The 288,358-nt window shown below is 41.0% G+C and overlaps 2 protein-coding genes and 1 non-coding gene across 5 annotated transcripts; 1 reads left to right on the top strand and 2 right to left on the bottom strand.

The window, feature by feature from the left end:
- Positions 1 to 85,028: 85,028 nt before the first annotated feature.
- Positions 85,029 to 161,888, top strand: CHST7 (carbohydrate sulfotransferase 7). Of its 2 annotated transcripts, none has more exons than XM_070290265.1 (2): positions 85,029 to 86,774; positions 111,887 to 112,485. In XM_070290265.1, exon 1 carries the CDS (start codon positions 85,283 to 85,285, stop codon positions 86,741 to 86,743), a length of 1,461 nt encoding a protein of 486 aa, XP_070146366.1. In that variant the 5' UTR covers positions 85,029 to 85,282; the 3' UTR covers positions 86,744 to 86,774; positions 111,887 to 112,485. The 2 variants fall into 2 exon arrangements, with proteins under 2 accessions (XP_070146366.1, XP_070146367.1); XM_070290266.1 differs by lacking the exon at positions 111,887 to 112,485 and adding an exon at positions 161,700 to 161,888 and having other exon boundaries at positions 85,094 to 86,774.
- On the bottom strand, positions 97,088 to 97,160 carry TRNAG-UCC (transfer RNA glycine (anticodon UCC)). The gene has a single exon. It is a non-coding gene; the product is annotated as a tRNA-Gly (tRNA).
- On the bottom strand, positions 113,155 to 288,116 carry SLC9A7 (solute carrier family 9 member A7). 2 transcript variants are annotated; one of them, XM_070290264.1, is made up of 17 exons: positions 287,576 to 288,116; positions 195,714 to 195,913; positions 191,947 to 192,024; positions 185,735 to 185,811; positions 181,461 to 181,573; positions 167,351 to 167,456; positions 166,878 to 167,019; positions 164,981 to 165,086; positions 163,428 to 163,516; positions 163,223 to 163,336; positions 160,608 to 160,719; positions 156,463 to 156,616; positions 146,751 to 146,810; positions 138,572 to 138,635; positions 128,866 to 128,948; positions 123,508 to 123,613; positions 113,155 to 118,957 (listed from the first exon to the last, which is right to left on the bottom strand). In XM_070290264.1, exons 1-17 carry the CDS (start codon positions 287,901 to 287,903, stop codon positions 118,682 to 118,684), a joined length of 2,208 nt encoding a protein of 735 aa, XP_070146365.1. In that variant the 5' UTR covers positions 287,904 to 288,116; the 3' UTR covers positions 113,155 to 118,681. The 2 variants fall into 2 exon arrangements, with proteins under 2 accessions (XP_070146365.1, XP_070146364.1); XM_070290263.1 differs by lacking the exon at positions 146,751 to 146,810 and having other exon boundaries at positions 287,576 to 288,088.
- Positions 288,117 to 288,358: the final 242 nt, after the last annotated feature.

Genomic DNA, 288,358 nt, shown 5'->3' with positions numbered 1-288,358 from the left:
TCCTCATTTGAGGGTAAGGGGTATTTAAGCTGAGGGATTTCCTCTGGAGGGTCGAGCCTTTTCTTTTTTTCTCCTCTGTGATTATAAATCCTACGTATCTTATTTGGGTTAAACTAAAATCCAATGCCAAAGAATGCTCAAACTACCACACAATTGCATTCATCTCACACGCTAGTAAAGTAATGCTCAAAATTCTCCAAGCCAGGCTTCAGCAATACGTGAACCGTGAACTTCCTGATGTTCAAGCTGGTTTCAGAAAAGGCAGGGCGGGGAGCTGTTCTCAAGCTGTTGGGCATCCTCAGCCCTGGTCTCCTAGAACTAACACAGACAGAGCAGGTATAGGGATCTCAACATGCCTTCCCTTAGGGTGATATGGACACTGCCCTTTCCAATGTCCATCCTCTTGGCAGGAGGCACACTGGGTGCATCTCAGTGGTGGATCCCTAGGATCCTTTTTTCTTTCTCGCTCTCTTCATAACTCTCGCACAGTGGTACAGTGAACCAAGGTCAAGATTTTAGCCTGTTGTTGGGCTAAGGCTTGTATCAGCTTCTCTATCCTTCCATCCTTTTGGGCTTCTCTTTCCTCCCTTTTGACCTCCTCCTCCCGGTCCCTATTGAAAAACACTTTATTTGCCTTCTCCACTAGCTCATCTCTTTGCCGGAGGATGTGGTGTGGTGGTAGAGTGGGAGCTATTCTGACATGGCCACTGGAAGTTGTGAAAACATGGCTGCAGTCATCTTCTGTGGCACTTTATACCTCTGAAGTTCAACTGATCATGGCTGGAGCCAGCGTCAAGCTGGCTCCAGGTCCTGGACCTCTCCATTGTCTAAAGTGAGAGCACTGCTGCTACTGCTACTGCTAAGTCACTTCAGTCGTGTCCGACTCTATGTGACCCCATAGACGGCAGCCCACCAGGCTCCCCCGTCCCTGGGATTCTCCAGGCAAGAACACTGGAGTGGGCTGCCATTTCCTTCTCCAATGTATGAAAGTGAAAAGTGAAAGTGAAGTCACTCAGTCGTGTCCGACCCTTAGCGATCCCATGGACTGCAGCCCACCAGGCTCCTCCGTCCATGGGATTTTCCAGGCAAGAGTACTGGAGTAGGGTGCCATTGCCTTCTCCGAAGTGAGAGCACAGTATTCATGAATTTTTTGTTGTTGATTTAACCTTAATGATGGCCATGGTTTTTTTTATTTGTATTCTGCCATATTTTAAAAAGTTTTTACAAAGTTTATGACAGAATCACTTTCATATATTCATTAGAAACAGTAATTCTTAATGGAGAGGAAGAGTAAGTTGGATAATATAAAATATTATGTCTAAATCACATGTATTTAAAATATTTTTCTACATTTATCCAATGGATTTATCTTCTAAAGATATAAGTATTTTGTTTTAGATTATGAATTCACTTATTTTGGAAATCTGATAGTGTTAAATGCTAACTCTTTGTGTGTATTTTTAATTTTCAAAGTACTCACACAGGTAAGTACATCCAATTCATGGCAGTCTGATTTTTATATAAATATAACTAAGATTTAAAGCAGAGTTCTACTTATTTTAAAATATAATTCAAAGTTTGGTATTTCTTGGTGGCTTAAAAAAGATGTGTTTTTATATTTTACCACACACCAATATGTTGCAAATTAGATTTGAAATTTCAAAAGTATTGAAATTGGGTTTTACATGTTTAAACATAGGTATGTGACTGAATTTCTGTATTATCAGCTCACTTGGGATATAATCTATTTGGGTTTAGCTCAGTAGTGTTTATTTTGTAGTAGCAAGTAAACTCATACTGTGTATTTACCTTCACTACTAAAAGATGTCATCACTCTTTTCTTTTTTCAAAGTTACCTAAGTACATGAGTAGGGGGAATAAAATTGTTAACAATTTTGGGTTAAGATTCCACAGTTACAGACAAATATTTTAATCTGATTAATAGTAAGTATTTTAATATCATTATTTTTGACATTACCTCTGATGACCTCACCTTAAAATTCCTCCTTGACTTTTGTGACAATGCTATATATTTTATTCCATTTTCAAGTAGTTTGGACTTCTCTGGCTTTCCTCAGAGGAAGTGTAGGAATCCCTCTGGGCCCTATTTTCTCAGTTTTTCAGGCCCTGTTATATAAGAGTCAGTTTAACATTTCACCTGTCATCAATATCCAGATGACTTCCAAGCCTGCGTTCTCTCACCTTAACCTCTCTTCACTCTTAATCCCTTTTTTCCCCCTAGTCTGGGGCTCTGTCATAATCAATCTGTTTCATGGTTTCTTCCTTTTTGCCCAACATCTCTATTGAGAGATAATTTATATACCATGAAATTCACCCATTTAAAGTGTAAATTCAATTTTTTTTAGTATATTCACAGCATTGTGCAAACCATCACCACACTCGGAATTTATAACATATTCATCATCACCACAAAAAGAAACCCTTTTCTGTTAGCAGTCACTCTTATTTTCTTCTTTTTCTCTCCCCTTAGTCCTAGGTAACAACTACTAATCTACTTTCTGTCATTAAGGATTTGCATATTCAGGGCATTTTATATAAATGGAATTATATAATATGTGGTCTTTTGTGACTGATTTCTTTCACTTAGCATGTTTTCAAGGTTCATCTATGTTGTAACAAGTGTCTTTTTATTAACAAATATTCCATTGTATAGGTATGTAAAACAGTTATTTATCCACCCATTGGTTGATGGATATTTGCATTGTCTTCCCTTTTGGAGTATTATGAATAATGCCATTATAGGAATATACATTTTCTTTTTCTTGGGGATATATTGTATTTGGAGTGGACTTGCTGGGTTATATGGTAACTTTATAATACTTAACATTTTGGGGAACTGCCAAGCCATTTTCCAGAGTGGATACATCATTTTACATTCCCACTACCAATGAATGAGATTTCTAGTTCCTTGCCAAAAAGTAAAATAAAATATAAAATAAAATATAAAATAAAATAAAAATCCTCACCAACCTTGTTTTACTCCATTTGTCTTTTTGATTGTAGCCATCCTTGTGGGTATGAAGTATTTCATGGCCTCTTAACCAGGAACTTTGGGAATCCTTCCTCCCAAATACCCTCTTCTGTTAGTTTCTTAGGAACTCATCAACGAACTTCAGGAGGCTTATAAGTTAGGTGAGATCATATGCAAAATTGTGAGTGTTTGCAAATACGTATTTATTTTTTTAAAGGACATTTACTTTCCTTAACTTCTCGAAGGGGTTTATAACACAAAGGGGTAGCAAACAGTGAAATTTGCAAAACATGCTCTACAACTTGTCATTCTTAATTCTGCTTCTGTATCATCTGTGTCAGCCATCTGGCAGCATGGTAAAAAATGAAAATTGCTGGGCACTGTCCTACACTTACTGAATCAGAATACTCTGAGGGTGGGATCTAAGAAATTTACATTTTGAACAAATGCTCCAATAATACTGATTATAATATTAAGATTTATCAAGTGCTTACAGTGGGTCGAGTACTCTTTTAAGCTCTTTTTTAAAAAATTAACTTACTTATTCCTCATAGTAACCACCACCCTACCTCCCTCCAAAAAAGTACTGTTTTTCTCTATTCACTGCTGATGAAAAATAAGGATAAGAGAGAAGTCATGACTTCATGTTCTTACAACTAATCATTACCAAAATTGGGCTTTATATTGAGAAGTCTGCCCCCATGATTCAAGCCCTTAATTAACCATTAAGCTTAGCTACCTTTCAAATGATCATTCTTAAGCAAATAGATGTTTCAGAACCACTGGCCTCATTTATTAACTCTGAATTAAAATACCTACATACTTCCTCTATCTGTTTCTTACTCTAAAATTTCTTTCCCTGCTTGGGTGTGTGTGTGTGTGTGTCTGTGTGTGTGTGTGTGTGTGTGTGTGGGTGTGTGGGTGTGTGTGTCTGTGTGTGTGTCTGTGTGTGTGTGTCTGTGTGTGTGTCTGTGTGTGTGTGTCTGTGTGTGTCTGTGTGTGTCTGTGTGTGTGTCTGTGTCTGTGTGTCTGTGTGTGTCTGTGTGTGTGTCTGTGTCTGTGTGTCTGTCTGTGTGTGTGTGTGTGTGTCTGTGTGGGTCTGTGTGTGTGTGTGTGGGTCTGTGTGGGTCTGTGTGGGTCTGTGTGGGTCTGTGTGTCTGTGTGTGTGTCTGTGTGTGTGTCTGTGTGTGTGTCTGTGTGTGTGTGTCTGTGTGTGTCTGTGTGTGTGTCTGTGTGTGTGTCTGTGTGTGTCTCTGTGTGTGTCTGTGTGTGTGTCTCTGTGTGTGTCTGTGTGTGTCTGTGTGTGTGTCTGTGTGTGTCTGTGTGTGTGTCTGTGTGTGTGTCTGTGTGTGTCTGTGTGTGTGTCTGTGTGTGTGTCTGTGTGTGTCTGTGTGTGTGTCTGTGTGTGTCTGTGTGTGTCTGTGTGTCTGTGTGTGTGTCTGTGTGTGTCTGTGTGTGTGTCTGTGTGTGTGTCTGTGTGTGTCTGTGTGTGTCTGTGTGTGTCTGTGTCTGTGTGTGTGTCTGTGTGTGTGTCTGTGTCTGTGTGTGTCTGTGTGTGTCTCTGTGTGTGTGTCTGTGTCTGTGTGTGTGTGTCTGTGTGTGTGTCTGTGTGTGTCTGTGTGTGTGTCTGTGTGCGTCTGTGTGCGTCTGTGTGCGTCTGTGTGTGTGTGTCTGTGTGTGTGTGTGTCTGTGTCTGTGTGTGTGTCTGTGTGTGTGTCTGTGTGTGTGTCTGTGTGTGTCTCTGTGTGTGTGTATTTGCTTATCAATATGGTCTGTTAAATTACTTATTTCAATATAATTCTTTTTTCCACAAATGGACAGCAGATTTCTCAATGGCAGAGGCCTTACTGTTTTTTCTATCTTCTTACTGTGCTTAGCCTTTTACAGTAACTATTCAATATAGTAAGTGTTAACTAACTAGAGGGAGAAATAGTAGCAGACTAATCATTTTAGTACCCTGAAAGATGTTAAGGTGATAGATTGCACCATAGCATTTCGCTAGAATGGTTGGAAACAATAACGCTGCCAGATGTCCAATATCAAGGAAAGGATCTCAAGTACTAGGAGGGAACTACATTTCTAATTGGGAATTGAATTTGCTGGTAAAGATAGTAAAATGGAGGCGATTGAAGATAGGAGTAGCATGGTCATATGAAAATAAATATAGAAATCTATATTGATAATTATGTTTTTAAAACTTTCAGGAAAGAATCTGAATTGAGTTCTTTTTACTATTACTAGAAAATCTAAATCTATTATCAAATTTTATTATTTTATACTTTGTCAAGAAAAGTCAACACCAAAATCAGATTGATTATACTCTTTGCAGCAAAAGATGGAGAAGCTCTATACAGTCAACAAAAACAAGACCAAGAGCTGACTGTGGCTCAGATCATGAACTCCTTATTACCAAATTCAGACTTAAATTGAAGAAAGCAGGGAAAACCGCTAGACCATTCAGGCATGACCTAAATCAAATCCCTTATGATTATACAGTGGAAGTGAGAAATAGATTTAAGGGCCTAGATCTGATAGATAGAGTGCCTGATGAACTATGGAATGAGGTTGGTGACATTGTACAGGAGACAGGGATCAGGACCATCCCCATGGGAAAGAAATGCAAAAAAGCAAAATGGCTGTCTGGGGAATCCTTACAAATAGCTGTGAAAAGAAGAGAAGCAAAAAGCAAAGGAGAAAAGGAAAGATAAAAGCATCTGAATGCAGAGTTCCAAAGAATAGCAAGGAGAGATAAGAAAGCCTTCTTCGGCAATCAATGCAAAGAAATAGAGGAAAACAACAGAATGGGAAAGACTAGAGATCTCTTCAAAAAAATTAGAGATACCAAGGGAACATTTCATGCAAAGATGGGCTCGATAAAGGACAGAAATGGTATGGACCTAACAGAAGCAGAAGATATTAAGAAGAGGTAGCAAGAATACATAGAAGAACTGTACAAAAAAAGATCTTCATGACCCAGATAATCACGATGGTGTGATCACTCATCTAGAGCTAGACATCCTGGAATGTGAAGTCAAGTGGGCCTTAGAAAGCATCACTGCGAACAAAGCTAGTGGAGGTGATGCAGTTCCAGTTGAACTATTTCAAATCCTGAAAGATGATGCTGTGAAAGTGCTGTACTCAATATGCCAGCACATTTGGAAAACTAAGCAGTGGCCACAAGACTGGAAAAGGTCAGTTTTCATTCCAATCCCAAAGAAAGGCAATGCCAAAGAATGCTGAAACTACCGCACAGTTGCACTCATCTCACATGCTAGTAAAGTAATGCTCAAAATTCTCCAAGCCATGCTTCAGCAATACGTGAACCGTGAACTTCCTGATGTTCAAGCTGGTTTTTGAAAAGGCAGAGGAACCAGAGATCAAATTGCCAACATCCACTGGATCATGGAAAAAGCAAGAGAGTTCCAGAAAAACATCTATTTCTGCTTTATTGACTATGCCAAAGCCTTTGACTGTGTGGATCACAATAAACTGTGGAAAATTTGAAAGAGATGGGAATACCAGACCACCTAATCTGCCTCTTGAGAAATCTGTATGCAGGTCAGGAAGCAACAGTTAGAACTGTACATGGAACAACAGACTGGTTCCAAATAGGAAAAGGAGTACGTCAAGGCTGTATATTGTCACCCTGCTTATTTAACTTATATGCAGAGTACATCATGAGAAACGCTGGACTTTAAGAAACACAAGCTGGAATCAAGATTGCTGGGAGAAATATCAATAACGTCAGATATGCAGATGACACCACCCTTATGGCAGAAAGTGAAGAGGAACTAAAAAGCCTCTTGATGAAAGTGAAAGAGAGTGAAAAAGTTGGCTTAAAGCTCAACATTCAGAAAACGAAGATCATGGCATCTGGTCCCATCACTTCATTGGAAATAGATGGGGAAACAGTGGAAACAGTGTCAGAGTTTATTTTGGGGGGCTCTACAATCACTGCAGATGGTGACTGCAGCCATGAAATTAAAAGACGCTTACTCCTTGGAAGAAAAGTTATGACCAACCTAGATAGCATATTAAAAAGCAGAGACATTACTTTGCTGACTAAGGTCCATCTAGTCAAGGCTATGGTTTTTCTTGTGGTCATGTATGGATGTGAGAGATGGACTGTGAAGAAGGCTGAGTGCTGAAGAATTGGTGCTTTTGAACTGTGGTATTGGAGAAGACTCTTGAGAGTCCCTTGTACTGCAAGGAGATCCAACCAGTCCATTCTGAAGAAGATCAGCCCTGGGATTTCTTTGGAAGGAATGATGCTGAAGCTGAAACTCCAGTCCTTTGGCCCCCTCATGCGAAGAGTTGACTCATTGGAAAAGACTGTGATGCTGGGAGGGATTGGAGGCAGGAGGAGAAGGGGATGACAAAGGATGAGATAGCTGGATGGCATCACTGACTCGATGGAAGTGAATCTGAGTGAACTCCGGGAGTTGGTGATGGACAGGGAGGCCTGGCATGCTGCAATTCATGGGGTTGCAAAGAGTCAGACACAACTGAGCGACTGCACTGAACTGATCTTCTCTCATTCTGAGGGTTGTCTTTTCACCTTGCTTATAGTTTCCTTCATTGTGCATAAGTAGGTCCCACTTTTTTATTTTTGTTTCTATTTCCATTACTCTAGGACGTGAGTCATAGAGGATTTTGCTGTGATTTATGTCAGTGTTCTACCTATGTTTTCCTTTTAAGAGTTGTATAGTTTCTGATCTTATAGTTTCTTTTTTTTTTTCAATTTGAAAGATTACTTTATATGAAACAAAAGGCAGTCTAGACCTCAGGAATAGTACAGCAAATTTATTTTAATATCCTCTCCAGGAATTGTTTACTGAATTTGTTTTTTTTAATATAAATTTATTTTAATCGGAGGTTAATTACTTTAAAATATTGTATTGGTTTTGCCATACATCAACATGAATCCACCACAGATAAACACGTGTTCCCCATCCTGAACCCTCCTCCCTCCTCCCTCCCCGTACCATCCCTCTAGGTTGTCTCAGTGCACCAGCCCCAAGCATCCAGTGTCATGCATTGAACCTGCACTGGTGATTCGTTTCATATATGATATTATACATGTTTCAATGCCATTCTCCCAAATCATCCCACCCTCTCCCTCTCCCACAGAGTCCAAAAGACTGTTCTATACATCTGTGTCTCTTTTGCTGTCTCGCATACAGGGTTATCATTACTATCTTTCTAAATTCCATATATGTGTGTTAGTATACTGTATTGGTGTTTTTCTTTCTGGCTTACTTCACTCTGTATAATAGGCTCCAGTTTCATCCACCTCATTAGAACTGATTCAAATGTATTCTTTTTAATGGCTGAGTAATACTCCATTGTGTATATGTACCACAGCTTTCTTATCCATTCGTCTGCTGATGGACATCTAGGTTCGTTCTATGTCCTGGCTATTATAAACAGTGCTGCGATGAACATTGGGGTACACATGTCTCTTTCAGTTCTGGTTTCCTTGGTATGTATGCCCAGCAGTGGGATTGCTAGGTCATAAGGCCGTTCTATTTCCAGTTTTTTAAGGAATCTCCACACTCTTCTCCATAGTGGCTGTACTAGTTTGCATTCCCACCAACAGTGTAAGAGGGTTCCCTTTTCTCCACACCCTCTCCAGCATTTATTGCTTGTAGACTTTTGGATTGCAGCCATTCTGACTGGCGTGAAATGGTACCTCATTGTGGTTTTGATTTGCATTTCTCTGATAATGAGTGATGTTGAGCATCTTTTCATGTGCTTGTTAGCCATCTGTATGTCTTCTTTGGAGAAATGTCTATTTAGTTCTTTGGCCCATTTTTTGACTGGGTCATTTATTTTTCTGGAATTGAGCTGCAGGAGTTGCTTGTATATTTTCAAGATTAGTTGTTTGTCCGTTGCTTCATTTGCTATTATTTTCTCCCATTCTGATCTTATAGTTTCTGATCTTTAATCCATCTTGAGTTTATTTTTGTATATGATGTTAGAAAGTGTTCTAATTTCATTCTTCTACACATAGCTGACCAGTTTTCCCAGAACCACTTGTTGAAGAGAGTGTCTTTTCTCCATTGTATGTTTTTGCCTCCTCTGTCAAATATCTGACTCTAGAGAGGTTGCAAGCTCTCTCTTGGCCCCAGATCACCTGGTTTTCCATGAGCCAAAGGAAATGCTCAGCAGTAAGCACAATCAGGGGCGCTGTAGGGCTGGCCCCAAAAGGTAGACATATGTCTAGGGTATTAACTTTCACCCAAGACCAGGTGCGACTATACTGAGCCCCATCAATCACTTCCATTTGAAGCACTTGGCCAAATGAACAATCAAACGGCTGAATTTATAGAAATAGGGCACCTGATGGAGGGCTCCTATTGCCCGATTATCTCCCCAAGAACAAAAAGCACAATTTATGGGGAGGAGAGATCATGGTCTCTCAGAAAATCTCTCACAAAGACTCAAAACTTCAGGTCTGAGTATCGATAGACAGAGTAAATAGAAATACCTTGGGTCTTCAAAGGAAGGGAAAGAGGACAGGTTGAAAGAGGAGGAGGGGAGAGAAAAAAAAAAACGGTTAGGGTTGGGAGGGGACAAGAAAAAAAAGAGGGAGTGGCCTTACAGTCGTCTTGCCACCTGCAGATGCCCAGATGTTATGGGAATTTTCTCCTGGACTTCCAGGAAAGGAGGACTGGAACTCGGCCCTACCAAAAACCAGAAATCAGGCCATATCAGACCAGAACCAGAATTCGAGTTCTCTGCCAACTGGAGGTGATCAGGCTGTGATCCTCAGTTCAGGCTGAGGCCCTTCAATCAGACTCCTGAGTCCAATACTGGGGGAGAAGAAAAGAACAGTAGGATAGGAGGGGTTGAAAAGAGGGATGAGAGAAGGAGAAAAAAAAAGGAAGGGGCAGGGAAGTCAATAAAGTGTCTTATTCCTTATCTGGTCGGGGCACTCCAGCCATTGTTCAGGAAAGAGATCAGGGACAAAGGGGTGCTGGTTGTGGCCGCTGTGTCTGATCCGTCAGCAGGTGAGCTGGTTCTTGAGTACCCTGAGTGGCCAGGATGTCAGCCACAGTAAACAGGGGTCCCTTCATGATTGCCAGTTGTTGCTGGAAGGGGGACCCCTTTGAGGACCCAAGAGTGGGCTCTTATCTAACACTCAGAAATGAATTGTCCAAGGAAACACACATGCTGACAAAACAAGAGACTTTACTGGGAAGGGGCACCTGGGTGGAGAGCAGTAGGGTAAGGGAACCCAGGAGAACTGCTCTGCCACTTTTTATGGTATTGGGATTAGTTTCTGTGTTGTCTCTGGCCAATCATTCTGACTCAAGATCTTTCCTGGGGGCACACGTGTTGTTCAGCCAAGATGGATCCCAGCGAGGAGGGTTCTGGGAGGTGGTAGGACATGTGGCGTCTCCTTTTGACCTTTCCTGAACTCTTCCAGTTGGTGGTGGTTTATCAGTTTCGTGTTCTTTAATAGGACCTCCTGTCTTAAAACAACTCACGTGAATGGTTACTATGGTGCCTGGCCAGGGTGGACGGTTTCAGTCAGCGTATTTCCCCTACCAGAAGCAGAGAGGTTAAGAAAGTAAAGTAAAAGTGTATTTAAGCAAAGATACATTCTCAGAGGGAGAGCGGGCAAACAAGTGAAGAGATGCTGCCCTCGGCCTCATTGGCAAGCCTGTTCTGAGGGGTAAGCAAGTGAAGTGGCAGAATATTGTCTAGAGAAGGAGGGGTTTGGGAGTCGACTTCCTTGACTTCCATCCCAGCTCCATTTTTCCAAGATGAGGAGTGATTTCTATTCCCATTTAGCTTAGATTAGAAGTGTCATGTGTCGGTACATGGTGAGTACTTCTTATCTGTAAGGCTAATCTTATTGTAATGAGAGCACAGATGAGGGAAAGTTTCCATTGGGATGCAGGAGATTCCCACAGTTCCCCAGCTTTCTTTGTCTGCTACTCAGATCCTTACCACCCAAAATGTGTGGTCTCCCTTCTGTCTGAAGGTTCCTGCTTCCCTCTGTCTGCCCATGGACCCCCGCTGTTTACAAGATGTATGGTTTCCTGCCACCTGGCCCCTGCCCCCCATTTCTCTTCTCATGCCTAGCTACGTGCTTGCTGTAACAATAGGAAATACAACTTCCCAGGGGTAACAAGCCCTCTGCATACCATGCGCTTTCAGTGCAGGCCAGATGAGGAGCAGTGCCAGAGGCATCTCCCTCCCCCATGGTATAAACACAGGCCTAAGTGGGGAACCTGGACTTCCACTCCTGCCTTCACCTGCTGGTACAGTGTCAGAGGAAGTCTGCTGAAACAGAAGAATTGAATAATACCCAGACTCTCAAATCAACCAAAATGTCCAGGAAGGATAAAATCGAAAATCATTCATCATGCCAAAAACCAGTAAAAGCTCAACTTGAATGGGAAAGACAATCAACTGATGCCAGCACCAAAATGGCACAGATGTTAGAATTACCTGACAAGGATTTTTAAGCAGCTATCATTAAAATGCTTCAATGAGGAATAAATAACAGTTGAAAAAATGAAAAAGAATAGGGAGAGTCAGCAAAGTTTATAGAGGATACAAAGAAGATCCCAATGGAAATTTTAGAACTGAAAAAATATTTGTGAAAGTCAGTTAACAACTCAATGCATGGATTCAGTAGCAAAATGGAGAGGAAAAAGGAAAGACTCCGAGCTTAAAGTCAGAACAATAGAAATTACCCAGTCCAACTAAGAGAGAGAAAATAAACTGGAAACAAAGATGAACAGAGCCTCAGAGACCTGTGAGACTATAAAAAAATGTCTCTCAATGGATTTTTCATCAGAAGCCGTGGAGGCCTGAAGGAAGTGGTATAACATTTCTCAAGTGCTGACATAAATGAACTGTCTTCCCAGAAAATCATAACTGGTAAAAATAACTTTCAGGAATGAAGGGGAAATATAAACACATTCTCAGATGAAGAAAAACTAAACTAAGAGAATTTGTTGCCAGCAGACCTACTTCAAATAAAAAAAAAAAAAGGACTAAAGGAAGTTCCTGAAACAGAAATTAAAGGATAAAACTAGGAATTGTCAGAAAGGAAAAGGAAACAGCAGAAAGAGTAAAAATATCTGTAAAGACGATAGAGTTTCCTACCCATCTTGAGTTTTCTAAATTGTGTTTGGTGGTTGGAAGGAAAAATTTACATTGTGATTCTCAATATAGAAAGAGTACACAAAAATGCAATATTTCCATTAACAATGTTATAATAAAGATGATGAACAAATTTCCACTGTATTGAGTACCTACTACATGTCAGAATTATTTTCTGTTGTCTCTAATTTTCTTTACCTTACTTTGCAGATATGGGACCCACGGCTTTTTGCCCCCTCCCCCAGTGTGTGTGTGTGTGTGTGGTGTGAGCAGGTGGGAAGTGGTTTGCTAAGCAAGGATGTTAGGTGAATGACTTAAGATGAACTTTTGGGAAGAAGGCAAAACACTGATGAAGAAATAGGTATTTGTGAATATTCAAGAACTTGCACACTATTTGTGTATATACTTCTTGTATCTGTACATGTTGCAATCACTAGAGACCATCTCTCTGTCTCTCTAAGGAAGCAAGACTTCAACAGGTAGCAGGTAAAGGTGGACCAAGTGATGGCATATAACCCATGAAAGGTGTAAAACATAAGTTTTCTCTTTTCTGCGAAAATCGATGGAAAATGGGTTATCTGCAGTTGTGTGGCAGTGCCAATTCTGAGGGAAAAAGAAAAGCTGAGTTGTGAGACAGACAAATGGTCCCTTTGCTGGGGTTGAACACAGCCCCGGACCTCATAAGTTTAACTTATTCAATATGAGAGGCTGCAGGTGGCTCCATTTTATGTTTCTACCTTTGAAGACAGTGTGGAATATTGGAAAACCCCTGAAGTTCACCATCAAAGGGACCTAGATTCACTCCAGAAATTATTAGCTAATGTAAGGGAAAGGTTACTTAACCTCTCTGATTCTCACTTTTCTTATTTCAAATGAGGATGTAAGAATGCATACCAAGTATGGTGTTTGCAAGGGTCAAATGAGAAAATGCACATGAAGTGCTTGGAATATTAAAGCTGTTCAGTAAATGTCATTTCCCTGCTCTACTACAACCTTTCCACCTCCAAATCAAAACAACTGGATTTAAATCATTGTCGTGATGTTCAATAGATTCTGTTGATGTCTTGAATTTTGCCCTAAGGAACACTGGGTAAGCATAAAGCAGTCTATGAACAACTCTTTACTCATAGCATCACACTTGACTTGGCAACTTTGGAGAGCACGATAAAACATCACTGGTGAACTTGACAAATAGAAATAGGATACATTATTCCCAACTCACTAGAGGAAATACAGTACTAAAGGACACTCAATCCATCTGACAGAAACTCAATCAATCTGATGGAAAACAGATAAAAGAGAATAATACATAAGAAGCATAGGAAAAAAAAAAACCCAATCAATAGGAAGCAGAAATAAGATGACAGAAACAACTGCAAAATAGAGATTACTAGGAAAAATTCAAAATGGAGCCATATGATCTTAAAAAGAGGAGGGCACGAAAAGGTTAAAAGGAAGCAGTTGTGGACTTTCAGCTCATAAATGATTAAAAGCAGGGATTCAGGGCTAATTACTGTGATTATAATTCTGAAGGCTCAAATATACATATGGCAAAAATTCACTGAAATTGGCAGATTCATAGAGTGGGAACTTTTAGTATATCTCTCAGTAACTGATGGCTCAGATGGTAAAGCATCTGTCTACAATGCGGGAGACCCGGGTTCAATCCCTGGGTTGGGAAGATCCCCTGGAGAAGGAAATGGCAATCCATTCCAGTACTATTGCCTGGAAAACACCATGGACAGAGGAGCCTGGTAGGCTACAGTCCATGGGGTCGCAAAGAGTCGGACACGACTGAGCAACTTAACTCACTAACACTGATCAATTAAGAAAACAATAACTATTAGCAATGATAAGGGAGATTTGAAGAACCCTATTAAATCTTGTTCTAATGAGCAGGTATAGAATACTAGGTCCAAAGATTAGAGAATATATATTCTTTGGGAGCACAAATGGAACATTTAGAAAAGATGATCATTCACTAGTCCACAAATATATGTCAGCAATTTTCAAGCATAAAACAATGCTCTCTGAACACAGTGCAATTGAGTTAAAAAAATAATAACCCAAGGGAAAACAGAAACAAACCACTTAGGGTAGGAACATTAAAAAGAAAAGATATGACCAGAATCAAGTGATACATATGACCAACAAGGGATAAATAGTAATTATTAATCATAATAGAAATTAGGAAATATTACAACCAAATGATAATGAAAATAGCACCTATAAAATCTTGTGGGATACACGAAAGTGGTAGTTTGAGGGACATTTATAACACCAAATGCTTATTAGAAAAGAAGAAAGACCACAAATTAATGAGCTAAGCAACCAAAATATGAAATTAGAATAACAGAATGAATGCAAGAAAGTAGAAGGAACATTTACCAAAATTAAAGAGAAAACAAAACAAAACAAAAAATCCATAAAGAAGTTCAAGCAGACCAAACTTGCCTCAAACTAGATTCAAACAAACCTAGCTTGTTGCTAGGGAATGCAAAAGAAACTGATAAATGTACAGCAACAGTTATTGAGAGAGAGAGAGAGAGAGAGAAGTAGAAGATATTAGGAATAAGAAAAGAAGTAATCATTATGAATATGGTAGATGTTTTTGTTATACCAAATTAATTTGAGTTACTTTATTTTAAAACTCAGATGAAATAATTTTCTCAATCTATCAAAGTTAAACAGAAATAGACTGATCATTTCTATATTGCAAATGTATTCCATAATAAATATGGAATGCTAAAACTAAAGTTGATAAAGCCCTTGGACAGTTTTCCATGGCCTCAAATATTACCATTAACTTTAATGTATGTAAGATCAACCCCATCTGGGACTCATAGTTTATCTACTTATTAATTCACATGAGGCCAGCCCATATACTTGGGAATCTCATCCACAATTTTTGATTCTACCATTTTTACAAGCTGATAAGATTAATTAATTGAAAGCACTCATACAACACTTCCAGCTTTATCACACAGATATGAGCAAATCTCCCAAACACTCACCTAAACAACCTTTCCATGATCTTCAACCTGGAGACTCCTTGGTCTTCTGAAATAAGCATCAGAAAAATCTGCCCTTGAGCCTAGGTTAAAAAAAGAAAGAAAGAAAGAAAAAAGTTTACCAGGTACTATTAACAACTAACATCACTAAAACTCCAGAGTGCTGATCCTTGAGTTGTTCCTCATCACATCCCCCTGGATACTGGGTATCCACTCCATCTGAAGACCTTAAATTGAGGATTCTTAGCAGCTTTCCAGGTGTCACTGACTTCAGAAAGTGGACAGATTCCTCCCCAAGATGACAGAATAACATTAATTTTCTGATTCTCTGGGAACTTTTCCTCCCCTTTTACTAATACTGTTGCCTACCATTACATTCTGATGTCTTCCAGCACATTACTATGAGCTCCCCTTATTTTTATTGTAATATTTTTTAACTCCAGTGGTCTCCTTCTGCCACTTAAGGGAAAACATCTGACATTCCCCATCACACCCTGCTCACAAAAGAAACAAATGCTATTTGTCAGTTTCCCTTAGAGCATTAATCCCAACCTCCAGACGTTAAAAACTGGACACTGACCTAATCTCAGCAAAATACTGCAGAGGTCATTATAATCCTATCAGCAAGTCCTACTCAATCAAGAGTAGGCTCCATTATTGGGGCCACCCTGACCCTGATAGTCAAATTTGCTCATGGTATTCCATTTGTTCATGATAGTCAGCCTGCTTTGTGAAACTGATTGAAAGTGAAAGTGAAAGTCACTCAGTCGTGTTCGACTCTTTGCGACCCCATGGACTATACAGTCCATGGAATTCTCCAGGCCAGAATACTGGAGTGGGTAGCCTTTCCCTTCTCCAGGGTATCTTCCCAACCCAGGGATCAAACCCAGGTCTCCTGCACCACAGGTGGATTCTTTACCAGCTGAGCCACACAAGGGAAGTTCTGCTAAATACATCACTTACCCTGAGGAACACAAAATCGGCTTTCTCTAGTTGTGATAAATGATGCTTATTCTGCTGATAGAGGCCGTGCCACAATGAGGTACTATTTGTTATGTAACATCTTATATAACACCCATATGGCATATGCTAACTTATCTTGTGTGTTCAGGATAGTTGCTAGAGACTTGGTGATATGTTAAACTAAACATTCCAGCAGATCTTGTTTCCCAGAAACCGGTGGGGGAGGGGGGAGGGGTTAGAGAGGGGATTATCCAGTAACAGTCAAACCAGTTTCTTTTAAAAACTCACCAGGCAAAACGCTCTCAGACATAAATCACAGCAGGATCCTCTATGATCCACCTCCCAGAATTCTGGAAATAAAAGCAAAAATAAACAAATGGGATCTAATTAAAATTAAAAGCTTCTGCACAACAAAGGAAAATATAAGCAAGGTGAAAAGACAGCCTTCTGAATGGGAGAAAATAATAGCAAATGAAGCAACTGACAAACAACTAATCTCAAAAATATACAAGCAACTTCTGCAGCTCAACTCCAGAAAAATAAACGACCCAATCAAAAAATGGGCCAAAGAACTAAATAGACATTTCTCCAAAGAAGACATACGGATGGCTAACAAACACATGAAAAGATGCTCAACATCACTCATTATTAGAGAAATGCAAATCAAAACCACAATGAGGTACCACTTCACACCAGTCAGAATGGCTGCGATCCAAAAATCTGCAAGCAATAAATGCTGGAGAGGGTGTGGAGAAAAGGGAACCCTCTTACACTGTTGGTGGGAATGCAAACTAGTACAGCCACTATGGAGAACAGTGTGGAGATTCCTTAAAAAATTGCAAATAGAACTACCTTATGACCCAGCAATCCCACTTCTGGGCATACACACCGAGGAAACCAGAATTGAAAGAGACACATGTACCCCAATGTTCATCGCAGCACTGTTTATAATAGCCAGGACATGGAAACAACCTAGATGTCCATCAGCAGATGAATGGATAAGAAAGCTGTGGTACATATACACAATGGAGTATTACTCAGCCATTAAAAAGAATTCATTCAAATTAGTTCTGATGAGATGGATGAAACTGGAGCCGATTATACAGAGTGAAGTAAGCCAGAAAGAAAAACACCAATACAGTATACTAACACATATATATGGAATTTAGGAAGATGGCAATGATGACCCTGTATGCAAGACAGGGAAAGAGACACAGATGTGTATAACGGACTTTTGGACTCAGAGGGAGAGGGAGAGGGTGGGATGATTTGGGAGAATGACATTCTAACATGCATACTATCATGTAAGAATTGAATCGCCAGTCTATGTCTGACGCAGGATACAGCATGCTTGGGGCTGGTGCATGGGGATGACCCAGAGAGATGTTATGGGGAGGGAGGTGGGAGGGGGGTTCATGTTTGGGAATGCATGTAAGAATTAAAGATTTTAAAATTTAAAAAATAAAAAACTAAAAAAAAAAAAAAAACTCACCAGGAAGGGCTTCTCTGGTGGCTCAGATGGTAAAGAATCTGCCTGCAATGCAGGAGACCTGGGTTCAGTCCCTGGGTCAGGAAGATCCCCTGGAGAAGGGAATGGCAACCCACTCCAGTATTCTTGCCTGAAGAATACCATGGACAGAGGAGCCTCGTGGGCTATAGTCCATGAGGTTGCAAAGAGTCAGACATGACTGAGTGACTAACACACACACACACACACACACACACAAAGAATAACTGACTCCCTATTCATATAGGCTTTGTGACTTGCTATTCTCACATTAGGGAAAATAATAGCTAGCAAGGGTGGTCCAAAACTTGTCTTTGATTCTGACAAAAGTCATGTGGTGCTCAAAGGTGAACCCAGCTGGATTCATTGCCTGGTTTTTATAACCCAAGCCCTTGACTTCAAGTCTTGTTTCAAGGACTAATAATCACTGTGTTTCGTTTGATTACTTGTTTTGCAGTTGGCCAGTGCATCCTGTCTGGAGTCTTAAATGCTATTGCACAGCCCGTGTCACACCAGAGTATTCAATGATGCATTCTACGGCAAAAGGAGCAGGAGAGACCAACCCATGTCCTACTACAGACTACATTCTCTAAACAAATTCCTGATCATCAAAATCAGAGCAGTGTTGATAATCTAGATAACATGGATTAATGGCTTGTGGCCAAAAGAGGGTACTAAAAAATATCTCTTGACATCCAGGCTAGGACATGTTATTCTCCATGTTATTCTCTTTAGACATTGAAAAAAATCTCAGGGAATGCCAACTTCAGATGAGATCATGAGATCTTGTCACTCTGAGATCATGATTAAGACAAAACAAAGGCCACTTCATGATTTTTTTCCCTAAGCACAGACAAAAGCAAAATCACTGTACAAATCACCATACATCCCTCTCCTAGCTAGTATGAGTGACTGCTAGTTTGGGGGCTTTTTCCCCTTTGCTTTGTTTCTTTGTGTGTTTTCAGCAATTGCAGCTTTAACCTCACTCTAATCTGGTCTCTCTATACAAAAGGTTTATTAAGATACTGTAATAGGAATACCCTGTCTTCCTGACAGTATCCAATCCAGATCAAAACTCTGCTTCTTTAAAACCTCACCCAAATCACTGAAAATAAGCCCACCTCTTTAAAAAAAATTTTTTTTGATGTGGTCCCTTTATTTCTTTATTTAGTCTTTATTGAATTTGTTACCATATTGCTTCTGTTTTTTTTTTCTTTTATGTTTTGGTTTTTGGCCACAAGACACGTGGGACCTTAGTTTCCCCAACCAGGGAGCAAATGCACACCACCTACTTTGGAAGGCAAAGTCTCATCCACCGGACTAGCAGGGAAGTCCCAAGCCCAAATCTTTTAACATCCCTTTTCTATCACCCATGTACTTATGTGGCCCACAGTTCCTTCACTGTGTGTGTTCTCCTTCATTGCAAAGAATAATAAACTCAAATTGTTCAACTATAAATGTGTTCCTGCTGGTCTTTAGCTGGGAGGCACTGAAATATCATATCACATTAAACCTGATGACAAAGCAAAACAGAAGACTCAAATGTATTTGATTTATGTACTTGTATCTAAATGTATTTACAATAACCTCACATGCTATTATTTCTAACGTAATTTTCACTTTACAAAGACATTTATTTTGTATCCTTTCAACCAGCAATTTCAAGGCCTAGAGACTGAGAAGAAGGCTGGTATACTGGTGGAAATATTAACAATATGAACAGTAAAAGACCAACCATAAAATATATTGAAAATAGATATTAATGATAGTGGAATGGGAGAAAGAAAGCAAAGGTTGAGTTTTGGACAATGAGTTTGAGATGATGGCCTGACCACCAGGTCAGATGCTATATGGGCCGCAGAAGATAAGACCCAAATTCTTCACATTCCAAAGCACAGGGTTTCCTTTGGGTGGCTACCAACCTTCCTCAAGCCCTGTCCCCAGCCTCCATAACATCTCAGTAAGCACAGTGAGATGAATAAAACCCTGATGAGACCCTGTAAATCCAAATGTGACCATTCTGTATCTCCATTTTTCTAACTCCTCCCCATCCCCACAAACATCACCCACCCCCACATAGGTTATCCAGGCGACCTATGTATTCAGAAGTAGAAAGAAATGTAAATTTTACTTGGAATGACTAATGATAGAACAGCGCTATCTAACAGAATTCTCTGCACTGATAGAAATGTTCCATATCTGCGCTGCACACAGTATAGTAGCCACTGGTTTACATGTAGCCATTGAGCACTTCAAATGCTGCGAGACTGAGAGACTGAATTTTAAATTGTATTTAATTTTAATCAATTTAAATAATCACATATGACTAGGGGTTACCATTTTTAAGAATATACCTCTACAGGAAGTTTCCTCACCTGTGGTGGACCATACTCACCCACTTGCCTTCACCCAAAACACGCTCTTCATGACTGCTTGGACGATTTTAATTCACTTAGAGTCACCACTCTTCATAAAATCCCATGTACTGCAAACATGCTAATCAAAACCATCAGCTGCTTGTAGATTCTTATTTTTGCCATCACCATGTACTATTTTTATTTTTTTAAATAATTGACAGACGTCACCAATGTAATGCAGTGTGTTTATGTGATGAATACTTCTCAGAGAATTAAGGATCTTTTGGGTATTCAAATCTTACCTTGAATTTGCCCAGATAGTTTTTGTTCCTTCCACTGCATCTTATTACCCTGCTAGTCTTTAAACCAAGTTTGATAGTTGAATTTTGCTACAATGTGGAGTGAAATTTATCCTCTGGTGTCTGATCTCAGAGTCTAATCATAGCAATTGACATGGAAAATGTGTTCACAGACTAAACCAAACTTTCATCTACATTGTTAGAACAAATCATTCCCAAAGACTGTTCATATATCAATTGGCTATTGTCTAAATAAATGAGGTAAATTTCAGTTCTCTTACCTACTAGAAAAAAAATTGCCACCTTTCTTTAGAATGTCATGAATAGACAAATTTTACTTCTGAAACACAAACACTTGAAGAAGTATAACTTTCAGCTAACATCCTGGTTATTTTCTCCTTACCAGCATCAGTGTCTTTCTATTTATTTACTCAAATGAGGAAGGAAGCTACATTTAGATTAAAATTGGTTGCCTGGACTATAAGTTATATTTTGTCCCTTTGTAGACTGCACCACCTTTGAGATTTCCAAGTGGTGGGGCAGACTGTTAGTTATAAGTCTGAATTCAAAGGTCTGTGCATGGGCTATGAATTTGAGAGTCTATGACATATAGATGGTGCCTGGAGTCAAGCAAGTAAACCTTACAACAGGGGGCAGATGACACACCCCTTTCAAGAGATTTATCTTGAATAAAGGGAAGGGCATCAAGGCCCAGGTAGCTGAGTGGACAAGGAAAGGGTGGAACCTCATATGGGCTCATAAAATATAAATGTGTGTGTGTGTGTGTGTGTGTGTGTGTGTATGAATGTCTTAGGAGTCATGTTACTAGCTGAACAGTTGATGACATAAAAACCTTGGATCCTGCTTCAATCCACTTATTTCAGTGTGTGTGTGTGTGTGTGTGTGTGTGTGTGTGTGTGTGTGTGTTTGCTTACCCCAATTCAAAAGTTTAAGTTTAATTGCATGGTTAAACTTATGTGATGTGCTTATATAAAATAAGTGAATTTTGCTATTTTAACTCTCATCAGGCAGTTTCATGTCCAAATTCTGTGGCTGAGACTTGGCAAGTACCTTCCTGTAGACCTTGTGGCTAGACACTCCCTCTTCTTTTTTATTTTTCTCTTAAAAAGATGGTTTTCTTTTTCCAGCACATGATTTATCTTTCATTAAAATTCCAATGTCATCTTTGTGCTATTTATATATAGATCCTTTCCACAGTAGCATAATTTACACTGGTCTGCTGTCTGTGTCCATCCCACTTACATCCCTGGGGCACTGCTTTCTCCTTCATAAGTCATTGTTTACTTAAGTCTCTTGTGTCTTTGAACACGAATGCTAACCTTTATCTTCTTACAGCATCTATCTTTAGGACACCACTGGAAGGGAAGATGAGAGAAGAGGGTTTGTCTACCAAATTGTAATAACATTTCATTCCTGTCTCCTTAAGACAGGCAGAAGCAGAGATGGACTATCAAAAGATGCAACAGAGCCAGATGTAGAAATAGCCAGAGACAGGACAGCCTGACAGAAAAACAGAGATAGCTGGTCAGGCAGGCTGAGAAAGCCCAACAGATGGACAGACTCAGATATTATACCTCCTCCCACAAAAGAGACAGGTAGAAAGGGATACACAGAAAGGGGCAGACAGAGACAGGTAGAAATAGATGGAAACAGATAGGTAGAAATAAATGGAGACAGAGACAGGGAGGCAGAGGAAGCCAGGCACAGACAGGGACAAACAGACACACATTCAAACTAAGGCAAAGAATGATGGTTACAGACAGAGACGGGGAGACAGGCAGAGGCTGACTGACACAGAAAGACAGAGACAGACTGAGAGACAGAGAAAGACAGAGGCACACTGAAAGAGAGACAACAGATATAGAGATAGTGATGGAGAGAGAGAGAGTCAGAGAGGCACACTGAAAGAGAGACAACAGACACAGAGATAGTGATGGAGAGAGAGAGTCAGAGAGAAATAAGGTGGGGAGGGAGAAAGACAGAGACAGATCGGGACAGCAAAGGAAAGACAAAGACAGACGGATGGAGAAAGAGACATGGAGAGATGCAGATACAGACAGATACAGAAGCACTGGAGAAATACAGAGACACAGACAGAAACATAGAGACCCAGACACAAAAGACTGTCAGAAACGGAAAGATATGGACAGTAAGATAGAGACAGAGAGTGACAAAGATAGGCAGTCTGAGACAGAGACTGAGGTAGACAAAGACAAAGGTAGATAGAAATTAGACAGGGATGCAGACAGACATAATGGAGACAGAGATAGGGGATGACAGAGAGCGGCAGACATACAGAGAGGGAAAGACAGAGACAGGGATAAATCCTCATCATTGTCAAGGACCACATGGTATCCCATAGGGGTACATCTCCTTTAGTGTGGCATTTAGTTTGCTGATATTTAGCTTGATGGCTTCCTATAGCATTACCATGACTATACATTTTGTCCTGCCTCCCCATCTCCCCATGCCTTTACGAAGAGGCTAACAAAATGAGTATCAAGGTGGGAAAAGCTTTCTTCCTCATCCTGAGCAGCCAAAAAGAAAAGAAAAAAAAAAGTGAAAAAATAGAGACAGGTATTGGATAAATTGCCCAAACCGGCAAATGGCAACAGTCAGGGTTTGTGAGAGTTTAAATGTTTAAATGAGTGTATTTCAGCTATCACTGTTTGTACATTATTGAACATCTTTCTATTGTAAGCAGCAACAAGCAATTTAAGGATTTAAAGCTAGTTGGGTAGGAAAACAAAAGCAGATCTTTCAGTCAAGGTACACTTGTAGCTAAGTAGTCTCTGAATTTCCTAAGTGAGGACACCTCTGTTTAGATGAAATGGCATCTTGGCATTCAGCTCAAGAAAAAGTAATTTCAAATTGCTTAGAGAGTTTATATAAAGAAAGTGAAATTCTTACCAAAAAAATAATAATAATTTTTACCTTTCAACTGAATCATGACTTACTCTTCTCCCCAGTTATTTTAAAAAATAAATAAAATGAAGTCTATTGTTTGTAGTTGGTTAGGTATATGGAATATAAGGGAACACAAGAAAGGGTAGGGGGATGCAAAATTAAGGGCAAACATCGAAGGATCCAACAGCAGCTTCCTGGTTGAACCATTTCATATAACTAACTGTCATGTAAATATTACTCTAATACTAGTATGTGGGTTTGGGATAACGAAGCCTTTCAAATTTCCTTAAAGAGTAAAAAGGAATGAATGAATGAATAAAGTCAAAAGTAATTTGTTCACTGAATGACAATGGATAAAATCTAATTGGGAAGAGAAACATAAACCACTGGTAAAGAAAATTCTGATTTCAACTAAGTAAAACATTAAATCTGGTGACTATTTTTTTTAATTTGTTCATCTTGTATTAATTTATCACACTCTTTCCTAGCATGTATTTATTATTTGTATGGATTCTTATATAGAGTTTTCCATTCTTTGACCTCAAAATGACTCAATGGAGGGAATGGGATGGTGACAATTTGTAAGTTAACAGTAATCAGAAACTAACAAATTCAAGTCATGACTAGTGTGCTTCTCCTTTTGTGACAAAAACACTTTATCTTACCGTTTTGATTACTAGTGTGGACTTCTCACGATCCCACTTCCAGATGCCAAATAATTCCCATTATAATTCAAAAGCATTCCTTTCCAGACCTGTTTTTAAGCAGGAAAGAGTCTTTCCAAGTACAATTCAAACGTCAAATGTTTCTGAAGGGCAAAGGCCATCAATGTGCTTCAAGAGTGCATTCTGGTGCATAAATAATTCATGACTGTATGCCACAGAAAAAGTCTATCTGGTACGGAGATGTCCTCATAGAATCAATCTGCTGCCTTCCACTCCACCCCCAATATAGGGCTGTATAAGATTTGAGACGGTGGTACATATACACAATGGAGTATTACTCAGCCGTTAAAAAGAATTCATTTGAATCAGTTCTGATGAGATGGATGAAACTGGAGCCGATTATACAGAGTGAAGTAAGCCGGAAAGAAAAACACCAATACAGTATACTAACACATATATATGGAATTTAGGAAGATGGCAATGATGACCCTGTATGCAAGACAGCAAAAAAGACACAGATGTGTATAACGGACTTTTGGACTCACAGGGAGAGGGAGAGGGTGGGATGACTTGGGAGAATGGCATTCTAACATGTATACTATCATGTAAGAATTAAATCGCCAGTCTATGTCTGACGCAGGATACAGCATGCTTGGGGCTGGTGCATGGGGATGACCCAGAGATATGTTATGGGGAGGGAGGTGGGAGGGGGGTTCATGTTTGGGAATGCATGTAAGAATTAAAGATTTTACAATTTAAAAAATAAAAAACTTTTAAAAAATAAATTAAAAAAATAAATGAGAAAAAAAATAAAATAAAAATAAATGAGAAAAAAAAAGATTTGAGACGTCTTTCTAGGGTTAAAATGCTAGGAAAGTCAAAATAAAGCTGAACTAACATCAAGATATGATATAAAGTCAACTAACCTAAGAATATTGAGGAACAATCAATAAACAGAAGATCATCAGTGTAGCCTGGGTGTGTTCACATAGTGAGAGATCATGGAAATGGGGAAAGGGAAACAATCCAAACTAAGCTAGAAGCTAGCGGTAGTGGTGGTAATGAGTGGGGCAGAGCGGCTCTAAACACACGAACTGACAGAGAAACCAAACTGTTTCTTTGACATTCATTTAATCAAGCTAAAGGAAATGCATATTTTAAGAGTTTCAATAACAGTAGTAGAGTAGGTAGGTTCACAGCTCCTCTCTAAAGTCAGCTGGTCTTTGACTTTGCAGAAATGATGGGAGGGGGCATTGATGGATGGTAAACCAGGACGACAGGTTGCCACATTAACAGCACAAATAAGTTCTAAAGGTGTTGGTGGAGGGGAGCTTTAAAATTTCTCCTCTTCATAGGCTCAGGTAAACAATCTCAAGTATTATGAGCTACAGTTCAACAAAGACTGACAGAGTTGGGCCACCAGAGGTGGGCAAGTCCGGTTGGTCCCACAGAAGGAGCTGGCATCTGGACAAAGCTGGTCGTCCTGACCCCAGGAAAAGAGCTGCTCACCTCTCCTAGATTTTGTTTTCAGGAGTCCTTACTCAGAAAAACGCCCCTTTCTGGGGAGGTACAGGAAATTACAGGTCACATATATGGGGAAACCCACATCTTCGTTCTCTAGATTCATCACCTCTAGCTCTTCATCCTTTCCCAGGGAAAGCACATGGTATTCTGTCTCCTTCCGGAAAATGGCTCTTCCAGCCCTGTCCAAAGAGGCCAGGCGCAAGCGGAACGCGACCTTTCTCTGCCAGAGTAAGCTGACCCCGAGACCGCAAGAGTTGTTCAGTGCACTGCGCTTGAAAATGATACGCCGGTTGGCATAGCACACTACCAAGTCCCAGCCGAAGTTGAAGCCTGCCCACCGCCAGGTGCACTGCTCATCCCTGAGGAGCTGGCCTCCGCACCGCATGCTGGTCCTCTGGAGGTCGGACACGTAGACATCCACGGGCCCGCGGTCTCTGGTCTGCTCAGCCCGGAGGAGGGCAAGCCACTGCTCTTTGTACACTGGGGTCAGCCAGGTAGCAGGGATCAGTGCATCCTGGTCGATGATGCGTGCTGATGGCAGGTCGCAGATTATGTAGGCAAGCCGCAGCTGCTGGAATGCTGGCACGAAGGCTCTGCCCTGCTCGGTCTCCAAAAAAGGGGTGCCTTCTGACTCCTGCCTGGACCCGGCAAACCACGAGTTGGCGTCAGACAGTAGGTCTCTGCGGGGGCCTCTCCATGTCGGCTGCAGCTGCAGGAACATCCACTTTTTCAGCGTCGTGTACACATCCATCTCTACCTCCATCACGAAGAGGTCTGAAGAGGCAATGATCTCTTTCATGAGATCCAGGCTAACTTCTCTCAATAACTCCTCACTGTGCTGGGTCATCAGGTTATCCAGCAGCCACTGAAGACACATGGCCCTGATGTTCTGGAGTCCGTAGCTCTCAGCAGAGTAGTAGTAGCTGCACACGGTCTTATCACTGACGGTCTCCTTCATTATCTCTCCGCACTGCCAAATCAGCTTGTCCAGCTGCAGCATGCTGGCTGTGGCCAGCATGGGGACCACTCGACCGGGTGGGACGCGCACAGAGCCTCGGTACAGGGAACCTAAAGCCTCGTGTAGTGCCTCACAATCAATGTTCTCGTCAGGCATCTGCAACTCTACAGTATTCATGGATGTCTCACGCCACGCACCACTGAACATGCTAGCAAAGTATGCTGACTGGCACAAGTAGACCTTGTGCAAGTTCCACGCCTCCCCCAGGGCACGGATCTGCACGTCACTCCCTTCTCCTCTCAGAAAAAGTGTCTCATAAATGTACTCTAAACTGTCTTTTGCTCGCTTCCGGTGGGGTGCTTTTGCGAGCTGCCCTTCTGGGCCTGTCTTCCGCTTGTGGCGCCCTTGACTAGTGCTGGGTCTGGCCTCTTCATTCTCCTCCCCTTCCTCTATCACTGCCTCCTCGGCCTCCTCCTCCCCCTCAGGGGCACCTGGCTCGTCTGGAGCATGCCCCACTCTGTTCCAGGGCATCCGACTGTTTAGTGCTCCCATGGCTTTTACCTTAGGGGTACAAAGGGCAAGCTTCCTCACCAGACGCAGCTGTCTCTGGCGCCAGTTCAGCCCACGGTGCCGTTGGGTACGGTTGATGTTTGTGACGTCATATTGGACGCCACGCAAGGCCACACCCACTAGGCTTTCCGCTACCCCTCCCACTCCCCATCACAGGATAAGTACACTCTGTACCAGGAATTCCACTCTGTGTATCTTTCCCTCCAGGGATGATTTCTCTGGGGCTCCCTTCATAGGATAATGGTGGAACAGAGAACTTTGTGTATGAATTTTCCCCATGAATTTTAAGAACATAATTTCCTCTTCCCCATTTGAAATAATTAGTGATCACTCCTTTTTTAGATAATTACATCTTAGTTCCAGCTCTGTGCTCTATGCACCTTAATTTCTGTAATTATTTTCTTAGGTTATCCCATCATTTGTGGCTGTGAAAACATTTTCTGTGATAAAAGTGGCAATGTTTGCCCAGTCTTTGCTTTTGTCTCTAGCTTTTGTTTTTAAATAGCATTTCCAGTCATAGAACCATTTAAAACTGTGTGTGTCCATATCAGCTTCTTGAGGCTCATGTCTCCATTTTCCATAGGTACACAAACCTTAACTTTGGGGAATATCTTAAGTTCCATTGGGAACTTTTAGATGTTTTTTGTTTTTTCCTACCCCACCTGTGTGTGCATCTTGAGTCCTCTGGTACTTTCTTTGATTCTTGCTACTACTACTCATTCCTCATTGTCTGATATCTGGCTAAAAGTCCACCATTTCTCACACTTCCAAGGCAGATATACATCTTTTCTCAACTGTACTCCCATCAGACCTTAATCAAACATTCTCCCCATAAGGCTGCAATTATTTCATTATATCATTTTCACCACTAGACTTTTGAATGTGTGAGGCAAAGGTTTTGGATTATCAGCCCCAGACACCAGCTAAGCATGTAACAAACTTAATCAGTGAAAGAAATGAGGAATGAATGAGACGGATTTTGATTTTTGAGGAAATTAATAATATTAAATACTGACAAGTGTTATATGCTAAACAAATTATATGGTGTAGAGAGAGTCTGGACCTTTCAATGACAAGGAAAGTACAATACAAGGGAAAAAACTTTGAAAATGGTAAGTCTCTCAGGTCATTTGACCTTGCCTAAGTAGAATGTTTGGGGCTTCCCAAACACTCCCAGTGCAGGAGATGCATGAGGCATGGGTTGGGAAGACTTCCTTGAGGAGTAAACGACAACCCACTCCAGTATTCATGCCTGGAAAATTCCATGAATAGCAGAGACTTGCAAACTAGTGTCCATGGGGTCACAAAGATTCTGTCCTATTCAAATTATGTGAGTAGAATGTTTACACAATTTGAATAAGACAGGATAACCTTAAATCACATTTTAAATATTCTCTGTTAGATGGCTATAGAAAGTTGATAAGAAGGTCTATATAATGCTTCAGCTTCTGTGGTGTTTGGCATGAGACAAACATGAATACTGACTGTAGAGTTGTGACAGCTTATGGTGAATGGTAACGGTGCCACCGGATTCGTGGTCTCCAAAGGAGAAGATTTAACTCTGGGACCAAAGACGGTCTCAGTCACTTGGAGCATTGTGTAGATTTTATTTAAAGTGAAAGTAACAGAAAAAGCTTCTGACATAGACATCAGAAGGGAGGACAGAACCCACCTCACTAGTATAAGCAAGGCTTTATACACTTCTCAACTAGCTGCTGAGAATAGATAAAAGATACCTCAAGACTGCAAGAATTTTTCCAGACCCTTTCCTGTAACATACCTCCTGGGATGACATCAGCACGAGATTAGCCAGAAGGAACAGATTAACCCAGAGCTACAGCTGTGGAAGTTTTTATCCAGATCTTCTCCCATAACATATATCCAAAGCTTTAAAAAAAGGCGGGGGGGGGGGGCATGTCCTTGAATAAGAGATACTGCTGCCTACAAGGCCTACATATCTAAAGCAAAGAATGTGAAAAAGAAAGAATGTTTATCTCCTCCTTAAAAGGGCCTTAGGCTTTGACTCCTTATCAACCTGCCTAAGTTAACTCTCTCATTTCCCCCTTTTTATTTTAGGAGAATATTGTTGCTGAGGGGAAAGGGGCAGAGAAATCTGTCAGTAACTGCTTCCTGCAGGTGAGGGGTTGACCCTAAGTGGTTGAAGCAACATATTCTCCTTACCCTTTTATTTAGGGTTTCTGATCCAAGGGCCCCAAGTAATAAATACACAGTTATATATGTAAGGAGCAAACAGCAAAAACAGAATGATTACAATGATTATAGTCAAGATAGTTTTTCACAAAGGAGAGCTTGTAAACCAAGATTGTATCTGTAACCATGGCGGAACATCAGGGGAGTCCTTTTTGAAGAGTGACCAGAATCTCTGCATCACTTTTACTTTGTCTGGGAAGCCACTGTATCCTTTAGGAAGAACAAACTAGATAAGTAGATTAAAAGGCAGAGACCAAATATCAGTAGATGAATTACTGTAATCAGCAGTCCAAGCAAGAATATGAATCAGGTTAAATTTGGTAGTAACTTTGATCCTGGTCTAGATAGAGTCAACACTTGGGCTGCCCTATTTTTAAGAATGGAGCCATCTGGTGTGTTCACATACATTTTGAATGTAGGTAAAACAAACCTAGTTAGAAGTAGTTGAAATAATGAAAACCTGAAATTTAACAGACAAAATAAATCTTATAATTTCTTTTCAGGTGAATGAGTCTATAACCCAATGTAGACAGGTGCTTTACCTAGCCAGTTGTCAAAGTTTGTCCAGGTAGGCCTTGGCTTCTTTTTTTTTTTTTTTTTTTTAGGCCTTGGCTTCTTACTGTGGTATTAATGTATCAGCCAAAGTAGTTGTCACCGTTAACAATTTTAGTATTTTTCTAGGTATAAGAAGATGCAAGAATTTGGGCTCAAGAAAATCTTTACCTGAAAATATCTAACTATCCAAAGGCCTGTTTTGTCCATTTTTCCAGAGCACAGAGCGAGTGCCTAATTTCTGATTTCACCCTGAACTCCTTTCAGGGGATGTTGAAGGTCAGCAGCTATAGTGTCCATGAGTTAATCTTTGTAGAGGCAGATAGCAAGTGCCAGTTACCAGAGCAGAGCCCTTTTATGGCCATGAGTTTGACCATGGTTTGTAGAGCATTCATTACCATCTTGTCCCATGGTGCTGGGAAGGTTCATTCCCAGGTCTGTCAAGGATTTCACTGATAGGCCACTCAATGTGTTATTACTGGACTAGGCCCTGTGAGTAACAAAAGTCTCTGGACCACATCTATCTCACTAGTCTCTTGGTCCAGTAAATATTCTGTCTTGTTGCTTCTCATATAGAGTCACACCATTATAATTATGGATTTCATATGGAACTGTACACCATCATTATATCAATGGCTCAGTCACACACTTGATAATGTAAGGAACAACACTTCTTGAAGCAGGCAGTATAGAAAACAATATAGTTAGAAGTAATAGTAGAATCATCAGTAAGAACTTCAGTCAAGAACTTCAAGGTGTAGCCCAGTGACATATTCATAACATTTGATTTACTTTGCTAAATGACTATAGCCTGTTGTTAATCTCCTGGTTGTAGATCCTGGAGCATCTGATTTTTATTCAAAGACTGCTTACTGAGATAAGCTTCAGAAACAAACTCAGAGTGCCCTTTTTAATAACTTAAACTTCTTAGCAATATAACATAACCACAAGGAAATACCTTTAGAAATCAGTCTTAGTAAATACAGATCTTAATTAACAGAACTAGAACCTAATATTCAGTGAAACTTAATAGATGCCTTAGGCCTGACATCAGTTGGGTGAATTTTTGCCTTTTCATACTCTTCATGGGGCTCTCAAAGCAAGAATACTGGAGTGATTTGCTGTTCCTTCCTCCAGTGGACCACATTTTATCAGAACTCTCCACTAAGTCTCCACTATGACCCATCCATCTTGGGTGCCCCTGCATGGCATGACTCATAGTTTCATTAAGTTATGCACATCACCCTCACAAGGCTGTATTTTCCACAGTTTGTTGTGATCCACACAGTCAAATCTTTAGTGCAGTCAATGAAGTAGAAGTAGATATTTCTTTCTCAAACTCCCTTGCTTTTTCCATGATCCAACAAATGTTGGCAATGTGATCTCTGGTTCTTCTGCCTCTTCAAAAATCCAGCTTGGACGCCTGGACGTTCTCGGGTTCATATCCTGCTGAAACCTAGCTTGAAGGATTTTGAGGGTTACCTTGCCAGCAAGTGAAATGAGCACAATTGTACAGTAGTTTGAACATTCTTTGGCATTGCCCTTCTTTGGGATTGGAATGTAACCTCATCTTTTCCAATTCTTTGGCCACTGCTGAGTTTTCCAAATTTACTGACATATTTAGTCCAGCACTTTAACAGCATCATCTTTTAGAATTTTAAATAGCTCAGCTGGAAGTCTGTCACTTCCACTAGCTTTGTTCATAGTAATGCTTCCTAAGGCCCTCACACCACACTAAGTGACCTCACACTCCAGGATGTCTGGCTCTAGGTAAGTGACCACACCATCTTGGTTATCTGGGTCACTAAGAGCTTCTTTTGTTTAGTTTGTCTGTGTTTTCTTGCTACCTCTTCCTAAGCACTTCTGCTTCTTTTAGGTCCTTACCATTTCTGTCCTTTATCACGCCCATCCTCGCATGAAATGTTCCTTTGATATCTCCAATTTTCTTGAAGGGATCTCTAGTCTTTCTCATTCTCTTGCTTTTCTCTATTTCTCTGCACATATACCATCTCCTTGGATTGAATGAATCAATATTGGGGAAATGACCATACTACCCAAAGCAATCTATAGATTCATGGCATTCCTTATCAAATTAGCAATGGCAGTTTTCTAAGAATTATAATACTTTTTAGAAATGTGTACGGAAGCACCAAAGACCCTGAATAGACACAGTACTCTTGGGAAAGAAAATTGGAGCTGGAGAAATCAGGCCCCATAACTTCAGAGTCCAGGACAAAGCTACATTAATCAAAACAGCATGATGTTGGCCTCAAAACAGAAGTATAGACCAATGGAACAGGATAAAAAATCCAGAGATAAACCCATGGACCTCTGGTCACCTAATCTATGACAAATGGAGCAGGAATTAACAATGAAGAAAATAATATCTCTTCAATAAATGGTGATGGGGAATCTGGACACCTACATGTAAAAGAATGAAATAAGGACACTCCTTAACATGCTACACAAGGATAAAGTCAAAGTGGATTAAAGACTTACATGTATGACCAGATACTACAAAATTCTTAGAGAAAAACATAGGCACAGCACTCTCTGACATAAATTACAGCAAGATCTTTTTTGACCCACATCCTAGAGTAAAGAGAATAAAAATAAATTTTGATTAGTGAGATCTGATTAAGCTTAAAAAACCTTTGCAGAGCAAAGGAAACCATAAGCAAAATGAAAAGACAGCCCTCAGAATGGGAGAAAATCCTTGCAACAAAGCTACCGAAAATGGATTAACCTCCAAAATATACAAACATCTCCTACAACTGAATACCCCGCCCCGCCAAAAATGGATGAAAGATCTAAATAGACCTTTCTTGAAGGAAAATATACAAATGGCAAAATACCACATGAAAAAGTACTCAACATCACTAATTACTAGAGAAATGCAAATCAAAACTACAAAGTATCACCTCACACTGGTCAGAATGGCTATCATCCAAAAATCTACAAACAATAAGTCCTACAGAGGGTGTGGAGGAAAGGGACTCCTTCCACATAGTTGATGGGAATGCAAACTGGTACAGTCCCTGTTGGAACACAGTGTGGCGAGTCCTCTAAAAACTAAAAATAGAACTACTGTATGATCTAGCAAATCCACTTGTGGGTATATATGGAAGAAAAAAAAGTGAAACACTATTTTGAAAAGGTTCATGTACCCAAATGTTCATAGCAGCACTATTTACAATAGCCAAGGAATCAATGCAATCCAAGGGCCCACCAACAGATGACTGATGATTGGAGAGGGTAGCCATGTTGTCAGTGTAGAACGTCTCTGAGCTCACTGCCTCTTATGAGCACACCAAAATCACAACTATCTGCAGAACAACAATTAATGAAATGGACTGGAGCCTTCCAGAAAATATCTTCTACAACAAGAGACAAAGAAGTAACCACAAGGGTATGCATAGGAGGGGTGAACTGGCAATATTATCAAATCCCGTATGTCCCAAGAGGGCAACCCTCAAACTGGACAATAACAACAATATATTGCAGAGTTTTCCCCACAGGACAGAGAGTTCTGAGCCCCCCCCATCAGGCTCCCCAGCCCAGGGGTTCATCACTGGAAAGATGAGATTAAAATAAAATCTGGTTTTGAAGGCCACTGGGGCTTAATTACAGGACCCCACAGGACTGGGAGAAATAAAGACCTTACCCTTAAAAGGTGCACACAAAATCTTATGCACATAGGGACCTAGGGCAAAAGCAGTAATTTGGCAGGAGCCTAGGCCAGAACTACCTGCTTCTCTTGGGGAGTCTCCTGGAGAGGCAGGGTTCAGCTATGGCTCACCCTTCGGACATGGACGCTGGTGACAGACATATTTAGGAACAGTTAACTACTTGAACACTGAAGCTGGTGGCTTCCACCTTCACCTTGATTCATTAGCTCCAAGACCTAGTCCCACCCAGTAGCCTGTAGGCAACAGTGATGGTCCACATCAGGCCAAAACACAACCTGAAGGGGACACAATCCCTCATCAGCAGAGAGGATGTCTAAAGACTTCCTGTACCCGTAGTGTCATCTAAACATGCCCCAAGGCACGGCCTTGCCCTCCACAGGGCTAAGACCCAGTTCCACTCATCAGTGGACAGGCATTGGCCCTTTGTTCCAGGAAGCCTGCACTAGCCTCTAGAGCATCCACACCCACAAAGGAGCAGACACCAGAAACAAGAAAATTACGATCCTGCACACTGAGTCTGACAATGGTAGGCCAGACCATAACCTGGGGACAGCTGGGTCCTGGCTCTGTCCACCATCAGGCCAATGCAAAGTGTAGGACTTCCTGGACCCCAAATCCCACTCTGTCAGGACTCCCTTGTCCAGTAAAGATTTGAAATGAGTTCTGAGATCCCTGGGCCTATAACCAGACTCCTGCCTGCCAGTAATCCAATACGGTCCTCAGGATATGACTTCACTTGCCCTTGGGTGGAAACAACCCTAAAGTCTTTGGGATCCTGATTCCATTCACCAGCGAGTCAGCACTAGCCCCAGAGCCACCTTGGGTTCTACAGCCAAGCACTTGTGACCAAGTTCTGATGAATAGCAACCAGCACCACCTGCACAAAACAGGCCCTCATAACCAACAGGACTTGGGGTCAACCAAGCCTACCAGACCATCTATGTAGTCAGCCTGCGATAACAGAAGGACATGTGCAGCCCCATTAGGGGGAACCCCTAGATCATAAAACATGAGTGCTCAGAGGGGAGTACATGGCTGAGACATATAAGACTTCTCCTACATAAGGCCACTTCTCCAAGATCAAGAAATGTAGCTACTTACCACATATATGAAAACACAAATAGCAACTTGGGCAAAATGAGGCAGCAGAAGAATATGTTCCAGATGAAGGAAAAATATAAAACCCCAGAAGAAGGACTAAGTGAAGTGGAGATAGGCAGTCTACATGAAAAAGAGTTCACAGTAATGACAATAAGATAACAAAAGAATTCAGAAGAATGAATGCAAAGGATAAGAAGTTACAAGTTTTTAACAAAAGTTAGAAAATATAAAGAACAACCAAGCAGAGATAAAGAATACAATAAGTGAAATAAAAAATACCTTAGGAATTTTTTACATACCTACTGTAGGAATCAACAGTAGACTAAATGTTGCAGAATGGATCAGTGTGCTGGAAGACAGAGTACTGAAAATCACTGCTGCTGGATGACAACAACAAAAAAGGATGAAAAGAAATGAGGGCACTTTAATAGACCTCTGGAATAGTGCACTAATATTCACATTATGCAGGCCCCAGAAGGAAAACAGAGACAAAAGCCCTGAGAAAATAATTGAAGAGATAATAACTGAAAACTTTCATAACATGAGGAAGGAAAAAGTCACCCAAGTCCATGAGTTGCAGGAAGTCCCTTAGAGGATTATCCAAAAGAGAATCACACCAAGACAAATTGTAATCAAAATGAAAAACATTAAAGATAAAGAGAAAATGTTAAAAGATGCAAGGGGAATGCAAGAAATAAGAAACAAGGAATTTCCCATAAGGCTATCACCTGATTTTTCAGCTGAAACTCTGCAAGCCAGATGAGAGTGGCCCTATACATTTAAACTGAGGAAAGAGAAAACCACCACCTAGAATACAACCGAGAATTACTCTCCTGAGCAAGGCTCTTGTTCAGATTTGATGGAGAAATCAAAAGCTTTATAGACAAGCAAAACCTAAAAGAATTCACCGCCACTAAACCAGATTTACAACAAACGGTAAAGGAACGTCCCTAAGAAAAAAGAAAAGGCCACAACTGGAAACAATTAGGAAATGAAAAAGCTCACTGATAAAGACAAACATATGGTAAAGGTAGGCAATCATCCACACAAAGTTGGTAGGAAGGTTAAAAGGAATTGAAAAAAAAAAAAGTAAAACTTACTGTCTCCCCACTAAGCAGTTACTGCTACTGCTACTAGGTCGCTTCAGTCGTGTCTGACTCTGTGCGACCACAGAGACAGCAGCCCACCAGGCTCCTCTGTCCCTGGGATTCTCCAGGCAAGAATATTGGAGTGGGTTGCCATTTCCTCCTCCAATGCACGAAAGTGAAGTCGTTCAGTCATGTCAGACTCTTCGCGACCCCATGGACTGTAGCCTACCAGGCTCCTCCGTCCATGGGATTTTCCAGGCAAGAGTACTGGAGTGGGTTGCCAAGGTATCCACAAGGCAGTTAGATGCAAAATATGATTTCAAAAACAGTCATCATGAGGCGAGAGTACAAATGCAGGGTTTCTAAAATGTGTTTAAAATTAAAGAGATCAGCAAATTAAAACAATCATGTATATATATATATGGACTGATATAAAAAAGCCTCATGATAACTGGAAGCTGAAAATGTATAATAGATATAAACACAAAAAAGTAATAGAAACATAACACTAATTATAGTCATCAAACCAAAAGAGAAGAGAACAAAAGACCAAAAAGGAAAACAAATCCCAAACAATTAACAAAATGGCAAGAAAAACACACTTATCTATAATTACCTTAGATATAAATGGATTAAATGCTCCAACCAAAGACAGAATGGCTGACTGGATCAGAAACTAGACCTGGATATAAACTGCCTACAAGAAACTTACTTCAGATCTAGAGGCACATACAGGCTGAAAGTGAGGTGATTGAAAAAGGTATTCCAACAAATGGAAATTTTTTAAAAATTAATTGGAGAAGCCATACTTATATCAGGCAATATGTACTTTAGACTGCTACAAGAGGCAAAGAAGGACACTACATAATGTTCAAAGCATGAATCCAACAAGAAGATATAACAATTGCAAATATATACACCCAAAAAGGAGCACCTCAATATATGAGACAAATACTAACAGAAATAAAAGGAAAAATCAACACTAACACAATCATACTAAGACACTCTAACACCCCACTTACATCAACCCCACATCATCCAGACAGAAAATGAATAAGAAAACACAGGCCTGAATTAACACATTACATAATAAATGCTCTTAATTTTATCTTAATTTATATATATATATATATATATATATATATTTATATATCCTGCTAGGTCGCTACAGTCGTATCCGACTCTGTGCGACCCCACAGACGGCAGCCCATCCAGCTCCCCCGTCCCTGGGATTCTCCAGGCAAGAACACTGGAGTGGGTTGCCATTTCCTTCTCCAATGCATGAAAATGAAAAGTGAAAGTGAAGTCGCTCAGTCCTGCTTGACTCTTAGTGACCCCATGGACTGCAACCTACCAGGCTCCTCCATCCATGGGATTCTCCAGGCAAGAGTACTGGAGTGGGGTGCCACTGCCTTCTCTGATAACATATATATATATATATATATATATATATATATATACACACATACATACATATATATACATATATATACATATATATATACACACACACACACACATATATATATACACAGAGAGAGAGAGAGAGAGAGAGAGAGAGAGACAGAGTGCATTCCATCTGAAAGCAAGAGATTACACATTCTTTTTTATATGAACATGAACCATTCTCTATAAGAGATCACAAGCTAGGCCACTAAAAAGCCTCAGTAAATTTAAGAAAAATTTAATCATACAAATATCTTTTCTTACCACAGACCTCTGAGACTAGAAATCAACTACCAAAACAAACAAACAACAACAACAACAAAAAAAAAGAGAAAATCCAACAAAATCACATGAAGGCTAAAAAAATTATGTTACAAAACACCCAATGGATCATTGAAGCGATTAAAGAGGAAACTAAAAAATATCTAGAGACAACTGAAAATGGAAACATGGCAATCCAAAATGTATGGGACATAGCAGAAACAGTTCCATTATGGAAGTTTTTAGTGACACAAACTTACCTCAGGAGACAAAATTAATCTAATATAAAAAACCAAACCTTACAACTAAACCAACTAGAGAAAGAAGAGCAAATAAAACCCAAAGATAGTAGAAAGAAATCATAAAGATCAGAGCAGAAATAAATTAACTAGAAGCTAAAAAAAGAAGCCAGTAGAAAAGGTCAACAACACTAAAAGCTGGTTCTTTGAAAACATAAATAAAATTGATAAACGTTGAGCCAGACACATGAAGAAAAAAGGGAGAGGGCCCACATCAATAAAATCAGAAATAGAAAAGAAGCTACAACCAAAACTACAAAATACAAAGGATGATAAGACACCACAATGAGCAACTATACACCAATAAAATGGACAACATAGAAGAGGAAGACAAAGTCTTAGAAAGGTACTATCTCCTAAGACTGAACCACGAAGAAATAGAAAATAAAAACACACCAGTTACCAATACTAAAATTGAATCAGTAATTTTAAATTCTCACAAAACAAGGACCCAGGCTTCAAAGGTGAATTCTATCAAGCATTTAGAGAAGATTTGATATTGATCCATCTGAAACCATTCCAAAAAATTGCAGAGGAAGATATTCTCAACAAAATATTCATCAAGCAAATTCAATAATGCATTAAAAAATATCATACATCATGATCAAGTAGGATTTGTCCCAGGGGTGCAAGGAATTTTCAATATCCACACACACAAAAAAATCACTGTGATATACCACCACAGCAACAAATTGAGGAGTAAAAGCCCTATGATCATCTCAGTATCTGCAGAAATAGCTTTGGACAAAATTCAACATCCATTTATGATAAAACCTCTCTAGAACATATATCAACAACACATTAAAAGAATTATACACCATGATCAAGTGGGATTTATCCCAGGGATGCATGGATTCTTCAATATATGGAAATCAGTCAATGTGATACACCACATTAACCAATGGAAGAACAAATACCATATGATCACCTCAACAGATACAGAAAAACGTTCAACAAAATTCAACACCATTTATGATTAAAAACTCTCCAGAAAGTGAGCACAGAGGGAACCTACCTCAACATAATAAAGGATATAAAAGACAAACCCACAGCAAGCATCATTCTCAACAGCGGAAAACTGAAAGCATTTTGTCTAAGACCAGGAACAAGACAGAGATGGCCACACTCGCCACTACCACTCAAAAGAGTTTTGAAGTCTAGCCATGGCAATCAGAGAAAAAGAAATAAAGGGAATCAAAAACGGGAGAAAAAAGTGAAATTGTCATTGTTTGTAAATGAGATGATATTAACCATGGAAAATCATAAAGATGATACCAGAAGACTACCAGAGTTTATCAATGAATTTGGTAAAGCTGCCAGATATAAAATGAACACACTGAAATTTCTTGCATTCTAATACACTAACGACGAATGATCAGAAAGAGAAATTATGGAAACAATCCCACTTTACATCACATAAAATATATAATAAAAATACCTAAGAAGAAAACATATCTAAGGAGGCAAAAGACCTGTACTGAGAAAACTATAAGGATTGGTAAATGAAATCAAAGATGACACAAAAAGGTGGAGAGATATACCATGTTCTTGGAGTGGATTAATCAATATTGGGAAAATGACTACACTACCCAAACTGACTAACAGATTCGATGCCATATCTACCAAATTACCAATGATATTTTTCAGGGAAATAGAACAAAAATGTTTACAAATTGTTTGGAAGCAAAAAAGACCTAGAAGAGTCAAAGCAATCTTGAGAAAGAAAAATGGAGCTAGAGGAATCAGGCTTCCTGACTTCACAATACACTACAAAGCTACAGTAACCAAAACAGCATGGTAGTGGCACCAAAACAGAAATACAGACCATGGGATCACAATAGAAATCCCAGAGATAAAACCAGTCACCTATATCAACAACCTCAGATATGCAGATAATACTACCCTTAATAGCAGAAAGTGAAGAGGAACTAAAGAGCCTCCTGATGAAAGTGAAAGAGGAGAGTGTAAAGCTGACTTAAACCTCAAAAAAAAAAAAAAAAACTCAGTCAAGAAAACTAAGATCATGGCATGCAGTTCTATCACTTCATGGCAAACAGAAGGGGAAAAGGTGAAAGCAGTGACAGATTTTCTTTTCTTGGGCTCCAAAATCACTACAGACAGTGACTGCGGCCATGAAATTAAAAGACGCTTGGTCCTTGGAAGGAAAGCTGTGACAAACCTAGTTCAGTTCAGTCACTCGTTCATGTACAACTCTTCGCACCCTCATGAACCGCAGCACACCAAGCCTCCCTGCCCATCACCAACTCCCGGAGTTTACCCAAATTCATGTCCATTGAGTCGGTGATGCCATCTAAGCATCTCATTCTCTGTCGTCCCCTTCTCCTCCTCCAGCCTTCAATCTTTCCCAACATCAGGGTCTTTTCAAATGATTCAGCTCTTTGCACCAGGTGGCAAAAATATTGGAGTTTCAGCTTCAACATCAGTCCTTCAAGTGAACACCCAGGACTGATCTCCTTTAGGATGGATGGGTTGGATCTCCTTGCAGTCCAAGGGACTCTCAAGACTCTTCCCCAACACCACAGTTCAAAAGCATCAATTCTTCGGTGCTCAGCTTTCTTTATAGTCCAACTCTCACATCCATACATGACCACTGGAAAAACCATAGCCTTGACTAGACGGACCTTTGTTGGCAAAGTAATGTCTCTGCTTTTGAATATGCTGACTAATTGGTCATAACTTTCCTTCCAAGGACTAAGCTTCTTTTAACTTCATGTTTCTGCAATCACCATATGCAGTGATTTAGATGCCCCCCCCAAAAAAATTATTCAGCCACTATTTCCCCATCTATTTGCCATGAAGTGATGGGACTGGATACCATGATCTTAGTTTTCTGAATGTTGAGCTTTCAGCCAACTTTTTCACTCTCCTCTTTCACTTTCATCAAGAGGTTCTTCAGTTGCTGCCATAAGGGTGGTGTCATCTGCATATCTGAAGTTATTAGTATTTCTCCTGGAAATTTTAACTCCAGTTTGTGCTTGATCCAGCACAGCGTTTCTCACAATGTACTCTGCATATAAGTTAAATAAGCAGGGTGACAATATACAGCCTTGATGTACTCCTTTTCCTATTTGGAACCAGTCTGTTGTTCCATGTCCAGTGCTAACTGGTGCTTCCTGACGTGCATACAGGTTTCTCAAGAGGCAGGTCAGGTGGTCTGATATGCCCATCTCTTTCAGAATTTTCCACAGTTTATTATGCTCCACACAGTCAAATGCTTTGGCATAGTCAATAAAGCAGAAATAAATGTTTTTCTGGAACTCTTTAGCTTTTTTGATGATCCAGTAGATGTTGGGAATCTGATCTCTGGTTCCTCTGCCTTTTCGAAAACCAGCTTGAACATCTGGAAGTTCACGGTTCGTGTATTGCTGAAGCCTGGCTTGGAGAATTTTGAGCATTACTTTACTAGCGTGTGAGATGAATGCAATTGTGCAGTAGTTTGAGCATTCTTTGGCATTGCCTTTCTTTGGGATTGGAATGAAAACTGACCTTTTCCAGTCCTGTGGCCACTGCTGAGTTTTCCAAATGTGGTGTCAGATTGAGTGCAGCACTTTCACAGCATCATCTTTCAGGATTTGAAATAGCTCCACTGGAATTCCATCACCTCCACTAGCTTTGCTCATAGTGATACTTCCTAAGGCCCACTTGACTTCACATTCCAGGATGTCTGATTATCTGGGTCGTTAAGATTTTTTTTTTCTATAGTTCTTCTGTGAATTTTTGCCACCTCTTCTTAATATCTTCTGCTTCTGTTAGGTCCATACCATTTCTGTCCTTTATTGAGCCCATCTTTGCATGAAATGTTCCCTTGGTATCTCTAATTTTCTTGACGAGATCTCTTGTCTCTCCCATTTTATTCTTTTCTTCTATTTCTTTGCATTGATCGCTGAGGAAGGTTTTCTTATCTCTCCTTGCTATTCTTTGGATCTCTGCATTCAGATGCTTATATCTTTCCTTTTCTCCTTTGCTTTTCACTTCTCTTCTTTTCACAGCTATTTGTAAGGCCTCCTCAGACAGCCATTTTGCTTTTTTGCATTTCTTTTTCTTGGGGATGGTTTTGATCCCTGTCTCCTGGACAGTGTCAGGAACCTCCATCCATAGTTCATCAGGCACTCTGTCTATCAGATCTAGTCCCTTAAATCTATTTCTCACTTCCACTGCAGACAGTGGATTAAAAAGAAGAGACATTACTTTGCTGACAAAGGTTCCTATAGTCAAAACTATGGTTTTTCCAGTCATCATGTACTGATACAAAAGTTGGACCATAAAGAAGGTTGAACAACAAAGAACTAATGCTTTCGATTGTGGTGCTGGAGGAGACTCTTGAGTGTCTCTTGGACTGCAAGGAGATCAAATCACTCAGTCCTAAAGGAAATCATCCCTGAATATTCATTGGAAGGACTGATGCTGATGGTGAAGCTACAATACTTTGGCCAGTGGATGCAAAGAGCCAACTCAATGGAAAAAACACTGATCCTGATAGAGATAGAAGGCAAAAGGAGAAGCGGGTGACAGAGGGTAAGGTGGTTAGATAGCATCACTGACTCAGTAGACATGGATTTGAGCAAACTCTGGGATATATCGAAGGGTGGGGAAGACTGGCATGATGCAGTCCATGGGATCGCAAAGAGTTGGACTCAGTGACTCAGCAACAACAAATGGTCAAGTAATCTATGGTGCAGGAGGCAAGACTATACAATGAAGAAAAGACAGTCACTTTCAATAAGTTGTGCTGGGAAAAGTGGACAGCTACATGTGAAAAATTAGATTAGAACATTCTCTAACACTATGTCCAAAGATAAACTCAAAATGGATTAAAGACCTAAATGGAAAACCAGATACATTAAACTTCCTAGAGGAAATCATAGGCAAAACACTCTTTGACATAAATCGTGGCAATCTTTTCTTTCTTTCTTTCTTTCTTTCTTTCTTTCTTTCTTTATTTTGGGGTGGGGAGGAGCTGATTCATCTCCTAAAACAAAGGAAAGCAAAGCAAAAATAGACAAATGGAACCTAATTAAATTTAGAAGTTTTTACACAGCAAGGAAACCATCAAAGAAAAGACATCAAATGTCTTTTCATCATTGTATAGTCTTGCCTCCTTCATCATAGATTAATTGACCATTTGTTGTTGTTGAGTCGCTAAGTCATGTCCGACTCTTTGTGACCCCACGGACTGCAGCACACCAGGCTTCCCTGTCCATCACGCTCTCTCAGAGTTTGCTCAAATTCATGTCCAGAATGAAAAGACAACTTACAGAATGGGAGAGAATATTAAAAATGATATGACTGACAAGGGATTAATTTCTACAATGTACAGAGCTCATCCAACTCAATATAAAAAAAAAATGAACAATCCAATCCAAAAAATGGGCAGAAGACCTAAATAGACATTTTCCCTAGAAGGACAACCAAAGGGCACATGAAAAGACGGTTCGCATAACTAATTATTAGAGAAATGCAAATCGGAATTACCACAAAGTGTCACCTCACACCAGTCAGAATAGCCATCATCAAAAAGAGAAGGTGTGGAGGAAAGGGAACCCTGCTAAACTGTTGGTGGGAATGTACATTGTGCAGCCACTAAGGAGGACACTGTGAATGTACATTGTGGAGCCACTAAAAAGAACACTGTGTAGTGTTCTGACAAAGTTAAAAATAGAATTATCATGTAATCCAACAATCCCACTTGTGGGCACATATCTGGAAAAGACTAAAATTCTAATTTGAAAAGGTGCATGTACCCCAATGTTCATAGCAGCACTATTTATGATAGCCAAGTTATGGAAGCAACTTAAATGTTCATCGACAGGTGAGTGGATAAAGAAGACATGGCACGTATAAATACGTATGTATACATACAAATATATAGATAATGAAACATTCCTTACCATATGAAACAATGAAATAATGCCATTTGCAGCAAAATGGATGTACCTAGAGCTCATCATACTAAGTGAAGTACTACAAGTCAGAGAAAGACAAATATCCCATGATATCACATATAGTGGAATCAGACAGAAAGAGACTCATAGACTTTGTCAACAAACATATGGTTACCAAAGGGGAAAGGAGGGGGAAGGGAAAATTTAGGTGTTTGGGATTCACAGATACACACTAATGTATATAAAACAAACAAGCCAAAAGGACCTACTGTATAACACAAGAAACTATATTCAATACCATGTAATAATCTATACTAGAAACGAATCTGAAAAGCATATATGTGTATGTGTATATATATATGTCATTATATAGAGTGATTTATATGTATGTGTGTATGCACACATATAAAACTAAATCACTTTGCTGTACACCTGAAAATGACACAGTACTGCAAATCAACTATAGTTTAATGAAAAAAAGAAGATATGGTATTTCTGAATAGCCAAAACAATCTTGAGAAAGAAGAACACCGCTGGAGAAATCATCCTCTTTGGCTTCAGACTATACTTCAATGCTATAGTAAGCAAAACAGTATGGTACTAGCAGAAAACTAGACATATCCATCAATGAAATAGAATAGAGATCCCAGAAATAAATCCACACACTTATGGTCGATTAATATATGACAAAGGATGCCAGGAGACACAATGGAGAAAAAAGTCTCTTCAACAAGTGGTGCTGGGAAAACGGGAGAGCTACAGGTAAAAGAATCAAATGAGAACATTCTCTAATACCATATCCAAAAATAAACTCAATGTGGATTAAAGATTCAAATGAAGACTGAATACTATTAACACTCCTAGAGGAATACATAGGCAGAACCCTCTTTGATATAAATCACAATAATGTTTTGGATCCCTCTCCTAAAGCAAAGGAAACTAAAGCAAAAATAAACCAATGGGGCCTAATGAAATTTAAAAGCTTTTGCACAACAAAGGAAACCATAAACAACAAAACCTACTAAATGGAAGAAGATATTTGCAATTGACACAGCCAATAAGAGGTTAATACCCAACATATATAAACAGCTCAAATGACTTAACATCAAAACAAACAAACAAAAGTGCTCTGATTTAAGAATGGGAAGAAGAACTGAATAGACATGTTTCCAAAGAGGGAATGCAGATGACCAACAGGCACACGTAAAGATGTTCAGCATCGTTAATCATCAGGGAAACTCAAATCAAAACCACAAGGAGGTATTACCTCGCCTGTGAGAATGGCTATCATCAAAAAGAACAGAAATAACAAAGGTTGCCAAGGATGTGGCAAAAAAGGTGACCCAGGCTGGCGGTTGGGGTGTGGCCAGGGGGAGGACGCTGTTCTCCAAGCAAGACAGCAGGTTTTGGGTGTGAATAGGGACTGTGCCCATGAAGGCCTCTGGCAGGACCCAGGCCTGGGGCGGGGATCTGGGTCTGGGGCGGGGATAGCCGACAGGCAGCTGGGGCCCAGCGCAGAGCGGCCCTAGCGGTTCGCGCCGCTTTCGACCCCAGGAGCCTTGGGCCCATCGCGGCCTGCCCCCCTCCACACGGGCCCTGCGCCCCGACCAGCGCCCTCGTTATCTACGTCTCCACCCACCGGGTCCAACAGCACCAGAAAGAAGGCATCGCCGCCGCCACCACCGCCACCGCCGCCGCCGCCGCCGCCGCCGCCGCCGCCGCCTTGTCGGGTGCGGCGCGCCAGCCGAGAGCAGCCTGGGATGTTTCCATCTCCGCGTCCTTGAAGCTCCACTGGAACCAGAGCCGCGGAGGAGGCTCAACCCCGCCCCCTGCCGCCGGCCCAGCACAGTCCTGAAAGGGGAAAAAACAATGTGCACTGCGCAGAAACTGGCCCTATCAGATATTAAAATGTGTTTAACGCCACCGTGATTTAAATATCCTTGTACTGGGTCTCTAGAACAGAATAGAAGTCCCAGGGGCAGAGCCTCGTGTACATAAATAAGTTCCACTGTTAATATTAGTAGGAAATCAAGGAGGTCTTCTGAGATACAGGGGAAGCGGCAGTTCACTTCAGTAAAAAGTGCTGGAGTGAATACCTTAGGTATCTTACCTACATAAATCGATACCGCACGGTATAAACATACACACCCCAGCCCTTCCCAGTGCTGAGCATGGCAGTTAGCACTTACCATGTGTTAAACATTGTGTATTGGATGGATGGCTGGATTGATAGGTGACAAAGTTCCTGAGAGAATACACAGTGGAAAATGATGCCTTTTAAAAACATTTGCTTCCACATTCAGAACTGTCTTGAGCAATGTCCTCAGGACGATAGTTACATTTTTCAACCTGCTGGTGCAGAGTAAGAGGTGAGGTCAAAACAGAGTAGCACTGTTGACCCGAGAAATGCAAGGCCTAAAGGATGAACCAATTTGTATTGAAATCTGGAAAGCCCAACCTACTCCTGGGTTCTCCCTATAAGATGCACAACCTAAACCAACTCTTTGCTCTTCCACCATTGGGTACACCATGGTAAATTTCATGTCTAATCTCACAGCATGAGAGGCCATTGCTCAGGTTACTCTAGATCCTCCAGCACGTGGAGGTCTCTGGACAACAGCACTGGTGAAATGTGACAAGGTTAGACCCTAAGTTACTGTAGTGGACTCTCCTGAGAAAAAGCCACAGATGCCTTTTGCCTGCCCAAGCAGGTGTGCCTGCTTGCGTTTAAGTGTGGTGGCCTAGTCTCACTGTAATGGATTTGAACTGTGATGCCTAATGATCTTATTAATGTTGATGATGATCTTCCAATTTGTCTGTCATCAGTGAGTTGGAAATCGATATAAATACAGGGTGAATTATCTGGCAAGAAAAAGGTTTCAAGTGATGACTAGATTATGGGATAGCTATAGTTTAAATGGGCTTCCCTGGTGGCTCAGTGGTAAAGAATCCACCTGCCAATGCAGGAGACACAGGTCCATCCCTAGGTCGAGAAGATCCTCTGGAGAAGGAAATGGCAACCCACTCCAGAAATCCCACGGACCGAGGAGCCTGGCCAGCTACAGTCCATGGGGTCGCAAAAGAGCCGGACATGTCTTAGTGGCTAAACGACAGTTTAAATAATTCCTTCTTTCTCCTCTTTTAATGATAAAGGACACTTGCTAATCTCTCGATGAAAAGATCAAGTTTTTCATCCATAACTTCAAATCTCATCAAAATTTCTACATTACATATTTTTGTAATGTAATCATCATTACATTTTTTTGGAGGAAGCTTTTTTTTTTTTTCAAATAGAGAAGTGCATAGAGAAGTGCATAAAACATATATGCCAGGTTTAGATAATGCCAGGAAATCCCTTATAAAAGCAAACACCTACATAATCTGGACTAAGGTCAAGAAACAGACCATTGCCAGCCTTCCAGAGTACAGCCACCGATATTACTCCCAATCACAACCCACTCCTTCCCCTATGGATCTTGACTTTATGATAATGAGTTCAGTGCTTTTCTAAACAAAGATGACCTTACAACTTTCATAAGGGCTTCCCTGGTGGCTCAGACGGTAAAGCATCTGCCTGCAATGCGTGAGACCTGGGTTGGATCCCTGGGTCGGGAAGACCCCTTGGAGAAGGAAATGGCAATCCACTCCAGCATTCTTGCCTGGAAAATACCATGGACAGAAGAGCCTGTTAGGCTATACAGTCCATGGGGTCACAAAGAGTCAGACGCGACTGAGCGACTTCACTTTCACTTTCTTTACAACTTTTGTATGCATTCCTATGCAATACAGTTTATTTGAAGTTGTATCAGAGGAATCATACTGCATGCTCCCTTTTACGGCCTGCTTCTTTCACTCTATCATATTTATTTGAGAGACTCCTCCATCTTGTTCCTAGTAGCCTTAGATCTTTTGTCTCCATCATTGAGTAGCATTCCAATGCATGATTTTAGCAAAGTAATTTTGACATGATTATACCATTCTACACTGTGTGAACGCTAGGATGCTTTTAGCTTTTTTTTTTTTTTTCTAACAATGCTTTTAGCTTTTTCTTATGAACAATGGTACAATGAACATTCTTGGGCGTTTTTCATGGGACTCATGTTTAGAAGTCTCTTAGGTATACATGCAAGAACAGAATCACTGGCCCATAGTTATACATATATTCAGCTTTTCTGCATGGTGACAAATTGTTTTCTGTAGTGGTTGTAACAACATGTAATCCCAGCAGCAACACAGAGAGTTTCTCTGCCTGCACATCTTCATCTACACCAAGTGTTGCCAACATTTAATTTACTTGTTTATCACTACTATTAAGTTTTCGCACATTCTCACCTTTATGAACTTTTTGGACATTCTCTTCTATGAAAAGCCTGTTCATGTTGAACTCTTTCGCCATTTTTCTATTCTCTTTTCCATCTTGTTCTTACTGATTCAGTGAGTTATTTATGTGTTTTCAATACCAGTTATATGTGTGGCTAAAATAATCTTTCGCTTTGTTGTTTGTAATTTCTTTTGTGCTGTGCTTTGTGAACAGACTTTAATTAAGACATACTTAACTATATAACATACTTAATGATAACATAGTCAAAATTTATCATTCTTCTGCTTATGGCCAGTGCTTTTCTGTTTTAAGAAATCTGTCCCTGCCCTGGGGCCATGGAACTATTCTCTATCTTGTCTTCTGGAATATTTATGGTTTTGCCTCTCACAGTTAGGTCATAATCCAGCTACAAGTGATGTGTGTGTATAATGTTGAGTAGGGTTTCTTTCCGTTTTTATATTTTATCCTGTGAACAGCTACCTAAACTTCTATTGATTCTCCTAATTTCAGTGAACCACTCATTGAAAAATCTGCCCTTTTCCTACAGATTTGCAGTGCCACATGTGTCATAAATCAAGCACCTACCTATGTATGGGCTACTTTGTGTACTCTCTATTAAGCCACATGGCCCAATTTATCTGTCTATTTAAAATACCACATATCAGTATTCATCACTACAAATCTAAAGTCAATTCTGATATTTGGATATACCTTGTTCTTCAAGAATATATAGGTTATTTTTGGCCTCTCTCGAGTCCATTTCAATTATCAGTTCATCAGAAAAAGTTCAACCAAAATCCTTTCTAGGGTTCTAATTAGGATTGCATTGCACTTTTGGATTTGACTTCTTGTCTATAATGTAGAATGTGATTTAATGGATTTGGTGTACCTTTCCTTTTAATAAAAACTTCCTTAATATGTCCCAATAATATTTCTTCCCCCCCCATAAGAGATCATTTTATCCTAGGCACTTCGTATTTTGCAAATAGTGCCTTTGAAATTTTCATTTTGTAAATCTGTTGCTGGTAAAGAGAATAAAATTGGCTTCTGTATGTTAATCTTTTATCCTGTGAACAGCTACCTGAACTTTTATTGATTGTACCAATTTCTCTGTAAATGCCTGTAGAATTTAGCGTACAGAGTCATACCGTCTGCAAACAATGCCAGTCTTGCTTCTTCCTTTCCGAGCACTTTGTTCCTTCTGTTCCCACCTACTATATTCTCTGGGTGATAGTGGACACCTTGATGCAGCTCTCACAAGGAAGCTTTCAGTAATTCCAAGAATGATATTTGCTGTAGGTGTTGTGTTCTGTAGCAATCTGGATCCAATCAGGAGATGGAAAGTACACAGTGGTCAGGGGAAATTTAACATAAAATTTAACATAATGTTTAAACACAGTTCAGTCCAGTTCAGTTCAGTCACTCAGTCGAGTCCGACTCTTTGCGACCCCATGAATTGCAGCACGCCAGGCCTCCCTGTCCATCGCCAATTTGGGGAGTTCACTCAAACTCATGTCCATCGAGTCAGTGATGCCATGCAGCCATCTCATCCTCTGTCGTCCCTCTCTCCTCCTGCCTGCAATCCCTCCCAGCATCAGAGTCTTTTCCAATGAGTCAAGTCTTTGCATGAGGGGGCCAAAGTACTGGCGTTTCAGCTTTAGCATCTTTCCTTCCAAAGAACACCCAGGACTGATCTCCTTTAGAATGGACTGGTTGCATCTCCTTGCAGTCCACGGGACTCTCAAGAGTCTTCTCCAACACCATGACACATGCAGAATATACAGGATACAGTAAAACTCCATATGGTATCCTGGGTTTAAGAAGCATTCCCAAAGAAAGACAAACTTAAAATGGGGGTTCCTCCCCAAGCCTGGAGATCACATATCATTGGAGAAAGTGTAGGGGAACCTTCTGAAGGCAGAGAAGTTTGCTAATTTACCAGCACCAGAGCCAGTCTGCAGAACCAGAGCTGGTCTACAGTTGAAGGGTAAGCAGGAAGGTACCCTCTGGAGCATATCAGTGTGGAAAGGCCACAGCTGGTGGCCGGCATGTGGACATGTAGTAGGAAGAAGGGACTTGGCGGAGTTGGAGGCCTGGAGCTGGCAATGTCCTATACTTAGGATCAGGAGGGCCTTGATCTTATGAGGGCTGCAGCCTTGGGATAAGTACAGGAGATAAACCCAGTGATGGGGTAAGGTGGGGGAATGAGTGAAATTAAGTAGGGGGAATCTGCGGGTAGGTGGCTTGGAGCACAAGATATCCATATGAAGAGGGCCACAGAAAGCCAATGAGCAGGCCACACTGGTTCTGCACAGCCAACAAGGACAGTTGTTCTGGGCACATACTTGGAACAGAACACCTAGGCTATCATTACACTCACACTTCTGACAGCCAGAAGTCACAGGAGAGCTACTTCCTTCTTCAATGTCCATCCAGTGTCTTCTAACTGAGAAAATGGAACATCATGATCCCTCTGAAGGAGGGATTCTTAAAGTAACCCATCCGTTATCAGAGAGCTTATCATAAAGAGTGAATTTACAGCAGGGAGGCAATGCATTAATAATTGGCTGCATATCCTTTATCAGTTTAGGGGAGTCCCTTCTACTGCTATTTTGTTACATGAATCATAGGCACCCTGTTGTTGTTCAGTCACTAAGTCGTGTCCAGCTCTGTGCAAACCCTTGGACTGTAGTGCACCAGACGTCCCTGTCCTTCACTGTCTCCCAGAATTCGCTCAAACTCATGCGTATTGAGTCAGTGATGTTATCTAACCATTTCATCCTCTGTGGCCCCCTTCTCCTCCTGCCCTCAATCTTTCCCAGCATCAGAGTGTTTTCCAATGAGTCAGGTGGCCAAAGCATTAGAGCTTCAGCCTCAGCATCAGTCCTTTCAATGAATATTCAGATTGATTTCATTTAGGATTGACTGGTTTGGTCTCCTTGTTATCCTAGGGACTCTTGAGGGTCTTCTCCATCACCACAATTTGAAAGCATCAATTCTTTGGCACTCAGACTTCTTGTTCATCCAATTCTCACATCCATACATGACTACTGGAAAAACCATAGCTTTGACTATACGGAACTTTGTCAGCAAAGTGATGTCTCTGCTTTTTAATATGCTGTCAAAAATAGGCACCTTCTCTATCATCATATTGTTTCTCTGGTGAATTAATGATTGAAGCAGCAGGACTACCCACGTCCAGAGTTTTAATAGACCACTTATAATTCTTGTTGGACACAGGGATCCTTGGCCTGAAATGAGTTTTGCTGCAAAACCTAGGCTCTGGCACAAAGCGGGTGTCATGGGGTAGGGCAGAGACACTGTGACCTCTGCATTCTAGTCCTACCCAGGGCTTGCCTGTCCTACCTGCAAGAAGAGACTAGGTGTATGGTAAGATTGCCTTTTACACCATGAGTGTGAATAGCACATGTTCCCCTCAGGAATAGACTAGTTTATACCTGAAATGTTGCTCTACTCTCTTGATAGCTGTACCTGAGATAAACAGGGAGAGAGGACACTTGGATTTCATTTAAAGCCATGCTCATCAGAGCCCTGTCCATGGAGGAGCAAGGCAAAAGATGCCTGTGTGCTAACAAAGTCTATGTGTTTACCAGTGTTGGCAACTTGAATACTTTAACTGCACTATTCTCACTTGCCTTTAGGCTTGAAAATGGACAAAAACTGATGAGGGGAAATGACTCATAATTTTGCTGTTCTTAAGTGACAAATTATCCACTCTTTAGTGATTGAAATGTCATCTTATACTGGGAAGGAGAGAAAATTTAATTTAAAAGAAAAAGAACTTATGTCCGTATTCAATAGATAGAATAAGAAACCACTAAGTCTAGAGGGAAGAATATATTGTTATATTTCTCTTTCTGACTTACTTCGCTCTGCATAATAGGTTCTAGCTTCATCCACCTCATTAGAACTGACTCAAAAGCGCTCTTTTTTATGGTTGAGTAATATTCCATTGTGTATATATGCCACAACTTCTTTGTCCATTCATCTGGTGATGGACATCTATTCTAACGCATATATACAGAATCTAGGAAAATAGTACTGAAGAATTTATTTACAGGGCAGCAATGGAGAAATAGACATAGAGAATTGACTTATGGACATAGGGAGATGGGAGGAGAGGGTGAGATGTTTGGAAAGAGTAACATGGAAACTTACATTGCCATATGTAAAATAGATAGCCAATGGGAATTTGCTGTATGGCTCAGGAAACTCAAACAGGGGCTCTGTATCAACCTAGGCAGAGTGGGATGGGGAGGGACATGGGGGGTGGATTCAAAAGGGAGGGGATATATGTATACCTATGGCTGATACACGCTGAGGTTTGGCAAAAAACGACAAAATTCTGTAAAACAATTATCCTTCAATTAAAAATAAATTAACTTTTAAAATACTGTTATAGTTGCTCACCCTGGGAAAATTGTACTCTCTTCCTAGTACTTCAAATGTATGGAGCATATTCACATCTTCTGGTCAGAAGTCACACAAGACACATTAACCCATAGCCTTATGTTCTCACACAGGACTGGGCCGGCTTCCTTTCCCAAGCACCCAGAGACCTTGTACAGGAGGAACTGAATATGAACAATAGGTTTATCCTTTAAAGGCTATTGGACCTGCTGCCTGTGCTCTCTTAACCGCCAGGCATGCAGTGATGAGACACAAGTGTGAAATCTGAGACCTGCTCGCTAACAAGAGGAGAAACTCTCTAGGGCTGCCACAAGGGAAGTTTTTACCACTGGGAATCCAAGCAGGCACTCTCACTTGGTAGAAATCATTGAGACCTTGGTTTTATGGACATACACACTTCTAGTCTGGTTTCTGAAGGTGGGCTGTGTAGCTGCAACTGTTGTCTCTCTCCCTGCAGGAGGAAGGTGAATTTGTGAGCTCCCCACAAACCACAGTCACAGAAAGCTAACCAAAATGATCACACGGAACACAGTCTCATGTAACTCAGTGAAGCTATGAGCCATGCCGTGCAGGTCAACCCAAGATGAATGGGTTGTGGTGGAGAGTTCTGACAAAATGTGGTCCACTGGAGAGGGGAATGGCAAACCACTTCAGTATTCTTGCTTCGGAAACCTCATCAACAGTTTGAAAAGTCAAGCATGTAGGACACCCGATGATGAGCCCCCCGGGTCAGTAAGTGTCCAATATGTCACTGGGGAAAAGCAGAGAAATTGCTCCAAAAAGAATGAAGAGGCTGGCCAAAGTGGAAACGACGCTGTCGTGGATATGGCTGGTGGTGAAAGTCAATTGCAATGCTGTAAAGAACAATATTGCATAAGAACTTGGAATATTAGTTCCATGAATCAAGGCAAATTCGACATGGTCAAACAGGAGATGGCAAGAGTGAACCCTGACAGTTTAGGAATCAGTGAACTAAAATGGATGGAAATGGGTGCATTTAACTGAGATGACCATTATATCTGCTACTGTGGGCAAGATTCCATTCGAAGAAATGGAGTAGCCCTCATAGTCAACAAAATAGCCTGAAATACAATATTTGGGTGCATTCTCAAAAACAACAGAATCATCTCGGTTCATTTCCAAGCCAAACCATTCAATGTCACAGTAATCCAAGTCTATGCCCCAACCACTAATGCCAAAGAAGAAAATAATCAAACAGTTCTATGAACACATACAAGACCTTGGAGGACTAACACCATAAAAGATGTTCTTGTAATCTTAGAGGATTGGAATGCAAAAGTAGGACATCAAGAGATACTGAGTCACATGTAAGTTTGGACTTGGAGTACAAAATGAAGCAGGTCAAAGACTAACAGAATTTTGCCAAGAGAACACACTGGTCATAGCAAACACCCTCTTCCAACAACACAAGAGATGACTCTACACAAGGACATCAGCAGATAGTCAGTACTGAATTCAGCTTGATTTTATTCTTTGCTGCCAAAGATGGAGAAGCTCTAAAGTGTCAGCAAAAACAAGACTGGGAGCTGACTGTGGCTCAGATCATGTGCTCCTTCCTGCAAAGTTCAACATCAAATTGAAGAAAGTAGGGAAAACCACTAGACCATTCAGGTATGACCTAAATAAAATCCTTTATGATTATACAGTGGAGGTGACAAATAGATTCAAGGGAGTAGATCTGGTGGACAGAGTGCCTGAAGAACTATAGATGGAGGTTCATAACACTGTATAGGAGGCGGTGACCAAAACCATCCCAAAGTGAAAGAAATGCAGGAGAGCACAATGGTTGTCTGAGGAAACCTTACAAATAGCTGGGGAGAAAAGAGAAGTGAAAGGCAAAGGAGAAGGGGAAAGCTATACCCAACTGAATGCAGAGTTCCAAAGAATAGCAAGGAGAGATAAGAAAGCCCTCCTAAGTGCACGATGCAAAGAAATAGAGGAAAACAATAGAATGCGAAAGACTAGAGATCTCTTCAGGAAAATTAGAGATACCAAAGGAGCACTTCATGCAAAGATGGGCACAATAAAGGACAGAAATGGCAAGGACCTAACAGAAGCAGATGTGATTAAGAAGAGGTGGCAAGAAAACACAGAAGAACCAGACAGAAATGGTCCTAGTGACTCAGATAACCACGATGGTGTGATCATTCTCTTAGAGCGAGACATCCTGGAGTGTGAAGTCAAGTGGGCCTTAGAAAACATTGCTATGAACAAAGCTAGTGGAGGTGATGGAATTCCAGCTGAGCTGTTTAAAATCCCAATAGATGATGCTGTTAAAGTGCTGCAGTAAATATGCCAGCAAATTTGAAAAACTCAGCAGTGCCACAGGACTGGAAATGCTTTTCATTCTAATCCCAAAGAAAGGCAATGCCAAAGAATGTTCTTACCTCCATACAGTTGCTCTCATTTCATATGCTAGGAAGGTAATGCTCAAAGTCCTTCAAGCTAGGCTTCAGCAGTAGGTGAACCAAGAAATTCTGGATGTACAAGCTGGATTTAGAAAAGGCAGAGAAACCAGAGACCACATTGTCAACATCTGGTGAATCATATAAAAAGCAAGGAAATTCCAGAAGAAACATCTACTTCTGCTTCCTTGACTATGTTAAAGCCTTCAACTTTGTGGATTAAAAACAAAACAAAACAAAAAATAAAAACTGTGGAAAATTCTTAAAGAAATGGGGATACCAGACCACCTTACCTGCCTCCTTAGAAACCTGTATGCAGATCAAGAAGCAACAATTAGAACCAGACATGGAACAGTGGACTTCTTCAAAATCAGGAAAGGATTTTTCACCCTGCTTATTTAACTTATATGTAGAGTATGTCATGCAAAATGCCAGGCTAGATGAATCACAAGCTGTGATCAAGATTGCCAGAAGAACTGACGCAGGATGCAGCATGCTTGGGGCTGGTGCATGGGGATGACCCAGAAAGATGTTATGGGGAGGGAGGTGGGAGGGGGGTTCATGTTTGGGAATGCATGTAAGAATTAAAGATTTTAAAATTAAAAAAATAAAAAACTAAAGTGATGAAAAAAAAAATAAAAAAATAATAAAAAAAAAAAGATTGCCAGAAGAAACATCAACAACTTCAGATATGCAGGTGATCCCACTCTGATGGCAAAAAGTGAACAGGAACTAAAGAGTCTTGATCAGGGTGAAAGAGGAGAGTGAAAAGCTGGCTTAAAACTCAACATTCAAAATACTAAGATCATGGCATCTAGTCCCATCGTGCACTTCATGGCAAATAGAAGGGGAAAAAGTGGAAACAGTGACAGATGCTCTTTTCTTGGGCACCAAAATCACTGTGGATGGTGACTGCAGCAATGAAATTAAAAGACTCTTGCTCCCTGAATGAAAAGCTATGACAAACCTAGTCAGTGCTTTAAAAAGCAGAGACATCATTTTGGCAACAAAGGTCCATATACTCAAAGCTATGGTTTTTCCAGCAGTCATTTACAGATGTGAGAGGTGGACCATAAAGAAGGCTGAGTGCAGAAGAATTGGTGCTTTCAAGTTGTGGTGCTAGAGAAGTCTCTTGGAAGTCCCTTGGACAGCAAGGAGATCAAGCCAGTCAATCCTAAAGGGAATGAATCCTGAATATTCATTGGAAAGGCTAATGCTGAAGCTCCAATACCTTGGCCATCTGATGCAAAGAGTAGACTCATTGGAAAAGACCTTGATGTTGGGAAAGATAGCAGGCAGGAGGAGAAGGTGATGACATAGGATGAGATGGTTGGATGGTATCACCGACTCAATGAACCTGAGTTTGACAAATCTCTGGGAGATAGTGAAAGACAGGGAAGCCTGGCGTGCTGAAGTCCGTGGAGTCACAAGGAGTTGGACTGAAACTTAGTGACTGGACAACAACATGAGGCATAGGCTGGGAGGATCCAAGTCCACCTGAATGACTCTTGTCCTGTCACTCCCAAACCCCGGCAAAAGAATGAAAGCCCTCCTCTTGTGTCAACAGGGGAAAAGTACAGTCTTATTTACTGTGTTTCTCACACCAACCTGCTGTGCTCTGGCAGAGGATGCATAGCGAGAACACTGAAAGTTCATGTAGCTGTTTCTCCCTGGTTCAATCGAGAGAAGAGGGGGTGTGGCCAGGGTAAGCTCTGAGTTTACTCCTGGGGACCAGCTAGCTGTGCTTTGTGTGAACTTGACAACTACAGCACGGCAGAAACCTTCCCCATGCCCTGCATCTACTCCTCAGTATATATCAAATATACAATTTCTGAGAATGCCCAGGCTTCCCTACATAAGCTCCAGTTTCCCCTCAGAAATTATGTGGGTGAGGGAGTTTTCATTCATTCTCCCTTTCTTCTTACTAAAAACACCCCAAGCCACACTCAGTGATTGCATGGCTATGCCAAGACTTGGCCCAGGCCTAGATTCTCTGCAACGTTGGTGCACTCTGGCTAGCTCAGGGGAATTTGGTCTCAAGGAAAGAACTCATGGGGCCAATCATTTCTCTAGAGAAGATCTCTCTGGGACCAGAAAATGAACCAGGGACTCATGGCCTGAGCCCCCCTATCGAGAATATTTTCACTGTCTGACAACAGAAGGCATGGCTGAAGGGGATTATCTGTTCAGCAGGGAACTGTGTAGAACTTGACCATCTGTCTTCCATAGCTGTTGAAAGTTTAATCCCCTTCATATCCTGATGATGATTTAACTTCTCCGAATGATACATGCTATATTCCACTAGCAACCATGGAAACCACCATCTATACACATTTATTTTCAACTTCCATTCATTTCGCTGCTGCCCTCACCTCCCTCCTCATCTTCTAGGAGTTTGTTCCCCCAGGGCCCCATGCCATAATTAGACAACCTCACATGGATCTGACTTTTGGCTTTGAGTGCTCTGTGAGGTGAACTTTGAACTCAGGCTCAGCACAGAGGGCAGGGCCTAGAGTGAAAAGAGGTTCACAAGAGAGATGGCTACTTTGCTCAAAAGGAAACTTTTTTCTTGCAGCTGGCTCAGCAGGAGAGCTATTGGGGAGCTCCACATCCTTTATCCCACATATGCAGATGCAGCATGCTTGCTTCAAAGCCCAACGGATTTAAATAGTGAATCTTCATACTGAGGCAGAGCTGCCACTGACCATCACTGATACAATAGGGAGCAAATATATCTGAACACATACAGCTGTATGGACCCTCTTGGACCCACGTAAGATGGCAAAGTGGAAGGACGTGCGCTCATCTTCTTCTGCATGAACTCCAAAATTACAACTCGCTGCTGAACAACCATCAACAGGAGAATGTTGGCTCCCACCAATAAAGATGGCCTACGTCCAAGGGCAAAGGCCTAGAGCAAGATGGTAGGAGGGGTGAAATCGCATTTAGAATCAAACCGCATGCCCATCAGAGATGCTTGGAGGGCTCAAACAAAACCTCATGGGCACCAGAATCCAGAGACCCCACAGAAACTGAGCCAGGCCTGTGTTTGAGTGTTTGAGTATCTCCTGTAGAGGTACGGGTCAGCAGTGGCCTGCCACAGGGGCAGTGGTTCTCAGTGCAGCAGACCTGGGTGACACAGTGTGTGGCATAAGCCGTCTTGGAGGAGGCCGCGATTAACCCCACCATAGAGCCACTGAGCAGATGACCCACAAACTGAGAACACTTATACCAAATAAATTCTTGCACTCTTAAGAAAGTTCTAAGACCCAAAACAGATTTCCCAACCTTGGGGATCTGGCAAAGGGACTGAGAACCACCAAAGAATTTGACTTTGGAGGCCAGTGGGATTCAATTACAGAACTTACACAGGACTGGGGAAATAGACCCTTGGTGGGCACAAACAAAACTTTGTTCACACCAGGACCCAGGAGAAAGGAGCAGTGACACTAAAAGAGACTGACAGAGACATCCCTGTGGTGTTCAGGAGTGTCTGGCGGAGGCGTCAATCACCACTGGCCTGCTACAGGGTCAGGGACACGGAGTGCAGCACTGCGTGCATGGGACCTTTTGAAGGACGTCGCCATTATCTTCATTACCTCCACCACTTGGTCTCAGGTCAAGCAATAGGGAGGGAACACAACTCCATCCATCAACAGAAAATTGGATGAAAGATTTACTGAGCATGGCCCCACCATTCAGAACAAGACCCAGTTTCCCCCACAGTTAGTCTCTCCCATTAGGAAGCTTCTATAAGCCTCTTATCCTTAAACTTCAGAGGGTAGACAGAATGAAAACCACAATCACAGAAAAATCAAACTGATCACATGGACCACAGCCTTGTCTAACTCAGTGAAACTAAGAGCTATGCCATGTAGTGCCACCCAAGACAGATGGGTCAAGATGGAGAGTTCTGACAAAACATGGTCCACCGGAGAAGGGAATGGCAAACCACTTCAGTATTCTTGCCTTGAGAACCCCATGAACAGTATGAGAAGACAAAAAGATAAGACACTGAAAGATGAACTCCCTAGGTTTGTAGGTGCCCAATATGCTACTGGAGAAGAGTGGAGGAAAAGCTCCAGAAAGAATGAAGAGACAGAGCCAAAGTGAAAATGACGTCCAGTTGTGAATGTGACTGGTGATGGAAGTAAAGCCTGATGCTGTAAAGAACAATATTGCATAGGAACCTGCAATGTCAGGCCAATGAATCAAGGTAAATTGGAAGTTGTCAAACAGAAGGTGACAAGAGTGAACATCAACATGGACTGGAGCGGGCAAATTTAACTCAGATGACCATTATATCTACTACTCTGGACAAGAATCCCTTAGAAGAAATAGAGTAGCACTTATAGTCAACAAAAGAGTCTGAAATGCAGTACTCGGGTGCAATCTCAAAAACGACAGAATTGTCTTGGCTCATTTCCAAGGGAAACCGTTCAGTATTACAGTAATCCAAGTCTGTGCCCTAACCAGTAATGCTGAAGAAGCTGAAGTTGAACTGTCTTATGAAGACCTACAAGACCTTTTAGAACTAATACCCCCAAAAGTTGCCGTTTCCTTCATACGGTACTGTAATGCAAAAGAAGGAAGTCAACAGATACCTGGAGTAATAGGCAAATTTGGTCTTAGAGTACAAAACAAAGCAGGGCAAACACTAACAGAGTTTTGCCAAGAGAACACAGTGGTCATAGCAAACACTCTCTTCCAGCAACATAAGTGAAGATTCTACACATGGGCATCACCAGATGGTTAATACTGAAAGATTGGTTATATTTTTTGTAGCCAACGATGGAGAAGTTCTGTACAGTCAGCACAAACAAGACCAGGAGCTGACTGTGGCTCAGATCATGAACTCCTTACTGCCAAATTCAGACTTAAATTGAAGGAAGTACGGAATACCACTAGACCATTCAGGTATGACCTAAATCATATCCTTTATGATTATATAGTGGAAGTGACAAATATACTCAATGGATTTGGTCTGATTGAGTGCTTGAAGAACTATGGATGGAGGTTCGTGACATTGTACATGAGGCAGTGATCAAAGATCATCACCAAGAAAAATAAATGCAAAAAGGCAAAATGGTTGTCTGTGGAGACCTTACAAATAGCTGAGAAAAGAAGAGACGTGAAGTGAAGTGAAAGTCACTCAGTCGTGTCCAACTCTTTGCGACCCCATGGACTATACAGTTCATGGTATTCTCCAGGCCAGAATACTAGAGTGGGTAGCCTTTCCATTGGCCAGGGGATCTTCCCAACCCAGGGATTGAATTCAAGTTTCCTGCATTGCAGGTAGATTCTTTACCAACTGAGCCACAAGGAAAGTCCTGAGAAAAGAAGAGAAGCTAAAATCAAGGGATAATAGGAAAGATATACCCATTTGAATGCAGAGTTCCAAAGAATAGCATGGAGAGATAAGAAAGACTTCCTCAGTGATCAGTGCAAAGAAATGGAGGGAAGAAATAGAGGGGAAAATTAGAGTGGGAGAGACTAGAGATCTTTTCAAGGAAATTAGAGATACCAAGGGGACATTTCATGCAAAGATGGGCACAATAAAAGACAGAAATGGTCTGGACCTAACAGAAGCAGAAGATATTAAGAAGGCGTGGCAAGAATACACAGAAGAACTATACAAAAAAGATCTTCATGATCCAGATAAGCACAGTGGTGTGATCACTCACCTAGAGCCAGGCATCCTGGAATCTGAAATCAAGTGGGCCTTAGAAAGCATCACTACAAACAAAGTTAGTGGAGGTTAGAGAATTCCAGTTGAGATGTTTCAAATCTTAAAAGATGATACTGTGAAAGTGCTGCAATTAGTATGCCAGCAAATTTGGAAAACTCAGCAGTGCCCACAGAACTGGAAAGGTAATTTTTCATTCCAATCCCAAAGAAAGGAAATGTCAAAGAATGTTCAGTCTACCACACAATTGCACTCATCTCACAAGCTAGCAAAGTAATGCTCAAAATTCTCCAAGCCAGGCTTCAGCAGCATGTGAACCATGAATTTCCAGATGTTCAAACTGGATTTAGAAAAGGCAGAGGAACCAGAGATCAAACTGCCAACATCTGCTGGATCATTGAAAAACCAAGAAAGTCCAAAAAAAACATCAACTTCTGCTTTATTTGCTATGTCAAAGCCTTTGACTGTGTGGATCACAACAAACTGTGGAAAATTCTTCAAGAGATGGGAATACCAGACCACCTGACCTACCTCATGAGAAATCAGTAGTCAGGTCAAGAAGCAACCATTAGAACTGGACATAGAACAACAGACTGGTTCCAAATCGGGAAAGGAGTACATCAAGGCTGTATATTGTCACCTGCCAGGGGCCAGCGTGAGGAACTCCGCCCATGGCAAAGGTCATGAGGAAGGAGCCTTGGCATACACAAAGGCATGATCAAGCCTCAGGAAACCCCCTGTTCCCGAACATATACCCCAAAACCAGAGTCTGTTTTATGCTGTCACCTACACCTCTGACTTTACAGGGGCTCTCCCCCATAACTGTTTTTCTTAGAGAAGGAGTAAACGTGCAGCTCCAAGGCAATAAAAATTCTTGGGCGTGACAAGAGTGTTTCAGCTTACGGACTCCTCTGAAGGTTATCTAGCCCGCCTGTATAGGTTCGTCTGGCCACATGTGATTGTTTACAGCCTCCCAATCTGAGAGGCATGAGATGTTTTAGACTTACTAAAGGCAAATTCTCTTGGGGAGTTGGAAATTATTAGTATAGTGGGTTGGTTAGGAATTATATTGGTGAAGGGTTTTTCATTTGTTGTGCCAATAATTGCTGCTAATTCCCTGCCCGGGGTGTGACAAGGGTGTCTTAGGTCAAACCTCTGCTGACAGACTAGCTTGTGTGACAGGATTATCCATACTGCTGCCACTACACACATGATTGTTTACTACCTCTCAACCATAAACAGCACAGAGAGTTTTGGAGTATTTTGAGAGTCTTAATTAGCATAGGGCTTTTTCTTCTTGTTGAGTCAATGATTGCTGCCAGGCCTCCATATCCTTAGGCACCTGGGAATATATTAATCAATGTATTTGGACTATAGAAAAGGAAATATAGTAGTTTTTAAGGTTAGCAATACTAGACTTTTTGAGTTAATGAGTTTTCTCTTTTGTAATAGATCACTGTACTTTGTTATAAATTACTGTGTCTTTGCTATGTAAAAATGTAACTTTATCACTATCTTAAGACTAAATAGATCTTAAGGGGAACATTGGTGAAAGGAGTTTCATTTGTTGGGTTGATGTTTGCTGCTAAATCTCCATGTTCCCTGCCCTTATAATGAATATAACTAGCAAATAGGAGAAATAAGCATTAACCTTTAAAGCATATAGGAGAAATAAGTATTAACCTTTAAGATTAGTCATGTTAACCTCGGGTTAAATAAATTCCTTTCTTGATTGTAACTCACTACACCCTCACCCTAAAGGAATGTAACTTTATTTGGAGGGTGGTGCCTAGTTTAAGAAAAAACACCCTTGGAAGAAATAAGTATTTTGGTTATCAGAAAGAAAGGATCATAAAATGTCAGCAGATCTCATGGCCAGAAGATGATGTAATATCCCTAAGACCTTTTTTTAAATACATTTATGTGAAGCACCTGATTTTGATAAAGGTCAGGACTACTGACCCCTGCATGACTCTGTATTCATCCCTATGTGTAACAAAAGGTATATAAGCAAACCCAAAAATAAAGAAATCGGATCAGTTTCCAGAAAGACTGATTCCCCCATGTCATTTCTTTCTTGCTGAATTCCCATCTGGAGCATGGATGCTATTCCACGTAAACCAAGTGATTCAGCCTCTTTTTCTCCACCAGTTTTCCTACTACACTATCTGTTTCTAATCTCTGTATATCTCTGTAATTAAATATGTATTTTTCCAAGGACACTGATGCTGTCCCCACCTTCGAATTCCCTGGATCCACCAGGGCTGGACCCCGGCAGTCACCCTGATTATTTCACTTATATGCAGAGTATATCATATGAAAAGCTGGGCTGGATGAAGCCCAAGCTGGAATCAAGATTGCCAGGAGAAATAACAATAACATCAGATATGCAGATGACACTACCCTTATGGCAGAAAGCAAAGAACTAAAGAGCCTCTTTATGAAAGTGAAAGAGGAGAGTAAAAAAGTTGGCTTAAAACTCAACATTCAGAAAATGAATCATGGCATCCAGTCCCATCACTTCATGGCAAATAGATGGAGAAACAATGGAAATGGAGGCTTTATTTTGGGGGGCTCCAAAATCACTGCAGATGATGAGTGCAGCCATGAAATTAAAATACACTTGCTCCTTGGAAGAAAAGCTTTGGCCAACTGAGACAGCATATTAAAAAGCAGAGACATTACTTGGCCAACAAATGTCCATCTAATCAAAGCTATGGTTTTTCCAGTAGTCATGTATGGATGTGAGAGATGGACGATAAAGAAAGTTGAGCACAGAAGAACTAATGATTTGCAACTGTGGTATTGGAGAAGACTTGAGAGTCCCTTGGACTGCAAGAAGATCCAACCAGTCCATCCTAAAGGAAATCAGCCCTGAATATTCATTGGAAGTTCTGACGCTGAACTGAAACTCCAATACTTTGGCCACCTGATGCAAAGAACTGACTCATTGGAAAAGACCCTGATGCTGGGAAAGATTGAGGGCAGAGGAGATGGGGATGGATGATAGAGGATGAGATGGTTGGATGACATCACTGACTCGATGTACTTGAGTTTGATCAAGCTTTGGGAGTTAATGATGGACAGGGAAGCCTGATGTCCTGCAGTCCATGGGGTCGTGAAGAGTTGAACACGACTGAGTGACTGAACTGAACTGAAGTCCCCTATATATAAATTAGTTTCCTTCCAAGAGCAGGTTTATAAGCCCAATTTGTTCATAAGTCTAACAATGATAGCTTAGGTACTCAACTAACGCAATTTGCTATGTAGAACTGTACTGTAATCAGTTTATAATACGTTTCACACAAGTAATGCATAAAAAAACCTTTTAATCTTATAGTACTGTATAGCTACAGAGGCTAGCATTGGGTGAACAAGAATGTTACTGTCTGGAAGAGTGAGGGGAGTTGGGAGATGGTAGAGCTGAAGGATCATCAGCAATAAGAGACAGAGGGTAAGCTGCAGTCTCACTCAGGCCTGACGTTGATGGCACAGGTTCTGGTTCCTTGCTGGATTCAATCCTATCTACCCTCTTGAAAAAATGATCTAGAGATGTCTGGGTAGTACCGTATCAGGTACATCACTGCTGCTTTTATGCTTGCTTCTTGACATCCTTGGCTTGAAACAAAGATACTGTACTCTGTACAGTATTGTACAGTACACAAAAGCATAACTAATTATAGAAGATGCACACACGTGACAATGTATGCCAGACACATGAACTAACTAATGTGATTGGATATGCAAACACACGTTCACATTTTTGAAAGTTTGCAGCTTGAAGGGTTCTATGTAGGGGACTTCCTGTATATTTTGTCTGATGTGAGTTTTTCTACCCCAGGATTCTTTGCCATTTCCACTTGTATTCAATTTCTGGTTTCATCTCCTCACTTTGCCTCTGCGTCTTTAGCTCTGAAGTGTATTTCTTACAAGTAGCATATCAATGTGTCCTTCTTAATCATTGCAACTGCTGCTGCTGCTAAGTCACTTCAGTCGTGTCCGACCCTGTGCGACCCCATAGATGGAGGGTTCCACCAGGCTCCCCCATCCCTGGAATTCTCCAGGCAAGAACACTGGAGTGGGTTGCCATTGCCTTCTCCGGATCATTGCAACTAGCCTATGTCATTTGTTTGGAGTATATATTACATTCACATTAGAGTGATTATTGATACGTATTACTGATTTCCACTTTATCACTTGTTTTCTGGTTGTTTTGTAGTTTTTCTCAGACTTTTATTCTTCTTTTAGTTTGATCCCTGTGTTTGGATGATTTTATTTGTAGCATGCTTGTCATTAAAAAATCAGCTGACATCCTTATGGGAGATTCCCTTGTATGTGACTTTCTTTCCTTTTCTTGCCTTTAGAATTCTCTCTTTATCTTTAACTTTTGTCATTTTAACTATATGTCTTTGTTTATGGGACTTTCTGTGCACCCTGTATCTGTACATCTGTTTCTTTCATCAGTTTTGGGGTGTTTTCAGCCATGATTTCCTCAAATTCATTTTGATTCCTTTCTCTCTCCTCCTTCTACTTATAGAAGGTGCAAACACGTGACAATGTATGCCAGACATATGAACTAACTAACATGATTGGATATGCAAACACACGTTCTGGGACCCTTGTAATTGTGAATGCTGGTATGCTTAATGTTGTTATGAAGGTCCTTAAGTAGTCCTCATGTTTAAATTGTTTTTGTTTTTGCTGTTCTTATTCAGTTATTTCCATTATTCTAACTTCGGAAAACTTATGTATTATTCTGTATCACTTGGTCTCCTGTTAATTATTCCTAATGTATTTATCACTTTAGTTATTGTATTCTTCAGTTCTGACTGATTCTTTTTTGTATTTTTTAGTTCCTTGTTAAAATTCTCAGTGTGTTCATGTATCCTTTCCCCTAGATCAGTTAGCATTCTTTTTGAAAATGCTTTGAACACTTTTGTTGTTGTCATTCAGTCGCTAAGTCATGTCCAACTCTTTGCAGCCCCATGGACTGCAGCATGCCAGGCTTCCATGTCCTTCACTATCTCCCAGAGTTTGCTCAAATGTATATCCATTGAGTCAGTGATAGTATCTAACCATCTCATCCTCTGCCACCCTCTTCCCCTTTTGCCGTCAATCTTTCCTAGCATCAGGATCTTTTCCAGTGAGTTGGCTCTTCACATCTTGTAAACGATCTCTGTTTCATTAGTTGTATTTCCAGGTTCTTTTGTTCTTTCATTTGAAACAAATTTCTCTCTCTTCTCATTTTGCTTAACTTTCTCTGTCTTGATGAAATACATGAAATGGTTACCTATCCTGTTCTTGAATGGGTGTCCTTGTGTGGCAGCATACCTATACAGTCTGTGTTTGTCCAGTGAATTTTGTAGAATAGCCAGATCTGAATTGAGCACTAGTCATATCTTCCACCAGAACATGCTGGAAGCGCTTACCTTGGTAGGAGTTGGGACTGGAGATGACTAGAGTCAGAGCCGAGGCTTCTCTTCTGCTCACTGGCCAAACCATTCTATGGCGGTGGGATTGAATCCCAATTTGCTGGAGCAGAAGCCTTGAAGTTCAGGTCCAAACTGACTCTGCCCCCTACAATTTGCATTCTCTTAAACCACACTAACGTTTTCCTTAGTGGGGAGCTGTTTTGCAGAGCAGGAGGGTTTGGTGTGGACATTAGGCATGAGTGAGGACATGTGTTTGGGCAGTCCTGACATTAGTTAGGGCCCCACATCATTCCAAATCTGCCACTTTAGTGAATGCCAGTAATGACCACCCTCACTCCTTTCAGATTCTGTGCTAGGTTTGAGCAGGCTCCATCCACTTAACTGTATACCCTCCTGTCATGGCAGCCTCTATCCTAGTGATAGTTGTACCATTGAGCAAGAAGGGCCAGCATAAGCACTCACTTAGGACCAGGGTGTATGCTGGGGTGGTCACAATAAACCAGCCAGAGTCCCAGTGAATTTCAATCTGCTTCCCCACATTGTTTTGGGAGTAAGAAAGCTTGCATGTGCTCTTCATTATTGTAGCCTAGATTTCTTACAGCCTTGCTCTTAGTCCCACTGGTTTTCAAACTAGCTAAGGGAAATTATCTTCCTGGTGTTGGGCCCCAGGGCTGGGACATCCAACGTGTGGTTTAAACTACTCACTCCCCATGGACAATCTCAAAGCCCATTTAATCCTCCTCCTTTTTTTGTGTCTCTTCCTAGGGAAACAGGTTCCATCTAACGGCTTCTTTTACCTTCCAACCTGATTCTGTGTGGCTCTTTCTTATATTCTTGATTATATGAGTCTTTCTGCCAGGGTCCAGTTTATTTTCAGTGAGAATTGCTTCATATGTAGATATATTCTGGATGTATTCATAAGAGATGAGCTCTGCATCCTCCTACTCCACCATCCTGATCTTCTCCCTATTCCTTGCATGATTTTTGAAGAGAAATCTGATGTTATTTCCAACCCTCTATATGTAAGGTAATTTATTCTCTGACCTCTTTCATAATTTCCTGTTTGATTTTCTGCAATTTGAATGAGATACTCCTAGATGTAGGTTTGTTGGTCTTTTAAAATTTGTTCTGTTTGGTATTCTCTGACTTTCCTGGTCTTCAATTTTATGACTCTCACTAATTTTGGAAAATTCTCAGTTGTTATGATTTCAAACTTTTGTGTTTCTTTCTCTCATTCTTCTCCTACTGGTTTCCCCTACCCACATGTTATACCATTTTTATTTATTCCATCATTCTTGTATAATTTATTTTATATAATTTTCATATTTTTTCTGTAGGCACTCCCACTTTTGGAAGTTTTTATGACATTTCTTCAAGTTCACTAGTTTTTACTTGGCTATGTCAGATATGTTTATACCTTATTTTTGTTACAGTGTTTTTTTTTCATAGTTTAGCATTTACTTTTGATTTTTCTTAGAGTTTTTACTTCTCTCCTTTTATTTCTCATTTGCTCTTGCATGTTATCCACTTTTTCCATTATATCCCTTTGCATAGTAATCATTGTTTACTTTTTAACAATTATTTGTCTGATATTTCCAATATCTGTCATATATGAATCTGTTTCTGATGGTTGCTCAAGTTTTAAAAGCTGTGTATTTTGTCTTTTAGTATGCCTTATTAAGTTTTTTAAAGGTATGCATTACATACTAGGTAAAACGAACTGAAGTAAATAGGATTATGGTGTGAGATTTTATGTTTACCTGGCTGGAAATTATGCTGTGTTTAGTGTTTGTAGTAGTTTTAGGTGTTAGATATTAAAATTTTCTCACATGTATTATTTATTTTTGTTGTTCTTTGTTACATATACTTTTACCTAGATATTTTTTCCTAAATAAGACCTATAGTATGCAGTTCGATAAGTTTTATTCCCCTATGATTACATAGGAGTCCTGCTGATTTGAGGAAAGAAGAAAAACATTCTATAGCTCTTTCATCTGATGTCAATCTTTTAGTGTGCCTGTGCCTCTGGACTATGACTTTTGCAGGTACTTCTCAGTTTTTGTTGTGTTTTTTTTTTTTAATTTGATGAGATAGGAAAGCTAAAGGGGTCTGGAGTTGGATATTTTTCTTATTCCCATATAGAAGGGTAGAAGGGGCTGGAGTTGGGTATTTTTCTTTCATTAGAAAATTAAGCTATTAAAATATCAGTAGGAAAATTAAACTCTGTTAATATCCCATTATGCTGGGTTCTGATAAAATAGTTCACTTGAGGGAAGGCTTAGGTAAAAAGAACTGAATATTCATCATATACTTCAAAATGACTACTTTTCTTTTCACTTTGCCACAAGCATGGGATTTGTTTCCCATCCTACTCTGTGAGAACCTGGTAGGTTTGCTGAAGGTAAAAGCAACAAAAATACAGATCCTCTCTAAAACTGGACCCTGATGGAATTTTAAAATCTCCAACTTGCCCACACTGAACTTGCTTCAATTTGTCAATTGTAGTTTAAGTTTTGCTGCAGGAAGAGAAGGGGACAACAGAGAATGAGATGGTTGGATGGCATCACCAACTCATTGGACATGGTTTGGGTGGACTCCAGGAGTTGGTGATGGACAGCGAGGCCTGGTGTGCTGCAGTTCATGGGGTCGCAAAGAGTTGGATATGACTAAGCGACTGAACTGAACTGAACTGAACTGAACCTTGGTACTGGTTTCTGCAGAGTTTTGTGTTTTTTTTTTTTTTTTTCTCTCCTGGGCTTCTACTCTGTTAAGTTTTACTTCTGTGTTTCTGCCTGTATATTTTCTAATTTAGAGAGCTATGATTATCAATATAACCTCCTTCTCCTATGGATCAAAGAGTTGTCAATTTTCAGTTTGTTTAGTTTTTACATTTTGTGAAGATAAGAGCAATAATATATAAACTCTTTACATGCAGGACTGGAACTTGGATGGTGTTGCCTATGTATCAGTTCAGTTCAGTTGCTCAGTCATGTCCGACTCTTTGCAACGGCATGGACTGCAGCACGCCAGCCCTGTCCATCACCAACTCCTGGAGTTTACTCAAACTCATGTCCATTGAATCAGTGATGCCATCCAACCATCTCATCCTCTGTCGTCCCCTTCTCCTCCCACCTTCAATCTTTTCCAACATCAGGGTCTTTTCAAATGAGTTAGTTCTTCACATCAGGTGGCCAAAATATTGGAGTTTCAGCTTCAACATCAGTCCTTCCAATGAACACTCAGGACTGACCTTCTTTAGGATGGCCTATATATATATAGCTACAATTATTTCTTTCATCCCCCATACATTTAACTCCTGGAATTCACTAGTATGTTTGTTTTCTGTTTATAGAACTTTCTTTGAACATTTTAGGGTAGGTCTGATGGTAACACATTCATTTACTTTCCCTTCTGAAAATGTATTGAATTCCTCTTCGCTTATGAAAGATATAGGGTTCTGGGTTGAAAGTTGTTTTCTTTCTGCTTATGAAAAATATGCTTTTTAATTCTGGCTTCCATGATTTCTCATGAGAATTTTTTCATTCAATTTTATTCCTCTTTAGGTAGACAAAGTGATCTTCACCTCTGGATACTTTCAACACTTTTTAAATTGTCTTTAGTTTTCAGTGGTTTAATTATGATGTGTCTCTGTGTGGCTCCCTTTGTTGTTCAATATTCAATCATTTTTTAAAATTCTTTAATATTACATCTTTTGGCAAGTTGGTAAATTTTCCAATTAATTATCAAACCTGCTTTGTTTTGCTTTTTTGGACTCCAATGACAAAAGTTTTCAATTTTTCCCCCTAAATCTACAGATTTCTGGACCTTCGTTTATTATTTCTTTTTCTTTTGTTTAAGTTAGGCAATTCACTGTCTTCTCAGTCACTGATTTTTCCTTCTTTTTTCAACTCTTCTTTTGATATCAGCTTTAATTTTGACTGTATTTTTCAATCATGAAATTTCCAATTTTAAACGGAGTTTGGGGAATCAGGATCCCTGGCTTCAGACTATACTATAAAGTTACAGTAACCAAAACACTATGATAGTGACATACTTATACATCAAAGGTAGACTTATAGATCAATGGAATAGGATAGAAAGCCCAGAAGTAAACTCACACACCTATGGTCAATTAACCTACAAGAAAGGAGGCAAGAATACACAATGAAGAAAAAATATTCTCTTCAATAAGTGATGTTGCTGCTGCTGCTGCTGCTAAGTCGCTTCAGTTGTGTCCGACTCTGTGCGACCCCATAGACAGCAGCACACCAGGCTCTGCCGTCCCTGGGATTCTCCAGGCAAGAACACTGGAGTGGGTTGCCATTGCCTTCTCCAACGCATGAAAGTGAAGAGTGAAAGTGAAGTTGCTCAGTTGTGTCTGACTCTAAGAGACCCCATGGACTGCAGCCTACCAGGCTCCTCTGTCCATGGGATTTTCCAGGCAAGAGTACTGGAGTGGGGTGCCATTGCTTTCTCTGAAGTGATGTTGAGATACATGTAAAAGAATGAAATTAAAACATTCTCTAATACCACATGCAAAAACAAAATGGATTAAAGACCTAAATGCAATATCAGATACTATAAACCTCTTAGAGGAAAACATAGGCAGACACTCACTGACATAAATCAAAGCATTATCTTTTTGGATCCACACCTTAGAGTAATGAAAATGAAAACAAAAATAAACAATGGGACTTAATTAAATCTAAAGGCTTTTGCACAGCAAAGGAAACAAAACGAAAAGACAACCTACAGAATGGGAGAAAATATTTGAAAATGATGCAACTGAAAAGCAGTAATTTCCAAAATTTGCATGCTCATGAAGCTCAAATTTTATTTTTTTTAATGGGGAGAAAATCTCAACAGACATTTCTCTAAATAAGACATACAGATAACGAAAAAGCACACAAAAGAAGATGTTCAACATTGCCAATTAGTTGAGAAATGCAAAGCAAATTTACAGGTATCATCATCAAAAAAATCTACAAATAATAAATGCTGGAGGACTTGTGGAGAAAAAGAAACCCTCCTACACTGTTATCCCCTGGAGAAGGGAATGTGAATTGGTTCAACCACTATGCAGGACAGTATGGAGGTTTCTTCAAACAACTAAAAAATAGAGCTACTGTATGATTCAACAATCCCACTCCTTGGTGTATATCCAGAGAAAACCATAATTTGAAAATACATATCGACCCCAACATTGATTGTAGCACTATTTATAATAACCAGTACATGGAAGCAAACTAAGTGTCGATTGACAGAGGAATGGATAAAGATGTGGTATCTCTCTCTCTCTCTCTCTCTCTCTATATATATATATATATATATATATGCACAGTGGAATGTTACTGAGCCATAAAAATGGATGAAATAATGCCATTTGCAGCAACAACATAGATGGACCTAGAGATTATCATTCTAAATGACTTAAGTCAGACAGACTAAAATATCACATGATATCACTTATATGTGGAAACTAAAAATATGACACAAATTAACTTACTTATAAAACAGACTCATGGATGTTGAAAACAAACTTATGATTACCAAGGGGGAAAGGTTAGGGGGAGGGGGTAAATTAAGAGTTTGGAATTAACATATGCATGCTAGTATATATATGAAATAGATAATAAACAAGGGTGGGTTCTATAGCACAAGGCACTCTGCTCAATACTCTGTAACAACCTACATGGAAAAAAATTCTAAAAAAGAATAAATAAATAAATATATGTATGTGTTAACTGAATCACTTTGCTGTACACCTGAATCTAACACAACATTGTAAGTCAACTGTGTGCCAATATAAAATTAAAGCTTTTTAAAATAGAAAAAAGATTAAAAATAAATGTAAAATTTTTTCCAAATTGTATTTCTTTCATTTTTTTGTTGATAAGCTCTATTTCTTGACTATGGCTTTCTATTGTTTACTTTTTGAAAGATGTTCATAATTGTTTCTTAGAATTTCATTATTATATCTGCTTTAAAATCCTTTTGTGATAATTCTCACATCTGTAATATCTCAGTGTAAGCATCTGTTGATTTTCTTTTCTCATATAAATCATTATTGTCTTCCTTTTTGGTATGGCAGATAATTTTCAGTTGATATTTTTAATAAATGTTTTAATGGATATTTTCATATTATGTTTGTTATGAGTGCAAAACTATTTAAACATTGTATTATTGTTAGTTTTTTTAACATTTCTTGTCATTTGCTTAGTCACTCATTTGTGTCCAACTCTTTGTGACCCCACGGACTTTAGCCTGCCAGGCTCCTCTGTCCATGGGGATTCTCCAGGCAAGAATACTGGAGTGGGTCGCCATGCCCTTCTCCAGGGGCTCTTCCCAACCCAGGGATCGAATCCAAGTCCCCTTCATTGCAGGCAGATTCTTTACCATCTGAGTCACCAGGGAAGCCTATTGCTTGTCAAGGGAATGTCAATTTGTTACTGCTATGTGGAAATAGAAGTTCAAGTTCCCATATCTACCGTTGTAGACATAGAAAGGGCATAGATCCTCATTAGTGTGTGGTGGTGATGGGAGTTCTCTCTCACCACATGGTATCCCTTGACTGCAATGAGACTGACTGCATGATGATGAAAGGACTCTCCACAAGGCATTAGGCATGTGGAAGATTATTTATGTTTCTCTACCTTGGAGAACTGTCCCTCTGCAGGAGATGTCTTATGTTCCAGCAGTACAACTGCTTCTCATCATCCAAGGATCAGGGACCAGCTGGTTCCATGGTAGTTTCTGACCTGTGTTTGCCCACTCAGTTCTGCTGACTGTGAGACTATAGTTTTCTTGTTTCTGATGTCTGAATCATGGTGGGTGAGGCTGATCTAGCAGCTTCTGTAAGCTTCCTGGTGGGAGGGGCCAATGCTCACCCACTTGTTGTTGGAGCTGGGCCTTGGCCCTATGGTGGGCAGAGCCATGTAAACGGGTTTGTCTAGAGGCAAACCTGTGAGCTCAGGAAATCTTTAGACAGCCTATCTGCTTATGGGTGTGGCTGTGTTCCCACCTTGTTGACTGTTTGAACTGAGGTGTCCCAGCACCAGAGCCTGCAGTCTGTTGAATGGGACCAGGTTTTGCTGCCAAAATTTTGGCCTTCAGGAGATCTCATGTCAATAAATGCCCTCCATGCCTCTGCTACCAGTGCCCTTATTCCCAGAATGAGCCACAGCTGTCCTCCACTGCATGCCAAGAAGACCCTCCAAGATCTTCAGGTAGGCCTTGCCTGGGCTCTGTGAAGTCATTTTTTTTGGTACTGGTGCACATGAGACTTGTGTGCATTCTCCAAGAGTGAAGGCTGTTTCCCTGAGTCCTGTGAAGCCCCTGCAATCAAGCCTCACTGGTCTTCAAAGCCAAATTCTCTGGAGGCTCTCCCTCTCCATGCCAAATCTCCACACTGGGGAGCCTGACGTAATGTTCTCCTGTGGAAGAACTTCTTCAACAAAATTATTCTCCAGTTTGTGGCTCATCCATCTTGATAGTATGGTATTTGATTAAATTTTGAGTGCACCCCTCCTACCATCTCATTGTGGTTTCTTCTTTATCTCTTTGGATGTAAGCTACCTTTTTTGGTAGGTTGAGTCTTTTTAAATGATGGTTGTTCTGCAATTAGTTGTGAGTTTGGTGTGCTTGTGAAAGGATATGTGCTCAAGTTTCTTCTACTCCACCATTGTTTCCAAGAAGGTCATTTAAAAAAAAAATTTTTTTTGAGGTAATAAATGTTTTAAATTGACTGTGGTCATAGTTTAACATATACATGAATATGCTTAAAACCATTCAATTATACATTTTAAATGGGTTAATCATGTGTCATTTATGAAATATTTAAGAAACACAAGGTCTATACTCAAGAAAGCCTATCTTCTTTTTATCATAGAGTTGGCAAAATAGAAATTTTGTAGCATCTACTCCCCAAAGAACACTGATTTTGTCAATGACACACAGACAAGTGTGCCCCTGTGGAAGTCCAGGAGCACAGTGGAGATGTTATAATATGCCACTAGAAAAAAATATATCTGAGATTGAATTCAATAAAGACAACAAGAGGTACAGTTTCACTTTGCTGATGTCACTCCTCCTCCCAAGGCAACACGGCTAAACACCAAGAGAAAACTTTTTTCACCTGTGGTTTCTCCCTCAGGGGAAAGTGAGAGCATGTAAAAGAGCACCCAGATTTACCAGATGTGAGGTATGCTGCCAAAAAGATCTACTTCTTTTTCACCCTATCAACAAAACTGTGTTTTGCTCCATGAATGAGACTGGGGAAAGGTTGAACGAACAGAAGCTGAGGGTCCCAGTGGAAATTAAAGGCATATAAAGCCTAATATCCATGACATGGGCAACTCCAGTTAGTTCACCCCAAAATTGATAGGGTTGTCTTACCTGAGAATCCCCTAACTGGCCCACAGGAACTTCCAACATTATGTTCCTAACACATGTATACATACCCTGTGGCTGACCCCTAAGACAGCACATGTAAGACTTTCAGATGGCTAGTGACCATGGACAAAAAGCTGGCCCAATTCTGAAAAACTAAGGAAACCACACAGACTGTGTACAGTTAGCACCATGAGGAGCTATCCCACATTGAAGGTCAGGAACAGCGGCGGTAAGGAGATAACCCTCGTCCAAGGTAAGGAGCAGCGGCTGTGCTTTGCTGGAGCAGCTGTGAAGAGATACCCCACGCCCAAGGTAAGAGAAACCCAAGTAAGATGGTAGGTGTTGCAAGAGGGCATCAGAGGGCAGACACACTGAAACCATACTCACAGAAAACTAGTCAATTTAATCACACTAGGACCACAGCCTTGTCTAACTTAATGAAACCAAGCCATGCCTGTGGGGCAACTCAAGACGGGTGGGTCATGGTGGAGAGATCTGACAGAATGTGGTCCACTGGAGAAGGGAATGGCAAGCCAGTTCAGTATTCTTGCCTTGAGAACCCCATGAAGAGTAGGAAAAGGCAAAATGATAGGATACCAAAAGAGGAACTCCTCAGGTCATTAGGTGCCCATATGCTACTGGAAATCAGTGGAGAAATAACTCCAGAAAGAATGAAGGGATGGAGCCAGAGCAAAAACAACACCCAGTTGTGCATGTGACTGGTGATAGAAGCAAGATCCGATGCTGTAAAGAGCAATATTGCATAGGAACCTGGAATGTCAGGTCCATGAATCAAGGCAAATTGGAAGTGGTCAACCAGGAGATGGAAAGAATGAACATTGACATTCTAGGAATCAGCGAACTAAAATGGACTGGAATGGGTGAATTTAACTCAGATGACCATTACATCTACTACTGCAGGCAGGAATCCCTCAGAAGAAATGGAGTAGCCATCATGGTCAACAAAAGAGTCCTAAATGCAGTACTTGGATGCAATCTCAAAAACTACAGAATGATTTCTGTTCATCTCCAAGGCAAACCATTCAATATCACAGTTATCCAAGTCTATGCCCCAACCAGGAACGCTGAAGAAACTGAAGTTGCACGGTTCTATGAAGACCTACAAGATCTTCTAGAACTAACACCCAAAAAGATGTCCTTTTCACTATAGGAGACTGGAATGCAAAAGTAGGAAGTCAAGAAACACCTGGAGTCACAGGCAAATTTGGCCTTGGAATGCAGAATGAAGCAGGGCAAAGACTAATAGAGTTTTGCCAAGAAAATGCACTGGTCATAGCAAACACCCTCTTCCAACAACACAAGAGAAGACTCTACACATGGACATCACCAGATGGTCAACACCAAAATCAGATTGATTATATTATTTGCAGCCAAAGATGGAGAAGCTCTATACAGTCAACAAAAACAAGACCAGGAGCTGACTGTGGCTCAGATCATGAACTCCTTATTGCCAAATTCAGACTCAAATTGAAGAAAATAGGGAAAACCACTAGACCATTCAGGTATGACCTAAATCAAATCCCTTATGATTATACAGTGGAAGTGAGAAATAGATTTAAGGGTCTAGATCTGATAGATAGAGGGCCTGATGAACTATGGACAGAGGTTCGTGACATTGTACAGGAGACAGGGATCAAGACCATCCCCATGGAAAAGAAATACAAAAAGGCAAAATGGCTGTCTGGGGAGGCCTTACAAATAGCTGTGAAAAGAAGAGAGGCAAAAAGCAAAGGAGAAAAGGAAAGATATAAGCATCTGAATGCAGAGTTCCAAAGAATAGCAAGGAGAGATAAGAAAGCCTTCTTCAGCGATCAATGCAAAGAAATAGAGGAAAACAACAGAATGGGAAAGACTAGAGATCTCTTCAAGAAAATTAGAGATACCAAGGCAACATTTCATGCAAAGATGGGCTCGATAAGTTACAGAAATGGTATGGACCTAACAGAAGCAGCAGATATTAAGAAGAGGTGGCAAGAATACACAGAAGAACTGTACAAAAAAGATCTTCATGACCTAGAGCCAGACATCTTGGGATGTGAAGTCAAGTGGGCCTTAGAAAGCATCACTATGAATAAAGCTAGTGGAGGTGATGGAATTCCAGTTGAGCTGTTTCAAATCCTGAAAGATGATGCTGTGAAAGTGCTGTACTCAATATGCCAGCAAATTTAGAAAACTCAGCAGTGGCCACAGGACTGGAAAAGGTCAGTTTTCATTCCAATCCCCAAGAAAGGCAATGCCAAAGAATGCTCAAACTACCGCACAATTGCACTCATCTTACATGCTAGTAAAGTAATGCTCAAAATTCTCCAAGCCATGCTTCAGCAATACATGAACCGTGAACTTCCAGATGTTCAAGCTGGTTTTAGAAAAGGCAGAAGAACCAGAGATCAAATTGCCAACATCCGCTGGATCATGGAAAAAGCAAGAGAGTTCCAGAAAAACATCTATTTCTGCTTTATTGACTATGCCAAAGCCTTTGACTGTGTGGATCACAAGAAACTGTGGAAACTTCTGAAAGAGATGGGAATACCAGACCACCTAACCTGCCTCTTGAGAAACCTGTATGCAGGTCAGGAAGCAACAGGTAGAACTGGACATGGCACAACAGACTGGTTCCAAATAGGAAAAGGAGTACATCAAGGCTGTATATTGTCATCCTGCTTATTTAACTTATATGCAGAGTACTTCATGAGAAACGCTGGGCTGGAGGAAGCACAAGCTGGAATCAAGATTGCCAGGAGAAATATCAATAACCTCAGATATGCAGATGACACCACCCTTATGGCAGAAAGTGAAGAGGAACTAAAAAGCCTCTTGATGAAAGTGAAAGAGGAGAGTGAAAAGGTTGGCCTAAAGCTCAACATTCAGAAAACGAAGATCATGGCATCCAGTCCCATCACTCCATGGGAAATAGATGGGGAAACAGTGGAAACAGTGTCAGACTTTATTTTGGGGGGCTCTACAATCACTGCAGATGGTGACTGCAGCCATGAAATTAAAAGACGCTTACTCCTTGGAAGAAAAGTTATGACCAACCTAGAGAGTATATTCAAAAGCAGAGACATTACTTTGCCGACTAAGGTCAGTCTAGTCAAGGCTATGGTTTTTCCATTGGTCATGTATGGATGTGAGATTTGGACTGTGAAGAAGGCTGAGCACCGCAGAACTGATGCTTTTGAAGTGTGGTTTTGGAGAAGACTCTTGAGAGTCCCTTGGACTGCAAGGAGATCCAACCAGTCCATCCTCAAGGAAATCAGTCCTGAATATTCATTGCAAGGACTGATGCTGAAGCTGAAATTCCAATACTTTAGCCACCTGATGTGAAGAACTGACTCCTTGGAAAAGACCCTGATGCTGGGAAAGATTGAAGGCGGGAGGAGAAGGGGATGACAGAGGATAAGATGGTTGGATGGCGTTACCAACTCGATGGATGTGAGTTTGAGTAAGCTCTGGGAGCTGATGATGGACAGGGAAGCAGTCCATGGGGTCGCAAAGAGTCAGACACGACTGAGCGACTGAACTGAACTGAACTGATACTTTCCACATTATATATCCGTTCTTACTTTGCTATAAATTAATTGTCCATGTATGCATGAGTTTCTCAGCTACCTATTCTGTACTATTGATCTATTGCATCTATTTACATGCCAATAACATTGTTTTGATTACTATAGCTTTGTATTATAGTTTGCAATTGGGATGTGTGATACTTCCAACTTTGTTCAACATTCTCAAGATTGTTTTGACTAATTGAGATATTTTATGGTTCCATACAAATTTTAGAATTTTGTTTCTCTTCCTGTTAAAACTGCCACTGACATTTTGATAGAGATTGCCTTTACTCTACAGCTGTTTTGGTAGTATGACTATTTTAACACTACTAATTCTTCCAATCTATGAGCACAGAATTTAATTACATTTTTTTTGTCTTTAGTTGATTTTATCACTACTTTATAATGTACAATTTAAATTATTTTACCTCCTTGATTAAATTTACTCCTAGATATTTCTTTTGAATTTACTTGGAAATGGGATTATTTCCTTAATTTATCTTCCTGATATTGTGTTGTTAGTGCATAGAAATGCAACTGACTTATGTATATTGATTTTGTATCCTGCAACTTTATAAAATTGGTATATTAAATCTAACATTTTTTGTGAAATATAGATTCTCCTATACACAATTGCATATTATCTGTAAATAAAGACAGTTTTATTTCTTTATTTAAACATGGATGCTTTTTATTTCTTTTACTGGCCATTTCTCTGCCAAGATTCAGTACTATGTTGCATAAAGTAGGAAGTATGTTTCATAATCTTAGACGAAAATTTTTCAGCTTTTCACCAGTGAGTATGATGTTAGTTGTGGGCTTGTCATAGATGACCTTTATGTTATTGAGGTATGTTTCCTTTATACCTAGCTTGTTGAGATTTTTTTATAATTAGATGTTGAGTCCTGTCAAATATTTTTGTATATCTATTGGCTATGTGCTCAGTTGTGTCTAGTTCTTTGTAACCCCATGGATTGTAGCCCACTGAGCTCCTCTATCCAGGGAATTTTCCAGACAAGAATACTGAAGTGGGTTGCCATTACCTACTCCAGGGGATTTTCCCAACCCAGGGATTGAACTGTCATGTCTTGTATCTCCTGTATTAGTATACATATTCTTTACCACTGTCCCACCTGGAAACCCAAGATTTGTGTGTGTGTGCCTAAAATCTGTGCATAGTGCTATAATGCCTTACTGCTAAGGGGTGAAGAAACAGTAGAAGCTAAATCAACTCCATCTTTGTATCTGAAGCCAAGAAAAGATCACATGATTTCTATTCTTCATTTTGTTAATGTGATATATCACCTTCACTGATCTGCATAATTCCATCCTTGTAATGAATCCCACTTGATTATGTTGTCTGACCTATTCAATGTATTGTTAATTCCATTTGTTAATATTTTGTTGAGTATTTTTGCATATGTTCATCATAGATATTAGATTGTAACTATTACTTTTAGTGTTTTTATCACACTTAAGTATGTCAGTAATTGTCACCTGTAAAATTAGTTTGATAGTTTTCTCTGATCTGTGGGATTTTAAGAATGAGTGAGTGAGTGAAGTCACTCAGTCGTGTCCAACTCTTTGCAACCCCATGGACTGTAGCTTACCAGGCTCCTCCATCCATGGGATTTTCCAGGCAAGAGTACTGGAGTGGGTTGCCAATGGACACTAATTCTTCCCTAAAATTTTGGTAGAGTTCACTAGAGAAGCCAACTGGTTCTTCATATTTACTTTTGGGGGGTTTGATTCAAATGATTCAAGTCTTTTACTTGTAATTAATCTGTTCAGATTTTTTATTTCTTCATCATTCAGTCTAGGTGGATTATATATTGATAGGAATGTGTTCATTTTTTCTAGGTTGTCCATATGTTGGCATATTATTGTTCATGGTAGTCTCATGATCTTCTATTTGTGTTATATCAGCTATAATATCTTCTCCTTCACTTCTAATTTTATTTATTTGAATCCCCACTCTTCTTTTCAGTATCTAGTGAAATGTTTGTTTCTTTTATTTATTCCTTCAAAAACAGCTCTAAATTGTATTTGTTTTTTTCTATCACGTTTTTATTTCAGTTATTTCTATTTTGCTGCTACCAACTTTGGGCTGAGTACATTCTTCTTTTTATACTTTCTTGAAAGGTATAAAGGTAGGCATATTATTGATCTTCCCTTTTTATTATTGTAGGGATTTATTGCTGTCGACTGTTCTCATAGAATTCTTTTTGATGTAATCCAGAAATTTTAGTGTTTTGCTTCCTTTTTCATTTCTATAAAGATATTTTTAAAATTTCTCTTTTGATTTTTTCCTTTGATTTATTGAGTATTTAGTAGCATATCATTTAATCACCACATATGAATTTGTAACTGTGAATTTTCTAGCTTTCCCCTTGCAATTTATTTCTAGTTTTATACCAGTGAGGACAAAAAAAGTCTTATACCAGTATGGACAAAAGAAATGCTTGATATGATTTTAATCCTCTTAAATTTATTAAGCTTGTTGTTAGTCTATAGTAGTATCTATCCTGGGGAATGTTCCATGTGTGCTGTGTATTCTGTTAGAATAAATAATCTGTAAATGTCAGTTCAGTCCATCTCATCCAAAGTGTGGTTTATGCTCAATGTTTCCTCATAAATTTTCTGAAAGAAAGAAGATCAAAAAAGGATAGATGGAGGAATTGAAAAATATAAATTAAATTCAATGGGAGCAGTGAATATGAACTAGAAAGAGTGAAACAAAAAAGATAAAAGACCATCACATAGTTCAGTTGCTTTTAAACATGGCTGCTCATTAGAAACATATGTGGAGCTCTGGTGAAAAACAGCAATACCTGGGCATTTTTATTTTTCAAAAAGCTTTCAAGATAATTGTGATATGCATCCGGATTTCAAATAGTGAATACAGGTTTTTCTATTAAATGGTAGTTTTGATGATACAGAGTTCTATTGTTTGTCTGTTGAGCAATCATGATACAATGGTATTAAGTGTGTAATAGTTATATAATCATGATAGTAAAAGATGTTTATTAGTTTTCACAACCAAGAAAAGAATAGTTTTCACAATCAATAGCCAGACAAAAATGAAATTACAATTTCAAGCCATATTGGGAACAAGATTAACCTAACAATATTTGGGGGGGGGTCAAGCAGAGTGATGTGGTAAGTAGAATTGCATACATGCACATGTTTTCATCCACTCAGCCAGTCTATGTCTTTTGGTTGGTGCATTTAATCCATTTCCATTTAAGGTAATTATTGATATGTATGATCTTAATACTGTTTCTTAATTGTTTGGAGTTTATTTTCTGTAGGTCATTTCTTTCTCTTGTGTTTCCTGCCTAGAGAAGTTCCTTTGTAAAGCTGGTTTGGTGGTGCTGAATTCTCTTAACTTTTGCTTGTCTGGAAAGCTTTTGATTTCTCCATCAAATCTGAGTAAGAGTCCTGCTGGGTAGAGTATTCTTGGGTGTAGTTTCTTCCCTTTCATCACTTTAAATATATCATGCCATCCCCTTCTGGCTTGTAGGGTTTCTGTTGAGAAATCTGCTGATAGACTCTGATGAAAGTTCCCTGGTATGTTGTCATTTTTCCCTTGTTGCTTTTAATATTTTATCTGTCTTTAATTTTTGAGAGTCTGATTACTATGTGTCTCCATGTGTTCCTCCTCGGGTTTATCCTATCTGAGACACTCTGTGCTTCCTGGATTTGGTTGAATGTTTCCTTTCCCATGTTAGGGAATTTTTCAGCTATTATCTCTTCAAGTATTTTCTCAGGTGCTTTTTCTCTCTCTTCTATTTCTGAGACCCCTATAATGTGAATGTTGGTGTATTTGATGTTGTCCCAGAGGTTTCTGAGGTTGTCTTTGTTTCTTTTAATTATTTTTTCTATATCCTATTCTGTGACAGTGATTTCAACCATTGTCTTTCAGGTCACTTATCTATTCTTCTGCCTCAGTTATTTGGCTATTGATTCCTTAGTGCATTATTCAACTGTTTGTTTGTTCTTTAGTTCTTATAGGTCTTTGGTAAACATTTATTGCATCTTCTCCATTGTTTTCCCAAGATCTTGGATCATTTTCACTATCATTATTCTGAATTCTTTTTCTGGAAGGTTGCCTATCTCCACTTCATTTAGTTGTTTTTCTGGGGTTTTATCTTGTCCCTTTATCTGGGACATAACTTTCTGCTTTTTCATCCTAATGAACTTTCTGTAATGTAGTTTTTGTTTTAGCTGCTGTGGGACTTCAGTTCTTTTTGCTTCTTCTGCCTGCCCTCTGATGAAAAGTTCCAAATTTTTAAAATTTGGAGCTGAGAATTCATCTCCTCTGATGATGGGATGGGGATAAAATACAAGATCACCCAAACATTTCCCTTAAGACCCACAACAATAGCTCTGTGAGTCTCACACTTTAAAAAAAAGTAAATTTTTAGCCTTAAATAATGTTGTTACATACAGACATTTTCTGATGGAAATGCAAGTATAAACAATAGGGATAGAGTAGGATATTTAGGGCTTCCCTTGTGGCTCAGATTGTAAAGACTATGCCTGCGATGTAGGAAACATAGGTTCAATGCAAGAGACACAGGTACAGCACAGGGAACTATAGTCAATATGTTGTAATAACCTATAATGGAAAATAATTTCAAAAATAATATATGTGCATTTATAAAACTGAATCACTTTGTTGTGCTCCTGAAACACTGCCAATCAACTATACTTTAATAAAATATATATATTAAGAAAAAAATTGGAAATTTTGTAAAATGAATATTCCAAATTTGAAAGAAAAATTACACATGCTGGCTAAATAATCTGTAGTAATCTTCAACATTACCTAGCCTTTTACCACATTTTCTTCAAGTATCTTTGGTCAGTCAGTTCAGTCGCTCAGTCGTGTCTGATTCTTTGCAGCCCCATTGACTGCAGCAAGACAGGCATCCCTGTCCATCACCAACTCTCAGAGCTTGCTCTAATTCATGTCCATCGAGTTGGTGATGCCATCCAACCATCTCATCCTCTGTCAACCCTTGCTCCTTTTGCCTTCAATCTTGCCCAGCATTAGGGTCTTTTCCAATGAGTCAGTTCTTCACATCAGGTGGCCAGAGTATTGGAGTTTCAGCTTCAACATCAGTCCTTCCAATGAATATTCAGAACTGATTTCCTTTAGGATTGACTGGTTGGATCTCCTTGCAGTCCAAGGGACTCTCAAGAGTCTTCTTCAACACCACAGTACAAAAGCATCAATTCTTCAGTGCTCAGCTTTCTTTATAGTCCAACTCTCACATCCATACATGACTACTGGGAAACCATAGCTTTGACTAGATGGACCTTTGTCGGCAAAGTAATGTCTCTACTTTTTAGTATGCCATCTAGGTTGGTCATACTTTTCTTCCAAGGAGCAAGCGTATTTTACTTTCATGGCTGCAGTCACCATCTGCAGTGATTCTGGAGCCCCCCAAAATAGTCTCTCATTGTTGCCATTGTTTCCCCATCTAATGGTATGAAATGGTGTGGACCTAACAGAAACAGAAGAATATTAAGAAGAGGTGGCAAGAATACACAGAAGAACTATACAAAAAAGATCTTTGTGACCCAGATAACTACGATGTTGTGGTCACTCACCTAGAGCCAAACATTCTGGAATGTGAAGCCAAGTGGCCCTTAGGAACCATCACTATGAACAAAGCTAGTGGAGGTGATGGAATTCCAGTTGAGCTATTTCAAATGCTAAAATATGATGCCATTGAAGTGCTGTATTCAATATGCCAGCAAATTTGGAAAACTCAGCAGTGGCCACAGGACTGGAAAAGGTCAGTTTTCTTTCCAATCCCAAAGAAAGGCAATGCCAAAGAATGTTCAACCGGCCACACAATTGCACTCATCTCACACACCAGCAAAGGAATGCTCAAAATTCTCCAAGCTAGGCTTCAGCAGTACATGAACCGTGAACTTCCAGATGTTCATGCTGGATTTAGAAAAGGCAGAGGAACCAGAGATCAAATTGCCAACACCTGTTGGATTATCCAAACAGCAAGCGAGTTCCAGAAAAACAACTACTTCTGCTTTATTGACTATGCCAAAGCCTTTGACTGTATGGATCAAAACAAACTCTGGAAAATTCTGAAAGAGATGGGAATACCAGACAACCTTACCTGTCTCCTGAAAAATCTGTATGCAGGTCAAGAAGCAACAATTAGAACACTACATGACCCTACAGACTGGTTCCAAATAGGGAAAGGAGTATGTCAAGGTTGTATACTGTCACCTTGCTGGTTTAACTTATAGGCAGAGTATATCATGCTAAATGCCAGGCTGGATGAAGCACAAGCTGGAATCAAGATTGCTGGAAGAAATATGAAATACCTCACCTACACAGATGACACCACCCTTATGGCAGAAAGCAAAGAAGAACTAAAGAGCCTCTTAATGAAAGTGAAAGAGGAGAGTGGAAAAGTTGGCTTAAAACTCAAAATGTAGAAAACAAAGATCATGGCATCTGGTCCCATCACTTCATGGCAAATAGATAGGGTAACAATGGAAACAGTGAGAAACTTTATTTTGAGGGGCTCCAAAATCACTGCAGATGGTGACTGCAGCCATGAAATTAAAAGATGCTTGCTCCTTGGAAGAAAAGCTATGATCAACCTATTCATTGGAAGGACTGATGTTGAAGCTGAAACTCCAGTACTCTGATGTGAAGAACTGACTCATTGGAAAAGACCCTAATGCTGGGCAAGATTGAAGGCAAAAGGAGCAAGGGATGACAGAGGATGAGATGGTTGGATGGCATCACCAACTCGATGGACATGAGTTAGAGCAAGCCCTAGGAACATAACACTTACATTTCCACACAGGATATACCTAGACAAGTAAACACTGTGAGAGTGCAAGTAGGGCCTCCCATTCCTCTGGACCACGATGCACTATGCAACCTCTGTCTTTATCCTAAAGAAGTGCTTCCATCCAGCACTCAGTAACACCCACCCGTGGCTGACGGGGGCGCCAGATGTACATAGTGACCAGGGACCCCATTCTAAATAGTGTGGAGGAGGGTCTGCTTACGACAGAGATGGCCAAGTAGGGGACATAAAACAGGAGAGGCAGTGGAGTTCTCCGGATGGGGTCCACGTCCTGTTACTGGGTACATTCTGTACACACGAGCCCCTTCCTTGCCTGCAGTCAATTGATGAAGACTTGACTTCATTAAGGAGGGGTTGGGGGAAAGGTGGGGTCCGGCTCCAAGCGCCCCCAGCTGGCGTCCCCCACCCCAGGACAACCCCGCCCAGATTTGACAGAGCTAACCCAAGCGGAGAGAGAGGCGGGGAGAAGCTGCCGGGTGGAAGGCGGGGCCGGCCGCTTCAAGCCGGCCAATAGGCGGCTCTCCAGGGCTGAGCCAGGAAAGGGCTGGGACGCAGCACCACCGCCTCCAGAGTTTCCCTTGTGGATGCACGGCCCCGGTGACTCCGCTCCTCCCGGCGCAGAGGGGTCTCAAGAAGCCGGAGGAGCGGACTCGGGACGGAATTTCCGAGAAAGGAGAGAGGAAGGGAGCTCCACCCGCTCTGGAGCGGTTAGGTGAAAGATGAAGGGCCGGCGGCGGCGGCGCCGGGAGTACTGCAAGTTCGCGCTGCTGTTGGTGCTATACACGCTGGTGCTTCTGCTCATCCCCTCGGTCCTGGACGGCGGCCGCGACGGGGACAAGGGCGCCCGGCACTGCCCGGGCCTGCAGCGCAGCCTGGGAGTGTGGAGCCTGGAGGCGGCGGCGGCGGGCGAGCGCGAGCAGGGCGCGGAGGCGCGGCCAGCCGCGGAGGGGGTCGCTGGCGGGTCCCCCAGGTCCTCGGGCAACCTCAACAGCGCCGTCGGGGAGGCCGCGTCTCGCGAAAAGCAGCACATCTACGTGCATGCTACCTGGCGCACCGGCTCATCGTTCCTGGGCGAGCTCTTTAACCAGCACCCGGACGTTTTCTACTTGTACGAACCCATGTGGCATCTGTGGCAGGCGCTGTATCCGGGCGACGCCGAGAGCCTGCAGGGCGCACTCCGCGACATGCTGCGCTCGCTCTTCCGCTGCGACTTCTCAGTCCTGCAGCTGTACGCGCCGCCCGGTGACCCTGCCGCGCGCCCCCCAGACGCGGCCAATCTCACCACGGCCTCCCTCTTTCGCTGGCGGACCAACAAGGTCATCTGCTCGCCGCCGCTGTGCCCTGGCGGACCCCGGGCCCGCGCCGAGGTCGGCCTCGTCGAGGACACTGCCTGCGAGCGCAGCTGCCCACCCGTGGCACTCCGAGCCCTGGAGGCCGAGTGCCACAAGTATCCGGTCGTGGTCATCAAGGACGTGCGCCTCCTCGACCTGGGCGTGCTGGTGCCCCTTCTGCGCGACCCAGGCCTCAACCTGAAGGTGGTGCAGCTTTTCCGTGACCCGCGGGCTGTCCACAACTCTCGTCTCAAGTCCCGGCAGGGGCTGCTGCGCGAGAGCATCCAGGTGCTGCGCACCCGCCAGAGGGGCGACCGCTTCCACCGCGTGCTGCTGGCGCATGGCGTGGGTGCTCGCCCCGGAGGAGCATCCCGCGCGCTGCCCGCCGCGCCGCGTGCCGACTTCTTCCTGACCGGCGCACTCGAGGTGATCTGCGAAGCCTGGATGCGCGATTTGCTGTTCGCGCGCGGCGCTCCCACCTGGCTGCGGCGCCGCTACCTGAGGCTGCGCTACGAGGACCTTGTGCGGCAGCCGCGCGCCCAGTTGCGCCGCCTGCAACGCTTCGCCGGGCTCCGCGCGCTCGCAGCCCTGGACGCCTTCGCGCTCAACATGACGCGCGGCGCGGCCTATGGCGCCGACCGGCCCTTCCACCTGTCAGCGCGCGATGCCCGCGAGGCCGTGCACGCCTGGCGCGAGCGCCTGAGCCGAGAGCAGGTGCGCCAGGTGGAGGCCGCCTGCGCCCCAGCCATGCGCCTGCTGGCTTACCCTCGTAGCGGGGAAGATGGTGATGTCGAGCCGCTTGAGGACGAGGAGACACAGCTGGAGACCGAGGCGGACGGCGCCACGTAGTCCGCCACCCGCGCCCCCGGGACGGATCCGGGTAAGGTGACCCCCAGGCAGGGAAGCGACAGGAAAGTGTCTTCGGGGAGCTTGGATCAGCCTGCAGGGGGAGGGGAGGGATGCTGTCTCAGATGGATCTCAGCGGGTGAAAATAGATCCGAGCGGTGGGGTAAGCCCAGCTGGGAGCATTTGGGAAAGTCATCTGGATCTCTAGAATAGCCACCTGCCTTCCCAGAGGAAGACCCTGAGAAGGTAGACGTTGATGGCTGAGGCGGGACCCAAGCCTCCGCACTGTTTCCTCTCTGAAGTAAGAGGTAGTATGGTCTGTTGAGAATGAGGGAGTGGGGAAAGGAGAGGGAGGAGGGGTCTGAGCGGAGTAGAGAAGGTTTGAAAGTCACAATGAAGCTCGATATTGGGAATTGACATGAAAAGTATAGGATTTTGTGGACCATTTGAGGTCCATCATTATCATTTCATCTTGAGGCCACTCTGTCCTATGGGGAAACCTTTTGAAGCAGTGTTTGTAGGCACAGAGAAAACCAAAAAGCAAGATTTGAGGGAAAGTTATTCACTGTTATCCTACCTGCCCCTAATCCGTTTCATATTTCTTCTCTGCCTCTGCCTCTCTGACTTGCAGACTCCGAGGCTTTCCTTTGGATTTACCAAGCAGACAGGCGTAGTCAGGCCTCTCTTGCGACAGTTTTTGCACGTGTGTGTGTGTGTGTCTCTCAGGCTCTGGTATATTGGCCAGGAATGGATTTTTATTTCCCCTGGTGACTCCCCCCACCCCCGCCCCCAATTGCTGGCGCCCGCAGGATATCTGACCATATCCCGTTCACATTAGCTCACAAAAGCTGCCTCGTCTGCTTCCTCTAATGCAGACAGAACCTCTGGGCTGGGCTTCCCCAACTCTGCCCGGTCCCCTCCCCGTGAGAGATGGAACCTTGGATGGGCAATTAACATCTTTGGCTGTGACTGCAGAAGGATCTTTGTGAAAAGATATCCTCCCCCCCCCCCCATTTTTTTTTTTTTGTTCTTTCTGTGTAAAGCATATATCCAAAGCTATCCTAAGATGCCAAAATGGGGCTTACATGATCTCAAAATGTGTTCAGTGTCTGGGTCAGCCTATGGCCTGTTCGTTGGGCTGAGGGAAGTTTGTTCTGCATGATGCTGACCTCAGGAGTCTAGTGAGTGGAATAGGAATGTGATTCCCCAAACTTTGTATGAGTTGGAAGGGTGCAGTCCAGAGGAGGAAAAGCATCGTGGGCTGGGCGGAAGTGACTTAAGTTTCCATTCATTAGTTTACAGTGTAATTTAGTATTCCTCTGGGATGAAGCTCTGAGGACAAAGTTGAAGATGTTAATGAAGATGGATTTTTTTGCTGTTAATAGAGCCAGGGTTGCAGAGTGATTTTGGAAGCTGATTTTTCTTCCAGTGATCAAGTGGTTTTCTTAGTTTCTGTAATTGCTTAGGAAGTCTGTGTTCTTTCCTAAGAAGAGTGAAGGTAAAAGGCACTGGGTGACTTGGAACTTGTCACTTTTTAACAAAAACATCCTTTCATCTGCTAATCCTGTGTTTACAGATGTAAGTAACACAATGGTTCCCAACCCTCCTTTATGGGTCTGAGGGGCCATCTCTTGAGGACAAATTAACTGCAGTGTTTTATGGCTTTAAGAGCTGACAGTCTCCCAGAAATTTTTACTGTTTTTTTTTTTTTTCATTTTTACTAACATTTGGCACTGACTGGGGTGAGGTAAGAAAGTGAACTGAGAGTAGGACTCGAGGCCACAAGTCTTCATCCTCTAGGAGGTTAGACTCTGTGTGGGTGGCAGTGACTATGGGGCCAGACATTGGTGCTGGAGTTTGGAACAGCCAATTGAGGTTTCCTTTGCAAGCTTGCAGGGGCATCTGGGAACAAGCTTTAAGCTCTTTCATTCTCTGGTGATTGAACTCTTCCTCCAGCCTTTCTGCTGGAATTATCGGGCAAGCACCATGTCACCACCAATCAGTGGATTTATTAAAATGCTTGTATTCCTGTTCCTGGAAGGATAATGTTATTGGCCAACTGATGAGTTTCCAAAAGTCGGTCACATTGCACTCTAGGGATGGGAAGGGGATGGATCCTTAGGTACCAATGCATTGAGTTAGGCATAGTGGCTATATCATTGTTATGACTGCCAATGAAAATAATAAATAATCTATAATAGGAATAGAAGAAGTTTTATTTGAGCCAAACTGAGGACTATAGCCCAGAAGACAGGAAGACGGATGACTCTGGAGAACTTCTCCAGAGAAACATGGTTTTCAGCTCAGTTTTATATTTTTTCAGAACAAAGAACACTAAGCAAGTCAGGAATCCATTCTGTCCAGGTTTCAAAAAAAAATCAGCACCTACACAGTCAGTATGGCCTCAGCCCCTGGGAAGTGAGTCATCATGGAAGGAGCACCAGCATTGGTATCCCAGGAAGGGAGACATTTAATTTTTATTTTTAACATGGACAATATTTTACTTCTGTGCCCTTTTCATTAATAGGGTAGATGAACAGTGTATGTTTGATAGGCCACAAACAGGCTGTTTTAGTTAGCATCACATTTGAGTTAAATCATGTATAAACCAGAAGGACTTCCCCATACCGCCATATGTGAGCATTTCTTTCATCACAGCATATTATCGGTTTTATAGATGAGAAATCAAAGACTCAGAGAAATCAAATAACTTGCCCAAAGTTACACCTGGGCTACTGCAGGTCAGGCAGCAGTGGTGTTAGACCCCAGAGCTCAGAATCTCTCCGCTATAACACACCCTCATCTGCCCCCCACCCCTTACTATCTCCTGGCACACCTTTGGCACCACCACAGCCAGGTTTAGTGGCTAGTCTAGGGTGAGAACCACATTTAGCTTTATTACTAATACTGAAAAACCCAATAAAATATCCCTGAGCACTGCCAACAGCAGCTACACAGGAAAGCCTGTGACTCTAGCTTGGGCCATCTTCCCCATGGCTGTCCTTCACCTGAGACCCTGCAGCATGCCCCCGGCTCAGCAGTGAATTAACCTGAGTGGCTTCTGGATGCTCCAGACCTGACAGCCAGGATTTGGCAGGGTGGGGGATCAGTGCACTTTTTTTCAGGTCTGGGTGGGAATTGTAGCAACAAACCAAGTCACCAAGGAGCCAGGCCTATTCCGTCTTTTCCATCTTCTTGGCTTTTCTTCATCAAATTGTCTTCCCATTGTCACAAGATGGTAGCCTCAGCAAGAAGCATCACTTTCTCACCCAACTGTGCAGGGTTGTGAAAATGCAGAAAAGAAGGAAGCTGGTTAGTAAGGGGTGCAGTTTTCCCTCATATGTCTCTCTTGCCTTCAATCTGGTTATAAAACCTTCCCCAGAAACCCCTACCCCAGCTGACTTCCTTCCATGTCTCACTGGCTAGAACTGGGTCAGGTGGTCTGACCTAACCCAGTAATTGGTGAAAGGGAAAGGCGTTCTCCTGACTGGCTTAGACCAGTGGGTTCTCAGCCCTAGCTGAGCATTACCTTCACCTGAGGAGTTTTTTCTTTTCTTTTTTTAATGTCACTATTAAAAGAGCTCAATCCACAGAGATTCTGATACAATTGGTTTGGGGTGGGATCCAGTTATTGGGATGTTTTAAAAGCTCCCCAGGGGATTGTACAGTGCAGCCAAAGTTGAGAGTCACCAACTTGGACCAGTCTTGCTTCATGCCCTGGGCTGAGCTGTTGCCACTGGATCAAGATCAGGATGGGGACTAAAAGGGTGTTGATGAGCAGTGAACTGTCTGCCACAATCATTCATGTGGAAGAGCTTGGAGCTGTGAAATACCACACAGCTATACAGTGTTAATATGGAAATAGGGAAAACAGCTTAATCATGGCTCTATATAGCACCCTCTCACATTCCTTCAGTGCTTCCCCAGTGGTGCTAGTAGAAAAGAACTTGCCTGCCAATGAAAGAGATGAAAGAGACGTGGGTTCACTCCCTGGGTTGGGAAGATCCCCTGGAGAAGGTCATGGAAACCCACTCCAGTATTCTTGCCTGGAGAATCCCATGGAGAGAGGAGCCTGGCGGACTAGTCCATGGGGTTGCAAAGAGTCAGACACGACTGAGTGACTTAGGACACACACAGGCTCACTTCATAGAAGTAATCACTATGTTTCTTGTGATGTGTGTCTAGGAATGTTTTATGCAAATTCAAACAGAAATATAAAGCCCTTTTGTACTTAAATCTTTTTAACTCCTTTAAATTTTTAAATTGAGATATGATATAACTTTATATTATTTTCAGGTGTACAACATAATGGTTCAGTATTTATATGTATTGCAAAAGATCTCCACAATTAGTCTAGTTAATATTCATCACCGCACATAGTTATATAGTTTTTTTCTTATGATGAGAACTTTTAAGATCCAATTTCTTAATAACTTTAAAGTATACGGGAATTCCTTAATGGTCCAGTGGTTAGGACTCAGCATTTTCACTGCTGAGGTCCCAGGTTCAATGCCTGGGTGGGTAACTAATATCCCACAAGCCGTGTGACATGGTCATTGTGTGTGTGTGTGTGTGTGTGTGTGTACACACACAATATGGTATTATTAACTTTAGTCACCATGCTGTACATTACATCTCCATGACTTATTTATTTTATAACTGGAAGTTTATACCTTTTGACCCCCTTCATCTGTTTCAACCTTTGCCCCCTGCACCCTCTGCTTCTGGCAACCACTAGTCTGTTCTTTGCATCTATGAGTTCATGGGTTTTAGGAGGGGAGTAGAGGGCTTGATTTCACATATAACTGAGATTATACGGTATTTGTCTTTCTCTTTCTGACTTACTTAACACAATGCCTTCCAGGTTGTCACAAATGGCAGTCTCATTCTTTTTTTATGACTGAATAGTAATTCCTTGCATACTATATTTGCTTTATCCATTTATCCGTGGATGAACACATAGGTATTTCCATATCTTGGATGTTGTAAATAATGCTGCAGTGAACATGGGAGTACAGATATCTTTTTGAGTCACTGTTTTCATATCCTTTGGGTAAATACCCAAGATTGGAATTGCTGGATCATATGGTAGTTCTGTGTTTAACTTTTTAAGGAGCCCCTATCCCATTTTCCATAGTGGCTTCACCAATTTACATGCCCACCATTCTTGGGTGACCAGGAGAGATGCTTAGCTATACTGGATTTCTGCTGTCATCTGTCTAAAGTCCACAAACATGATGGCAAAGATGAGGTTATCAAAAACATGCCTTTGAAGAAGACAGTGGAGAGAATTTGAATTCACAAGTTTCAGATTCTAAATAACAAGGTAATCACTGCCTTGGGCAAGTACTTGAAACTGAGCAATGCGGAGAATGTGGCCTTTGAGTATGTTCACCTCTCTCAGTCACCCACCCATCAGTCCCTGGTCATCATTTAAAAGCATGTATATCACCTGTTTTGAAGAATCCATTACCAACTACATTTATTAAATATAAGGGAATGTTTTTCTTTCTATAAATTGTTTAGTAAGATTTTTAGGGACTATTTTCAGTATTCCTGTACCAGTTAAAGTGGGATGCTTTTGAATCTAAAAACTTAAGTTTATAAAGTTGACTTTCCTAGATTAAAATTGTGTATGCTTTTGATAATTGGAAATTCTGAGAATATTCAGAAAACTAAATCATGGCATCTGGGCCCATCACTTCATGGCAAATAGATGAGGAAATAATGGAAACAGTGACAGACTATTTTAGAGGGCTCCAAAATCACTGCAGATGGTGACTGTGGCCATGAAATTAAAAGACACTTGCTCCTTGGAAGAAAAGTTATGACCAACCTAGATGGCATATTAAAAAACAGAGCCATTACTTTGCCAATGAAAGTTCGTCTAGTCAAAGCTATGGTTTTCCCAGTAGTCATGTATGGATGTGAGAGTTGGACTATAAAGAAAGCTGAGCACCAAAGAATTGATGCTTTTGAACTGTGGTGTTGGAGAAAACTCTTGAGAGTCCCTTGGTCTGCAGGGAAATCCAACCAGTCAATCCTAAAGGAAATCAGTCCTGAATATTCATTAGAAGGATTGATGTTGAAGCTGAAACTCCAATACTTTGGCCACCTGCTGCAAAGAACTGACTCATTTGAAAAGACCCTGATGCTTGCAAAGATTAAAGACAGGAGGAGAAAGAGATGACAGAGGATGAACACCAACTCAATGGACATGAGTTTGAGTAAACTCTGGGAGTTGGTGATGGACAGGGAGGCCTGGTGTGCTGCAGTCCATGGGGTCTCAAAGAGTCAGACATGACTGAGCAACTGAACTGAACTGTGAATATTGGCTGCTAATTGTTGCCTTCACATTCTTACAGAATTATTTTCCATTTTACTCTGGAATATTCCAACAGCTAGCTGTGTCATAAGATACTGGTGAAATCATCCATTTATCCTTTGGCAAAGGATCAGTAATGTTTAGAGAAAGATTTGTGGACTTAAACAAGAAACTTTATGCCAGTGAATTGATTTAGAATCCTTTACCAATTAGCATTAAACTTAATGATTAAGTGTTTAGCTTTTGTTTATGGATTTTTCTGATGGTGTTTTGTGAATAACCTTAGCTAAGTAATTCTTCCCTCTCCTTTTGTGTGTCAGTGTTTCAGAAAATAGTGAATTTGATTCCTCTGCCATCCCTAAATCCAGTTGTGACAAAATCTAATCCGTGGGGTGTGATTTAAAGGTTACAGAAATAAAACTGCTGCTGCTGCTGCTAAGTCGCTTCAGTCGTGTCCGACTCTGTGCGACCCCATAGACGGCAGCCCACCAGGCTCCTCTGTCCCTGGGATTCTCCAGGCAAGAACACTGGAGTGGGTTGCCATTTCCTGCTCCAATGCATGAAAGTGAGAAGTGAAAGTGAAGTCACTCAGTCGGGTCCGACTCTTAGCGACCCCATAGACTGCAGCCCACCAGGCTTCTCCATCCATGGGATTTTCCAGGCAAGAGTACTGGAGTGGGTTGCCATTGCCTTCTCCCGAAATAAAACTAATGAAACCTAGAAAGTAAAAAAGTCCCCATCTTCTTTTTAATGACTATCTAGTATTTCATTGTAAGAATGTATTGTAACATATTTAACTAGTTCCTAGTCCCAATGTTTCATTGCTACATTTTTAATTGGATTTTTAATTTTAATTACATTTTAATGTACATGTAAGTACATCCTGCAGATGGTGACTGCAGCCATGAAATTAAAAGACGCTTACTCCTTGGAAGAAAAGTTATGACCAACCTAGATAGTATATTCAAAAGCAGAGACATTACTTTGCCGACTAAGGTCCGTCTAGTCAAGGCTATGGTTTTTCCTGTGGTCGTGTATGGATGTGAGAGTTGGACTGTGAAGAAGGCTGAGCGCCGAAGAATTGATGTGTTTGAACTGTGGTGTTAGAGAAGACTCTTGAGAGTCCCTTGGACTGCAAGGAGATCCAACCAGTCCATTCTGAAGGAGATCAGCCCTGGGATTTCTTTGGAAGGAATGATGCTAAAGCTGAAGCTCCAGTACTTCGGCCACCTCATGGGAAGAGTTGACTCATTGGAAAAGACTGTGATGCTGGGAGAGATTGGGGGCAGGAGGAGAAGGGGACGACCGAGGATGAGATGGCTGGATGGCATCACTGACTTGATGGACGTAAGTCTGAGTGAACTCCAGGAGATGGTGATGGACAGGGAGGCCTGGCGTGCTGCGATTCATGGGGTCGCAAAGAGTCGGACACGACTGAGCGACTGAACTGAACTGAAGTATATCCCTAAGAAAACTTTCTACAGTATAGAAGAATGAGTATATAGGATATATATATATATATATATATATATATATATATATATATGGATTTCCTTGGTGGCTCAGACAGTAAAGCATCTGCCTACAATGTGGGAGACTGGGGTTCAATCCCTGGATCAGAAGATCCTCTGGAGAAGGAAATGGCAACCCACTCCAGTATCTTTTATGGAAAATCCCATGGACAGAGGAACATGGTAGGCTACTGTACATGGGGTCGAAAAGAGTCAGACACAACTGAACAACTTCACTTCACTACATATATATATATATATACCTATAGGGTATATAGGCTTCTTTACATTTTGTGCTCTGCAACAAGAGAAGCTACTGCAATGAAAGTTGCACCAACTTCCACCCCCACCAGCTGTTTCTTGGAGTGTCTGTTTCTTAGACTTTCAGCAACAATTTTCAGCAATTTTTCTAATTTTTTTCAATGTGGCTAGTATGATGGATGGAAAATCCTTTTCCCAACACCAGGGCCCTCTCTGACCCTACAGTTTATCTCAGACAGTGAATAATTGCTGCAAACCTCAGGTTGTGGTAACCAGATGCCAAGATGAAATTCACTTCTTAGTCCTTCTTCAATGCACCTGTATTTTCAAAGTGTCATTTCTGTGATTCTTTTGAAAGACTGGACATATTTTGAAATCTAAATGATCATCCTGGGCTACCCTGATGGTCCAGTGGTTAAGAATTCACCTTGCAATGCAGGGGATACGGGTCGATCCCTGGTCCAGGAAGATCCCACATGCCATGGAGCAACTAAGCCTATGCACCACAGCTACAGAGCCTACATTCTGGAACCCACAGGCCACAACTACCGGGCCCACGTGCTACAAGTACAAAGCCCCTATGCCCTAAACCCTGTTCTCTGCAACAAGAGAAGCCACTGCAATGAGAGGCCCATGCACCGCAACTAGAGAGTAGCCCCTGCTTGCCTCAACTAGAGAAAGCCTGTGTTCACTCACAAAGACCCAGCACTGCCAAAGATAAATAAATAAATATATATATTTAAATGTCATCCCTTTATTAAACCACACTTACACAGGCTGTCAGGTTGTAGCAAGCTTCTTATTAAGCTGACCTTCCATTACTGCTACAGGGGATTGTACTCAGTGACTTGAACTTCAGCTATTTCAGGAGACTATCACTGGGGAACTGAGGCTGCTTTTTTTTTTTTTTACTTTTTTTTTTTTTTTTTGCTTTTAAATAAGATTGAACTCTATACATTTTCACTGTATTCCTGAGAGCCTTCTTTATTGTGCGGGGCAGGGTTGGCAGGCAGAAGTGCCTATTGACATTGTTGAGGCAGGATTCAGAGGGGTTTTTCAAAGAGGCTTTTTTTAGTCTGGGCAGGGATTTGTTTCCCATGAATACAAATGGAATATAAATAGTTGCTGCTGCTGCTAAGTCGCTTCAGTCATGTCCGACTCTGTGCGACCCCATAGATGGCAGCCCACCAGGCTCCCCCGTCCCTGGAATTCTCCAGGCAAGAATACTGGAGTGGGTTGCCATTTCTTTCTCCAGTGCAGGAAAGTGAAAAGTGAAAGTGAATTTGCTCAGTAGGGTCCGACTCTTCACGACCCCATGGACTAGCCTACCAGGCTCCTCTGTCCATAGGATTTCCCAGGCAAGAGTACTGGAGTGGGTTGCCATTGCCTTCTCCAGTAAATAGTTGGGGGTGATGTTTTTAAAAAACATTTATAAGCAGCTGGCTTAAAATTCCTCAGTACTTCTTTTCTCAGCTCTCAGCATAAGCAGCACAGGAAATACTGAAACTAAAAAAAGGCAAATGGGGCTTCATTTTATGTGCCCAGTCAAAAAGGGTGATTAATGAATGAACTTCTGTCTCCATGGGTCTTCTGGCCCCTCATCCTCTCGCTTCATAGTGGAATCCAAGGAAATTGCTCTACTGAAAGAACTAGGGACTTCCCTGGGGTCCAGTGGTTAAGACTTCATGCTATCAATGCTAGGGGCACGAGTTCGATTCCTGATTGGGGAATTAAGAGCCCGCACGCCACCATGGTATGCCCCCCTCCCCCCAGAAAAGTTTCTGCTCAGGTGCAATATTTAAAAAAAAAAAAAACAGTAGGAAATAAGAAAAAGTGCTGGCCCAAGTTCAAAAGCACAGGGAAGTGGAGAACTATTGGAGAACTGAACAGGAAGCAGTTTCAGTTGGAGAAAAGTTACCAAGCTCAGTGATGTCTTCATGGGAACAGGAAGCCTTCAGCTCTGCTCCAGCCCACAGGCACCAAGCCAGCGGCATCTGGCCTTCTGCACATGAGAGGCCGTCATGCTGGATGCTGAAAAGATGTCAGAACAGCAGCTGATAGTGAATGTTTTGAAATTCGGGGGTTAAGAGGCAGTGGAAGACGACCACCCTATTTGACTTCAGTGATGACCAGAGCGAGCAGATTCCCCTCTCCTGGAATGCATGCAGCAGGGTGCTTGGCTGTAGAGTCACATTCCAAAGATAGCCACTGAGGTAGACTTTTTTTGCAATGTGCCATGGGGGATCTTAGTTCCCTGACCAGGGATCAAACCTGTGCCCTCTGCAGTGGAAGTGCAGAGTCCTAACCACTGGACCACCTGAGAAGTCCATGTGCTAAGTTGCTTCATTGTGCCTGACTCTTTGGGACCACATGGACTGTATCCTGCCAGGCTTCTCTGTCCATGGGATTCTCTAGGCAAGAATACTGAAGTGGGTCACAATGCCTTCCTCCAGGGATCTTCCTGACCCAGGGATCAATCCCACATCTCTTATGTCTCCTGCTTTGGCAGATGGGTTCTTTACCACTAGTGCCACCTGGGAAGTCCTGGGAAGTCTGTAGACTTATTTTTTACTCGTGTAATGAAAGCCCTTTCTGTTAAAATGTTAACCTTCAGGCAGCAGCATTAGAAGGAGACCTGGAAGGCGCAGGAGTGTTGTGAGGACACAGAGAGATCTCTGGGCCCTGATAGCAAGAAGCCCCAAATCTGGCCTGAAATCCAAATGCATAGAGGGCTGACTTGGATAGATTAATATTGCATGATTAAGATGGTTTGGTCTTGGTAACCAGCAGGCTGGAAGCAGAGAAACCAGCTTAACTGAAAGGCTGAAATAGAGCATTACAAAAGCATTTGTAAAGTATGGGGAGCAGGTGGAGGCTGGAGACTGAGTTCTTCTGTAAAGATGATGGACTGGGAAAAGTTATGAGCAGCCTCCTGCAAACTAGGCTGAAGCAGTCCTGACATACATACAGCTCAGGTGAACATCAAGGAAAAATGTCTCAAGGCTTTGAAGGCCACTTTGCCCATGACTGAGACCAGACATTACCAAAAAGGACTCATTACTGCCTTTGAGAGGTTATGGGAACAGCAAGCCAAAAACACTAACATCAAGATAATGTTTAAAAATAGGACTTCCTTTCAAACAGCCTAGAGCTGGTTTATGTTAAATATACAGATTTTAGAAGCAATAAAATAGATGCTCTCCCTTCCTCTAATAAAGGATTATCACTAGCAGGGATGCAAGAAGGGAAAACAATAACAAAGTTAAACTTTGTTGCCTTTTTGTCCATTCCCCTCCCCCACCCCATCCCCCAAGCTAGGGATTGCCAAGGGGACCATTTTGAAAAAAAGGAGATGGTTGGCTAAAAATAAACACGCAGAGCCCTCCCAAAGAACAGCAAAACTCCCAGCATTATTAAATGCCTTTTACATTTGTTTTTATTTCTCCACAGTCAAAGGGGAAGATAAATTATTTTGAGCTCAGGAAAAATCCATCTCCTGCTCCTAAGTATGGCAATCTCTGGCAAGCCTGTGGGCCCAGGAGAGGAGAATGTCCTTCGGGAGTGAACCTGCACTTGGTCATGGTGCCATTTTATTCCCACTAGACTGTAGGCAGTTCTAGGAAAGGGTGGTGCCTTGATCTCTCAGAAGGGAGATAGAACCAGAAGTGATGGGCTAGACTTGGGCTGACCCAAAGACTCTGTACCGACTAGCTATTCTAACATGTGAATCCTGAAGCTGATGGTGGGGGCAGCCCTAGTGCCCCCCACTCCATTGACTTATAGCCTTGTAGCAGCTAAAGGGCTGCCTGAATGACAGGTCCAAGCTCTGGGTACTTCCTAGCCCCTGCCACCCCCACTTGGTAGATGGCAAACATCTGCAAGTGGGCAGTCAAATAGATAGTATAAAATACTGACTCCTGTTCCTTTATTTGAGTTAGGGATGACTTGACTCACAAAAGCAATTATGTATGCTAATTAAAATTGTGCCTCAGAGCAGCTCAAAAGAAAGGAAAATCCCAAGTCAACGAGGTAAATTCATCTCTTTCCAAGTTTTATTAATGCTGGTTTGGAGTACATTCCTTTTTTTCTGAAGTGAGCTAAAAAAATTTGGGAAATTTTTAGCTGGTGGTGGATATGATAAAAGTGGAAATAAAAGATAAAATTAAAATAAATAAAATAAATAAAAGATAAAATTATTTTATTCTCATAATGGCCATTTCATTTCTGCACTGGCTGACTCTGGGGTTTGGCTAATGAATCACATGGAATGAGGTTTTACTCTGAATTCTGGAGTAGAGAAGTGAGTCCTCTTCTCCCACTGGGAGTAGGGAGGGGTAGGGGTGTGGCTCAGCTTTGGACATGGGCTGGTGGCTTCTCTTGTTTCTCCCTTTACTCCCCAGGCAAGAGTTTTGTTTGTTCATGGCTTTTTGTTTGTTTGTTTGTTTTTTTTAAGTCTCTGTTTTTACCTGAAGGGAAAGTTGTATTAAGTAGGACTGAATTATTGACTAATGCAGATAGACTAGTGTCCCCTGCCACTGCCAATTAATTTTTCAGATTAAAAGTTTGGAAATGATTTATAGCATGTATACTGCTTAAAGTACTTTTCTAGGCTATTTAAGGGTGGGCGGGGGGGGTGCTGTTATATTAGCAAACTCAATGTTTCCTATTCCATTTTGCTTCACAATCACAGGGAGAGAATGCTTGCACTTTGACATTGCTGGTATTTCAAGCATTATTTTAACATTATCCCTAGGCAGCTCCCTTTAAAAAAAAAAAAAAAAAAGACAACTTAATGGCTGTATTGTCACAAACATTGTCAGTCATTTCCCTTTTCCTTGGCACTGCATCTCACTGATTTGAGGTGAAAACAGGAAGGTGAAGAAAGCTTAACCCAGGTTAACAGATAAGCTTAGATGGTAACATCACCCACAGGCTGTGGTTCCAGAATAGGATATCGGAAGATGACCCCCCCACCCCACCCCGCCCAAGAACCTGTCGCCCTTGAAAAGGAGGCTGAAGGCCTATCCTCGGCCCATTTGTTCTGCAGCAGGTCTGGGAGGAAGGCTGTTACAATAGGCTGGAAAATAATACCCCCGTGATAACAGGATGGGTTGAATACCCGGAAACCTCAGCTCCCTCAGCCCGAGTGCCAAGTCCCGGCACTGACGTCTTTAGCATCTGTGAAGTGGCTTCTGGTGGGGAACATGGGGCAACTAACTGGCACAAGTATGTAGGCAGGGACAAGCGAAACCAAGAAAAACTGGAAGGAAAGAAGGGCGAAGAGAAATCTACTAGTGCAATGCAAGGAAGGGAGGGAGGTGCCCATGCAGGTTGGCAGAGCCACTGGCGACACCTAGGGCTACCTAACGTGAAATGGGCCAAGAAGGCCAGAGAGAGGCAAATTCATTTGGCCGAATCTTCTGTTGTCAACCTTGAAAGCCGGCAGGAAATTATTTCTTCCTCCTCCCCATCCCAGCTTTGAAGATTGAAAAAAGTATGATTAAAATGCTGAGTGTTTTTCTGAGTTGTTCCACCGAGGGAGCCTCAGCCAAGCCAACTGCAAGCAATTGCAGCCTGGAATGAAAATTTCCCTTTAATGGCAGTGAGGCTGTTAGTAGGTCAACCAGCTGTATTTAGGGCCTGGCTGGTCACTTAAATACTCAAGGGAACTGTAGCAAAGGAGATAAAATACACCCAACTCATGGGAGTATGACTTTCTATCTTTAAGTGAACAGTCTGTTTTTTAAAAGTGCAAGTGAATTTGTGAATTAGTTTGAGTATTAAGGAATGACAACACTTCAGTGCCACATATTAAAAGAACCTTTTGTAGATGCATCACAAAACAATATGTAGAAGTCTCTGTAATTCTGGAAATTAATTTCACTAAGATAGTTTTTTAAAATTATCTATTCTTTCTTACCGTATGTCTTTAAATAGTTTTGACTTCGGAGTGACCAGAAGGGTCTACACCATTTCAGGTGGTTCAGGCAGTAGCAAACATTCTCCCCAGATGCTGAGCAAGTAAAAATCATTTTAATCAAGAAATATAGTACCTTAAAATTTAATTCTACATGGTTAAACATCTAGCAGTTGGGAAAAACAGCAAAGCTATATTCTTGGTAACTGTAACTGGCTGATAACCTGAGAGTTCCATTTTAAACTGTGCACAAGAATGTGAATACTTCATCACTCTAAATAAATCAGTCCCCATAGTATTAAGAAGAGTGGGGTCTGGAGTTAAATTCTTAATCCTATATCTAAAGAATTTAAGAATTTGGGGGAACATCACACTAATAATTCATGGACATGTTTATGTTTTAAACACATCCAAAAATTAATGAAAAATGGTAGGAAATTAACTGAGAGTTTTTACAGGATCTACTTGGAGGTGAAGTCAGATCTGCAAGGTATTTGAATCACCCTGCTCTGATGCAGTGACATTCAGAAATTGAGACCAAACCCAGAAGATGGGAATCCATTTCCAATGTGAAGGGGTTGCTGCTGTGCCCCGCCTGGCTTAGCAGGACTTCAGAACTGTTCTTCAAATACCCCAGAAGCAGTAATAGATCTTTGAGGGCACCTATCTCTTCTCCATGGGCTTCCTAGGTAGCGCAGTGGTAAAGAATCTGCCTGCCAATGCAGGAGATGCAGGAAATGTGGGTTCGATCCCTGAGTCAGGAAGATCCCCTGGAGTAGGAAATGGCAACCCACTCTAGTATTCTTTCCTGGAGAATCCCATGGGCATAGGAGCCTGCTGGGCTACGGAGTTGCAGAATCAGACACAACTGAGCGCACACACACACACGTCTCTCTCTCCTCCCACCTTGTAATGCTGGGTGATGTTATAAAAAATCTGAACTTATGAAAACCAGCTTTTCAGGCAGATTTTTTTTTAAATATTTAAAGAAGGTTTTTAATAAAAGGATTTAAAGACTACTTAACGGATCTGGAGGTTGGACTGATAGCATCTCCATAAATGTCTGTCGAGACATGGGATCTGATCAGGCAACATTTAGCACTTGGTTGGTTATAGACATCCAGCCACCCCGAGTTACTGCCAGGTTGTTCTCAGATCTTTAAAATGACCCCAATGGAGAGCTAAACTCATTGCATAAAGAGTGATTGAGGAAAGCTTTTTATTTTGAAATAAGTATAGATTCATGGAAAGTTGCAAAAATAGTACAGAGATCCAGTGTACCCTTCACCCAGCTTTTCCCAAAGGTAATGTCTTACACATCTTAGATGTTGATCAATATCAACACTAGGAGATTGACATTGGTACAATCTACAGGCCTTAGTCAGTTTTCAACAGTTTTTACGTTCACTAATTTTATGTGTATTTATGTGTATAGATTTGTCCAATTTTATCACGTATGTGTAAATACTATCACAGTCAAGATACAGAATGGTTCCATCAGCAAAAAGAAACTCTCTTATGCTACCCATTTATAGTCACATACCTCATCTTACTTTCCCTGGCAAACACTAATCTGTTCCCCATCTCTGCAAATGTATTATTTCAAGATTGTTATAATATATAATATTATATGATTATAATATATAATCACATATATTCATGATATATAATATTCATTATATAAACATATATAATATTAAATGATAATTATGATTATAATATAATATATATTATAATAATATAATTATAATATATATTATAATCACATAATAACCTTTTGAGATTGTCTGTTTTCTTTTTTTAATTTAAATTTATTTATTTTAATTGGAGGCTAATTACTTTACAATATTGTATTGGTTTTGCCATACATCAACATGAATCTGCCACGAGTATACACATGTTCCCCATCCTGAACCCCCCTCCCACCTCCCACCCCATATCATCTCTCTGGATCATCCCATTTCACCAGCCCCAAGCATCCTGTATCCTGCATCAAACCTGGACTGGCGATTCGTTTCTTATATGATATTATACATGTTTCAATGCCATTCTCCCAAATCATCCCACCCTCTCCCTCTCCCACAGAGTCCAAAAGACTGTTCAATACATCTGTGTCTCTTTTGCTGTCTCGCATACAGGGTTATCGTTACCATCTTTCTAAATTCCATATATATGCGTTAGTATACTGTATTGGTGTTTTTCTTTCTGATTTACTTCACTGTGTATAATAGGCTCCAGTTTCATCCATCTCATTAGAACTGATTCAAATGTATTCTTTTTAACGGCTAAGTAATACTCCATTGTGTATATGTACCACAGCTTTCTTATCCATTCGTCTGCTGATGGACATCTAGGTTGCTTCCATGTCCTGGCTATTATAAACAGTGCTGTGATGAACATTGGGGTACACATGTCTCTTTAAATTCTGGTTTCCTCGCTGTGTATGCCCAGCAGTGGGATTGCTGGGTCATAAGGCAGTTCTATTTCCAGTTTTTTAAGGAATCTCCACACTGTTCTCCATAGTGGCTGTACTAGTTTGCATTCCCACCAACAGTGTAAGAGGGTTCCCTTTTCTCCACACCCTCTCCAGCATTTATTGCTTGTTGACTTTTGGATTGCAGCCATTCTGACTGGCGTGAGGTGGTACCTCTTTGTGGTTTTGATTTGCATGTCTCTGAGAATGAGTGATGTTGAACATCTTTTCATGTGTTTGTTAGCCATCTGTATATCTTCTTTGGAGAAATGTCTGTTTAGTTCTTTGGGCCATTTTTTGATTGGGTCATTTATTTTTCTAGTATTGAATACAGCCAAATTTTTTACTGCTGAACCACTGATCAATAGTTCATTCCTTTTCATTGGTGAGTAGTGTTCCATAATATGGATGTACCACAATTTGTTTAACCATTAACCCACTTGAAGGGCATTTGGATTGTTTCCAGTTTGGGACTATTACAGATAAAGCTGCTATGAATATTTGTGTATAGGTTTTTATGTGGATGTAAAATTCCACTTCTCTGTGATGAATGCCCAAAAGTGCAATTGCTGGATTGTGTGGTATATGTATGTTTAGTTTTATAAGAAACTACCAAAAAGAATATGAAACTACCAAACTGTTTTTCAGGGTGGTTGATGTGAAGAGTTGACTCATTGGAAAAGACTCTGATGCTGGGAGGGATTGGGGGCAGGAGGAGAAGGGGACAACAGAGGATGAGATGGCTGGATGGCATCACTGACTCGATGGACGTGAGTCTGAGTGAACTCTCGGAGTTGGTGATGGACAGGGAGGCCTGGTGTGGTGCGATTCATGGGGTCGCAAAGAGTCGGACACGACTGAGCGACTGAATTGAACTGAACTGTACCATTTCACATTCCCATCAAATCTTTGAGAGGGGAAATTTGTTGCAGCCTCATCAGCATTTGGTATTGTCTTGTCACTATGTTGCATTTTAACTGTTCTAATAGGTATGAAGTGGTATGTCGGGGTGGTTTTCATTTCCGTTTTCCTAGTGGCTAGTGATGTTGAACATCTTTTCATGTGCTTATTTGCCATCCATGTCTGCTCTTTGGAAAAATGTTGATTCAGATGTTTTGCCCACGTACTAACTGGATTGTTTTTTACCCTTGAATTTTGAGAGTCATTTGTATATTCTAGATAAAAGGCCTTTGTCAGATATGTGGTTCCAGATATTTTCTCTCAGACTGTTCAGTTCAGTTCAGTTCAGTCGCTCAGTCGTGTCCGACTCTTTGCAACCCCATGAATCGCAGCACGCCAGGCCTCCCTGTCCATCACCATCTCCCAGAGTTCACTCAGACTCACACTGTATCTTTTTTTAAAAAATCTTCTTAACCAGAGAAAGAGCAGAAGTTAAAAATTTTTGATGAGATCCAATTTATCATTTTTTCTTTTGTGGATTGTGCATTTGACATAATGTCTAAGAACTCTTTGCCTAGCCCTGGGGCCCTGAGGATTTCCTCCTGTTGTGTGAGTTTTATATATTTTTTATTTTGCCATTCCTTATAAATTTTAGGATAAGCTTATTTATATCAACATTTAATTCTGATTTATTTTGAGTTAATTTTTGTATAAAGTATGATGTTCAGGTCAAGGTTTTTTTCTGTTATTTTGTTTTGCCTATGGATATCTAACTGCTTTTGCACCATCTGTTGAAAAGACTGTCTTTCCTCCAATGAATTGCTTTTGTACTTTTGGCAAAATTTAGTTAGCCATACACATATATATGTTTGTGTCTGGGCTTCTTTTTCCCTCACTGAACTATCTGGCCCTCGCCAGCATTACATGTGATTAATATAGTTAAATGTAGCTTAGTATTGAATAGAGTGATTATTCCCAGTTTGCTAGCTTGCTAAGTCACTTCAGTTGTGTCTGACTCTGCAACCCTATGGACTGGAGCCTGCCAGGCTCCTCTGTCCATGGGATTCTCCAGGCAAGGATACTGGAGTGGGTTGCCGTGACCTCCTCCAGGGGATCTTCCTGACACAGGGATTGAACCCATGTCTCTTACATCTACCTGCATCAACAAGTGGGTTCTTTACTGTTAGCACCAACTGGGAAGCCCTATTCCTACATTATTCTTTTCCAAAAAGGTTTTAGCTATTCTGATTTCTTTGTCTTTCCATGTAAATTTTTGAATAAGCTTGTCTATATGTGTAAAAGTCATTGATAGAATTTGATAGGAATATTATTACACCTATAAATCAATTTCAGGAAAAATGACATCTTTACTTGAATCTTCCAATCCACAAACATAGTTATATCTCTCTGTTGATTTATATCTTGTTTGATTTATTTTCTTGGTGTTTTGTAGTTTTTAGCATACAAGTCCTTTAGTTCTTTGGTTAGATTTATACCTAAGTATTTAATTTGAGCGATTATAAATGAGTATTAAAATTTGCTCTAAAAATGTTCATTTCTAGTATAAATAAATATAATTGATTTTTTATTTTTTTATTTTTTTAATATAATTGATTTTTTAATGTTGAGTTTGTAACCTGCAAATTTGCTGAATTCATTTATTAGTTCAAGGAGTTTGTTTTGTTCATTCCTTGGAATTTTCTATGTACATAATCATATAATCACAAATAGGGGCAATTTTATTCCTTTCCAAACATATGGTTTTTCTTTTTCTTGCCTTATTTAATTGGCTAGAACCTCTAGCATTATGTTGAATACGCATGTTAAGTGCAGATCCCTTTGTGTTCTTCCCAATCTTAAGGGGAAAATATTCAATTTTTCCCTTAAGATTTGAGGTTAGATGTAGGTTTATGTAGATTTAAAAAAAAATTAAGTTGAGGAAGTTCTCTATCTGTAGTTTGCTGAGAATTTTTATCATGAAAGGGTGTTAAATTTAGTCAATGTGTTAAATTTGTAAGTTTCTTGAGGTGGGTGCTCTATTGGTTTGAGACCTTTCCTTTTATCTAATATAAGCATCTAATACTGTAAATTTCCCTCTCAGTACTGCTTTGGCCATGTGTCACAAATTTTGGTGTGTTGCATTTTCATTTAATATATTTTTCTTAACTTCCCATGGACTATTTAGAAATATATTCTTTAATTTCCAAACGTCTGGAGAATTTCCCCCCATATTTCTGCTATAGATTTCTAGTTTGATTGCATCAGGATAGAGAACGTACTCTGTATTGTTATTTCAGTTCCTTTCAATTGTTCAGGTTTGTTTTATGAACCAGGATATGGTTTGTGTACAGAATGTTTCATATATATTTAAAAAGAATTTCATATGTAATTTCATATATGCTTGAGAAGAACAGTGTTTCTACTGTGATTAGGTGGAATGGTGTATAAATGTCAATTCAAACGTTTGATTGATAGTATTGCTTTGTTCTTCTCTATCATTGTTGATTTTCTGTGCAGTAATTCTATCAATTGCTCAGAAAGAGGTATTGAAGTTTCTAACTGTAAATTTGGACATGTCTATTTCTCCTTTCTATTTCAGTTTTTGCTTCAAGGAATTTAAAGTTCTGTTGTTTGCTATACACATACACATTTGGGGTTGCTATCATCTTCTTTGTGGGTTGAACATTTTACTAAACTCTATTTTATCTAATATTAATAAAGCTACTCATTTCTTTTAATTAATATTTGTATGGTTATATTTTTCATCCTTTTACTTTCAATCTACTATATCATATTTGAAATGAATTATATATACATATGTATTTTTATATGAGCATATAGATGGATCATGTTTTTAAAACCATTCTGTTGGTCTTTTTGTATACCATATTTGTGGGGTTTGACCATTTATAGTTAATGTAATTATTGATAGTATAGGGCTTATATTTTCCAGATTCTTTTTCTTTATAGGTTATTATAAAATATTTAATTCCCTGTGCTATATAGTGCATCCTTGTTGGTTATTTTATATATAGTACTGTGTATAAATCAACTTCCTGATTTATCCCTCCCCCACCCCTTCTCTTTTCCCTTTGGTAACCATAAGTTTGTTTTCTATGTCTGTGGGTCTATTTGTATGTTATTTTTTTTTTTTAGATTCCACATATAAGTGATATCACATGATATTTGTCTTTCTTAGGCTTATTTCACTTAGTGTAAAAATCTCTAGGTTCGTCCATGTTGCAGATGGCATTATTTCATCCTTTTTTATGGCTGAGTAATATTCCTGTGTGTGTGTGTGTGTGTGTGTGTGTGTGTGTGTGTGTGTGTGTGTACACACCACATCTTCTTTAGCCATTCATCTGTCAGTGGACTTTTAGGTTGCTTCCATGTCTTGGCTATTGTAAATAATGCTGTATTGAACATTGGATCTTTTTAAATTAGAGTTTTCTCTGGATATATGTCCAGGAGTGGAATTATAGGATTATATGATAACTCTATTTTTAGTTTCTTAAGGAACCTCCATACTATTATTCATAGTGGCTGTACCAATTACATTCCCACCAACAAGATAAGAGAGTTCCCTTTGTTTCCATATCCTCTTCAGATTTTATTACTCGTACTTATTGATGATGGCCATTTTGACCATAGTGAGATGATACCTCATTGTTGTTTTGATTTGCATTTCACTAATAATTAGTGATGTTGAGCATTTTTTCATGTGCCTCTTGGCCATCTTCTTTGGAGAAATGTCTATTTAGATCTGCTAATTTTTTTGATTGGGTTGTTTGATTTTTTGATATTGAGCTATATGAGCTGTCTGTATATTTTGGAAATTAATCCCTTGTCAGTCACATCATTTACAAATATTTTCTCCCATTCTGTTGGATGTCTTTTTGTTTTATTTACGGTTTGCTTTGCTGTGCAAAAGTGGCTTCTTTAGACTACACTTATGTAACTAATCATAACCTGCTGTTCTCAACATTTTCCTACCTCAAGTGAAGTGTAGAAATTTTATGTCCATTTATGTTCCATTATCCTGTGCCCTTTATAATTCTCTTGTAATATTTTCTCTGTATATTGAGAACCACATTATACAGTGTTATAATTTTTGCCTCAACTATCAAACATAATTTTTTAAACTCAAAAGAATAGTCTATTAAATTTACTTGTATTTTATCCTCTTCTTTCTTCATTCTGATGTTTCAAGTTCCTTCTTTTATCATTTCCTTTCTGCTGGAAAAACTTCCTTTAGCAGTTCTGTTGGCAACAAAATCTAGTTTCCTTCATCTGAGAGTGTCTTTATTTTACCTTCATTTCTGAAGGATATCATGAAATATAGAAGTCCGAGTTGACAATTATGTTCTTTCAGCTCTTTAACAATGTGCCACTGACATTCATATCATCATTTCCATAAATAATGCATCATTTCTCTCTAGTTGTTTTCAAGATGTTTTTGTCTTTACTTTCCTGGAATTTTATTATGTGTATTTTGGTGTAGATTTCTTTGGGGTTTTGTTGGGGGTTCACCCAGTCTCTTGAATCTGTAGTTTTATGTCTTTTGCCAAATATGGGAATTTTTTAGCCATATTTATCAAGTGCTTTTTCAGCCTCAATCTCTTTTTCCCTCTCTTTTTAGAAACATCAAAAAATGAACAGTAGATATCTTATTGTAATACCACAGGTTTCTGATGCTCTGTTCATCTCTTCTCACTCTATTGACTCTCTTTTGTTCAGATTGGATAGTTTCTACAGTTTTGTTTTCAGATTCACTAATTCTTTTCTGTCATCTCTATTCTACAACTGGGACCATCCAGTGAGCTTTTAAATTTTTTATTTATTTATCTTTGGCTATGTCGGGTCTTTGTTGCTGTTTGAGGGCTTTCTCTAGTTATGCCGAGTGGGAGCTACTCTAGTTTCAGTGTGTAGGCTTCTGATTGCGGTGGCTTCTGTTGCAGAACATAGGCAATAGCATGCACTGGCTTCAGTAGCTGCAGCATGCAGGCTCAGTAATTACATGTCCTGGGCTCCAGAGCATGGGCTCAGTAGTTGTGGCTCCTGAACTGTTGCCTCATGGCATGTGGGATCTTCCTAGACGAGGGATTGAACCTGTGTCCCTTACATTATCAGGCAGATTCTTAACCATGGGGCCACCAGCGAAACCCTAAAATTTCGGTTATTGTATTTTACAGTTCTAAATTTTCCATTTTGTTCTTTTTTCACTTTTGTTTATATTTCTTTGCCAGGAATTTTTGTTTTCAAGTTGTGCTTATTTGGAAGTACTTTTATGATGGTGGCTTAAAATCCTTCTTGGAAAATTTCAGTATCCACGTCATTTCAGTGTTGGCATCTGTCAGGTGTCTTTTCTCACTTAAGTCAAAATCTCCCTGGCTCTTGGTTTGACAGGTGGTTTTTATTGTATCCTGAACATTAGCTGTATATTTGAATATGTTATGAATCTCTACTGACAGTGCACTGGTAGAAAGGGTGCATCACCTGGTTACTGCCAGGTAGGTGGGGTAGTCCAGAAGCCCTGGCTTCCCACCAGGCCTCTGCTGACAGGAATGTGTGCATGCACACTAAGTCACCTAGTCATGTCCAGCTCTCTGCAACTCCATGACTGTAGCCTGCTAGGCTCCTTTATCATGGAATTCTCCAATCAAGAATACTTGCCATGCCTTCCTCTAGATCTCCCCAACCCGGGGATTGAACCTGGGTCTCCCACATTGCAAGCAGATTCTTTACCATCTGAGCCACTAGGGAAGCCCTCTACTGACAGGAGGTGTTTTTTTTTTTTTTTTTTTTCCTGAGGTGGTTGGGTTTTGTCTTTCTAGACTGACCCTCTCCCTCTCATTTGGCTAGAGAAAACGGACTTTTCATGGGGCCTTTATGGTCTATGGCCATTGACATTTCTGGTCTGCTGGATTCTTCAGCACCCTTTTTAGGATATAGAGGAGGCAAAAAGAAAACCCAGGCAACTCACGGCTGTGTTGTTCCACAATTCCCAACATCCCTAATCAGTCTACCTTCTTTTCCCTTTCTTTCAGAGTCTTTTCTTTATTTTATAAATCATGTTTGGGAAGAATTTTAGTTATACTTTGTGGGAGGAATAAGGAGAAATGCATCTATTCTATCTTACCTAGAACCATAGTCAACCCATCTGGAGACTGGTTTTTATTAAACTTAATTATACTGAAATTTGACATGCTGGGGCTTTCTTTATGTAAATAACCTGTACTAACAGAAGGCTAAGGGTCATTTGGCCTCAAGGCATTTATGAAATCAGCTCTTTCCTAGTGCTTAGTATTTTTTATTGTACATTTTTATCATCTTGAAAGTGTGTCTTACCCAAACACTGCCATCAGTAGTTTTATTACGTTTCATCACATTAGAAAATGACATCAATGGCATTACTTCATTCTAATGGTTGAGTGATATTGCATTTTATATATGTACCATATCTTCTTAATGCCATTTGCAACAACATGGATAGACATAAGGATTGTCATCAAAATAAGACAGAGAAGGAGAAATATCATATGACACCCCTTGTATGTGGAGTCTAAAAAGAAATGATACAAGTGAACTTATAAAACAAAGAGACTCACAGACTTAGAGAATGAACTTATGGTTGCCAGGAGGAAGGATGGGGAGAAGGGATAGTTAAGGTTTTTGAGGTGGGCATGTACGCACTGCTATATTTAAATGGATAACCAACAAGGACCTACTATATAACACATGGAACTTTGTTGAATGTTATGTGGCAACCCAGATGCATGGGGAGTTTGGGCAAGAATGGATACATGTATATGTATAGCTGAGTCCCTTTGCTGTTCACCTGAAACTATCACAACATTGTTAATCGGCTGTATCCCAATACAATAAAAATTTAAAAGAATGTCAAATTTGGCACATATCCAGGATCAGAGGAAAAATCACAGGAAAGCCAGAAAACTGGTGGCAGAACTAGCATGAACATAGTTCACCATTTGCTGCTCCCATAAAGTGATACAGCACTGTGTTTTAGTGAAAGAAGGGGAAAAGCCCAGATCCCACAAAGGTAGGAAGCTGGACACATTGCTTACATACAGCCTCAGTTTTACAGAACAGCTAATAGTGGTTGGAATGATTGATTTCACACATGAACTGGGACACAAGTGAAAGATGGATGGTTACATAAAGAAAGTGAGGTCGCTCAGTCATGTCCAACTGTTTGTGACCCCATGGACTGTAGCCTACCAGGCTCCTCTGTCTGTGGAATTTTCCAGGCAAGAGTACTGGAGAGGGTTGCCATTTCCTTCTCCAGGGGACCTTCCTGACCCAGGGATCGAACCCGGGTCTCCCATATTGCAGGCAGACACTTTACCTTCTGAGCCACCAGGGAAGCCCTGGATGGGTTACATGGTTGGTGCCTAAAGATACAGCTTCAGTCCCAGCCCTTACCCCACTCTACCCAGCAGGTCTCAGAAAGTTCTCCTCAATAAGCACTCCACAGCAGCAGCTGCAGAAAGCACAGTCACACTAGAAGAGGAGCCCCCATCTTTTTCCTGTCTATCCTCCCTAAATGCCTCTTGGGTCACAAGCAGAAGTTATAAATACTGATTCTGTATGCATTTACAGCATTGGATAATGCAGCTTAGGTAGGGAAGATTACAGGTTTCACATTTAAGAGACCTTATATTGTCAAAGTTCAACAGGCTTTCCATCTATAGATTTCTGTGTTCTGAAGTTCAAACATCCTTTGTTTCTTTCCTTCCAGGTCAGTCACCATAAACCGGGACACTCAGCATGTTGTCCCAGCGTTGGAAGAAGCCACACTGTGGGGACAATCTATCACACTGTCAGAGACTGGGGCTTGACTTGGTACCAACTGCTGTGCAGTTGGAACAGGAATTCATGAGCTGTTAAATAATGACTGACACATTGGTTGAAACGAAGTTTCCAGTAAGGAAGTGACAGTGCAATGCAATAAAATAAAATAGGAAGAGCTTTAGTTCCCAGCCTGACCCTGCCTCTGTTGGAGTCAATTCAACAAGGCGTTCTCAGAACAAAGAAGAGACGTGATTTGGTACCATTTCCCATCAGCAGGTGCCTGGACAAAACATCAATGTGAAGACGGGCCAAGTGCAGTCCTGTGTATCTTGATTAAATTACTTAATATAAAATAAAAGATCTGGGCGGTATATTTTAAAATCTGACTCATCCAGCTCTTCTTCAAATAGCTCCCCTGGCCCCCACCCCTAAATGGATTTTTTAAAAGTAATTTCCTTGGGTGGGAGAACCCTAATGAACTGAAAGAAATGTTTGCTTTTAAATTGTTCTGATGTTTTTGTAATTATACTATTAAATGATTCTGGAGTCACTGTTAATGAAAAGATTTATTTTTGCTTTATTTTGCTAGGGAGCAGATTTTACGATGTAGTTCAATTGCATGATTTAGGGAGCAGTTAGTCTACATATAGAGGAATATAAGGACTATGAGAGAAACTGTAGGAAGCTCAAGAATCTTAGCAATTCACCAACACTCAAAGCCTGTTAAAGATGTTTGCAGGCTGGGAGAAGTCACAGGTTCCAAGTGTTTATTTTAACTCAAAGGCACATTTTTAAAGTCTAAAAGTGTTGCTGTGATTTTTTAGATCCAATCTTTAAAAATTTTTCAAGCATCTAAATTAGCGGTCAGGAAAAGCCTTTTCTGAGAAGACTCTGATAGTAAATAGCTCAGGCTTTATGAGCGCTAGTTGTTCAGTGCCCTTACAACTCAGCTCTGCATGAAAGCAGTCACAGACAAAATGAGTGAGTAGAGTGTATGCCAATAAAACTTTATTTACAAAAACAACCAGTAGACTGGATTTGATCCAGGGGCCACTGTAATTTGTCCATCTCTGTTTTAAATGAAGTTGGAGAGGAATAGCTTCCACCCAGAACAGAACCTCTCTGTGTGGGAAAGAAACAAACTAAGAACAGGCCGATACTGCATTCCTCTACTAATGGACAATACTTTTAAAAATATGAAACAAGATGAGCTCAGCCAGTTAATCTTTTTATTTTGATTTTTGTTAAAAAAAAAAAGGGAAAGAAAAAGGCTTTGAGAAAAATGTGTTAAATATCAGTAAAGGGCAAGAAAACATGTAGCTAGCTTTACAATATCAATCTAAACATATACACAAAGGCAACATTCAGTAAAATGCTAGGGAGAGGGAACACATTGGGGGCCTAACTCCAGTTTTCTTTATTGCACATAAAGGTTGCTGATAACTCTGTCTTCACGTTTTCACAGTTAGACATGTTTTAATATTATTTTATATAACATGTTTATATAACACACTATGTTAATTTTATAAAACCACCAGTTTGCTACTATTGAATGGAAGTAAAAGACAAAAATTTCCCCAATTACAGTATGGAGGCTCTCTATAAAAAATTCCCCTGAAGGTCACATCAGACCTTATTAAATTCATCCTAGTCTATTTAAAAAACTGCTTTTCAGCTATTAAATGATTCTTGGTGACCTCCCCATTTAATCATTTTAATGGACATAGTAAAACTTCCTAAGAAATACCAGATGTATTTTATGTAAAAAACAAACCTAAGTGACCCTACTATGAAGTCATACTTTTGAATGAGTGATTTCAGTGACAGATTCCAAACCCATAGACTTAACACCCACATGACTGAAAAACCACCCCATTGCTTCTCCAAAGTTCACAGCTGGAATACCATAACTAAAGTCAACCCCCAAATGTCCATGCAGTTAAGACACTCACCCACTGACACTGGGATCTTAACTTGTTTGAAGTGCTTTAGACAGCAGATGTAGAGTTCTTCATGATGTTTCCAAGTCCTTTTCCATCTGAGTTCCTCCAACACATACAGGCCCACCCAGATAATTTTCCACTGGCCAAAAGTCAAGCTGACCGTGACACTTGGCAGTTCTGTGAAGCTTTTCGAAAAGGTGGCCATCAGGGTAAGAAAGTGACCTCTCCTAAGTGCTCTTGTGTCTATTTCAGACCTTTTCAAAAGGCAGCAGAACAGGCAAGCCCTCCTTGTCATTTTCTCCAAGGGTCATGTAGCAGAAAACTGGCTGCCTGTGTGTGCCATGTAGTCCGTGGTTAGAGTATACCCTGCTTACAAAAATAAAACATCAAAAACTTTGGTTTTGCTCTTTACAACTTCTGCTAGCACTGGCTGACAAATGGGTTTGTTAATTTACAGAAGCTCTGCTTATGAAACTCAGAACTGGAAGAAAAATGGTTTATTTCTAGGTTTTGTTTTGAAAGGATTGTCAAAGAGCCTACTTGCTTTTCCTCATTAGACACTAGCATTGGTTTCCAGAATACTTCTCTGTAGATTGTTCTTATTAGGTTTTAGAAAGAGGGGAGGTCTTTTCAGGTATCCACATGGTGAAAGCAGCATTCAGGTGGGTTGTTTCTAAACTGTAAGTCTTGGTCACGAAATGCCCTCAATTTACTGTACCTGTATCAGAATGCAGCAATTGACACTGGTGAGTCAGATTGTCAGTTAAAAACACAGAAGGGATCAGAATTCAATGACAGTATTTGACAGACTAGCTCCTTCACTAACTCATCTACAGAAGCAACATCAAAAAGCAAGCATGAAACCTGTCAAGTGCCCCATTTCTGAAGCGGAAAAAGAAGTCATATAGTTACTGAATCAACAAGCTGACTTTCCTGATGCCCTCAGTCCAGGTTCCAATTTATAGCAGATGGGAAAATCAGCTTTCTGATCCACCTCTTAGAGCTCACAATGGGTACCAAGGTAGGTTTCCAAGAGGATAACTCCCCCACAATGAGTTGCTTGTTTGCCCTGCCAGCAATTTCACCTAAGTGCATCAGCAGTGTTTCTATATTTAGAAATCATTTTGTTCACATTAGATAGCTGACATGAAAACATCAACTTCCGCTGAGGACAAAGAAAGGGGGAGCTATGATGGGGCTTGGGCATGTGTGCGTGAAACAGACTTCTGTTTTTGAAACAAACATTACTTGTTTGCCCTAGACTGAAATGTTCATGGATATCTGAGAGAACATTTTTTCAGGTTTTCTACAGAAATATTTGTTGACTGAACCATGGAAGACATTTTCAGGTCTAGAGAACACAGCCTAAAGAGCTCCTTGCTGTTTACTTGATGAAACATTTGATGTCACAGTGTGATTTTTGGCTGCAGGACATCAATGCTTGTTTTTCTGGTCACTCCAATAAGTACCCTGATGGCCAGAGTCCATTTAATCACATATGCCCTTCCTATGCCTGTTTCCTAGGAAGAAATACAGCCTTCTTTAAATTCCAAATTTCCTTCTTTAGTTCAATTCTCCTTGTAGTCCTCAAAAAGAGCATGAAAAGGATTTGCAGGTGGTTTTGTCTTTCCTCTGTTGGTGCTATACAAAAGTTTGCATCTCCTTAATTACCTGCTTACTGATACCACTGCCACATCAGACACCAGATTGATCACAACTTTCCAAGTAATATGGTTACTTTGCTCTGGCAATGAATGGGTCCATTCTTATTTTGAGGAGTCCAACATGGATGCAGGCATGAGTACAAGCAAAATGTGAAGAGAAAGTTCACTTGACTGTGAAAGGGACTATTAATATAATATCAGGTTAAACTGCAAAGATAGCATCTCAGAAACTGTCACATTTGACTAGTCAGCAGTCCAGTTAAGACAAAACCCCCTTTCCCCCCAACAAATGGGAGCAAAGATGACAATTTTTAATCTCCCCCATATATACACTCTAGTTACCCATCTCTCCCTCTCATGCTCTAAGATTTTCAAAAGTGACCTTTTCAGTTGTACTTTACAAAGTATGTTCTTGACTTCTGCAAAGATTATTAGCATGAAACTCTCACAACTACCCTCCCTGTTTGTTCCACATGACTAACAATTTAAAATGTTCTTTCCTAGACCATTTCTTTAAGGTTCTAAATAGGGTCCACTGCAAGTTCTAGACTAGAGGCTCTCAATCCTAGCTGCACATTAGAATTCTTGAGGATCCACAACAAAACATAGCAGCCAGGCACCAACCTACTGAATCTGAATCTCTGAGGGTAGGGCCTTGGCTTCAGTATTTGTAAAAACTGGCCAAGTAATCTTAATGTGCAGCCAGGTATGAGAACCTGTGCTCTAGAGCTTTTGACTACTGAAATGCCACCCCCCCCAACCCAGAACAAACATGTTTCTAAGATGACTTGGGATCACTCTCTCTTGGGGGAACTTTCTTTAGATGGCTGCACCATTACTTAGCAGTTTCGATCTGATTTCTGCCAGATTGGCAGCAAATACTTGGCCTTGAGTGAAGAGGTTTTGGCCTTTGTGGCACATTACTTTTTTGTCACTCAGCATAGGCAAGATACTTCTGAGAGATGGAAGTTTTTTTAATAAGTGAACTCACTTCCTAGGACCCCTGGTAAAGTCAGGATTAATCTCCACATCTTGCAAACAAAAATTAGGACCACAGGTCAGTGACTTAATGATTCACTGAATGAAAAAAATCTAACCAAATAACTACAAATCTAGCTAAGTTGTGGGCTCAGCAAATCTCCATTTACTTATATTTAAGCAGGTTAGAATAAAATGTTTGCAGTGGAGAGTACAAAGCCTGTGAAAGTGAAAGTGACGTTATGTCCAACTCTTTGTGACCCCATAGACTGTAGCCTACCAGGCTCCTCTGTCCATGGGATTTTCCAGGCAATAGTACTGGAGTGGGTTGCCATTTCCTTCTCCAGGGGATCTTCCCAACCCAGGGTTTGAACCCGGGTCTCCCACACTGTAGACAGGTGCTTTACCGTCTGAGCCACCAAGGAAGTCCTTGGTGGACCATAAAGTCAAAATGGACTTTAGATACAAAGGAAAGAAGGGAATAAAAATGATTAATTTATATTATGTTGAATCATATGAAACTGCCATTTCTGTTTTCTTAAATGGTTGAAAATCAGTAATTTCATATGACTAAGCCTAATAATAAATTTTTCCTGGTTTGCACAATTTATCAATTCAAAAACAAAGTGTCAAGCAATGTCTTATTTAAAAATTATGTCAGCTAAAAAGATTAATGATTGATTTCATTATGAGTGTCCTAGACTGAAATGGGCCAATATTTTGTCTGCCATAATAAGAAAAATGCCCACATTTTATGAAAGCATTTTTTTTTTAGAAATTGGGTTTTCAAATAGGCTCTCACTGAAGCATAGGAAGACTTGCTAGCCTAGTTTCTAAGAGTTCTTTCAGTATTTCACTACTACAGGTGTGGGCAGGTGAAATAGCTCATCCATAAAGAACCCAAACTCTTGACAAAAACCTAAATTTTAAACCACACTTACACATTAAGTTGGTACAAGGCTCCCCAGATACCATGAAAATGGCCCTTCTCTACATGGCATTCAATGTCAAGACATCCAGACTCTCAAGCTGTCTACAATAGTCGACAGAACCTTCCAACCTTCCACCAGGTTGAATAATGCTTAACTCTCTATTGACTCACCTCTGATTCCTCATGTGGCCACTGAAATCTCATGCATTTATGAACTCAAAATTTGGAATTCTACTCAGTCATTAGAATACTATCTTGTATTTTCTTTGCAGTTAATTTTGTTTGCAGTGAGATTTCTTCCCTCTGAATACTAGCCTGTTGCCTCTTAGGCTTCTTGCTGCTTTCTCTTTCATAGATAAGACTGCATCCCACAAATTGTGGTGTTATTTCTAAAGCCACAGTAAAACCCAATCCTATTCATTATTTCCCAGGCAGTCAGCTCATATGGAATACCTTGAGAACTTACAGATTTTTGCAGTGATATCACCATCAGTTTCTAAACAGTTTCTCCTGTACTCAGATTAGTTAAAAACAACAGTATAACACTATTTTGCCTTTGGTTTCAAACATTCCAGTAACTTCTTCCTTATGGAGATTTCCAGAGAAGGAATTAGAATTCATTCCTCCATGTTGAAATGTTCATGGACATATTTTCCAGTCTTCAGTCTAGAATAAACACAGGGAGTCAAAAAGGGGCAGGAATCCTGATAGGAGGGTGCAGTCACACAACCTTGTTGCTAGAACCTCCAGTCAAATTGCTTTCTCATGTTTTCTGTCCATTTAACACCAGTTTCTCACAGTCCTTGGAGGTCTAATAGCAACCGCCATCCTTCACAATCTTAGCCTGTTCTCTCCTTGTATGCCTATAGCCAATGAAACCTACACCGCTGTGTCTGGATACGAAGCCTCTCCTGGGAGGAACCCCCACCACCTGCCACACCTTATTCAGATCTGCAGGTGAATGAATGAAGACAGCGTTAAAGCATGCTATTTGTTTAACTCTTGAACAGTGCACTACAATGTGAAAAAAGTGGGAATAGGTCTGCATTTGCCTTGATTTAGAGACACTTTCACCCTACCAGCTGCATCTTGGCTGAAATTTTAAATAAGATATCTTCAGACCCCAATAAAACAGAAGTGTTAGTTCCATTCAGTCAAGGCCCCATCTCAACAATGCTGGGGCTTGCAGCCATCCTCAACCCGCCAGTGGGTCCTCCCCCACCCCATCACTCAGGGCTCTGGGCGGGAAGGCGCACACTATCCTCCAGGGGGAACACCAGGCGGGTGCCCCGGCTGGAAACCTTTTGGTCTCCCATTCCCAGGTCTCGTTCCAGCACCTCCTCAGAGCTGCTCTTCATTCTCCGACCACCCTCAAGGCTCATGGAGGCCGTGTGGGAACCTGAGGAGCCGTTCGCAGTCACTGTGCTATCCCCGAAGGTCAAGGTGAGGTCGCCCTCAGTCAGGATGAAATCAGAGTCTTCCTCTCTCAGTGGCTCTTGGTTCTGAAAAGTACAGCAAACAACAGCAACATCACCAACCACATCAACCACAAATGGGAGACCAATATCTCCCTGGGCCAAAGCCAGCCCCAACTCCTTATCTGAAAATGGGGATCATAAAACTGGCCTGCCTTGAGCCCCTAGTGTGATAACTGAGTGTAAACTCTAGAGTGCTAGCCCATGTAAGACTATTGCTGAACCAGGACTTTGAAGACCAGTGAGTAGTTCTGATTTTAAATGCCTGATAGCATAGGGACAAAAAGTAACAAAAGGAAAGAAAAGGTGATTAGTCTGGATTTTCAGCCTCTCTTGTGGCTCAGTAGTGAAGAATTCTCCTGCAATGCAGGAGATACGAGTTTGATCCCTGGGTTGGGAAAATCCCCTGGAGAAGGGAATGACCACTCATTCCAGTATTCTTGCCTGGAGAATCACATGGACAGAGGAGCCTGGCAGGCTACCGTCCATGGGGTCGTAAAAGAGTCTGACATGACTGAGCGACCAACATTTTCACTTTCAACCCAACAAGAAACGCATAGGTAAGGTCCTGCAAATTAGATTTTGGGTCTTCTCTTTTCTGGGAAAGTATTCTGGGAGGTGGGGTGGGCTCCTGCTCTACACAAACCATCCTAAACCCATCTGGTTTATATTTAAATTGCTCTTTGTCCTACTAAGCAATTGAGGAAGAGGATCAGCCTTAATTAGGATTTCCTTCCCATCCCCACAGAAACATCCTAATGGGAAGGAAGCCCTTAGGTAGATGAAGTGAGGGACTGAGAGGGAGGGGACGTTTTCTTGAGCATCTATTGTCCGCCTGTCACAAATGTCACAAAAGCTCTCATTTGATCCCTGCCCCTTCCCTGTGAAGGGCGCACACACTCAGGTCACAGAGAAGAAAACTGGAGAGACCCCATGGGATCTGCCCGAGGTTGTCTGGCTGCTTGGAAACAAGTTAGGATTTATGCTGCCAGTAAACGGGTTCTTCCCACAAAAAGGATGTGAAAAATTACCCCATTGGGGAACAGGACTGGCAGGCATCTCATGCTAAGCAGTGGTGGTAACAGAACAGACAAGGCTGAGTAAAGCAGGCTAAATTAGCCAAGTGGCAGCCACTTGAAACTATAAGACTACAGGGACAGCGTCAGGAAGCTGCGTGGGGTCAGACACAACCTTTCACCCACTGGATGGTTTTACAGGCAGTGAGGGGTGGTGCACTCCCTGCACTGCCGCCCACCTCCCACCCACCCTGCAAGGCCGTCAAATACTAGGAACATCTTCCTTAAATGGCAAACACATGGTTCCAAGCTGCTCCAGGTAAATGGTTCTTTCTTTCCTATTTTCAACCTACCTTCAAAGCACATCAGAAATCCTTTGGCCTCTACCTGAGAGGGTCTCCTTGGTGCAAGATGCCGAATCTGCCTCCCTGACAGCCACATGGTCCCCACTCAGCCAGAGGTTCAGTCACACTCCCGTGTTCAGGCCTGGGATCCTCATCTATGTGAGTAACCACCAAACAGTACTGACCTCCCTCCTCTTCCTGGCACCCTTCCTTGAGCTGCTGACCTCATAGGAAAGTGAAAAGTGTTAGTCGCTCAGTTGTGTTTGACTCTCTGTGACTCGATAGATTCCCTGGTGACTAAGAGGTAAAGAATTCGCCTGCAACACAGGAGACTTGGGTTCCATCCCTTAGTTGGGAAGATCCCCTGGAGACGGGAATGGCTACCCACCCCAGTATTCTTGCCTGTAAAATTTCATGGACAGAGGAGTCTGGTGGGCTACAGTCCATGGGGACACAAAGAGCTGGACACAACTGAGCATGCCACTCTGTGACTCAATGGACTATAGTCCACCAGGTTCCTCTGTCCATGGGATTCTCCAGACAAGAATACTGGAGTGGGTTGCCATTCCCTTCTCCAGGGGATCTTCCCAACCCAGGGACTGAACCCATGTCTCCTGCATTGCAAGCAGATTCTGTACCATCTGAGCCACCAAGACCTCACATAGGAGATGTCTGTTAAATGCACTGACCCAGGGAAGACCCTTGGGTTCTGCCTGCCTCACCTCTCCTATCCTGGCCCATCTCTGGGCATGTACTGGTGACAAGCACATGCTTGTTTTCTGCATTGTTTCTTAGTGACGTTGGGTTCTCCACTCTCCACAGCATCACCCCACTTAACCAGGGCTTTTAGCAGCCAAGCACACGAATCTTCTTGCCTTCTGCCTCCAGTCCTCACTGGAATGAGGCAGGGTACCAATGTACAGTTCAATAAAAATCCTCTAGTCAGGCAAAGTATAATTCTAAAACTCACTCTAACCTGCCCCATTCCCCCATCTCCATTAGTTGTTCACAAAGTCCTGAACCCCCATCTGCTCTGTGATGGTTTAACAACAGATGGTATCATGTTCCCTGTTTTAGCACGCTCCATTTCTCCCATTCATACACGTGCTAAGTAATGTTTTTATTTATCTCTGTCAGAATCTTTCTCCCAGGGCTCCTTAGCTCCCAGCGTTCAGGAGGACTCTCCTGGCACTTATTTTGCTATTTTGAGGTTTGGAGTCACGTGGAGACAGACAGGAACACAGATAGAACAATTGCGTGCACGGGGAATTCCGCAAATGGAGCCAAGCCACCCCCTCAGCAGCATAGAGCTCCTCAATGGGAGCCCCGGGATGGCCCACCCTGACCCCTCACAGTGGGAAGCAGGGCCAAAGTTCACCGACAGGAGGAAACAAGACTGGATGGTGACCCATTCCACAATGAAACCCCCAAGCCCAGACAAACAGTACCCTGGGAATGGTTACTCAGAAACAGGGATGCAGTAAAACCCAGTGGAGGATTTCCAGATTGATGCTTAAGGAATGTTCTATGCAGATGATAAAACCATCCCACCCCCTCTAATTCCAGATGACAGGATCAACAAATTTTTGTTCAGCTGAGGTTTGGGTAATTACATAACTAGCTTTCCAGTGAGGGCTGCTCTGGAAATGTGACCAAATAACCCTGCAGACACCTGCAAGCAAGAGCATTGTGGTAATTTGTGCATTTAAATAGCCACAGGTGGTGCTAGTGGTAAGGAACCTACTTGCCAACACAGGAGGTGAAAGAGACATGGGTTCATTCCCTGGGTCAGGAAGATCCCCTGGAGGAGAGTATGGCAACCCACTCCAGTATTCTTGCCTGGAGAGTCCATGGTATTCTGGTGGGATTCTGGTGAGCCTGGTGGGCTACAGTCCATGGGGTCACAAATAGTTGGACACAACTGAAGCAACTTACCACACATGCACATTTTCATTAAGTGGAAGAACACTGTTTTCTAGGCAGTTCTCAAACCTAAATTTTGTTTAGAGTAAGTACAAATAAGGAATAATGAAAACTATCCATATCTCCCAAAGAACCTCGGTTAAGTATAAAATGTCCTACAAGTGATGGGGGAGGGCTACCCAACAGTGTGTCAGTCAAAAGAATGGCTCATCTGAGGCCCTCAGCCAGTACTCCACTCCACTCTGTCACCTCTGACTTTCTCAGTTAAAATTACAAAGACTTTCTGCTCTCACTTTCTCAGCAGCAGGCCTCTCCATGTCTGGAGCTGAGACCTCAGTCAGGACCCCAGCCCCAGGCAGTAGTGGCAGTATGGAGGGTGGTTTTAACCTGCAGAACAAGTCACCCCATCTTGGGTTGGCTGTGGGGAGTCCACAGCCCAAACATGACCCCAGGAAGCAAACCTTGGGCAAAATCTTGAAGTGGTGAGGGGAGCACTTTCAATTTAAGTGCCTGGAAGTATATGGAGTTTACTCTGAGGTATGATGCAATAGCTGGTTAAGTTTCCAATTTTTAAGATCTATATGAAGTTTTAATAGTGGGTGAGTTATTTTACTATTATAGAGACATGAAAAGTGGCCCTTATAAAAACGAAGAAAGAATGAAGGCTTTAGAAACTGCTTAAAAGACACTAGAGCTGGAAGGCCAAGACACAAGGAAGCCCAGTGAAACAAAATCAGTGTGATCAGTCAGAGCTTTTTTTTGAGCTTCTTAAGCAGAAGAGATCAGGACACCAAGTCCTGATCTTCCTGAACTTCCCTTTGTTTCTGATGACAGAACACATCCAAATGACCCACACTGTCACTTAACACAGAGGTCCAAACTAAGCAAAGTATTCCACACTCAAATAAAAGATTTATTAAATAAAATGGGATGGGAAATCATAAAACTAACTTTTTAATCTATTGGTCTGTATCCTTCCAACATAAAAGATTATCTAGGCTCATATTCCATTAAAAACTCACCATAAGCATTAAAAATCACTTGACAAAACCAAAGGGAAATGGTGCTCTCAGCATCTGACCCATTTTTTTTTTGTAATTTAAAAACAGTTTATCAGAGGTGGCACAGGAATTTCATTTTTATATGAGGAGGGGCTGGGGAAGCTGGAAGGCTCAACTGTCTTTAGGTGAAGGAGACACTGATGCTGTTCTCTGCCATGTTTGGTGGCAACTGAAAGCAAAGGCCATGGCAGAACTGAAGTATTACCATGGCAACTCGGCCATGCTGTACTTACCTCATATACCTGGGGACTGGTTAGACACTGAGCGAGCAAACCACACCAGGCTGGGAGGGTGGTGGTTAATGGGGGGCCACTGTGCGTGAGGATGGGTTTCAGGTAACTTTAAAAAAGAGAATTAAGGAAAACTGCCTGCAAAGAAAACACACACCCAACAAAATGTGTTCAGAAATCCCAAGGAGTAAATCATCTGGCATTCTACCCCACTTTCCCCCATTTTACCAGTACAATACAGAAAGTATGGTACTTGTAGTCTGCAAATATCTGAATCCAAGAATAAACTATAGCCCATCATCCTTAAGTGTTAACCATTAACTTTCAGGTTGCCAGTTCCCCGTTTTCAGTTAAAAATACTTGATTAAAATACCTTTCTCTCTTCTTTGTTATGGTGAATGAGAATTTTGGTTTTGATCAGCCTTCCAGCTTTTGACACACAACGAGCTCATGTTTTGGAAACAGGAAATCGTGTAGCTGGAATGGAGATATTACAGCACCTGGGTCCCCTTTGCTCAGAACTCACAGAGTGGAAATGTTTGAGGTGGACAGGAACTTAGAGGACAAGGCAAAATGGCTTCATGAAGGTCATTCAGACCTCAATCTCCCACCTTCCCATACTAGACTATTCTTCCCTCTACCTGCTGCCTCTCTCCCAGATTCTCCACCTTGATATTACTGGCATCATGGGCCAGATCACTTTTGCTGTGGGGACTGTCCTGCATTGTAGGATGACTAGCAGCATCTCTGGCCTCTACTCACTAGATGCCAGGAGCACCCTCAACCCCTCCCTTAGGTGTGACTACAAAAACGTCTCCTGACATTGCCCAATGTCCCCCGAGGAGAAAACCTGTCCTTGATTGAGCCCCCTGCTCTAACACAAAGGTCAATTGTTCTGTGGGAATTGGTTCAGGGTTTACCAATCTATGGATATGTGTGCTACCAAATGCAGAGTCCTGTGTTGGAAGCACCATGAAGCATGTATCACTTTATGATGGAGGTGGGATCATTTCTGATATCCCCAGTGTAAGTAAGCAATGGGAAAAGGTAGAGACCAACAGGATCAGCTCAGATACAGGAATGGACAAGAGCCTTTAAAGGCAGATGGGGAGTCACAGCTGTACTCAAGAATATGACTATTCCAAGCACTAGCACTTCCTGTCTTCATTCAGAGCAGCAGGAGAGAGAAAATGTTGCTCTACATCCTGCTTATTTAACTTGTATGCAGAGTACATCATGAGAAACTCTGGGCTAGAGGAAGCACAAGCTGGAATCAAGACTGACAGGAGAAATATCAATAACCTCAGATATGCAGATGACACCACCCTTATGGCAGAAAGTGAAGAGGAACTAAAAAGCCTCTTGATGAGAGTGAAAGAGGAGAGTGAAAAAGTTGGCTTAAAGCTCAACATTCAGAAAACGAAGATCATGGCATCTAGTCCCATCACTTCATGGGAAATAGATGGGGAAACAGTGTTAAACTTTATTTTTTTGGGCTCCAAAATCACTGCAGATGGTGAGTGCAGCCATGAAATTAAAAGACATTTACTCCTTGGAAGGAAAGTTATGACCAACCTAGATAGCATATTCAAAAGGAGAGACATTACTTTGCCAACAAAGGTCCGTCTAGTCAAGGCTATGGTTTTTCCAGTGGTCATGTATGGATGTGAGAGTTGACTGTGAAGAAAGCTGAGCACCGAAGAATTAATGCTTTTGAACTGTGGTATTGGAGAAGACTCTTGAGAGTCCCTTGGACTGCAAGGAGATCCAACCAGTCCACCCTAAAGGAGATCAGTCCTGGGTGTTCATTGGAAGGACTGATGTTGAAGTTGAAACTCCAATACTTTGGCCACCTGATGCAAAGAGCTGACTTATTGGAAAAGACCCTGATGCTGGGAAAGATTGAGGGTGGGAGGAGAAGGGGACTACAGAGGATGAGATGGTTGGATGGCATCATCAACTTGACAGACATGGGTTTGGGTAGACTCCGGGAGTTGGTGATGGACAGGGAGGCCTGGCGTGCTGCGGTTCATGGGGTCGCAAGGAGCTGGACATGAGTGAGCAACTGAACTGAACTGAACCGGAGGAGATGGAAGGGCGACCCTGGGGTAAACTTCTGGCTGGGAATTACTCACCAAAGGAAGATGTGTGGGCTCTGCTGGGACTCGTTATAAACAGAACAAGCTCCCTCTGCCTGCTCTCCTTATTCCTAGAAAGAGCCCCTTTAGGCCTATCAGTTTTTTTGTGTCTTCACCTCAGAAGCTGTCATTGGCTGGACTCACAGAATGACTAATACAAGAGTCCCAGAGAAGCTGGAGGTTGCCTTTCACTTCCCTGTCTTGGGCAATTCAAAGACAAGCTGCCTCTTCTCAAACATAAAAGGCCATCTAAGAAGTTTTTTTAAAAGGGGAAAAATATCTACAGATTTTAAATAGTCAAGTTGTTGGAAGGGCAAAAATGAAATATCAAACCTCTCTCCCACCCAGTCTTTCTGGTAATATACCATTACAACTTTACAGAATACATTTTTTGCCTATTTCCTGATTTATGCACTGTAGTCAAAGCTTTTAAGAAGGATGGCAAATTTAATTCATTTATATTTCTGCCTCTTTTCAATTTTTTCCCTAATTTTTATAATTAATTTTATACTTGAGATACTTAACATTTGCGTTCTGTAACTAATAAGCAAATCTCTGCTTTGTCTATGGATTGAGCCTAATGTTAATGACCAATAAGCAGCACTTATAATAATGTAATTTATGAATATTATTCACTATAACCAAGCAGAGTGGTTGGGACACTCTTTTCTTTTTTTTTCTTTTTTTTTTTTTTTTTTTGGGACACTCTTAAAGTAAATGTAATACAATGTCATTTAAACTCTGTCAGTAGAGAAAATTTGAGTATCCTGCAAAAAAAAAAAAAAAGATCTTTTAAAATTTCTTTTTGATTTTATTTCTTCTGGTTTATAACAAATCACTGCTTCTTCAATGGTGTCCCCTTAGCTGTATTTTGCTTTGTTTAATCCTTATATTACTTTTCCCCCTTCTCCCAGAGGCTTCATGGTGCTAAACTTTCGGAATTCTTGCATGTTTGAAAGCCACTGTTCTCTTTTATTTTTGATTAATAGTTTGGGTGTAGAATTCTAAGCTCAGAAAAATTTTTTCATCCTAGAACTTTCATTTTTTTGCCCATTTCCTTATTTATGCACTGTAGTCAGAAGCTTTTAAGAAGGATGGTAAATTTAATTCATTTACATTTCTGCCTCTTTTCAATTTTTTCATGGTTTCAATTTTGTTGATGGTTTCCCTTCTTGTGCCTGTGATATTTTTTAGTTTTATGTAGTCCACGTTTATTTTTGGTTTTGCTGCCTGTGCTTTTGATGTCAAAGACAAAAAAAAAAAAATCAGTGCCAAGATCAATGTCAAGGAGCTTTTCCCCTTTGTTTTCATCTAGGCGTTTTATGGATTAAGGTATTACATTTACGTCTTTTAATCATTTTAAGTTGATTTTTGTGAGTTGTATAAGATGAAGTCCAGGTTCATTCTTTCACATGTGGGTATCCAGTTTTCCCAACACCATTTATTGAAGAGACTGCCCTATTCCCATTGTGTATCCTTGCCTTGTTGTTCTTGCAAGGGTTTATTTTTGGGCTTCTTATACTGTTCCCTTGATCTGTGTGTCTATTTTTATGTCATTGCCATACTTTTTTGATTACTGTACCTTTGTAATGTAATTTGAAATCAGGAAGTATGATGCCTCTAGCTTTGTTCTTTTCCCTCAAAATTGCTTTAGCTATTCAGTGTCTTCTGTGGTTCCATACAAATTCTAGGATGGTTTTCCTATGAAAAATGCCATCAGAGTTTTGACAGAGACTGTACTGAACCTGAGGTTGCTTTGGGTAGTACAGACATTTTAACAATATTAATTCTTCCAGTTCATGAACACAGGTATCTTTCCATTTACTTGTGTCTTCTTCAATTTCTTTTATCAATGTTCTTTAATTTTCAATATATAGATCTTCACCTCCTTGGTTAAATTTATTGCTAAGCATTTTATTGTTTCTGATGTTACTGTAATGGAATTGTTTTCTTAATTTCTTTTTTGGATAGTTCATTATTAGTATATAGAAATGCAACTGATCGTTGTATGCTGATAATATCTCCTGCAACTTTAATGATTTACTTTAAAAACTTTGAACAGTTTCTTGATACAATCTTTAGGGTTTTCTACATATGAGATCATGTCATCTGCAGAGACAATTTTACTTCTTCCTTTCTGATTTGTATGCATTTTATTTCTTTTTTCTTGCTTAACTGCTCTGGTTAGAATTACCAGTACTGTGTTGAATAGATGTGGCAAGAGTACATACCCTGGCCTTGTTCCAGATCTGAGAGGAAAAGCTTTCAGCTTTTCACCACTAAGTATGATGTTAGCTGTGGATTTGCCATTGCTGCTGTTGTTTAGTCGCTAAGTTGTGTCCAACTCTTTGTGACCCATGGACTGTAGCCTGCCAGGCTCCTCTGTCCATGGGATTTTCCAGGCAAGAATACTGGAGTGGGTTGCCCTTTCCTGCTCATGGGGATCTTCCCCACCCAGGGATCCAACCCACGTCTCCTGCATTGGCAGGCAAGTTCTTTACCACCGAGCCACAGGGAAGTCCCAATGGCATGAGAGGAACTGGTAATTTTGTGTTTTGTGACCTGTACCTATTTTGTAATAACTCACTGAGCACTTATGATTTGTGTACTTTACTATATATATTCTTTATGTCAATACAAAATTTTAAACATCTTCAAAATCTGCAAAGACCATACATAAGCTACCTACCCCTTTGATCACTATGTTAATTTAAGAAACCATGAAGGTGTACCTTTTTGGTTTTTAATTCTCACCTGGGGCCAAGATAATCTACTGGAATAGAATCTGCCCTGCATGTAGTCCAATGAAGGCAGGATCAGACTTGGCCAGATTTGGTCCAGCCAACAGGAATAATCCTTCCCACGTGAATTAACTGGCCAACCTCCACTTCCATTCTTGACCACAGCATGGTTCAAGTGTAATTTTAACTAGTTTACCTACATAGGCATATTTCCCTTGAATGCAAAGCTCTTAAAAGCCACATGAGTCTACCAGGCTATGGGCTGGCTACCTTAATGATGTGCACATTCCTCTTGGCTAGGGAGATGCTCGTTATGACTAGAGGTGATTGAATGACCATTGCATGTGTCCCAAGAGAGGACTGGGTGTATCTGTAGCAAGCACACATCTTTCCTTACTCATCAGAAGTCACACTGACAATACAACAAGAGAATTTCATCATCAGTGTTTCACAAATAGAGGGAAGCCCCTTAAAAAGGATACTTGTGATCAAAGCTGTACCACAGCCTGAATAGCCATGCACTCTCCTGCTTTGTTCGGTTTCCTCTGGCAGAATCTGAACCATCCTAGGAACAAACAAGAAGACAGATATTTAGTTGCAGAGAGGGGGTTGATATAAGGGAGGAAAGCTTCCCTTTTAACCACAGTCTTTAGAGATTTGAGCTCAGAGTCAAACCTCCTGTATCACCAAAATTTCAAAGATATATCGGGAGGTAATATTTTAACACATTATTGAACAGAGATGTATTAACATTATAGATATTAGTTTCTGTAAAAAAAACCCCAGTTAATAATGTGTTAAAAGAAACTGAATAAATCCAAAGGTAGACCAATCAATCCCCAAAGAAAAAGGCTTGGTTATGTCGGGGGGTTAGATCAACTCAATGAAGCACACAATTTCTGAGTAATTTTCCTCAGAGTGCCTTTTGGCAGATTAATTACCCTAAAGTAGTCTAGATCCTAACAAGTCAAAATTAATTTTTAGAGAATACTAAAGAAAGTATCTGTAAAACCAACTTTCCAGGCTCCTCACCCCACCAAGCTGGCCTAGAGAAATCACAGAGTTGAGTTTCCTAACAAACCAATCAAGGGTTCTTGGTGGTCCTTACCCAGCCAGGCAACTGCCTTGTGTTCCAAGCAGTAACTTACCTTACCAGCTTTAGGAAGGCAAAGGTGATGGGCAGGGCAAAGGGAGCCAGAACCAGCATCTCTGTTATTTTCTCTGCCCTCAAGTAGTACCTTCCTTTATTATTCTTCTCATGCCTTTCCAACTCAAACATCCCCATCATTTCATTTTCAAAAGAATTGGCAAAAATCAAACATTCATTTAAGGTTTAGGAAATCTGTTCTGTGCAAGTATTATAAGCAGCACACTTAATATTAAAAAGTGGATGGATGGCAGAAATCTGAGGGCACTCCTGGGGTTCCATGTTGCTGGATGACAAGCTCTAGAAAGTACAGGCTGCTTGTGAAACGTAGCATCTTTATCATCTTCCTCTTGACTGTTCTAGGGAGAGGCAGCTCTACAAGTGAGGGGCAATGGACAACAACCAAATAAAAGTTGAGTCACAATTTCAAGTATGTATCGACAGTTCTAAATCTCAGTGGGTGTAAATTCTACCTATAGTAACAGATGCCAAGGATGAGTCAAAAATTTCTGAGAAGGTAACATATACACAAGTAGAGGCAGAGAAGTTAGCAAGCACTATTTACATTCCTAAAATTTCCAATGGCCAAGATGACTTTTAAAACAGAGTCCCCCATGGTATTTGAGGAATGTTTAATAACCTGTATCTGGAGAAGGGCATGGCAACCCACTCCAATATTCTTGGCTAGAGAATCCCACGGACAGAGGAGCCTGGTGGGCTACAGTCCATAGGGTCACAAAGAGTCGGACACGACTGAAGTGACTTAACACAGTAACCAATATGGAAATGGCTCAGTTAAATGGGCCTGTCTGTGGATGAGGAAACAAAAAGGAGAGACCCTAGAGACCAATTTTATTTCACATTTTAATAAATTATGTGGGAGAAAGGGGGCACAGAATGTCTCCATTTGTAGATAATGATCATTTCTTCAGCTAACTAATTGCTAGTCTAATAACAACTCTAGGGAGATCTCATACCACATGACTGAGTGGAAAAGTGGTAGATGACCATTTTGAGAGATGACTGTTTACAAAGAAATTAAATATTTATTTATCAAGTAACAGGCTCTAAGTTCTTGGTTCTGTCTGTAGAATCTTACTAAAGACAAATCTAGCAAGATGATAAACATCTTCCGGAAGGATGCTATACACCATCAGGCATAAGGTAAGTTCCCGAAAGTCAGTTTTGTTTGCTTTCCCACTAAAACAACGATAAAAATGGAAAACCTCTATTCTGTTATCCTAACCTCTGCACTGTTAAACCACAATGCATTCTCATCACCTGTAACACTTAAGTTCTTGCCATCTCACCTCAAGGAAGCTACAGGAGACTGACTTATATAAGTAAGCCCCAAGAGGGACAATAAAAATGAGCAAAGCAAGGGAAAGGTTTCTTTCTGAAGGCAAATTAAGCAATTTTTTCCTCGGCCTACAAAGAGATATGCCTGCAGTCCACAAATAAAGTGACTGCACAAATGTAAGACACTAAGAATCAACCCTGAAAGGTTACAAATTCAGGGCAAATAAAAGGTGCAGCACTGCAACAGGGGTGTTAAACACGTCTCTTTCCAAGAGAAGCGGCCAGAAGCATGGTTATCAGTTCAGTTCAGTTCAGTCGCTCAGTCGTGTCTGACTCTTTGCGACCCCATGAATCATAGCACGCCAGGCCTCCCTGTCCATCACCAACTCCCGGAGTTTACCCAAACTCATGTGCATCGAGTCGGTGATGCCATCCAGCCATCTCATCCTCTGTCATCCCCTTCTCCTCCTGCCCCCAATGCCTCCCAACATCAGGGTCTTTTCTAATGAGTCAACTCTTCGCATGAGGTGGCCAAAGTATTGGAGTTTCAGCCTCAGCATCAGTCCTTCCAATGAATACCCAGGTCTGGTCTCATTTAGGATGGATTGGTTGGATCTCCTTGCAGTCCAAGGGACTCTCAAGAGTCTTCTCCAACACCACAGTTCAAAAGTATCAATTCTTCAGTGCTCAGCTTTCTTCACAGTCCAACTCTCACATCCATACATGACCACTGGAAAAACCATAGCCTTGACTAGATGGACCTTTGTTGGTAATGTCTCTGCTTTTGAATATGCTGTCTAGGTTGGTCATAACTTTCCTTCCAAGGAGTAAGCGTCTTTTAATTTCATGGCTGTAATCACCACTCCAAAAGCCCCCAAAAATAAAGTCTGATGCTGTTTCCACATCTATTTCATGAAGTGATGGGACCAGATGCCATTATCTTCATTTTCTGAATGTTGAGCTTTAAGCCAACTTTTTCACTCTCCTCTTGCACTTTCATCAAGAGGCTCTTAGTTCTCCTTCACTTTCTGCCGTAAGGGTGGTGTCATCTGCATATCTGAGGTTATTGATATTTTTCCCAGCAATCTTGATTCCAGCTTGTGCTTCTTCCAGCCCAGTGTTTCTCATGATGTACTCTGCATATAAGTTAAATAAGCAGGGTGTCTGGACAGGAAGAATTTGGATTCTTCCCCAAAGCCTCTGGGAAAATCAGGGAGGATCTGTTTGGAACAGGACTGATTTAAGTTGACCCAGAAGATAGCCAACAATTGTTTCCCAGCAAGATTTGGGTGGTAACCATGGACAAACTGGTGAGCCCTTGCTACGGGCTCTGAGCCAGGGTTGGTATGGGTGCAGGTGATCCTAAAATATGCAGGGACTTGCTCTCATACCACATCCTCCTCAAAACCTACATCCCCACCAGCAAACAAATACCACCAGCTCTGCTTATCACCAAATTTTTGAGCATAAAACTATGAGTGGCTTTTCTCTTGCATTCATTAAGCACCTACTGTGTGCCAGGCCCCATGCTCAGTGCTGCCAAACACAAAGAGGAATGAGACCCCACACCAGCCACTTGAGAAGCACATTTCCAGAGGAGAAGACAGACAGACCTATGTGTAGGGGTGAAGAAAAAGAAAGCAGGTTAAAGACCTGGGCAGTGGCCACAGGTCCTATTTTGAAATAATTTTTCTAGAACTAATGAATAATGATTTCTGGGCAGAGTTATATTTCATTGTATTTTTATGGTTAAAGTATATATTTTTATGTTAAGGTCACTATAATAATAAGAAGAGCTTATTTTTTTTTTCCAGAGAGGTAGTAGAATACTGCCCTTCCCCTCAAAGATTTCTACATCCTAATCCCGGGAGCCTGAGTGTGTTATGTTACTTGGCAAAAGGGTCTTAAGGTTTTCCAGGTGGGCCCAGTATAAACACATGGACCTTGATAAGTGGGCAGGGGGTGGGCTGGGCAAGAGAGTGATGTAGTGAGGGAAGAGGCAGGAGAGGTTCAGAGCATGACAGGGGCTTGCCCTGCTAGTGCTGGCTTTGAAGGTGGAGAGGCCAAGAGTCAGGAAATGTGGGTACTTCTAGGAGCTAAGCTTGATTCCCGGCCAATGGCCAGCAAGGAAACAGGACCTCAGTCCTACAAGTATGTGGAAGTGAATTCTACCAGCAACCTGCACGAGCCTGGTGATGGCTTCTCCCCCAGAGCCCAACCCCACAGACACCTTGATTTTGACACTGAGAAACCTGAAAGAGGGAAGCCAGTAGAGCTTACCAGACTTCTGACTCACAAACCTATAAGACTGTGTTGTTTTAAACCACTGAGTTTGTGGTAATTTGTTATAGCAGTGATAGCACACTAATGCAAAGTTAAAAAGTACATAGTTGATAACGATGGGGTCCAAGATTTCTCAGAAGGGCTAACAAAGGGTTTAAAAACAGGGAATTAAGTGCTCAACTTTGGCCACTTGATGTGAAGAGCCAACTCATTGGAAAAGACCCTGATGATGGGTAAGACTGAGGGCAGGAGGAGAAGGGGATGACAGAGGATGAAATGGTTGGATAGCATCATCAACTCAAGGGACTTGAGTTTGAGCAAACTCCTGGAGACAGTGAAGGACAGGGAAGCCTGGCGTACTGCAGTTCATTGGGTGGCAGAGTCAGACATGACTGAGTGACTGAACAACAAAGCGCTCTACACTGCCTTCACCAGGGCTTCTCAAACTATAAACTGCACACAAACTTCTTGGGCCCTCTGCTAAAATGAAGATTCTGATTCTGCGGGTCTAGATGTGGCCTGACAGTCTGCATTTCTAACCAGCTCTCTGGTGATGCCCAGGTTGCCGTCCATGGGTACACTCGGAACAATGGGGAGAGGCCTGTGGTACCTTGTGGAGAAGCAGACAAGACCCTCTACGATCTCGCTTCTGCCACTCTCTACCCTCATCCTTCATCACACTGTCACCAAGCCCTTAAGGAGAATGATTCATCTGTCTTGTTTGTAGATGTACTCCCAGAGCCTGAAAGAATGTCTGAAATATAACAAATGCTCAATAAATATGTGTCAAATGAATGAATAAATCAAGTTTGAACTTCTAAGAAAAAAAAAAAAAGATAGGGAAACTGGGGGCCACGATGGGAGACAATCAAAAAAAGAAAAAGTGTCATGGGGAAAGGGGTCAGAGAATAGTAATCTGAGCAAAGGCACTTGAGCAACTGTTCTGAAGTTAAAGATGTAAGGGCCTGGCTATCAGATTTCAGCCTGGAAGGAAGCTGGGGGAAGGACCCAGAAACAAACAAATCCAACTTGCCCAGAAAGGTATATGTCAGTACAATATCTGAGTTTTGGCAGTTTTCAGTCACACACACACAGGCACAACAAACATAGCAGTTTCCCTTCCTCCACATTCCACTAACATCCTGCTTGTGACCTTGTCCTGCAGAGATGACAGAGGCGGGATACATTCAGATTCATGCTCCAAGCTACTCCACATCGGCCGCATCAGTGAGCATGCTTTGTAAACTCGGGGAAGGAAATGAATGATGTGTCTGCCTGTCAGGCCAACATAAATCTCAGCTGTGTCTAGCATAAAACATCCCCTCTTGAATGGGTTGGGAGGCCACCCCCAAGCCCAGGCAGCTTGCCTCCAGCTGGGCTTGTTTTTGTTTTGGTTGCAAAGTCACCAAGACCTCCAGAGAAACAAGGCAACAGAGTTTTTTGTTTTGTTTTGTTCTAATGAGTCAGACTTGCCAGGGACATGAAACTGAAGTCTATCCACAATATTCTTATGCTTCCCTCACCCAGAGCCAAAAGTTCTGGCCAACAGCTCCCTTCTCTCGCCCACATGAGCTAATATTCTGTGGTTCTGTAGCCATGACTCTGTTTATAACCTCAGGCTTCTAGCACTGGTGAGGAAAACGGTGCTCCTTATAAAAAGTGCTTTCCCATCAAATAGCACTTTTTTGTTTGCATGTTTGTTCATTTAGCAAGATCATTTAGAAATGAGGTAAAGAGAAGTGCCCTTTCTTTTCTAATGGGGAACAAACATCTGGACCTTCCCCATCTCTGATTTCAGTTTCATGACAACACTGAGCATGTGACCTGGATCCAGTTCAGGGGAAGCTGCAAGAACCCAGGGTTTCACCCAAAAATGAGAAGCCCATTTACTTCTCTGTTTTACTGGTTTCTCATGACCACTGAGTGCTCCCAGCCCTATTGTTAATGGCTTATTGGAGCAACAAGGTCAGGCCAGGAGGACGTGGAGAAATGAGGCCCTTTCTGCACGAGGGCATGAGTCATTTTTCAGAATGTGACCTGAGAAACCATGCTTGAAGTTCACCTTTCTTCCCCCATCTGACAGAAAGACTCAAAATGCCAAAAGGCCTTCTGCATAATATGTATGAGGCTTAGAAGGTGGCCAGTTAAAGGGAAGGTGTGACACAGCTCCTGACTAGGGCCAGCTGAAGGGGCACCACTGGGAGTGCAGCAGAAGTGACCGTCACATGTGTGATCAAAATTGGCCCAAAGGATGGCATCCCAGGCTCACCCTGGGGCTAGGGGTGCTACCTTAGCTATCACTGTATGGACTAAATGCACTGCCAAAACCCTTAGCACTTAGGATGCACTGCTTTTTAAACATTTCCACAGCAAGTCTGTTAGTAAGTCTAGCTACAAGCCCAGTGTCTCTGAGAGATACAGTAAGTTTAGCTGCTGCTGCTGCTAAGTCACTTCAGTCACTGTGTCCAACTCTGTGCGACCCCATAGATGGCAGCCCACCAGCCTCCCTGTCCCTGGGATTCTCCAGGCAAAAACGCGGGAGTGGGTTGCCATTTCCTTCCTGCATGAGAGTGAAAAGTGAAAGTGAAGTCACTCAGTTGTGTCCGACTCTCCGCGACCCTATGGACTGCAGCCTACCAGGCTTCTCCGCCCATGGGATTTTCCAGGCAAGAGTACTGGAGTGGGTTGCCATTGCCTTCTCTAAAGTTCAGCTACATGGAACCAATCAAACCATTTCACATATTTCCTTTGAGAGATGCTTAAGTCCAGAGGCAGGAGCAATTGAAAACAGCAAAAGGGCAGGCGGTGGGGGGATGGTGGGGTGTTAAGGGTGTTGACTGGTTTGGAACTGTCAAGATGAAATTGCCCCAAGCCCTGGCTATCTAGCTGGCAGTGACCTGCTTTTCTTACAAAATTAATCTTGACTAGCCACAGGTATAGGCAGGATGTGGTGTATCCTACCACAGCCATTATTTTCCTTTCAGTGAAATAAGGATGTCCATTATGGATTTCACCCAGCTTTCCTCAGATCCAAGTTTGGAGATACCCAAACTGTTAGATTCTAAGTTAGCTGCAAGAGGCACAGTTTCTGAACTCCTACTTTCTAAAGTCCTTAAAGTGAAAGTGAAAGCATTAGTTGCTCAGTTGTGTCCAACTCTTTGTGACCCTATGGACTGTAACCTGCCAGGCTCCTCTGTCCATGGGATCTCCCAGACAAGAAAATTGGAGTGGGTCACCATGCCCTCCTCCAGGGGATCTTCCTGACTAAGGATATTGAACCCCAATCTCCTGCATTGCAGGGAGATTGTTTACCATCTGAACGACCAGGGACTTAAAGCTCTAGTCAAATAGCAACTTTTCCAAAGGAACTTCTCATTGAAACCACATATTCCCAAGTGGCACAATGGCTGATTCTAATATAGTCGCAAAGGTCTTCTGGAGCACCATTAAAGTGGGCACCAAATCTCCAATGAAGCTCACTGAAAGTTCATCCCAAAATGCCTAGAACTTTCAGAGGTCCCTTATGGGGCCTCAACTGAAGAATGGCCTATCAGGCTGTGACCACCCTCACAGAGAAAGACCTCAGAGAAAGCTGTGGTGGCATCCCTGGGCCCAACACAGCACTACATTTTGTGAGACTTGTTAAAATCTGATGTGGTTGCTGGAGTTATTTAGAAGATCCTAGGGAATCTAAGACATGCAAACTCGATTTAGGATTAACTGCAATGATGAGTGTGATTCAAAGCTGACAAGGGAAAACAAACACTTGATATGGCTTTGCAGATGACATATGCACATGGTCAATGGAGCTTTCCACACCCTGTGCCACTCTTGCTCCCCCATCTTCCCATCAAATACCAATCAAGGCCCCCATGGGCCAGGCACTGTGCTCAGCACTGGGTATTCAACACTGAACAAAATAGTTCTTCATTCCCTAGGCCAAAGAGAAACATTTTGGAAGCAAATTTCTGCTCCTATCATAACTTCCCTTTCCCCCACCATGCCTGCCCAGGAAATGCTGGCCTGAGAAAGGGGCAAAACCTGGAGGCAGAATCACCCCACCAGGCCTACAACAGGGGTGACACTCTGCCTCTGCTTCGCTGAGCATGCACCCCCAGACACATTGCCTCTCTTGCATCTGAAACCACCCAGGTGCCTGCTGCCATTGACTTGGCCTCTGGAATTTCGAACCATGAGTTCCCACTCCCATATCCAAAAAGCACACACTTCCATGTCCCATGGGACCTTTAACCACAGGGTACTCTTCCAAAGTGTCCAATGAAAGGCAGGGGGGCAGTGTTGCTGGGTAGTTTCCTCCAGCTTTAAAACATGGCTGCCGCTTCGCTGATGCTTATTCCGTCCAGAGGGGATGGTCTCTATCTCTTCCCGCTGAATCTGGGCTGGCCTGAGCAACTCATAACCAAGAGAAAGTCCTGGAAGTGATGTTGTATGACTCCCAAGGTTAGGCCACAAAAGGCCAGAAAGCTTCCACCTCACTTGTTGGGACATGGGCTTTTGGAAGCCAGAGCCATCAGGTCAGAAGTCCCACACCCTGAGGCCAAGGAGAAGCCATCACAGGCATTCACAGGCATCCTGCTCACCAGTCCTAGTCTGTGTCTTCCAGCCCAGGTACAAGACACAAGAGTGAATGAGCCTTTGGAAGATTCTAGTCCCCAGCTGTTGACTGACCCCAGCTTTTTTCATGGAGCACCAGGCACGCTGTCCCCACTATGCCCCTTGCAAATTCCTGACCTAGACAACGCCTATGGATGAGAAATCGTTGTCCACTTCCTCACATTTGGGGCACCTCATGATGCTGCCAGAGTTACTAGAGCAGATGGCAAAACCAACAGCCAGCCTATGCCTCTCCCCCATCCCCCAGCACCGTCTCCATCAGGATTCTCTGCAGCAGCAGGAACTGTTCCCTGCTATCACATGAGATGAGACACAGGGCTCTTGCCCTCACTGCCTATGGGGCTGAGGACTGCTGCTCTGCTACTATGGGACCATGGAAGCTGCCAGACCCTGGAGAAGCAGGAGGGCCAGCTATCACCCAGCATCCCTTCTTTCTGGCTCATGCTCCCTGGGCTGGAAAATTGATCCCATCCTTCTCCTTCCCAGAACAAGCTACCATGAGCCAATTGCCAATGTATCCATTTTGGGAAGGGGAGAGTCAGGTTAAATGCTCATTTTGGCCCCTTAATAAGCTGTTTGAGAACAGGGACTCTGGAGTCAAATCCTGGCTCCATCATTTTCAAATTGTCTGATCACAGAGACACACTTTGACTCTCAAACTTCTAATCTGTAAACTGGGCATAACAGTTCCTGCTTCATAAAGTTGTTCTCAAGATCACAATGAGGGAATCCATGTAAACTGCTTGGCATGTAGTAAATGCTCAAATAAATTCTAGCTATTTTTAATAACACCTTCCCACGAAGAAGCATCTTTTGTGACTTACCCCTTGTAAGACTTGGAAGCTGTCGTTGTTGGGTGGTGGGTCTTGGTCTGGGTCGACACCAACTCTGTAAGTCATCAGGGAGAAAGACAGGGAGAGAAAAACATAGAGTGTTAGCTTGGACCATGGCAGCCAGGCCGGTTGAAAGTAGCTAAGAGGCTGACCACCTTCCCAAGGTGGAACGAGTGGTTAGCTAAAAGAAGGGGAAGGCTGTCATGCAGAAAGTTATGAGAAAGCAGTTGTACCACCCAGGGGTAGGCTGGGTAATCAATCTGTATGCTAACACCTTAAGCAAGGCCTCTGGGGAACGGTAGAAGCAGGAAACTGTCTGCCTGCCTTTCTGCACCAGACGGTCCTAGGTAGCCAAAGGTGGGTCCTGCCTCTTCCTGTCTGCTGCTTCCTCCCTTCCACCTGACCTGAGAACTCACAATTTGAAATCAATAACTGAAGACAGAAAGAAAAAGCAAGGTGGCAAAATCCACTAATAACGAATTCCATGAAAGCACTAGGGTCGTTGTCTTAGCAGCAACATACCAACTATTGCTCTACGCATCTGTTGATTCTTTATCCCTGAAACTTCCTCATTTTAAGGCAGAGAACAGTAGTACTGATGACATTGATAATATGGGGGCAATGGAGGAGAAAACAAAGATGCCAGGAAACAGTCCTGGAATCCAGGAAACAGAACTGGAGTTCACTTCTCCCTCCAGTACTGCAAAGAATGTGTGCTCAATCGCTAAGTCGTGTCCGACTCTTTGCGACCCCACAGACTGTAACCCACCAGGCTCCTCTGTCCATGGGATTTCCCAGGCAAGAATACTGGAGTGGGTTGCGATTTCCTCCTCCAGGGGCTTCCCCAGGTGGCTCAGGTAAAGAATCGCCTGGCAATGCAGGAGACGCAGGAGACGTGGGTTTGATCCCTGGGTCTGGAGGATCCCCTGGAGGAGGAATTGCAAACAATGGCTGGTATCATAAAAAGAAAACAAGAAACACAGCTTTCAGCACATCTGACCGGAGTTTGAAGAGAGCTGCCAAATGGCCCTGACCAGGGGTTTTATTTGTAGTCTGGAACCAGGGCGCTGACTGCGATGAACAGACAGTGGATATGCAAAGCCCCATGTGTGCCTTATTTTCTCTCCTCTCCCTCCCGCTTCTCCACCTGTGATGTCCAGGATAGATCTTGAGAAACGAGAGTAATGCAAAGAAGGAATAGAAGACAACATAGATGTACCCCTTTCTCAAATGCAACCTCTACCCTGCCTTATTCCAGGCTTGCCAAGCACTAAGCCAAGGTTTGTGCCCCCAGATGGAGACAGGGAGGTACAGAAGGGAAGGGAACAGTTACCCTATATTTTGCTGAAGGCAAAGTTTAAAAACTACAAGATGAATTCATGTATTCAGCAAATATTTACTGAGTGCCTACAATGCCAGATCTTATTCTGAGCACTTAGTTAAAACCTGTAATGTACCTGGCACCAGATTTCCTCCCTGGGGACCTGAAGTTTGATGGGCTTTTGGTAGTGAGTTAAATGGACTCTGTTGTGTCTACAGGCTGCTTTCTGAGGCCCGGAGGCTTGGCCTCACAGTTGGACATTAGCCAGGGACTTTTGAGCATCAAACCTTTCAGAGACTTTTGGATGTGAAATTCATCCAATTCCGAGGCACCAGGGCTAGCTACCCACAGAGGTCACACGAGAGAGCCTCAGTGTGCCTGAAGGGTCTGACGTACCAGAGGAGAGGTCACACTGAATTCCTAGCTGTTGATCTTTAACTCTCACCGGTTTTGAGGGTCTCTTAATGAACGTTTCATAGAGAAAAGTCCTCTAAATGGTGTTAGCATCTGTAAGATCAACAGCTGAAAGTCCAATACTAGGCCTTGTTCTGCGGATTCTGTCAGTGAATGGAGCCACTTCATGGCAGACTCATTTACTTAGATGAGTTTCCTAGTAAAGACTCAGAGAGGGGCAGAGCATGGGTTACCAGTAGTCTGTCTGCCAGACAGCCTACTGGAATGCCCAGTGACACAGCAGCCCTCTGTCTAACCATGGACAGGCTATTGTGGAGGCAGGAGCATCAGCAGTTCAGATCCACCCAGATCGTCTCTCCTTTCTTGATCACAAATTCTGAAAAATGTGCATTAGCCTTTGTAAGTGGCTTCCACACCGGTAAAGATAAAACAAATGGATTTTATCAGCCGAGATGAAATAGGAAGCCTCTGGGTATAAGAAAAGTCTTAAGTGTGCCTTGTCCTACAATGAAGAAGACAAAGCCACACATAATAAAAGCTGCCAGATGAAATCTAGCCCCCTCGATTCTTTCCACTAACCTCTTCTAGGAGAAGAGAACGAAAATAAATTCTGTTTAACAAGAACTGCTTATAAAGACTAGTGTTAGTCGCTCAGTTGTGTCCAACTCTTTACAATCCCATGAATTGTAGCCCACCAGGCTCCTCTGTTCATGGAATTCTCTAGGCAAGAATACTGGAGGCGGTTGCTGTGCCATCCTCCAGGGGATCTTCCTGACCCAGTGATCAAACCCTGGTCTTCTGCATTACAGGCAGACTCTTTACCATCTGAGCCACCAGGAAAGCCTGCTTATAAAGACTAGGTTTGGACTATTTTCATTCAAGTCTGGGCAATGTAAGAGGAATTCATCTATTTAGCCTGTGCCCATATGGCCAGGCCAGAATTCAAACAGTGGAGCATAAAACATTGGAAAACACTAATAAATTCACAAAATTAGGTCCATCCTAACCTCATCTCAAACTTGCTTGACATTTTTGCTTGGGGGAACTTGAGAGTTATTCTAGATGCACATCATCCAGTAGAACTTTTTGCAATGATGGTGGTCTTCTAGATATACACTGTCCAATATGGAGGCCACTGGCCACATGTGGCCATTGTGCAGTTGAAATGTGACCAATAGGACTGAGGAACTACATTTTAACTTTTATTTCATGCTAATTAATTACAATTTAAATTCAAACAGACACATGTGGTGAGTGGCTAATGAATTAGTGCAGTCTAATAAGTACTGGGTTGGCCAAAAAGTTTGCTTGCGTTTTGAAAAACCTGAACGAACTTTTTGGCCAAGGCAATACTAATTCTGGCCATGTCTCTCTAGCATCACTGTTTCCTCTACAGAAAAAATGACAACTGTCTGTTACCTTCTGCCACCTCAGTGATAACACCTGAGATTCTTGCTGGGATCCTGCAGAGACACAACTCTGTAGTCCCACATATATTAAATAAAAATTTGCTTGAACTGATTACTCAGACATTGGAGAGATATCTCACTTCACCAGCATAGAAAAGAACACTGAAACTCTCTGAAAGTTCTTCTCTATTATATAATCCTCAAAAATATGAAAAGAATAACAGGATTAGAAAATTACCAGTTTTTCACTCACAGGGTAATAATTGCTTCAAGCAAAGGTCATCAGAGTATAATTTTACCCATGGGTAAAAGGCTGTTGGGACTCTGACTATTCATATGATGTTAAAGGCTTTCTTTAAAAAAAATATTTATTTGGCTGCATCAGGTCTTAGTGGCGGCCTGCAGGCTTCTCTAGTTGTGGTGTACTGGGCTGTAGAGCACACTGCTTCAGCTGCTCCGGGGCATGTGGGATCTTAGTTCCCCAACCAGGAATCAAACCCATGTCCCCTGCATTGCAAGGCAGAGTCTTAATCTCTGGACCACCAGGGAAGTCTCTACAGGTTACTTGTTTAGTTACAAAGGGAAAACAGTGCTTTTACAAGTGGCAAGACCTGGGGTCTAAAGTGGTCAAATTTAACATCACTAATAACGAGGGACAGCTGGACAAGATGCACCACCTGATATGATGCAACAAGAAATGCATAACTTTCTTTTACATTATTTTTGGCCAAAACTCAAATGATTCTCTATCTCTAGTCAAGAGGAAAACAAATCCGAAAATTCCAGATTGTAGAGCAGCAGTGGCTACAGGACTGGAAATCCCAAAGAAAGGCAATGCCAAAGAAAGCTCAAACTACCACATAATTGCATTCATCTCATACGCTAGTAAAGTGATGCTCAAAATTCTCCACGCCAGGCTTCAGCAATACGTGAACTGTGAACTTTCAGATGTTCAAGCTGGTTTTTGAAAAGGCAGAGGAACCAGAGATCAAATTCCCAACATCTGCTGGATCATCAAAAAAGCAAGAGAGATCCAGAATAACATCGATTTCTGCTTTATTGACTATGCCAAAGCCTTTGACTGTGTGGATCACAATAAACTGTGGAAAATTCTGAAAGAGATGGGAATACCAGACCAGCTGACCTGCCTCTTCAGAAACCTGTATGCAGGTCATGAAGCAACAGTTAGCACTGGACATGGAACAACAGACTGGTTCCAAATAGGAAAAGGAGTACGTCAAGGCTGTATACTGTCACCCTGCTTATTTAACTTATATGCAGAGCACATCATGAGAAACGCTGGGCTGAAAGAAGGACAAGCTGGAATCAAGTTTGCCAGGAGAAATATCAATAACCTCAGCTATGCAGATGACACCATCCTTATGGCAGAAAGTGAAGAGGAACTAAAAGCCTCTTGATGAAAGTGAAAGAGGAGAGTGAAAAAGTTGGCTTAAAGCTCAACATTCAGAAATCTAAGATCATGGCATCTGGTCCCATCACTTTATGGGAAATAGATGGGGAAACAATGGCTGACTTTATTTTTCTGGGCTCCAAAATCACGGCAGATGTTGATTGCAGCCATGAAATGAAAAGACACTTACTCCTTGGAAGGAAAGTTATGACCAACCTAGTCAGCATATTAAAAAGCAGAGACATTACTTTGTCAACAAAGGTCCATCTAGTCAAGGCTATGGTTTTTCCAGTAGTCATGTATCGATGTGAGATTTGGACTATAAAGAAAGCTGAGAGCAGAAGAACTGATGCTTTTGAACTGTGGTACTGGATAAGACTCTTGAGAGTCCCTTGGACTGCAAGGAGATCCAACCAGTCCATCCTAAAGGAGATCAGTCCTAGGTGTTCACTGGAAGGACTGATGTTGAAGCTGAAACTCCAATACTTTGGCCACCTGATGTGAAGAGTTGACTCACTGGAAAAGACCCTGATGCTGGGAAATATTGAGGGCAGGAGGAGAAGGGGACAATAGAGGATAAGATGGTTGGATAGCATCACTGACTCGATGGACGTGGGTTTGGGTGGACTCCAGGAGTTGGTAATGGACAGGGAGGCCTGGTGTGCTGCAGTTCATGGGTCGCAAAGAATCGGACACGACTGAGTGACTGAATTGAACTGAACTGAATGCAATCCTGGAAATCCTTAAAAAAATAAAACAAAACCTCAATGTCATAAGCAATCAAAAGGAGGAGAGTAGGATTATCCTCGATTAAAGGACTAAAGAGATGACAACCAAGTCAGTCAGAGGAAGAGGGCACAGAGCCACCATGGGCCTGAAATTTTTAAAAAAAGATAACAAAAAAAGAGATGACAGCCAAAGGAAACTTTGATTGGATCCTGGATCCTACATGTGTGTATAAAATTTGAGTTACTAAAAGTATTGTGATCATGAGAAGATTAAGTTCATAAGGGATACATGCTGAAGTATTTTAGGGCCAGAAAGTCATGATGTCTATAATGTACTCTGAAGCACTCTGAAATGGCTGAGAGAAAGAGAAAGAAGAAAATGACAGAATGTTAACAATTGGTGTATTCAGGTTAGAACTTGGATATTCATTGCTCTATCAGCTTTTTCGCAGATTTAAAATTTTCCACAATTTAAAACAAACATTTAATTATATTTTTGGTGAAAATGTTTCACAAATATTGATACACGAGTAATATTTCTGTCTCTCTGATTTAATCTAACTTACTAATAATGATGATTCAGGATCTCATATTAGTCCAGGGTCTAAAAACAACAAATTGTAAAGATTCATGGACGTAAGGTGCTAAAATACGTAAATAGGTAGATATAGAGTCTAGCAATTACATGTTTTTTCCCCCAGATAAATCCTCCAATCTTTCATTGAGCTTCTTCTCTTAAAAATGAAGGGCAGGAGAAAAATTTTATGTTATTGAAACATGTGGTTAATCTTCAGATCTGGTTGTGCATGTCCCCTGGAAACCTACAGTTCTGAGCAGAGTCTTACCCAGCACCCCCGTTTCCTGTTCTTTCCTCCCTCCATGGAAGCTCTGATCCTTGCTGTAGCCATTTTCTACCAACTACCTGCCTGACATGCAGCCCTACTCCTGACCACACAGAGCCTCCAAAGACTGGCCAGGGCCCTCCTACAGACAGAGAAATGCAGGAGGGCCCGTTGGAGGGTCTCAGAGGTCCCTGCTACTGATTTAAGTGCTAAACAGGAGAAAGGTTTACTACTGGGTTTTAAATGCCAGAAGAAAACAGACCAGGAGCCTTGTGACACAGATGGAGTTCTGCTCTTTCCCCATTCAAGGCTGTTTACTTCAGGACAATTGAATGATTACTTTTCTGGCAGGCTTGAGGGATCCTTGGACCAATCCCCCAGGATGATACTAGATCCCTACAAAGGGCCTCACCCTTGGGACAGGGCGTGTGGTGGTGTGCTGAGTAGCAAGAAAGATCAGGTACATTATTTAAAGTATAATGCCTCAGAAGACTTGGGGTTCTCTAACTTTCTGAAATTCCTAGTTTCAGGCAACTGTCCATGATATACATTTCCCTCCTTACCTATTACAATGCTTTTGATCTAGGCCACTGTATAAATCTAAAACTTTTGTGCTGGTTTATTACATCATATTTTAGCAGTCCCAATACATCAGGGTTGAGTTCATCTGACCACATACAACAGTCTTTCTTTCCAGGATGAACTGAATTATCCTTATTTTCACTAAGAATGAGACAAATGTTGTAATCCCATACCAAATGAGAAAAAAAGCAATCATACTGATGTGCTCATTCCAGAATGAATAAATATAGGATATGAATCATTTCCCTTTTGATATATGTACATTCTGATTAACCACCACATAAAATGCCACAAAATCTCTGAAATTTTAGAAGCATTCTACTTTAATCAATAGATGGGTTTTTTAAAATTTGAACGGCTGGGGTCCTAAATAAATTTGGGGAATATGAGACACATGCATTCATATCAAATCTTAAACAACTGATCAGAATCTGAACTCTCTCATGTTCCAAGCATAGTAACTTGTACTTTGCTGGAAGGGCCTTCCTCCTTGAAGGTTGGATATTTCAAAGAAAAGGGTTTCCTCTGAAACTTAACTGGTACCTACAGTCAGGTCTCTAATATGAACATCTTTGTGTGTGTATTTTAGGAAAAAAATGTGAATCCAGAGATCTTAAATGCTTCAATTAATTGTATACATGTCATTAACAGTTTACATCTGGGGCCTGGCAATGTCCCCAAATTCATGCCCCATGACAGGTACTGTTGCTTTCACCACTGTCCTCAGAGAGTAAAACACTTTCACGAGAAGAACAGACTTCAAGTCTATTTTGCATTTGCTTTATCTACCAGCACCCAGAATCAGATCAGGAAGAAAGAATGCCAGTAAAAGGCCGATAAAGAAAGAAGAAATATTAAAGTCTTTACTCTGATTGCCCAATATCACCACCTTAAGCATAATCTGTCATAAATTTGGTCACTGAGAAACAAATTGCATTAGAAAAGTCTTTCACGATCTTCTGTTTTGTTTTGTTTTGTTTTGTTTTTTTAAATCCATACTTCAAAACTCAAATGGCATCAGTGCTTAAATGTAAACCATATCCCAGTCATGGCTGAAATACAAAATTCGAGTACTCTTTATGACTTAAAGGGTTTGTTTACTAAATCACAAGCAGGATTTTGTGCGGAAAGTGTTTGTGGCTCTGAAAATGGGCTACTCTTAACACAAAGCTCAGCTGTCAAGCAGCTAGTCAGTCAACTCTGGCCTTGGTGCTGACAAAAACTGTCCAAAATGGGGAGGAAGGGGACAGACTGTCAGGAACATCAACACATCAATCAACTCAGAGAAGGGTAGAAGAACGATTAGACTTGACCAGACCTCTTGCCCCTTAAGGGGCAAGGGACTCGTGCCCACAGGAAGAAAGAAAGAGACAAATAGCATAAAGAGAAACATCTCAGGTTAGAGAGAGGGGGAAAAAAAGCCAGGCCTGGTTAATTTGCTTCTGAGGAAGCCCTTGTGTCACCTGAAGTACTGCCAGCGGTGTTCGTTCTGGTCCTCTTCGGAGGGCTCCTCGATGCCAACTCTGGGCAGCAGAAGAAGGGAACATGAGTGTGACAGGGACCACAGGGGAGCCAGGGGCTCTAGGCACGTGACCTGGGCCACATCCATCAAAGACCAGGCCATCTTACTTTACACCTAAATTTGTACCCTTTCATAAATTGTCCCCATTCTCTGAAACCCAGAGAGGGTGCTAAATTTACATAGAAAGCAACAATGTTAGAAGCCAGGTCAAATGAGGATTGATTAGGAATGAAGACAAGCCTCTCAAAATATAATGAAATCAGGGGAAAAAACACAACTCAGAAAAGGACTTCAAACTACTTTTCACAAATTCATCTGTTTCACAATGTAAGACATATCCATACAAAAACTAGAAAACAGAAAGCTGTTGACATATATTTGAAGTGTTTATACACACTTTTACACATATTTGACAGGAAGAGCAAAGGACACAAAATTACTGAAAACAACAACAATGGAAAATGAAATGGCCTTTTTTCCTACAAGTAATCACATTATTCGTGGGTTCAACCTAAAGGTCAAGAACCCAACTTCTGCTATTTTCTTTATCTTATGGCCTTCAGAGTTGACACAGTCCATTTTCACCTCCCTCAATAATTGCTGGGTTATTCAGAATACATTAGAATTTTACCATAATTTTAATGAGCAGGATTTCACAATCTCGATACTACTGACATTTTGGGCCCTGGCTTTTACCTGCAAGATACCACCAGTAGCACCTTCCTCCAACTGAAGCAACCAGAAATGTCTCCAGACATTGCTAAATGTCCCCTGAGAGGGCAAAAATGCCCGAAGGTGAGAACCTCTGCACTAAATCTTGCATCCTCAATGGGGGGTGATACAGCCTCCAGGGGCATGAAAATCTGTTATTTAGGGACAAAATTTTTTTAGATATTACAGTGGTTTACAGCCCTCTAAAGTTCCATAGTACATAAACAGATATATAGATCTGTTGTAGTAAAAAAAAAAAAAATCAATGGAAGAGATAGATAAAAAGAACATCTTTAAAGGCTCCTCAGAGGAGTAGTGATGAAAAAAAGGTTGAGAGACATTGTGCTAGAGAGTGCCCAAATTCTCATGCTACTAATATACACTGAAATATACAAGTGAGAACATGATGCATCTTAAGGTGGTACTTTTAATTAGGCACATGTTGGGAATGTGACTTAAATCAGACTTTATGTATTAGTATAGTATTAAAAAGCTATAACAAATTTCAGAAAAGCAAGCTGGATTCCATTAATGCAAAATGCACTAGTAACAGTACTAGCAGCAGTTCTAATGCTATGATTACTAATGATAATATTATAGCTAAAATATACTAAATGTTTTCCATATGCCAGATGGTACATTTAATGGGAGAACTCTTTATCACGTTGATTCAGTATCACATTTTATGTTCATAACATTGTCATCCCCATTACCTGGTGAGGAAACTGAGAGTCAGAGAGGTTACGAAGTTGCCCAAGGTCACCAAGGTAGAAAACGGTGGAACCAAGATTACAACTGAGGCTGTTAGACCCAGAGCCACAGTGCTACAACTTACAGGCTAGAAGGTAGCATCTTTAAATTCTTTTAAAATATCCAGTTGCAAAGGATATTACATAAAGAGCTCAGAGCTTCTCCTTGCCTTTATTCCTTAAATTATCTTACACAGAGCTTTATCTTAAACTCTCAGTGTGACAGGATTATACCTAGCAGAGTGTCCTTACTTGTCCTTGAATGACTGTATTGCTGCACTCTGGGGTATGAAGGTTTTCCTGTTCATTTGGCTGCCTGGGTGTATGTCACTGATCCCCCCATCACCACCACCACTTTATGGGCGTGTCACTTGAAGCTGGGCCTTCCAAGAGGATGGCCACCATGTCACCAAAATGTGCTCAGGACATATACAAGGTTCATCTGCTGAATCTGCTCATCTGATAGTTTTTTGAAGTTGCCAAAATTACACCTTTGTGAATAACAACACTTGCTCAAGAGACTAAAAAAAAAATATTACACAGTTTATTGCTCAGTTGTGTCCAACTCTTTGTGACCCCATGGACTGTACTCACCAGGCTCCTCTTTCCATAGGATTTTCCAGGCAAGAATACTGGAGTGGGTTGCCATTTCCTCCTTCAGGGGATCTTCCCAATCCAGGGATTGAACCTGAGTTTCCTGTGTCTCCTGCATTGCAGGCAGAATCTTTATGGCTGAGCCATTAGGGAAGCCCCCATGTAGTAGTTTACTACCAGAAAGCAATTTGGGAATTTTGTCATCATGTTTTAAAATAGCAAATACATGCTCAATATCACTAATTATTAGAAAAGTGCAAATCAAAACTACAATGAAGTATCACCTCGCATTGGTCAGAATGGCCATCATTAAAAAGTCTACAAACAATGAATGCTAGAGAATGAATGCCACCACTCTCCTACAGTGTGGTGGCTCAGAGGGTAAAAAGCATTTGCCTGCAATGCAGGAGACCTGGGTTCGATCCCTGGGTTGGGAAGATCCCCTGGAGAAGGGCATGGCAACCCACTCCAGTACATTTGCCTGGAAAATCCCATGGACGGAGAAGCCTGGTAGGCTTCAGTCCATAGGGTTGCAAAGAGTCAGACACAACTGAGCAACTTCACTTTCTTTTCCTACAGTGTTGGTGGGAATATTAATTGGTGCAGCCACTATGGAAAACAGTATGGAGATTCCTTAAAAGCTAAAAATAAAACTACCATATAATCCAGCAATCCCACTCCTGGGCATATATTCAAAGAAAACTCTAATTTGAAAAGATACATGCACCTCAGTGTTCACACAGCACTATTTACAATAGCCAAGACAAGGAAGCGACCTAAATGTCCATCAACAGAGGAATGGATAAAGAAGATGTCTCTCTTTCTCTCTCTCTCTCTCTCACACACAAATACACACACACACACACACACACACACACAGACATGAAAATATTACTCAGCCATAAAAAAGAATGAAAAATACCATTTGCAGCAACATGGATGGACATAGAGATTATCATATTAAGAGAAGTAAGTCAGACAAATATATAATACCACTTATATGTGGAATTTCAAAAAATGATATAAATGAACTTATTTACAGAACAGAAACAGACTCACAGACATAGAAAACAAACTTATGGTTACCAAAGGGGACAGTGTGGGTGGGAGGATAGGAGTTTGGGATTAACATACACACTACTATATATAAAATAGATAAACAACAAGGTCCTACTGAATAGTACAGGGAACTATATTCAGTATCTTATAACAAACTATGATGTAAAAGAACTTGAAACTAACACATCATAGATTAACAATATTTCAATTTTTAAAAATGGTCTAAAATAAAAATAAAATAAAATAACAATCATAAAATTCTAATTTAAAAACACAAGTTGGATTTCTGGAAGGCAGTGACCTGGTTCTGGATTTGTGGTTATATTCATTTTATATTATACACAGACTAGAAATTCAGTTCAGTTCAGTTCAATCACTCAGTCATTTCTGGCTCTTTGAGACCCCAAGAATCACAGCACGCCAGGCCTCCCTGTCCATCACCAACTCCCGGAGTTCACTCAAACTCAGGTCCATTGAGTCGGTGATGCCATCCAGCCATCTCATCCTCTGTCGTCCCTTTCTCCTCCTGCCCCCAATCCCTCCCAGCATCAGAGTCTTTTCCAATAAGTCAACTCTTTGCATGAGGTGGCCAAAGTACTAGAGCTTCAGCTTTAGCATCATTTCTTCCAAAGAAATCCCAGGGTTGATCTCCTTCAGAATGGACTGGTTGGATCTCCTTGCAGTCCAAGGGACTCTCAAGCGTCTTCTCCAACACCACAGTTCAAAAGCATCAATTCTTTGGCGCTCAGCTTTCTTCAAAGTCCAACTCTCACATCCATACATGACCACAGGAAAAACCATAGCCTTGAAGAGACGGACCTTTATTGGCAAAGTAATATCTCTGCGTTTGAATATGCTATCTAGGTTGGTCATAACTTTCCTTCCAAGGAGTAAGCGTCTTTTTATTTCATGGCTGAAGTCACCATCTACAGTGATTTTGGAGCCCCAAAAAATAAAGTCAGCCATTGTTTCCACTGTTTCCCCATCTATTTCCCATGAAATGATGGGACCAGATGCCATGATCTTTGTTTTCTGAATGTTGAGCTTTAAGCCAACTTTTTCACTCTCCTCTTTCACTTTCATCAAGAGGCTTTTTAGTTCCTCTTCACTTTCTGCCATAAGGGTGGTGTCATCTGCATATCTGAGGTTATTGATATTTCTCCCAGCAATCTTGATTCCAGCTTGTGCTTCTTCCAGCCCAGTGTTTCTCATGATGTACTCTGCATATAAGTTAAATAAGCAGGGTGACAATACACAGCCTTGACGTACTCCTTTTCCTATTTGGAACCAGTCTGTTGTTCCATGTCCAGTGCTAACTGTTGCTTCCTGACCTGCATACAGGTTTCTGAAGAGGCAGGTCAGCTGGGCTGGTATTCCCATCTCTTTCAGAATTTTCCACAGTTTATTGTGATCCACATAGTCAAAGGCTTTGGCATAGTCAATAAAGCAGAAATAGATGTTTTTCTGGAACTCTCTTGCTTTTTCTATGATCCATCGGATGTTGGCAATTTGATCTCTGGTTCCTCTCCCTTTTCTAAAACCAGCTTGAACATCTGGAAGTTCACGGTTCACATACTGCTGAAGCCTGGCTTGGAGAATTTTGAGCATTACTTTACTAGTGTGTGAGATGAGTGCAGTGGTACGGTAGTTTGAGCATTTTTTGGCACTGCCTTTCTTTGGGATTGGGATGAAAACTGACCTTTTCCAGTCCTGTGGCCACTGCTGAGTTTTCCAAATGTGCTGGCATATTGAGTGCAGCACTTTCACAGCATCATCTTTCAGGATTTGAAATAGCTCAACTGGAATTCCATCACCTCCACTAGGTTTGTTAAAAGTCATCGTTAACTCCACATCCTACCCTGGGCTTCTGAACTTCTGAGAAGCCACTAAGTGCCTTATCAGGGTTCTGTCAACAGCCTGGGGAAGTAAGAAACAACTTGGTATTGATTTCACTGAGGTCATAGAGCTCAAAACACCACCCTGAACTTCAGGGGATTTCTGAATTATTTTAGAATAAGAACCTGCTTCACATAAATGATTCGTGGTCATTAACACCATAAGCCACAAGCCAGAAAAACCAATCAGTCTCATTACCTTGTGTCTGGGGGACTTTGTTTTGATGTAATCACTGTAAATGTCAGTTTCTGTCTCCTACACAATCACTATTTATACACATCTGGAAAAATGTAATGAACTGACACCAGCTGTATTTTTTACCCATGGCACAATTTGCTTCATTACACTGTCCGGGTAGAGTTGGATAGAAAGAAGGAACGAATAAAGATAGAAGCAGAAATCAATGAAATTGAAAACAGAAAAACAACACAGAAAATCAATTAAGTAAAAAGCTAGTTCTTTAAAAGAATCATTAAAATTGACAAAACCCTAGCAAGACTGAAAGATACAGAGAAGATACAAATTACCAATATCATGCATGAAACATGGGATATCGCTATAGATCTCACAGACACCAAAACAACAATACGGTTAGGCTATGAACAATACAAACATGACAATTAGATGAGATGGACCAATTTCACAAACTATCACAACTCACCAATATGAAATAGATAATCTTAATATCCCTATAGCTATTAAAGATATTGGCTTCATAATTTATGTAACAAAACTCCTGGAAAAGAAGACTAAAGGACCAGATGGTTTCACCGGAGAATTTCATAAAACTTTCAAGAAGAATTATTAATAACACCAATTCTACACAACCTATTCCAGAAAACAGAAGACTCAGAAAGTATGCCCCAACTCATTTTGTGAGGTGAGATTAGCCTGATACCAAATCGGACAAAGGCAATACAAGAAAAGAAAACTGCAGACCAGTATCCCTCATGAACATAGACACAAAAATCCTTAACAAAATATTAGCTAGTAGAATTCAGTAATATGTAAAACAGTTATACAAGCAAGACTCGTTTTAAAGAAGCAATGCTGGTTTGAAATTTTAAAATTAATCAATGTAATCTACCATATTAACAGGCTAAACAACAACAAAATATAATGATATGGACTAGTATAGAAAAAGCATTTGATAAAATTCAACATTTGGCAAGGTGGCAGGATATAAGATCAACCCACAAAAACCAACTATATTTCTATATCTTGGCAATGAACACAAGGAAACTGAAATTGAAGATAGAATAACATTTAAAGTAGCTCAAAAAGAAGAAGAAATACTTAGAAGTAAATCTAACAAAATGTGCACAGACATTGTGTAATGAAAACTATAAAATATTGATAAAAGAAATCAAAGAAGATCTAAATAAACAGAGAAACATGCCATGTTCATGGATTTGAAGACTCAGCAAGGTAAAGATGTCAATTCTCCTCAAACTGATAAATCAGGTTTAACACAATTTCTTTGAAAACCCAAGCACAATTTTTTTAGGATATGGACAAGCTCATTCTAAAATATACATGGCAAGAAACTAGAATAGCTATGATAATTTTGAAAAATAAGGATAAAGTGGGAGGACCCACTCTACCTGATGCTCAAGTTGACCTTATAACCATAGTTATCAAAACAGTATGGTTCTACTGGAGGTACACACATATAAATCAACAGGGCAAATAGAAAGAGACTCTCATGCATACCACCAACTGATTTCTGGCAAAGAAGCAAAAACAATTCGATGGAGTAAGGATAGTCTTTCTAACAAATTATGCTGGAACAGCTGGATGAAAGTGAAAAAAAAAGTTCAGTCATGTCTGACTCTTTGCAACCCCATGGACTATACAGTCCATGGAATCCTCCAGGCCGAATACTGGAGTGGGTAGCCGTTCCCTTCTCCAGGGGACCCTCCTGACCCAGGGATTGAACCCAGGTCTCTCACACTGCAGGCAAATTCTTTACCAGCTCAGCCACCAGTGAACCCCGGAACAACTGGATAGCCACAGACAAAATAAAACTTCAACCTGAACCTCATGTCTAATATTAAAAATTAAGTCAAAATGGATCACAGATTTAAATGTAAAGCATAAAACTAAAAAGTCTTTTTGAAGATAACATAGAAGAAAATCTTTGGAACTAGTGCTTGATGAAGAGTTCTTAGGCATTAACACCAAAAGCATGATGCATTTTAAAAAACATAACTTGCATCTCATCAAAATTTAAAGTTTTGCTCTATGACAGACTGTTAAAAGGATTAAAAGACAAGCTACAGAGTAGGAGAAAATATTCACAAAACACATATCTGAAAACAGACTAGTTTCTAGAACAAATGCAAAACTCAATAAAAAACAAACAATACAACTAGAAGACAGACAAAAAACTTGAACAGATATGTCACCATAGATATTCAACATCATTAGCCATGAGAAATGCAAATTAAGACCACAATGAGGTATCCCCACATACCTATTAGAGCAGGTAAAATAAAAAGTATCAATACCAAATGCTGGCAAGGATGTGGAAAAATTGGATCTTTCATATTCACAGTCATTTTGTGACCTTTTACCATGTAGGAGCTGTTATTTTTAAGTGCTAATTTATATATATCACTGTAATATTTACACAACAACCCAATTATTATATGTGTACATATACAGCTTGTGTGCATCAGGGAAAGAGACCCATGCTCTCAGCTCTGGGCAGGACTATTTCAATGACCCACTTTTTGAAGTGGGTTTGAGAATGGGCAAAATGTCAAAAGTCAACTCTCTACTCTCACTGGATAATGATAGGTGGGGTCATCAGAAAAGGAACTTATGAAATAGCCTGAAAAACGCGATTTAACCTGGCTCTGAGCATCCAGGGCATCTACTGGGTGACAAGGTAAACTGGAGCAGGAAGTAATCACAGAGAGGTCACCAAATGCAGATTCTCAACTGTGTGCAGGGTAAACCTTTTTTGCTCTTATTTTGCTACACAGAACAGAGATGGTACCATCTTATGTCTCAAGTTTAAAGCCAAAAATTTGTACATTTTCTTCTTCAGATTTCTATTTCCATAGATGAACTATTTTCCTTCATGTGCCTCTTGAGATTCATACCAAGAAACTGAAATTTTAATCATCCCAGATTTTCCAACACAAAAACAGTCACTAACACAGCAAGCCTTTTGGGCAGTATAGTACAGTAGTGAAGAGCATGTCAGGGTTGAAATCCCAGCTTGTTCACTTACAGCGCTGTGACCTTGGGCAAGTTACTGCTCTATGTCTCAGTTTCCTCTAAAATGAACATAATAGTATTAGCTCCCTTATAGGAATGCTATGAGGAATATCTTAATGTAAGTGTTGGCATCTCAAAACACAGCTGCAGCACAAGTTTTAGCTATCAGAAGACTCTTACTGATAAGTCCACCCAGGTTCTGCAGACCCACCCAGATCTGAGGCTAAGACACGGTAGCTCAGAAATGGTGCAGCCAGCACCAACAACTCCTGGTGACAATCAATGGTGGCCATGCCCAGCAACCCCTGCCTCCCATCAATATAAAAGTTCCAGAGGGGAAAGACTATTCTCTCAAACCCGTTTTCTCCCTGACCCCAAGGATCACTGCAAGATCCTTGTTGGTTCTTTCTTCTCCAAACTAGGTGTGCTCCGCAGTTGTCAGCTCCACACAAACCAGCAGCCAGCAGAGAAAGGAAAAAAAGAAAAAAACATTGCCATCTTGTGGATTTTCAGAGAATTCTTCATACCTATGTGCCACCAGAGTCTTCTCATCCCCAGCATGTTTACCCTCTGCAGATCTGAAACTGAGGCAGGTGGTGAGGGCACCGCCAATGACGTAGAGTGCACACTCAGAGCTAGAGGGACCTGGAGAAAAGCTGACAGCACGCTTTCGTTTAACATGAAGACATATGGAGGCCCAAAGGCATGAGGGACTTGTCTTAAACCAGGGCCAGAGTTAGTGTATAAGTCTCTCAACCCATTTCAATGTCCTCTTTACTGTAAGATGCTGGACCAGCTCACAAGCACAGCTTGGAATTCAAATGCTCTTAAAAAAAACCTAAACTTGGGTCAGTGCTCCTCCATCCTGACACAGCTAACAAAACCACAGGCAGGGGATGTCCATGAGGCTGCAAGAAATGAGGGTGATGCAAGAAATGAGGGTGATGCAGGAAATGTCACCTCTTCTGTGCATGCAAGCAAGAAGAAGCGCAGCATAGTTTCCTCCTAAAACAAAACTCTAATTGCTTCTCCTTACTTCCAGCTGATGAGCTTATTTTTCAAGCCCGTAGATTTGATTTCAGAGGAGTATGAAATGCCAGACACTGTTAGCAGCTATGTCTATTCCCTGTCCTGTAGCTTTAAGACTTTTTGAATTCTTGCCTTAATATCTCAGCATTAGCAAGGTCCAGGTGTTTCTTACTCTGCTTTTGTACCCACAAACATTTTAATGATTTTTTTTTCATGGAAAATTCAATACTCTGAATTTTTATTAATTTTAAAAAAATGTTAATCCTTCCCCAAACAAAACTAAAAATATATATATATAAGGCTTCCATGTGCTAAGCTCTATGTAGCAGCCTCTGCATGGGAATAGTGACATAGTTAGACACAAAACTGGCCTTGTTTCAAACCAACCTTATATTAAGCCATGACAACATGGGCGTCGTGCCTCCACCAATGATCCAGACAGTGAAGAAGACAATGAGGAGAGTGGTCGTGAACATCATCTGGCGTGCATAGGATGCTGTGTCTCGGATGGCCAGTGCAAATGCCATCGCTCCCCTGAGGCCTGTGGAGATCAAAGAGGAAACTCTCTTGTCATAAGGATAAATAACAATTTGTCCCCAGACCCACTGCTTAGCCACACAAGTCTAATAAATTGTATCTGCTTATGCTTCAAGGGTCAAGTTCTTTCTACAGAAAGAACCTTAAAGGAATTTAAACAATTTCCTCCTATTTGAAGTCTTCTTTTGCAAAATGCCCAAAGGCAATAAGAAAAACACCGCCCTGTTTTGTACAGCACATTGTGAGAATCCCATATGTGAATACCCCATAGTTTGGGATCTAATTTGGTGTGTGGCTAAATAAACAACTTTTATAGATCTGCTGAGAGTACCTGTGAAGCTTATCCCATACCCATGGAATCACACTGATGCTAGTATTTGGCAATCAGCAAGAAACTCAAGCACCAAAGTCTACTCATCAGAAAAAGTAGAAACATACAACTGCCCATCAAACCAAAAGTGCATATGGCCTTGCTGTTGTTTTGTTGCTCAGTCATGTCCTACACTTTGTGACCCCATGAACTGTAGCCTGCCAGGCTCCTCTGTCCATGGGATTTCCCAGGCAAGAATATGGAGTGGGTTGCCATTTCCTTCTCCAGGAACCCATCTCCTGCATTGGCAGGCAGGTTCTTTACCACTGAGCCACCAGGGGAGCCCCTTAGAATAATAACACTCTTTCATTACTGAAAGAATTCCCCTGCTAGTAACATGAAATAAAAAGAAATATAAATAATAATATAAGCTTTCCAAGTCTGTGATTCAAGCACTACACAAGTGCTATACAGTCGTTATAAACTTAAGATACAGGGTAGGTATGAATATGTGAAATGTACAAAACAGCATTTCCTTAGCAAAGCCAGGCAGAGAAGTAACAATATAACCTGATCTATATCAGGAGATGAAGACTTCTTCTATAAAGGGTCAGATACTAAATATTTTAGGCTTTGTGGGCCAAGAGGAAAAATCACGGATATTAGGTATGTACATAAAAGAGAAAAAAACAAATTTCCACAAAATTTTATTGATAAAAACTAAACATATAATAAGTATAGTATATAAGTACCCTTTTATAAGAGCCTCCCTAGTAGCTCAGCTGGTAAAGAATCCACCTGCAATGCAGGAGACCCCGGTTCAATTCCTGGGCTGGGAAGATCCACTGGAGAAGTGATAGGCTACCCACTCCAGTATTCTTGGGCTTCCCTGGTGGCTCAGATGGTAAATAACCCACTTGTAATGTGGAAGACCTGGATTCCATCCCTCAGTTGGGAAGATCCCCTGGAGGAGGGCATGGCAACACACTCCAGTATTCTTGCCTGGAGAATCCCCATAGATAGAGGAGCCTGGCGGGCTACAGTCCATGGGGTCACAAAGAGTCAGACATGACTGAGCGACTAAGCACAGTACACAGCATAAATTCCTATTCACCATGGGTAAGACTGCCTGTATCGTATGAGAATGAAAAGTTATACTCACTATATTTATTTGTATATTTTTCCACTTTTCCCAACAATTTCATGATTTCATTCATCTGAGAACTTCACTGCAATTCACTGGAGCAACTTAATAAAAGTTATATTAAAAAACAGAGCAAGGTTGATGTACTCTATTAATTTATCCTATTGAAATACTGACACACATCTAGATCATCCTACAGCCAGCTATGACATCGCTTAATATTTCAACCTTTAAATGGATGCTATCTCAAAGAAGAAAACCTGAGGGTCAGAGAGTGATAATGTGTGCTCCATTTTTCTTTATTAGGTAAACAATGTAAGCAATATGAAAGTGGAACCTCAGGTATTTCTTTCATAGCCTTGAGGAAAATAATTTTGATAGTTTTGATAGCAGATATCTTTAAACAGTACTGTGTATCTCTCAGTCTTTTAACACAGAAGATGATGAACACACTTTATCTAGGTGACCAAGTTATCTCCAATTCATCTTCCTCTTTTCCACTGGCATTTTCTCATATGTATGGAGGCTCTACTCTGTCTTGCCCTCCTGAGAAGCCACTAATGTTTCCTAGATGCTCTTGAATAAAAGCCCAACTCTTTGGCATGGCACTGGGGCTTCTCTGTAGTCTAGACTCCAGCAATGATTCTCAAAGTGTGGTCTTCAAACCACCATCAGCAGCAGCAACAGCTGAGAAAACATTAGAGCTGCAAATTATTGGGGCCCACTCCATTCCCTCAGATCACTCTCTGGTGGTAGGGCCCAGAAATCAGTTTTAACTAGCCCAATAGGTGATTCACGTGCAACTTGAAGGTTTGCACCAATTCACATGAAATTTCCCTTTCCAACCTCACCCGCATTCTGCATTAGCCTGTGTGTCTCATGTTTAAACCAGACCATTCAGTTCAGTTCAGTTCAGTCGCTCAGTCGTGTCCGACTCTTTGCGACCCCATGAATTGCAGCACGCCAGGCCTCCCTGTCCATCACCAACTCCCAGAGTTCACTCAGACTCACGTCCATCAAGTCAGTGATGCCATCCAGCCATCTCATCCTCTTTCCTCCCCTTCTTCTCCTGCCCCCAATCCCTCCCAGCACCAAAGTCTTTTCCAATGAGTCAACTCTTCGCATGAGGTGGCCAGAGTACTGGAGTTTCAGCTTTAGCATCATTCCTTCCAAAGAAATCCCAGGGCTAATCTCCTTCAGAATGGACTGGTTGGATCTCCTTGCAGTCCAAGGGACTCTTCCCTAAAAAGGCCACACACAGCAATGCTTTCCTGCCCTTTTGACCTTCTGCCTCCGGAAATGCCACTGAATCCAAGCCCAGTTGGAAGGCTACCCTCTGGATGATGATGGCCCTGGGCCCTGATTTTCCCCACATTTATGTCACATCTCTTTTGTGCAATTCACCACCCTCTCTTGGGAGACAGTTAGCTTTTATATAGTGTCTCCCCTCAGTGGACTGTGAGCTCCCTGAAGAAAGCTGGTTTCTATATCCTCCACAACCTAGAAGCATGGCTTTTATGAAGGGAATGCCCAACAAACGTGTGTCAGAGTGAAAGGAAATCTTTAGGGCTGGCTGTGTACTTAAATGGAGATGCAAGGGAGTACAAGACAACACAATTGCTTTGCTGAGCAGTGCCTAATGATATGACTTTAGTATGACCCTCTGAGGCCTCCAAGAACTACTGTGTGGCAGTAAAGGGCTGCCACTTGCTTGCTGTCCCTCTTGTACATCCCCTCCCCCTTCCCAGACAGAGGTACCTCTAAGGGTCACAGTGGCCTTTTAACCCACTATCTTCTCCCTCTGCTCTGCAGGGATGCTCTTACTTGAGTCTTGTCTATAAAATCGGATGTTTTCCACTCTCACTGAACCATCTGCTCATGCCAATTGTTCTCTCTTTTCTTTTCCTTCACATATTTCTTTATTGTCCTTTGTCCTTTCAGTGGCTTCTCCACTTTTCTCGGCTTTATACTGAACAGGGGGCATCTGGGAGACAGTGTAAGTCAAGCAGAACTATCATGGCTCTTATCTTCCAGTTTGGGATTCATCTTGCTAATGTGAGTGCATTTTATTTCTTAGAAAGTTAGAGCTAGGAGAGATCTCAATTGATTATTTCAATTTCATTATGAGAGGACACTGAAGCTGGGAGGTGTCAAATAATTTGGCCTGTACTCTTCATCATTAAAGACTTATTTTCCTTCTAATTATAGGTCTGAAGCCCTTCTGGAAGATTAAGGGTTATGAACACCTACTAGAAAACAATCAAGCACTCTAAATACATATATATCTCCAGGTATATATCTCCTTGGGTGATAGAGATAAACATGCAAGTATTTTAGAGGAAAATGTTCACATGTGGTAGTATGGTTTACAAAATCAGTATCAGCTCTATTTAATATGTCTGTCTATCTACTCAGCACTTCAAGGGATCCCAAAGAACCAGAAACTTGAATTTCTGTCTTTTTATGAACCTTATTGATTTCATTTTAATCATACTTACACTGCCTGCTTAATAAAACTCACTTTATTGACTTTTTTTTTACCTGAAAACATCATCATGTGTTGAAAATTCCAGCCAATCTTGTGCCTTCTGCCCAAGTTGAGGAAGAAGGAAAGTGGGTAGATGTGGGCGGCTCTCCCCAAGAAGATGGCAACCTGACCACCAGATGGAGGTTAAGGGCTCAACATGTTTCCCAAATGGCATTTTCACACAACCTCTGATTGGGCATAGAATTTCAGGAACACTGTGACACCTTGTTATGATCAGGAGAGTTGCACAGAGAAGGCAGGCTGTCTCATTTGCCTCTAAACAAGTCTCAGCAGCAAGTGGGATTCGACTGGCCAATTTTCCCAACCTCCTGCTCACAGAGATAATTTCTGGCCTGTTAAACACACTGTTGTAACTTTTTGATCTGATTAAACTGATACAGACCAAGTCTCTTGATCTATCTAAAAAAAAATGAGTCCAGAGAGAAGCTAAGGTACCATGGCTGGCGTGCAGAGTTAAGAGAAGTAAAGAGTGTGTTTGGACTCTACTGGGAGGAAAAAAAATCATCAGAAGAAAAAAATTACTAACCTGTGTCAAACTATAAACAGAAGGTTTGCTGGGTAAGGTTGTAAGCTTTGGTAAACATTCAGGGTGTGTATGACCAGGAAGAGCCTACAAGTAAGGGGTGGGGAAGCTTACAGTATTTATACAATGAATACACATTCATATTTCTCACAAGGATCAGCCTGGGGAGAGTTCTCTGCCAAAGTGGCTAACATGTCTTTGGGGAGGTAAGAGATGGAGGAAAGGTAGAGTGTGGAAGAGGAACTCACTGTGCAAACCAAAGAATTCAAGGAAACTGGTCATTCGTCACTTGCTGAGTTTAGAACAGAGCCCAACAGAGAGAGGCACACTGCCCTGCTCACAGCAGGAAACCACTGTGCAAGCCAGAGGAACAGCGAGCTTCCGTTTCAGCAGAGCAACCACCAGCTGCCGGAGCTGCAGCTGTTTCAGACTGAAGCAAGGGTGGGACTCTCTTCTGCCTTCCCTAGGATATAATTCGAACTTCTCCTCTGCTTCTTTTATCTCTCTCTCTCTCTCCCTCTTTTCCTTTTTGCTACTGTTGTGTTTGTTTTGTTTTTAACAGGAGAGAAGAGGCGTCCTCAAGCGGAAGTGGCCTTCAGGATTCACAGAGGCCCTGGCTCTCCGCTGAACAAGGCCCCCACCGTAAACAAGGGCAGCGCTTTCACTATGTCTCACAGGATGCCATGCTAAGAATACAAATCAGAGAGACATGCAAGGTCTTTCTTAAGAATAAAAACACTGATCTGCCAGATCTTTAGCTCTTTGTCTGGTGAGTGTGTAAACCTAGGAAATGAGCCCAGTTGAAGCAGATAATACTCTTAACAGGCAGGAGTCTGGCATGGCATGAGGCCACTGTCTCTCTCTCTAGCTGCTTGGTGAGTATCAGTTATTCCTCCACAATAAGTGAAAAGCTCAGAAGAGAAAAACACTCCTCTTTGGGGGACCAGCATCCCAAGATCTAAGGATAACCACGAGGCCTCAGAAAAGGCAAAAGAGAATAGGCAGCAATAGTGGCCTCCTGCTCTGGGTTTGGAGCTGAACTGCTATAGTTTCAAAGCCCAGAAGAGTTCACTTTAATGAAAACAATAGGGTCTGAGGCCAAGAGAGCAAAGTCTTCATCTATCAATGCACTGCTGGGCATTCATGTATCTCCTCACTTCAGAGGAGCCAACCCCCAAACTGTCTCTCTTCCAAAAAACTGCTGTCACAATAGGACTAAATCAAGGAACCAAGCATTTCTCCATTTTATTTTCCATTCCTCTCCATTTCCTTTTTTGAAAAACAAAAGGGGGGTCTTTTCCACCATGGGGAGGCATGGGTGAAAGCACACATACCACATGCAGGCTGCCTGTACCCACGTGCAGTTGAGAGCAAGGGTCACAGAAGCTTAACCTCTTGGATTGGAATTCATGTGCCAATGAGAAAAAACAATTTGGGGGACAGATATGGGTTGCTGATTTTTAGATCTGTTAGGAAGGATGCTTTACAAAACAAACTACCACCTGCCAACCACCTGTGTAACAGAAAGGCCATCTGACACAGAAAATGAAGAAAGGGTAACTAGAAACAACATCCTGAATATTCATTGGAAGGACTGATGCTGAAGCTCCAATACTTTGGCCACTTGATGTGAAGAGCCAACTCACTGGAAAAAAAAAAAAAAAAAAACCTGATGCTGCGAAAGACTGAGGGCAACAGGAGAAGAGGGTGACAGAGGATGAGATGGTTGGATGGCATCACCAACTCAATGGACATGAGTTTAGGCAAACTCCAGGAGATGGTGAAGGACAAAGAAGCCTGGCATGCTGCAATCCAGGGGGTCACAAAGAGTAGGACATGACTTAGTCACTAAACAACAACATCAACACAGAAAACTCAGAAAGGGCACCTAGAATCAACATCAGTCCTTGAAATCAAATACTTTTAGCTTTATACATTTACCACTTACGCTTTCTCATCATAAAAACACCATGAACCAGTGCTGGTTCAGTCACCTCCCCGCCAAACCAGAGATTACTGTTGTTATGGCTTCCCTGGAAGCGGTCATCTCTCTGTGTAGAAAATGGTGGAACCAAAAAAGGATACAAAAGCTCCAATGATGAAAACAGGGCTGAAAACGTGCTTCTGGAAGGTAAACAGTGCCAGGCCCATGTAGGAGAAGATGAAGTTCTCTGCCAGGAAGTGTAATACTTCAAAGAGCTGCACGGAAAGGGAAAAGCAAACCATAAACCCTGTGGGTCCACTCCCTCATATTCCAGATCACTGGTGAGGACACACGGCTCTCCCTCACCTGCTTCGTTCGGCTTCTGGATTCCACTGACAGATTGTTGTAGGTGTAATGAGCTTGTGTGATTCCACAGAAAAGGACAGCCACCACACCTGGCAAGAGAATTCAAGAAAAATACAAAGGGGGCAGGGAAAGAAGCTGGAAACAATCTCTCCCTAAAACAAAAAGTTAAGGTAGGAAAGCCCAGCGTATCCCACTTCCTGAAAGTTTTGGAAATTTGCCTATTACTGAAAGTGTCCCCGCCCCCACTTCTCATATCAACCTTTGCCTTCTCCCAACTCTGCCCTCCTTCAAAGCCAAGGCCCTCAATTTTCCACCTTGTTCCAGTTTTAAGGGTATTCTCTCCCCTCTTCTAAACTCCCACTGAATTGACCATCTCGATGTGGCATTCAGCATTCACTCCCTCATAGAGACTGTGAAGTATGTACTGGTCACACACTGCTGTCATATTCCTCTCTGCTGAATGAATGAATTTAATTTCAAACCAATGCTTTGTATTTTTGCATGGTCCAGGGATTCAGACAAAATGGATCCAGAGTATTAGTCCATTTATCCCAGCCCTGAAAAATCTAGATTTCTGGTTAATAGTGATTATTTTGTTGTTCAAGACAATTAACACACCTGGGACTTTGCCTATATATTTACAGATGGTTGTCAAGTTTTAAAGGAAGTAGGTCACATAAAGATACATTGCAGTATTTAGAAAAGATGATAAAAAGCACTTCCTAATTACCTGGGTCATGGAGAGCAACTGTACTTGAGTTTTCTAACAGAACAAATCCAATGATTAAGTTTTTTTTTAATGAGAGAATGTGAAGAAGTAACAACACACAATCACCCACACTAATAACCTATGAATCTAGCACCATAAAAACACAGTCTTGAAAAACGATGATTAAACAGACCAGACACAAAACAAGGAAAACCTGTGCTCACACTCATCTGAGTAGATGCAAAATGATCTTTAAAAAGATATATATTTTGCTTGTTATCACTACTGTTTGTAAAGTAACATAGCAATTCAGGGGAGGATACAAACAAGGTGGGCTTCCCTTGTGGCTCAGCTGGTAGAGAATCTGCCTGAAATGCAGGTAGACCTGTGTTTGATCCCTGGGTTGGTAAGATGCCCTGGAGTAGGGAAAGGATACCCACTCCAGTATGCTGGCCTGGAGAATTCCATGGACAGTCCATGGGGTTGCAAAGAGTTGGACACGACTGAGCGACTTTCATTTTCACTTTACAAACAAGGTATTAATATATTCGGTAACTTTTGCAGCTAGGCATCTATTTATGGTCAGAATGAGTACTCAAAGATCTGAGTTTGAAACAATAAAGCTTCAACATTTTATATATTTTTAAAAATATATAGCTTTGGGGGAAACTAAACTATTCCTACTGCAGCACACATGGCTCACTTGGCAATCCTGAATATGGACATTCTGTGAGCGGTTTATCAACTCCAGGCCACAGCTATTCAGAATTTTGCCCTCCCCTCAAGCTTCCACAGCTCCAGCCACAGTGAGGGTAAGGGAAACCCAAGGGCAGAGGAAACCCACCTGTGAACCCACAAGCTTCCGCCAGGAGGAATGTGCTCCACGACATCAAAAAGAAGAGTGCAGTCTCCAGCAGGGGAAAGCAGTGCAGCTTGGTGAACTTGGTCACGTCAGCTCCTGTCAAGGAACTGTCTCCAGCAACAAACATCACGGTCACTGAGAATCATTCTCTGTTAGCCCAGGACCCTTCCCCAAAGGGCTACTCTTTCCCTTCAACTCTTCCTTTGGGGCCCCAAAGCTGCTGCATGGTTTTGAATATAAAGAAAATGAAGCTTCTCCAGTAGAATGGAGGTTTCTGAGGGCTGGGAGTGGGGGGATAGGGAGGATACTATTCAACAGGCACACAGTTTCTGTTGCAGATGATAAGAAAGGTTCTGGAAATGGTGGCAATGGTCACACAGCACCAGTGGATGCACCTAATGCCACTGAATTGTATATTTAAAATGGTTAAAGTGGCAAACTTTATGTTAGGCATATTTTACCACAATTAAAAAAATAATAACGTAATATACCAAAAACCAAATGGGTGAACTATACAGCATGTGGATTTCCTCTCAATAAAGCTGTTTTGTTTTGTTTTGTTAATCAAGCTTTCCAGTGGAACTAGAAATGGGCTCTCTGTGCTCCTGGCAATGCCCATATTTCTGAGATGCACAGTTGAGGCCTGAGGTGTGACTGGTAGATGGGTTCTGACAGTGCTGGGAGTGCCTCAGGCAGGCCTCAGAAGATGAGGCAGGGAGACTCTGACCTCTGTGGACTACTAAGGCCTGAGTCCATCACAGGTGCCTAATGCATGCATGAGGGAGAGAGGGAGGGAGAAATGCACAACTCCAAGGGCAACTACAAAGTGCTGTCACTTTTGGGGATTGGCAATTCCCTTCCTCACACTGCCATTCCACGGAGTGGTGGGGGGCAGTGCAGCTTAGAACCATGTCCTGAGTGGTTTCACTGAGCAATATAAGTCCTCAGAGCATCAGAGAGCCTTGAGGAAGAAAGCAATCTACATCTGCACAGTCCAATATGATAGCCACTAGCCCCATGTAACTACCCAACACTTAAATATGGCTAGTCTGAATTGATTTATCCTGTAAGAGCAAAATACACACCATATTTCAAAGACTTGGTACAAAACCTGAAGGGATAAAATCTCATTACTAACTTGTATAAATTCTATTAATAATCTGTGTATCTACTGTAGGCTGAAAAGATGGGGCTCACATTTGTGGCTCCCATTACATCTGTATTGGTCCCTGGTGATCTAAATGCTATTGGAAGATTTGATGAAGAACTCAGAGCACCTGTGGAAGGATTGCCTGCTCATTCCCACACTTTGCTTTTATGCTGGTTGGTTGACTGGCTTGTTGGTTTCTAACTCAATATCATGCAGTCCTCGGCTTAAGGAAGGCCACCTTGCTATAATTCCCACAGACAGCCCCTGGCTAGTGAAGGCCATGTTACCCTCATATGGCCTGGAACAGCGGATGACAGCAGCCAGTCTGGGGCTAAAGTACTTCACAGCCTGCTTCCTTCCAGCCTCCTGACAGGTGGTCTCCAATTCCTAGCCTCCTGGCTCTTCCACTGTTTCTGTGCCGTCTCCCACACCCCCCAAATGACGCTTCCTCCAAGCTCCTGTCTCCAGCTTGTTTATAGGAAGAAGAGAAACACAAAGGTGAGGACAGAGCTAAGCCCAGAGCTACACTCTCAAACATTTTCTCTGACTCTTAACTAGGCCATCAGCTGTCAAGTTTCACCAAAGGATGACATTTCGGGGGCCCCCAGCCCCCAGTGGAACAACCAATTCAAGATTCATTTCTGAAAGGAGGAAATGAGAACTTTCTTTTCACAAGTGCAAGGTCACATAATCATACTCAGGTGGGTGCAGAAACCACAGAAAGGATATTAGAGCAGTCACGACACCAGTCACAGCTCCCATGGTAAAAGAGCCACTAAATATACCTAGAAAAATGCCAACTGATTTAAAAAAGGCGGCAGCATCAAAGGCGTGAGTGTTCAGCCCCGCTGGCTGGTAGGCAACAATAGACCTGGAGTTTAAAGAGAGAGAGAATTAGGAAATACTGGGCTGGTTTTATACCATGGTACTTACAAGTATCAACAAACATAGATATCTACACTCTGCGGAGCACTCCCCATGGTGTATTCATTTAATTTAACCTGCAGGAGCCATATTATGAAGGTATCAACATTCTGATACCACTGGACAAAGCAACATAACTTTATCAACTAAGTCTATAAACCTCATTTAGAAAAGCACCCAATTCAAAATTTAACACTTTTAAGGTGGGCCTCTGATTTTAGCCCAGAGCATTCAGGAAGCCAGAGTCTCTTTTCCCAGGCAGAAATATTGTTACTTACGAGGACAGTACAATGGCAACAGCATCATTTAGGACACTTTCTCCAAACAGAAGTGCGTAAAGATCCACGTCTGCATGCAATTCATTAAATATCGCCAGTACAGTCACTAAAAGATGAGCCAAAAGCATATAAATTGGTTGCAGTTTCTGAATGAGGAGTGATATGATGCTTGATTCTAACAACACTGCGCTTTCCACTGTAACCCCTCACACTCTGAAAATACTTCTACTGCAGAATTTTAAAAATCATCACATTTAATGTGACTTAGCTCTACTGATAGTTGAAATCTCTTTAAAGCAGAAACCCTATTTTATTGACATATGGTTGATTTACTATGTTGTGTTAATTTCTGCTGTACAGCAAAGTGATTCAGCTATACACATATATTCTTTTTCATATTATTTTCCATTATGGTTTATCACAGGATATTGAATATAGTTCCCTGTACTATACAGCAGGACCTTGCTGTTTATTTATTCTATATATAATGGTTTACATCTGTTAATCCCAAATTTCCAACCCATCGCTCCCCTACCCTCCTCCATCTTGGCAACCACAAGTCTGTTTTCTATGTCTCTATGTGAGTCTGTTTCTGTTTCACAGATAGGTTCATTTCTGTTGTATTTTAAGTTTAACATGAAAGTTATATCATATGCTATTTGTCTTCCATTGTCTTATTTCACTTAGTATGATAATTTCTAGGTCCATCCACATTGCTGCAATGAAACCCTATTTGATTGATCATTGTGCTCCCAGATTCCAGCATAGGGTCAGGGCACAGAGAAGGCTTTACTGCTGCTGCTGCTGCTGCTGCTGCTAAGTCGCTTCAGTCGTGTCTGACTCTGTGTGACCCTATAGATGGCAGCCCACCAGGCTCCCCCGCCCTTGGGATTCTCCAGGCAAGAACACTGGAGTGGATTGCCATTGCCTTCTCCAATGCATGAAAGTGAAAAGTGAAACTGAAGTCGCTCAGTCGTGTCCGACTGTTAGCGACCCCATGGACTGCAGCCTACCAGGCTCCTCCTTCCATGGGATTTTCCAGGCAAGAGTACTGGAGTGGGGTGCCATTGCCTTCTCCAAGGCTATACTAAAGATATGTAAAATAATGCAAGTCCTCATTTATGACAGGCTATACATAATTACACTTCTCATGGGTTTCACATTTCACAGGTATTTAAAAATCAACTTTTTCCAGACCAGCAGCTCTCACACTTTTGATCTCAGGACTCCTTTACATCCTTAAAAAATTCTGAGGCCGGCAAAGAGTTTTAGTTTTGTGGGTTATAGCTTTCAATATTTACAGTATTGAGTAAAACAAAAAAATTAAATATTTATTCATTTAAATTACTAGTAAACCCATTCTATGTGAACATTTTTTACTGAAAAATAATAATTTTTCCATAAAATAGTGTAAAGACAACTACTGTTTTACATTTTCTCAGGTCTTTTTAATATCTGGAGTAATGGAACATAGTTTTCACATCTGTTTCTATATTTGATCAATAGGGAGTCAGTGTTACAGTTATGTAAGCCCTGGAAAACTCCACTCAACAGTACACTTCTAAGAAAGAATGTAAGCAAAAAAGACAAATGATATACTACTATTACTCTTAAATCAGTTTTGACCTTATGGAACCCCAAAAGGGTTTTGGGGTTTCTGGACTTTGGTTCTACTGATAGTTGGGGCCATATACCTCTTTGTCATGGGGGCCACCTGGTGTGCCATAAGTTAGTTTAGCAGTATCCTTGGCCTCTACCCACAAGATACCAGTAGCATCACACACTCTCCCCTGCCAAGCTTTGGCAACCAAAAATGTCTCCATACATTGCTGAACATCTGCTGTGGTGGGGCAGAATCATTCCCAGTTAAGAACCACCACTCTAATCTGTACATACAGGTGGGGTTCACTCGCAACACTCACATTCAACTACCTTTTGTTTTGTTAGTTTCTGCCATAAGAAACTGAAAAACTAAACTCACTTCTTTAGCTTCCCTTGTGGTAAGTGCCACCTCTTGCTGCCTGGAAGAGGGTGAAGCCTGGATACAGTGCGGTCATCTTGCCTCCATGGGGCAGTTAAGGTGTGTCTGAAATCCAAACGTAGTGCACTAGAAAGACTGAGTGCCTGATTGTCATGGGAACCATGGCACCAGCTGGAGCTCTTAGCCAAGATAAACAGCTCTCTGTTTAAGTTAGTATTAGCCACACCATCCTGTTATTTGCAACCAAACACATTACTTACTGATACAATTAGAATACACCCAGATATTTAGCAGTATTATAAACCAACCACTTTTGTAACCATCATCCAGCACAGGAAACTGTAACTTTGCCAACCCCCACAGAAGCACCTCACAATATATTCCATCCCAATCTCAGTTCAGTTCAGTTGCTCAGTCATGTCTGACCCTTTGTGACCCCATGGACTGCAGCATGCCAGACCTCCCTGTCCACCACCAACTCCCAGAGCTTACTCAAACTCATGTCCATTGAGTCGGTAATGCCATCCAACCATCTCATCCTCTGTCTTTCCCTTCTCCTCCCACCTTCAATCTTTCCCAGCATCAGGGTCTTTTACAACGAGTCAGTTCTTTGCATCAGAGGGCCAAAGTATTGGAGTTTCAGCTTCAGCATCAGTCCTTCCATTGAATATTCAGGGCTGATTTCCTTGAGGATGGACTGGTTGGATTTCCTTGCAGTCCAAGGGACTCTCAAGAGTCTCAGCCAACACCACAGTTCAAAAGCATCAATTCTTCAGTGCTCAGCTTGCTTTACAGTCCAACTCTCACATCCATATGTGACTACCAGAAAAACCACAGCTTTGACTAGATGGACTTTTGTTGCCAAAGTAATGTCTCTGCTTTTTAATATGCTGTCTAGGTTGGTCATAACTTTTCTTCCAAGGAGCAAGCATCTTTTAATTTCATGGCTGCACTCACCATCTGTGGGAGCAGTGGCTGCATGGCATGAGGGCAGCAGTGAGGAGATATCCCACATCTAAGGGCAGAGAATCCCCAGGAAGATGGTAGGCGCTGGAGCTGCAGCTGCGTAGTGGCTGCATGGCCCTAAGGCGGCCTTGAGGAGATACCCCATGTCCAAAAGCAAAGAAGAAGCCCCAGAACAATGGTAGGAGTGAAATCACCTTTAGAATCAAACACCATACCTACCAGAAACGCTTAGAGGGCTCAAACAAACCTTGTGCACACCAGGACCCAGAGACCCCACAGAGACTGAGATAAAACTGTGTTTGAGTGTCTCCTGTGGAGGTGCAGGTCAGCAGTGGACTGCTGTGGGGGCAGGGGCTCTGGGTGCAGCAGACTTGGGTATGGCATAAGCCCTCTTGGAGGAGGTCACCATTAACCACACCATAGAGCCGCCAGAACTTACACAGGACTGGGAAACAGACTCTTGGTGGGCAAAAACAGAACCTTGTGTGCACCAGGACCCAGGAGAAAGGAGCAGTGACCACACAAGAGACTGACCCAGACTTGCCCTTATGTGTCCAGGAGTCTCTGGCAGAGGCCTGGGTCAATGGTGGCCTGCTGCAGGGCTGGGGGCACTGAGTGTAGCAGTGCATGCACGGGACCTTGTGAAGGAGGTCGCCATTATATTCATTACCTCCACCACAGTTTAGCCCAGATAAATAACAGGGAGGGAACACAGCCCCATCCATCAACAGAAAAGTGGATTAAAGATTTACTGAACATGGCCCCGTCCATCAGAACAAGACACAGTTTACCCCTCAGTCTGTCCCTCCCATCAGGAAGCTTCCATAAGTCTCTTATCCTTCTCCATCAGAGGCCAGACAGACTGAAAACCACAATCACAGGAAACTAACCAACCTGATCACATGGACCACAGCCTTGTCTAACTCAATGAATCTAGGAGCCATGCCATGTAGGGCCACTCAAGACGGATGGGTCATGGTGGAGAGTTCTGACAAAATGTGGTCCACTGGAGAAGAGAATGGCAAACCACTTCAGTATTCCTGCCTTGAGAACAACCCCATGAACTGTATGAAAAGGCAAAAAGATAAGACAATGAAAGATGAACTCCCCAGGTCGGTAGGGGCCCAATATGCTACTGAGATCAGTGGAGAAATAACTACAGAAAGAATGAAGAGACGGAGTCAAAGCAAAAACAACACCCAGTTGTGGATGTGACTGGTGATGGAAGTAAAGCCTGATGCTGTAAAGAGCAATATTGCATAGGAACCTGGAATGTTAGGTCTATGAATCAAGGCAAATTGGAAGCGGTCAAACAGGAGATGGCAAGAGTGAAGGTCGACATTCTAGGAATCAGCGAACTAAAATGGACTGGAATGGGTGAATTTAACTCAGATGACCATTATATCTACTACTGTGGGCAGGAATCCCTTTAGAAGAAATGGAGTAGCCATCATCGTCAACAAAAGAGTCTGAAATGCAGTACTTGGATGCAATCTCAAAAATGACAGAATGATCTCTGTTCGTTTACAAGGCAAATCATTCAATATCACAGTAATCCAAGTCTATGCCTCAACCAGTAATGCTGAAGAAGCTAAAGTTGAACGGTTCTATGAAGACCTACAAGATCTTCTAGAACTAACACTAAAAAAAGATGTCCTTTTCATTATAGGGGACTGGAATGCAAAAGTAGGAACTCAAGAAATAACTGGAGTAACAGGCAAATTTGGCCCTGGAATATGGAATGAAGCAGGGCAAAGGCTAATAGAGTTTTGCCTAGAGAACGCACTGGTCATAGCAAACACCTGTTCCAACACAAGAGAAGACTCTACACATGGACATCACTAGATGGTCAATACCAAAATCAGATTGATTATATTTTTTGCAGCCAAAAATGGAGAAGCTCTATACAGGCAGCAAAAACAAGACCAGGAGCTGACTGTGGCTCAGACCATGAACTCCTCATCGCCAAATTCAGACTTAAATCGAAGAAAGTAGGGAAAACCACTAGACCATTCAGGTATGACCTAAATCAAGTCCCTTATGATTATACAGTGGAAGTGACAAATAGATTCAAGGGATTAGATCTGATAGAGTGCCTGAAGAACCATGGACAGAGGTTTGAGACATTGTAGAGGAGGCAGGGATCAAGACCATCCCCAAGGAAAAGAAATGCAAAAAAGGCAAAATGGTTGTCTGAGGAGGCAGACAGCTATGAATCAAGGAGAAGCAAAAGGCAAAGGAGAAAAGGAAAGATATACCCATTCAAATGCAGAGTTCCAAAGAACAGCAAAGAGAGATAAGGCTTCTTAAATGAACAATGCAAAGAAGTAGAGGAAAAGAATAGAATGGGAACTACTAGAGATCTCTTCAAGAAAATTAGAGATACCAAGGGAACATTTCATGTAAAGATAGGCTTGATAAAGGACAGAAATGGTATGGACCTAACAGAAACAGAAGATATTAAGAAGAGGTGGCAAGAATACACAGAAGAACTACAAAAAAGATCTTCATGACCCAGATAATCATGATGGTGTGATCACCAACCTAGAACCAGACATCCTGGAATGCGAAGTCAAGAGGGCCTTTGGAAGCATCACTACAAACAAAGCTAGTGGAAGTGATGGAATTCCAGTGGAACTATTTCAAATCCTACAAGATAATGCTGTGAAAGTGCTGCACTTAATATGCTAGCAAATTTGGAAAACTCAGCAGTGGCCACAGGACTGGAAAAGGTCAGTTTTCATTCCAATCCCAAAGAAAGGCAATGCCAAAGAATGCGCTGACTACCACACAATTGCACTCATCTTACACACTAGCAAAGTGATGGTCAAAATTCTCCAAGCCAGTCTTCAACAGTACGTGAACCATGAACTTCCAGATGTTCAAGCTGGTTTTAGAAAAGGCAGAGGAACCAGAGATCAAATTGCCAACATCCACTGGATCATGGAAAAAGCAAGAGAGTTCCAGAAAAACATCTATTTCTGCTTTATTGACTATGCCAAAGCCTTTGACTATGTGGATCACAATAAACTATGGAAAATTCTGAAAGAGATGGGAATACCATCAGGAATTCCTGACCTGCCTCTTAAGAAATCTGTATGCAGGGCATGAAGCAACAGTTAGAACTGGACATGGAACAACAGACTAGTTCCAAATAGGAAAAGGAGTGCATCAAGGCTGTATATTGTCACCCTGCTCATTTAACTTATACATAGTACATCATGAGAAACGCTGGGCTGGAAGAAACACAAGCTGGAATCAAGATTGCCAGGAGAAATATCAATAATCTCAGATATGCAGATGATACCACCCTTATGGCAGAAAGTGAAGAAGAACTAAAGAGCCTCTTGATCAAAGAGGAGAGTGAAAAGGTTGGCTTAAAACTCAACATTCAGAAAACTAAGATAATGGCATCTGGTCCCCTCACTTCATGGCAAATAGATGGGGAAACAGGGGAAACAGTGGCTGACTTTATTTGGGGGGCTCCAAAATCACTGCAGATAGTGAGCGCAGCCATGAAATTAAAAGATGCTTACTCTTTAGAAGAAAAATTATGACCAACCTAGACAGGACAGTAAATAGCAGAGACATTACTTTGCCGACAAAGGTCTGTCTAGTTAAGGCTATGGTTTTTCCAGTAGTCGTGTATGGATGTGAGAGTTGCACTATAAAGAAAGTTAAGTGCCAAATAATTGATGCTTTTGAACTGTGATGTTGGCTAAGACTCTTGAGAGTCCCTTGGACTGCAAGGAAATCCAACCAATCAATCCTCAAGGAAATCAGTCCTGAATATTCATTGGAAGGACTGAAGCTGAAGCTGGAACTCCAATACTTTGGCCCTCTGATGCGAAGAACTGACTCATTGTAAAAGACCCTGATGCTGGGAAAGATTGAAGGTGGGAGGAGAAGGGGAAGACAGAGGATGAGATGGTTGGATGGCATTACCAACTCAATGGACATGAGTTTAAGTAAACTCCGGGAATTGGTGATGGACAGCGAGGTCTGGCGTGCTGCAGTCCATTGGGTCACAAACAGTCAGACACAACTGAGCCACTGAACTGAACTGACATGTTTTTTACTCTATGGCTTCCCCCTTTCATTCCTTTCTGTTAGCTCTCTTTTCATAATGCCCTATTGTTTACTTTTCTCTTTTCTTAACCGTCCAATCCTGATGTATACAGTTCTAACTTCTACCATTTTGTTAACTTCCTTTAGCTTCTGTTGGCATATTAATAAAGTTTCATCTCCTTTGTGAGCCTCTTTTTCTGGTATGACTTCATTATCTGTAACTTTATTATTCAGAGGGGTTATCCCCACTTTTTCTTCTGTTTACATGAAATTCAACCTCAATCTATTTCTGCTGCTCACAGTAAGTGAGGTGGGTAGAAGCCCAGAAGAGCTTTCCTAGTTTCATGGCTCTATGGCTCCCTCTTCTGGTTTTACACTAAAATATTAAAAAATATGGCCTCTGGGTGCAGCCACCTCCTCAATCCAGCCACCTCCTCAATCTGAGATCTACTTCCTCTGCTCTCCTTTACCATTAAAATCTGAGCTTTCTTTCTCCTTTAATGCCCTGTCAATCAAGGTCAGTGGTCTGAGCAGGTCATTTTTAGGGAGTACCTCTGTTGTTGCAGAGAGATCTTCCACAAGGGATTTCCTAAGAGCCCTGAGGACCCAGGTCCCTCCAGCAGCCTCACACCTCCTCCAGTCTCCTTGCCCTCACCCACAAATGGGAGCCTAAAAAGCCTCCTCTCAATATCAACTATTGTTACCTGACAGAACCATAAAATTCTTGACTCTCAGTGGGGACCCATTCTTTTGAGTGTGAATACTTACGGGATATTTCTGGGTGCCCTGACAATCAAAACAACCAGCAGTCCCCTCTTCCCTTTGCTTCCTCCAGCATAGCTGCTGTTCTTATCCCAAAGTCTCACTGCTGTGGGTAGTTTGACCCCACCAGTTGATATCAGGGGATTCATTAAGATATTCTGTCAGCTAGTTCAGTCTGTTTTCTCTTTTGCTGTCCTGCTTGCTCTATTTTTGATAGAGATTAAGGGAGATTCCCAATCTACCCCTCATTGTGCCTTTCTTTACAAAAAGTTTAGTTCATTTATTTGAAAGTAAACAAAAAATAATTTGGATTTGAAAAATGTCAACTATATCACAAGGCAGATCCAGATAATCATAAATCTAGGCAATAAAATCACTACTGTAAGCATTCAGATGTAAGCCAGACATCAACATGAGGCATCACCAGCAGGCCTACTTTCTAAGAGACAGACATGTCACCTCTTCATAATACATCTTCAAGATACAAGGTCAGTCTCTTTCTTCCACCCCTAAAAACAGTTAAGCAAGTTACACAACCAGAAAAATCTTTAGGGATTAGGCTAAAAAAAAAGTTCTTGTTTTGTGGATTATATATTACATGAACAATATGTGTGTCTCCTTACAAAAGACCTGTGATGGTTACTTTTATTTGTGAACTTGACTGGGCCATGGGGTACCCAGATATTTGATTAAACACTATTGTAGATGTGTCTGAGGTTTTGGATGAGATTAACATTTTAATCAGTAGACTGAGTAAAGCAGATGGCCCTCCTCAATGAGGGTGGGACTCATCGAATTGGTTGAAGATTTCACTGCAGATCTTGGGACCTCTACAGTTTCCATAATCACATGAGCCTTATAATCAATTAATATCTTGTTCCCTCTCCTCTTCCCCGCTATGTACACACACACATATCTATTTATTCTGTTTCTTTGAAAAACCCTAATACAAAATTGTTACTCTAGTTTATTATTATATGACATAAAAACTGTCTTGTTTTGAACCCAATGTTGAAGAAAAATTATCAAAACAACAACAATAATTAAGGTTTTACCAGGAAGCAGGCACTATGATAAACATTTTACAATTTTGTTTAGTCCTCATGAAAACCCTAAGTGGGCAGTATTATCGTATCCCCCAATTTAGAGATGAGAAAACAGGCCCTGTGTGATGGGCTGTTTTCCTGCTGCAGTATCAAACTTCCCAAAATCTCAGTGGTCGGACCTGACTGAAGTTTTATTGATTACTCATACAGTATGTCTACTGGGGGTTGGCACCAGAGGCCTCTGTTCACAACAGTCAGTCACTCACTCAGGAACTGAAGACTGGTGTAGGTCAATCTCAGTGAGCAGAGCATAGGGCTGGCAGTCCAGGAAACCTGGGTTCTAGGACTTTATCAGCAAGGTTCCTGGCAAGAACTAGATGAGCAATCTGAGGAGTGTTTAAAAAGGGGTTATTTATAGACGTGTAGAGAGAGTACAGGGCTTCCCTGGTGGCTCAGATGGTAAAGAATCTGGCTGCAATGCAGGAGACCTGGGTTCGATCCCTGGGTTGGGAAGATCCCCTGGAGAAGGAAATAGCAACCCACTCCAGTATTTTTGCTTGGAAATTCCATGGATGGAGGAGCCTGGCGGGCTACAATCCATGAGGTCACAAAGAGTCGGACACAACTGAACGACTAAGCATAAGCACGTAGAGAGTATGGGAGAGGAGCAGGGCAGTTACCTGCAGCTGAAAACAGGGAGCTTCTATGCCATCCCTGAGCCTGAAGGAGTGACTGTCAGAACCAGGAGCTGTGTGGAGAGGGTCACTCAACAGGAGCTGTGACCTCTGATCAAGGGACACAGGCAGCCCTGCATGTCTACCCCTGTTTCAGTCTCTTACTGGTACTGCCCCATGGACAAATCCAATGGGAAAGTAGAAATCTTCTGTATAAGTCAGCCTCCCAGCGCCAAGAAGAGAGTGGAGAAGGATGGTGTGTAAACCTGGAGGGGCAACTAGAAGCCATCCAACAACGCACAGCAAAGTCCAAAGACTTAATAAAGTGAAGGCTTGAGCTACATAATTTTCAAAAGCCCTTTTGACTTTTAAACACTATTTTCCTAAAATACGACTGTGAAAGTGAAAGTCACTCAGACGTGTCTGACTCTTTGCGACTCCATGAACTATACAGTTCATGGAATTCTCCAGGCCGGAATACTGGAATGGATAGCCTTTCCCTTCTCCAGGGCATCCTCCCAACCCAGGGATCGAACCCTGGTCTCCCACATTGCAGGCAGATTATTTACCAGCTGAGCCACAAGGGAAGTCCAAAATACTACCATACCAATAGTAAAAATATAATGTACAGTTAGCTTATTTATCCATGATGATAAATACTAGCTTTATAATTGCTTTTAATAATTAACACTTTGCACTAGTCTAAACTTGGCTGCTCTGATTTTCAATCTCTCATTCTCCCTGCCCATCACCTTAGAAAGCAAGGCAAGAAGTTACCCATGGCCCTCCTGGGCAACTCTGTGTCCAACCAAGATGAAGACTACAGGTGTGGACAATCAGGTGATGGCAGTGGGTGGGGTGGCACAGATAGGCAGGGGATGACAGACTAGGCAGGTGACTTCTAAAGACAGGGAGTAAACAGGCTGCTCCCCTCACAGCTCAACCCTTGGAATCAGAGAGAACAGGGTCACAACAGCTGTTTCCAACTGAACATGGACTGAGAAATTACAATTCACTGACTGAAGACTGCTGTTACAGGTATCTTAAAAACATGGGGAAAAATAAAAGAATAACAGAAAAACAAAGAAAGACAAAATATCAAGAATCTGACTTTGTTCATTCAACTAACTTTTCCTGAACCCTCCATTTGTATACAAAAGAGCACTGAGCACTTGTAAACCCTCGGCACAAAGCGGCAAGTAATGTTATGTAAGAAACAGACCTGACTCTAGAGCTGTAAGAGCTACTAACTGAAGCAGTAAAGGAAGAATAACTGTAAAGGAAGAATAACTAGGCAAGTGGCAGATTTGAATTCAGTTTCAAAGACTAAGCAAAAGACTGACCAGCCTGGGCGGTGCAACTAGAGAATTACTTTCTAACAGCACTGATCACAGGTTTTGAAACCTATAAATGGGTCTGGTTGTCTTGAGGGGTGTAAAGGTGTCAGGATTATAATGAGAGGAATCACCACATAATGATTCATAGGAACGGTGCTCATTTCCTCTGGTAGCTGTTTACAGCTATGTACTATGGCTTGGAAACATTTTTTTTTTCCTGAATTGTGGATCCAATTTTAGTCCAGTGCACAAAGATGGCACGTGGCACTCGTGGCACACAAGTACAGAATGGAGAGGGCTTCTGGTTACAGAGCAGCCTACATCACCCCACACATACACTGTTCCCATCCACGGGAAGACCAAAGACTGGAGCAAGTACAGTGAAGTCACAAACAAGGACTTTTATTTTTTCATATCCCTCAATATCACGACATAACCCCAAATCAGAATTTTTGTTGGATACACCATGCCCAAGAAGTCAATCTAGTTTTATGTTTCCCTCTAACTCTACACTGAAGTTTTTATTTCTTTTATGGCCCAAATTCTCAAACAACAGATTTTTAGGAAGCTGGTAAAACAGTTTCAATTTATAAAAACATTCTACATTTCAGAAAGATTCCCATTAAAAAGAAGTTGAAGTTAATGTTCTGATGTTTAGTAAGTTTCAAATTTCAATTTTCTAGAACTTCATTTTATATAAAACCCTTACTGTGCCAATCTTCACAGGCCAAATAAAAATGGTGTGTCATGGAAATGCCTTCCATTATTTTCTACCATAGTATGGACACATTAAAGTGAAGTAAATAATTACAAAGATAATATGGAAAAATAAACCTTTCTATCCAATTAAATGCAGCAACACTAATAGTTCAGAAGACAGTATCAATAATCTTTATGTTATGCAAACTTGCCTTTGCTTATCAGTGGTACCAGTAAGATATTAGTAATAAACTTATAGATGAGTATAATTAGTAATATATTTTCAGAAACAATAAACATCTTTCTTAGACTTTAAAGAATCATTTTTCAATAGACACACATCTATTGAAATGTTACAGATATTGTAGTATTAGAATAATAAAGCTACATTTCAGAGTACTTGTGTTAAATGGTAACCTATTATTAAACATACACACAGGGAAAACACAGAAATCTTTGCCTGAGTCTGAAAATGTTTATTAGTTCTGATCAGTTGCTCAGTTGTATCTGACTCTTTGTGACCCTATAGACTGCAGCACGCCAGGCTTCCCTGTCCTTCACCAACTCCCAGAGTTCGCTCAAACTCATGTCCATTGAGTCAGTGATGCCATCCAACCATCTTATCCTCTGTCATCCCCTTCTCTTCCTGCCTTCAATCTTTCCCAGCATCAGGGTCTTTTTATAGAGACCAATATAATCGGCAGATGCTACGCTCAATGCTTTACATGCATTATCTCATTTAATCTTCACACCAGCCCTTCATAATAGGAAATAGGTACCATTACTCCTAATTAATAAATGAGAAAACTGGCACTCAGGAGATAAAGTGTGCCCAGGACACCCGGTCAGTAGCTGGCAGGGCTAGAATTCAAACCACCACTTGCAACTCCACACCCAATATTCTTGTCACAAACAAAGGTGCTTCAACCAGCCAAGTCTTCAGTATCAGTTTACTTAGAGTGTTTGTAAGAAAATAGTGGGGTGAAAGAGGTCAATGCTTTTCGGATCATCAAGATTTTTCAGAGCCACACAACTGTCTAGAGCTGTGCTATCCAATGTGGTAGCCACTAGCCACTTGGAGCTATGTAGGATGGGGAGGGAGGTGGGAGGGTGTTCCAAAAGCGAGGGGATATATGTATACCTATGGATGATATGTGCTGAGGTTTGACAAAAAACAGCAAAATTCTGTAAAGCAATTATCCATCAATAAAAATAAATTAATTTAAAAAAATCAGTTCTTTGGTTGCACTACCTCACATGTCAAGTGTTCAATAGCCACACATAGCCACTGGCTACTGTAAAGCACTAGGAAGATTATGGAACATTTCTATCACTGCAGATAGGTCTGCTGGCTAGCACTGATTTAGAAGACCCCCAAGAGGCACAGGGAAGTTGTTTGGGGGGTGGAATTTTAGTATCTTAGAGGTCATCACTGCCCAGAATGTTAGAGGCATCATAGACACTGAAAAGACCTTTCCATCTGTACTATGAGAACAAGATTAGCTCTTTCTCCATAAATTCTTTCCCTACAGTGGTGTGCTCAGTAGTTAACATTAGAGGAAAGAATAGCTGTAACTATTTTATGTGAACTAATTCAATTATGAGTTCCAACTTGAAGAGGAGAGCCTATTTGTTTGTTCTGAGCTGCAGGGGAGGAAGGGTATATAATAATTCCACTTTTAAGAAGTGGTTCAAATAACACTTGAAAAATACAAGGTAAGAGATTTATGAATAGGAACCACATCACAGTGTATAGGAGCATTGCACAAAAGGACTTCACAAATTAAATTACATTCACTACAGTACTAGCGTACATTTCTACTAAGCAAAGATATTATTTAAACCAAATGATATGCTCCTAAACAGAAGGCAAAAGCATAACACTGGGAAAAAAAGACAGTCTAAGTGTAAAACTTATGACCAAATTAGACATTCTAAAATGAAAGACAAAAAGGAGGAAACACAGGTGGAAACAACTCAAGCACTTGTTGGCAAGTGAATGGATAAGCAAAAATATGGTATATTCATACAATGGAATATTATTCAGATTTAAAAGGGAGGAAATTCTGACACATGTTACAACATAGATGAACCCTGAGGACATCATGCTAAGGAAATAAGCCAGACACAAAGAGACAAATACTGATGATTCCACTTATCTGAGGTATCTACAGTAGTCAAACTCATAGAGACAGACAGTAGAATGGTGGTTGCCCAGGTCTGGGAGGTGGAGTGGGGAGAGAATGAAGAAATGTTGTTTAATGGGTACAGAGGTTCAGTTTTGCAAGACGAAAAAATTCTGGAGATTGGTTGCACAACAATATGAATATACTCAATACTGCTGAACTATACATCTAAGGATGATTAAGGTGGCAAATTTTATGCTATTTTTACAGTAATAATAATAATTTTTTAAAAAGGGAAAGGCAGGCCCTTCTTAGAAAAGCCATCTAAGTCCATTAGACCACTTGACTTACTGGTCTCTTCCTCTACTTTTATGAAAGTTGATGATTGCTCTGAGCTTTTTAAGATTTAAATAATGGAACATTATGACAATAAGGCCAAAGATGCAAATACCTGGGTCAGTAGCAGAGATAATTGCTCCGAAAAAGAGGCAATCCGTGTAGTAAAATTTATCCGAGAGCTGCCCCACAATCTTCATGAGCTTCACCACACCATACATGAGATTTCTATAACAAGAAAAGGTAAACTGTGTCAGAAGAAAAAGAAAAGAAAACCCACCTACTCGAATAAGCTGGCAAATACATAAGCAGAGGAGTACTAGAATACTGAACTTCTAAAGAGGTATTTGTGGAAACATCAGGCAGCTGTTGTGGTTGGACACTAACCAGGAACATGTGCAAATAAGACTTTGGCACCAAGTAATGGTCTGCAGTTACTGTCATCTTCCTGAAGTATATTGAACATTCCATTTTTTTTAAATTGTACTTACAACTATAAAGTACGATCCTCAACTAGCAACAGTTAGGGCATTTTAAGCAACTGGGTAGTAGGGAAGAAAGGAAGAGTAAGAACCCTGCAGAATGGGTAATGAAATTGCTACAAAACTCCCAGGATTCCAAGACAGTGTATTTAAAGTCATGGATATGAATGGACTGGATCAAGCTGGAGAGAAAAAAAAAAAATGGGATGGCCACAAGGATCCAACTGGTCAACCTTCTCTGCCAATAATTATTACAAAACAGGGAAAAGAGGCAAAACTCTTTAAAATCTTCCATTAAAATATCAGTGTACTCACTGACATATCTGGCTTCTCACTCTGCATGGGTTAGACAGGCAGCCCTCCTTACACCTTGAGCAGAGCACATTTCCTACAGGACAGCTCACAAATTAGGGGGAGTGAGGAGTGTTAAAAGGCCTAGTACTTGTTATTAAATGTGTGTGTGTGTGTGTGTGTGTGTGTGTGTGTGTGTTGGCAGCAGCTGTAGGGATTAGGGGAATACAAACAACCACAGAATAAGGAGAAATTAAGAAAACAATCCCATTTACAATGTAATCAAAAAGATACAACACTTAGGAATAGATTTAACCAAAAACAAATAGACACAGTATAGACTCATTGTACCCTATAGCCAATCTTCAGTAAAAAGATTCTTGATAGTCAAGACCATATCATTGCTCATCTTTGTACCGTGGGTGTCTAGAACTGTAGATTGATTATCTAGGAGCTCAAGAACTATTTGCAGAGTTAAATCCTTTTGAGAATAAATAGTTATAATTTAAAGTTTTGCCTACTGTGTGCTGGACATTGTTCCAGACACTTAAACAGTTATATTGCAATTCACAGGAACTCTATGATACCCTGGAGGAGGAAATGGCAACCCATTCCAGTATTCTTGCCTGGGTAATCCCATGGACAGAGATACCTGGTGGGCTACAGTCTGTGGAGTTGCAAAGAGTTGGACACGACTGAGCAACTGAACTCTACGATATAGATTTGATTTGCTCTTTGTTGCTTATCCAAGGCTTCTTTCATCTACCTTTTAAGTATTTCTTAAAACTAGACCTTCCTCTACATTTCCTTCTATCATAAGTTTAGACCTGAGCAATAGACTTCTCTCTGGCAGCATTTTCCCCATCATCACCAATGCCAATATCCTGTCACTCTCTTACCGGACAAAGTCCAAGCCCCTCCTTTTTTGGTGGCATAAAAGGCTACTGCTTTTATCTCCAGCTTTCCAGATAATTTTTTTTAATTAACTGAAGTCCACAGTTCATTCAGGTTTCCTTAGTTTTTACCTAATATCCTTTTTCTGTTCCAAGATTCCATCCAGGATACCACATTACATTTAGTCATCATATCTCTTTTGTCTCCTCTTGGTTTTGTGTCCTCTTGACAGTTTCTCAGACTCTGCTTGTTTTTGATGACCTTGGTAGTTAGGAGGAGTACTAGTCAGGTATTTTGTAGAATCTGAGACCTGTCTGATTTTTTTTCTCATGATTAGACTAAGGTACTTTGATTTTAGGAGGAAGACATAGTGGTAAATGCCATTCATATCACAAATATCAGGTACAGAGTATCAACATGATTTACTAATTTGGGCGTTAATCCTGATCACCTGGCTGAGGTAGTATTTGTCAGGTTTCTCTACTGTAAAGCTACTCCTTCTTACGTTGCATGCTGTACTCTTTGTAAGGAAGTCACTATGCCCACAGTCAAAGGGGGGAAAGGCCAAGCTTCATCTCCTTGAGGAGGACTGGATCTCCACCAATTATTTGGAATTCTTCTAACATATCACTCTCCCCCATTTATTTATTCATCCAATCATTTATTTATATCAGTATGTGTGTGTCAGTAGCTCAGTCATGTCTAACTCTTTGCAACCCCATGGACTGTAGCCCACCAGGTTCCTCTGTTCATGGAATTCTCCAGGCAAGAACAGTGGAGTGAGTAGCCATTCCTTTCTCCAGGGGATCGTTCTGACCCAGAGATCAAACCTGGGTCTCCCACGCTACAGGCAGATTCTTTACCATCTGAGCCACCAGGAAGCCCTTTATATAAACATAGACGCAAAGATACTTGTTTTATACTTTGAATGGTAACGCAAAACAATGTAATTTATTTTGTTGTTCTTTAGTCATTAGGGGGTGGTTTGAGATTGGCTCTGTGTCCCTTTGACATGCTCTGGTATCCTTTTCTTTGCTTGTTTCTGAGCACTCCCTTACTCTCTGGCACTACAAGATGCTCCATTGTCATCCTGCATATTTGCCATCCCAGCCTAGAATCAGCCATTTCTGCAAAGGGCCTTGGCTCTTCACATTGAAGAATGACATTAGAAACCAAGATCCTGGGACTAGGTTTTATTTTATTTCATGTTAATTAATCTTAATTTCAATTTAAATAGTCACATGTGGCTAGGGCTTCCTTGATGCCTCAAGCAGTAAAGAATCTGCCTGCAATGCAGGAGACACAGGAGACATGAGTTTGATCCCTGGGTGGGGAAGATCCCCTGGAGGAGGAAATGGCAACTCACTCCAGTATTATTGCTTGGGAAATCCCATGGACAGAGGAGCCTGGTGGGCTATAGTCCACAGAGTCACACAGAGTCAGACACAACTGAGCATGTACATGCACACAATGTGGCTAGAAGCTACCGCACTGGCTAATGTAACTCTAAACCTTAATTATAATCATCACACTTATGGCAGAAAGTGAAGAGGAACTAAAAAGCCTCTCGATGAAGTGAAAGAGGAGAGTGGAAAAAGTTGGCTTAAAGCTCAACACTCAGAAAACTAAGATCATGGCATCTGATCCGATCACTTCATAGATGGGGAAATAGATGGGGAAACAGTGGAAACAGTGTCAAACTTTATTTTGAGGGGTTCCAAAATCACTGCTGGTGATTGCAGCCATGAAACTAAAAGACACTTACTCTTTGGAAGAAAAGTTATGATTAACCTAGACAGCATATTAAAAAGCAGAGACATTACTTTGCCAACAAAGGTCCGTCTAGTCAAGGCTATGGTTTTTCCAGTGGTCATGTATGGATGTGAGAGTTGGACTGTGAAGAGGGCTGAGCACCAAAGAATTGATGCTTTTGAACTGTGGTGTTGGAGAAGACTCTTGAGAGTCCCTTGGACTGCAAGGAGATCCAACCAGTCCATCCTAAAGGAGACCAGTCCTGGGTGTTCCTTGGAAGGACTGATGCTGAGGCTGAAACTCCAATACTTTGACCATCTCATGCAGAGTTGACTCATTGGAAAACACCCTGATGCTGGGAGGAACTGGGGGCAGGAGGAGAAGGGGACGACAGAGGATGAGATGGCTGGATGGCATCACCGACTCAATGCACATGAGTTTGAGTGAACTCCAGGAGTTGGTGATGGACAGGGAGGCCTGGTGTGCTGCAATTCACGGGGTTGCAAAGAGTCAGACATGACTGAGCGACTGAACTGAACTGAAGCATCAAAATATTGGACTCTGGCAGTTGCCAGGGACTTGGGGGCAGGGGAAATGGGGAGGTGTTGCTCAAAGGGTACAAACTTCCAGTGATAAGATTAATAAGTTTGGGGATCTAATGTACAACATAAGATCACAGCTAATGATACTGCATCATATACTTAATTAAATGTTGCTAACATGTTCTCACCACAAAAAAGAAATAGTAACCATGTGACCAATGAAGGTGGTAGCTAAGACTACAGTGGTAATCATTTTGCAATTTTCAAATGTGTCAAATTAACACATTGTATACCTTACACTTACACAATGTTATGTGTCAATTATAGCTCAATAAAGCTGGGGAAAAATATTTGACTCTGTGGACCCATATGGATCTCATCTCTTTGGAAGTGTGGTAATTTGGTTATATGACAAAGCGTTCACTTACCCAATAATGAAGCAGGAAACAGCAGTCCCCAAGAAGGCATAGGCCAGAATAGACCCAAGATTTCTGAAAAAGTGTCTCTGAATAAAACAAAAAAGCAGGAACCACGTTGTGAATTTTGACAATGAACATTAGACAAGTCTTTAAAAAGTGAAACTTTACTTACTGCTTTCATCAAATCAAGTAACAACTGAAGTTACTCCTGAAAAATGCAATTAGCCTTAGAACATCATGATTTTAAGATGTTCTTTGTCCTACCAATCACTGAGCAAACAAGCAAGGCTTTAGTAAATTTCAGAAAAAACTACTCTGGCTGATTGTATTAAATCACAGTGTGTGTGTGTGTCTTTGTATGTGTGAATAGACTGAACATTTTCACAGATTTAACCCGATGATTGTATTAAATCAAAGTGTGTGTGAGTAGACTGAACATTTTCACAGATTTAACCCAAACTATTTTATCCTAGTGATTCAACTAGTCACTTCCAGTTCTGGTGGTATTTAGAAGAACATTACAGATACAAGTTTGAAACTAATAAGCTATGAAAGTACAAAGGAGTTTTCAGCTTAACTTAGCATTGAGGGGTCTCCTGATATTCATGTGAATTAATCTCTGAAGCCTGGGAAAGAGGGACAATAGAGATAGATGTGGAGAAACAAGAAACAGGTAGTTTCATCTAAAATGGGCAAATTCATAAGGGTGTACACACACATACATGCACAGATTTACTTCTCATAAATCATCAGGCTTGTGGATACTATGATGGGGAAAAACCCCATTTGTGGGACCCTGAGCCACGATCCTTATTTTTCAAGGCATACAGCTGTTCTCATTGGACAATCAACTATGTAACCAAAAATGGGACAAGCAATATCTCCTAAACACTCTCATCAACAGGAATCAGGAATATTTCATCTAAAAATTTTAAAAAGCAGGAGAGCCCCAGCATGTGAGCTGTGCACCACCAGGGAAAGAGAAGGCACAAGAAGAACTTGGCCCAGATCAAGCAGGCATCACGAAGTCTGGCTAGACCAAGGGCTATGGGCATTCACTGGCTTGCATTTCAGACAGATGATCTAAGACCTTGGCTTCAGCCTTCCCCAGTGCCTGCCCCTCTCTGAGGCTGTAAAGAAGGCATCAAGGAATCCCTAGTGCCCATACACCATCTTCTCAGAAGAGAATCCTTCAAAGGCTTCCCACACTAAGTCACAAAAAGAAGGCACTGCCTGCACATACTATAGACATATTATGTTTGCCTCCTATATCAGTCACTGTCCTCAGTCTTTATCTTTTTAATGCTATTGCGTTTATATGTCACTGTTTTGGAAAACAGTTTAATTCCCAAAAAAAAAAAAAACCCTCAAAAACTGTGAGCCCTTAAAAGTTCCATCAAGTGCTTAAACCAGAGAGGGAATACATCAAGGACAAGACATGAAACCAATGAAACCCATGCAGAGTACCCATGAGCAAAATTTTAATCCTAGATATGCTTTCCCTTGCCACTTGGCTTTCTTCTGGTAATCATTCCCATGGTTGGTTTGAATATGTTAAATACATCTGTATTCATGTTATTAGCCAAAGCAGAAAATTAGAAATGTAAATCCACTACCAAAAATGCATTCATGATATATTCTGACATCACCACACACTGTACACACAAATTACCTATCCCCAATCATATCAGCTGATGTGAACTGGAATTTTAATGCACTTTGAAAAGGTGTAACACGCCACTTATTTGTATATTATTACACTTAGTACTTAACTACATACTTCATACTTTACAAAGTACTTTCACATACATTAGCTCATCCAATTCTCACAACAATTCCATCATGAAAGTGTCCCTTGGACCATTTTATGAGAGACATCTAAGGCTCAAAAGTGGGATGTGAGTTGCCTGAAGTCACATGTCCACCACACTGAAGCACCAGAACTGGAAACCAGGTCTGCTGATCCCAGGGCATTGTACCACATCCTTTTAGGGAAGAAGAACAGGAGGTGTCTCATGGAATCCTATATCTTTCATCTTCTAATTTGGCCTTAACAGTTCACAGTCATGTGTGGGTTACAGAAACATGACTGGTTTAGTCTCTCCCTTACTTTTCCCTTTCCATTATAGAATGGCAAAACGAAACAAAAGGAGATGGCATGCCCTGGTAATGCCATTAAGAATATAAACTTAAAACAGACCAAGATTTTCAATGAAAATCTACCTTGGCATCCCAATTCCGAGTTGTACCATTCTAAGTCTTATGTTCCTACTCCTTGGGAAACCTTATCATCTTCCATTTCCCTGAAAAATTTTAACATGATGTGATGTGTGTGTGTGTTTGCTGGGGGATATTCACAAAACATGAAAGCCTCTACAGACAAATTCTTTCCCTGTTAATGCCCTGTAAGCAAACTGAGTGGTAACACAAAATCAAAGCTAAGGCCACAGTACTTTTTTCAGGTTAGAAAAAGAAAGGCCCGCATCTGAATGATAACTATAGGTACATAGGTCAAGGGGTATGACTCTGTTTACATATCAGTAGTCAACTGGTGAAACATTTATTACACATTTAAACTGAAAACATTTAATCAGAGATGGCAACTACCTAAGAACCAACTATTTACATGTCTGATCAAAGAGGAAGAGACTAAACTAATAGCTAATAATAACCTTTCAGACTAGCATTTCAAAAACAACTTAAATTGGTAACTGGCAAAGCCTATTATTTGTTTTTTTTTTTCTTTGAGAAAATGAAGCTGACAAAGAAAAGGCTTTTTTTCAGCCATTACAGTGGCTTTAACAACCAATGATTTGGTTTCATTTTCAAGCAACTATGACCTTGATTATACATTAAGATAAGTTATTTAAAATACCAAATTCTTCATCACCCATTTGATCTGAAGAGCAGTTCCCAAATTCTTCATTTAAATAAAGAATAACATCATTTATATCTGTAAGATCATCTATTTGTTACATGTCAACAGCTGACATACAGATTCTGGTTACTTTGGCAACCTCCTAAATTACTCAGAAAATGTATACGTTTAAAAAGTTTTATTTTTTTATTTATGGCTCTGCAGGGTCTTTGTTGCTGTGAGGGCATTTCTCTATTTGTGGTGAGCAGAGGCTACTCTCTAGTTGCAGTACACGGGCTTCTCATTGTGGTGGTTTCTCTTGTGGAACACGGGCTCTAGCGTGTGGGGGCTTCAGGAGTTGAGGTACGCAGGCTCCGTATTTGTGGCTCCATGGCTCTAGAGCATGGGCTCAATAGTTGTGGTGCACAGGCTTAGTTGCTCTGCAGCACGTGGGATCTTCCTGGATCAAGGATCAAACCTGTGTCTCTTGCATTGGAAAGTAGATTCTTTACCACTTAGCCACCAAGGAAGCCCAAAGATACACTTTTTGTACAGAAAACTTAAATCTAGAGATAATATAACTCAGAGGAACAAGAACAATCCTAGTCCCTCCAGTCAGACAGAGAGGTCATAACCTTGACTCAGTCCTGAACCACCTACATAACCTCACATGTCACTTGAGTTTGACATCCTCATCCGTATTAATCAAATGCAGGACACTCTCTACATGTCTGTGAGTATACATATGTGTGCTGGGCTGCTGTGCAGGAATACAGCCATCCATTGTGGAGAGGGAACTTAAGTTCTATCCCTTCTCCCTGAAGATGATGCAGTATGGAAGGACCATGTGATCTCTAAAGGGAGAGATGGGCTTGACCTTGACTTGCAGCCTTGACTCTCTTATAAAAAGTGGGGGAGCACTATTGCTCCCATAGTCTCTATGCTATGAGCAACAGAGGCAGCCTTTGGCAGGCCCAGCAATTCCTAGGATCTTTCCATTTCAGCCTCCCCACCTGTGACTGTGACCAACCTGATGGCTAAAGGGCATGTGTCCTCAGTTTATGAGGCTGGTAATCAGTTCAGTTCAGTTCAGTCACTCAGTCGTGTCCGACTCTTTGTGACCCCATGAATTGCAGCACGCCAGGCCTCCCTGTCCATCACCAACTCCCGGAGTTTATTCAGACTTACGTCCATTGAGTCAGTGATAAGGAGCCCCATTACCAAGGGCTAACCTTTATCATTCAACATGCACTACCAGGAACTTTGGGTCATAAATTGACCATTCAGTTGCTAATTAGCTTCTTGTGTCTGTTTATAAATGAGTTGGAAACCTGGGAGAGAAAGGGTATGAGGTAATCTATCACCCTCACATTCTTACAGTTTCTATGATGATTAGAAATAATGTATGTAAAAACAGAAGTAAAGGATATATGCAAAGTTCCTTATATCAGATGCTCCATAAATAACTGTATTTGTGTGGGTTGGAAATAGTTTAAAAACATTTTGAAAATTGCAGAATTGCTTTGACAGAAAAACTGGCCAAATGGAGAGGCACTTTCTTATAAAATCAGTTTAGGTTGTTTCCTCCTCTATGTTCTGAAAGATTTTGTGTAGGATTGGTATTATTTCTTTTTTAAATGCTAAATAGAATTCACCAATGAAGCCATCTGAGCCTGTATAAAGGTTTTTAATTATGAAAGCAATTTATTTCATTAATATAGGACTATTCAAGTTTTCCATCTCTTCTTGGGTCAGTTTTGGTAATTTGTACCTTTCAAGAAATTTGTCCATTTGTCCATTTCACCTGGGTTGTCAAATTTACTTGTACAAAGTTGTTCATATTATACTCTTATTGTCCTCTTAAGCTGTAAAGGGTCTGTAGCAATGTCACCTCTTTCATTCTTGATATACGTTAATTTGTTTCTTTCCTCTTTTTTTTTTTTAACCTTGATTGATCTATCTAGAGATTTATCAACTTGGAAGGCATTCTCTACTTCCTAAGGATGTTATTGAGCTTTATTGGCAGTCAACATCTCTCTTTTCTAGGCTCACTGAAAAGGTTTCCCTTAGTCCCCTTTCAGAAAGACAGCTGAAACAAGCTCCTTGGCTGTTATTTGAAGTAGGCATTTTTGGAAACTAAATTTTCAAAGAATAGTCCCACAGTAGCGGAGGAAGGCAGCCACTAACACTATTTATAAAGGTATTTAGTATTTTAAACATTTAGAGGCTTAGACCCAATCTTGCTGCTGAGCACAATGACCCTCCCTCAAAAATGACAGATTTTTTTTGAAGTTTTTATTTTTGTTTCTTCTAAATTTTGGCCACACCCTCTGGCATGTGGGACCCTAGTTCCCCAACCAGGGCTTGGACCCATGACCCCTGCATTGGAAGGCAGAGTCTTAACCACTGGACCACTGTAGAAATCCCAGTAATGATTTTTTTTAATTTTTTATTTTGGAGTAACTATAGATTCACAGAAGTTGCGAAAATAGTGTAGAGAGATCCTGTGGTACCTTCACTGGTTATACCTCAAATAATTGTACTACAATATCAAAATCAGGAAACTGATATTGGTACAATATGTGTGCATAATTCTATGTCATTTTATCACATGTGTAGAGTCTTATAACCACCACTGTAATCAAGATGCAGAACTGTTCCACTTTCATGAATATTCCCCTCATGCTATCCCATTTATAGTCACAGTCACCCACTTCTTTTCCCCACCATCCCTAACCACTGGCAACCATTAATTTGTCCTCCATCCCTATAATTTTTTCATTTCTAGAAAGCTATATAAATGAAACCATACAGTATGTGACCTTTTGAGACTGGATTTTTGCACTCAGCATAATGCATTTGAGATCCATCCAGGCTGTTTTGTGTATCAGTGGTTTGTTCCATTTTATTACTGAGAAGTATCCCACGGTATGGATGTTTGTTTAACCATTTACCTATCATGGGACATTGTTTGTTTCCAGTTCTGGGCTATTACAAATAAAGTTGCTATGAATAATCATGTACAGTGTTTTGTGTAAATAAAAGTTTTCATTTCTCTTGGATAAATCCTCAGAATTAAGATCTCTAGGCCAAATGGTTATTTCAACTTTAGTTTTATAAGAAACTGCAAACATGTTTTCCAGAGAGACTATACCATTTTACATTCCCGACAGCAATGGATGAGAGTTCTGGACTTTAAAACAGAAATGAGTCACTGATGATGATGAATCAGCTGCTGTCTCTGAGTATGTACAGAACATAGTAATAAGCAATCCAGGAGAAGGAAAAAGACTAGAAAATTGTGCAGGTAACTTAACACAGATATTCCCATGCTTTAAAAAATACCATAAAAAAAATCCCTTACCTTCTTTAAACTGTACCCAGCATGGAAAATAATTGGAGGCAGCAGAATGTTGAAAAAGACCTCTGGATCAAATGTTACCTAAAAGTTAAAAAAAAAAAAAGTAATTTTTATTTAATACCAGTTGATGCTATATTATTTCCTTAATATTTTAAGCCACTGACTAAAGTTTGAGTATTTTCAAAAATGACATAAATGTGAAAAATCACACAGGAGAGAAGCCACAGCTCCCATGAACACTGGTCTGTTCTTCTCCATACAGCACTTCTGCACTCTTGATGGGCTGTTGAATATGTATTAAGACACAACAATTCAGTGCAAATTTGAGAACCAACAGAAAGCTTCTGGTCAATGTTCTTAAACGACAAATGAAAACATCTTGATTTTTATTAAACTGTTATAAAAGTTCAACTACAATAAAAGGTGCAGGCATGATTCTTTACTAATTTTCTGCATCCTACCACCTAATGATTTACAGATATAATTTTAATGAATTTAAGTCTCTTTTGACTGACAGCCATTCATGATATGTGATGTGGCCTAGACCAAAGTCTCCAGTAGTGTTAATGGCTTCCTGAACATCAACAGAAATTTATCAACTCTTTCAGTTCAGTTGCTCAGTCGTGGTCGACTCTGCAGCCCCAGGGACTGCAGCACGCCAGGCATCCCCTGTCCATCACCAACTTCCGGAGCCTACTTAAACTCATGTCCATCAAGTCAATGATGCCATCCAACCAACTCATCCTCTGTCTTCCCCTTCTCCTCCCACCTTCAATCTTTCCCAGCATCAGGGTCTTTTCCAATGAGTCAGTTCTTCACATCAGGTGGCCAAAGTATTGGAGTTTCAGCTTTAGCATCAGTCCTTCCAATGAATATTCAGGACTGATTTCCCTTAGGATTGACTGGTTGGATCTCCTTGCAGTCCAAGGGACTCTTAAGAGTCTTCTCCAGCACCACAGTTCAAAAGCATCAATTCTTTGCCTCTCGGCCTTCTTTATAGTCCAACCCTCACATCCATACATGACTACTGGAAAAACCATAGCCTTGACCAGAAGAACCTTTGTTGGCAAAGTAATATCTCTGCTTTTTAATATGCTGTCTAGGTTGGTCATAGCTTTTCTTCCTAAGAATAGTTCAGTTCAGTTCAGTAGTAAGTGTCTTTTAATTTCATGGCTGCAGTCACTATTTGCAATGATTCTGGACCCCCCCCCCCAAATAAAGTCTGTCACTGTTTCCATTGTTTCCCTTTCTATTTGCCATGAAATGATAGGACTGGATGCCATAATCTTAGGGTTCTGAATGTTTAAGCCAGCTTTTTCACTCTCCTCTTTCCCTTTCATCAAGAGGTTTTTTAGTTCCTCTTCCCTTTCTGCCATAAGTGTGGTGTCATCTGCATATCTGAGGTTATTGATATTTCTCCTAGCCATCTTGATTCCAGCTTGTACTTCATCCAGCCCAGCTTTTCTCATGATGTACTCTGCATAGAAGTTAAATAAGCAGAATGACAATATAAAGTCTTGACGTACTCATTTCCTAATTTGGAATCAATCTGTTGTTCCATGTCCAGTTCTAACTGTTGCTTCTTGACCTGCACACAGATTTCTCAGGAAGCAGGTCAGGTGGTCTGGTATTTCCATCTCTTTAAGAATTTTCCAGAGTTTGTTGTGATCCACATAGTCAAAGGCTTTGGCATAATCAATAAAGCAGAACTAGATGTTTTTCTGGAACTCTCTTGCTTTTTCAATGATCCAACGGATGTTGGCAATTTGATATCTGGTTCCTCTGCCTTTTCTAAATCTATCTTGAACATCTGGAAGTTCAAAGTTCATGTACTAAGGAGACTAAAATTACCTGTGGGTAATCAGGGAAACTGGGCTTCCCTAGTAGCTCAGCTAGTAAGGAATCCATCTGCAATGCAGGAGACTCCAGTTCAATCCCTGGGTTGGGAAGATCCCCTGGAGGAGGGCATGGCAACCCACTCTAGTATTCTTGTCTGGAGAATCTGCATGGACAGAGGAGCCTGGCAGGCTACAGTCCATGCAGTTGCAAAGAGTCAGACACAACTGAGCAACTAAGCACAGCACAATCAGGGAAATCACTGTGAAACTATTAACAAAGTCTTATGACATCCAGAAAAGAATTAAACATTCTATAAAGCCTCCTAACCCTTTTAAAGAATTTGCTCGTGTTTCTAGATTAACTGGCTCTTATTTCAATTAATTATTTTAAATCTTCATTCTAATTATTAAATGTTTAATAATTAAAGATTTAATAATTCTAATTATTAAATTAGCATTTCGCTTTAGAAACTGAAACTGTTGATTAGCCTAATTCACAGTATGTTTTAATTCAAATTATGTTTTATTCTATCTTCTTGCTAAAGATAAAAGTAGTCTGAAAAGCAGAGAATATCAGAATGAGAAGGGGCTTTGGACAATATCTATCTAATATGAGGACACTGGGGCCAAAGAGTTTGTGACTTGCTGAAGTCTCCAAACCCAGAAATGTATGAATCAGCACAAGAGTTCCCTGACACCCACTCTAAAACTCTGCATTAACCAAGCTGCCTCAACAGGCCTCTTCTCCCTTCAACTGACAACAATAATCTTAGCTGTGTTTGTTCTCCCACCTTTGCTTTATGTGGGAAAAGTTTTAAAAGGAGGGATCTGAATATACATTTTTCTAAAGATAACAGAGTAAAGGTCAACTTCATCTTCTATTATGAAACTCAAAGATGGAAATGGGCTGGGGTCCTTCCCCTTTCCCCCATATCCTCTCTAGTATGAAGGACTTGGGTGGCCATTTCAAAACAGCCATTAGTGTGGTATTTACACTGGGTATCTTTCTCAGTTGCATTTAATTTCACAAATGTTCATGGAAATCCTATGCATTCTTATGAAGGGTTAAAAGCAAAGAGCTCACTAGAATTGCCATTAGGGACAGAGAGATGATGGGCATGTTTAATGTTCCAGGATGAAAATAATTTTCTTTAAGGATTATGGCAGATCCAGAGAACACTAATTTTCGGAATACAGGCTATACTCTATGACTGCAATCACTAATTGCAGTCAATAAATTGGGAAATGTAAATTGTAGAATACAGTAGAAAGAATCATGAAGAACTAAGAATAACTTCTGAACACTGAATATGCAAGCTAAAAGAAAAATGCGAAGCCAATCTTATTTTAAGAAAGAAACAATCTCATCCCTAAACCATAACAAGGATAAGAAACATAGTCAAGAAGAGATGAGAGTTGGAGAGAGGAGCTGAGTGAGGATGTACAAGCACAGTGCACCACTGGGAAATAAAGCAAGTAAGCAAAGTCGCTCATTCGTGTCTGACTCTTTGCAACCCCATGGACTGTAGCCTACCAGCCTCCGAGGAGCCTCTCAGTCCATGGAATTTTCCAGGCAAGAGTACTGAAGTGGGTGATCTTCCTAACCTAGGGATCGAACCCAGGTCTCCCGCGCTGCAGGCAGACGCTTTACCGACTGAGCCACCAGGGAAACCACTGGTGGCCCACGTCAGTCTGACAAAGCTAAAAGGCTCAAGTTCAAATCTGGTTCCTTCTCTTCATCACAGTCCAAAAGCTTCCTAGCCAAACTGAGAGCCAGGAATGTTATTGATGTTCTAGGAATTTGAAAATATTTCTCTTAAGGTCAAGACAGAATTGGAAAATCAAATACCACATCAGTTGTTTTTAATTAAATAAAGCAGTAAGAGTTTTACATTAAAAAACAAAGATCATGTCGGGACCACAACAGCTCACCTTCCTCAGCATGTCGTTCTGCTCTACACTGTTGACCTTGCCAGGGCTGATTTCTCCTTTCAGGGTGTATTCAAAGAACTTCCCACTGACATTCACTAATAAGGTGCTGAAGGCCCTGTCTTCCTGAGTGCAGCTGAGTGACTTGTCATGACCACTGGTGGCAGTGGTGCCATACCTCAGGATCACCCCGACGATGAGTCCTGAAACACAGTGGAAGAAAACATCAGGCCTGTGGAAGGACAGAGAGATTATTTTTTGGAGGCCAAGGAGAGGGTACGTATTGTAGGAACAACTCTACAGTCCTTCAGAAGGATTAGGCATCCATCTATTCTGGTTTGGGTCCCTCAGCCACCAGGAGGACAAGGTAGGCCAGTACCTTTCAGGGTTATGATGCACTCTTAGTATTCGGAACCACTGATAGTGTCTCACATCCCAGGATTTTGTGGGAGGAAGATGGGTGATAAAAGGCAAAGTTGTTTTCTGCCTAGCAGAACCACTGAGCTCTTTGATTTCTACCAGCAGCATCCCTCAGGCCATCCACCAGCAAGGACAAGGCCTCGAGAATTTCTAGTTGCTACAAAAGCAACTTATTTTGCCACACACCAGAGGAAGGGAAGAAAAGAAAGGCTTTTGCTTAGGTCATTTCAAGTACTGGATATCATGGAGAAAATAATTATATCCCTTAGGGAGCCAAACACCACAGTGTAAATTTTCACAGTCATGATTCAGGAACTGGAGAGCTGGCTTCTTGGGGCTGCAGCATTGACACAGCTAGCATAATTAGCTGCAAGTCTTTCCATCACATTCTGTTCTTAGTAGGGTTTTCCCTTTAGGAGGAAAAAAACAGCAAAACTGTGTGTAAGCATTTAATCCCATGAGTTAGAAAGAAATGTTGCTCCCCTGGTTCTAGATATGAGTCCCATATGCCCAAGTAAAAGTGAGTGAAATGTGATAAAAAAAAACCACACAAATAACCACAAGACACTTTCTATAATTCTTAGGAGGAAAATTTCAGATTTCTCTTTAAATTCAGTTCTTTGTTAGAAATATTAAGAGAGAGAACAGTACAATGCTCCTCCCACCTCATTTTGCCATTAAAGGAGAAAGTTATATGAGAAAAAGAAAGAACAATGTTTACTATATCCCATGTATAATGTGCTTCCCTAGTGGTAAAGAGTGCTTCAGATGGTAAAGAGTCTGCCTGTAGTGTGCAAGACCCGGGTTTGATCCCTGGGTCAGGAAGATCCCCCAGAGAAGGAAATGGCAACCCACTTCAGTATTCTTGCCCGGAAAATCCCATGGACAGAGGAACCCAGTGGACTACACTTCATGGGATCACAAAGAGTCAGACACAGCTGAGCAACTTCACTTCACTTCATGTATAATGTTCTACAATGTCTCTTATCACCAAGATATATAAGAGCTCACAAGACATTGTTGAAGAATAATATATAAAATCCAGAAAGATATAGTTCTTTAAGTCACACTCTGTGCTCTGTGTCTATTGTTTTATTATTGCTGTTGTTATTATTACTATTAAAGACTTGTTCTAACATACTTGAACTTTGTGAAAAAATAAAGTTGTAAATTTTTACTCTAAATTTAAAATGAGGTTCTTAAAAATCTCAGCTTGAGACCTTGGTCTCTACCATCCAGAAGGTACACACATGGTGTACATTTGGCAGCCAAAAAGACTGGAATCCTGGGCAATCTTTTTGTCTGGCTTGGCTGTGCCAACTCTCAGGAAAATCTGTCATAAGAGCTGTCCATAAGGGGCCTTTGTCATCTTCACTTTCATTGTGTCCACCTGTACAACCAAGGTCCTTTACTTTCTTAAACTATTTTGGGGAGTAAACCTTCTAGATTTTGTGAAGGTTGCATCCTATGTACTCTCTTGTGCAGGAGGCTCTTGCATGTTTTTGGTGTGAGTCACACTATTAAGGTATATCTCATCAATGGCCAGAGGATGGATTCTTTAAAATGGTGAAACTTCTAAATTGGCCAATTTCTAGCTCTCATTATAAACAGCTATTTTATTGGTACCTATGAAAAACAAATTAGATCATGGATAAAAAACATTAGATTGTTAATTAGGCTGATTTATAGATTTCTTTATCACAAGGTGAAAATTTTAAAGGGACTCATCCGAAAAGGATAAAAATCTTTAGATGGTTATCAAGAAATAAGATTAAAAAAATAGATATTAATGGGATCAAAACAAAATATTTTGATACAGCACTACTGTGGAGCTCTATATTGAGGTCACAGGACAAAAATCTCTAGAATTGACCAAGCCCCATAGCTACTGTTGCCATGAGCCCTCCTGACCTAAATTTAAATTAGCCTGTTCCCTGACTTCATATTGGATAAAATATTCACCATATAGCTTTCTGACCAATCACCTAATGCCACCCTTCTAGCAGGAATTTTCTTCATCTTGAGGCTATAAAATTGACCACTAGCCTGTGAAATGGGTCAGCTCTCCCTGGTCTGTCAGGAAGTCAACTGCTATGTTTGCAGCACCCTTTACTATCTTCATTCTTTGTTCTCAATAAACTCACTCTCTTCTGAAATACTTTGTGTCTGGAAATTCTTTTCTAAGCCACACACAGACCACAACAACTATCTAAGGTTGGATGGGCCAGAAGGACCCCCACTACTGGTTCCCAACATTAAAGGGCCCCAATCAGTTCAGTTCAGTCACTCAGTCATGTCTGACTCTTTGCGACCCCATGGACTGCACCACACCAGGCTTCCCTGTCCATCACCAACTCCCAGAGCTTCCTCAAACTCATGTCCATCCAGTCAGTGATGCCATCCAACCATCTCATCCTCTGTCGTCCCCTTTTCCTCCTGCCTTCAATCTTTCCCAGCATCAGGGTCATTTCCAATGAGTCAGTGCTTCACATCAGGTGACCAAAGTATTGGAGCTTCAGCATTAGTCTTTCCAATACACACACACACACACACACGTATATGCTTTTAAGCCAACTGTAAGTCAATTTTTACCCAATGTGTAACCAGGCCTCTGACAAAATTAATGATGGCTACACGTCTTGACGTGGTCAATCATACCTTTAACTCTATATAGAATTAATTGTAATAGTGCAACTCTAGATGTGGGAATAAGCAACAAAGAAAATACTTCCTGGATCATAATAGACTAGCAAAACAGAAGATCCAGAGAATTTAAGGTTATCAACAGGGCTTAATCCAAAACTTAGCACACTGAACAGCCTATCAACATAATTCTCATCTGATCTAGGAATTAGCCTTCTTAGCACCATGGGACAAATTAATTGGTCAAGAAATGCCTCCTAAAACTTGATCTAATTTACATCCAACAGGAGGTGCTGTGAACAACAACAAAATAAATGTTGCCTGCAATTCTAGTAAACAAAGAATATTTCAGACCAAAGAAATCACCACCACCACCCCTCAAGGTGCACCCTGGGGAGAAGTTAAATGGAGAAAAATAGGCTGTGTGTCTCGATAGTTCAGATGCATATCAAAGGAATAATTTCAATGAGCCCAGACTCTTACATCTTCCCATACATAGATAAGCATTAAATTCATTAACTTGAGAGGTCTGGGTTTTGAGATTAGCAGTAATTTTTTGATGTTATTCCTGGGCTGTATAGTTGTCAGCAAGGTTCCTGAATAAAACACGTTTTTCTTCAGTCAACAAAGTCTTCATCAGGAAACCAAAATAAGTCATTTATAAAAGGCTGTCCTCCCAAATCAATAGCTGCTTCACATAACTCACTGTGTTTACTTGTTATTAGCAAAGCTAACTATAAAGCTAAACCATAATAGGACAGGGCCTTCACAATGACTACTTTAACAAAAGAGGAGGTGTAATATTGTGATTTATAATAAGAAATATATATTTGGTCTTCCTCCCAGTTTCCTGGTACACAGCTCCTAAAATCCCTGGAACCCCTAAAGCTCTAAGTGTCTCTTTGTATGCTAATGAGATGACTGATACCTGGGGGCTCCAAGATTAGCCTCTGAATGGGGGCTGCTTGCCCAGGGAATCAACCAGGTGATTAGAGAGTTGGAACTTTTAAAGCCACCCAACCCCTGAGCTCCAGGCAGGGAAGAGGTGCTAGAGGTTAAATTGATCATTAATGACCACTGATTTAGTTAACTATACCAATGTAATGAAACCTCTATCAAAATCCCCATAGTACACAGGTTCAGAGAGCTTCTGGACTGGTGAACACATGAGGGCAGAGAAGGGCAGCTGATGGAAACTCCGTGCCCATTCCTACATTACATGTCTCATCCACCTCTCCCATATGGCTGTTTCCTAATTATATCCTTTTCTAATAAATCAGTAATATAGTAAGTAAACAGGCTTCCTGAGTTCTTTGATCTATTCTAGCAAATGATCAAAGCCAAGGAGGGGAACATGGGAACCTCTGACTTACAGTCAGTTGGTCAGAAGTTGGATTTATGACTAACCTCTGAAGTGAGAGGGGCAGAGGTTTTGTGAGGCCTGTGGGATCTGATGCTACGTCCAGGTAGATAGTGTCAGAATTGAGTTAAACTGTGGGATGCTCGGTCCGTATTCACTTGAGAGCTGGGGAATTGCTTGGCATGAGAAAACTCCCACACATGTGGTCACAGAAGTGTCTAGTGAGAGTATTAAGAACAGAATGGATACAGGAGATTTTTCTTTATAGGAGGTTCATATTTGCAGACAAATTCCTCTACCACAGGAAATGTCCTTGAAGTCTCTCTCAGTAATCATCACCATCATACTTAGAAGCGTTATTAGATGATGAATACTGTTTTTACATACTTATAAAATCTTACCCTCCCTACCTGGGCCCAAGATGCCTATGTTAAACATGTGATGGTGACAATAAAGATGATGATGCTGCCCCCTTGTGTTAAAACATGACAACAACAGTCTGCTAATTCAAGATAGAGTTTGAGTAACTCCTTAAAACATCTACATTCATATTTATTACCACTGTACTCCATGGCACTAAAGGACAGTCACTGCTACATTAAGTTCACCTGTAACATCTTCCACTTCAAGAAATAATAAGATATTAGGAGTATTAGGAGTGTAGAGGGATAGCTTAGAAAGAGTATAATAAAGACTTAGAAAAAACATGAATGGCATATTACCATCTTCTAGGCATGGAAGACATCCCCTGACAGGGAACTATAGAGAGATCATAACTACAAGGAATTAGGATTTGACACTAGATATTTTTCAAAGCTTAGAAAGTTCAATATCACCCCCAAAAATGATGGAAAGCAATGGAAGCATTAATGACTTTACTGGATCAACATCATTATGTTCAAGATTACAAAGAGCAATATTCCATGTGTGTAGGCCAGAAAAACAGCACATGTCAGCTGATGAAAACAGACTCACTGATTTCACAGGTATATGGCTAATGCTAGGAAAAAATTTAGTTCTGAACTTTAATAGAAAGCAAATATAGATGAAATTCATTTGACATCTGATGTGGTGTAAAGCCGCCTGATGAACTCCAAAGGTGCAAAAATTCAAAACTTTTTCAGTAGAAAAAAATTAAAGACTATTTTAAAGTTTTGAGTATGAAAAAAATTCCTGTATTTATTAATTGTGCTGATGGTGTACAACTGCCAGATTTTCTAATGTTTAAAAGAAACACCTAACCAAAAAAAGAACCCTATATACAGTTTATGAATGTTCCCATTGGTGGTATGAGGAAGGAAGTTAATTATGGACAAAGTATGGTTGAAAAATTCTATAAGGCCATAAAAGAAACTAGCCTCCATTCTGTGACTGAGTTTGTCAGGAAGACAGTTGAACAAATCGACACTGGGCTGTACAACTATCCACATGCTGCAATATTTAAGTGTCTCCATCAATAAGCCTTTGTTAAGAAATTGGGAACAGGTACATGGATGCCCTGTTCTCTAATGAGACTCCACCTCCCCTTATATGAGCTACTAGGAGCAGACGATCATCAGTAGGGTTTGGCCACCACTATGGGGATTTTTATAGCACTGAAGAAGTTGTTCTGAGTTCTAAGGTTTCATCTGAAATTCTGAGAAAACAAAATGTCCCATTCCACATTCCATTACACAGTGTCTGAAGAGAGTGATAACTATTTCTAATTGAGCAAATTAAGAGAATGCAATGGATCCCAGCAGTGACAATGATTTTTCAGATTTGGGAGTCATTCAAGTGACTCTGGTTTTGAGAATGTATGTTACAGCCTTTTCAATATCCTTTTTTACTTGTTTTACACAGCTGTGTTATTCACTGATATATTCATTTCAAGAATTCATTTAAAATATTTTGTTGCTCACCAATACAGTATACTAACACATATATATGGAATTTAGGAAGATGGCAATGACGACCCTGTATGCAAGACAGGAAAAAAGACACAGATGTGTATAACGGACTTTTGGACTCAGAGGGAGAGGGAGAGGGTGGGATGATTTGGGAGAATGGGAATTCTAACATGTATACTATCATGTAAGAGTTGAATCGCCAGTCCATGTCTGACGTAGGGTGCAGCATGCTTGGGGCTGGTGCATGGGGATGACCCAGAGAGATGTTGTGGGGAGGGAGGTGGGAGGGGGGGTCATGTTTGGGAATGCATGTAAGAATTAAAGATTTTAAAATTAAAAAAATAATAATAATAAATAAATTTAAAAAAATATTTTGTTGCTAGTTTGGAGCATGTAGTGAAATAACTTTTTAAAGACAATTTTATTGATGTACAATTTAAATAATATAACATTCCCCATTTTAAGTGTGCAATTCAATGATTTTATTAAATTCATAGAGCTGTACAATTATCACAATCTAATTTGGAACATTTCCTCTTGCAGTCACTCTCTGTTTCCCCCTGCCACCCCCATGCAACTACTGATCTATCTTCTGTCTCTATAGATTTGACTTTTCTGGACATTTCATAGAAAAGAAATCATACAGTATGTAGTCTTTTGTATCTGGCTTCTTTCTCTCAGCATAATCTTATCAGGGCTTACTCATGTGGAAGGAAGATATTAGTACTTCATTACTTTTTTATTGTTGAATAGTATTCCACTGTGTGGATATAACATATCTTGTTTATCTATTCACCAGTTGATGAGCATTTGTATTGGTTCCATTTTTCTGCTATTATGAGTAATGCTGCTATGAACTTTTGCATACAAGTCTGGATAGACATATGTTTCCATTTCTCTATTGTAGACACCTAGGAGTGGAACCACGATGACATATGGTGAACCTATACTTATTACTTTAAGAAACTGTTGAAGAGTTTTCATTTGGGAAACTGTATACCATTTTATACAATTCATATCCCCACCAGCAAGGTATCAGAGTTATAATTTATTGACATGCTCTAAATTCTTTCTTATTGTCTTTTGATTGTATCTATTTTAGAGAGTATTAAGTGGTATCTGACTGTGGTTTTAATTTGGATTTCTCTAATGCCTAATGATGTCAAGCATATTTTTATGTGCTTATGGGTCATTTGTATATCTTCTTTGGTGAAACGTCTATTAATTCAAATCTTTTGCCATGTTTAAATTAGATTGTCTTATTGAATTATAACAGATTTTGGTGTATTCTGATACAAGTTCTTATTGAATATATGATTTGAAAATATTTTCTTCCAGTCTGTGACTTGTTTTTTTCTTTTCTTTTTTTAAACTCTCTTGATGCTGTCTTAAAATGTTTCTTACTTTTTAAATTGTCTTAACAATAATATGGATTTTGTTCCCTTTGGGTGTACACTTCTATGAATCTTTAAATTTTATTTTTTATTGAGGTAACATTGGTTTATAACATTATATAAATTTCATGGGTACAACACTATATCTGTACTTCTGTATACAATACAGCATAGGTTCATGTCAGCACTACCACAATCAGGATACCAAACAGTTCTATCACTCCCAGAAAAAATCCCTTGTACTATATCCCTTGACAGTTACACCTTCACCCTACCTATAACAGCAAGAGTCACTGATTTGTTTCCCATTACTAGAGTTTTGTTGTTTCAAGATTGAGTTCAATTCAGTCGCTCAGTCGTGTCCGACTCTTTGCAACCTCGTGGACTGTAGCACCCCAGGTTTCCCTGTCCATCACCAACTCCCAGAGCTTACTCATATTCATGTCCATTGAGTCAGTGATGCCATCCAACCATCTCATCCTCTGTTGTCCCCTTCTCCTGCCTTCAATCTTTCACAGCATCAGGGTCTTTTCCAATGAGTCAGCTCTTCACATCAGGTGGCCAAAGTATTAGAGTTTCAGCTTCAGCATCAGTCCTTCCAATGAATATTCAGGACTGATTTCCTTGAGGATTGACTGGTTGGATCTCCTTGCAGACCAAGGGACTCTCAAGAGTCTTCTCCAGCACCACGGTTCAAAAACATCAATTCTTTGGCGCTCAGCTTTCTTTATAGTTCAACTCTCACATCCATACATGACTACTGGAAAAACCATAGCTTTGACTAGATGGACTTTTGTTGGCAAAGTAACGTCTCTGCTTTTTAATATGCTGTCCAGGTTGGTCATGGCTTTTCTTCCTAAGAGCAAGTGTCTTTTAATTTCATGGCTGCAGTCACCATCTGCAGTGATTTTGGAGCGCCCCAAAATAAATTCTCTCACTGTTTCCATTATTTCCCCATCTATTTGCTGTGAAGTGATGGGACCGGATGGGACATGATTTTAGTGTTCTGACCACTTAAAGCTTTAACCATATTTTCTTTAAAATGTTTTCAAAATAAAATTCACAGATGCTTGAAAAAATAATGGGAGGCTAGTAGATTCCTGGATTAGGTCTAAGGACTTTAGGTCAGGTATATGAATATTTATTTGATTCTATCTCATACTCTGACATTTCTTGAAATCAAGGACAGTCGCCCGTGGCTGAGTCATTCACTCAACACATTTTACTTGCTGTTTTGTGCATTCCCCAATTTAATTAAAACACACTAATCAAATTCACGTCAACTATCAAAGGACTACCGTTACCACAGCCTGACCCATTCACAACTCTTTAAAGGTCTGGGACGACTTTCAGCTAAACATCAGCTACCTTGTGAAGTAAATTAATCAATCCTTCCTCTGAGCCTCTGCCTGGAACTCTGTTCCCACTCTCTGCTCCCTACCATCTTCACTGGATTAACTCCTACTCACCCTTCAAGTCACAATGTAGATATCATTTCTTCCAGGCAGAGAAGCGCATCCTGATACCTCAGGACTGGGATGTATTCTTCACAATCAGGGTTGCCCTCACAGACTTCAACATGAAAGAGGCTTCCTGAAATTGTTCAGGGTACAAGAAACACAACCATACATGGCAACCCATCTCATCATGCATTTTCAAAACAGTCTCTGATAGTGAACAGTTATCAGAACAATGATTGCACTACACTGGGACTGCCACATAAGTGCCTGACTCTCACCCTGAAGGTTAATTTTCCTGAAGGCAATGTGCAATAAGCACTCACCTCCCATCCCTGCAATCTGACCACTACAATCACTGAATAAATGACAATACACTATAGAGATGTTAGCCAACAGCCTATATTCTTGTATTAATAAGAAAATTTCAGTTTTAAGAGCCTTTAGTTCTGACTCCTATTTTCAACCTCCTCAGTTCAATTCAGTTCAGTCGCTCAGTCATGTCCGACTCTTTGTGACCCCATGAATCACAGCACGCCAGGCCTCCCTGTCCATCACCAACTCCCAGAGTTCACTCAGACTCGCGTCCATTGAGTCAGTGATGCCATCCAGCCATCTCATCCTCGGTCGTCCCCTTCTCCTCCTTCCCCCAATCCCTCCCAGCATCAAAGTCTTTTCCAATGAGTCAGCTCTTCGCATGAGGTGGCCAAAGTACTAGAGCTTCAGCTTTAGCATCATTCCTTCCAAAGAAATCCCAGGGTTGATCTCCTTCAGAATGGACTGGTTGGATCTCCTTGCAGTCCAAGGGACTCTCAAGAGTCTTCTCCAACACCACAGTTCAAAAACATCAATTCTTCAGTGCTCAGCCTTCTTCACAGTCCAACTCTCACATCCATACATGACCACAGGAAAAACCATAGCCTTGACTAGACAGACCTTAGTCGGCAAAGTAATGTCTCTGCTTTTGAATATGCTATCTAGGTTGGTCATAACTTTTCTTCCAAGGAGTAAGCGTCTTTTAATTTCATGGCTGCAGTCACCATCTGTAGTGATTTTGGAGCCCAAGAAAATAAAGTCTGACACTGTTTCCACTGTTTCCCCATCTATTTCCCATGGAGTGATGGGACCAGATGCCATGATCTTAGTTTTCTGAATGTTGAGCTGTAAGCCAACTTTTTCACTCTCCTCTTTCACTTTCATCAAGAGGCTTTTGAGTTCCTCTTCACTTTCTGCCATAAGGGTGGTGTCATCTGCATATCTGAGGTTATTGATATTTCTCCCAGCAATCTTGATTCCAACTTGTGTTTCTTCCAGTCCAGCGTTTCTCATGATGTACTCTGCATATAAGTTAAATAAGCAAGGTGACAATATACAGCCTTGACGTACTCCTTTCCCGATTTGAAACCAGTCTTTTGTTCCATGTCCAGTTCTAACTGTTGCTTCCTGGCCTGCATACAGATTTCTCAAGAGGCAGGTTAGGTGGTCTGGTATTCCCAACTCTTCAACCTCCTACCTGCCATTAAATTCAAGGGTGCCAAACTTTATTAGCCTTTATAATTGGCCCAAATAAATAAATAAAAGTCAAGTACTCTTATAGGATAAAAAATCTTCAATGAGGGACTTCCTTGGTGGTCCAGTGGCTAAGACCATGTGCTCTCAATGCAGGGGACCCAGGTTTGATCCCTGGTTGGGGAACTGGATCCCTCATGCCACAACTAAGAGTTCACATGTTCTGCGACTAAGACCTGGTACAGCCAAATAAATAACTGGCAAAAAAAAAAAACAAAAAACTCTCCAATAATTTTGAGGCATATTACAGAATCTACTTCCTAGAAGCCCTGAATTCAAACAACACTGCAAATAAACAAATGCACTAATCACAGCAATCTTAGAGAGCCATGAAACTGGAACACACAATAGCAACTACATTTGCTGCTCTAGTTACTCCAATTACTAAGGAATGGTTGAGCTTTAACTAAAATAAATGCAAATATAGAGGCATACACCAGCGAAAAGGGAGGGTTCTGAGAGCACATGGTAAAATAAATGAGAGTTTGAGCATACTTACTTCACTTTTTGTTTGTGATGCCATATTAAGAAAAAAAAATATTTAAGAATTCACCTGAATTCAAACAATATAGTCAAGGCTATGGTTTTTCCAGTAGTCATGTATGGATGAGAGAGTTGGACCATAAAGAAGGCTGAACATCGAAGAATACATGCTTTCAAACTGTGGTGTTGGAGAAGACTCTTGAGAGTCCCTTGGGCAGCAAGGAGATCAAACTGGTCAATCCTAAAGGAAATCAGTTCTGACTATTGGAAGGACTGATGCTGAAGCTCCAATAACTTTGGCCACCTGATCTGAAGAGATGACTCATTGGAAAAGACCCTAATTTTGGGAAAGACTGAAGGCAGGAGGAGAAGGGGACGACAGAGGAGGAGATGGCTGGATGGTATTATTGATTTAGTAGAATGAGTTTGAGAAAACTCTGGGAGTTGGTGATGGACAGGGAAGCCTGGCGTGCTGTAGTCCATCAGGTTGCAATGAGTTGGACATGACTGAGTGAGTGAACAACAACAACCAACCAAAATAAACTATCTACAATGGACTCACTGTGTCCTCTTCAACTCCATATACTGAAGCCCTAATCCCTAAAGTGACTGTATTTCAAGATCGGGCTTTTAGCAGGTAATTTACGTTAGATAAGGTCATAAGGGTAGGGTCTTAATCCAGTAGAATTAGTGGCCATTTAAGAAAAGGAAGAGATATCTTTGTGTGTGTGCACACACACAGAAGAAAGGCCAAGTGAGCATACAGTGAAAAGGTAGCTTATCCACAAGCCAGGAAGAAGGGCCTCACCAGGATCCAACCCTGCCAGCATCTGGATCTCAGCCTTCCAGCCTGTGAGAAGATAAATTTCTACTGTTTAACCCACCCAGTCTGTGGCATTTTGTTACAGCAGCCCAAGCAAATGAATGCATTGTCTTTTTGAGAAACTGCAGGTGGCTTCTCTGGACCATCAGCAATATCTCTACAGCTAACTCACATCCCAACCTCCCAACAAGGAAACATGTCCTTCTCAGATTAGAAGATCTCAATGTTAACAGTAACATAGGGTCCCTAAACCCTGTTCAGAGATGTTTCCAGCTTATTTGTTTTGCTCTTCTCATACCATTACCACAATGAGTATTCTTAATCTTACAAAGAAGATTCACAATACTGGCCTCCTGACACGAAGTCCCACTTTTGTAGAAAGTATTATGCTAAAGCACTAACCAAGAAATTATCATACCTCTGTCCTCCCTGATCAAACATCATAGGATCATATCCAAGTTTAATTTTCATTAATGTTTTTTAAATATCACACACTTGGGATGATGATGAAAATGTGCTTAGAACTTTAGTCACAGGCACACAGTACATAATTTTTTATTTAGATGACTAATCAAAAATACTGGAGTGGGCTGCCATTCCCTTCTCCAGGGGATCTTCCTGACCTAGGGATTGAACCAGAGTCTCCTGCACAACAGCAGATTCTTTACCAACTGAGAGACCAGGGAAGCCCAAGATGACTAATACAATTCAAAAAAGTGGGACAAACATTTAAGTTCAAATTTATTAATTACAGTGCACCAGCCCCAAGCATCCAGTATCATGCATTGAACCTGGACTGGTGACTCGTGACCCAGAAGGATTGTATGGGGAGGGAGGTGGGAGGGGGGCTCAGGATGGGGAACATGTGTATACCTGTGGCGGATACATGTTGATATATGGCAAAACCAATACAATATTGTAAAGTAATTAACCTTCAATTAAAATAAATAAATTTATATATTTTTTTAATTTATTAATTACATATACTAGTCAGATCACTATAAGAAGGCCATAGGGCATCCTTGGAGTAGGTGCTGAGTCTCCTGTTTCCTAGAGCTGCTCTGGAACCTGCAAGGGAGAGGCTATTCAGCCTGGGGCCCATCTATCTCCTGCCTCAAACTAAAGACAAAACATACAGCCCAGAAGTTGACAGCTACATTTTATTCGGTGGACAAAGCTGAGGACTTAACCCTGGGACACAGCATTTCAGAGATCAAGCCCTGAGCCTGTGGACAGGAAGCACTGACCCCAAGACCCTAGACTACCAGAGAACTAACCCTAAGGAGTATCAAATAGTGAGAACTCACAAAAAGGAAATCACTTGAATACAAGACCCAGCATCTCACAATCACAGTAGCACCATGTGCAGGATGCCTCATCTAAACAACAAATAAAACAAAAATACAAACCCAATCATCATCAGACAGGATTACCACCTCATTCAGCCTTGCCCATCAGAGGAAAAACAAACAAACAAACATAAAAACTCAGCACAAATCTCACCCTATACAAAGCTCACACAAACCACTGGACCAACCTTAGGAGGGCAGAAACCAAAAGGAGGAAAGAATTCAACCTTCTTCAAGGAAAAAATTCAACTTTACTTGAAGCCTCAAGGAGACCTCAAACACAATAAGTTAAAAAAAATAATGAAAAGGCAGAGAAATCCTGCACAAATGAAGAAACAAACTAGAAACACAGAAGTCCAAATAAATGAAGAGTATTTCCTAGTTTGCCTATTTCAGCAAACTACCTGAAAGAGAATTCAGGCACAAGATAATAAAGATGATCAAAAACCTTGAAAACAAAATGGAGAAGATGCAATAATCAATTAACAAAGACCTAGAAGAATTAAAGAATAAACATGCAGAGACTAACAACAGAATTACTGAAATTAAAAATACTCTAGAAGGAATCAATAGCAGAATATCTGCAGCACAACAAATCAGTGAGCTGGAAGATAAAATGGTGGAAATAATTTCTGAAGAGCAGAATAAAGCAAAAAGAATGAAAAGAATTGAGGATAGTTTCAGAGACCTCTGGGACCAAGCACCAACATTCGAATTATAGGGATCCCAGAAGAAGAAGAGAAAAAGAAAGGGTATCAGAAAATTTTTGAAGAGATTAGAGTTGAAAATTTCCCCAACATGGAAACGGAAATAGCCAATCAAGTCTAAGAGGCACAAAGAGTCCCATACAGGATAAACCCAAGAAGAAACACACCAAGACACATACTAATCAAACTAACAAAGACAAAACACAAAGAAAGAACATTAAAAGCAGCAAGGGAGAAGCAACAAGTAACATACAAGGGAAACCCCATATGCTTAACAGATGATCTTTCAGAAGAAACTCTGCAGGCCAGAAGGGAATAGCAGGATATATTTAAAGTACTGAAAGGGGAAAATCAAACCAAGATTACTATACCCAGCAAGGATTGCATTCGAAATTGATGGAGAAATAAAAAGCTTTTCAGACAAGCAAAAGTTAAGAGTTCAGTACCACCAAATCAGCTTTGCAACAAATCTTAAAGGGACTTATATAGGCAAGAAATACAACAAAAGAAAAAGGATCTACAAAATCAATCCCAAACAGTTAAGAAAATGGCAATAGGAAGATATATGTCAATAATTACTTTAAATGCAAATGGATTAAATGCTACAACCAAGAGACACAGACTGGCTGAATGGATACAAAAATAAGATATATACATATATATATATGCTGTCTACAAGAAACCCACTTCAGACCTCAAGACACATATAGACTGAAAGAGAGAGGATGGAAAAATATATTCCAGGCAAATGGGAAGCAACAGAAAGCTGGAGTAGCAATCCTCATATCAGACAAAATAGACCTTAAAATAAAGATGATTACAAGAGATAAGGAAGGATATTACATAATGATTAAGGGATCAATCCAAGAGCAAGACATAACAACTGTAAATATCTAAGCACCCAACATAGGAGCTCAATACATAAGATAAACACTAACAGACATAAAAGGAGAAATTGACAGGAACACAACAATAGTAAGAGACTAACACCTCACTCACAGCAATGGACAGATTATCAAAACACAAAAGTAATAAGGAAACACAAGTCTTAAATGATATATTAGATGAGATAGATCTCATTGAAATCTTCAGGACATTCCATCCAAATGCAGAAGAATACACCTTCTCAAGTGCACATGGAACATATTTCAGGATAGACCACATCTTGGGTCACAAATCAAACCTCGGTAAATTTAAGAAAACTGAAATCGTATCAAGCATCTTCTCTGACCATGTTATGAGACTAGTTATCAATTACAAGAAAAAAATTGCAAGAAACACAAACACATGGAGATTAAACAGCATGTTTCTAAATAACCAACAGGTTGCTGAAGAAATCAAAAGGGAAATCAAAAAGTTTCTAGAAACAAATCACAATAAAACATGACAACTCAAAACCTATGGGATGCAAAACAAGCAGTTCTGAGAGGGACGTTTATAGCAATACAATTCTACCTTAAAAAATGAGAAAAACATCGAATAGACAACCTAACTTTACACCTAAAGCAACTAGAAAAAGAAGAAGAACAACAACAACAAAACAAAATTAGTAAAAGGAAAGAAATCATAAAGATCCTAGAAGAAATAAGTGAAAAAGAAAGAAACAATAGTAAAGATTAATCAAACTAAAAGCTAGTTCTTTGAGAAGATAAAATTGACAAACCTTTAGCCAGACTCATCAAGAAAAAATAGAGAAGAATCAAGTCAACAAAATTAGAAATGAAAAAGGAGAGCTTACAACAGACTATGCAGAAATACAAAGGATAATAAGAGACTATTATGAATAACTATATGGCAATAAAATAGACAACCTCGAAGAAATGGACACATTTTTAGAAAAGTTCAATCTTCCAAGACTGAATGAGGAAGAAATAGAAATTATGAACAATCCAATTACAAGCGCTGAAATTGAAGCTGTGATCAAAAATCTCCCAAAAAACAAAAGCCCAGGACCAGATAGCTTCACAGGAGAATTCTATCAAACATTTAGAGAAGAGCTAATGCCTATCCTTTTAAAATGCTTTCAAAAAATTGCATAGGAAGGAACACTTCCTAATTCATTCTATGAGGCCACCATCACCCTGATACCAAAACCAGACAAAGACAACAAACAGAAAAAATAAAATTACGGGCCAATATCACTGATGAACATAGATGCAAAAATCCTCAACAAAATTTTAGCAAACAGAATTCAGCAGCACATCAAAAAACACATACACCATGATCAAGTTGGGTTTATTACAGGAATGCAAGAATTCTTCAATATATGCAAATTAATGTGATACACCATATTAACAAATTGAAAGATAAAAACCATATGATCATCTCAATAGATGTAGGAAAAGCCTTTAACAAAATTCAGCACCCATTTATGATTAAAACTCTTCAAGAAATGGGCATAGAAGGAACCTACCTCAACACAGTAATGGCCATATATGATAAGCCTACAGCAAACATTATCCTCAATGGAACAAAACTGAAAGCATTCCTCTTCAGATCAGGAACAAGACAAGGGTGTACACTTTTGCCACTATTATTCAATATAGTTCTAGAAGTCCTAGCTACACCAATCAGAGAAGAAAAAGAAATAAAAGGGATCCAGATCAGAAGAGAAGTAAAGCTTTCACTGTCTGCAGATGACATAATACTGTACATAGAAAACCCTAAAGATAGTATCAAAATATTACTAGAGCTAATCTGTGAATTCAGCCAAGTCGCAGGATTCAAAATCAATACACAGAAATCACTCGCTTTCCTATATACTAACAATGAAAAATCAGAAAGAGAAATTAAGAAATCAATCTCATTCACCATTACAACAAAAAGAATTAAGTATCTAGGAATAAACCTACCTAAGGAGACAAAAGAACTGTACACAGAAAATTATAAGACACTAATGAAAGAAATCAAAGATAGCATAAACAGATGGAGAGATATTTCATGTTCTTGGGTAATAAGAATCAATATTATGAAAATGATATACTACCAAATGCAATCTACAATGTAATCCTTATCAAATTATTAATGGCATTTTTCACAGAACAAGAACAAAAAAACTTCACAATTCACATGGAAACACAAAAGACCCCAAATAGCCAAAGCAGACTTGAGAAAGAAGAATGGAGCTGGAGGAATCAACCTTCCTGACTTCAAGTTATACTACAAAGCTACAGTCATCAATACAGTATGGTACTGGCACAAAAACAGAAATATAGACTAATGGAACAAGGTAGAAAGCCCAGAAATAAATCCATGCTCCTAAAGGTACCTTATTTTTTACAAAAGAGGCAAGAAAATACAATGTGGCAAAGACAGCCTCTTCCATAAATGGTGCTTGGAAAACTGGACAGTTCAGTTCAGTTGCTCAGTCATGTCTGACTCTTTATGACCCCATGAATTGCAGCACACCAGGCCTCCCTGTCCATCACCAACTCCCAGAGTTCACCCAAACTCATGTCCATTGAGTCGGTGATGCCATCCAGCCATCGCATCCTCTGTCGTCCCCTTCTCCTCCTGCCCGCAATCCCTCCCAGCATCAGAGTCTTTTCCAATAAATCAACTCTTCGCATGAGGTGGCCAAAGTATTGGAGTTTCAGCTTTAGCATCAGTCCTTCCAAAGAACACCCAAAACTGGACAGCTACATGTAAAAGAATGAAATTAAAACACTTCCTAATACCATACAGAAAGATAAACTCAAAATGGATTAAAGATCTAAATGTAGACCAGAAACTATAAAACTCTTAGAGGAAAACATAGGCAGAACACTCGATGACATAAATCAAAGCAAGATCCTCTATGATCCACCTCCTAGAGTAATGGAAATAAAAACAGAAGTAAACAAGTGGGACCTGATTAAACTTAAAATCTTTTGCACAGCAAAGGAAACTATAAGCAAGGTGAAAATACAACCCTCAGAATGGGAGAAAATAATAGCAAATGAAACAACTGACAAAAGATTAATTTCCAAAATATACAACCAGCTCATATAACTCAATACCAGAAAAACAAACAACCCAATCAAAAAGTGGGAAAAAGACCTAACCAGATTTCTCCAAAGAAGACATATAGATGGCTAACAAACACGTGAAAAGATGCTCAACATCGCTCATTATTAGAGAAATACAAATCAAAACCACAATAAGATATCACCTCACACCAGTCAGAATGGCCATCAACAAAAAATCTACAAATAATAAATGCTGGAGAGGGTGTGGAGAAAAAGGAACATTCTTGCACTGTTGGTGGGAATGTAAATTGATACAGCCTCTATGTAAGATGATATGGAGATTCCTTAAAAAACTAGGAATAAAACCACCATATGACCCAGTAACCCCACTCCTAGGCATATACACTGAGGAAACCAAAACTGAAAGAGACACGTGTATCCCACTGTTCATTGCAACACTATTTACAATAGCTAGAACATGGAAGCAACCTAGATGTCCATCGACAGATGAATGGAAAAACAAGTGGTGGTACATATACCCAGTAGAATATTACTTAGCCATTAAAAGGAATGCATTTGACTCAGTTCTAATGAGGTAGATGAACCTAGAACCTATTATCCAGACTGAAGTGCGTCAGAAAGAGGAACATAAATATCATAATCCAATGCACATATAGCAAATACCCCCTTTCAACAACACAAGAGAAGCCTCTACACATGGACATCACCAGATGGTCAACACTGAAATCAGATTGATTATATTCTTTGCAGCCAAAGATGGAGAAGCTCTACAGAGTCAGCAAAAACAAGACCGGGAGCTGACTGTGGCTCAGATCATGGACTCCTTATTGCCAAATTCAGACTTAAATTGAAGAAAGTAGGGAAAACCACTAGACCATTCAAGTATGACCTAAATCAAATCCCTCATGATTATACAGTGGAAGTGAGAAATAGATTTAAGGGACTAGATCTGATAGATAGAGTGCCTGATGAACTATGGACAGAGGTTCGTGACATTGTACAGGAGACAGGGATCAAGACCATCCCTATGGAAAAGAAATGCAAAAAAGCAAAATGGCTGTCTGGGGAGGCCTTACAAACAGCTGTGAAAAGAAGAGAAGTGAAAAGCAAAGGAGAAAAGGAAAGGTATAAGCATCTGAATGCAGAGTTCCAAAGAATAGCAAGGAGAGATAAGAAAGCCTTCCTCAGTGATCAATGCAAAGAAATAGAGGACAACAACAGAATGGGAAAGACTAGAGATCTCTTCAAGATAATTAGAGATACCAAGGGAACATTTCAGGCAAAGATGGGCTTGATAAAGGACAGAAATGGTATGGACCTAACAGAAGCAGAAGATATTAAGAAGAGGTGGCAGGAATACACAGAAGAACTGTACAAAAAAGTTCTTCACAACCCAGATAATCACGATGGTGTGATCACTCACCTAGAGCCAGACATCCTGGAATGTGAAGTCAAGTGGGCCTTAGAAAGTATCACTATGAACAAAGCTAGTGGAGGTGATGGAATTCCAGTTGAGCTACTTTAAATCCTGGAAGATGATGCTGTGATAGTGCTGCACTCAATATGGCAGCAAATTTGGAAAACTCAGCAGTGGCCACAGGACTGGAAAAGGTCAGTTTTCATTCCAATCCCCAAGAAAGGCAATGCCAAAGAATGCTCAAACTACCGCACAATTGCACTCATCTCACATACTAGTAAAGTAATGCTCAAATTCTCCAAGCCAGGCTTCAGAAATACATGAACAGTGAACTTCCAGATGTTCAGGCTGGTTTTAGAAAAGGCAGAGGAACCAGAGATCAAATTGCCAACATCCGATGGATCATTGAAAAAGCAAGAGACTTCCAGAAAAACATCTATTTCTGCTTTATTGACTATGCCAAAGCCTTTGACTGTGTGGATCACAATAAACTGTGGAAAATTCTGAAAGAGATAGGAATACCAGACCACCTGACCTGCCTCTTGAGAAACCTATATGCAGGTCAGGAAGCAACAGTTAGAACTGGACATGGAACAACAGACTGGTTCCAAATAGGAAAAGGAGTATGTCAAGGCTGTATATTGTCACCCTGCTTATTTAATTTCTATGCAGCGTAAATCATGAGAAATGCTGGGCTGAAAGAAGCACAAGCTGGAATCAAGATTGCTGGGAGAAATATCAATAACCTCAGGTATGCAGATGACACCACCCTTATGGCAGAAAGGGAAGAGGAACTAAAAAGCCTCTTGATGAAAGTGAAAGAGGAGAGTGAAAAAGTTGGCTTAAAGCTCAACATTCAGAAAACGAAGATCATGGCATCTGGTCCATCACTTCATGGGAAATAGATGGGGAAACAGTGGAAACAGTGGCAGACTTTATTTTTTTGAGCTTCAAAATCACTGCAGATGGTGATTGCAGCCATGAAATTAAAAGACGCTTACTCATTGGAAGGAAAGTGATGACCAACCTAGATAGCATATTGAAAAGCAGAGACATTACTTTGCCAACAAAGGTCCGTCTAGTCAAGGCTGTGGTTTTACCAGTAGTCATGTATGGATGTGAGAGTTGGACGGTGAAGAAAGCTGAGCGCCGAAGAATTAATGCTTTTGAACTGTGGTGTTGGAGAAGATTCTTGAGAGTCCCTTGGACTGCAAGGAGATCCAACCAGTCCATCCTAAAGGAGATCAGTCCTGGGTGTTCTTTGGAAGGAATGATGCTAAAGCTGAAACTCCAGTACTTTGGCTACCTCATGCAAAGAGTTGATTCATTGGAAAAGGCTCTGATGCTGGGAGGGATTGTGGGCAGGAGGAGAAGGGGACGACAGAGGATGAAATGGCTGGATGGCATCACCAACTCTATGGACATTGGTTTGGGTGAACTCCGGGAGTTGGTGATGGACAGGGAGGCCTGGCGTGCTGCAATTCATGGGGTCGCAAAGAGTTGGAAACGACTGAGTGACTAAACTAAACTGAACGCACATATTCAGAATCTAGAAAAATGGTACTGAAGAATTTATTTACAGGGCAACAATGAAGAAATAGACATAGAGTATAGACTTATGGACATCAGGAGAGGGAGGGCAGGGTGAGATGTATGGAAAGAGCAACATGGAAATTTTACATTACCATATGTAAAATAGATGGAGAAGGCAATGACAACCCACTCCAGTACTCTTGCCTGGAAAATCCCATGGACGGAGGAGCCTGGTAGGCTGCAGTCCATGGGGTCACTAGGTGTCGGATACAATTGAGTGACTTCACTTTCACTTTTCACTTTCATGCATTGGAGAAGGAAATGGCAACCCACTCCAGTGTTCTTGCCTGGAGAATCCCAGGGACCGGGGAGCCTGGTCGGCTACCATCTCTGGGGCCGCACAGAGTCGGACATGACTGAAGCGACTTAGCAGCAGCAGCAGCAGCATGTAAAATAGTCAATGGGAATTTGCTGCATGGCTCAGGAAACTCAAACAGGGGCTCTGTATCACCCTAGAGGGGTGGGATGAGAAGGGAAATGGGAGGGAGGTTCAAAAGGGAGGGGATATATGTATTAAAAAATGCACATAAAGATAGTTCACAAAAAGATAAATAAATAAAGACTATAGAGCATCCTTTTTAAAATTTTAGTATGAATTATATCAGATACCTAAAAGTATAGGTATAGTGTACATAAGGGATAAATAATAACATAATTGGGAAGGAACATACAAATAGGTTCAAAGGTACTGCTAATTTTCTAGACATTTAATACAAGTGTTTATTCCATTTTTATCTATACATAAGTTATATATAGTATTTCAAACATTTAATATTCTTCACAAGAATTTATTAGGACAAGAATGGTTCACATGGTCTCCCTGCTGTGTAATGTTCCTTCTGCCTCTCTGTGCCTCTTCCAGGAGAATGCCTCAGATACATCATCTAGTTCGCCAGTTCTCTCTTCAGTTCTTTACCCTCTCCATTGGATTTGCTTTTTCAATTATTATTTTCAATTTCCTGACATTCTATTTAGGCTCTTTACCATATACACTTGACTTTTTTTTTTGTTTATTAACACAATCTGGACTAAGAGTTGAATATAGTATTTTCAATAGTCATTTCTGCACCCTGTGATAGATGCACCTCTGCACCCTGCTGCTCACTTATTCCAATCTACATCATGGAATGGATAACAACACATTATTATAAAAGATCTCCGTGCCTCCTCCAAACGGTAATGGCTAAATAAACTCTGGCCCTCTCACAAAGTCTGGAATGTTTTTGTCACTCAACAAATGTTTGCCAAAAGAATGAGACAATGAAAATCAAAAACTATGATTTGACTACAAATAATATTGACAGATTATACACATAGGGAAGGATCCCTAAATTATGAAGGTTATGCTTTTTTCCCTTGCAATTCATGTCTGGGGTTTGGCAGGCAATGAAACAATATCTGGAAAGATTACAGTTTTGTATTTTTGAAGCAATTTCTTGAGTCATGAAATTTGTGTCTGGGAAGTAGCCAAAGTCAACAACCAGAATGATCACTAATAACACAATCAGAGACACTTCGCATAATGTACCCAGCAAAATGCTTTATGTGTTTATGTAGGCAGAAAAAAATATAATTACTCACTGGGTTTATTTCAGCCCAGCTCAAAACTATATCATATTTAACAGCCCACTTGATAAAATTATTTTAAAACAAAACACAGAGTGGAGAAGCTCAGATAGAAAATCTGCTCTTCACCCTTTTAAGAGTTGGTACCAAACAAACACACATGCACACACACACATGCACACATACTACATTCCAAGAGGGGAGGGCTCTAGGTTGGGTGCTGAGGAGACTTTGAACTGACTGGGACATAGTACCTGCCCCCTAAGCACCCACCCATACCCACACAAACACACACTAGCCCACCCTGGGAACACATAATTAACAATGAAGTCAGTCAAGCTGTGACAAGCACCACAAAACAGAGGCACAAAAAGGTGGCACAGTGAGGAACAGAATGAATAACTCTTTCATGTGAAAAAATAGTTGAGGAAAGCTGCCCTGGTGGCTCAGAGGTTAAAGCGTCTGCCTACAATGCGGGAGACCTGGGTTCGATCCCTGGGTCGGGAAGATCCCCTGGAGAAGGAAATGGCAACCCACTCCAGTACTCTTGCCTGGAGAATCCCATGGAGCCTGGTGGTCTACAGTCCACAGGGTCGCAAAGAGTCGGACACGACTGAGTGACTTCACTTCACTTCACTTCACTTCACAGAAAAGGTGACTTCTCAGGTGGGCCTTTCAAGATGAGTCAGACTTCTGTTGATGAAAGAAGTGAAAGTGAAGTTGCTCAGTCATGTCCAACTCTTTGCAATCCCACAGACAGTAGCTTACCATGCTCCTTGGTCCATGGGAGAAGGGGGGGTCTATATTTCAGAGAAAGACCTCAGCATGAAGTGGGAAAGTCAACACTGACTTGAGCAACGAGGCTGGGGAGAAGGAGGAAGGTGGAGACTGAGTATCAACACGGGAAAAAAGATGGTGAGCCATCTCCTTAAGCCAAGCTCACAAGAGCAGACTTTAGCCCACAGGAAACAAGGGCCACAGAGCCTTTTAAGCTAAGAAGGGGCATGATCAGGCCTGACTTTTGGAAGATACCACAGCAGCAGTACAGAGAATTAACTGCTGGAGAGAGAGGCTACAAGTACAAGAACTTCATCAAGCTTTCCTAGAAACACCACACCTCTCAGGGAAAAAATGTCAAAATCATTTCACCAATTAAGAAGATCCCTATATTATCCCACATGCCTCCACCTCTTTCTTTTGTTCAAGAGCTGGTTATCATTAGGGTTCAAACAAGTAGGACCCAGGATGCTCTGAAAAGTTACCCACCCAAACCTACAGATTAAGACAGGTTTAGGAGTGAAGATTTGATGCTTTTGAGCTATGGCTGCTCATAAGAGTCCCCTGGACTTTAAGGAGATCAAACCAGCCAATGATAAAGGAAATCAACCCTGAATATTCATTGGAAAAACTGATGATGAAGCTGAAGTCCCAATACTTTGGCCACCTGATGTGAAGAGCCGACTCACTGGAAAAGACCTTGATGCTGGGAAAGATTTAGGGCAGGAGGAGAAGGGGGCAACAGAAGATGAGATGGTTGGATGGCATACCAGCTCAATGGACATGAGTTTGAGCAAGCTCGAGATGGTGAAAGACAGGGAAGCCTGGTGTGCTACAGTCCATGGGGTCGCAAAGAGTTGAACACAACTTAGTGACTGAACAACAGAACAACAAAGACCTATAGAGACAAATCAACCAAATGTAGTTATAGGGACCTTATTTGCATCTTATATCAAACTGAAAAGAAAAGAGTCAACTGGGGAAATGTGAACTCACTGGATATCTAGCAAATATTATAAAATGATCATTATTTTTGAAGGGTGATAATGTACTATGGCTATGTTTTTAAAAGATTCCTTATCTTTTAGAGATGAATACAAAAATATTTACGAATAAAATTTGGAATTTTGTGTCAATGACGTGGGGAGGGGTAGCTGTGGGGCATATAGATAAAACACAATTGACTGTGAGCTGGTAATTAACAACACTGGGTAATGGGTACACAGGCTTTGGTTTATTATACTTCTTTCTGTGTGTGTTTTGTACACCATCAAGAAATTCTCCAATACCAGCTGCATTTTCTATAATTCAAGTCAAATCTGACACTATCTACCTAGAGATAGTATCAGGTCCTACAGGTTAATGGCTCAGTCTCACAATACCCCCTCAACCCAACTTCAGATGCCAATTACAAGTCCAAGTTACTCACCTGTGCTCTGACCGGCTGGCCATAGCTCAATGGCCCTCACAACATTGTCTTTGGGTTTGACTATGCTGGAGAGACTCAAAGAACACAGAGAAACATTTTACTTACTAAGTTACTGGCTTATCATAATAGGATATAACTCAGAAATAGCCAGAAGGAAAGGGAAGATCCCCTGGAGAAGGGAATAAGAACTCCCTCTAGTATTCTTGCCTGGAAAATCCCATGGACAGAGGAGCCTGGTGGGCTACAGTCCATGGGGTCGCAAAGAGTCGGACACAATTGAGTCACACACACACACACACACACACACACACACACACACAGGGGATGCTTAGAGCAAGGTATGTGGGAAGGAGTGCAGAGTTTCTGCCCTCTCTGAGCACCATTGGCACCTACCAGCTCCTCCCCATGTTCACCAACCCAGAACCTCTACAATTGTGTCCTTTAGGGGTTTTAATGGAGGCTTCATTACACATGCATGATTGACTAAATCATTGGCCACTGGTGAACTGAGCTCAAACCCAGCCCCACAGCCCCTCCCCAGAGGCCAGGGAGATGGGGTGGGACTGAAAATCCCAACTCTATAATCACAAGTTGGTTTCCTTGGCAACCAGCCTCCACCCTAAGGTGCTTTCAGAAAGCCATCTCATTAACATAAACTGAGATTCAGTTGAAAGGGGATTGTTATGAATATCAAGATGCCACTCTAGCTTTTATTACTTAGGAAATTCCAAGGTTTTTCGGATCGTGGTGCCAGGAACAAAGAGATCACATTATATTTCTTAATATAAATCACACTATCATAATTTTTGTGATAGTGTGATTTACTGTCTTCACATTTATGTGTTTGAAATTTTCCATAATAAAAAATGAAAAAAAGTCATCCACCCAGGTGGCATTAGTGGTAAAGAATTAGCCTGCCAATGAAGGAGACATAAGAGACCTGGGTTTGATCCATGGTTCAGGAAGATCCCCTGGAGGTGGAAATGGCAACCCACTCCAATATTCTTGCCTGGAGAATTCCATGGACAGAGGAGCCTGGTCAGCTACAGTCCATAGGGTCACAAAGAGTCAGATAGAACTGAAGTGACTTAGCATGCATGCATTCACCCAACTTGAAGCTTCAAGGCAGTGATTCTAGCAACTGTAGTTCCAAGACAGTCTTCTCCTCCATGCTCCAGAATCTTACATCCGAATTTCTGCTTGACATTTCCCTAACACCTCTAACTCAACAGGTCCGAGAGGTAATTCTCACTCCTCCCTATAAACGTTGTTTCTCGCCCCCATTCCCTGTCCCTGAATCCTTATCTCATTCATTCACAAGGCAGTCATCTAGTTCTGCACAGGTAGCAACAATTCTTCTTGCATAAGCTGCTTTCTGAACAGCCTTCCGGCACCCACCTCATGCTCCTCGGCAGTCCACCTCAAAACCATTACAAGGATAGCAGTCTACAATAAACACATCTCCCAAGCTTTGAGCCTTCTGGTAGCTCCTCGAGATCTACAGGACAAATGTCTCCACTCCTAAGCAAAGCATGCTGTCACTCTCCTTGTGTTTATCAGGTCCTGAGGTTTTCCTGATACCATCTTAGTTAATCCAGTTCTCACAGAGAACATGAAACCCAATTTAGAACTCATTATCTGACTAGTAAGAGCCACAGCCAGTTCACCTCTGACAGCCACAGTCACAGGGAGGCACCTCCTGGGGCAGGGTGGCCAGACAGCCCTTATGGGAATGCCAGTGTCACCATTCAGCCACCATCGGCCAGTGTATTCATGCCATGGCCACCTGACTGCCTCTACAAGAGATGGGACCCACAGCTCATATATTCACAGTGACTGGCTGCCTAGATAAGCAAAATGTGGCCTCAAAACAGAATTTTGCTCTGTGTGACTAATCTATTTAAAGTTTGAACTCAAACCCAATCAACTGTTCTCCTTAACATCAGAGTAACAGCTCCTAAGCAAAGGAATCCAGATATTAATCATAAAAGAAGGAAAAGCCAAGAAAAAGGACATACTCTGTTGTAAGAATAACAAACAGGCATATGAATCATCTTTATAAAAGGTATTCAAAATAGGTTACCAGAATGCAAGTGGGGAGTGTTCAGAGACTAGGCCAGGCCCTGGGCAGCAGAGGTCAAGGTGTCTTTTTCCAATAATATCAACTATGTTGTCTATTTCCTCTTCCATGTGCCTCTCAGTCACTCAGCTCCAAACTATAGTTTTGTTTTGTTTTTTTTTGCAGAGAAATTTTTTAAAGTCTCCCAGGCCTCAAAGCATTGATACTAAGTAACACTGAACAGAACAAAGTGAAATCCGGGATTGGTGACAGTAGTCAATTTAATGACAACACCCATAATTGGTACCTCTCCAGGGTATACATTCAACAAATATTGATTGAGTAGCTTACCACATGCCAGGCACTGGGAGTACAGCAGTCAATGGCAGTGACAAAAATCCTGCCTTCATAGGGTTTACATTCTACGGAGGGAAAGAATGGTTTAAAAACGAGCTAAATAAGTTAAATAATACATTGTAAGTACTAAAGAGGAGATAAAGGAGGAAAGGAGTAGTGTTGTGGATGGTCCTGGGGTAAGACAGTGGTGCAGTATTACAGAGCAAGGAAAGAGGTTTCAGTGAAAAGAAGTACCATTATAGTCTCCACTAGTTATTTGTTCATATTTCTAAAAATAAAATGCCCACATCTTGAAGTTGCTAAATAACACAGAGAGCCCAGTCTTGTCTCCTGTGATGACCTAGAGGGGTAGGATTGGGGGAGGGGAAGGAGGAGAAGGATGGAGGGAAGGGGTGTGTGTGTGTGTGTATATATATAATATGTATAATATATATATATATATACACACACATATATATAATTATGTCTGATTCACATTGTTGTACAGCATAAACCAACACAAAATTGTAAAGCAATATACCTATAGCTGATTCATGTTGATGTCTGACAGAAAACAACAAAATTCTGTAAAAGCAATTATCTTTCAATTAAAAAATAAATAAATTTTAAAAAATAAAATAAAATAAATGCCCACATCTTAATTACTGAAATTAACCAAAAAAAAAAAAACAGTGTTCATCTCATCATTTGACAAAGATATATTGAGAACCCACTCTATATATTTTGTTGTTGTTCAGTCGCTCAGTCATGTCCACTCTTTGTGACCCCACGGACTGCAGCATGCCAGGCTTCCCTGTCCTTCACGATCTTCCAGAGCTTGCTCAAATTCATTTCCATTGAGTTGATGATGCCATCCAACCATCTCAGCCTCTATTTATGTATGTCACTCTATGTATAAGACCATATCAAGCACTAAAGGGGATAGACCACAATAGTACATGATGATTGCTGCCCTCTGAGAGTTCATAATCCAATTGAAGACAAACTGTAGAAGAGAAAAAAAGGCACTGGAGACAGAATACATCTACCATCCTTCTAGTTACATTCCAGCATCCAGTGGATGCTCTTGCTTCTCAGAAGAATCACAAAGTAGTCGAATGCTGTGTGGACAGGGTTGTCACCTCACTGTCTACCGGGGTGTTGATGGCAGCCTAGTGTAACAGAAAGGAAAGGCCTGCTGCAGATACAGCAGCAGAATTAGCCAATGAAATAAGACAATTAAAAAGACAAGAATGAGGCAAAAGGACAAAGGAGAAGTAAAAGAAAACACCACAGCTTTGCATGTAGGTGGCTAGTAAGAAGTGTATATCATTTACAGAAATGAGAATGTTTAGTGGGAAAGCTGGTATTAAAAGTAGAAGGTGCCAACTCTGTCACTGATTTAAGAGCATGGCACCTTCAGGGGGGAAAGGCCCAAATGAGGAAACCGTTTGACTCCAAGGGAAGAAAATGGGATTAATTTCTGTCCAGCAACAAAGGGAGGCCTATTTTTCAGTTGGCTCCTCTTGGAACTTTTGAATTTTGTACCATGCTATGTATTATCTTGTCAAAAAATTAATTTTAAAAAGTGAGTTTCAGGACAGTATTGAAGGAATTACATTTTTTCCTGATTAATTATTAGTATATAAAGTGACTTTCCTATTGTAAAAGTAAGACATATATACACATACATTTCTAAAAGACAGCAAGATAAAATCATAAAAGACAGAAAGCAAAATCCAATGTATTTCACTTTTCAAAATAACCTCTGTTAACATGTGGACCAAATACAAAGACCTGTAAGGCAGCTATGCAAAAGTGACATCTGAAGCCACAGATCAGGGACTGAAAGTTATGAGAACGAGGACTGGCCCTTGGGTTCCTCCACATTTCGGCAGAGTGAAAACAAGGACAACTGGGCAGGCAGAAGACCCTCCTGTGTGACGGAAAGAACCTCATTCAAAAATACTACTGAAAGCATTGTGAATGTAGCTGGAATAGGGGAGAAGTGAGGGGCTCCCACAGAGGTAAAGGTAAGAGAATGAAGGCTTTCCTCAGAGTTAGTCAGCAAAACTGTCATATGTGGGAGCAAACCAGAAGGGTCAGTTGTTCCTATGCCCTGAAGAACCTCAGTTCAGTTCAGTCACTCAGTCGTGTCCGACTCTTTGTGACCCCATGAATCACAGCACGCCAGGCCTCCCTGTCCATCACCAACTCCCGGAGTTTACCCAAACCAATGTCCATTGAGTCGATGATGCCATCCAGCCATTTCATCCTCTGTCATCCCCTTCTCCTCCTGCCCCCAATACCTCCCATCATCAGGGTCTTTTCCAATGAGTCAACTCTTCGCATGAGAAGGCCAAAGTACTGGAGTTTCAGCTTCAGCATCAATCCTTCCAAAGAACACCCAGGACTGATCTCCTTTAGGATGGACTGGTTGGAACTCCTTGCAGCCCAAGAGACTCTCAAGTCTTCTCCAACACCACAGTTCAAAAGCATCAATTCTTCGGCACTCAGCTTTATTCACAGTCCAACTCTCACATCCATACATGACCACTGAAAAAACCATAGCCTTGACTAGACGGACCTTTGTTGGCAAAGTAATGTCTCTCCTTTTGAATATGCTATCTAGGTTGGTCATAACTTTCCTTCCAAGGAGTAAACGTCTTTTAATTTCATGGCTGCAATCAACATCTGCAGTGATTTTGGAGCCCAGAAAAATAAAGTTTAACACTGTTTCCCCATCTATTTCCCATGAAGTGATGGGACCAGATGCCATGGTTTTAGTTTTCCAAATGTTGAGCTGTAAGCCAACTTTTTCACTCTCCTCTTTCACTTTCATCAAGAGGCTTTTTAGCTCCTCTTCACTTTCTGCCATAAGAGTAGTGTCATCTGCATATCTGAGGTTATTGATATTTCTCCCGGCAATCTTGATTCCAGCTTGTGCTTCTTCCAGCCCAGCATTTCTCATGATGTACTCTGCATATAAGTTAAATAAGCAGGGTGACAATATACAGCCTTGATGTACTCCTTTTCCTATTTGGAACCAGCCTGTTGTTCCATGTCCAGTTCTAACTGTTGCTTCCTAGGAATCCCCAAACCACAAGGCAACCCACCTGGGATGCACCTGAGATTCACTCTGGGGAAAGACACTCCCTCATGTGACACCCAGTTTGAATACCATGGAAAATAGAGGAAGAAAAGCTACCCTTCCAAAGTCAGATGATGAGACCATCCACACAACCACTGGCATATGGGAAGGATACAGTGCCTGCCCTGCACCAGCAGTGGGGACAGAGGGAAGGGGACAAGACTATCCCTGGCAAGGAGATGGGTTCATCAGCCTTTCCCAGTCTGCATATAAGCATAGCCTAACCAACTGCTTGTGTCCTTATTCTGTCCTCAACAACCATCTGATGACAAGCCAGGGTCCTCTGCTGCTACACAGAAAAAGCTCCACACTGCCTGAATCTACATTCTGCTATGCTGGATAGTCAACTCCTTACCATAAATTAATAAAGTAGTACTCTGGTTGAGGTACAGGTTCTCTGAGCCCGACCAACGTGAGCCTGGCCATGGAAAACAGACTCACAAGCTGCTGAAAACTGCAGCTTTTGAGCAGGCAATGTCCTTGTCTAGAGTCTGAGCCAAGGTACATACTACCAGTGTGACCTTTGGAGCCTGCCAGCATTCACCTAGCAACACCTGAGCCACGGGTCCTTTTTTTTCTTGCTTCTCTATTGACTTTTTTTTTAATTCTGTATTTGTTTTTTTTTTAATAAATTTATTCATTTTAATTGGAGGCTAATTACTTTACAATATTGAGGTAATTTGGCCATACTTTGACATGAATCAGCCATGCTTAACTAGAGCTTCTGTTTTCCCAGTTCAATTTCACCGCTCACTCCTCTAATGTCAAGGACGGCTATGTCCTCCATATCTGTTTTAGGGGTGATTTACCTATTTTAAGGGTGATTCAGTTCAGTTGTTCAGTCGTGTCCAATTCTTTGTGACCCCATGAATCACAGCACGCCAGGCCTCTCTGTACAACAGCAACTCTGGAGTTCACTCAAACTCATCTCCATCGAGTCAGTGATGCTATCCAGCCATCTCATCCTCTGTTGACCCCTTCTCCTCCTGCCCCCAATCCCTTTCAGCATCAGAGTCTTTTCCAATGAGTCAACTCTTCACATGAGGTGGCCAAAGTACTGGAGTTTCAGCTTTAGCATCATTCTTTCCAAAGAACACCCAGGACTGATCTCCTTCAGAATGGACCAGTTGGATCTCCTTGCAGTCCAAGGGACTCTCAAGAGTCTTCTCCAACACCACAGTTCAAAAGCATCAATTCTTCAGCACTCAGCTTTATTCACAGTCCAACACTCACATCCATTCATGACCACTGGAAAAAACATAGCCTTGACGAGACGGACCTTTGTTGGCAAAGTAATGTCTCTGCTTTTCAATATGCTGTCTAGGTTGGTCATAACTTTCTTTCCAAGGAGTAAGTGTCTTTTAATTTCATGGCTGCAATCACCATGTGCAGTGATTTTGGAGCCCAAAAAGATAAAGTCTGATACTGTTCCCACTGTTTCCCCATCTATTTCCCATGAAGTGATGGGATCAGATGCCATGATCTTAGTTTTCTGAATGTTGAGCTTTAAGCCAACTTTTTCACTCTCCTCTTTCACTTTCATCAAGAGGCTTTTTAGTTCCTCTTCACTTTCTGCCATAAGGGTGGTGTCATCTGCATACCTGAGGTTATTGATATTTCTCCCAGCAATCTTGATTCCAGCTTGTGATTCTTCCAGCCCAGCATTTCTCATGATGTACCATGCATATAAGTTAAACAAGCAGGGTGACAATATACAGCGTTGACATACTCTTTTTCCTATTTGGAACCAGTCTGTTGTTCCATGTCCAGTTCTAACTGTTGCTTCCTGACCTGCATATAGGTTTCTCAAGAGGCAGGTAAGGTGGTCTGGTATTCCCATCTCTTGAAGAATTTTCCACAATTTATTGTGATCCACACAGTCAAAGGCTTTGCAATAGTCAATAAAGCAGAAATAGATGTTTTTCTGGAACTCTCTTGCTTTTTTGATGATCCAGCGGATGTTGGCAATTTGATCTCTGGTTCCTCTGCCTTTTCTAAAACCAGCTTGAACATCTGGAAGTTCACGGTTCACGTATTGCTGAAGCCTGGCTTGGAGAATTTTGAGCATTACTTTACTAACGTGTGAGATAAGTGCGATTGTGCGGTAGTTTGAGCATTCTTTGGCATTGCCTTTCTTGGGGATTGGAATGAAAACTGACCTTTTCCAGTCCTGTGGCCACTGCTGAGTTTTCCAAATGTGCTGCCATATTGAGTGCAGCACTATCACAGCATCATCTTCCAGGATTTGAAGTAGCTCAACTGGAATTCCATCACCTCCACTAGCTTTGTTCGTAGTGATGCTTTCTAAGGCCCACTTGACTTCACATTCCAGGATGTCTGGCTCTAGGTGAGTGATCACACCGTCGTGATTATCTGGGTTGTGAAGATCTTTTTTGTACAGTTCTTCTGTGTATTCTTGCCACCTCTTCTTAATATCTTCTGCTTCTGTTAGGTCCATACCATTTCTGTCCCTTATCGAGCCCATCTTTGCATAAAATGTTCCCTTGGTATCTCTAATTTTCTTGAAGAGATCTCTAGTCTTTCCCATTCTGTTGTTGTCCTCTATTTCTTTGCATTGATCACTGAGCAAGGCTTTCTTATCTCTCCTTGCTATTCTTTGGAACTCTGCATTCAGATGCTTATATCTTTCCTTTTCTCCTTTGCTTTTCGCTTCTCTTCTTGTCACAGCTATTTGTAAGGCCTCCCCAGACAGCCATTTTGCTTTTTTGCATTTCTTTTCCATGGGGATGGTCTTGATCCCTGTCTCCTGTACAATGTCACAAACATCGTTCATAGTTCATCAGGTACTCTATCAGATCTAGTCCCTTAAATATATTTCTCACTTCCACTGTATAATCATAAGTGATTTCATTTAGGTCAAACCTGAATGGTCTAGTGGTTTTCTCTCCTTTCTTCAATTTAAGTCTGAATTTGGCAATAAGGAGTCCATGATCTGAGCCACAGTCAGCTCCTGGTCTCTTTTTTGCTGACTGTATAGAGCTTCCCCATCTTTGGCTGCAAAGAATATAATCAATCTGATTTTGATGTTGACCATCTGGTGATGTCCATGTGTAGAGTCTTCTCTTGTGTTGTTGGAAGAGGGTGTTTGCTATGACCAGTGCGTTCTCTTGGAAAAACTCTATTAGCCTTTGCCCTGCTTCATTCCATATTCCAAGGCCAAATTTGCCTGTTACCCCAGGTGTTTCTTGACTTCCTACTTTTGCATTCCAGTCCCCTATAATGAAAAGAACATCTTCTTTGGGTGTTAGTTCTGGAAGGTCTTATAGCTCTTCATAGAACCGTTCAACTTCAGCTTCTTCAGTGTTACTGGTTGGGGCATAGACTTGGATTACTGTGATATTGAATGGTTTGCCTTGGAGACGAACAGAGATCATTCTGTCGTTTTTGAGATTGCATCCAAGTACTGCATTTCAGACTCTTTTGTTGACCATGATGGCTAATCCATTTCTTCTAAGGGATTCCTGCCCACAGTAGTAGATAAAATGGTCATCTGAGTTAAATTCACCCATTCCAGTCCATTTTAGTTTGCTGATTCCTAGAATGCCAATGTTCACTCTTGCCATCTCCTGTTTGACTACTTCCAATTTGCCTTGATTCATGGACCTAACATTCCAGGTTCCTATGCAATATTGCTCTTAACAGCACTGGACCCTGCTTCTATCACCAGTCACATCCACAGCTGGGTGTTCTTTTTGCTTTGGCTCCATCCCTTCATTCTTCCTGGTGATTAGATAATACCAATATTTTCTGCTAACCCATTCACTGTATACAGGGGTAAAAGTCACAGGTAAAAGCCATCAGAAAACAGGTTGGCATAAAGCAACCACAAAAATCTCAAATATACAAACTCTTCATCCTTTATCACTGAATCAATTGTCCCACTCAGATGTGGCTGACTGAGCAGTGCCCATAGATGAGAGAGAACCCCTTATGGGTTAATGTACACAGAGCAAGCAGGCTGTACTCCCCTCCCAAGGCCCATTCTCTCCCTTCTTCCTCCAAGACAACCATTGCTCACTTTAGGTTATATCCAGTCCAAGGTTTACTAAATATCCATAAATATATAATGTTCTTTTGCTTCAAATTACACAAATAGTATCATATAGAATTAGGAAATAGGTTCAGCTTATGGAACAAAGACCCAAATAATACTGGCTTAACTGAAACAGGAGTCTATTTCTCATTCACATAAAGGCCAGAGTATAGGGGCTTCCTTGGTAGCTCAGTGGTAAAGAATCCACCTGTTAATGCAGGAGACACGGGTTCGATCCCTGGTCCAGGAAGATTCCACATGCCATGGAGTAACTAAGCCCATATGCCACAACTATTGAGCCTGTACTCTAGAATCTGGGAGCCACAATAACTGAGTCCACAAGCCACAACTACTAAAGCTCACATGTTTAGAGCCTGTGTTTTCCAACAAGAGAAGCCACCACAATGAGAAGCCAGCATACTGCAACTGGAGGGTAGCCCCTGCTTACTGCAACTAGAGAAGATCCCATGCAGCAACAGATACCCAGCACAGCCATAAATAAATATATAAAATTTTTTTAAAGTCAAAGTCACTCAGTCATGTCTGACTTTTTGCAACCCAATGGACTGTAAGTCCATGGGGTTCTTCAGGCCAGAATTCTGGAGTGGGTAGCCTTTCCCTTCTCCAGGGGATCTTCCAAACCCAGGGATCAAACTCAGGTCTCCCACATTAAAGGCAGATTCTTTACTAGCTGAGCCACAAGGAAAGCCCACGAATATTGGAGTAGGTAGCCTATCCCTTCACCAGCAGATCTTGCCAACCCAGGAATTGAACCGGGGTCTCCTGCATTGCAGGTGGATTCTTTACCAACTGAGCTATAAGGGAAGCCCCATTTTTTTAAGGGAGTATAAATATTCCTGAGATAAAATAGCAGGTCCCTAGTCTCATGCCTCTACCCTCCATGAGGTGTTGCCCTCATCATCAGGTTCATATTTCAGGGAAAGAGAACTGAGACCAGACAAGGAAAGGCCCTCCCTTTCTCTTTATGGGGATAGTCTTTAAATTGCACATGCTATTTCCACTCACACCCCACTGCCCAGGACCTGGCCATATGGTCAGATCTTGCTGCAAGAGAAGCTAGAAAAGAAAGCCTTCTTTTGGGAAGCCATTTCTCCCTTCTAAAATTCCACTGTGTGTGTGTGCTCAGTCGCTTCAGTCATGTTCAACTTTTTGTGACCCCATGGATTGTAGCTTGCTCAGCTTCTCTGTCCATGAGTATTCTCCAGGCAAGAATACTGGAGTGGGCAGCCATTCCTTTCTCCAGAGGATCTTCACAACCCAGGGACCAAAAGTACGCTTCTTACGTCTCCTGCATTGCAGGCAGATTCTTTACCACTAACAGCACCAGGGAAGGCCAAAGCAGATATTCAGGGGCAAGTAGCATTCTCTTCTATATTTACTGGATGGATTCTGCTGCATCACCCTTTTTTTGCTCAACATGATGTTTTCGAGAGGTATCCATATTCAAAACATAAACATTCATGCATATTCATTGCTGTTCAGTTGTATGTTGTGCATCTTATAAGGGCTCACATGATATGTGCTTTAGAATTTAGGAGCTGTTAATCCTAAACTAGGGTTTATGAATGCATCACATTTATTAAGCCTTTCCCCTATTACTAAGTAACTGGGTCTTTTAAACACTTAAATTACAGTATTTGGATCATATCAGGGGAAATGTTAAACCAGTTAAATACTAAACAAATGGACCAATCTCAAGTACCATCTGATTGTTTCTAAAGCCTTTAAGGTACCCTGCTACTGCTGCTGCTAAGTCGCTTCAGTCGTGTCTGACTCTGCAATCCCAGAGATGGCAGCCTACCAGGTTCTTCTGTCCCTGGGATTCTCCAGGCAAGAACACCAGAGTGGGTTGCCATTTCCTTCTCCAAGGCATGAGAGTGAAAAGTGAAAGTGAAGTTGCTCAGTCGTGTCCGACTTCACGATCCCATGGACTGCAGCCCACCAGGCTCCTCCATCCATGGGATTTTGCAAGCAAGAATACTGGAGTGGAGTGCCATTGCCTTCTCTGTTAAGGTACCCTACAGCAAGCCAATTAAAATAGAAACTGACAATATTAACTATACCGTACATAAAAGTGAAGTCGCTCAGTTGTGTCCCACTTCGTGACCCTGTGGACTGTAGCCCACCAGGCTCCTCTGTCCATGAGATTCTCCAGGCAAGAATACTGGAGTGGGTGCCATTTCCTTCCCCAGGGGATCTTCCCGACCCAGGGATCAAATCCAGGTCTCCTGAATTGAAGGCAGACACTTTAACCTCTGAGCCACCAGGGAAGCCCACCGTACATAAAAGGAGGAACTAAATGTATGGTCTCCCTTAACTTTCTGTTGCTGTAGTCATGCATTACATGCTTTCTGGGTTTCTTGACAACTGAAACAAAAAGAAAACTTGTGTTCTAGCTGATTTGCATCATCTGATAAAAGGAAATAAACCAGCTAAGTAAAATGAATGCTTGCTTCATTCCAAAACAAATCTGTCATAAGAGCCTTCATCTAAGTTCAAATAGCAAGAAAGGATAATGTCTTTCACAACCAGTTAGATGGAAAATGCACAAGGCTTCTCCAGGAGAATGTTTCCTTGGTTTACCCTTAACAAGCAGAAGACTTAACTTAAAATTTTTTCCACTGAAGGTCACGGGAGTGCCCCAGTTTCAACAAGAGATTCCAGCCTGGAGGGAGACATCCATGGGGACCTGACCACTCAGAAAAGGCCAATTGTCCCTCAAAGCCTAATGGCTTCCCTGTGGTCTAGTAGTTTTGGAGACCATATTATTACTGACTCTGGTATAATTAGGGGATTTTCCTCTCTCCTGTTTACTCAAGGTTTCAAACCATTTTAGAGAAGTGAAAGGATACTGGTTATTTCCGTGTGGTTTTTTTTTTTTTTTATGATTGCATAGTATGTTCCTTTTCATTTTTACTCATATTCAGTAGTTATTTTGTCTAAACAACAGTTACCATACACTACCCCAATGTTGTTTGCTTCTTCCTATTAGTCTAAGTAATTTGCCCCAAACAGATAAGGTACATTTAGTATCTTAAGAGATAACAGTTTCAAATCAATCACTGCAGGATAAGAAATACTAAAGACCCACTTTACGGATTTTACTTACAACATTATCTCTTAATTTTCACCATAACTTGAATTAGGAAGTAGGGATTATTAACACTACTGTTAAGAAAACTAGATTTTAAAGAGTAAATAATTTGCCTAAGGTCACAAAGCTGGTCTCTGTATAGAATTAGGATTCAAACTCATATATTTCAATTCCAAAGCCAGAATTCTTTCTGCTATTTTCTGATGCCTCCCAGATGATGAATGAATTATAGGTAAAATTTTGCTCAGCTTTATAAATAATATATTACCTATTTTATTGAACTCATAAACTTCCCCTCAACACAGGCTACTCTCTATAATCTGGCCCCAATGAAGTCCCCCCCACCATTTGATTTCCTATAATGCTATACAAGGACTTCTTCCCTCAATCTGATCTAACAGTTTTTATCATTGCCTCCACATTTAAAGACCATATATTCATTCAACAAATATTTCTGAGCTTCTACTATGACCCATGCAGTGTTCTAGTCTCTGGGGATACATACCAGTGAACAAAACGAAGAGAAATTCCTGCTCTCGTGGAACTCTACTTATTAGTTCAGTTCAGTTCAGTCACTCAGTCATGTCCGACTCTTTGCTACCCCATAAATCACAGCACGCCAGGCCTTCCTGTCCATCACCAACTCTGGAGTTCACTCAAACTCACATCCACCGAGTCAGTGATGCCATCCATCCATTTCATCTTCTGTCGTTCCCTTCTCCTCCTGCCCCCAATCCCTCCCAGCATCAGAGTCTTTTCCAATGAGTCAACTCTTCACATGAGGTGGCCAAAGTACTGGAGTTTCAGCTTTGGCATCATTCCTTCCAAAGAAATCCCAGGGCTAATCTCCTTCAGAATGGACTGGTTGGATCTCCTTGCAGTCCAAGGGACTCTCAAGAGTCTTCTCCAACACCACAGTTCAAAGGCATCAATTCTTCGGCACTCAGCTTTCTTCACGGACCAACTCTCACATTCATACATGACCACAGGAAAAAACATAGCCTTGACGAGACGGACCTTTGTTGGCAAAGTAATGTCTCTGCTTTTCAATATGCTATCTAGGTTGGTCATAACTTTCTTTCCAAGGAGTAAGTGTCTTTTAATTTCATGGCTGCAATCACCATGAGCAGTGATTCTGGAGCCCAAAAAGATAAAGTCGGATACTGTTTCCACTGTTTCCCTATCTATTTCCCATGAAGTGATGGGATCAGATGCCATGATCTTAGTTTTCTGAATGTTGAGCTGTAAGCCAACTTTTTCGCTCTCCTCTTTCACTTTCATCAAGAAGCTTTTTAGTTCCTCTTCCCTTTCTGCCATAAGGGTGGTGTCATCTGCATATCTGAGGTTATTGATATTTCTCCCGGCAATCTTGATTCCAGCTTGTGATTCTTCCAGCCCAGCATTTCTCATGATGTACCATGCATATAAGTCAAACAAGCAGGGTGACAATATACAGCCTTGACGCACTCCTTTTCCTATTTGGAACCAGTCTGTTGTTCCATGTGCAGTTCTAACTGTTGCTTCCTGACCTGCATATAGGTTTCTCAAGACGCAGGTCAGCTGGTCTGGTATTCCCATCTCTTGAAGAATTTTCCACAATTTATTGTGATCCACACAGTCAAAGGCTTTGGCATGGTCAATGAAGCAGAAATAGATGTTTTCCTGGAACTCTCTTTTTCTCAATCTCTTCGATGATCCAGTGGATGTTGGCAATTTGATCTCTGGTTCCTCTGCCTTTTCAGAAACCAGCTTGAACATCTGGAAGTTCACGGTTCACGTATTGCTCAAGCCTGGCTTGGAGAATTTTGAGCATTACTTTACTAGCATGTGACATGAGTGCAATTGTGCGGTAGTTTGAGCATTCTTTGGCATTGCCTTTCTTGGGGATTGGAATGAAAACTGACCTTTTCCAGTCCTGTGGCCACTGCTGAGTTTTCCAAATTTGCTGACATATTGAGTGCAGCACTTTCACAGCATCATGTTCCAGGATTTAAAGTAGCTCAACTGGAATTCCATCACCTCCACTAGCTTTGTTCATAGTGATGCTTTCTAAGGCCCACTTGACTTCACATTCCAGGATGTCTGGCTCTAGGTGAGTGATCACACCATCGTGATTATCTGGGTTGTGAAGAGCTTTTTTGTACAGTTCTGTGTATTCCTGCCACCTCTTCTTAATATCTTCTGCTTCTGTTAGGTCCATACCATTTCTGTCCTTTATAAAGCCCATCTTTGCATGAAACGTTCCCTTGGTATCTCTAATTTTCTTGAAGAGATCTCTAATCTTTCCCATTCTGTTGTTTTCCTCTATTTCTTCACATTGATCGCTGAGGAAGGCTTTCTTATCTATCCTTGCTATTCTTTGGAACTCTGCATTCACATGCTTATACCTTTCCTTTTCTCCTTTGCTTTTCACTTCTCTTCTTTTCACAGCTATTTGTAAGGCCTCCCCAGACAGCCATTTTGCTTTTTTGCATTTCTTTTCCATGGGGATGGTCTTGATCCCTGTCTCCTGTACAATGTCACGAACCTCTGTCCATAGTTCATCGGGCACTCTATCTATCAGATCTAGTCCCTTAAATATATTTCTCACTTCCACTGTATAATCATGAGGGATTTGATTTAGGTCATACCTGGATGGTCTAGTGGTTTTCCCTACTTTCTTCAATTTCAGTCTGAATTTGGCAATAAGGAGTCCATGATCTGAGCCACAGTCAGCTTCCGATCTCTTTTTTGCTGACTGTATAGAGCTTCCCCATCTTTGGCTGCAAAGAATATAATCAATCTGATTTTGGTGTTGACCACCTGGTGATGTCCATGTGTAGAGTCTTCTCTTGTGTTTTTGGAAGAGGGTGTTTGCTATGACCAGTGCGTTCTCTTGGAAAAACTCTATTAGCCTTTGCCCTGCTTCATTCCATTTTCCAAGGCCAAATTTGCCTGTTACCCCAGGTGTTTCTTGACTTCCTACTTTTGCATTCCAGTCCCCTATAATGAAAAGAACATCTTCTTTGGGTGTTAGCTCTAAATGGTCTTGTAGGTCTGCACAAAACCATTCAACTTCAGCTTCTTCAGTGTTGGGGCATAGACTTGGATTACTGTGATATTGAATGATTTGCCTTGGAAACGAACAAAGATCATTCTGTCATTTTTGAGACTGCATCCAAGTACTGCATTTTGGACTCTTTTGTTGACCCTGATGGCTAATCCATTTCTTCTAAGGGATTCCTGCCCATAGTAGTAGATATAATGGTCATCTGAGTTAAATTCACCCATTCCAGTCCATTTAATAGAGGGAAAAACATAAGAAACAAAATAAATTATGTAAGTAAAGAACATGGTAAGTGCAAAGGCAAAAAAAAGAAAAAGCAGAGAAAGGGTTAAAGTAGTATGAGGTGCAATAGTGCAATTTTAGAAAGAACCAGTAGAAACTCTAGAACAGAAAAACATAGGCTAAGAATTTTATTTCAGCTTCAACAGCAGACTGGACACAGGCAAAAGGGAAGATAAATGTGTTGAAAGAGATTCATTTGTCAAGCAAATTAACATTTATTGAACATCTACTATGTATCAGACATTGTGCTAGATGCTATTTCTCCATCTCTGTAACCTCACAAACTTTCTTTTCACCTGGATTGCATTTCCAGGTTAAAACTCAACTTTCTAAAAGTCTACTCAAGTTTCTTGTTCATACTGATCTTTCTCTTCTCTAAACAATTACTTATTATTCTAAAATAATAAATATTTGGGACTTCCCTGGTGGCCCAGTGGTTAAGATTCTGTGCTTCCACTGCAGGGGGTGTGGGTTCTATCCCTCGATAGGGAAACTAAGGTCCTGCAAGCTGTGCAATGCAGCCCCCAAAAAAGTATTTGCATCACAGATCACACCAGTTCTTAAATTATTCCATATCCCTAACTAAACTGTAAACTCCTAAGGACTAGCTTTAGATTTCTTTTACATCCCCCGCTTAAGATAGCACAGTACACACAGCAGGCATTCAATAAATACTTAACTATCCAATTACCACTAATTAGTTAATGAACAGTGTGCAAACTGCTTGGGCCCTCCTGGGCCTCAGTTTTCTCTCCTGGCAGCCAAGGTTAAGTGAGCTCTATTTGCAAAGCCAGAACTGACAGGCAGCTCTCTGCTCAAGCAAGGTTAAGTGGGTGAATTTTGGCCTAAACCTGACTGAGTTCAAATCTCTGTTTCTCAATTACTAGTTTGATGGCTGTGGGTAAATTACTTATCATATTGTGTTTTCCTCATTTATAAAGTAGATATGTTAATAACAGTACCTGCCTCATAATGTTGAGTTAATATTTGTAACCAAGGACACTGTCTGTGATTGGGAAAATGTAAGAATCATGCTCAGAATACACCCATATCAAGGAAACAAACAACAGAAGCTCTGAGATAAGGGTTGACAATAAAGAACCAATGGGATCTAATTTCTGAAAGTATTGAGCTTCTATAAACTATCCTATCAGAATAGTTAACTATCCTCTAATCAAACCTACTTGTCATCAAAAAGTCAATTAACAGGGGATTTCCTGAGTGGTCCAGTGGTTAAGACTCCACACTCCCACTTGCAGGGAGCACAGGTTCCATTCCTCGTTGGGGAACTAAGATCCCACATGCCACACAGCCCCAAAAAAGGTCAATTAAGAAAACATTCCTTAACATTATTCCATAACATTATCCTTAAATTATTGTCATTACAGGAGTCTAATTTTCTAAAGTTTGTGAGTGTGAGTGTGTGTGTATGAGCAACCAAGAGTCAGTCATGTTCTGACTCTTGCGACCCCATGGACTGTAGCCCACCAGGTTCCTCTGTCCATGGGATTTTTCAGGCAAGAATACTGGAGTGGGTAGGCATGCCCTCCTCCACGGCATCATCCCAACTCAGGGATCCAACCACGTCTCCTGTGTCTCCTGCACTGCAGGCAGATGTTTTACCACTGAGCCACTGGGGAAGCCCTTTGTAAAGTTTAATTGTATATTATAACAGCTACATCGTGGACTAAATCTATTTGGAGGATGGTTGGAGATTAACCACAGTATGTATTATTTCTAGGTTCTCATTATTGTCAAAGTCTGAATGTCAAAGAGTTAAAAACAAGATTATCTTTAAAATACGTAGTGAACAAATGTCAAAATATTTAACTGCTTAATTAGGGAACAAGCAGAATGGTAAAAAGCTGGTTTCAAGGAGGAAAGGGAAGATCAGTATATATAGTCAATGGAAGAAAGAATACAGCAAAAAAAAAGATTGCTAAAATAGATTTTAAAATACTGATTTCTATGGTCTAAATGTGTGTCCCTTTCCTTTGTCCCCTCCATCCTCACAATTCATATGTTGAATCCTAACCCTCAAATGTAATATAGGAGATGAGGGTTTTAGAAGGTCTTTAAATCATAAAAGTAGAACCCTCATAAATCAGATTAGTGTTTTCTAAAAGAGGTTCCAGAGAGATCCCTTCTGCCATGTGGGAACATACAACATAAAACCAGCTTAACTGAACAGCTTTTTCTCTATAATGGCTCAACTACAATTAGCTCCTGGAAATGGTCACAATATTGTTAATAACTATAGTGTGATTCACTGATCCTAAAATTAAAATATGAGTCCAGTAATAAAAGTTCTGGATCCAATCAAATTTCCATGTATCCTTGGTTAGTTAAGAATGACAAATGTCACATAGAATCTATTTTTCAGCCTTGGGAAGTCTTCACACATACACTACTTAATAATACTCCTGGCAAAAGCCCTCCAAGGTAGGCAGTGCACATATTAGCCTTACTTTGTAAATCAAAATGCTGGGATCTACAGATAGTAGTGGTCTGCTCAAGTACAGATGGTTATTGAAGAGTGAAGCAAAGACTCAGACCCAAGACTTCTGACTCCTAAGCCAGTGTTCATATGAATAGAACTGTATGCACAATACATCTCCAAGTGGCTAACTGGTTAAGTGAACATTTGCAGGGCCTTAGAGAGCTCTGCCTTCCAGTAACTTCTGGAAACATATGCTTATGTTTAGAGTAACTACAAAGGTCCGTCTAGTCAAGGCTATGGTTTTTCCTGTGGTCATGTATGGATGTGAGAGTTGGACTGTGAAGAAGGCTGAGTGACAAAGAATTGATGCTTTTGAACTGTGGTGTTGGAGAAGACTCTTGAGAGTCCCTTGGACTGCAAGGAGATCCAACCAGTCCATTCTGAAGGAGATCAACCCTGGGATTTCTTTGGAAGGAATGATGCTAAAACTGAAACTCCAGTACTTTGGCCACCTCATGTGAAGAGTTGACTCATTGAAAAAGACTCTGATGCTGGGAGGGATTGGGGGCAGGAGGAGAAGGGGACAACCGAGGATGAGATGGCTGGATGGCATCACGGACTCGATGGACGTGAGTCTGAGTGAACTCCGGGAGATGGTGATGAACAGGGAGGCCTGGCGTGCTGTGATTTATGGGGTAGCAAAGAGTCGGACACGACTGAGCAACTGAACTGAACTGAACTGAACAGCTCATAACAAATGGAAAGCAGCCAATAAAGGACTCCCAGTTGCCTGCATTACTCAGCCAGCCACTGGATGCTGAAAGCCCTGAGATGCCTAAGGCAGGATCCTACTCAACAGGACAAGATGCTCTAGCACAGGGCAGGAGAGCTGCAGTAGAGGCAAGTGCTAAGGAAGCACAGAGGAGGGGAAGTAACTACCTTGCCCTAATCTGCTCTCAAACTCCCCACTGACTCACCCTGAAAAACACTTGAAATATCAAACTGCAAGAGATCTAAGCCTATTGTGAAGGTGCTAATTCTTCTCATTCAAAATACCCAGCAACAGGAAATTGATTTATAACCAAACAGGAAGGGATGACTCTGATATCAACAGGCAAATAATTCCCAACTGACTTTCAGACCCAATTTGAAGTTGTTTTGATTATGGTTTAGTTTTTCTCAATTTCTTGTTGTGTTTTTTTTTTCCTGTTTCTTATTCCAGTTCCTGGGAAAAGGGAGAACCACCTTATCCTGAAGTCAGTTGACTTCCAGATAAAGCCAGAAGTCTGACCAAAAAGATAAGCACTGCCCAGGACAAACACAAAACAAAAACCCTAGGCCTGTATTCCCCACACTGTACATTTCATCTGTATGGTCATCTCCTTTCCATATATATATATACATATATATATAGTACAAACATTGCACATTTCAATGTACATTTCATCCATATGGTTCTCTCTTTTCCATATATATATAAGTATGTGTAATATATTAAAATATATATATGTATATATATATAACCACATCTTTTCTAGTCATCAATAATTATATCTCCTCATCTGGTTAAAGACGGTGACTAGAATTATGGTGCTCATCATGTTGAAATGTATAAAAATATTAAACTGCTACATTGTGTAACAAGAACTAACAGGGTTATAGGTCAATTATACTTCAAACATAAGCAAACTCATAGAAAAAGAGAACAGATTTGTGCTTACTAGAGGCGGGCAGGGGAGAGGAGGTGGAATTTGATGAAAGTAGTCAAAAGGCAAAAATTTCTAGTTATAAGACAAATATTTATCAGGGATGTAATTAATGTGCAACATGATAAATATAATTAACACTGTTGTATGTTATATATGAAAGTTACTAAGGGAGTAAATCTAAGAGTTCTCATTATAAGAAAAAAAAATTTTCTGTTTCTTCAATTTTGTATTTATATGAGATGATGAATCTTTACTAATTATTCCATCAGCCAAATCATTATGCTGTATGCCTTAAACTTATACAGTGATGTGCGTCAATTTTATTTCAATAATACCAGAAGAAAAAAAAAAGCTTAAAGCAACAAAAAAGAAAATAAACTATAAAGACACAGTATGGATATAACATTTAACTTTTCACATAGTTATAAAATAAACAAATGATAAATTAAAAAAAAAAAAAAAACTAGTCCTGGTTCTTCGCCCTGGATATTTGGTCATATGAGTTATGCCAAAGCAGTCATTAAATAATCTAATTGCATTTTCCCCCCAAATAATGAAATAATCGGGAAGAAGGTATCACATTCTTGAGCACTGCAGACAGGATTTATTTTACATCATCAAAAAGCAAAGCTGCAGTTACAGTCCCTATTCCTAGAAAATACTCAAAAGGTACTCCAAGTAATATAAAATGGATATATATATCTAATATAGACAGTAATTATACAAAGGGCCAAGTATCAAGAAATCCCACTTACTACCACAAAAATTGCCCTAATAGTTCTCTGATTAATTATGTTTGGGTAATAAAGTGTTACTTTAATGTCACTGAGAAAAAATACTGTTCAAAGAAGTCTAAGCAGTCTTCTTCTTAAATACCCTAATAAATAATGATGTAGGGTCACCCAAAATCTTCATTCTCCAAAAAAAACCCCATAATTTAATATATATCCAACTGATTAAAATGACTTGAAGTAAAAGCATAAATAAAGTTAAAAGATGAATGAATACATTGAAAACAGAAAAAATCCATAATCAAAAAAAGAAAAATTCACCTGAGGAAAACCACAGCAAATAAGCTTAAAATTCTGTGCTTGTTGCTGACAAGAGCAAAGTGGCAAACATGAGAATAAACATGAGTTTCCTAGTCTATCTAGCCTGTGCTGTGCTTAGTCACTCAGTCATGTCCAACTCTTTGTAACTCCATGGACTACAGCCCACCAGGCTCCTCTGCCCAGGGGGATTCTCCAGGCAAGAATACTGGAGTGGGTGGCCATGCCCTTCTCCAGGGGATCTTCCTAACCCAGGGACTGAACCCAGGTCTCCCACATTGCAGGTGGATTCTTTACCGTCTGCGGCACCAGGAAAGCCCTATCTAGCCTAAAGGTTGATAAATTTAAAAATTATTTTGTTGGTCCTTTTCTCTAAGAATAATCTGTGTCAGGGTCTTTCTGGAAATTGAGGGGAAGAGAGCCACTAAGGTCAACAGTTGACTTAAGGCGTTCCACATATAAGTAGCCCTCAGACAAAACTAAAGACATGATACCAGTTTGATTCTATAGGGACAACTCTGAGGGTAGAATGTGCATGTGCACACTAAATCACTTCAGTCGTGTCCGACTCTGTGTGACCCCATGGACTGTAGCCCACCAGGCTCTTCTGTCCATGGGATTCTCCAGGCAAGAATACTGGAGTGGGTTGCCATGGCCTTCTCCAGGGGATCTTCCCCATCCAGGGATCAAACCCACATCTCTTATGTCTCCTGCACTGGTGGGCAGGTTCTTTACCACTAGCGCCACCTGGGAAACCCTACTTCAGGGCAAAATAATACGGTCCAATCTTTTATTTCCTGGTGTTTTAGGATGAAATTATTAATTTTTTTTTGGCTGTTCTGGGTCTTCATTGCTGCAGGTGGGCTTTGTCTAGTAGTAGGGAGCAGGGACTACTCTTTAGTTATGGCACGTGGACTTCTCATTGTGATGGCTTCTCTTGTTGCCGACCATGGGCTCCAGGGACACCGGCTTCACAAGTAGCTACACATGGAGTCAGTGGTTGTTGCTTACCCACAGGCTCATTAACCATGGTGCATGGGCTTAGTGTTCCTGTGGCATGCAAGATCTTCCTGGATCAGGGATCAAACCAATGTGCCCTGCATTGGCAGGTGGATTCTTAACCACTGGACCACCAGGGAAGTCCTGAAATTATGTTTTCAAGAATTAATAAATTAGATATTCCTTAAGAACATTCTCAAATTCTAAAATTTTCAGCCAGGCTTCTGACACAAGCAGGATGAATGACCAACATGACTAAGATCAGAACTGAGGACCTGAATAGCTGGTTACTTAAAAGCTCTATAAACTACAGTTTCCAAGTGTGCCAGTTGTAAAGATACTGTTATTTAAAAAAAAAAAATCTTGATTTGTATATTCTTGCCTGCTAAAGAGAGGTTCTAAATTCACAAACAAGAGTTTCCTAAGAAAGCAACTCTGGTTCAAGCACTTGAGCAATTACTTGAGTCAAGCACAAAAGCCTGGTACCACTGAGGGCCACCTCATCACCTCCACATTCTATCCTTTTCCAGTCCTGCCAACTCTACAACTGAAGCAGTCACTCTTCCTGCTCATCATAATGAGTTAGTAGTTCAACTTACTAATATTACTTTGGTTCAAATCTCCTGCCTGAACTTTTCACAATAATTTCTTAACTTTCCTCTCTGTTTCTAATCTGGTTCCTTAATCATCATACATCCTCCAACTACCACCAGATTAGTTTCTCTGAATCACAAAAAAAGCCAGCCATGCCACAGTGGTGGTGGTTCAGTCATTCAGTCCAGTTCAGTCACTCAGTCGTGTCCGACTCTTTGCGACCCCATGAATCGCAGCATGCCAGGCCTCCCTGTCCATCACCAACTCCCGGGGTTCACTCAAACTCATGTCCATAGAGTCGGTGATGCCATCCAGCCATCTCATCCTCTTCAACCCCTTTTCCTCCTGCCCCCAATCCCTCCCAGCATCAGAGTCTTTTCCAATGAGTCAACTCTTCACATGAGGTGGCCAAAGTACTGGAGTTTCAGCTTTAGCATCATTCCTTCCAAAGAACACCCAGGGCTGATCTCCTTCAGAATGGACTGGTTGGATCTCCTTGCAGTCCAAGGGACCCTCAAGAGTCTTCTCCAACACCACAGTTCAAAAGCATCAATTCTTCGGCACTCAGCCTTCTTCACAGTCCAACTCTCACATCCATACATGACCACTGGAAAAACCATAGCCTTGACTAGACAGACCTTTGTTGGCAAAGTAATGTCTCTGCTTTTCAATATGCTATCTAGGTTGGTCATAATTTTCCTTCCAAGGAGTAAGTGTCTTTTAATTTCATGGCTGCAGTCACCATCTGCAGTGATTTTGGAGCCCAAAAAGATCACGTCTGACACTGTTTCCCCTGTTTCCCTATCTATTTCCCATGAAGTGATGGGACCAGATGCCATGATGTTCGTTTTCTGCATGTTGAGCTTTAAGCCAACTTTTTCACTCTCCTCTTTCACTCTCATTAAGAGGCTTTTTAGTTCCTCTTCATTTTCTGCCATAAGGGTGGTGTCATCTGCATATCTGAGGTTATTGATATTTCTCCCAGCAATCTTGATTCCAGCTTGTGATTCTTCCAGCCCAGCATTTCTCATGATGTACTCTGCATATAAGTTAAATAAGCAGGGTGACAACATGCAGCCTTGACGTACTCCTTTTTCTATTTGGAACCAGTCTGTTGTTCCATGTCCAGTTCTAACTGTTGCTTCCTGACCTGCATATAGGTTTCTCAAAAGGCCAGTCAGGTGGTTTGGTATTCCCATCTCTTGAAGAATTTTGCACAGTTTATTGTGATCCACACAGTCAATTCAGTCGTGTCCAACTCTTTGCCACTCCATGGCCTGTAGTCCTCCAGGCTCCTCTGTCCATGGGATTTCCTAGGCAAGAATACTGGAGTGGTTTTGCCATTTCCTTCAGGGGATCTTCGTGACCCAGGGATCAAACCTGGGTCTCCTGCATTGAAGGTGGATTCTTTACCTGAGCAACCAGGGAAGCAGTCATGCCATAGCCCTGCTTAAAATTCTTCAGTGACTTCATCACCTATAGAAAAAGAAATCCAATCTCCTTAACATGGCATTCAAGGCCCACAAAGACCTGGCATCTGTCACCTCTCCAATTTCACTTCGTACCACCAAATGCCCCTCACACATAAACACTCATCCTATTCAACACCCTGGAGTGGCCTTCATTCACTTTGCTATCATCCTGGTAATGCTCTCTTTCAAGAGTTCTCTCACAGCATTGGTAGAGAGGGAAAAAGGGGGGAAAAGACAGAGGGAAAAAAAGGAAGACAAGGAAAATAGAAAAGAAGGGAATCTCAGCTAATGTCATCATCCAATCTCATCATCCAACTAAACCCTGGGGATCTCTGAGATGATGTATCAAAGCAAAACCACCTACACAGTCAGACTGTCAAGACTATATCCTGAATTCCCAGAGCAAAATCTCTCCCCAAAGTGATAAAGCATCATATAAATGGATGTCAAAGATGAGGTCTCCTGGTACAAGAAAACCCAAACTTAGGAACAAACAGATTGAGGAAAGGGCTTCAAACCACATGGCCACAAGATGATTACCTCTGATCCAAACACATAGAATGATATTAACAGTGCTTTTAAAATATATTGTCTAACTGTGTCAATTATCTTACTGATCCTATTTGAGGATATAATGTGATTTAACTTTGAGTTGATCTTACAAAATTCTAGGAAATAACTTTTATTCTTAAGAGAGTTTAAAATAATAGCCTGCTTAGGTTAAAATGTTCCAATGGATAATACAATTTTCACTTCTAAAATGAAATTACTCAGTGAGAACTGCCAGAAAGAGATGTTATTAATAATTCTCCAGGATGATACAGAACACACAAGATGTGTTTCCATTTTACCACTCTAATTAGCTAGCAGAAGAGTGGAATTTTCAAAGATGCAAATAGTTCACTTAGGTCATGTTACCATGGATAGAAATCAAAGCTGCAAGAGAACAGGAAACTGAGGGAAAACAGCACTTCCCTCAGCCTATGGTTTCTCTGGCCTCCACAGCTAGAAACAAATGGTTCTCTTTCTTTACAATTATCCATTAAACTTCCAAGAAGTAAGCAAGCTTGCTTCAAAATTCAACTTCCCACAAAGTCATCTTCAGATGCTTCACAGTTTTAAATTATTGTTAGTATCACGACACAGCTTGGATTCAAAAGTGAAGGGCCAGGATGAGAAAAGTATTTCCATCCCCATGCATCGCCATTCAACTCACTGCAGACTATGGAGACTCTCATGCAGCCAGTATTTGACACATCGTGAATGAAGCATTCAAGGACTTTGCCTTTAGGGACCTTGTGGTCAAGCATGAGTAGGGAGGAGTAGCCAATAAAAAAGTAAACAAAGAGAAGATGATTATATATTGTGCTAAGTGCAGTTAGTGAAAGGAATTGGTGATATTCACCAACAAGGGGCATTTTTTCCATTCTACTTCCTACATTCTCAATCAGCATATAATTTTATGGTTTGAACTATGAATTGCACAAATACTAGAATAAACATGGGTTTTCTATTGTAGTTTAAGGGTTGATAAATCAAAAATCTATTTTGATGATCCTGTATTCTATGAAAAAATTGCCTCTGACTTTTTTTCTGGAGGGGTGGGTGACAGGGTACCAAGATCAACAACAGTCTTAGTGGTACTTTGCTACAAAGTGCAAAGGTGTTCCACATATGAATAACCTGTGAATATAGGTTTCAAAACAAGCCTAAAGCCTTAACTCAAAAGAGTTTAATTTAATTATGTTTAGAATTATCACTATTTAAATGTTTAAACGTCTGTGTGCAAGTCCTCTTAATAAGGGAGAAATGTCTGTTTGTTCATGGCTTTTGTAAATATAAATGCAGTGATCTAAGGCTTAAAAAATACTTTGTGAAAATGTTAGTTAATCTAGCTAATAAGAATTATTGGCAGAAAAAAGGAACATAATAGAGTAATTTTATGTGCAAGTAAGAATTGTTTCTGCCCCAAATCTTCAGTTCAGTTCAGTTCAGTTGCTCAGTCGTGTCCCACTCTTTGTGACCCCATGAATTGCAGCACGCCAGGCCTCCCTGTCCATCACCAACTCCTGGAGTTCACTCAAACTCATGTCCCTCAAGTCAGTGATGCCATCCAGCCATCTCATCCTCTGTCATCCCCTTCTCCTCCTGCCCCCAATCCCTTCCAGCATCAGAGTCTTTTCCAATGAGTCAACTCTTCACATGAGGTGACCAAAGTATTGGAGTTTCAGCTTCAGCATCATTCCCTCCAAAGAAATTCCAGGGCTGATCTCCTTTAGAATGGACTGGTTGGATCTCCTTGCAGTCCAAGGGACTCTCAAGAGTCTTCTCCAACACCACAGTTCAAAAGCATTAATTCTTTGTCACTCAGCCTTCTTCACAGTCCAACTCTCACATCCATACATGACCACAGGAAAAACCATAGCCTTGACTAGACGGACCTTTGTTGGCAAAGTAATGTCTCTGCTTTTCAATATGCTATCTAGGTTGGTCATAATTTTCCTTCCAAGGAGTAAACATCTTTTAATTTCATGGCTGCAGTCACCATCTTCAGTGATTTTGGAGCCCCCCAAAAATAAAGTCTGACACTGTTTCCCCATCTATTTTCATGAAGTGATGGGACCAGATGCCATGATCTTCATTTTCTGAATGTTGAGCTTTAAGCCAACTTTTTCACTCTCCTCTTTCACTCTCATCAAGAGGCTTTTTAGTTCCTCTTCATTTTCTGCCATAAGGGTGGTGTCATCTGCATATCTGAGGTTATTGGTATTTCTCCTGGCAATCTTGATTCCAGCTTGTGCTTCTTCCAGCCCAGCGTTTCTCATGATGTACTCTGCATATAAGTTAAATAAACAGGGTGACAAATCTTAGCTACCTAAATTACTCTAGTTGCAGAAACTAAAATTCAGTGAGGCAAGAAGAGTTTTATCAACCTCATTTATGACATTTAATTCAAGCATTATGCACAAAGAAATGGAATATTAAAGAAAGTAAGAGACAGATGCTGATCACAAAGTCCTTTTCACAGGCATTTCTACCAATAAAAACATGAAAAATAGCACTAAATATGCGATCTGAGTGCTCTAAAACTTTATATGACAAAGCTATTCCTTCTTTGTGCCTGCAGGTCATTATAACAATAAGACTGCAATTTACTAGACGCCATACACAAGTTCTGCTCTGGGCTCAAAAAAGAGGTGTGTCGGGGAGGGGGAACCCCAGAACATTCTCCCATAGTAAGCAGTAACCTTCTGTCATTTTAGGCCACCACACAGAAACAACTGTCACAGCTTCAGTCATAGAGTGGGATGTGTCATGCTTCATTTGGTACAAAATAGGACAATGAAAATACCAACAACTTGAACAGTACTGTGGAAAAAAAAATGTCACCTGTCATTTCAGTAAAAAATATAAACAAATAAAAGAATGTTGCCTGCCATTCAAGTACCTAAATTTTGCTGACCATCAAGCCATGAGCCAGTGAAGCCACCCTGAGGAGAATTCAGGATTGGGGAGAAACAGGGTACTGGCCCTAAATAGTTAAGACACATATCAAAGGAATAATTTGATGTTTTCAAGGAGCATAGACTCCTGCATCTTCCCATACACAGAAATGTGTGTGTGTGTACGTGTGTGCACATGCTCAAGTCGTATCTGACTCCCAGGCTATAGTCCTCAGTAAAGCCTTGAAATAAAACATAACTCTCAACTCTTAGGTTCTGTGGGGTTTTGTTTTCAGTCGACAGTATACTTGAGCAGCCCCTGCTTAGCCAGCAGTGAGACAAAACTGGAGTACTGGGGTAAAACCTCAGGCTTCTTGCAGTGTTGGCCTATCACTGCTTTGCAGCAAAGAATAAAAATCATGATGAAAAAGTCACTTTCAATCTACCCACCTAGCAATGAAACATGAATAAAATACATAAATCACTACTACACATAAGTGGAGGACTTGATGTGAGAGGTAGTATATTATATTATATTATATTTTATTTTATTTTATTACAACCCACTCCAGTACTCTTGCCTGGAAAATCCCATAGGCGGAGGAGCCTGGTAGGCTGCAGTCCATGGGGTCGCGAAGAGTCGGACACAACTGAGCGACTTCTCTTTCACTTTCACTTTTCACTTTCATGCATTGGAGGAAATGGCAACCAACCCACTCCAGTGTTCTTGCCTGGAGAGTCTCAGGGACGGTGGAGCCTGTTGAGCTACCGTTTATGGGGTTGCACAGAGTCGGACACAACTGAAGTGACTTAGCAGCATTATATTATAGTATAGTATAGTATAGTATAGTATAGTATAGTATAGTATAGTATAGTATTAGAGGCTTCCCCAGTGGCTCAGTGGCAAAGAATCTGTCAATGCAGGAGACTGGGGTTCAAACCCTGGGTCTGGAATATTCCTTGGAGAAGGAAATGGCAGCCCATTCCAGTATTCTTGCCTGGAAAGTCCCATGGACAGAGGGCCCTGGTGGGCTACAGTCCACGGGGTCATACAGAATCAGGTACGACTGAGCAACTGTGTACATGCACATAGGGCTCATCTTGGAAATGGAATAATTTGCTTTCTTTGCTGTGACTGAAGGGCCTGGGTGGGGCAGTCCATGTATTAAAGATGAGATTTCTCGCAAGAAAAGGCAAAACAAACCTTCAACGGGGCAATGTCTGAAGCCCTGAGAAAGCCCTAAGTGCACACCCATTGCTCAGACCTTACCTGGGTTTCCTCCCAGAGCAAACTCCCTCACTCTGCTACAAGGGGGTGCAAAGCAGGAGCATCATAGCCGTAAGCCCTGCAAAGGATGCCAAGAGGAACTCTGAGGGAGTTCCTATCTGTCAACAGATATGAAGTAAGGCCCTACTACTGTAGTACAAGCCTTCCCTGGTAGCACAATGGGGGTACAAGCCAAAAGGTAGGTGTTCCCCTCACCCATGTACCATGTAAGTAAGTCAGGAGATAGATGGGCTGCAGGCTACACATTTATATCTGCCCCTCTGTTCATACTTCCTGGGGGGAGAAAAAGATGGACTCCAGGCCAGACATTCACTACCAGCCCCCTGTTTACATTTCCCAAAGCAAAAGACAAATAGGCTCCAGGCTACATATTTATGACCAGACTCCTGTCTACATGTTGAGATCTGCACTCCCATATAAAAAACAACAACAAGAATAGGGTGGGTAACCAGACATTGGACACTTTCATGGCAGGAACAGAGAGGGGCTGTTAGAAGATCAAGAGGTCATACATTTCCCACCCTTGGGGCAAGGGAGACATGACACACGCGCCAAAGTCTTCAAGAGGTCAAAAAGGCAAGGGATGGTGCAGAGAGCTCAAATCAGGGCTCTGTGACAACCTAGAAGGGTGGGATAAGGCTAAAAATGGGAGGGAGGTTCAGGAGAGAGGGGACATATGTATATCTATGGCTGATTCATGTTGATGTATGGCAGAAACCAACACAATGTTGTAAAGCAATTATCCTCCAACAAAAAATAATTATTTTAAAAGGGCAGGGGATACCAGACCATAAGTCTTGCTATTTTCCTCCCATACGCCTTTGTGATGAAGTCCATCTTGACTGAGAGATGTGTGCGCACCCGGGGGAATGTCCTTAGACAAATTATCCACAGGGTCAAAGCAAGACAACTGGCCAAGAAGATAGAGGTGCAGAAGACTGCCCCCTTATAAAGGTTTAAATCTTCCCAAGATGTGACTCTTGTGACTCTTTCACTGAGTTCCCCCATGAGTCTTTCCACATGTACTCTGCTTTTCTAAGAAATACTTCACTTTCCTCTATACCTTCTGTCTCCTTGTCAGATTCTTCCTTTCAAGGTAGACAAGGACTGGAGATTTAGATTCTAGCCACTGGCCCTTATGGTCTAGCAATTTGGATTCCTGGTTTCCACCAAAGTAACTAGGGTTCAATTCCCAGTCAGGGAACTAAGGTCTCACTTCCAACCACTGCTCACAGCTAGCTATTGCTCACTGTAAGCTACTGCCCACTGCTACATGCATCCAAAATCATAAGGAATCCATGCTCCCCAGAAAGTACCCAATAACATAACTCTGTGCAGCTGTAACCCACATGAGATACTGACTCAGTTATCAATGATGACATTTAAAAAATAAATAACTCCATTAATTTGCCACAAGGAAGAATGCAGAAGAGAAGTTAGAGGAATTGAAACAGTTCAGAGCACAGATTCTGGAGCCAGAATGCCTAGGTTCAAATTTCAGCTTTACTGTTTGCTAGGCTGGATGGCCTCAAGCAAGCCACTTTACTTCTTTGCACCTCAACTTTCCCATCAGTAAATGGTAAGTAGTATTGGGTTGTTATGAGGAATTAAGTGAGTGAATATCAAGTGCCTGGAATAGTACTTGGCACATATGAAGCACAGTTTACTAAATTTTTAAAAAGTAAAAATACTGAAATGAAAGTGCTCACACAACTAGGAAGAGCTCTGACCCCATTTAGACCTTTCATCGGAGCTGTAGATGGAGTTCTGCTCTCCCAGACCACTTGCCAGAACTGCTAACAGGAGTCTCAGTGGCCATCATGGGTACAGATATTCAGTATTCTCATCTTCTCCTTGCTATAAGCTTGATTCAGGTCCTCCTTATCCCCAACACAACTGCTCTAGAGGCATCTCCCCAGCTCGTATCACTAATCTCTCATTCCCAGGTAGCAGTGAAGCTGCAGTGATGGGTTCAAGCTGGCAATAAGACTCCCAAGACACAAACAGGCTTTCAGTTAATACAATATTTACTTAGCTTTAGAGAAGAATGTGTGTGTCCATGTGTGCATGTGCTCAGTTACATCTGATTTTTTTGTGACCCTAGGGACTGTAGCCCACCAGGCTCCTCTGTCCATGGGATTTCCCAGGCAAGAATACTGGAGTGGGTTGCAATTTCCTCCTCCAGGGGATCTTCCCAACCCAGGGATCAAACCCATGTCTCCTGCATCTCCTGCATTGGCAGGCGGTTTCTTTATCACTGAGTCAGTCACCTGGGAATCCCTTTAGAGAAGGATATGGGACAGGAAATACATCAGGCACAGCAGCTTCATCTCCATGAGAGGCCCAGAAGCCATCCAAGTGCACGGTTCTTCTGTCCCCTCACTCACACAGGTGGTGAGTGACTGCCACAGTGGTAGCCAACATGTCTGTGGGTCTTGTTGAGATGCCACAGCCCCTTTTGCCATCAGACTTTTTATACTGTCCTCTGTAGGCCAAAGGTCCGCATGCCAACTGACAGTTCCCCCAGCCAGGTACAACTCCATACAACAACCGAGGCAGGCACAACATCCCCCAATTATCTTAACTGTTTTCAAACACACCAAGTATGGGAAACCAAGATCCTTCTTCAGGCAGATCTAAATCAACCCAAGCCTTTGTGTGTGTTGCTCATGAATATTCACCAATCTTTTAACATAATAGAGCCTCAGAACTCCCAAAGGGCAACTGAGATCCACAATCTGTTCCCTGTATTATGTTCCTGTGTTTCCTATATTATGAGCTACAGTGATTCCCATATGCCCTAACCTCAGCCACATAGCCTGACCTGGCTTTTGGTGCACTGTGTTCCACTCGGTATTAACTCCCTGGGGGCAGAACCCTTATCTTTATTTCCTTTTCCCACTACCCGGCACCACAACATAGTCTCTTAAACCTGAAAAACCCAGCAAAATATTAACTGCATTTAAGCGACTAATAAAGCTGGGTCACAATTATTCTGCTACAGTGAAGGGATGCTATGTCATTTTAAAAGTCTCAGTGTCTGGATGGCAGTGAGAACCCACATGAAATGTTAAAGACTACGAGCCTAATCCAAACCACTCTTTTGATTCCCAGAGGAGGAAGAAGCAGCTCCAGAGGGATCATAATGCTAATTTCTTAATAACCCCCTGCACACAGCACTCCCACAGCAGTCTTTGTGAGGAAGGTCTGTGTCTCTGTACAATAAATAGCCACAAATGCTGGGCTAGTCAATACACGACTTAATTTTGCGAAAATCATGGTTGGGTTTACCTGGGTCTCTTTAGGGAAAGACTGAAATCTGTCATTAATAGACAATATCAAAATAGCAAGGAACTAATCAAAATAAATTAACGATGTCCTGAAGTTTGACTGAGGCAAAAATCAGCTTCAGACTTCAGAAGTAACTGAACGTCTCATCTCCTGCAATGGGGAGTACTGGGTATTTTTTTTACTGTTAGTGACCAATGATCATGGCATAACATATATATAGAATGTCATCACATGTGACTAGCATATCAACGTAAGTAATATAAACAAGGCATGTCTTTTATATTTATTACAAAGCCTATTTGTCATGCGGAGTACAGATAGCCTTATGTGCTTTTGTATGTAGAAATTCTACCAGTCTCTTTATTTAAGAGAATCAAGAATAAATGCTGATTAATAACTGTGAGAGCTGTTGATTTTATATACAAAAGTTAACTCACTAAGAATGTATTAAGATGGACACAAAAAGTACAAACCATAAAGGAAAAGCTGACAAATTAGACTTGGTCAAAAATCTAAAACTTCTACTCTTCAAAAGACATTGCTAAGGAAATGAAAGACAAGCCATAGACAGGGAGGAAAACTGCAAACTTCTTATTTGATAAAGAATTTGTACCCAGAAAATATAAAAGCACAACTCAACAAGAAGACCCCCAAAAAAGTTTTAAAATGGGCCAAAAATATGAACAGTGCACCAAACAAGGTATATGGATGGCAAATAAACACAAGAAGTTTCACATCACTGATCACTGGGGAGACAGATGCAAGTAAAAACAATGAGATACCACTTCACACTAGGATGGCTAAAATTGAAAATTCCTAAGTAACAAAAATCGGTAAGGCTGTAAGGCAATCTTCCACACTGCTGCAGGGAATGCAAAATGTTTAGTCCCTTTGAAAAAGGTTGCCAGGTTTTTCTAAAGTTATATATCCACTTACCATACAACCCAGAAATCTCACTCTTGAGTATTTATCCAACAGAAATGAAAAAAACATGCCCACACAAATATGTGTAGACAAATGTTCATAGTAGCTTTTATTTATAATACCCAGAACTGAAAAAAAAACCAAATGTTCAACAAATGGTGAATATGCAAGTAAACCCTGATACACCCTTCCAATGGAATACTGCTCAGTAATAACAAAGGAACAGACTAGCAATATACACAGAGCTGCAAAAATATTATGCTAAGCAAAGAAGCTAGACACAAAAGGGTAGCTAATATATGACTTCATTCACCTCAAGTTTTAGAAAAGGCAAAACTACCAGGACAGCAAATAGATTAGTAGTTGCTGAGGGCTGGGATAGAAGGAGGTAGGCATGGCCTGCAAAGGTTCATGAGGACTCTGTTGGAGGGATGAATGTTCTATACCTTAATTTTGGTGGTGATCACACAAGGGTGTGTGGGGGGAAAAACTCACTGGACTGTATATGTAAAAGAAATGAATTTTACTGTATGTAAACTATACCTCAATAAATGTGAGTTTTAAAAAGAAATACATTATTAAGAAATAAACAGGTAAACAGACAGTGAATGTTTGTTGAATGAACAGTACAACTGCTAAATAACTTAAGGAAAAATAATATATGTGGTTAAGTCAACAAATAACCTAAAACCTTAAGTAACAACACAAGATAGAATAGCAGACATTAGGTTATAATTTTAATCCGTGTAGAATTGTTTGGTACCATTAATACCACAAGGGCTTCCCAGGTGGTGCTAGTGGTAAAGAACTTGACTGCCAATTCAGGAGACATAAAAGACATGGGTTGGATTCCCGGGTTGGAAAAATTCCCTGGAGGGCATGGCAACCCATTCCAGTATTCTTGCCTGGAGAACCCCTGGACAGAGGAGCCTGACAGGCGACAGTCCACAGGGTCACAAAGAGTCTGACATGACCAAAACAACTGAGCATGTATTAATATCACAAAACAAACTTCTAGAGTTTTATTTAATTTCAAGTTATCTCTTTGGTGTCACACACATCTGATGTAATGAACTCTCATGCAATCTAGCAGCTGACAGTGCTGAGAAATTATACTCTGTAATCTCAAACTTTGAAAATATGATGACTGACATTTCTAATAAAATTGCAGTAACAATTCATCCCTGAATAGAATATTAGATTTATGGAACTCGGGTTAATTCTAAGATGGTGATATTTTGGTTTTGTCTTGGCCAAATATGAATTTTCACAACTTACCATTCAACAATTAGCCAAAATATTCAGTGTATCTCTAATATATGTGATTTCAGGATTCCAAGCCAGCCTCCACCAAATCAATATCAAAATGCATTCTGGATTCAGCCTTCTCTGCCTTCAAACCTTAAGATAAATCCACCATTACTAACAATCACACTAGAACCCCTAAGCCATTTTCAGTACTTTGATTTTTTACATTAAGTTTCAAGATACTGGATTGGCCAAACAGCTTGTTGGGATTTTTCCTTATAGAAAAAACCCAAATGATCTTTTTGGCCAACCCAACACTTCATTTCAAAGTAGAAATATAGTAAAAAGTATATGATAATTTTCAGGAACTATCCTGGGCTATGGAAATGAAAATAAAAAATAATGAGTCTAAGCAAATCTAAATAGGGCTTCCCAAGTGGTGTTAGTGGTAAAGAATCCACTTGTCAATGCAGGAGATGTAAGAGATGCAGGTTTGATGCCTGGGTCAGGAAGATCCCCTGGAGAAGGGCACAGCAACCCACTCCAGTATTCTTTCCCAGAGAATCCCTTGGGCAGAGGAGCCTGGTGGGCTACAGTCCACAGGGTAGCAAAGAGTCAGACACAACTGAAGTGATTTAGCATGCACACAAATTTAAAACAAAAGCATTCCAGAACAATAATACAGTTTAAAGACACAATGGACAAGGAGACCTCATTCATTAATATAATAGTAACAAAAATGTAAAATACCTAGGCATAAGAAATGTGCACAACCGAAGAGGAAAACTCAAAAATATTCCTGAAGAACACAAGAGTACTGAAAACTGCAAAGGCATAGGAGGTCCTTGAATAGGAAGAATCAACATTCTAAAAATCATTCTTCTCACATTGATTCTTAAATTCAACACTATCTCAATAAAAACACCAGTAGGCATTTGGGCAGGAACTAGAGAATTCTATCAGTTCAGTTCAGTTCAGCTGCTCAGTCGTGTCCAACTCTTTGTAACCCCATGGACCTCAGCACACCAGGCTTCCCTGTCCATCACCAACTCCCAGAGCTTACTCAAACTCACGTCCATCAAATCAGTGATGCCATCCAACCAGCTCATCCTCTGTTGTCCCCTTCTTCTCCAGCCTTCAATCTTTCCCAGCATCAGGGTCTTTTCCAATGACTTAGTTCTTCACATCAGGTGGCCAAAGTATTGAAGTTTCAGCTTCAGCATCAGTCCTTCCAATGACTATTCAGGACTGATTTCCTTGAGGATTGACTGGTTGGATCTCCTCGCAGTCCAAGGGACTCTCAAGAGTCTTCTCCAACACCACAGTTCAAAAGCATCAATTCTTTGGTGCTCAGCTTTCTTTATAATCCAACTCTCACATCCATACATGACTACTGGAAAAACCATAGCCTTGACTAGACAGACCTTTGTCGGCAAAGTAATGTTGTTTTTAATATGCTCTCTAGGTTGGTCATAACTTTTCTTCCAAGGAGCAAGTGTCTTTTAATTTCATGGCTGCACTCACCATCTGCAGTGATTTTGGAACCCAAAAAAATAAAGTCTGACACTGTTTCCCCATCTATTTGCCATGAAGTGATGGGACCAGATGCCATGATCTTAGTTTTCTGAATGTTGAGTTTTAAGCCAACTTTTTCACTCTCTTTCACTTTCATCAAGAGGCTCTTTAGTTCTTCACTTTCTACTATAAAGGTGGTGTCATCTGCATATCCAAGGTTATTGATATTTCTCCCAGCAGTCTTGAGTCCAGCTTGTGCTTCATCCAGTCCAGCATTTCACATGATGTATTCTGCATATAAATTAAATAAGCAGGGTGACAATATACAGCCTTGATGTACTCTTTTCTAGATTTAGAACCAGTCTGTTTTTCCATGTCCAGTTCTAACTGTTGCTTCTTGACCTACACACAGATTTCTCAGGAGGAAGGACAGGTGGTCTGGTATTCCCATATCTTTAAGAATTTTCCAGAGTTTGTTGTGATCCACATAGTCAAAGGCTTTGGCATAGTCAATAAAGTAGATGTTTTTCTGGAACTCTCTTGCTTTTTCAATGATCAGCGTTGGCAATTTAATCTCTGGTTCCTCTGCCTTTTCGAAAACCAGCTTGAACATCTGGAAGTTCACGGTTCATGTATTGCTGAAGCCTGGCTTGGAGAATTTTGAGCATTACTTTACTAGCATGTGACATGAGTGCAATTGTGCGGTAGTTTGAGCATTCTTTGGCATTGCCTTTCTTGGGGATTGGAATGAAAACTGACCTTTTCCAGTCCTGTGGCCACTGCTGAGTTTTCCAAATGTGCTGCCATATTGAGTGCAGCACTTTCACAGCATCATCATTTAGGATTTGAAATAGCTCACAGAAATCTATAGCCACACACAAAACTAAACAGACAAGAACTAGGAAAACTTAGGTGGAAAAAAGATCAGTGAGAGACATTAGCCCTAACAGATTTGAAATACATACAGGTATTTAAGATATGATAGAGAAGGCATCTCAAATGAGCAGGGTCAATATGAACTTTTTAGTAACTGGTGTTAGGATAACTAAGTAGATATTTAGGGAGCACCTTTTTAATAATGAAGTCCAGACAACTTAGAAGTAAAAACTTCCACTACTTGATAGCAACAACAACAAACTTCTGAGGAGGAAAACATGCAAAGTCACTTCAGTTATGTCTGACTCTTTGCAACCCTATGCACTGTAGCCCACCTGGCTCCTCTGTCCATGGGGATTCTCCAGGCAAGAATACTGGTGTGGGTTGCCATTTCCTTCTCCAGGAGATCTTCCCTACCTAGAGACTGAACCCATGTCTCTTATGTCTCCTGTATTGGCAGGCAGGTTCTTTACCACTAGCGTCACCTGAGAAGCCCAGGAAAACATATAATCAAGGTTAAAAAAGATAAACTGAAAAAAATATTTGCAACTCATCACAGACAAAGGGGTGAATCTCCCTTAGTATATAATATTAAAAGATCCTAGAATCAAGAAAAAAACAAGTCCATAGGAAAAAATAAAGAATATAAATAGATAATTCACATGAAGAAATTATAAATGGCTCTTAAGCTTTTGGAAAGATATTTATCATTATTTATAAGAGAAATGCAAATTCAATGACACTGAAACACCATTCTTATCTCTCAAACTGACAAAAATCCAAGTCTGACAATACACTCTTTTGGCAAGACTGGGAAAACAGGCACTTTCATTGCTGGTAAGAGTGGAAAATGGTACAACTTCTAATGAGAAGAGTCTGGCAATATCACCCCAAATTGCAAATGTATTTACCTTTTAAGCCAGCAATCTTACTTCTAGGAATCTACCTCACAGGTACAACCACACTTGTACAAGATGTTCAAGGGTATCCAGTGCAATACGATTTGGTTACAGTAAGACTGGAAACAACTCTAGCATCCACCAAAAGACTAAATTATGGTACGTCCACACAACAGACTGTGTGCTTTGCCCAGCTGTGCCTGACTCTTTGTGATCCCATGGACTGTAGCCTGCCAGGCTCCTCTATCCATGGGATTTCCCAGGCAAGAATACTGGGGTGGGTTGCTATTTCCTTCTCCAGGGGGATCTTCCCGACCCAGCGATCAAACCCACATCTCCTGCGTCTCCTACCTTGAAGTTATAAAAGAACGGGGAACTTTGTTCTAATATGGCAACATCTCTAGGATAACTTAAAGAAAAAACGCAAGGTACAGTCAAGGACTATTTATATTTATATATAAATATATATATACATTATGTAATACATTCATTAATAGTCTAAAATCTCTTTAGTTTTTCTGTAAGAAAGACTTTCTGTAAGAGGAAGTTAATGTTCAGTAATTAATGTTTCAAAATTTTATTTTACTTGGAAATGACCTAGCTATTTAATAAACTTTTATCATTTAGTTTAGTACAATTCTAGAAATTTAAGTCACCCCAATCCTAAGAGATTATTTTAGATTATAATAATAGATTCTAAAAGTTTTCATCTCATTTATATATTTTATATATATATGTATATATATAAAGAGTTACCTTTTTGTTGACAAATTTAGTTTACCTTAAACCTAGGCATAATAAAAGTATTATATAATGTTGATGAGTTAAGACATGTCTTAATTAGATTAGCAAATAATTATATTTAAATTATATGTAAATAAACATTATATTGAATATTTTTCAGTTCATGTGAATTTGAATTTAAATAGAGCTCATTAACTTCATATTATCCAAAACAAAGACATACATTGAGACATAGATAAATTTAGATAGATAGACATAGTTTTCTGCTTCAAATTTAAAATATCTTTTTGATATACATTTTTTTTTATTGAGTTCTATCAATTTGTTTATGGCTGGAGTCCCAGAGAGAGTGGGCTGTATATCCCAAGGACATGATAAGAGTTAACTTTAGGTTTTTTCTTAAGCCTGTTTTTGTTTCCCAGGCAGAATTGGAGCTCCAAAAAAGTATTTTAACAAGTTAACCTTTTCCTAACTGCACGTGTAAGAAGAATCAGTTTTGCAATTTCAAAAAAGATTTTATTTTAATCAGTTTTCTCTGGAATCTAAAGAATATCATGGCCATTCAGTGTCAAAAATATCATTTCTCCTTTTTGTAGTTACAGTATATTATTAATGATATATGCATGAGGGAATTGCTGTCACATTGCATGTAAAGCCTTGGCTACAAAATTTTGACAAATAGTAGGACTGTTAAGCATACCTTGAGGTAACATAGTCTATTGAAATCCTTTATGAGGCCCGATATGATTAAGATAAGGGAGAGTGAAAGTGAATCTCTCCCAGTCTAAAGGGTGTAAAGGTATATTAAAAAAGCAATCTCATAAATCAGTAATAATAATGTGCCAATTTTGAGGAACAGTAGTAGGGATCCCTGGTTGTAATGCACCCATAGGTTTCATAGATGCATTAACTTTTCTAAGGTCTGTTAAGAGATGCCATTTGTTAGATTTCTTTTTTATAACAAAAATAGGAGAGTTCCAAGGAGAGCAAGATTCCTCAGTACGTTTTAATTCTAATTGTGTCTATAAGTTCTTTAGTAGCCTGTAATTTATCTTTCGTAAGGGGCCATTGCTCTGTTCAAAGAGGCTCATCATTCTTCCAAGTTGTTTTAATAATTGCTTTGTTTATTAAATGAACAAAGTGGCCCTTAGGAAAAATTTGGAGTGTATATCTGAGTTTGCCATTGCATAAGTAAGTCCCTTCCTATTAGATTAAGGGGTGCATCTATCACATAAGGTCTTATTGTTGCAGGCTGGCCTTTTGGTCTTGCATATGGGTAGATTTGAACATTTTGATAATTTTCTTGTACTTTGGTTTGGGAAATTCCTGCAATTTGGCAAGAGATTTTTTGTATAGGCCAGGATTTGGGCCATAGGTGTTTGGAAATAATAGTAATATTAGATCCAGTGTTGAGGAGACCAGAAAATCTTTTAACATTAATTTTGATATTTATATTTGGTCAGGCATATTCTGATACCAATTATGTCCATAAGGATTGTTTATGATCTGTACTGCTGAATCTGCCTGTCTGTACATTATTAGAGGAGTTAATAGAAATGTAAGGTAAAAGAAGTAAATTGAGCAATTTTGTTCCCCTTTTGTCCCCCTTTTTGAATTGTCATAGAATCTGAGATGACATCATAATTTGAATCTCTCCTTTATAATCTGAATCAATTATTCCAGGGTGAACAGTAATTCCTTTAGAAGTCAAATTAGATCAGCCAAATAAAAGACCGAAGGTTTGTAAGGGCAGGGGTCCAAAAAGTCCGGTAGGTATTTTAGAAGGGACTGTTTGAGGGTAAAGGAAAAAATCATTTAGGGCTGGTATATCGACGGCAGCACTGCCAGATGTTGAGGGTTTGAGGGAAAAGATAGAATTTGCCCCTGGTTTTTGTTGAAGGGGACCTGGGGAGTCCCCTGCTTGGAGTTTCCTGGAATAGGTTTTCCTTCAATATCAAATTTAGATCTATAATCTTTGGCCCAATGCATTCCTCTGCAGCAGCAAGGGCAGATTTTTGGAGGATTTTATTAGTCTTCTTAGGGCAGTCCCTTTTTAAATGGTTCTTATCACCACTTGTAAAACATCCTTTATTTCCCTTTTTAAAGGTCCCAGCCATTGTTTCAGCTAGCATTTGTATCTTTTGAGTTTTTGATCCTAGATTGTGACAAGCCTTTAAATAATCAACAATAGTCCCAGTCTCATGAATTGGAGTGATAGCTTTTTGACATTCCTGATTTGCAATCTCATAAGCAAGTAATTTCTCTAGCTATTTTTTGGTTTCTTCTCCGATTACAGTATGGGAAATAGCAGTTTCTAATCTAGCTAAAAAATCAGCATAATTTTCTTTAGGTCCTTGTAATATTTTAGTGTAGCTACCTGTAGGCTCTTCTTGAGGAGTAATTTGATCCAAGGCTTCAAGGGCCACTGTTTTTAATTGTTCATGCAACAAGGGAGGGCATTGTATTTGAGCTTCTACGGTATCAAATTGTTCGGCGCCAGTTAACATTTCAAAGGTAATTTGGTTTTGAGGAGTGCCAGCTCGAGCATTCTTGTTAGCATGATCTCTGGCTATATCATGAAACCACGTTGTCCACTGAAGATATTCTCCTGGTTTAAAGAGAGTTTTTATTAAAACTTGCCAATCATAGAGAATACAGTTTCCAATAGAAGATGCCACAACATTTAGAAGCTCTTTAGTAAAAGGCAAATGTGGGCCATAAATAGTTATATCCTTTTTCATTTGTTGCATGTAAAAAAGATTAATACCGTCATATTGAGGTATTATGTACCCTTGAGCGTCAGGATTTCTTAAAACTGGGAAGACAGAGAAACCATCAGCTTCAGAGACTTGTGATTGCAAAGCCAGTAATTCAGAGAGCCTCTGTCGCGGAGGAGAGCGAGTAAGTGCTGATTTTTTGCAAATATGAGTCTGTGTCAAGGACTTATCATTATTGTCCAGAAGAGCATTGCCAGTTTGGGTGTCAAAACACGTCTCAGGAGAGTCGTTATCAGAATTATTAGGTTCTAGCAAAGGAGAGACTTCTGGATTTGTGCCTTCTGGCAGAGGAGGAGCATTTGGAGCAGCCGGGGCAGGGCTAGTAGGAAAATTTTTGAAATATTTTATGTTGTTCTAATTGGGCCTTTTGTAAAGTTTTATCATTTAATTTATATTCATGTAATAAGTGTTCTGTCTGTTGTCGAATATTGGGAGGGCTAGAATTTACCTTGAAATGGTAGAATTACAGCTTTAATGAAAGCCCATAGGGGCCAGAAATCAAGTGGAATATTTTCTTCCTGCCTGACAGCTTGTTCAACATTTTCTTTGACCCGATGCCAAATTTCTAAATCAAAACTGCCTTTATCAGGGAATCAAGTATTATATTTAACCACTGTTTGAAATTAGCATTTATATTTGCATATGCTTACATTTACATGAAGAAATAAAGGAAAGACAAACAATTAACAAAAGTGGTTACTACAATGTCAAGGAGAAATAAATACAGGGGGTTGGGGCTTATTTATTTATTTATTTACTTACTTACTTAGCTGCCCTGGGTCTTAGTTGCAGTCAGGCCCTTGATCGACCTTCATTGCAGCATGAGGGATCTTCAGCTGTGGCTAGTGAATTCTCAGTTGTGGCTGCAGGGTCTAGTTCCCTAATCAGGGATGGAACCCAGGCCCCCTGCATTGGGAGCGCAGAATCTTAGCCATTGGATCACCAGGTAAGTCCTGGGGCACTCATTTTTCAATGTGTCTCTTTTCAATTTCTTTTCTATTGGACCATGTAAATACATTATCTATTCAAAATTTCTTAAATACTTGCAAGAGACTCAGGAAGAGCAAAAAATAGGCAAGACTAAACAATAAAATTATACTATTTCAATTATCACCAATTTTCTTTTGTTGTTGAGTCCAACTAAAATCCCTTTTGGTCACATTCTTTATATGATCTGAATCTTTTAAAATTTAATAAGGCTTGTTTTATGGCTAAGCATATGATCTATTCTATAGAATGCTCCATGTGTGCTTTAAAAAAAGGTGAAAGTGAAAGAGTTACTTGTTCAGTTGTATCTGACTCTTTGTGACCCCATGGGCTATAGACCACCAGACTCCTCTGTCCATGGAATTCTCCAAGCAAGAATACTGGAGTGGGTTGCCATTTCCTATTCCAGAGGATCTTCCTGACCCAGGGATCGAACCCAGGTCTCCCACATCACAGGCAGATTCCTTAACTGTCTGAACCACCAGGGAAGCCCATGTGCTTAAAAAGTATGTATATTTTACTTTTGTTGGGTAGACTGTTACATAAAGGCCAGTTAGGTCAAGTAGGTTTATGGTGTTGTCCAAATCTTCTGTAATCTTGATGATTTTTATCCAGGTGCACTTTCAATTATTGAAAGAAAGGTATAGAAGTCCTTACTCATTATTGTTGAATTGCATATCTCTCTTTTCAAGTCACCCTGTATATTGTCACCCTACTTATTTAACTTATATGCAGAGGACATGATGAGAAATACCAGGCTGGATGAAGTACAAGCTGGAATCAAGATTGCCAGGAGAAATATCAATAACTTCAGATATGCAGATGACACCGCCCTTATGGCAGAAAGGGAAGAACTAAACAGCCTCTTGATGAAAGTGAAAGAGAATGGAAAAGTTGGCTTAAAACTCAACATTCAGAAAACTAAGATCATAGCATCTGGTCCCATCACTTCATGGGAAATAGATGGGGAAACAGTGGAAACAGTGACAGACTTTATTTTGGGGGGCTCTAAAATCACTGCAGATGGTGATTGCAGCCATGAAATTAAAAGACGCTTGCTCCTTGGAAGAAAAGTTATGACCAACCTAGATAGCATATTAAAAAGCAGAGGCATTACTTTGCCAACAAAGGTCCATCTAGTCAAAGCTATGGTTTTTCCAATAGTCATGTATGGATGTGAGAGTTGGACTATAAAGAAAGCTGAGTGCCAAAGAATTGATGCTTTCGAACTGTGGTGTTGGAGAAGACTCTTGAGAATCCCTTGGGCTGCAAGGAGGTCCAACTAGTCCATCCTAAAGGAAATCAGTCCCGAATATTCATTGGAAGAACTGACGCTGAAGCTGAAACTCCAATACTTTGGCCACCCGATATGAAGAACTGACTCACTGGAAAAGACCCTGATGCTGGGAAAGATTGAAGGTGGGAGGAGAAGGGGACAACAGAGGATGAGACGGTTGGATGGCATCACCGACACGATGGACATGAGTTTGAGTAGGCTCCAGGAGTTAGTGATGGACAGGGAAGCCTGGCGTACTGCAGTCCATGGGGTCACAAAGAGTCGGACACGATTGAGCGACTAAACTGACTCATTATCGTTGAATTATATATTTCTCTTTTCAAGTCTGTCGGGTTTTGCTTCATGTGTTTTTAAGATGTTTTTAGGTAAATACACATTCATAATTTTTGTATCTTCCTGATGCCCTTATGAAGAGTCCCTCTTTATCTGTAATAATATTTCTTGTCTTAAAGTCTATCTTGTCTGATATTAACATAGTTACTCCATTGCTTTTATGGTTCATGTTAGGTGGCACGTACTTTTCTATCCTTTTACTTTCAACCTCCGTGTGCATGTTTGTCTGTGAATCCAAAGTGTAGTTCTCAACAGGGAGCAATTTTGCCCCCTAAGTGACATCTGGCAACAGCTAGAGAAATGTATGTTTATCACAACTGCACGTCTACTACTGACATGTAATGGATAAAGGCTAGGGATGCTACTAAATCCCTTGCAGTGCACAGGATAGCCCCCAAAATCAAGAATTATTCAGTCCAAAATTTCAGTGGTATAAGGTTGAGAAACCTTACCTAAATTACATCTCCTTTAGACAGCCCTGGTGGCTCAGATGGAAAAGAATCTGCCTGTAGTGTGGGAGACCTGGGTTCAATCCCTGGGTCAGGAAGATCCCCCTGGAGAAGGAAATGGCTACCCAATCCAGTATTCTTAACTGGAGAATTCCACAGACAGAGGAGCCTAGCGGGCTACAGTCCATGGGGTCGCAAAGAGTTGGACACAACTGAGTGACTAACACTTTCACTTTTAGACAGCATAGAGTTGGAGCTCAGTTTTTCTCCTAGTGTGACAATTTCTGCCTTTTGATTGCAGTATTTAGTCCAGTCACACTTAATGGTTGGATTTATGACTGCCATCTTTGCTACTGATTTTTCTATGTTACATGTCATTTTGGTCCTTTGTTATTTTCTCACTGTTTTCTTGTGTGCATGCACATGCATGCTTGCTTTCCCTGGTGCACTTGCGTGTGTGCTCACTTGCTCTCACTCTCGCTCTCTCTCGCTCTCTCTCTCTCTCTCTATATATATATATATATATATACATACATATATATATATTTGTGTGGAAATATATATATGTGTATATATATATACACATACATATATATATATTTGTGTGGAATTATAATTCCTTTTTAAATTATATTTTTGTGCTATTTTTTATTTTCATAGAAGTTGTTCCAGGAATTATAACAATCATTTTGATCACAATCTACTTCAGTGTGATGCTGATTTCAGTTCAGTAAAATATTGAGAGTTTCTTTGATTTTGGCTCTATTTCCACATACTTCCTTCATGCTGCTGCTGCTGCTGCTACTAAGTCACTTCAGTCATGTCCAACTCTGTGCGACCCCATAGACGGCAGCCCACCAGGCTTCCCCATCCCTGGGATTCTCTAGGCAAGAACACTGGAGTGGGGTGCCATTGCCTTCTCCACTTCCTTCATAGTAGTATTTTAAAATATAAGTCTTCTGTATATAGTACAAACCTAACAATACAGCAGTATAACTAATGCTTAATTCAACTTTCTTTTAAAAGTTTAGAGAAGAGAAAAATATACTTATGCAGTTTTTAATAGTTACTCATATTTACATTTTCCAGTGGTCTTTATTTCCTTGTACAGATTTTCCCTTTATACTAAAAGACTTCCTTTAGTATTTCTGATAAGGCATATCTGCTAGAAACAAGTTCTTTCAGTCTTTATCTGGAAATGTCATTACTTTACCTTCATTTTTAAGAAAAAATAACTTTATTGGTTTATACATAATTTACATTCCATAAAATTCACCCAATGTATGATTCAATCATTTTTAGTAAACTTACCAAGCTATGCAACCATCACCACCAACACCCCATAAGAACCCTGGTACCATTTTACAGTTAATACCTGTTTCCACCCCCAGCTCCAGGCAACACTAATCTATTTTCTGTTTCTATGCATTTGCCTTTTCTAAACATTTCATGTAAATGGAATCACACAGTAGGTGAACTTTTGTGCAAGACTTCTTCCATTTAGCATAATATTTAGGTTCATTCATGGTTTAGCATGAATCACTACTTCATTCTTTTTAATCACTAAATAGTATAAACAGTCCCCCAGGGTAATAGGGACTGCAAAAACAACTGTGCAAACTGAAAGCAAGGAAAGCAATCTTAATAATCAATGGGGAAAACATAATTGTTCAATGATCCTTAAAAAATGTCATCAAAACATTAAGACTCTTACTCTTGGCTATAAATGTAAAAGAAATGAAAAGAGAACAAAACTAATATTTATTTAGTATACTTTAGAACACCCAAAATATTAAGAATTAAAAGTTTTTTCTGTTAAAAAAAAAACTTATCAAAAGTAGTTTGAACAGTGCTTGCTTTCTTTTTCTCACTGTATAATTTACATTACAGAGGGATGCCGACTAAGCATCTTTTCTATGCCTTGGTGAACTGTCACATTCCTTTCCAGGTTAGGATCGGCTTCACATTATATCCTTAGCACTTTTTGTGTCTTGAAACCTCTCCAACAGTTCCTTCAATCTGAAGTGCTGTTTTGTTTTTTTTTTTTCCTGGCATCACTTCCTCTGGGTCATCATCCTTTTCATCACAACCACTTTGTTCATTTATATCAATAAATTCTTCACTAAGTTCATCGAGCTGTATATCTAGTGTTTCTCAAATGGTGGCAGTGTTGACATTTCTGCTACCAACTCTTTCTTCTATTATTCCCTTTATGTTTGATACAAATTTCTCTTCCAGTGTTGTCACTTTTCACTTGTCTGCTGCACTCTCATCTTTGCTGGCCAATTCCCTCTTTCAGTTATCCATTTTTCCAAAATGGCACATGGGTTTGTCACTGAGAGACAAGGAAGCAACCCAACTGCAAGCTTTGCTGTCTGTGTATGAACTGAATAATAGGTGGGTGGTAACCATCACGGACAGACTCTGAAAGATTGGTCACTCATCTTGATGTCCATCTGTTATTTATGTAGTACAAACAGTTAGCAGGAAAGATTGAATTTTACGCAATTACTCACAGTTAATATACGATGGGCTCCCCTGATGGCTCAGTGGGTAAAGAGTCTGCCTGCAATGCAGGAGACGCAGGAGACTCAGGTTTGATCCCTGGGTCAGGAAGATCTCCTAGAGAAGGAAATGGCAACCCACCCCAGTATTCTTCCCTGGGAGATCCCATGGACAGAGCCTGGCAGGCTACACTCCAAAGGGTCAAAGAGTTAGACACAACTGAGCAAAATTTGAACTATGTTGTTAGGGGACTGGTGCTATTTAACCATGGTCACTGAAATTCGTTCATATCAGACTGATGCGAAGTGAGGACTACCTATGTTTTGGGTGGGTAGGGTTTCTAACTTGCTTCTAACCAAAGGAATATGGCAAAGGTGATAGGATAGCACTCTTGTAATTATGTTACATTATATGATAAAGGTTAAATGATTTTTCAAATCCCTCCTTGTTATGAAGTCTACTTTATTTGAAATTAACAAGCTACTTCAGCTTTCTTTTGTTTAACACTTGCATGGTGTATCTTTATCATTCCTTTTATTCTGAATCTGTATCTTTATATTTAAAGTGGATTCCTTGTAAACAGCATACAGTTTAATCTTTTAAAAAATACAATCTGACAAGTTCTGTCTTTTAGACCATTCACATTTTCACATTTAAATTACTGATTAATTGTGATCAGTAATTACTGACTACTGATCTGGCAGGATTAAAATCTACTGTCTTGTTAGCTGTTTTTTATTTGTTTCATTTGTTCTTCATTTGTCTTTTCCTCTCTGCTTTCTCTAGGCTTTACTGAGTATTTTTTATGATTCCATTTTATCAATTCTATTGCTATCTTTACTTGATGCTTGTTGGCTTGGAAGCAGGGAGGTGGGAAACGGGGGCAGTCTCTTCTGTTTGGATCAGTTCTCAATATTAGATAGGTACTGTGCCCCTGGGTCTTGAGGCTGTAGCCTTCATAAGCATGTGATCCTCGTCCAAAGCAAAATTCTGGGCTCAGAATGATGATATTCCTTCCCTCCCCTAAGAGTTCAGTTCAGTTCAGTCACTCAGTCAGGGCCGACTCTTTGTGACCCCATTGACTGCAGCACACCAGGCTTCCCTGTCCATCACCTACTCCCAGAGCTTGAATATAGCTTCATTGTTTTTCCTGCTCTCCTTTCCCAGGTGCAGTGGGTTTCTACCTGTTTTTGTTCCCTTTCTTCCCATAAATGAAAACTTTTGTTCCTTTGGGAGATGAGGAGATATGTCTGAGCAGATTTGGGCAGTGGCTGTTGTTCCACTATCCTAGCCAGCATGCAGGAGACACTTTCTCAGGAATCTCCCTGATCTTCCCTGGGAGGACCTGATGGGGACCCTGAAGGAAAAGTCTGTAAGAGGGTGAGAACCTTCTAAACCTATGGCCCCCAACCTTTGGCAATTCATTAACAATTTGATCTTACTGGCTTATATGACATTCAGCAGTATCTATCTCAGGTAAGCTAATGCTCCCATGCTATTTACCCCTACAGTGGCACCTGTGTCCTCTGATTTGGGGTTAGTAGTATGCCCAGAAACCTCAGTGTTCTGTTGGGTTCAAGAAAAATCATGAATTTGCAATTTGTCTAGCTTTTTTCTTGTTTTAAGGATGGGAACTCTACAGTGCACATCTCTGAACTGAAACCAGAAGGCTGTTCATTAGCTTTTCAAGTGTACTTATACTTTACATGCAGTCTTTTCCCACAAAGTCTAGATATTTGAAACACTGAAAGACTGTGTCAAGCAAATTACAATGTACTAACAATTCACTGGATATTTTGCTAATCCAACAAATAATCGAAAGATTGAACATTCCTAAAGCGTGGATATCTAATTAAGGATTCTGATCAGTTTGAAATAACTGATATACCTGCCTGGGTTACAATAATTTCAATTGTTGGAAATTCCCTGTCAGTCCAGTGGTTAGGACTCTGTTCTTTTACTGCCAAGGGTGTGGGTTCAATCCCTGGTCAGGCAACTAAGATTCCTACAAGCCGTGTGGTAAGGCAAAAAAAAAAAAAAACACACACAACTTGTTTTCACCAACTTATATGTTCCTGTAACACACAAAATGTTTGACGTCCACTTGGCCTTTTGAGGTAGACTAAACTCAAACCTGTATCATTGACCTTGTGTCATTTGCGGGGCCTAACCAGGCCCTCCATACCAGTGGTGGAGACTGAAAATACAGCAGGTGCTTAACTGACTCACTCCCCTGGAGATGACTCTTTTACAGAAACCCAACTGTAACCAGGAGTGTTCCTAGTTAACTGAATTGTAGAAATTAAAGAGATATCACTCTAAAACATGAACTCAGAGATTAGTACCCTCCACAGGCACAGTTTCCCTGGCTGAACTCATCAATAAAGGGCTTAGAGATGCTAGGGTATCACTGTTAATGTAGCCCTGTGATTCAAAAACAAAAAGACATTGTTACAGAAATATCTACCATTTTGCTTACAAAGATGAATAACATGTATATTAAATTATAATGGTAATTACACTACAAAAAAGGTCCTTCCAGGAATTCCCTGTTGGTCCAGTGGTTAGGACTTAGCAGTTTCACTGTCATGGCCTGGATTCAATCCCTGGTTGGGGAACTAAGATCCCACAAGCAACACAGCAAAGCCAAATAAAAAATAAATAAAAACCATAAGGGTCCTTCCTTCTCTTCTCATATCTACCATCACTTCCTCTCCTTAAATAATGTATAATAACTCAATCAAACAGCATCAGTAGATAAGCTTACAAAATAGCTAATGTGGGATCTGTTCATGCAGATACTTAACATTTCAACTGTGAACAACTATTTATCATAATTATCTCATCTCATTCTTTAGGCATATATTATCATAGCAAATGCAGCTTTTACCTCAACACCTAGCTTCCTTTCCCCAGACTGCTGACAGGAATATTGGCTCCTTGGACCCTTGACCATGCAGCTTTCCTCCTCCCTTCTGGACCATATCTAGGTATTAGAAATATTGTATTTCAGAATGGACATTCAATTTGAGGAAAGATCTTCACACCAGTCCTGGGCTTATGTGACCTCAGATCCATCTTCTACCCTTTGTTGTTCTGCTACATGTTCCAGGGGACAGGAAACAAGGAGGAACTCCTGTAATCTACATTTCCAGGCCCCCTTCCAAGTGGCTTCCAGTTAAATTCATCCAATGGGTGGCACCAGTGAGAGACAAGACGGTGAGAGGAAAGAGGAGAGGGTATCTCAGGCAACCTCACTCCAGGACTCTGGTAATACCACCTTCTCCCTATGTCCACCCTAGGGGTGACAGTGGCTTCCTGCTGTTGCTTTATCTCTAGGTCACTTCAATGCACCCTGGTTGGCTTCTCAGCTTTTCCAACACCTGTTTTACAACTGTCTCCTACTGAACTACTTGCCTCTTTTTTTCTGACTGGACTGGGATTGAGACTTCATCTGCCACATCAGAGCTCCACCCTTTACCAAATATCCCCACAATGAATAAAAATCACTATTGTAAAGAAAAAATATTGCTTGTCATTCAGTTCTACAAAGATCAAACCATTAGCCAATACAGTTGCCCACCAGTTCATACATATTCTGGCTTCTCCATCACCTCTTAGCAGAAGTTCCCCCAAATAAAACTCACAACTTTCATGTCATGCATTTTTTTTCAGGTGACACTGCAGTATTACCGTCTAGTCTGTGTCTCTCTCCAGTGCCATCATAAACACTCTGTACAACACCGCCATTGAAAAGAGACAATTTTCTCATTCATACCACTAAAGAGAATCACTCCAGCTCATTCATAGCCTACTCTGTTAACGAATACAATTGTTTCTTTCCCTGGTTCTCTCGTTAGTAAAAATGTGCAATAGCCAACAGATTCCTAGACTAGAATAAAATCATCCATGGTAGGCTTGTTTTAAATGTGTGTTCATGTGTATATAAAAATGCATAGCTGTTGAGGTATGGCAGAAACCAACACAATACGGTAAAACAATTATCCTCAAATAAAAAATGCACAGCTGTATAAAAACACAGATACAAACATGAAGTCCAGATTTCAATATAAGTGATACAAAAAGAGTGTGTATGGGGGTTACAATGACCAAAAAAAAAAAAGACCAAAACTCCTTTATGGAATTAAGGCATCCACTTCGAGACAAGACAGAGAAAGAGGGACTGGAATTAGCTTCATGCCTGAAACAAAAACAAACATAAATACATGAGATAATGGTTTTCAAGACACTGAAAGGAGGCAATGAAGAAGAGGTGACTGAGAGATGGGGGCGGGTAATAAGGTAAGTCCTTGACTGCTCCAGCTTATTGCCTTAAGAGAGTTTCCAAGCCACAAAACAAGGAGAGGAAACAGAGACATGTCTAGCTAACTCCCGAAACTGACAAAGCTGGGATTCTGGATACAAAGGCAGCTAAAGTTCATAGGACTGAGTACCAGAAAGGAGACCCAAACAGAGAGAGAATCCTAGCGTTCCACAGAGGTCTCTCCCTCAGGTATCCAGAAGAAATCAGCATATGCCTATGAGGAGAAAGAATAATTTGAAAGGATTATGACTACAGGGTTTTGGGGGGGGCATGATAAAAGTGCCCTAAAGTTGTGGTGAATAATTGATAGAATTACATAGAAAATCATTAATACAGAAGATTTGAAATAAAACAGCCAAAACAATTCTGTAAAAGAATAAAAATGGAGGACTCACACTACGCAATTCTAAGATGTACTACAAAGCTGCAGCAAGGAAGATAGTATGGTATTGGCAAAAAGCTAGATATAGAGATCAGTGGAACACAAGAGGAAGTCCAGAAATACATCCACACAAATGTGGGCATTTGAGGGAATTCCCTGGCAATCAGTGGTTAAGACTGTGTGCTTTCACTGTCCAGGGCCCAGGGTTCAATCCCTGGTTGAGGAAGTAAGATCCTGTAAGCTGTGTGACATGGCTATATATATATATATATATATATGGAACTGAGTTTGGAAAAATTTGCAGAAGTAATTCAATGAAGAAAAGATCACCTTTTCAACAATGAAACATCCATATGCAAAAAAGTGAATCTCAACCTAAACTTACCTTAGTCAAAAAATAACTCCAAATAAATCACAGATCTAAATGTACAAAATGCAAAACCTTAAAGCTTTTAGAAGAAAATAAAACCCTCCTGACCTGGGGTTAAAGAAAAAATGTTTAGACATGACACCAAAAGCATAATTAATAAAAAAGGAAAAGTTTTAAACTGGATTACATCAAAATTGAAAACATTTGCTCTACAAAAGACACTGTAAGATGAAAAAAAGCTACAAACTAGAAGAGAACATTTTCATGTTACATATCTAACAAAGATCTTAATTCCAGAATATAAAAAGAACTCAAAATTCAAAGAAAACAATACAATTAGAAAATGAGCAAAACACTTGAACAGTCACTTCACCAAAAAGAATACATGAAAAATGACAAATAAGTACAAGAAAAGATGTTAAGCATCAGGAAAATGCAAATTAAAACCACAGTGAGATACCACTACACATCTATTAGAATGGGTAAAATTAAAAATACTAACAATACTAAGTGCTGAAGAGAATGCAGAGCAACTGGAACACTTATATATTGCTGGTTGGAATGTACAACTACTCTAGAAAACAGTTTGGCAATTTTTTTATAAAGCTAAACACATGCTTACCCTATGACCCATCAATCCCAATCCTGGGTATTTATCATAGAAAAATGGAAACTTACATTCACACAAAAACCTGTGTTCATAGTTCATGCTTGCTCAGTAGCTCAGTCTTGTCTGACTCTTTGCAACCCCATGGGGTGTATGGACTGTATGAACTGTAGCCTGCCAGGCTCCTCTGTCCCTGGGATTTCCCAGGTAAGAATACTGGCATGGGTTGCCATTTCCTCCTCCAGAGAATCTTCCCACGGAGGGATTGAACCTGCATCTCCTGCATTACAGGCGGATTCTTTACCAATGAGACACCAGGAGAGCCAGTAATGTTCACAGTAGCTCTATTCATAATCACACACAAAAAAACTGGAAACAATCTAAATGTCCTTCAATTTGCAAACAAACTATGGTAGATCCATAAAATGAAATCCAACTCAGCAATAAAAAGGAACTAATTATAGATACTTGCAATGACATGGCTAAATCTTAAGGGCCTTACGATGAGTGAAAAAATTAATCCCAAAAGGTTACATATTGCAGGACTCCATTTATGTTGATACTTGAAAGACAAAACAATAGTGATGAACAGGTCAGTGACTGTCAGAGCAGTGTGGCAGCATGTTTTTTAGGGTGAAGGAATCCATATTCACCTCAATTGTGGTGGTGGTGGTTACACATATCTATACATGTTATAAAATTCATAAAACTGTACATCAAAAGTCAATATTACTTGTGAAAATTTTTAAAATAAAATTAATAAATCTAAAAAAGAGATGATTTTTAAAAATAAAAGTGTCATGAAATCGAAGAAGCCTCAGGAGCACAAAAAGCTAACAGTCAGATGATACCACCCTTCAGGAATAAGTTAATATAATAGGCTGGATGTTGCTGTCTCTAGGAGGCCTGCTTGTATGACTGACCCATACAATAGTTCCTGAGAATTTGACCTTTTGCAAAATATCCCCCATGCTACTAATTGATAAGGTTGTTTCATGTGCGTGGAATACTGAATATGGCTAGATAGCTTCTACAAATGTAATTCATACAGTACACTTGCTTTCTTCTGGGAACCAGAAATTTTGGTAAGAGTACCTAATCAGTCATTATTTTAAAAGAATATCTGAGTCTTGAACAAGCTTTGCTAGGCAGAAACACTGTGCATACATTGTTGCATTTACTTGCTGGAAGAAGCTTATTCTATGAAACCCCACCCCTTTAGAAGCCCACATCTAGACTCTTTCATACTCCACCTATTACATCTTTTCCCCTTGCATATAAAACCCTAAAGAATACACACACAGCCACCAAGAAAAAAAAAAAAAAACTATTAGAGATGATAAAACAAATTCAACAAAGCTACAGGGTATAAAATCAACACCCACCCCCACCCCCCGCCAAAAAAAAAAAAAAAAACTTCAGTCCTACTTCTATATGCTAGTAATGAACAATCCAAAAAGGAAATTTTTAAAACTCATATACAAAAATTAACTCAAAACAGATCAACAGTCTAAACTTAAAAGCTAAAACTGGGAATTCCTTAGAAGTCCAGTGGTTAGGAGTCAGACCTTTCACTGCCAGGGCTGGGTTTGATCCCTGGGTAGGGAACTAAGATGCTTCCAGCTGTGCAGCTCAGGCAAATAAATAAACACCACCCTTACGGCAGAAAGTGAAGAGGAATGAAAAAGCCTCTTGATGAAAGTGAAAGAGGAGAGTGAAAAAGTTGGCTTAAAGCTCAACATTCAGAAAACGAAGATTATGGCAACTGGTCCCATCACTTCATGGGAAATAGATGGGGAAACAGTGGCAGACTTTATTTTTGGGGGCTCCAAAATCACTGCAGATGGTGATTGCAGCCATGAAATTAAAAGACGCTTACTCCTTGGAAGGAAAGTTATGACCAACCTAGACAGCATATTGAAAAGCAGAGACATTACTTTGCCAACAAAGGTCTGTCTAGTCAAGGCTATGGTTTTTCCAGTGGTCATGTATGGATGTGAGAGTTGGACTGTGAAGAAAGCTGAGCGCCAAAGAATTGATGCTTTTGAACTGTGGTGTTGGAGAAGATGCTTGAGAGTCCCTTGGACTGCAAGGAGATCCAACCAGTCCATTCTGAAGGAGATCAGCCCTGGGATTTCTTTGGAAGGAATGATGCAAAAGCTGAAACTCCAGTACTTTGGCCACCTCATGTGAAGAGTTGACTCATTGGAAAAGACTCCGATACTGGGAGGGATTTGGGGCAGGAAGAAAAGGGGACGACAGAGGACGAGATGGCTGGATGGCATCACTGACTCGATGGACGTGAGTCTGAGTGAACTCCGAGAGTTGGTGATGGACAGGGAGGCCTGGCGTGCTGCAATTCATGGGGTCGCAAAGAGTCCGACACGACTGAGTGACTGAACTGAACCGAAAACTATAAAACTCTTGGAAGAAAATATAGGAGGAAAGCTTTATGGCATTAGATTTGGCAAAGATTTCTTCTTGGATATGATACCAAAGTACAAGCAACAAAAGAAAAAATATACATAAACTTAACTTAATCAAAATTAAAACCATGCACATCAAAGGACACTATCACAGAGTGAAAAGGCAACCCAATGGATAGAAAAAAAAAATTTGCAAACCACACATCTGATAAGAGAATAATATCCAGAATATACAAAGAACTCCTACAACCCAACAACAAAAAATAACCCAATTTGTAAAACAGGCAGAGGTGTGAATTAACACTTCTCCAAACAGATATACAAACAGCCAATGACCATGTGAAATGCTCAACATCTTTCAGTTCAGTTCAGTCGCTCAGACATGTTCAAATCTTTGTGACCCCATGAATCACAGCACGCCAGGCCTCCCTGTCCATCACCAAACTCAGAGTTTATCCAAACTCATGTCCATCTAATCAGTGATGCCATCCAGCCATCTCATCCTCGGTCATCCCCTTCTCCTCCTGCCCCCAATCCTTCCCAGCATCAGGGTATTTTTCAATGAGTCAACTCTTCGCATGAGGTAGCCAAAGTATTGGAGTTTCAGCTTCACCATCAGTCCTTCCAGTGAACAGCCAGGACTGATCTCCTTTAGGATGGACTTGCTGGATCTTCTTGGAGTCCAAGGGACTCTCAAGAGTCTTTGCCAACATCACAGTTCAAAAGCAAAATTCTTCGGTGCTCTGCTTTCTTCACAGTCCAACTCTCATGTCCATACATACCCACTGGAAAAACCATAGCCTTGACTAGATGGACCTTTGTTGGCAAAGTAATGTCTCTGCTTTTCAATATGCTGTCTAGGTTGGTCATAACTTTCCTTCCAAGGAGTAAACGTCTTTTAATTTCATGGCTGCAATCACCATCTGCAGTGATTTTGGAGCCCCAAAAAATAAAGTCTGACACTGTTTCCACTGTTTCCCCATCTATTTCCCATGAAGTGATGGGACCAGTTGCCATAATCTTCGTTTTCTGAATGTTGAGCTTTAAGCCAACTTTTTCACTCTCCTCTTTCACTTTCATCAAGAGGCTTTTTCATTCCTCTTCACTTTCTGCCATAAGGGTGGTGTCATCTGCATATCTGAGGTTATTGATATTTCTCCCAGCAATCTTGATTCCAGCTGGTACTTCTTCCAGCCCAGCATTTCTCATGATGTACTCTGCATAGAAGTTAAATAAGCAGGGTGACAATATACAGCCTTGACGTACTCCATTTCCTATTTGGAACTAGTCTGTTGTTCCATGTCCAGTTCTAACTGTTGCTTCCTGACCTGCATACAGGTTTCTCAAGAGCCAGGTCAGATGGTCTGGTATTCCCATCTCTTTCAGAATTTTCCACAGTTTATTGTGATCCACACAGTCAAAGGCCTTGACATAGTCAAAAAGCAGAAATAGATGTTTTTCGGGAACTCTCTTGCTTTTTTGATGATCCAGCGGATGTTGGCAATTTGATCTCTGGTTCCTCTGCCTTTTCAAAAACCAGCTTGAACATCAGGAAGTTCATGGTTCACATGTTGCTGAAGCCTGGCTTGGAGAATTTTGAGCATTACTTTACTAGTGTGTAGGAGAAGGCAATGGCACCCCACTCCAGTACTCTTGCCTGGGAAATCCTATGGACGGAGGAGCCTGATAGGCTGCAGTCCATGGGGCTGCTAAGAGTCGGACACGACTGAGCGACTTCACTTTCACCTTTCACTTTCATGCACTGGAGAAGGAAATGGCAACCCACTCCAGTGTTCTTGCCTGGTGTATCCCAGGGACGGGGGAGCCTGGTGGGCTGCCGTCTCTGGGGTCGCAGAGTCGGACACGACTGAAGTGACTTAGCAGTTACTAGTGTGTGAGATAAGTGCAATTGTGCAGTAGTTTGAGCATTCTTTGGCATTGCCTTTCTTGGGGATTGGAATGAAAACTGACCTTTTTCAGTCCTGTGGCCACTGCTGAGTTTTCCAAATTTGCTGACATATTGAGTGCAGCACTTTCACAGCATCATCTTCCAGGATTTGAAATAGCTCAACTGGAATTACATCACCTCCACTAGCTTTGTGATGCTTTCTAAGGCCCACGTGACTTCACATTCCAGGATGTCTGGCTCTAAGTGAGTGATCACACCATTGTGATTATCTGGGTTGTGCAGATCTTTTTTGTACAGTTCTTCTGTGTATTCTTGTCACCTCTTAATATCTTCTGCTTCTGTTAGGTCCATACCATTTCTGTCCTTTATCAAGCCCATCTTTGCATGAAATGTTCCCTTGGTATCTCTAATTTTCTTAAAGAGATCTCTAGTCTTTCCCATTCTGTTGTTTTCCTCTATTTCTTTGCACTGATTGCTGAGAAAGGCTTTCTTATCTCTCCTTGCTATTCTTTGGAACTCTGCATTCAGATGGTTATGTCTTTCCTTAGGGAAGTGTAAATCAAACCCATAATAAAGTAACAGTTCACAATGACTAAGGTGACTGTCTTTTTTTTTTTTAATATTTATTTATTTGGCTGCACCATGTCTTAGTTGTGGCATGTAAGATCTAGCTTCCTGAGCAGGGATCAAACCCAGGCCCCTTGCATTGAGAGTGCAGAGTCTCAGCCACTGCACCATTAAGGAAGTCCCTAGGGTGACTACTAAAAATATATATATATTGGAGAGGATGCAGTGATACTGGAACCCTTGTGCACTGTAGAAGAAGTGTAAAATATTGCAGCCACTTTGGAAAACAGTTTGGTAGTTCCTCAAAAAGTAATTACCCATGTAATTACCTTATGACCAAGCAACTCTACTTATAGGTGTATATACTCAAAATAATTGAAAATAGGAACTCAAACAGACACTTGTATACAAATGTTCATAGCAGCATTATACCACCAGCTGCCAAAAGGTAGAAACAACCCAAGTGTCCCTGAACTGATGAATGAATAAACAAAATATAGTGTATATTTACAATGGGATACTAATCAGCCACAGAAAGGAATGAACTTCATATACCTACTACAACATGGATGAACCTTGAAATTATTATTCTAAGTGAAAAAAATCAGATCAAATATTGTATGAATACACTTATATGAAGTCTCTAGAATAGGCAAATTCATTGAGACAGAAAGTAAATTAAAGGTTATCAAAGGTTAGGAGGAGGGAGGAATGGGGCATTATTGCTTAATGAGTGTAAGGTTTCTGTTTGGGGAGATGAAAACATTTTGGAAATAGTGATGATAGCCACACAATTTTATAAATGTTACAAATGTTGGTGAATTATACAGACAAAATAATTAAAATGACAAACTTCATGTTATACATATTTTACCACAAGAAAAAAGAAAAAAACCACCATGTGGCTTATCAGCTACATATACAATTTTCTGCAAACATCTATTCACCTATCCCTTCATTCTCCTTCCTTAAACAGTTCTCTGTGATTCAAGCAGATGTTTTCACAAAAGATTCCTTCTCAGCGTAAATCTGAGGCACAAGAACTTGAAGGATCTTTAGTGCTAAGCGGTATTACAACATCTTTTTGTTAGACAAGGTAGAATCCATTAAATAAATGTTGCCATAGCACCTACTATGTGTTACAACTGTTCTAAGGACAAAGACAGCACCAAACAAAAGACACTCCGGCACTGGGTTTCTTTCTAACGTATTTTGGAAACTGTCCAGGAGACTGATATGCCTGTGACAACTAGCACAGTAAGAGCAGAGAGACCCAAGAGTGTGACAGACCCAGCTCAATTTGCCTCCCCACCTCTGTGATAGTGATGTGTAGAAATGAGAATACTTTTAGGCAACTGCTCCCACCTGAGAAGGCCTAGAGCAGCCACTCTGATCATTGTTTGACTATTTTCCCCCATAACACCGGAAGCCTTCTGTCATACTGTCTTAGTTCAGGCCGCCGTAACAAAGTACCACAGGCTGTGCAACCTATAAACCAGAGAAATTTCTCTCTCCCAGTCCTGGAGGCTGGAAGTCCAAAACCAGGGTACCGGCATGTTCCAGTCCTGGTGAGAGTCCTCTTCCAGGTTGCACGCTGCCAACTTCCTGTTGTACCCTCACAGGATGGACAGTTCTCTGGGGCCTCTTTTTAAGGGCACCAATCCCATTCATGAGGGGCTCCACCTTCAACCTAATTACTTCCTAAAGGCCAAACATCCCATTACCATCATCACCCTGGGAGTTAGGATTTCAACATAGGATTTTTGAGGGGCACAGACATTCAGTCCATAACGCATAGCAATGGAGTAACACCTGGAATGTGGTCTTTGGAATACAAATGAGCAGGTATCTTGGCTTCACTTGGATTCAAGGGCCCAAGGTCAATCTAGCATAGGAAAAGGGATTCTTCCAAACTGGCCAACCTCACCCCTTGCAGCTGTACACTGGAATTTGAAGCCAAAGCCCCAGCTAATAATAAAGGGTCACTTTGCTTTGTTTTATACTCTGGGCATGAATTTCCCTCAAAGACCTCCTGGAAGCAGATGATCAGGGCAGAATCCAGGTTTCCCTCTATCCTAGCCAAATATATCCTCAACCTACTGATCCCATCCTTCAATAGATCCCCATTTACCAATCTCAAATGTGTGACCCTAAACAAATGAGGTACTAAACCTAACTTTCAATTTATTCATCTGGCAAAATGGAACCAATAATACAGTCATTACATTTTCTGTTAAGGTTATATGGCTTAAACTATGCAAAATAATATGGTGCTTGACCATGATAGCAGGTACTCAATAAACAGGTGCTATTTTTTACCACATTTATTTAATTACAAGCAGTATAGTGAATGTATTTAAAGGATCAAAACAAATATTCTGTAGCAGTGAGTTTCAAATTTCAGTATTTAAAATCCCTGGCAATGCATTTAATCACAGATTTCTGGGCCTCACTGAGACATTCTCAATCAGTCTGGGGCCAGACCTGCCATTTTTAACAAGCTCTCCAGGCGATACTGATAGGTTCATTGAAACAGCTTCATAAAACTCGAGATGAATGCCCTGTTCAAACTGGATCTCTTGAAAATTTACTTTATCAACAACCAACAACAAAAATGCATGCAAATTCTTACTATGTTTCTTTTCTGGATTATGTATGACAAAGTATTAATTAAATACTTCAGCAGAGATTGGCTAGCTCTGCTTTCCAAACCTGTTCCTCTTACTCCAACTAGACTACATCTTCCTGCCGCCCTTCCAGTTCAATGTGGCCTTGTGACTAAATTCTGTCCAACAGAAACAGCAAAGCAATGTGTGCCACTTCCAGGTTTAGTATGTAAGTCTTCCCCTTGTGATCTTCTTCTCTGTCCTTCCTTCATGGGCTGGAGGGGGAGAATTCCAATGGCCCAAGGGACAGATAAGTCACAAAATGGAAGGCGCCTGGACCCTGAATCACCACTACATGGAGAGCCACCTGCCAGATGCCTGCACTGGCCCATTACATGAGAAAAAAATGAAGGTTTCTCAGGTTAGGCCATGGAAATTTGGGGTTGGTCTATTATAACAGCTGCTGCTGCTGCTGCTGCTGCTAAGTCACTTCAGTTGTGTCCAACTCTGTGCGACCCCAGAGACGGCAGCCCACCAGGCTCCCCCGTCCCTGGGATTCTCCAGGCAAGAATACTGAAGTGGGTTGCCATTTCCTTCTCCAATTATAACAGCTAGCATTACCCTAATACAGATGGCTACATTGATTAAAAGAGAGGGAGCAAGCTTTAACCAAAAGAGAAAAGTCTCCTAACATATATATATGCCCTTCTAAGTGGAACAGAGGCAGTTTTTCAAAAGACATGTGAACCTGAAAATCAAACCAAAACACTGAAATGAACAGGAAGTTACAGATTCTCAAGTCACATGAGCCTAACCATTTCATGAAACCTACTGTTAGAGTTTCACAGTGTCACAGAGAGTTTAATGAGAGTAACAGATGGTTTATCCTCACATGGTAGAAGAGTGAGAGAATCTGGTCTCCTCTTCTTATAAGGGCACTGATCCCATCATGGAAACTCCACCTTCATGACCCCTTCTAAATCTAATTTACTCCCAAAGACCCCACCTCCAAAGACCATCACACTGGGGAATGGGACTTCAACATATGAATTTTTGGGAGAACACAATTCAGTCACTTATCCTGCCTTTCTGCTTCCCCTGACATAGACAGACTTTTGGAAGGAACCAGGACAACTGTCTTACAGATTGTCCCATATTTTGGATATGTCTGTTTTCACACAGTATTTTATAACTTATTTCCCTATGCCCTATATTTCCTATCAACTGGAAGATGCCCCTAAAACCTCCATTAGATTCAGATGAAGCATTTGAAGGATGAATACCACACAGGTAAAGCTGTCTGCTTCCTCTTGTAACACAACAGGAGGCATATAATACTGGACAGTTCCATGAGGACCAAGGATAAATTTGATGACCTGGTTATAAGACGCTGACTGCCAGACCTCTCTACTGTAAAGGCACCTTCTTTCCTTTGTGATAGATAAGTAATCTGTGGTATAATATTCAACACCATGCAAGTACCATGTTCCCCCACAACCTCTCACCTATGGCTCTGGAATTCATTGAAAATCCTTGTCAAAGTTAATTGTCTTTGGGGGTTGTGAAATGGTGATTTCTAATTACATCACTCCAAAAAGGCTCTAAGAAATGTTTTCAGGAAATGTCATTTTTCTAACTTTAAGATACATTTTACTTCCATTTATAACTTTTAAGTAACAAATGCTACCTAACCACATAACTGATCTGTTTCTAATGCATTTTTTGCTATAAAAAGGTTGTTTGCTTTATTTTTTAAATGTTTCAATTGTAGAAGTAATGGTCAGTGTTATAGAAAGCTCAGGCCATTCAGAAGAGTATACAAGGAAAAGTAACATCTCCCTTTCCTCCCTCCCAACAACTGATCCCACTATCAAAGTTTGTGCCTCTTTCCAGAGATGCATACATGTCATATGTAAATGTATATATATCATGTTTATGTATTTATATCACAGGACTTTAAAAAAATAAATGAAATGCTATACATGCTGCTTTTTGCCTTGTTTTTTTCCACAACACTAAGTGAGCTGCCTTAAAAGGACATCTCAAAACACCTTTTTCCCAACTGCACAGTGTTCCTTAGTGAGAATGTGCTGTAGTTTAACCAGTTCCTTCTTAATGAGTATTGCAACTTGTTCCTGCTGCAATGAATATTGTCATCTGTATAATGTAACATGCTAATGTGATTATTTCTGAAAAATAAAGCCCAAGAATGGAGACTACTGGATAAAAGAGTAGAACAGCTACCTTATAAATTCTTTTCTAAGTATTAACAAATGGCCCACAAAAAATTACAATGTATATCTATGGCTGATTCATGTTGATATTTGACAGAAAACAACAAATTCTGCAAAGCAATTATTCTTCAATTAAAAAATAAATAAATTTTTTAAAAAAGGAAATGACAATTCGCATCACTCCCACTAACTGTATCTTACTGCCTTTTAAAATTACAGCAGGACTCTACCCAAGTAGCAATGCTGGCCAAAGAATCACAAGTCTAAATTGAAAATGAGAACTAATATTTACCAAGTCAGTAGGAGAAGGCAATGGCAACCCACTCCAGTACTCTTGCCTGGAAAATCCCAAGGGCAGAAGAGCCTGGTAGGCTGCAGTCCATGGGGTCGCGAAGAGTCAGACACGACTGAGCAACTTCACTTTCCCTTTTCACTTTCATGCACTGGAAAAGGAAATGGCAACCCACTCCAGTGTTCTTGCCTGGAGAATCCCAGGGACAGTGGAGCCTGGTGGGCTGCCGTCTATGGAGTCGCACAGAGTCGGACACGACTGAAGCGACTTAGCAGCAGCAGCAGCAGCAGCAGCAGCAGCAGCAGCAGCAGCAGCAGCAGCAGCAGCAGCAGCAGACACACCACACTTGACCTTTACAATACCACAATAACAAAAATTCTGTGAAGTGAGTGACACCGTCTCCATTTTTGAAAAAAGGAAACAAAGGTTCAGAGAGCTTGCCCAGTGTTACACAGCTTTACAAGTAAGAGGGCCAGCATTTGAACCCAGGGCATCTGGTACCAAACTGAGACTATACAGAGCTTCCCAATTAACCAGGAAGACTGTGGTTCTGAAATGTTTGTTCACAGGCTCAAATGTTACTTTCACACTACTGCAAAAAGCCATAATTTCCCCTTTCAGACTTTGCCTATGAACCCTCCCTCAGCCTGTGCTTAGCAATTCAGCACCAGCAAAACAACAATGAGGCCACAGTCCATGGAACCTGGAAGGTTCTGACCAACACATACTTGAAAAGTTGATAGGTGCGGAGCAGGGGCAAGCAAGAAGCAGGTGGTAGGCTAGCATGACGAAGTTAGATATTTTGGACCCATATCAGCTCTCACAAAAACATTATGGGGAAAGTGGAACTACTGTACACACAAGAGAGAACCACAATTAACTGACACAGTCTGTTTATGCCACCTTTTCCTCCTCAAACACTTGCTATTTCTGCTGCACAAACACGAGGGGCTTGGTAACTTTAGGATGGCACTTAATCACGTACAGAGCCAGACAGCCGGAAGCTCCCTGCACTGACAAAACAGGTTAGACTGATGCTAGGCGAGAGCCGAGCGCCTTATCCGCTGCCCTGCAGCCCTCATCACAGGGTCTGGCAGGGGGTGGGGGGAGGGGGGTGCGGCTGCCTTCAAGGTCCCTGGAGAGTCTATGGTCACCTTCCCTGGTAGCTGCCTTGACCAGTGGTCAGGGAGGAGGAGTGCTTTTAACTGTCCCTTGGTGGGTGGTGGAATTCCTTTCCATTTAAGTGCTAAGTATTCACAGTGTGTCTCTTACAGTCCTTAGGTCCTTTGGGATCTATCTGTGCACACCACTCCTAAAGTACATCAACTCTTCTTTGGAGACAATGAGATAAAAGGAGAAAGGAAAAAGAGGAAAAACCTCCCCCCTTTCGCAGTTATGTCTCCATTCCAGACCCAGGGCTCCGAAAGTTCCACGGGTACAGCCAACAGCTGAAAAGTCACAGAAAATTAATAGCAATTTGATTTAAATAGGGAGTAGTGGGCATCAAACTGGATGATTTGAGGAGTATCTTAAAATGCCACAAGAATGCCACAGAATGGAAGCATGGACATGCTATTAGGTGATTCCACTTCCAAAATTCAAAAGAAAAAAAAAAAGCACAAAAGTATATAAAGTGAGGTCTTCCCTCCCACCCCTATGGTCCACCTTTTTCCTCCCCTACAAGGAAACCAATGGTGTTAGGCTACTGCATATCCTCCTAGATATGTTTTATGACTATACCAGCAAATACACATATTATCACAATTTATTTTAATATATTACTATATATTAAAATATTGTTTATATATATATATATATATATATACCACAATTTATTTTAAATATTAAAGCCTTTCCTCTCAAAGTACCACTTAAGTATTTTTTAAAGTGCCAGGAATTAGATTTTTTCATTTCAAGGTAAAAGTTTTGAAATTCACAGTTGAACTCTTTCACTCATGAAAACCTACCAACATTTAAAAGTTTAATTGGTTATCTCCATAAATTAACTTGGGCACCCAGTACACAGCAGATACTTAACAAATGTTTCCTTAGATCATTTTGCCCTTTATTACTCAGAGGACACTCACTTCCTCTACTGATATCAAGAAATGAAATCTGATGTCTTTCTACTGAGAAAGAGAAGTCCTGAAATCTGCACTGCATTCACTTAAGTATTCAAAGATTTTCATATTGAATTTTTTAAAATCAGAATTCCTATCCATTAAGTATATGTATGTGTGTGTATATATATACTTAGTTAGCTAATCAAATGACATCAGAATTCAGATTTGGGGCTGGGAGGGGGGCAGAACTTAAAACAGAAGACTAAATATCTCTTAGAGAAAAAGAAATATTTTCTCTCAGTTATAGGCAATCCACATCAAAATATTAATATTTGGCAGAACCTAGGACATCACATATTGACAAACAAATTTCTTACTGCATTTCAAAGTAACACTAAAAGCCAAAGACAGAAGAAAATTACAGCGAATGCTATGAGAGGATATTGCCTTTTCTGAACATCATCAATTAAACCAGATTTCCATAACACAAAGTGAAACACTACACTGGTAGCACAATCCCAATGACTAAGAGATTGAGATGAGTTTAAAAAGTACATATCCACAAAGGAAAATTCTACTGCTGTTTTCAAGCCTTAAGATAAAGGCGACTGAGCTCCTAAGAACATGGAGTACTCCTCAGAAAATATATTTTTAAATCTCATTTTCCATGCACTTGGAGCATGTATTTATGAGCCCGTCCAATCTACCTTCTAAAAGTATTCACACTGTACTTTAATGAATTGGATCTAGGAGCTATAAAATAAAAATATTTTTATGGCTAAAGGCAATGCTCATTTGCTCAGAGTCAACCGCCTAAAATGACATGTTTCAACTCCCCACTCTGCTATCAGCTCAGGAAACCTTCGAGCTTACCTGCTTTAGCCTGGGCATCAGTCATTTGTCACAGATTGACACAAACCACAAACCTCAAGAATGGCCAGGTTTTTTGTTCACATCTGTAATTTGCAATAACCAAACTCAGTTTTAGACCTAGTCCTGCTTCAATTCAAGACCTGTTTAGGCCAGGTCTCTTTAGAACCTAGAGGGCTCCCGGAGAGCACTTCATAACCTTGGTGACCATGAGCCAGGGCTGTCAACAATCAAGCACCATGAATAAGTAAGGCCCAGGGCCAAGGGTAACTGTCACATTAAAGATTAACGTTTTCACTTTCCATTCTCTATCACAGAATCCTGAATGGAAATTGAGTGGAGAGATCCCTCCAGTATAACTGATGAAGTCAAATGTTTCCTACTGGGAACAGTCATTAAGTGGACTCATCTATTTCACATGAAAATGCCAACCTGGGCCTTAACTCTATTGAATTAAATTCAAAAGGAGAATACTTGGTTCCAATTTGAAGTCATGTCATGGAGGGCAGGTGTGAGGGTGGAGGGGGTGGCATGGCAGGGGAAGAGGGATGATTCAGATTGCGGCTGACATCCATGCAGTGACGCCAAGATTTGTGCTGACCCTTGTGCATGTAATACACCATGTGCCATTAAACTCAGAAAAGGATGATGGCATAGTCCATCTTTCACAACAAAAGAAGGCTGACTCCAGAATTAAAACCATTACTTTTCCTCTTCATACACCCTTAAACGTATCTTCAAAGCAGAGTCCTTGTTACAAACAGAGGAATGCAAAAGCTCCTCTTCTCTTAAAGAAAGCAAGTGGGTATAACTTCCCACTTGGACACAAGGGTGGGAGGCGTGCCCATCTTCCCTACTGGGCCCGCCATGGCAGTACATCACCGTAGGTCTTGGACCACTCTCACCTTTAACAGTGCTTCAAGCTCCGACTTCATTCACAAGACATCCGGGAACACAGATGTCAGAACTGGGCGCCCACCCAGGTTGACCATTGATGTGGCATCCACCAAGCCCCCTCAGTCCTTACCCAAGTCGAGGAAACCTCAGCCCTTACCCACCCTCACGGTGGCCTGCCTCCTGGGGCGGAGCGATCCCTAGGAGGTCACCCCCTCCTGCCCCGCCACACACATCCTGTGGAGCTGAACTGGGGCTGGGGGCGGGGGCGCGAGGGGTGGGGTGCGAAGCTGAAACAGAACCGACTGGACTGAACCAGACCACCCCGGTGCCTTTCATTTTCCCGGTTCCCCTGGAAGAAACGTCGAAATGAGGTGGAATTTATTTTCATGGTAATAGGGAGCCCGAAATTGCAGACAGTTGACCTTGGGAGCCGAGACTGTCTCAGCGGGAAACGGAAAAGAAACGAAACACGTCGGCAAGTGAAGGGGGAGCACAAGGCGGCGCGGGGCGGGGAAGGGGTGGGGAGAAGCACAGCAGCACGGGTGCCCGAGGGGAGTAGGGGACGGTGGGCGAGGGTGCGGGGTGTGCTCACCGTAGATCATGGCCAGCCCGGTCTCGTGCAGGAAGCGAACCCGGCGGTGCTTGAAAAGCCAGATGGTGAGGATGGTGAGCGTGAGCAGCAGGATGAAGGTGAGCAGGCTCACGCTGTCCTGCCGGTGGCTCTCCTCTGCCTCCTTCTCCGTGGCGAGCTCCTCCATGGCGCTGCTGTCCTCAGCCGCCGCCCCAGAGGAGGAGGCCGCGGCCGCCCCGCGCAGCCCCCGACCCAGCAGCAGCGGGAGCAGCGGCATCAGCAGCAGCCGCGTTGGCAGCGCCCGGGCCGCCCGCCCCGGGCCGAGGCGCGCCGCGTCACCAGGCTCCATGGCCCCAGCGCCGCCCGCGCCTCCTGCACGCTGGGACCCGCAGCCCGCACCGTCGGTAGCTTCCCCTGGCGCCACCGACCTGCCCGAGTAGCCGCGGCCGCTGCAGCTCCTCCTCCAGCTCGCGCCGGGCAGGGACCGGGGACGCGCCGGGAGTCGCGCTGGGGGAGGGGCGCACGCAGTGCGCAGGATCCCCAAGCACCGCCCCCCGCCCGCGTACCTGTCCGGCCCCCCGCCGCGCCGCGTCCCCCCCCCCCCCTCAACCCGGTCCAGCCTCCCTTCCCCCCTCCAGCGAGGTCGCCTACCGCCCTCTAGCCCCCGGGCCGAGCCGCGGGCCCCTCTCCTCACTGCGCTCCTCCCTCGGTCCCGGCGTACCTGGCCAGGCCATCTGGGCTCGCGGGGCCGCTTTCTGGGCACTCGCCGCCGCGCTTCGTACATGGGACGCCAGAGGTCGCCCG

This window comes from Ovis canadensis, chromosome X, assembly GCF_042477335.2.
Source record: "Ovis canadensis isolate MfBH-ARS-UI-01 breed Bighorn chromosome X, ARS-UI_OviCan_v2, whole genome shotgun sequence".
Taxonomy (NCBI): Eukaryota; Metazoa; Chordata; class Mammalia; order Artiodactyla; family Bovidae; genus Ovis; species Ovis canadensis.
The sequence above is the reverse complement of the archived record's forward strand: the minus strand, read 5'-3'. Positions and strand labels throughout refer to the sequence as shown.

What these genes read in the sequence shown, in the direction of transcription:
- CHST7 (XM_070290266.1), top strand. Translation starts at nt 85,283, where the DNA reads ATGAAGGGCCGGCGGCGGCGGCGCCGGGAGTACTGCAAGTTCGCGCTG.
- SLC9A7 (XM_070290264.1), bottom strand. Translation starts at nt 287,903, where the DNA reads ATGGAGCCTGGTGACGCGGCGCGCCTCGGCCCGGGGCGGGCGGCCCGG. An exon ending in AGAACGACATGCTGAGGAAG is followed by an intron (nt 192,025 to 195,713) that starts GTGAGCTGTTGT and finishes TTTAACTTTTAG; the next exon opens with GTAACATTTGATCCAGAGGT. An exon ending in TTGTCATGGCTTAATATAAG is followed by an intron (nt 146,811 to 156,462) that starts GTTGGTTTGAAA and finishes TCTGCTGCCCAG; the next exon opens with AGTTGGCATCGAGGAGCCCT.